Source organism: Acartia tonsa, chromosome 7 (genome assembly GCF_053477335.1).
Source record: "Acartia tonsa isolate MP-2025a chromosome 7, ASM5347733v1, whole genome shotgun sequence".
NCBI classification, from domain to species: Eukaryota; Metazoa; Arthropoda; class Copepoda; order Calanoida; family Acartiidae; genus Acartia; species Acartia tonsa.
In genome coordinates, this window is record NC_137266.1 from 7,291,890 (window position 1) to 7,537,888 (window position 245,999).

Below are 245,999 nucleotides of genomic sequence, written 5' to 3' on the forward strand. Positions count from 1 at the left end.
TTTCATGTTTAGTTAGGACATCAAACCAAAGGTTATACAATCACACGATTAATCTAATACAATAATACAGAATAATGACAATAAGTTGTAAAACACAAAATCCGTAATATATAAAGCATTCTGTCATATTATCTATCGTAAGTAAGGTCTTGAATGTTGTGATTATTCTATAATGTATTAGGTTTTATAATGGTCATAGAAACCAGTCTTAGACTAAGAATAAATGGAAGAATGTTATCAAATCAATTCACAACAGGGATCTAAAGGGATAAGACAATAACCGATTAATTGATGTACACCCCCAATGATAATTCATTCCCTAAATTATCCCTTCTGTGGATTACAATTAGTAGTTGAAACGTTCAAACACTTAACTTTATAAACCAACCAATTAAAATTGACTAAAAGTTTAAGTTTAAAAAGAACTGTAAAAAATTGGGGAGGGTTATTTTTTCTAGTTGCTCTTAAGAGGGTTAGCGTACCCTTTCCAAAAAACTATCTCTGGACCTATGAAACGACATAAAATGATTTGAGGTAAAGAAATATAAACTCACATTTTCTGCTAGAAATATGAAAATGTTAAAGGGATGTTTCCAAGGGGTTGATGATCTATGAAATTATGAAGATTAAATTCAATTTCTCTACTTTACATATTCTAAATTGGTGGGGAATTTGAATTGATTTAAGTGTTATAATCTTTCCTCTCTTTAGAAACCTTTTTCCAGTATGGCTTCAAAACCGATTTATATTCGCTTGATTACAATCAGTTCTAAGCCATAATTAAAGATCGTTTATAGCATCGTATTACAGACAATTTCCATGAATATTAAAATGAAAATTTTCAAATTGATGACCAGGTTTGTTGGCCCGAGCTTTCGGCCACTCGGGGCTAACAAAATTGGTTTTAATCTTTTAATTTTTCATTTTAATATCTCGGAAACCTGTCTAATATAATTTATTTTAAATAAATATTATCTGCTTAAAAATGTACTTTAAAAAACGTTTTCATTAGGCAAATAACATTTAATGATATGCTAAAAATGACAAAGAACGGTAATTTTCTTTTAGTTATTTTTTAGTTGAAATTGCCCTTTTGGCTATTTTTACCAATATATTGATAAATAAAATATTTGTCTAGTTATTCTGAACCCTAAAAGATCGGACTTAAAATCGGGTTTTGGGGGTGGGGTGATCTATTTAAAAAAAAATGTAATATATAAAAAACAATCTTTTATGATTAAAATAAAAGTATAGAAAAACGCCACTTAGGTAAACTGCATTACACTCAACCTCTACATTGTAAAATGGTATATAAACTGATTTCTATGAAAATGTATATTTTGTCAGATCATTATTTGACAAAGCGATTGTGGGGTTCATATCACAGATAAAGGGATGAGTAATCAATGAAAAAAATTTTAGGTATTACATTCCGGATCTACTGCAGTTCACGGTAAAATATTGCTGGTAACGAAAATTGCCAAAAATATATGAATTTCAAAGGCTGCTAGCTGCCAAACGGCTGAACGTACAGATCATGCCCGCACAATGTTTTAAGCAGCATAAGAAGGCCTACAAATAATCTGGAATAGCTATAAATCAATAATGCATAATTATCTTGCAGTGCAGAGAAATGCGCGAAAAAGGCCTATTTTACGCGTTTTTTCTTCAGTGAAGCTTTCCCTGTGCATCATTGGATCTTGGCTATTCTAGATTATTTGTAGCCCTTCTTATACCGCTTAAAATGGTGTGAGGGTATGATCAGTAAGTTCAGCCGTTTGGCAGCTAGAAGCCTTTAGAATTCATAGATAAACACAGTAATAGTGTCTGACTGATTATGACGTAACAAAAAAAATTAGTCAATGAGAGGCCACTATAAATTTTACCATTGGTCAATAACGGCCTCTCATTGGCTAATTTTTTTTTAAGGTCATAATTAGTCAGACACTATTACTGTGTTCTTCATAGATTTTTGGCAATATTCGTTACCAGCAATATTTTACCGTAAACTGCAGTAGATCCTACATTCCTTTGAAATATTAGGTAGAAAGTAAAATGGTATTTTCTGCAGATTGCTTACTTATTTTCAAACAATTTATGTTTATGAAATATTGAAATTTTAAACTTGGTTACTTAAAAAGAATTTTTAGTTTTATTTCCATAAGTTTATATTAATTAAAAAGATTAATATAAAAAGGATAATTAAATAATAATATGTTATCTAATTTATTATTTCCAAAAGAAAAAGTTATGGTTGTCAAAAACACAAGTAATTAAATAAAAATTATGTGTTAATCAACAAATTAATTAAATAATATTATGTGAATAAAATGGATAATCATTGATTTGCTCTTAATATTAAGAATTTTTATCTTTATGTTGTGTGAGACAATTTATGATAAACAAAATTACCTTTCACGTAGAAAAGATCTCTCGAAGAAAAATTATTAAAACTACATCAAAAGAAAAATTCCATCCATTAAAATACTTTAAAAACGAAATGATGACGTCATAAATATGTTATCTAGAATGTAATAACTATGATGTAAATAGGACATGTATGTATTTATCCCTAGTAAATTACAAATACATACCAGAGGATCCTTTGAATCAGGCCATGATCGAGTTCAGAAACCAACCCATAGAATAAGAGAAATAATAAAACTTTTTAGCACTAAAATTATATTACCAGCAGATATCTTTATACTGATGGTGTTGTTTTCCTTGTTATGAAATCTTTTACTTTTTTAAAGGTTGGTTTATCTACTCTAACCAGACCCAAATCATGGATCCTGTAGTAGTATATTATATTGTTTACAAAATTGTCAAGATGGTATTAGTATGGTAAACACTAATCATTTACTCACACATAATATATGTCTATTACCAATTTTCAAGTATGGCTTCGAAACCGATTAATATCCGCTGGTTTAGAACCAGTTCTCAGGTAAACTAACTGTTTCGGAACGCTATCCTAGCCGTTCTCGAAATCTTAATCTCAAGCCCTCCGAATGACAAACATGTGAAGTTTACAAATGTGTATTTATTACCATGAAAACAGTGAATCTAAAACAAAAATATAAAAATTAATTACATAATATTAATGGTTTATTATTTTTGTAGATCGAGGTTGCGTGATTTCAATTTAATTAAAAATATAAAATTTCTAGAAAACTTTAAATTGGCACGAAACATATTAAATAGCATCAGAAATTGATAATTTTGGATTCAAATGATCAATAAAATTAAGGAAAATATTCGTATGTCAAAAGTTAGCAGTTAAATGGTCTATTTGTTGAAAAATTAATGTTTTAAATTTCTTCGTAAAAATATACCATACTACACTTATTATTAAGAATTAAAGATAAATTCTTACCACATTATGATGTCAAGCTAAGCAGAAGGCTTATTTGAGATATTCCACACATCAGAGCGCATGTATATACAAGCAATACATTATTTTCAATCACGTAGCTCTTCACGTGGGACTAATCAAAGGATAAGTGCGCATTTTTTTTTGTCCGTTTACAAGCCACGCGCCGCGCGGAGATAGTTAGGAATGCCGCGTAACACACTCATTCTCTAGGAAATTTGGTGTAAGGAAACAGGGATTAATGGGTTCGAACTTGCCAGGGAATACAAGAAAAACATACCGAAACACACCCGTCTATTCACTGGGAATCGAACACAATACCTCATCTTTGCAATATGCGTGCAGACAGTGTCCACAAAATCACATTCTCACAACACATAAACCACAAGAGTTTAAAATGTCATGGCCATCAGGCCTGAAAATAATTATGGTAACTCGCGAATACCACAATAACTCAAACCGAGTCCACTACCACATAAGGATAGGAATAAGGAATGGGAAAAGCATTCAACATTCATGAAATGCACATTTACCACTCACACATCTCATTATATCATGGCCTCATAATCTCAATAAAATTAGAATTACAGACCATGTAATTGCGAATACATGAATTAATAATCAATAGTACCTAAACTTCAATTAGGCACCTACATAATAAAACAGGTAAATGATTTTTATACTAAAAATCGCATCAATAATTAAATAATCAACTCAAACTTTTAAATCAAAAGAAAGAAAGATTAAATAATGACATTTTTTCTACTAAATCTTTTTGCTAGAAAAGAAAAGTAAAATTTCATAAAAAACTTCTCAATAATTAGCATTTTCCAGCGGAAAAATACTCGGGCTTACATCTAAACATTTTTAAGATAAGATAGGTAAGATCCTTAAATCTAACATGTTTAATAAATAGATACTTAAATCTAAATAAAATATGACTGTAAAAATCATCAAACATCGGAAAATTAAAATTTCATGATTTTAAATCTTCGTGAATCAAAATTGCGTAAAATAAAATTGCAATTGAAATATGCAAATTAAATTACCAAAATAAAACAAAAGCTCAATATAAGAAAAGAACTTTAAAATGCTGAATCTGCAATTTCTCTTTAGGTACATCAGTTCAAAGGTAAATAGTAATAATTTTAATATGCATGTTATATTAAATTACTTATGTGATTATAATAAATCATAAAGAAATATTTAAATGATGTAAAACTCTCATTTTGTTAATTTCTTATCATATCAAATTTCAATCCAACAAGGATAAAAATGTTTATATCTGTGCAGGTACCTAGGAAATTTTCCGCGAAAAAAATCCCTGGTCCCGAAAAGACTTAAATCATTGAAAAAACTTGCGTAAACGTATAAAAAACTTAAGTTTGCATTTCAAATGAAAAAAAATCTTGCATCGATTTGAAAGTTTTAAACGAAATTGTATCAAAATTTGCGTTACTTATAAATCTTAAGAAATGGTTAATTTCTTTTTACAAAAAAAATACATTGCAGCAGTATTTTAATATATACGATAAAAATGAAGGTAGAGTTAATTTAAAATATGCATAGTTTATCTTAAATTAATTCTGTGGCATTCAGATAAAATAATAATCAATATTTTAATAATACCATACATCGCGTTCGTTATTATAAATGCTTAAACATGAACGAAAAATATATATACTTAGGAAAATAATTGCTAAAGTATTTTCTCAAGGTTTAAAATTGTCCGAAACCGCTAGGTACGTATATTACTACGAATCTCTGCTCTCGGAATGAAAAAAAATCTTTACGCGTGGATTAATAGGAATCCCAGCTCCCGGAGTGAACAAAAAAAAACTTTTGTACATGAATTGTTAAGAATCTCTGCCTCCGGAATGAAAGAAAATCTTTGATTCGCTTACAAATTTAAACAAATATCTTGATTTTTTGCGATAATCTTTTAAAATAATAATGGGGAATATTTTAAACATTATCATAATAATATTACATATTGTTCTTTACTTTAATGCATTATTTCATATGAGAATCTGAGAAATAACATTTTTTAAGTAAACGTGAATCATAAAAAAAACTAGAAAAATAATTTGTAAAAAAAATCTATTTTTCTCAATTTAAAATCTGCAAAATCATTTGGTATTTAATATACACGAACTTTTGCTTTTCAAAATCATACTTAAAGAAACAAAATCTTTTTAAAATCTGCTTTAAAAGTCTAAACAGTTTTGTAGAATTTTTGTGCTTAGGTATGAATAATAAAATTAGTTGAATAATGAATACTTATTCTTTACAGAACCCATTTGGTTCCCTTCACAAGCCTAATATATAACTTGTGATATATTTTTTTTTTTTTTTTTTTTAAAGATCATTTTCACATAATAGTTCATGTTGTAGATTAGATATGTGTGGTTTGAAAAATTTCAATGACTTTCTGGCGGCAACACCCGCCATATTTCCACCCGCCATTGGCAGGCCTCTTACCCTGCGTCGGGCGGCCAGCTTGGCAGCAACCAATTCGATTCTTGATTCATAACACCACCAGGGCACGTAATAAAAGTGTGGCTGTCATAAAACTTAGAATCATCTACTAGCTTTTGTCCGGCCGGAACCGAAACTCCCGTCGGCTCTTGTCCGGCCGAGACCGAATTTCTTATCGGCTCTTGCCCAGCTGGAACCGAAACTCCCGTCGGCTCTTGTCCAGCTGGAACCAAAACTCTGATCGGCTCTTGTCCAGCCGGAACCGAAACTCCCGTCGGCTCTTGTCCGGCTGGAACCGAATCATTCAGCGGCTCAACACCCGCCGTAACAAAGTTATCAACGACTACAGTATCGTTACCAATATCATCAGGAATAACTGCAGCACAACTAACATCATTATCAATATTAGCCACGGCAACACCCGCCGTAGCCATGTTGTCAACGGCTGCGGCACTAGCAGAACCAAAAGGTTCATCAGCCGCGTTAAAAGCAGAACCAACAGGTTCAATAATAGCATCACAAGCAGCACCAACAGTCGGCTGCGGCTGAACATCTGAGCAGACAACATACCTACTCTTTGCTAAACCATTAGCACTAACAGCAAAATATCCAGATCCAAACAGGCTGGAGTAAAGCATGGTTTCTCCTACTGAACGTTCAGAGTAGGGAAACATCGATGGGTGCAGGTGCCCTACGAGCAAATCAACCTGCCCATCAACCAAAGTAAAATCTTCAGGTTTCATATCAAACAAAACAGCTGCCTCCACAGGATTTATGGAGCAGATCGCCTCTTCACGACCAATGAGAGGCACTACCACAGGTTCTAACATGTGATAATTCTTGTGTCGATCAACTAAACATAGCTTGACCGTCGGGAAACATTTAACTTCACCATCAGCTAGAGAAATTCTTGCTGAACGTCCAGTAAAAGGTAACTGAAGTTTATTAACAAGTGACTGGGTTACCATTGAAGTAGTTAAACCTGTGTCCCACATGGCATTCACTGGGACCTTCTGGCGATTAATATCAACGACGTCAATTTGTTGTAACATTAACATTAGGTTCGCCTTAGGGGAAGTATGTACTTCATAGACGGCGGCAGCCATATCAACACTCTCATGCACAAGGTTGTTATGGGCCTGACCACAATTGTCCACTTTGCAGCCGCCTATTACATCTGCCTTCGGGCAATCCACAGATTTATGCCCTTTTTGCAAACAAATCCAACAGCATCCAGCACTCTCCACAATACTCTTCCTGTCTGGCACAGACAGGTCACGAAATTTTGGGCACTTGTAAAGTAAGTGCATCTCACTACAGCCATTAACAAAACATGACTGCTTCATCTTAGATTTACCAGGTTTACCTACGGCGGTAGCGGCTGTCGCAGGGTTACCTTTCTTCTTAGAGGGGGTGTCCATATCAGTCGAACACCTCATTAAAATGGCGCCACGCTGTTCTTCAATAATCTTTAACAGCTTTGGGACGTTTGGGACATCCATCGAGCCCAATGATAAATTGAGCTTATCTTGAAAATCACGTGGCAACTTCTTGGATAACATCTCAAGAAGTATCACAGTCAACCACTGGCTAGTGGTAACTTCATCATCTTCATCATCTTTAGTCAGCTGCTCCAGCTGGCTAACTGCTCCGCCAAACTCTGCTAACACAGTCACAATCTGGTTGGAGTCCGACGGTTTAGACTTCTTCTCCCATTGGTTGAAAAGGCAGAGCATCTGACGTGTTTTGGACTTAAAACGTGCGTCAAGGTAGGCCCACTGAGATTCATGCGATTGAATCTGAATTAACTGGAGTCTCAGCTCTTTATTTTTACAGACCTTTTCACTGCTTAACAATAACTGTAAATACGACGGGTCTTGTCCTACAGTAAGCTTTTTAAAAGTGTCTTTAAAACTTACATAGGAAGCTTCTAGGCCGTCGAAAGATGGAAGAAGACGTTCGTCGACACGATTCATATATCCTGGCGTGAACATAGAACCGGCGACGAACTGTGGTGTGCCAAACGGTGACACAAATGGCGATGCTGTCGAGGCACCCGCCGTCGTCGTGGGTGGCTTCACAGGTTCAAGCTTAACCTCAGCCAGACGTTTCATCAAAGCAGACAAAGTGTTTATAATTGCATCAGGCAAGGGAAAGTATGGCCCTTTAATAACTTTCACAATCTTCAAACATCGATCATAAAGTTCAGCCTGATGGTTAGGCAAATTATCACCAACAACATCAACAACACTTTGAATGTCACTAAGCTCTTCTATAGCATCAAGAGCATCTTTTAAAGAACTATAGTCTTTTTGTACAGTAACTATATCAGAATAAATGTCACTAAACTCATCAAGCTCTTGGATTCTCAAACCAAGCTTGCTAAAACCGACCATGATGCTGTCAAATGTCTCGAACTTGTCATGGACAAGGATTGATTCCTTAGTGAGATGTCTAACATTAAGTTCTGAAGTATCACTGACCAACTTCATCACTCTATTTAGCTCACTGGTTAGGGCATCAACGGCTGGACGCAGCCGCTTACTCAATTGTTCACCTTTATTCTTTTTAGGACCCATAATTGTCACTAAAGTTAACTGTACTGATTATGACTATAATAATAATGTGTGGTAAGGTATCACAACCAACACATTCACAAAACTTCACAGAATGTTCTTAGCTGCATCTGTTATGTCTTGTTTTCATTGTTTCGGAACGCTATCCTAGCCGTTCTCGAAATCTTAATCTCAAGCCCTCCGAATGACAAACATGTGAAGTTTACAAATGTGTATTTATTACCATGAAAACAGTGAATCTAAAACAAAAATATAAAAATTAATTACATAATATTAATGGTTTATTATTTTTGTAGATCGAGGTTGCGTGATTTCAATTTAATTAAAAATATAAAATTTCTAGAAAACTTTAAATTGGCACGAAACATATTAAATAGCATCAGAAATTGATAATTTTGGATTCAAATGATCAATAAAATTAAGGAAAATATTCGTATGTCAAAAGTTAGCAGTTAAATGGTCTATTTGTTGAAAAATTAATGTTTTAAATTTCTTCGTAAAAATATACCATACTACACTTATTATTAAGAATTAAAGATAAATTCTTACCACATTATGATGTCAAGCTAAGCAGAAGGCTTATTTGAGATATTCCACACATCAGAGCGCATGTATATACAAGCAATACATTATTTTCAATCACGTAGCTCTTCACGTGGGACTAATCAAAGGATAAGTGCGCATTTTTTTTTGTCCGTTTACAAGCCACGCGCCGCGCGGAGATAGTTAGGAATGCCGCGTAACACACTCATTCTCTAGGAAATTTGGTGTAAGGAAACAGGGATTAATGGGTTCGAACTTGCCAGGGAATACAAGAAAAACATACCGAAACACTAACAAATCATGAATATAATCATATTGCAGACAATTTTCCAAGAATATTAAAAAAAAACTAATATCAGTTTTGTTAGCCCGGAGCTTTGGCTCCTTGGGGCCAACAAAACTGTTTTTCATCTTATATTTTTTTATTTTAATATCCGCGAAAAGCTTTCCATGAGACGATGAAATAAATAACTATTCTTCATTTTCTAAATTCATCAGCTTTAGAAAGGTAAAGTTTTAAAATAATTAAATACATTTTTAAATTAACTCGTATATTAATAATGTCCAAATATATTCTGTAAAAACCTTAAATCTACAATGCAGAGCTAAAGATGCTAATGATCTATAATGCTGCTACTTAAATTTCTGGCATCCTTGTTTTTTAGAGGTTTTTAAGTACTAATGGTCAATAAATTAAGATGGTCAAAGGTTTTAAGTAAATTTATACAAATTAAATCAACTGAAACAAATCCTATTGTCTTAAATTTTTATTTGATTAAGGGAAATTCGAATTTATCTTTTATTTCATAAGATCTGAATAAAATACTTGAACACATATTTTTATTGATCTACAAAACTAAATTATTATCTAAAGTAAACTAAAGTATTATCTATGGATATATAAAACTAAGCAAAGCAATATTTGATGTTTATATATTATATTCAATTATGATAATGCATTCATATCATTTATCTATTTCTTTCTCCCCCCCCCCCATCTCTCTCTCTCTCTCTCTCTCTCTCTCTCTCATTCTCTCTCTCTCTCTCTTATTCTCTCAATCCCTTTACAATAAATAGTAAGTTTTTTTCTCTCTTATGATTATTATTAGTTGAGATATATTTGTATTATATTATTGACTCTTGGAGAGGGATAACTTACCATAAATCTTAGGGATATGTTCCAATAACATTATCTTATCAAAATAAGCAACCAAAGACTCAAAGGATGTATTGGGCGGGGCCTAATGCTTAAATGGATGGGGGATCGTTATATTAGCCAGCCAACACTTTATTTGAGTAGGCAAAAATCTGGTGCAATATCCAATTATATATCGATTGCTGTATGCCACATTTTATCTTTTTTTTTTATCTATTTATGATTTTTGTTTTGTTTTGCTACCTATTTATAAAGTCATACTTGTTTAAGAGTAATATCAATGGATGTAGAATATACACAGATATTATGACAGGGGAGAAATTGTCGTCAATTTAGGTTGCAAACATGGAACTAGTTTACTGGTCAGGTAGTTTATACAGTAGGATAGGAGGGGATTGGGTAAGGGGTGGAAGGGGGAAATGATTATTTTAGCCTGCTGCAAATTTTACCTCATTGGAGAACAAATAATAATATAAACATTACTAGCCACTTCGCCCCTAGCCTCTAGGGGCTTTGCTACAAGAGGTTTGATCAAACTAATTTTTCGTGTTTTAGATTTTAAAGAAAATAATAAAAAAAAATTTGAGGGGGGGGGGAGTCGACCCCACTATTGTATTTTAATTTTAGTTTTAAAAAGAAAAAAAAAATTCTTGGGGGGGTATATTTTTTTTTTTTTTTTGGGGGGGGGGGGTTAGGGGTGTCCCACCCACCAAGAAAAAAGTTATAAACCTTCCTGGGACCTAAGAGAGGCTACCCTGTGAAGGAGAACCCGATCGGTTCAGCGGTTAGCAAGATCCTTTGCTACAAACAAACAGACAGACAGACATCGTTCTACTTTGTATGATAATATCTTAATCTTTATCCCACTCCTTGTATGTGTTTATGTTAAGCACTGTTTAGAGGATTTGTGTTTACACATTAGGTTTTATATATTACATATTACTTAAAGTAAGGATGATAAAAATTAAGTGTACAACAAACTCACGCACTCAAATGCCGCACTATCGGAGGTAAATTTAAAGGAAATGTCGTCTTTTCTGATTCAATGGAGTAAGGTTTCAAAAACATAGGAGATTCTCAAAAGAGCACGACAAATAACCCAAGGAACGCTTCCTTTCCGTTTTTGACTCCGCCCCACAAATAAAATAAGTTAAATTGAGCCGATAAATTGATATTATAGTATGAAACAGGGAATTGAAGTGATCTCAGTGGTGTCAAAATTATGACTGAGGGAGGCGTGAATCGGAAAAAGTATTGTTGATGGTGTCCAGGAAAAAAAGTGTGCGCGGCATTTGTGCACAATTAATTGAATCGGGAGGCTGCTATGTCGGCGACGATGTGGCAGCCGTGACAGATACTCTGCCAGAAAGGTTAGATTCATTAAGCAAAGCATATATTTTTAAAATGAGTTTCTTACTGGCATTATCAAATTGTTATCCTCTATATAGATACTAGATTCTTCACCAATGGCCTTGAGGAAAGGGCAGGGAAGGTCAGAAAATTGCCAAAAAGCATACCAATACATTTATAAAGCTTCCTTAAAAATCACAATTAATTTGGACCAATAAAAAAACCTTACTACTTTACATAATGTATGTAGTAATCATTTTTTGTTTGAAGATTAAGCTTATTATATTATCTGAACTGATTAAGTTTAAGATCCCTGGGTGGTTTAGGCTAGATTTTTTTCTAGATTTTTAGCCTTAAAGGCTTGTTTTAGGCTTTTTTTCTGCCCCCATCTAGAAGTGATCAGATGTGGATTCTTAAAAAAACTTTTTGGCTCATTGCTTCACTAAAATCGCTAAAAAAATTTGTGAAAAATCCTGCAAAATTGCATAAAAATCTACAAAAAATCAATAAAATCATAAAAGGGTTATTAACATAAAATTTTGTATAATTTTTGTAGATTTTTAATGCGATTTTGGAGGATTTTTCGCAATTCTTTTTAGCGAGCCTCACTGATTTTAGTGAGACAGTGCAGTGTGGCAATTTTTTTTTTTAAGAATCCACCTCAGTTTGATATTTTAGCATCCTTAAAGACAGTAATGCATAGAAAATGAACTAAACATACTTATATAAAAAGCTGCATATCCAATTATGTAAGAAAAAAATCAAGTACTAAGAAAACATTTCAAGTACAATATCTTATTAAGCTCCATTAAATTCCAAATATTATTCTTTTATTGTGTAACTTTTAAAAGACTAATGTACCTTATAATTTTAATTTCTAACTATTTCTTTTTCATTAAATTAGCCTAAAGTTTAATTTTGGGCCCCGCAGCCGCAAATTTACATTTAGCTTGAGTTTCGTTAATAACAGAAAATAGAAAAAAAAAATTATAATGGTCACTGTTTACGAGATTACTGTATAAAAAGCAACGCACAATCGAAACTTGACAACTAGCTGCAATTTATATATTACTAGCTGCTTCGCCACTAGCCTCTAGGGGCTTTGTCCTATGAGGTTTGATCAACCTAATTTTTCGTATTTTAGATTTAAAGAAGAATTAAAAAAATTATTATTTTTTTTTTGGGGGTGGGGGGGGTTTAGTCGACCCCACTATTTTAATTTTAGTTTTTAAAAGATTTTTTTTTGAGGGGGGGTGTATTTTTCTTTTTTTTTGGGGGGGGGGGCTGGAGGTGTCCCACACACCAAAAAATTGTTATAAACCTTCCCGGGCCCTATGAGTAGCTACCCTGTAAAGGAGAACCCAATCGGTTCAGCGGTTAGTGAGATCCATCAGTACAAACAAACAAACAGACAGACAGACATCATTCTACTTTGTATTATAGATAGTAACTGATATGCATAAAGAAACAGTTTATAAACTACCCTAACCATTGCTAAAATAACAACCCCACATTCACTCCCTTTACCCCATTCCCTCCCATCCTTCTTGACGAACGACCTGACCAATAAATTGGCGAAAAATTTTCTTCTTTCATAATATCCACGTATAGTCTCTATCTATTGCTGCAGGCTGATAGCTGCGGCTGCCGAACCCTGGTTTGATCATCGAACTGTGTAATTGTAATTCCCTGAGTTTAATCAGCCTAACTAAATTTGTAAAGAAAACTATTTTAACAATTCAGGTAATTTAAAGTTTAACTGTCGTCACAACAACGAATGCTGGATAAAACTTCTCATAAATAATTTGTACATAAAGGAAAAGCATGGTAATTTGTTCTGGGAGGGAGGGGACATTGGGTTGTTTTAGTCCCCAAAGTTTTATAATAACGTTTTCTTAATCGTTGGCCCAACAACATTGTGGACTTTTATTGAATTTAATTGGTTTGTTCATTAAGTTGAGTGTCCAAACTTTTCAACCCCTTAATTGTAATCTATAGAAGGGTTAATTTTGTGTATCATCATTGAGAATTAATATAATTTTATTGGCCAATGCTTTATGCCTTTAGACCCCTGTAAGTTGTAAGTGTACGGTAATGAGTTGTGCCTGTAAATTGGCCATTACAGTCTGCAAATGTAGATTTTTTTTTCATAAAAATCCTAATCTTTATAATAAAGTAACAGGTTCTATGTGAGTCTTTGTGCACCAAGGGATCTCACTAACCACTGAAACGATATGGTTCTCCTTTACATGATAGCTTCTCATATGTCCTGGTAAGGTTTATAACTGTTTTGGGAAGGGTACCACCACTATCCCAAGAGAATTAACTCTCCAAAATAAATGTTTTTAACTTTTTCATTAAAAAAAAAACTAATTGTAAGGGGGGGTTCGACTTCCCCCCCAACCCAAGGGCCTCATATGCCTCTAGAGGTGTAGCCGTTGCTAGTATTATTAGAAGGTACTTTTTAATTATTGATTCTTTACTTTTTTAAATTGATTTTTTTCTTATGGAAGTTTATCCCTTAGATTTAAAAAAACACAGCACAATTTAAACCAATTATTTACTTTGAAAAAAAAAGATTCTTTTAAGTAAAGTATAATACAATTTTTAACAATAAGTGATTATATTCTTCGGTCGAATCTACTCTACAATCAAACAATAAATATAAATCCTTACCTAAAGATTCATGTAACAATTAGGTTTACTATTTGAATTATGTAATTTTTTATCAATAAAAGAAAGTTTATATTTCCTATTTTTATGAATAAGTTGAATTTTTTAGTTATTTTAGGATTATGACTGCAAAATGTATATACTCCATAGTTTTATTCGTAAAAATGTCTGATTTGTTAACTTTAATTTTATGGATATTTTCTTCCTTGTTCGATTACTAATAATGTAAGAAACGGTTATATAAAAATTCGCTAAAATTAATTAAAATAAAATAAAATAAATTCTCTTGATTGCGAATGCGGACTACTTGAACCTTTGGATAATTAGAATAATATTGTTTCAGACAGAAAAAAGTGTTGGTAGTTTCTCTCATAGTGCCTAGTTTAGCAAAGAACCCCCCCCCCCCTCCTCAACCCTTATAATGAAATAAATAGTAGATTTTCTCGTATTTGTTAGTTAATTTTAGTTGAAAAATTTAAAAAAAAATTTGTTTTTTTTGGGGGGGTATTTTTAATTTTTGGGGGGTTGGTTGGGGGTGTCCCACCCCCCAAGAAAATATTTATAAACCTTCCCGGGACCTATGAGAAGCTACCCTGTTAAGGAGAACCCGATATGTTCAGCGGTTAGCGAGATCCTTCGGTACAAACACACAGACAAACATCCTGTTACTTTAGTATAAGGATTATGTTCGGTTTTATTGGGTCAAGGGTAATCTTAAAGTTTAGGACCCTCACAGGGGTTAGACAGTAAAGTCCTTCTTTTTATATTAAATTAAAGGGAGGGAGTAGGTTCCTATGCTCGTTAGGCACTTAAAAGGAAAGCACTGTAGTGTTCAAGTTGAAATGATTTAATTTCCTTTAGTCTGTCATTTTGTTTGTCTTGTCGTGGTAAAGTTAATTCAAACTAATCAACAGAATATTCAAATAAAAAATAATTTCCTTGAATAAAGAAACTTTTCTAATTAAACGTACTTTTGGTAAAGTATAGAATGATGATAGCAAATTTATAATAGGAATTTCTAACTTCTTAAGGGGTTCGAAAAGTTGGGCGAAAACGCCCCCCGTCCGACCGATTAAAATCTTGTAAAGGGCCCAATTTTTCAGGGTTAAGAATTACTAACTTTTTAAATCTTTTATATCAAGAGTCATATAAAAATAAGTTATAATTACAGTACATATTCAGCCATTATCAGCTAGGTCATTGAATCCATTTAACACTAAAGGTGATTCAAATGGGGATTAAGAGACATGTTGAAAGCAACATCTACAAATTTAGATATAATATCAATATTATCTTGCAAATTAGTAAAATTTCTTATTCATCTTATTATACAATTTCTTAATACACAAAAATTATTTACTTAATTTATTGTCACAAATGGCAGCGAAGAATTTAATTATTTTTTTTGCAGACAATTACATAAAAAATAAAATTTTCAAAACATGTAGATTTCATGTAAAAATTCTGTTGCAGTTTCCAATAATGAAAGAAGTGTACTTGAATCAAAAAAGTTAGATACTTACTGTACTAAGATGAGGCATAATTTGGAATAAATCTCAAGTTTTCTATAGTTCTATAATAGACGCTAAGCCTCTGAAGGCCTCTAAAAAGGGGGTAAATTGACCCTTTGTTTATGTCTAAGATAAAAGATTCTCACTTGTAAAAATTGATGCTGTGAGTATTGGTGCAAAAATATGACGTAACAAAAAAAATTAGCCAATGAGAGGCCACTATAAATTTTACCATTTGTCAATAACGGCCTCTCATTGGCTAATTTTTTTTGTTACGTCATATTTTTTGCACCAATACTCACAGCATCGTAAAAATTTTCTACGATAATCGAACACTTTACTAAAGTCAAACAAACATTAATTATCTATCCAATTTTATATACAGGATTTTTGTCTGTTTCTTTAGAATTCGATTACTACTGAATCGATTAAGCTTTAGGCTATTTTCTTCTCTTCGAATTCAGCCACTATTGGTATTAGTAAAATAAAAAAAAACTGGTACATTTGTATTTGCGGTGTAGTGTTTTTTTTTTTAAATTCCTAAAATGATTTAAACACTGTTCAAATGTACTGGTTATGCTAATGTACATAATTTTCTTTGTTAATAAAAAACTGAAATAACAGACAGCTATCCCCTTTTATGTAGATGGACAAAAAATAGAAATGAGGAAATAGGGCAATAAAGGTCTGGCCTACACGGCCCTGGGGGGTAATTTATAATTGGGATTATCATATAAATGGTCATTTTTTTATATGTAGTATGCAAACTATACTTATTTATATATCTTTACATTAAAGTAACAGAATGTCTATCTGTCTGTAGTAATGGAACATGCTAACCCCAGAACCGATATGTTTCTTTAGTTTTTACTAGCGGCTACGCCCCTAGAGGCATCTAGGGGGTACTTAAGGTTCTGACCCCTCCTCCCTTTTTTTAGTTTTATGAAAAATAGAGGGGGGTTTAGGGTGGTGGTACCCTCCCTAAAAATAGCTCTAAACCTTCCCATGACCTATGAGATGCTACACTGTACATGGAAACCGTATAGGTTCAGTGGTTAGCGAGATCCTTCGCTACAGACAAAAACAACTTTATATTACTACTTTATATTATAGGATTAGTGTAGAGTTGGTTTAAAACCATTTTGTAGGAGGTTACGTAGGAGGGGTGTAAGGGTAACATGTCTTATAATACCAACAGACAGACAGAAGGACATACAGACACAAACACCTATATATCAGCTTCGCTACTAAATGCTGTTAAAAACGTATATAATGATAAAGGTTGCCGAAATTGTTATAGATAAATGTAATTTTCCAATACATTAACTACAATTGCAATGTAATTACAGTATTAATCTTTATGGGAAATATATAGGGCTTGGGATTAACTAACATATATGTTCTGCTTTTACCAATTTATAGTTATAGATAATTTACCTTTTAGCATTATGTTTTTATTTTGTATATAGGGGTATTTCATTAAAAAGAGACTATATTGCCGCGATATAATTTATTTTTGATAATAAAAAGGATTTTAAGTATGATTTTTAACGATCACCATTTTTTATAGTTTAAGAGCATAGTCGTTTATTTATTAATAAAAGTTTAACAGTATTTTCAGGCATGTTAGAATCGTGTAGTGGATTTGAAACTTGCAAAAGAATTACTGAAACAATTAGATATAATAAGAATAGTGTAGATGTTTTATTTTTTTTGTGAACTCTATTATCTAATTTAATGTTGTTTTATTTAGACCTTTAATATTTTTATAGCTATTACGATATCAAATGAAATATTTCTGAAATTTCTTGACAACTAGGCATTTGAAGTGAAGCATATGCATTTTAAGCAATATTACACCGATACTTAATTAACATCCTAAGAGTATTTTTTGCTCCATTATTTTTAATGTTTGTAAATTCCATTCTCAGTCTTGTTGAGCTTTGTTTTAATGGATGTTGTTATTCTTGTGTAAAATATTATACATATAGAATAGATCCCAGACAGGGATCTAAAGGGATAAGACAATGGCCGATAAATTGATGTACATCCACAATGATGATACACACAGTTAAACCTTTTTCAGGTTGCAATTAGTGGTTGAAACGTTTGGACACTCAACCTCATAAACAAACAATTTAAAATTCAATTTAAAAAATTTCAAAAATTGTACAGCCAACGATTAAAAAAAACTTTATTATGAAACTTTGTGGACTAGTGCAATAAACAGGCCAATGTCCCATCCCTCCCTGGTTTCCAGCTGTTTTTCTTTATAAATAAATATGTAAATAAATTGACAAGCAAGTAAAAACAGACCATGTATTCTATATTCTATCAGGGGGCAAGGGAACGTTGGCTGTTAATTATGCTAATCCCCAAAGTTTTATAATGAGTTCTTTATTCGTTTGCTGAACAACTTTGGGGACTTTTTATTGAATTTGTATTTGTCGGTTTGTTAAATTCAGTATCAAAACGTTTCAGTCACTAATTTTAATCTACCAAAGGGGTCATTTTGTGTATCATCATTGGGGATTATATCAATTTATCTGCTATTGTCTTTTCCCTTTAGATCACTGATATTCTATATACATATTCAATACATATCAATAGATATAGAAGAACATGAACAATTAGTCTCGACAACAGAGATGTTTTAAAACAAGGATGACAACTTCAATAAAAGCGAGGCTCTAATATCAGACGGTAGGTCAAACGAACATTAACACTTGTAAATAATTTAATAAAGCCGAAACAAAGTAGTGAATAAATTTGTAAATTGCTCAACTACAGGATAATGTTTAAGGAATACTTATATATTAATCGCAGGTTCTTTGTCTTGAACTTGCGCCTATTTTAAGCCAAGGTATGTATTCGTTTATTGGCGTGAGACCTGTTATTTCAATAGTTATAATTAGACTTCTTATTTATTGTTTGTATTTAAAGACTCGATATTTTTCTTGGATTCTTTATTACTTTCCCTTTTACATGTCAGATAAAAAGAAAAGCCTGCGTAATAAAATATTAATGATACATAAATTAGTATTTGGTTGCTTGTCCAAATTAATTCAGTTTTTACTTTTTCTCATTTAATCATATGGATATCAAAATATTCATTCGAATTCCCCACATATTAAGTTACCCCATGTACGCAGGAAGGGAGAGGAAATTGGACTGTAAATTATTTAAACTGGTACCCAAATATTTAAACATCGTTATCCTAATGACTGTCTAACAAACTTTGATTAAATTTTGATTGGTTTGTTCAAAAGTGGTAGTGTTAAAATTTACAAATGATCTATAAAAGGGGGAGAGTTTTGGTAATTATTGCAGGCGATGTAAGATGTAAGTAAAATTATTGTTCATTATCTTATTTCTTAAAATTCCTGCATACATAAGTTTTTTATTTAAACAAGGATGACAACATCCATAAAAGCGAAGAACTGAAACAGTAGGACAAACGGACATGAACACTTATATAGTGTCAGAACTGAATAATCAGAATATAAATGTATAAGAGTCGAAGCAAAATTGTAAGTAACTTTGTTGAAAAACTGCTTTATACAGGATAATGTTTATGGACATACTTACATATTTAGGACTTGATTATAGAGTTGCTTCGCTTATAACATTATACTTTGTTGTCCCAGGAATCAATATACCAAAAATCAGATCAATCGGATGATTAGATCACATAAAATTTGTTGTTAAAAAAGTAAAAAAATCAACATGTTTAAAATGAACGTACGGAAATTTTGGTAATGATTATAGAGTTGCTACGCTTTCTAAATCGTACCTAACTACTAAAGGAATCACCGTGCAAAATTTGAGATCGATAGGACAATTCTAACATGCCTAAATTAACGAAAAAAGCTATCTGTTACGGACGGACGGACCGACCCTAATTATAGAAAAGCTTCGCTTTTAAAAATTTATTTCTTAATGATTTCGAAATTTATCATCCAATTTAAAATATAATGTTATTTCAAAATGTTTGAATTTATTTAAATTTTCTAATGTGTTAATCTTGTTATATTTGCTTTGAGATGAATACCAATCTGTGGTGATCTATCACGTCCGCTGTCAACATTCAAGAGGGACAAACTTTTATTAACATTTATAGAGCAGCAGCACTTTTAATATGCGAGCAAAAACGTCTTAAAGGTAGGAAAAGGGAATAAAGGGATAAATCACCCTCAATTTTTAAAATTAATTCTCTAAACGCCCCCCCCCCCCCCTCCTACAAATTTACTCCCAAAAACCTATATAACCCCTCCCCCCCCCCAATAAAAAAAAATAACAGAGATTAAAGATTTTACCAATCAAGTAAAGTTTTGATATTTTATACAACAAACAAGGTTTTTCTATCGGTTGTGATATCACACTTCCAATCTTTACCAATGTTTACCTACTGTTACATTCAATAAACGGTGCGCCATCCTTTCTGCAAATCTTCCTCAAATATAGTTATAATTCCCAGAGGGGGGGGGGGGGACATTAGACTGCTAATACACTAGTCCCAATAATTTATAATAATGTTTTCTTATTCGTTGGCTTACCAACTTTTGGAGCTTTTATTGAATTTTTAATGGTTGGTTCAATAAGTTAAGTGTCTAAACTTTTCAACTAATGATTGTAATCTACGGAAGGGGTTATTTTGTGTATCATCTTTGGGATGTACATCAATTTAACGGCCATTGTCTTTTTCCTTTAGATCCATGAATAATTCCTCTGACGATAAACCATTAGGTTATAGTGTTTTTTTCTTCCATTCAAATAGCTTCTTTTAAAAGTATTAATTTCTTTATTGATAACAACTACAGTAGGTAACAAAAACAGTTTTCTATAATGTGGGTGTTTAATAGATGATAAAATGTTTTTTTTTTTTAGTAGGAAAGTTTAAACCCATCAATAAACTAAAATCTGATTTAAGAGAATTTTATTCCCACTTTACATTTATCGCTACACATTGTAAAGTTAAGTATATTAGGGGGAGTTATATTTTGTAGATTTTATTCTCACACAATTTCATCTTTACATACATTGTAAAGTTAGGTATATTAGGAGGAGTTATATTTTGTAGATTTTATTCTCACTCAATTTCATCTTTACATACATTGTAAAGTTAAGTATATTAGGAGGAGTTATATTTTGTAGATTTTATTCTCACTCAATTTCATTTTTACATACATTGTAAAGTTAAGTATATTAGGAGGAGTTATATTTTGTAGATTTTATTCTCACTCAATTTCATCTTTACATACATTGTAAAGTTAAGTATATCAGGGGAAGCATTATTTTGTAGATTAATTTCTTCTTATATTTATCCTTACACTTTAAAATTTAGTATATTAGGGGGTCATTATTTTGTAGATTGATTTCTTTTTATATTCATCCTTACAAATATATCAATGTATATCATTGGGTAACACAGTTTTGTAGATTTAATTTCTACTTTTTCAAATTCTTGCATATTGAAGGTATATCAGGGGTAGAAAGATTTATAGATTTCATTTACACTGTATGTTTATCCTAAATTATCAGTCTCCTCTGAAATTGTAACATTCTGAGGAAAATTTTTGGGAACAAAAGTTCAAAGAATTAATTCATATACTTGGGAAAACTTTTAAACACTTAAATAGAAAAGATTGCAAAATTCAAGCTTAAAACTCTAAATAAATGTACTTTAATCTTAAAACATCTCTTTTTTAGTGGTTTTCTTCCCACCTTTTTTCTCATTTCCCTCATTTTTATGACGTCGTGTGGCTGATTTTTGAGACACTTATTGTTAAACCTCATGATTTTTTGTAGTAGCAGAATTAAATAAAGTGAGTTTATTTATTTATTATTATTACATCAAATAGAGCAAAGCTCAACAAATCAAAAAACATATTAAAATTATAGAATTAAAAATATAGTATCACATGTATATGTTGAAAATTATTTTTAAAGATCTTAAAATTATTTGGTAATTTTAACACGCTGCAATTAAAAGTCATAGATTTCTCCGTAAATTTTTTGTTTCATTTTTCTTTTCAAAACTAAAACTGAATGTGGAGGGTTGACTCACCCCCTTTCCCTAATTCCTCAAGTTTCCTAGAGGCCTCTATGGGCGTTTCCGCTAGTTTAATTTAAGGTAGCAAAGCCACTAAGAAGATTCCATGAAAATTTAGTCGTGTTTATGTAGAGTTGCAATCATGTGGAAAAAATATGATGGGAGTGGGGGGGGGGGATTATAATAGGCATACAATGAAAATAATAACTGTATATCCCCACCCCGAAAAGCCTGTGCCGTCATTCAATTGGGTCCAAATGAGATATTTTTTTTGAATGGGTCTTTAAAGATCAACCAATAGTGTTAGGAATATTAACACAGCCAAGTCGCTTTAAAAGAGAAGAAAGCATGTAGCTATCAGACGAAAAAGGTCCCCAACAGGAGGATTTAGATAGTTGTCTGGTTATACATATTTATTTATAGATTTTTGTGTGTATGTTGTTAACAATTGTAAGCCTAGTTTATAAAGAATTATACACAGGGTGTGAATGTTGTTAACCATTGTAAGCCTAGTTTATAAAGAATTGTGTGTGTATGTTATTAACCATTGTAAGCCTAGTTTATAAAGAATTATACACAGTGTGTGTATGTTGTTAACCATTGTAAGCCTAGTTTATAAAGAATTGTGTATGTATTTTATTAACCATTGTAAGCCTAGTTTATAAAGAATTGTGTATGTATGTTATTAACCATTGTAAGCCTAGTTTATAAATCATTGTGGTTATGTTGTTAACCATTGTAAGCCTAGTTTATAAAGAATTGTGTGTGTAGTGTATGTTGTTAACCTTTGTAAGCCTAGTTTATAAAGAATTGTGTGTGTATGTTGTTAACCATTGTAAGCCTAGTTTATAAAGAATTGTGTGTGTGTGTTGTTAACCATTGTAAGCCTAGTTTATAAAGAATTGTGTATGTATGTTATTAACCATTGTAAGCCTAGTTTATAAAGAATTGTGTATGTATGTTATTAACCATTGTAAGCCTAGTTTATAAATCATTGTGTGTGTATGTTGTTCACCATTGTAAGCCTAGTTTATAAAGAATTGTGTGTGTGTGTTGTTAACCATTGTAAGCCTAGTTTATAAAGAATTGTGTGTGTATGTTGTTAACCATTGTAAGCCTAGTTTATAAATCATTGTGTGTGTATGTTGTTCACCATTGTAAGCCTAGTTTATAAAGAATTGTGTGTGTGGTGTATGTTGTTAATAGGTAAAAGTTGGCACTCATTTGTATATTGAAGATACGGACAGTTTGTTTACACTATTAATCAGGGGAATATGGATCATTAAACATTGTGTAAAAGTAACAGGATGTTTATTTCGCTCTGTGTTTGTTTCTTTAGCGAAGTATGTTGCTTAAATATTACCCGATATGGTTCTCCTTTACAGTGAAGCTTCTTACAGTTTAGGGAAAAATTCCTAACTATTTTGTTGGAGGTTACATTCACACTACCGTCAGTAATCTCCAGAAAAAAATCCACCCTAAAAGAATAAATAAGAAAATATAAGTAACGGGTGAACTCATTGCTTAACTTACGTCAGCGTACAGATCCACTTTATAGATCTAGTTTCCCTACAAAATTATAAAACAGATATTATCATGTTTCTTTTTAGCATTTAGGGAAAAATAGCTTAAAACCATACCAAGCCCATCTTAAAATGAAATAACACAAAGCCTCACATGACCTATCTGGAGATTACCAAAAATAAAAACTCATTCGGTTCAGTGGTTAATTAGACAAAAAACCTTACTACTTTATAAAATAGGATAAACTTTTCCTTGAAGCGCTGAGAATTTGTGTATGTTTAGCACATCTTAACCATGCATGCACATGTAAGATAAATTAACATGTGCGTTTATGACACATTATTTGTCATGCAGACTTTATCAAAGAGTATTCAATCGATAATATTTGGAAAAAGATTTTTGGGTGCTTTCCCAAATTTAGAAACCTTAAAAAGGAGAACTCAATCAAATCAATACCTATTGAAATCTTAAGCTACAGAGAAAAAAAACTTACTGCTTTATGTATTAAGATAAAAGCATAACAACTGTATTAAATGAGCATCACCAAGTACATTTGATGCAAAAAAAAAAACATTTAAAAGTATTCCAACATTATTGGACAAAATTTTCAAATAGTTAGAATTAATTCAGTTGATTAATAAAACGCCTAATCGAAAATTGAAAATTCGGAATAGTTGGGCAGGTGAGCTGAGATCATTAAATTCATCCAAAGCTGTTAAAAAATATGTAAAAAATAAGTGTATATCAAAGTACAAGACATTTCAATGCAGGGAGAGAAAGTGTTATCCCTGTGGAAAAACTTAAATATAATTTAAATATCGCAACCAGTTAGCACCTTTAATGCCATACCCTGTAAATAGCTAGTTTTATTTTATATTATTTGTGAAACATGTAAATATATAAAAAAAATTAAATGAAAATTGGGCCGAAGGACCGTCAAGATTGACTTTAAAGACCCTGTAGTACAGTTACCCTACTTATGTCAATTTAAATAAATATATCTATAAAAATTGATGTAATTTAAAATGTACAGGGTGCGCCACATATCTAGGGACTTTTTTAAAACGGCCATAGCGTCAAAACTACTTGACCAATCAGGACGTTTGACCCCACTATAAAAAGCTTAGGTAATGACCTTTTAGCACAAAAAAATCTTTGAGCGAAGATGGGCTCGTACTCCGAGCTGGCCGTGCTTATGTTCAACAAGGCAGATTCGAAGTGCGCCGGTGGTATAATCTGGATTCTCAACTAGGGCCCACTAAATCGGACATCAGCCCATCTGTAGATGAGCTAGAGTTATGCAACTTGCTGGGGATACTGTTAGATACATAAGTAAGACACTAGAAAAGACTACAGCTCTTTATCTAAAATGGCTTGGCTTTAGTACTCCGGCAAAGTGAAACGTGGCAGATTTAGAGATGTCAAAAACGTCAAAAATCGTGAAAATTTCTCGTTTCTCGACGTCAGAGACCCATATGGAACTTAAAACTCATTTTAGACTATAAATTGCGCTGACAACCCTAGATGAATCTTCCTGCCATTTCCAAAAAGGTATAGAACGTCGTTCTAGCTCAACTGTGGTCCAAATAAGAGCCTCCGTGTAGCTTGAAAGTTGGGTGAATTTGAATCCTGCGGTTACTCACATTCCTAAGGAAATGGGGCCTCCCAGCAGCCCGATCTTAATTCATTGGACTTTTGGACCTTGGGCTTCTTTGAAGCATGCACCAATAGACGTACCCATACCATAAAGACCTCCCTCATTGCCACTATCAAGGAGAACTTCGCCAGCTTGGACAGTTACATTCTGACCTTGGCCTGCTGGCGGTTGAGGAGGCGGGTAGAGGCGGTGATTGATGCTGGCGGCGATTTTATTCAATGATCTAATAGTCATATACCTAATTTGCTCCCCAGTTTTTAAAATTTAATAAAATCTTTAAAATTGACGATTTTATGTTCATTTGTTTACAATTTAGAAAAAGTCCCTAGATATGTGGCGCACCCTGTATTAAATTATTTGTAAAATTAATCTGTGATTTACTGCTAATAAATCATATCATATCATATCATCCTTATGGCTTGCACTGTTTTGCTTTAAGGTAATTATCTATATACATATATTTAGAAAAAAAGACAATTTATAAAATCAACAATTAGGAGATTTTATTTATAGATACAATAAATTTATCCACTAATTACAATCTATATAAGAAGTATTAACATTGGGGATGTACATCGATTTATCGGCAATTTTCTTACCCCTTCAGATCCCTAAAATTTAATGACTTATCTGACGACATAAAACTTGTTATTATGAAACTTTGGGGACCTCCCTTTGGTACTAGCCTAATCAAAAGGAAAACCTAAAGTAATTTTTGTTAAATCAAAAAGAAATTTTGGGGACCGGTATATTTTACAAAGGAAAGTCCCTTCCCTCCCTGCTTAGTACTCAAAGAACCCAATTATTTTGTAACAGATTTTAAAAGAAGTTACATAAGGATCAAATGCACAAGCAACCAATTTTGTTTAGAAAATTGTGAGCCAGCAAATCTTGGAAAAACTTGTTGAAAAAAATCAGGGAAAACTTTTAATAGGGAATTGTTGTTAACAGATCAGCAGTTTGAGTGTGTGTTTGTGTGTGTGTATGTGTTTGTGTGTGTGAGTGAGAGCGTGTGTTGGTTTGTAGTGTGCAGAATTGCAGTTTTCAGCGTCACATTTGCACATATATTTGTGTGTGTTGTACATGTGCAATGAACTGTAGATTTTTAAGTAATTGAATTAAAAATATTAACATATCTAAAAAATAAGTAACTAGAAAAATCTAATAAATAACTTGATTAGTTGCTTGTTGATTCAATAACAACTAAAATATTTAAAGGTAACTCATGAATCTTTATGATATTTAGTGTTCACCTTAATATTAAAGCTTACCACAAAAGAATTAGAGATTTCTATCTCATTTTCTTATAAGTATAAACGTTTAAATGCCATTATATGCAACTAGGAATCACAATCTTAAAAATCCCCCTTGTTGCCAGTTATAGACTGCAACTAAACATTGTTAATGTTAAATCATACAGGTAAAGAACAAAAAAATAAGTTGGAAAATTTGCATAAAAAAGTAAACCATAAAATATTTGTAAGTCCTCTAGTTCTTATTGGAGCCGAGATTTTCACCCCCTGCCCTTACCTGAAGTCTAGTATATGTTTATTGCTACTTTATGAAAAACTGAAACGTAGAGCCGTTATGTTTTTTTACTTTATTTTTTTTCCATTACTATTTACTTATATGCAATGATAATAATTATTATGTCATTTTCAGACTTTTGAAGGAAAACATAAAGTTTTATTGAATCCAGATAAGAAAAATAATTGTACTGTTTATTTTTGGATTTTTTTTCTAGGACGAAAACTAACAATTTTCAGGTATTTATAGAAATTCTGTTCTTGTCACGTCTTATTTTCTACAATTATTGTCAGTTATCGGCAGCCGCATATACAGACCTTTTCAGCAGATTTTTTGGCATTAAGCAATAAACGTCCTTTAAAATTAAACAAAATAAGCTAAAAATTCCAGAGAGAGGGAGAACTGTGGGCTGTTTATTACACTAGTCCCCAAAGTTTTATAATAATATTTTCTTATTTGTTGGCTTTAGTGACTTTAGTGAATTTAGATTGGTTGTTTCATTAAATTGAGTGTTCAAACGTTTCAATCACTAATTACAATCCATATAAACTGTATAAATTATGCTAAAATTGTTATAAATTATTTGATATAATTAAGCTAACTAAAAAATGTCACAATAAGTGATTTATTTACAATATACATATATTATTTAACGTTTACAGGTATAACAGTTAGGGAGTTGAATCCATTTTTATAGAAGCAGAAATATAATCTATGATTATGGTTTGGACCCTCTAAAACTGTAATCTACCCTTCCACTTTCCCCTCTCTTGGTGAAGATATCTTCAACGCCGATACGATTTTTGAAATATAAGATTCCACTTTTGTCTCTCTTGTTAAAGATATCTTCACCAAGAGAGGCAAAAGTGGAATCTTAAATTTCAAAAATCATATCGGCGTTGAAGATATCTTCACCAAGAGAGGGGAAAGTGGAATCTTACATTTCAAAAATCGTATCGGCGTTGAAGATATCTTCACCAAGAGAGGGGAAAGTAGAATCTTACATTTCAAAAATCGTATCGGCGTTGAAGATATCTTCACCAAGAGAGGGGAAAGTGGAAGGGTAGATTATAGTTTTAGAGGGTCCAAACCATAATCATAGATTATATTTCTGCTTCTATAAAAATGGATTCAACTCCCTAACTGTATAAAATGCTAAAATAAGCAAAACTGGAATGACAACATTTATAAAAGCCCATATATAAGATTAGGGTGCCAATCGTAAAATATCTTACATTTTAAGACTTAATTATGGAGAGGCTTTAGCTAAGACATTTTTGTTAAATTTTCTTAAAATAATTTAATTCAAAATATTAATGAAGCTACAATTTGAACATGTTTAAGACTGTAAAGTTGCTCTGCTTTATACATTAGTAGCTCAGAAACTATTATGAATTCTATTATAAAATGCCAAAATTAATGATCTCAGGGTTTGACATATGCCACAACATTAAATGTAGACAAGCTTTGGCTTTCAAAACCATGATTACAACAAAACTAAAGACGACCTCCATTTATTTAACTTCAATTCAATAAAAAATTACAAATTAATTTTGAAACAGCGTATAGACTCATAGAGTCCAATAAAAAATGACATTATACAATACAAATGACCAATGATAGGCCGGTATAGATTGTAATTGACCAATGGTAAATCATATACTGCTCAATATATTGAACAATAACTGTTGATGCACACATTAAGAACATCACTAAAATTGTCCAAGTCTTATTTTGATTTGGTTAAATCTGAGCTTGATAAAAGTTTTGATATCTTCACTGGACAGCACCCAATAGATAGGAAACTCCAATACCAGAAAATCAGTGAGGATGGAGAAGAAGTACACCAGCACAAGAGTTGAACCAAACAGAAGGTAAGAACTTTGAATGATGAGAGAGATAGCAGCTAGGACCTTTATGTCGTTGGATTTGATTATTTGAACTACCAGTGGTGGAGCTGCAGTATTTGCAGGGATCTAAAGGGATAAGACAATGGCCTATAAATTGTTGTACATCCCCAATGATAAAACTCAACTCAAAATCACCCCTTCTGTAGAGTACAATTGGTGGTTGAAACGTTTTGACTCTCAACTTTATGAACAAACCAATTAAAATTCGATAATAGTACCCAATAATGTTAAGCCAAGGAATAAGAAAACGTTGTTACAAAACTTTAGAGACTAGTGTAATAAACAGCCCAATGTCCTCTCCATTCCTGAGCATTTGGCGTGTTAAGTGGAGCAACTTGATTTCTAAAGATTATATTTATTTTGGCCTTTTTTATCCTCATAAAAACTTCTAAACCAAGAATAAATAATATTACAATTATTCTTAGCTGAACAGGTAGACTATCTACTCCAGAGGCTAATTCAACATCTAGATCTGCTTTGAAGAGATACAGCATGGCTGCCTGTTGTTCACAAAGAGTTCCAAAATAATTCCAGATTATTATTTGACCACCAGCTGCCAGGACAGGTATTGATACTACCAGAGGATATGTCAGATAGTCAAGGGCTAAGAACCTGTAAGTAGGGTTGGGCAGGATACATATTTGGCCAGATAACAGATATTGGATATCCGGATGATTTTGGATACCGGATATTCGGATGTCCAACTGTATGTCTGTGTGTCCATCTATATGTCCGTAAGTCCATCAATCTTTAATATTAATGCAAATACTTACTTATTGCTAAATAAAACCATGAATTTAATAAAAAAAATACTTGTGACTGTTTGTTAACAGGGATTAAATTGCCGGATATCCTGCCCAACCCTACCTGTAAGTATACATTTCAAACAGAGCTCTCATTACTTGGAATTCAAGTACAGCAGCCGAAAAATAAGGACCATTCAACCATGGAGTCAGGGTGCACATAAGCTGGCTATCCATCTCCCAGAAAGTCGTCATTTCATCGGCCATTACATGTGACACAGCCACATAGGCATATGTTGATGCTGTCTGTACCATATGCAAGGCTATTATTGACTTGGCAGCTGTAGTCATCAGTGATGTCTGAGTATCAGGAACACTGTTATAATAATGGAACACCATTCCAGAAGTGCTCAGGCTAGTCACTGATAACAGTGAGTAGCTGACTATACGTATTGTCCCAGGAATCATTGGAAGGTTGATAGCAGCTAGGATTATTACAAAGCTCAAAGCACAGATATACTTTTTATCCATGGTTCGTTACTGATTTAATAATTTAAAAAATATTGTAACTTCTTATCAAAATGATCTGAATTTATTTTCTAAATTAATGGTTCTCTGTTCTTAACTAACTAATTATATTTTGTGCATTAAAAAAACTGATTATTGATTAGAGTTAGGAAGAACTAAAATTAAGAGTGATTTAAAATTTTTTTTTTATTTAAAACATCCATGTCTAGGCTAAAAGATTATTGAAGATTTGAATAATCTTATTTTTGAGTATGTTATAATTGTTCTACTGATTCAAAACTTTGCATGATGATTCCTATAACAATTAGGTACTATTCAAGTATCTAAATAATAACCAGAAATTTCGCACATCCATTTAAAACATGATAGTTTTTAACTTTTTTGACAAAATTTTTTGTAATATACAATTATTCTATTTATACTATTTTTTTGGGATAATGATTCTTAGGGCAACCCGGTAAAATATTACAAAAAAGCATCTCTATGATCAAGTCCTAAAATTTTGAAACATATTTGAATATATTTTAGTTTATAAATTAATATTCTGCCTTTAAGTTCTGACACTGTACAAGTGTTAATGTTCGTTTGTCCTACTGTATCATATTAGAGCTTTGTAATGAATGTTTTATTTATTAAAAAACTTTGAGAAATATGTTAAAAGTTTTCTTAAACATGTATGTTATTTATATTAAGTATCTAAACAACAATTTTTCTTTGGAATGTAAATTAGAGGCTTTTAATTTGAAAATCAATATAATGAAAATTATTTCTCTAGCTCAATAGAATTTAGATTAAAGAAATTGCTCTTCTTTTTAGCTTTCTATTATAAGTAAATTAAAAATTATCAAATCAATTATTTTTTGTTGTTAGCATTAAAATAAAATGATTAAAGTGTCTTTCTGGTTGCTACGCCTCATAAATTGTGCCCAATTATTGTAGAAATCGTAGTTCAAGGTTTGAAATTGATGACTCGATTTTAACATACCTATCTAAACGTACGTACAAACATACGGATCTACCCTAAATGTAGAAAAGCCTCGCTTTAAGAAAGAGGAGGGATTAGGACAATTTATGAATCTCAATGTCAAAAATTCTCCAACCCCCATTGAAATTTACGATCCAAATTTGCTTAAAATTTAGGGAGGGAGGGGACATTGGAGTGCTTATTACTCCAATCCCCAAAGTCTTAAAATGGTATTTTCTTATTTATTGGCTTAACAACCTTTAGGGCTTTTACTGCATTTTGATTGTTTGGTTCATTTAGTTGAGTGCCAAAACATTTCAACCACTAATTGTAATCTACAGAAAGAATTATTGTGTGTATCATCACTGGGTATTTTCATCATTTTATCGGCCATTGTCTTATCCCTTTTGATTTGGCGGTTAGATACAGAAAAAACGTTTACCCAAAATATTTGGTTATCCGCAGCTATGGCCGTGATAATTTTTCAGCTGTCATTCAGTCGCTTAAAATTTAGCAGTTGCCATACCCTGACTATTATATCTTATTTTTCTGGTGATACAAAGAAAAAAGACAACAACACGTATTTAAACAAATAATGATATTATTAACATATATTTCTTTCTTTTCCTTTTTTTCAAAAATAGACATAAAAGTGCGTCTTTGAAAAATAAAGGCGTAGAAATAAGGAGTAACTAGGCATAAAATACCTAGGTATTTATCGCATCGTATTATAGACAGCTTTCCGCGGAAAATAAAATAAAAGATTAAGATTATTTTTGTTTGCCCCATTGCATTGTGCCGAGGGTATTAAATTTATGATTTTTATTTCAATATTCATGGAAAATTGTCTGTAATACGATGCTATAAATTACTTTTTAGCATGGCTTAGAACTGGTTCTAATCCAGCGGATATTAATCGGTTTCTAAGCCACTCTAGAAAAATAGATTATGATAAGATATGGTACTGTGTTTATATGCATGGTAGCTTGGCCAATTTTTGTTCGTAGTTGCGACAGGGATGCTGATTCTGAAAATAATTATGTTAAATCAAGGAGGGAGGGGACATTGGTATGATATTTACACTAGTCCCTAAAGTTTTATAATCACGTTTCTTATTCGTATGCTTAACAACTTTGGGAACTTTTATTGAATTTTGATTGAATGGTTCATTAAGTTGAGTGTCCTTTTGTTGAATTTTGATTGGTTGGTTTATTAAGTTGAGTGTCTTTTTGTTGAATTTTGATTTGTTGGTTCATTAAGTTGAGTGTCCTTTTGTTGAAATTTGATTGGTTGGTTCATTAAGTTGAGTATCTTTTTGTTGAAATTTGATTGGTTGGTTCATTGAGTTAAGTGTCTTTTTGTTTTATTTAGATTGGTTGGTTCATTAAGATGAGTGTCCTTTTGTTGAATTTTGATTACTTGGTTCATCAAGTTGAGTGTCCTTTTGTTGAAATTTTATTGGTTGGTTAATTGAGTTAAGTGTCTTTTTGTTATATTTAGATTGGTTGGTTTTTATGTTGAGTGTCCATTTAACAGCCATTGTCATATTCCTTTAGATCCCTAGTTAAATATAGAGATAGGAGGGTTAGACTTTTAGTTGCATTGTATTTTTATTTTTATACGAAGACAGCAACAGCAATAAGTATTTCCAAAGATAGTAACAGCAATAAGTATTTCCAAAGATAGCAACAGCAATAAGTATTTCCAAAGATAGCAACATATTAAAAGCAGGACATAAAATCGGTCAGGAAGCGGTTAAATGTCTCTAGAAAGTGATTTTTAAAATTTTATTTTATTTTCAAAAGACTTTGAAATATTATTTTATTTATTTGAATATTTATTCCCATGTGTGATTTTGGGGTCAAGTAATCTATTTTCCAGGCTTTTCTGGACATAAGTAGATAACAATAAGTTCTGTAACATATGACTTCACAACAATTTGTCATACTTTTTTTCATAAAAAAAAATAGCTTTTAAACTTTTTAAATTTAAAATAACTTTGTAAAATATGTACATATTAATATTCTATAAAGGTGTTCATAACTGAAATAAGCTAATAAATAAAAAATAAACTGAAACAACCTAATTACGTAATAAATTCAAATTCTAAGCTATTTTGGTCTATATTTGTTCAAACTAACACTTGTGTCCTCAGAGACCTCTATGGGAGTTTTAACTTGGGAGAGTAAGGTAAAGTTGGTAGATTTAACAAGGAAAAGGGCTTCACTGAAAAGGAGATCAAAATCGGTGCAGCGGTTAGCGAGATCTTTTGGTGAGACAGCCATACATCCTGTTACAGTTTTTCTAACCAATATACTTATTCCAATGTTAATGAGTTCTGTGGTCAATGGTTTGTTCCCCTAACCCCCTCCCCCTTCACAAGCTTGTGTCTCACAGAGAGATGTGTGGACGCCAATCTAATCCATCTTTTATTCTGAGCCCGACTGTCCCACCTTTTCACATTCAGGGTTGCCATCTTAATTAAGTAGGGAAATTAATTTTTTTAAAAGATTCCTTTTACCACATCTGGTTCGTCAGTCTTTCAGTCATAGTACAAAATAGATACCTAAAAAAAAAACACTTTTAAATCACCTTATTCTTATTCCCATTTATATACCTTGCTACTTATGGTTGTTCTCATCCTTGTTTGCCGATATATATATATGGTTTTGTCCTTCTCTGTTTATTTTACTACATCTTGTATCTTCTTCCTGATAAACTTTATTATCGTTCTTGTTAAATTTATTAAAGCAAAGCTTTTTACATTAGGGTTGGTCTGTCCGTCCGTACCGGATAGCTCTTACCGTTAATTTATGCATGTTAGAATTGCCTTGCCAATATCAAATAATTCCTGCAGCGATGAGGTTTACTTTAGAAATCGTAACAACTCTGATATCATTAACAGAAAGACCGGGAATAGTCCCTTTTGTGGCAAAACCTCTTAAGGGGCGATTCGTCGTACTTTTAAAATGGCTTTTTAGGTTAGGTTAGGTTATATTGGGTTAGGTGATTGTCCCACAGGATTAGGCAATTGGCCCCGCAGGGTTAGAGCCCCCCGCAGGGGCTAGAAATAAGACAAAAGCTACTGTGAAAAAAAAACGAAGAATCGCCCATTAAGGAGCGTTACCACAAAAGGGACTATACCCGAAAGACCTTATGTCCTTGTTTTTTTGCTTAAAAAAATAATTTTAAGAGTTTTATTTTTGGCAGCCGGTGAGCAAAGATAACAGTATTACACTTTCAGCGCAAGGTACTTAGTAATCAACCATGGAATAACCATTTCAGTGATAGGACAATTGACAATATAATCTTAATCTTCTCCTTAATTACTGATTTATATCTATATGAATAACTAGCTGCAGTGCCCCTAGCATCTAGAGCGCTATATTCGAAGTACAAAAAGATAACCTGAAACCATTCCAATCTAGAAGTATTATAGCTTAAAACCATCCCGGGACCTATTTAAAGCTTCCCTAAAATGGTTAACTCAATAGGATCAGTAGTTCTTAATCTACAGACAAAATTACCTTAATAACGTATGTAAAAGGATAAATTTGGGAAATAAAGAGATGTAGAATAGTTAAAGCGCAGTATACTCTAACTTCCTGGATAAGTAAACCGAATGATGGAATAACATATTACTTAACAAATGATTGATTTTATACATTAGCTATCACCTTTTCGTCTTTTTTTCTGTTATCAGAAGAGTACAAAAATAAAGGGTTACTGCCATAGGTTTTGTATACTCAAGGAACTTCAGCCACCCTACTTGATTATCATCTTTCGTCAGCCGCGCAAAGTATGAAGATCTCCTGACCTAAGATTAGTTTCACTGTAAAGAGAAACCATATCGGTTCAGCGGTTAGCGTGATCTTTTGCCAATCACAGAGACAGTTATTAAAGTATGATTTTTTATCATAGCGGCGAAATCATTGTATCATAGCGGTTTGTATAAAACAATTACAAATTAATTAAAAAAGAAAATTATTTGAGCTGACTAAAACCATTCTCTCATAATTAGTCCATGGATCTTAAGAGATAAGACAAAAGGCAATTAAATGATGTATGTCCCCAAAGGAGATAAACAAAATTACCCTTAATGTAGAAAACATTATTGGTTGAAAAGTTTTTAATAAATGTACCCAAAGTTTTCAGACTGCTAATGTGCATATTTATGTATTTTAGACTTAAGATTAGCATTTGATAAGTTATTGAAAAAATCAAAGACAAATATTTCGTAATTTTTTCCTAAATTTATAAGATTATATGATTTAAAATACCAAATATAATTATTCGAAATCTTTTTATATCAAGAATTAAGGGTTTTTGTATGTAGCTTAAGATTTCGATAACTTCTGAACAGATTGAGTTCTCCATTTAAGGGAAGCTTCACTTTTATCCAGCAGGGGTGATTTTAGGCTATTTTCTATAAATCATAATTCATTTTATGTACTACTATTAACCAAAAACTAAAAAGAAAATGTACTGGCAAATTTCTGTGGCCACAAAAAATCTGACTCATTTTCCAATGGGGGATTAAAGTTTGTACAATTTCTCATACATTTGAATTGGGACCCGTGGCGTGCGGTTGGGGGGTGTCAAAGAGTTGTACACACCCCTCTTAAAAATGAAATTGGAAAACCAACCTTCTGCTTTTTTACTCCTTAAAATTTTCACACGCTACTGCTGGTGTTTTTATTTGTTGAAGCTTAAGAACTCACGAATAGCTGGTACAATTTGGTTATGTTAATGTCTAGTGAACTTTTTATGGTGGTTTTAGGCATTTTTTTTGTGCAAAGTTTTGGAATATACAAAGTACCAACACCATTCTTTGACCAATACTGGAAAGAAATTAGGCTTATGGGATACTTTTCTAGAATAATACATATGATAACGGATTTATTATTAAATGGATGTTACATCATATTTTCATCTATTAAAGAGAAACTCGCAATCGGCCCCTTTACCCCATCCCCTCCCTTCCTACTGTATGAACTAAATGGCCAATATATAAGTTCTATCTTAGCAACCTAAACAAGTTTCCCCTGTAATAATATCCAACTATATTGTATATCCATTAATACAATATATACTTTATACACTAATACAATACAGGTTTGGATAATCCAAAGTTAATGTTTTTATTTAAAAGTAATTGCAGATATTTATCAGGAATTTTAATGGATAAGATAATGGCCGATAAATTGATTTTAATTTCCAATGATGATACACAAAATTACCACTTTTGTAGATTACAATTGGTAGTTAAAACGTTTGGACACTCAACTTAATGAACCAGCCAATCAAAAGTCAAGAAAAGTACCCAAAGTTGTTAAGCCAACGAATAAGAAAACGTTGTTATGAAACTTTGGGGACTAATGTAATAAAAAGTCTGTTGTCCTCACCATTCCTGGATATACAGTAAGAGATATAAGTTTTCCGGAATTGTAATGTAGGGAGTAGATTTGAAATCTGCATCAAATTTTAAGGATTTTTTATAAAATTCGTTTTTGTATAATTCTTTATCTAAAAGCGGAAATACAAATTAAGTTAATTAATTTTGGTATCTGTGATTGGTGGATTTAAAAAATCTGCGCTCTGATTGGATGTCGTACATCATTCAACCAATTAGAGCGCAGGTAGTTTAAAATCCATCTATCCTATTGGTCAAAATTAATTAACTTAAAATGTATTTTCGCTTTTAGATAAAGAATTTTACAAAAAACGAATTTTATAAAAAATCCTTAAAATTTGATGCAGATTTCAAATCTACTCCCTACATTAAAATTCCGGAAAACTTATATCTCTTAATATACAGTGTGTTTTCTTTATGAGAACTTTTTTGAAAGCAATTTTACCCCACTTATAGTTATCAGAATTTAATGATTAATGGCTTATTTTCTTCGTTTTTTAAGGGAAATTATGAAACAACCAAAAAAAATTACAGTTTTTGTTGAAAAAGTACAGTAAAGTTGAAAATTAGAAATTTTGGTGTCAACATCTAAAAATGGTTTTTCTTATGTTCAAATATTCTACCTTTTGCAAGAATGGCTGCAAAACGCTTCAAAGTTGAGATATAGAGCTATAAATTTATACAGATACTATTGGGGACATGTACTAGAATAGGTCAAAGTTTGAAGGCCATATCTCAATCAGGGAGAAAGTACTGGCCCCCCAAAGTCGACTACTGAAAATCCAAATAAGAAAAATGCGCTAAAACCATTTTTAGATGTTGTCACCTAAGTTTTTAATTTTCAACTTTACTGTACTTTTTCAACAAAAACTGTAATTTTTTTTGGTTGTTTCATAATTTCCCTTAAAAAACGAAGAAAATAAGCCATTAATCATTAAATTCTGATAACTATAAGTGGGGTAAAACTGCTTTCAAAAAAGTTCTCATAAAAAAAACACACTGTATATACTGATCTGAGAATGGTCCTTAAAAAGATTAGTGTACATATTGAATATAGGGTTGCCACACATTAAATATACAATTTTAAAAAATGAACTGTTTACAAGTGGTTTTGGTGGTCTATTTTTTAAAGATTCAATCTTTTTCTATTTATGTTTTGTAATTGATTTAGCAAACCTACTCAATATTTTACAAAAAAACTGTGTGTAAAGTTTAAAAAACTCTATTTTACTAGGTTACTTAAAAGAACTGTTGCTGGATTTCTTTTATAATGACAAATAAACTTCTATATACTCTATATTTGTCCTGCGCTCGAGTGAATCCGCCGATATCTGCCTTTGGTAGCTCTATAAACTGTTGAGAAATTAAAGGAAATTAAACAACAAATAATATTCGTCAACTTCGCCCTCATGATTATAATCTACTAAAGGAGGAATTTTGTATTCATATAATTCTTGATTAATCTCCATTGTCTTATCCTATTATATAAAGTAGTAAGGTTTTTTGTTGTCTGAAGCTTAAGATCTCAATAACTACAAAACCGATTGGGTTCTCTATTTTAGGAAATCTTCACATAGGTCCTGTGATGGTCTTAGAGCTTCTTTTTAAGACCCTAATACAGAGCTCCTACATTCTAGGGGCGTAGCTGCTAGTGTCTATATTTATCCTAAGTAAAGTACATGAGAAATATAAATAAAAACTAAATAAATATGTTTATCTGTGATAAACGATTAAGAGTAATCAAGATAATCTTTTCTGTCATAAAAAAAATAAACCAGATACAACCCCCATCTATATTTTCCTTCCCTTTTTCTGTCTATGCCTCTTTTAACCCCCCCCCCCCTCTCCACTGAATACTCTCTCTCTCTCTCTCTCTCTCTGTGCCCTAATAAAGAATAAATGAGTTTTGCTTGGCATGCTTATTCAGTATTATAATGTGTATTATGAGTAACAACATTGATAAATCGCTTTCCTAGCATTTCTATAAGTTTCCTCTTTCCTCACTGACTGACTGACTACGACCGTCTCTCTCTCTCTCTCTCTCTCTCTCTCTCTCTCTCTCTCTCTCTCTCTCTCTCTCTCTCTCTCTCTCTCTCTCTCTATCTATCTATCTATCTATCTATCTATCTATCTATCTATCTATCTATCTATCTATCTATCTATCTATCTATCTATCTATCTATCTATCTATCTATCTATCTATCTATCTATCTATATCTATCAATCTATGAACCTGTAGCATAGAAACATTATTCCATCCATCACCAATGGCTGCTGTATGATTGTCTTTGCTCGCATCTAAAATATTGATAAATCTATCTATCTATCTATCTATCTATATGTCTATCTCTCTCTCTCTCTCTCTCTCTATATATATATAAATGATTTTCATTTATATTAAATCATATGTACATCTACACATCTATGACCGTTTTCGATCTAAAGGAATTTGATCGGGATAAAGCTATGCAGATTATAAAGTACGCCCCACGAAGCTTAAGCCATGACTTAAACAAATATCTAGATATCTTTGTTGACGGATATATTAGTTCCATTTCCCTCTATAATAGATTCATCATGTATTATTTAGTTGTGGAGCTGAATATAAATTATTATAGTAAGGGTTAATATATATTAGTTCTATTTCCCTCTATAATAGATTCATCATGTATTATTTAGTTGTGGAGCTGAATATAAATTAATATAGTAAGGGTTACTATATATTAGTTCTATTTCTCTCTATAATAGATTCATCATGTATTATTTAGTTGTGGAGCTGAATATAAATTATTATAGTAAGGGTTAATATATATTAGTTCTATTTCCCTCTATAATAGATTCATCATGTATTATTTAGTTGTGGAGCTAAATATAAATTAATTTAGTATGGGTTACAACATATTAGTTCTATTTCCTTCTATAATAGATTCATCATGTATTATTTAGTTTGGTAGCTGAATATAAATTAATTTAGTATGGGTTACAACATATTAGTTCTATTTCCCTCTATAATAGATTCATCATGTATTATTTAGTTGTGTAGCTGAATATAAATTAATATAGTAAGGGTTACTATATATTAGTTCTATTTCTCTCTATAATAGATTCATCATGTATTATTTAGTTTGGGAGCTGAATATAAATTAATATAGTAAGGGTTACTATATATTAGTTCCATTTCCCTCTATAATAGAATCATCATGTATTATTTAGTTTGGGAGCTGAATATAAATTAATATAGTAAGGGTTACTATATATTAGTTCTATTTCCCTCTATAATAGATTCATCATGTATAATTTAGTTTTGGAGCTGAATATAAATTAATATAGTAAGGGTTACTATATAATAGTTTCATTTCCCTCTATAATAGAATCATCATGTATTGTTTAGTTGTGTAGCTGAATATAAACTAATATAGTATGGGTTACTATATATTAGTTCTATTTCCCTCTATAATAGAATCATCATGTATTATTTAGTTGTGTAGCTGAATATAAACTAATATAGTATGGGTTACTATATATTAGTTCTATTTCCCTCTATAATAGATTCATCATGTATTATTTAGTTGTGGAGCTGAATATAAACTAATATAGTATGGGTTACTATATATTAGTTCTATTTCCCTCTATAATAGAATCATCATGTATTATTTAGTTGTGGAGCTTAATATAAATTAATATAGTAAGGGTTACTACATATTAGTTCTATTTCCCTCTATAATAGATTCATCATGTATTATTTAGTTGGGTTGCTGAATATAAATTAAAATAGTAAGGGTTACTATATATTAGTTCTATTTCCCTCTATAATAGATTTATCATGTATTATTTAGTTGTGGAGCTGAATATAAATTAATATAGTAAGGGTAACTATATATTAGTTCCATTTCCCTCTATAATAGAATCATCATGTATTATTTAGTTGTGGAGCTGAATATAAATTAATATAGTAAGGGTAACTATATATTAGTTCCATTTCCCTCTATAATAGATTCATCATGTATTATTTAGTTGTGGAGCTGAATATAAATTAATATAGTAAGGGTTACTTTACATTAGTTCTACTTCCCTCTATAATAGATTCATCATGTATTATTTAGTTGGGTAGCTAAGTATAAATTACTATAGTAAGGGTTACTATATATTAGTTCTATTTCCCTCTATAATAGATTCATAATGTATTATTTAGTTGGGTAGCTCAATATAAATTAATATAGTAAGGGTTACTATATATTAGTTCTATTTTCCTGTATAATAGATTCATCATGTATTATTTAGTTGTGGAGCTGAATATAAATTAATATAGTAAGGGTTACTATATATCAGTTCTATTTCCCTCTATAATAGATTCATCATGTATAATTTAGTTGGGTAGCTCAACATAGATTAATATAGTAAGGGTAACTATATATTAGTTCTATTTCCCTCTATAATAGAATCATCATGTATTATTTAGTTGTGGAGCTGAATATGGCATGGGTTACTTACTACATCCTATAATATGAAGTATAGGTGTTTTATTTGTCTGAAGCTTAAGATTTCGGAAAATAAAAGTTCGAATACAGGAAAACTATATGTATCTTGGGATGGTTTTCTTCTATTTACCTTACCTGTTTAGTTCACCCCCCCCCCCCTTTAACATCTGTTATATAACTTACTTTGTCCATTTTTCTACTTTTTTTGTGCCTTGCAGCTTTTTGATGTTGTAATTCTTGTTTTAATTCATATACCCAACTGATATGACTTGTATGCTGTAGATATTCATATAAATATACATATATTTCTATCAGACCAAATTAAGTAGGACAATTGAGTCTTATGTAATATGTATGTGGTCAAATAGTTAATTTTCTCATCTAATATTTTGTTATTGTACTTGATAACCTTAACCATGACGAGGATATTTATATGCAAGTGTGTAGAAAGTATGAACTAATCAACCAAGAACATTCAAGCTTTTTTTGAGGGGGGGGGGGGCGGGGGTGAGTTTAATTTAAACCATGAATTTTTAAGTGTTTAGTAATTTTTTTAGGGATGATTTCTCTTGGGAGAGTGGTGGTACCCTCCCTAAAATAGTTATAAACCTTGCTGGGAGCTATGAGAAGCTACGTTGTAAAGAAGAAGCATATCGGTCCAGATCCTTTTGTACACACTCAAACACAGATATACAGACACGGACAGATCCGGTCATTTTATTATTAATATTCATATTTGATAGGCATATTTACTGTTTATTTACTCTATGATACACTTTGTCAGTCCGTCCTTAACTTTTTTTGGGGGAAATATGATTATCTCGGCTGATGTTTAGGAAAGACTGTTAATTTTTCTACAACACTTGGCAAAGAGTATCAAGTAAACAAGGATGACAACATCCATAAAAGCGAAGCACTGAAACGGTAGGACAAACGGACATTAACACTTGTATAGTGTCCATAGAATAAGGAGAAATAGAAGTGAAAACCCTAAACATTTCTGGGAAATTAGAAGAAATCTTTGACTTGCGCAGTAAAGACAATAATGCTAAAGTACAAATCACAATGACTAGTTGGACAAAATTAGAATAATTTAATTTGTATCAAAATATAATATATACTGATAAAAATTTTAATGATCTTCAAGACTTAAAATTATGAGTTGTGGTGTAACATGCTTGAATTTAGAATTATTTAGAAAATACTCTGAGATCAGAAGGTAATAATTTACCCATACACTTAAGTACCTCAATGAGAATAAATCCTCTGATGCACACCTCTTATTGAAGTGAAGACAGCAACAGCTGCTTGGTCATTTTAGACAAATATGAAAAAGTCACTTAACAATATATTGTTTTAATTTTGGTAAGTACAATTGACCACATTTGTAATTTTCATGGGTCAGTTAAGTGGGGACAGCCCCTTCCTCCCCCCTCCCCCCCTACCACAAGTTAATGTATGGATGTAGTAACTATCATGTATAAATCAGCTGTTTAAAAACATACATAAGAGCGCAACCTAGTTTTATAATATAATAAATACCGAGACCAATATTTTTTGTAAATTTTCTTACATAATTAAATTTTTAAGGCTTAAAATGCACATCAAATTCATTTTCAATCTATTGTGAATAGGGAAGAGAAAGCTGGAAGCTTGGCTACAAGGCTTTTAGTAAATTATTGCAAAAGGAATTTATTTTGAATATTTTTTCTGAATAATTACTGAAATCATGTTATTTACTAACAGCCTTATAGCCGTTTTGGTCTTTCAAATGTTCCAATTTTACTTCAGGCTAGCCAGGCAGAATCTTCTACCTGGATTCTATTCTATACTTTATCTTCTTTGATAGTGTCAGAACTGAATAATCATAATATAAATGTATAAGAGTCAAAGCAAAATTGTAAGTAAATTTGTTGAAAAACTGCTTGATTCAGGATAATGTTTATGGACATACTTACATTTTTAGGACTTGATTATAGAGTTGCTTCGCTTATTACATTATAATTTGTTGTCCCAGGAATCAATATACTAAAAATCAGATCAATCGGATGATTAGATCACATAAAAATTTGTTGTTAAAAAACTAAAAAATCAACATGTTTAAAATGGACGTACGGAAATTTTGGTAATGATTATAGAGTTGCTGCGCTTTCTAAATCGTACCTAACTACTAAAGGAATCACCATGCAAAATTTAAAATCGATAGGACAATTCTAACATGCCTAAATTAACGAAAAAAGCTATCCGTTATGGACGGACGGACCGACCCTAATTATAGAAAAGCTTCGCTTTTAAAAATCTGGCTGCCGCCCTATCGTTGTCAGTCATTCTATCAAAGACAAACATAATTAATTATTGGAAAGGTTTTGTGATTTCATAATCACATATTATCTCTATTTTCTTTACCATTGAAGAGCTTTCTAATTCACTTTAACCGTTTGTACAACCATGATTTTTTGTCTTTGGAAGACCAAAAACGTTAGAAGAACTAAATTTTAACATCATGACTTGTCTTGCAGACGGATGGTAAATAAAAACCTACATTTAAGGCATAAAACTTTTTAAAAAATTATCTGATTTGTAAAAAAACAAGGATGATAACATATTCTCTATACCTCTATTTCAGTTATGATATCCCAATATAAATTAGGAAAATTATCTGAGAAAAGGAAGAATTAGGGTAATTAAGGAAGAACTTCATAGAATAAGCTAGGTTATCTGAAAATAAGAGAGAATTAGTAAGGAAAAGGAAGAATCACTTAGAATAAGCTAGATTTTCTTAGAATAAGGAAGAATGTCTTAGAATAAGGTAGATTTTCTTAGAATAAGGAAGAATGTCTTAGAATAAGGTAGATTTTCATAGAATTAGGAAGTATTTCTTAGAATAAGGTAGATCTTATTAGAATAACTAAGATTTTCTTATAATAAGGAAGAATGTCTTAGAATAAGGTAGATTTTCTTGGAATAAGGAAGAATGTCTTATAATAAGGTAGATTTTCTTAGAATAAGGAAGAATGTCTTAGAATAAGGTAGATTTTCATAGAATTAGGAAGTATTTCTTAAAATAAGGTAGATCTTATTAGAAAAACTAAGAATTTCTTAGAATAAGGAAGAATGTCTTAGAATAAGGTAGATTTACTTAGAATAAGGAAGAATGGGTACACCGACAAACGTCCTACCGCGACAAACGTCCTACTACGACAAACGTCCTACGCGACAAACGTTCTAAGCGACAAACGTCCTACTGCGACATCTCTTAAGTAAAACGTCCTAAAAATTTAAAGGTCGAATTTTGTAATGCAAGGATGTATCGGGTTCGAAACCATACCATTTGATGGCCAACACAGACTTTGGGAAAACCGTCGGACAGATTTTTAAAATTTAGCCTATGGTTAAAGTTATTCAAAAAATAAATTTCAGTTAAAGATTATTTTCCTGTGTTAATTATCGCCATTTTGAATTTTATATTGATAAGTATTCTTACAATTAGAGGATTTTGTCCTTAAATTTGGAAGATTTTTTTTATTTCATAATTTTTGAAAATTTTTAGGACGTTTTACTAAAGAGATGTCGCAGTAGGACGTTTGTCGCGGTAGGACGTTTGTCGTTTAGGAGGTTTGTCGCGTAGGACGTTTGTCGTAGTAGGACGTTTGTCGCGGTAGGACGTTTGTCGGTGTACCGAAGAATGTCTTATAATAAGGTAGATTTTCTTAGAATAAGGAAGAATGTCTTATATTAAGGTAGATTTTCATAGAATTAGGAGGTATTTCTTAGAATAAGGTAGATCTTATTAGAATAACTAAGAATTTCTTAGAATAAGAAAGAATGTCTTAGAATAAGGTAGATTTTCTTAGAATAAGGAAGAATGTCTTATAATAAGGTAGATTTTCTTAGAATAAGGAAGAATGTCTTATAATAAGGTAGATTTTCATAGAATTAGGAAGTATTTCTTAGAATAAGGTAGATCTTATTAGAATAACTAAGAATTTCTTAGAATAAGGAAGAATGTCTTATAATAAGGTAAATTTTCATAGAATTAGGAAGAATTTCTTAGAACAAGGAAGAATGTCTTAGAATAAGGTAGATTTTCTTAGAATAAGGAAGAATGTCTTAAAATAAGGTAGATTTTCTTAGAATAAGGAAGAATGTCTTATAATAAGGTAGATTTTCATAGAATTAGGAAGTATTTCTTAGAATAAGGTAGATCTTATTAGAATGAGGAAGAATTTTTTAGAATAAGGTAGGTTATCTGAGAATAAGGGAGAACTTGGAGGTATTGGGTTAATTTTCTTAGAATTAGGAAGAATAAGTGAGATTTAGGAAGGTGATTTTTATCCTCTTTTTCAGATATGTGAGAAAAAGGAGAGTGATTTTTGTCCATATTTGAGATATCTGAGAAAAAGGAAGATGATTTCTGTCCTTTTTGGAAGGGAATTTCTGTCCTTTTTAGGAATGACTTCATTTCCTTCATATGATCCGACCTATTTTGTTGTTGTTGGGAATGGACTCAATTTACACACGCCCTTGTTAAAAATTTTTTAGAAATATAATTCTATAAAATGAAAATAGTTATTTCTCGCATCGTATTATAAACAGCTTTCCGCGGATATAGAATGTATAATTATAAGATGAAAACCAGTTTTTTAGCCCTGAGATGCTGAAGGCACGGGCTTAAAAAAACTGGTTTTCATCTTATAATTGTACATTTTTATATTCGTAGAAATCTGGTTATAATACAATGCTAGACATAGTTTTTTCGTATGGATGAGAACTGGTTCCTGTCCACCGGATTCGAATGAATACGAGAAAATAATATTATTGAATAGTTATATAGACTGTAAGCAACACACGATTTGGACTATGAAATATCAGTGTGGGAGGTTACATTAAGCTTTTTATTAGACTTTTCCCTAAAGTTTTATGATAAAGTTTTCTCGTATTCATTCGAATCCGGTGGATAGGAACCGGTTCTCATCTATACTAAAAACTATGTCTAGCATCGTATTATATCCAGCTTTCTACGAATATAAAAATGTACAATCATAAGATTAAAACCAGTTTTAATCTTATAATTGTACATTCTATATCTGTGGAAAGCCATTTATAATAAGAAGAAAGAAATAACTATTCTTTATCGTTAGCTTAAAAACATTGGGGACTTCTATTGACTTATGATTGAATGGTTCATTAAATTAAGTGTCAAAACATTTTAACCACTAATTGTAATCTAGAGAAGGGGTAATTTAGTTTATAATCATCGTTATCAATTTTTTGTTTATTGTCTTATCCCTTTAGATCCCTGCTAAGATATGATGTTTTATCGTTCAACTGTGTGTTTTAAGAAGCGTAGCATCCAAGTAAAAAAATTCGGGATCATGGAAAGAAAACGAAGTTGCCGGTTTTATCGTCTTTTCACAGTAGCTTTTGAAGGGTTATTTTAGGTTAGGTTAGGTTAAGTAAATGTTAATGATTGCCCCGTAGGTTTAGAAAATATGCCCCGCAGGGCTAGAGCTCCTCGCAGGGGCTAGAAATAGGAGAAAGGCTACTGTGAAAAAACGACGAAACCAGCAACTTCGTTTTCTTTCCATGATTCCCAGTAGTCCGAATTAACAAAATTTAGAATCTATTGCTTAATATGTACAAAGATTCCTGTACTGATGTGGTATGATAGTAATAACATAGCAACTCTATTATCATTGTTATAAAGTCAGTACGTCCAATGTAACATTTTTTTACATTAAAGATATTAGCTTTATTCTGAAATTGTTGATCTCTGGTGTGATATGACACACACTTTCAGCCTAGTATCTTTTAAGTATGTCATAAATAATCATCCTAAATTTTAGCAATTTTATGACAAATTAACACATAGAATAAGGAGGAATAGAAGTAAAAACCCTAAATATTTCTGGGAAATTTGAAGGAATCTTTGACTTGCGCAGTAAAGACAATAATGCTAAAGTACAAATCACATTGACTAGTTGGACAAAATTTAAAAAATTTAATTTGTATCAAAATCTAATAGATACTGTTAAACTTAAATATTTGTTTAAAGCCTTTAAATTGGGTTTTATATCATATTTTGTAAGATTAGTCCTTGAATAAATTGCTATCATTCACTGTGGATAGTAGGTACTCTTTAACCCTTTAAAATATTGGTGTTGTACTAAGAATACCACCACTATAAAACACCTCATGTGCAGGTGATTCCAGCATTAGATGCTTGGTCGTTTTAGACAAACATAAAAAGTTACTTGTTATTGTACACCTTGTTTTGATAAGTATGATTGACCACGTTTATAATCTTTAAGGGTCAGCTAAATGGGTACAACCCCTCCCCCCTCTCCCCTACCTCAAGTTCATGTATGGATGTAGTTGCTAGTATGTATAATCAAATCAGCTTTTTGCAAACATCATAGGAGCAAAACCTATCATATAAATGCTGAGACCAATAATTATGGTACATTTTTGAAAAGTAAGTTAATTAAAATTTTTAAGGCTTTGCACATAAAATTCGATTTTAATCCATTGTGAATAGGGTAAAGAAAGCTGGACACTCGGCTACAAGGCTTTTAGTAAATTATTGCAAAAGGAATTTATTTTGAATATTTTGTCAGAATAAGTACTTAAATCATCAAATCAAATCAAATCAAATCAAATCATTTATTAACCATAAGATCATACAACTTTATCCCCGATCTTTGGACACTCCGCCAATCGAGTTACTAAACATGTTATTTATTAATTCATATTTCACAATAATTTAAGTGATGTTTTACTTTATTTTCCATCTTAATTCATTGGACTAGTTCGAGAATAAAATAAAATAAGTCCTACTCGATTATGATTTCGAATAAAACAACATATAAACAACATATAATAATATAATAATTCTTAATATTGTGGCAGGCGTCCTTCGCGTATGGCCAGGTACAGTCGTAGCCCTTCAGGCTGGAGCGTGACCTCGGTGTTGGCGGACACTATTGCTGGCCAGCCATACGCCAATATGACTTGACTATCTCTGTTTTACTATAGTCAAAAGAACATGTTATTATCTTGCTTCCCCGTGCCAGGCTATACCCCTAGCTTTCTCCTCAGCCCCTCCCTTCTGGATTCCCGTACCACCTGCAAATGCTGTCGTGCGCAATCTAAATAATATAGTTAATACTCTTGTAAATCACGAATGATTTACATATACGTTATCAAGTAGAATTAACAAAGGATAGGTGAATAGCAACTTTAAATCCAACCCGTTCGAAAATTACATAAATACATACCTAAAAATGCCTAAGAAAAATACTTAAGAAAATACCTAAGAAAATACCTAAGAAAATACTTAAGAAAATACTTAAGAAAATACTTAAGAAAAACTTAAGAAAAACTACCTAAGAACAATTAATCCCTTCCGGATAGAGAAGAATTTTCTTTCCGAAGAACGGAAAAATAAATGTTTACTTCGAGAAAATACCTAAGAAAAATACCTAAGTAAAACTAATCTCTGCTCCCGGATAGAGAAGAATCTCTTTCCGAAGAAAGAAAAAATGCTTCCTTCGGGAAAATACCTAAGAAAAACCAATCTCTGCTTCCGGATAGAGAAGAATTTCTTCCGGAGAAGAAAAGAAATGTTTCCTTCGAGCGTTTTAATTAAATAATAATGGTTTATTGTGAAGAATATAAACTTGCTCGTAGCTACAATTACTTTGCAACCAACTATTATAAAAAAATCCTCAAGGAAAAAGGAAAAAGAAATCTTTCCAGAGAAAATCTTTCCGGAGAAAAATCCTTCCGGAGAAAATTGAAGAAAATCTATATGAAAAAAGGAAAACACTTAATAATTCATTTTACCGTACCTTCCTGATACTTTAAAATTTGCTATTTTCTTTAAACTAAGTTTTCTTAGCATTGAATTTTAGAATTAAAGTTGAGATATTACTTAACTTATTTTAAGTTAGGCAAAAAGGGGTTAAAATGATTAAAAAGATCGAATCCTTAAATATGGGATAAAATAATTCATGTTATTTTATTTAGTTGATAGGCAAATACTTTTTTCTTAAACTGTTTAAAATCGCGTATGTTTTTAATTTCATTAGGAAGTGAATTGTAAATTAAGGGAAATTGGATTAATGGGGATTTGAATAAAAATGCTTTTGTTGCAGTATCTACATTGAATTCGTCACGCCCCCTGGTATTGTAGTTGTGAATTTGGTGCCTAAAGGTCCATTGACCATCAAAGATTTCGGGCTGTGCTCCATGTTGGTACCTATGCATTAATAACATAATATTGTAATCTCTCAATTCTGCATATGGCAATATACCTAATTGTTTAAAAAGGACAGCGGAAGGTGCTGTAGCTGCGCTATTAGAAATAATTCTTACACATTTTTTTGCATTTTTTTGATCATGGTTGCCATGGATTCAGTAATCCCCGTAAATAAAATTATTGAGAAGTCCAATAGGGAATGACAGTAGGCGAAATATAACAGATTAAGATGTCTTTTATCCAATAGATGTCTCATAACTCTTAAGGAATAGATAGCTTTTTGCAGTTTTTTTTGTAGTTCTCCAAAATGGAATTTAAAAGAAACATTATCATCTAATAAAACTCCAAGTTGCTTTGCCCATCTCTCTCTACCGTTATCCCCGTTAAAATCAATTGGCTCTAATTTAGTTATTTTTTCTTGGTCATTTTCCCCATAGCTGTTTCCGTCAATAAAGACTGGAAACTGCTCTAAAAGCTCTAGGTCATTTTCATTAATATTTTGTCTAGGTGATTTAAATATAATTACTTTAGTTTTCAAGGAGTTTATGAGCAACTTATTACTATTATACCACGAGACCGCCATAGGTAAGACTTCATTCAACTTGTTAACTAATTCACGGAAAGTTTTACTAGCTAAAAAAAGTAAAGTATCATCACAAAACAAGTTGAACAAAGCCTCCCTACAGCTGGCCTCGAGGTCGTTGATGTATATGATGAAGAGGAGCACGCCAAGGCAACTGCCCTGGAGATCCCGATGTCCTCCAGGGTGGTGCTGTACTCCCCCCCAAAATATACACGTTGGGCCCTACCGTCAAAATAACTTCTAAACCAATTCAGCAAGGTTCCTCTTATGCCATAATGGGAAAGTTTACTCAGCAGTATTTCTCTATCCACAAGGTCAAATGCCTTGCGGATGTCGAGTAACACCACCGAGCAAACCTTCTTATCCATAAAGGCCTGGGAGACAAGGTTCAACATATTAAGAACATTGTGGCATGTGCTATAATTCTTTCAGAATCCATACTGTCTTGGTGAAAAAAAACTCTGCTCCTCTAAAAAGTCATAAATTTTGCTATATATATAGCGTTCTAATGGTTTAGAAAATAAACAAATCGTGGATACACCACGATATGATTCAAGCTCAGAAATTGGACCAGATTTATAAATAATAACGGATTTCGATATCTTCATGAGATCGGGGAAAGTTCCAGTGCTAATAGATGTATTATAAATGTGGCACAGCGGCACCGAAATCGGTGCCGCTGTTCTAATTAAAAGTTTCATACTAAATTCATCAATATCTTTGCTAGCTTTTGGCTTAATATTTGTGATTATTTCAAAGGTTTTTAATTGTGAAAGTGGCCCTATGAATAGGCTCTGTTCTATGCGGGGGGGTAAAAAGTCTGAGAAGTGTTTGTCTGTCGTTGGAATCTCTGGTGTCAATTTCCTACCTAATGAACTAAAGTGTTCATTAAATTTGTTAGCTATTTCTACTTTGTCTGTGATCCTACTGTCTCCTATTTCAAGATAGTCCATCTCTTTTGAGTGCTTGGATACACCCAAAACTTCTCTTAATACTCCCCAAAGCTTTCTCCCATCTTTCCCAACTTTCTTAATTTGTCCCTGATAATATATTTTTTTGGCTCTGCGTACGCTGCGGAAATACTCGTTCCTATACCTATTATATCTCTCTGTGTTAGCGATTGAAGGAAAGTTAGTTTTAGTTCTAAAAAGCATATCTTTAAATTCTTTACACTTTAATAAATGAGTATTCATATACTTTTGTTGTGGAATATATTTTTTTTTTATTTTGTCTTACTGTGACTAACGGACAATGTAAATTATAAAGATCTTTAAAAATTACTAAGAATCTCTCGTACGCTAAGTTTACATCTTGCGTTGAAGTCACTATGGTCCAGTCTACTGTATTCAGTGCATTATTTAAGGATTCAAGGTTTTCGTCATTTAATTTCCTTTTATTAAGATCATTTGATTTTTTATTGTTTTTAAATGAGTTTTCAAAAAAAGATAATACCGCTAAATAATGGTCTGAAAGATCAGTAGGCATGACTATAGAACTTGCTAAATTTTGTACAAAATCTTTACAAAGCATTAAGTCAATTAAAGAGTAGCTATGGTTCTGAATTCTAGTTGCTCTCAATATTAAGTTTAGATAGCCATAAGCTATAAAATTATCCATTAATTGTGATGATGTACTATTAGGTAATACTGAAAGAAACACATTAATATTTAGATCGCCAGCAATGAAAACTGGACAATTAAAATCATCTAATTTGTCAAGTAAATCTAATAATTTTTCAAGAAAGAGTGGAATTGTTTCTTCACTAGGCGTACGATAAATATTAACAGATATAAATTTGAAATTGTTATAATTTGCTTCAAGAATAAGAGATTCAAAAATATTTTGCTCATAAAATTCTGGAAATAGTTCAACTACTTTAAAATTAGACTTTATATATGTCCCCACTCCACCGCCACGCCCTTGCGGGCGTGGCTTGGAGTGGAAGTTATAGCCATCTATTTGGATAAAATTTAGATTATGATTGGGCCTAACCCAGGTTTCCTGCAGGGTGAAGTATATTGGCTCTACGTTATTAGCTTTAAAATTGTCTATAATTGTTAAGAGTTGAGAAAAACATGATGATAATGATCTACAATTTAAGTTAAACATTGAAAATATTGGTCTGTTAAATGATTTAAGTGTATCTATTGTTTGCTGTTCAGATTTATAGCTACAGTCAATATTTAATTCTTCACAAAACTCTGTGTAGACTTCACCAAATAAATGCGACGCTAGGTTGTAATTTACGTTACTATTCAATCTATCCAATGAATCATCCACCTGATATACCATACAAAATTAGATGTGCACGCCACCATTCCCAGACTGATACGTTCCTCCATCCGTTTGAGGCCTCGGAGCGTCCCATGTACCACCCAACACTGAAAAACAAGATAATAATAAAAATGGTAACTTATGTGTGTTAGTTACCCTACCAATCTTTGAGTATCATAGTTATTGAATAAAATTATAAGTAATACATTGATACCACAAAGGAAATGTTAACAACGAATAATTAATAATAATATTAATAAAATTACAGAAGGATTAATGTTTAAAACTTGAAGACTGAAAATTAAGTTATCAGAGATACATTTATATTTCTAAAATGGTAGTGTCATTGGAAACCACCATGGCAGCCACCGAACGTTAAGACTGCCTAGGACAAACAAAGTGTATTCATACCAAAAATATGCTTCTGCTAGGTAATCACATACTGGGTGCCAAAAACGTGTTGCGCTTAGGTAAAACCAAATAAGCCACAACCTAGTTACATTTAAAAGCTTCCAAGTGAATAGCAACATAATATTAATTTTGGCAAATATATAACGATTTTTCTTTGCATTTGTCACTCGTAATGTGTCCTTTCCAAATAATGGATTAGAAATATACTATCCTTCATTTTTGTTTTGCCACACTGGCAGTTGACTTCTTGGCTTCAGCGCGTGTTTGAGTCTGGCATTTCTTGGCGGCTGCTGCTGGTACCGGTATTGCGTAGACCCCGGTACTGGTCTCCTCACTGTTAAGCGGGTCAGCAGCCTCGTGGAAGCTTCCATCCTCATCCTCGGGATCCTCGTGGTTGTCCTCCCTCTGCCTAACCGACGCCCTGTAAATATCTGTGACATTAATATTAAGGCTCTTGATATAAGAATCGCGGTTGACGGCGTCTAAGGTCTCAAAAATAATCGCCTTAGCTGTTAGCAAGCTGCTAACTCTGGGGAGAGGCGTGACCAGCCCCTCTAAAGTTGATGAAAAGGGATTAGTCACCTTGACCCAGCCTGTTTTTAAACCCTTGGGTTTAAAACTTACGCCAACTGAAGTTGCTTTGCATTTCGCCGCTAACCCAGACAAATGCAAAAAGGACATGCATTGTCTATTTGTCTGTGCCAGGTCATGAGACACTCTCAGCCTTTTCTTTGGATCATACTTAACAGCGCTTGAAGTTTTCCAGAGGCTTTTGTTTGCTGCTTTCGCTATCAAGGATTCTACATGTGAACGTTTGTTCAACATAAAATCATACAAAATACGCCTCAAAAAAAAGCGAAAAATAAACGGCGTGATGCCCGTTTTTCTCGCCGCTTACGGGTGTCCGCGCTCAATTACACTGTGATAATCTGTAGGATACGACTTAGAATCACCTGTAGAGATAACCTTGTCGAGCACGGGCTGTATCAGCTGGGTGTAGACGCCTTCCGCATCCATCTGCTTGTCCATCCAGGGGGACTGCCACTCATAGACCCTGATGCTCCACTCCCGGGAACGCTGTTCCCGGGAGACTCCTGTAATTAGATGATGGTAAGTTAAAAATTCATCACAGCGGTTTTTTTTCGTCGTGAGATCCTTAAGCATTTTAATCTCTGTCTCTGCAGCTGTAAGTCTTAGATTTTGCGCTTTGTCCGTTTTTAATTCAGGGTTGGTTAATTTCTCTCTGATGTCCTGTATTTGAGACTCATATGTATCCCTTATCCCCTCAATGCATGAGCTTAGTGTGTCGATACGATCATTAATCTGTCTAGATTGTTTTTCAACAGTAATGCTAACCTGTTTGCTGAAAAGTTTCTCCATCTGCCTCCATGCGGCGGGATTTAGGTCGACTCCCTTGCTGTTACTATTCTCGATCTCCGTTTCGATTTCTATTTCACTATCAGTATAATTGTCGATAGAATTTGAAGCAACAGAATTAACAGATTTTGAAACGTTCGACTCGGTGGTTTGGCTAAGAATGGGCTTCGCGCCCTTTCCGCCTGTCATGGCTCAACACGCTTTAGAGAGGGGAGGTAGAAAAGGGATACCTGATACCAGTAAGAAAAGGGGTAGAAATGTTTCCAACCAATGAGGTGTTCTTATTGCCGGCTTCTTCTCCAGTCAGCCAATCACGTGTTACTACGCGATACTATCAGCCAATCACAGCCCGTTACGTCAATACTAGTTTATTATGTATGAGTGTCCGCGGGTGTGTGTGTGTATGAGCAATGTATACCCCCTCACTCACTAGTGGTAGTGGGGGAGAGGGGGGTAGTTAAAACTTGTACTCAAAGTGGAAGGGTACAATAGACTTCAACTCTCCATAGAGAGAGAGATGTGTATTGCTCGGCCGAAGGAAACTAACTAATTAATTAATTAACTAATTAATTAATTAACTAACAGCCTTATAGCCATTTTGGTCTTTCAAATGTTCCAATTTTAATTCAGGCTACCTGGATTCTATTCTATACTTTATCTTCTTTGAATTAACATCATCTTTTTGTTTAGACTTCTAGTAAATATTTAATCTCTTTGTTCAATATTGAAAGCTGTCACTATATAATTATACTAGGGGCTACGCCCCAGAGGCCTCTAGTGACATTTTAAATGCTTTTGTTTGTTAAAGTATCTACGATAATTCTTTATGTCTCTCAGATATTATGATGCTCTGGATTCTCTAGATTCTGAGTCCAATGTCCCCTCCCTCCCTGGCGTGTGAGGCTGTGTAAATTGTAACATAAATACTTTTGTTGATGACAGGAGTAATACAATAACTCTACAATTTATATTTACTCCTCATTTCAACAGAACAGAGACATGAATTATTAATATAATTTCCTCGTGTACAGCTGTTAATATCTTAACCCTTAACGGTTAGGGGGGGGGGGGGGGAAATGGGCCCTACAATTATTTTGTGTTGTGTAGAAGATAAAGGGATATAACTACGTAATTTTTTTTAGATGCAACACATAACTGAGACTTTTAATATCTCCACCCTGGCGGGCAGAAAATGCCAGCAAACCTGGCAGGGTCACCCAGGTAAAGAACAAAAATATATTTTACTTAACCCTGCGGGGCTATCCAGTATCCAAATAAACCAAGCTGACCTAAAATAACAAAGAAAGAAACGATAAAATATACTCCCCCCCCCCCTAATTTTCTTTTTATTTTAATATACGGGAAGGGAGGTTTCCGTGCTTGTTTATATACTGTCTTATAATTTACTAGCGAATACGCCCCTAGATGCTTCTAGGGGCTTTTTTTGTAGGGGGGGGGGGGGAGTAGAGGGTTGAATTCCATACCCCATTTTTTTTTATAGTTTTTGAAAGAAAAAGAAAAAAATGGTGATGGGGGTTTTCTAGGGGTAATTTATATTGGGAGGGTGTTGGTACCCACCCCCGTAATGGTTATAAACCTTCTCAGGACCCATGAGAAGCTACATAGTAAAGAAGAACCAAATCGGTTCAGCGGTTAGCAAGATTATTCGTTACAAATAGACAGACATCCACAGATCCTTTTACTTTATTATAAGGATTATAAGGATATCCCTTTCCTTGTTCATTTCATAACTGTAACGTTTAGATTTTATATTTCTCTATAACTCTTTTTTTACGATATGTACTTTTTTATATTTTCTAACATTTCTATTTATTTCTAAACATTTACGAATATGTGACCTTACCGAGAAAAAGGCCTTATTGTTAATTAATGTTGAGCTTACAAACATAACTATAGATAAGGAAAGTAATCCTATTATATAAAGAAGAATGTTTTTTTTTTGTCTGAAGCTTAAGATCTCAATAAGTACTGAACCGATTAGGATCTCTATTTTAGGTAAGTTTCCTGTACGTCGTGTAAAGGTTTGAGGTTATTTTATTTATGAATTTAAGCTATTTTTCTATACCCTCTATGTCCCTTCGAATACAGAGCCCCTAGATGCTAGGGGCGTAGCCGCTAGTAATAAAAAATTTAACATCATAGTTGTTTTGGGTTTTTCTCAGATTGATTTATGTTTTATTTCAGCTTTGTTTTTTGTTAACGTTATCATCCTAGTTTTTTTCTTTGAGAATAGTTATTTATAGCATCGTATTATAGACAGCTTTAATTCCGCGGATATTAAAATAAAAAATTATAAGATTACAAACAGTTTTGTTTGACCCGAGGGGCCAAAGGCTAGGGCTTACAAAACTGGTTCTATTTTTATTTTATTATTCGTGGAAAATTGTTTGTAAAAGGATACGAAACATGATTTTTCAGCATGGCCAGAAATGGTTCTAATGCAGCGGATATCAATCGGTTTCGAAGCCATACTACATGTAGAATACATTCGAGAATCCAGAATGCACTAAAAAAGTTGTATGTGTATATAAAGAGATGTAATATCGAGATATGATTTATCATTTTTTAATGGGAAAAGGCAATAGTAATATTTCCCCAAGTGCCCAGGGATATAGGGGTATGACAATGGATGTATTATAACTTGGATGTTGCACTAGATATTCCTGTACTCAGATAAAGTGTTGCTCGCAGCTGGCTAAAATAAAAATACACCCCTACTGGATGAACAAACTGATCAATAAATGAGTTCCATATTAGCTAGCTAAATTTACGTCAAATTTCCACTATCAATAAATCCATGCATTTGGGAATATGACATTAGAAATAGAGTTGAACTTTTGATAAACTCAGCTTCTTTAAGGAACTAAAATCTATTTTTAATTGTGTAAAAAACGAAGTGTTGCTCTAGACCTTTTCCCAAATTGACAAGAAAACTATCCCTAGCTCCCTGGCCTGTAATGCTAAACATGAATAATAAGTGCTGAATGATAGACTAGTTCATTAATCAATAATATAATATATATTTTTACACATATATTTTTTATGATAAAATTATTCATATAGGTTTCTTATTTATGACTTTTGTTTGTATATTAACAGGGCGAGGATAATAGACTATAGATATGCTGGTACCCAAAGCTTTATTAACACGTTCTAGCATTCGTTGGCTTAAAAACTTTGGGTACTTTTATATAAAAAATAGTAGTGTCTAAACGTCTCAACCAATAATTCCAACTTTCAGAAGGGATTATTTTTTACCGATTGTTTTATCCCTTATTCATGCATATTACATTTCATTATCATAATTTTCTTAATTGTTTAATAAATCTATTATCTTTTTCTAATGGGTTTTGTTACAAAAAATAAAATAGGTGAGAATTTTTAAGTTGTCAAAAGCAAAGATTTTTACTCAGTTAGGACGTGTCCTTAAGTCATACTATGATTGCCTCATTGAACTTCAACTTGAACTCAAATATAGCAAGAGGTTTCCTGTAAAAAAAAAAGAAACAATATTAAAATTACATTTTCAGCAGGCTATGTTTTGGAAAGAAGTAATTTTATGTATTAAATAAAAAGATAATCAATTGCATCGTATTATAGAAAGTTTTCCGCCGATATTAATATGAAATATTAAAAGATTGATTCCAGTTTAGTGGTCCTAAGAGGCCAGATGACTGGGCCAACAAACGAAAAATTAAATCTTTGATTTTTATATTTATTATTATTTGTGGATAATTCTCTATGATATCATACTATACATGATTTTTTATTATGGCTCAGAACAGTCTTATCCCTTAAGATCCCTGAATAATTATGCATAAATTTTTTTTATCATTAACTCATTAGCAATGGTAGATTTTATCTCTATCAGACTAATGACTCCATAGCCTCAGGGATTTAAAGGGATAAGACAATGGCCGATAAATTTATTTACATCTTTACTGATGATGCACAAAATTACCCCTTTAGTAGATAATTATCAGTAATTGAAACATTTGGACACTTTACTTAATGAACCAACCTATTAAAATTCAATAAAAGTCCCCAGAGTTGGACTTTGGGGACTAATGACTCTCTCCCCTCAGGGATATAAAGGGATAAGACGATGGTAGATAAATTGATGTACATCCCCAATGATGATGCACAAAATTACCCCTTTGGTAGATTGTTATCAGTGATTGTTAGCCAACGAATTATAAAACTTTGGGGACTAAAGACTCTCTATCCTCAGGGATCTAAAGTGATAAGACGATGGCCGATAAATTTATGTACATCCATACTGATGATACACAAAATTACCCCTTTTAAGGATGATTATTAGTGGTTGAAACGTGTGGACACTATAACCTAATGAACCAAAGAATTTAAATTAAATAATAGTACCCAATTCAACGAATAAGAAAACGTTATTCTAAATACTTTGGGAACTAGTGTAATACACAGCCCGATATCCCCTACTTCCCTGCTCTCTACCCTAATACATAATGTGATGTTAAAAAAGCATTTCTATTTCTGAATAAGAAGTAGGTTATCATAGCATGCTTTTTGTAAAAAATAAATGTATATTGTATACTACATATTACATAAAGTGCATATTTTTTTGTTGCACTGCAGACTTCGCCCCTATCAACGCCCACTACATTTACTTAGCCTTGAAAAAAGTATATTTTCTTGCAATCCCATTGCCCAATAGCCTTCCATGGACCATTGATAAAATATAGAGTTACATGATCTTTTGGTACAGACAGACACACAGACAGATATACTGTTAAAAAGTTGTGAGCTTAAAAATTACTGAGCAAATATGTATGGTAGGTAGATTTTTACTGAAATAACAGATTGATCCCGAAAGATCCCCTGTCATTTATTGATCAATTCGTTTATCCAGTAGGAGGAGAGGGAATGAAGTAAAGCGAGATAAATCGTTATTTCAGCCCGCTACAAGGTTTACTTTATAAGAGTACATGCTAATATAGTTTAAGTGTATAATGGAAAAGTTCAGATCTAGATTAAATAGCAGCGAAGTAAATCCTATTTCCATCATAGCGCTATGTACAGACTGACGGACAGACAAAGTTAACTATAGAGTAGCTTCGCTCCTAAAAACTAAAGCATATATTTTAAGCATTTATTTCATATCTAAACTAAAAATTTGTACACTGTCTAAGTTGAGCAATAAGAAAACAAACAAAAATTAACTAACAACAAAAATACTGAAATTACTATATTTAGTTAGATACACAAATAGATCACTGTGTAGTCCATTCCAGTATCTTACTAATATTGGTTACAAATGCAATGCTAAAAAGTTTTTTTTTAATATAGCACCTAAGTATAGGTTTCAAATGTCCATAAAATAAAACAAATTTTTACAACATGTAAATTTTACCTAGATTAGAAAATTTAAAAAAGCTAGCTAAAACCAACTTATTTTAATACCATAACCGAAATATTTTTATAAACAAAAAATTGTCTCTAAAATAAATCTAGGTTTAAACATAACAATATGGTCAAAATTAATACAAAAAATAAAAAAAAATTATGTACAAAAAAATGCTAAACTGGTTTTAAACATAATTAGACAAGGTACACCCTGGCGGCCACAGGTTGGAGCCCCCCTAGGGCTTTTCTGGAGATCTTGACATAGACCTGGAGACAGGTATGGAGCTGCTATCCAGGGTCATACCTCGGGTCTTTTGGTCTGAAATAAAATTATTTGAAAACAAGGTTAATTTAGAATAGCGTGTTTTTCTTAAAGTGTCTGTCGAGCACTAAGAAACCCCCCTTTCTTTTTCAATAGATTTAATTGATTAAATTATATTAGGGTTGGGGTAAGTTTTCCACTGGCTACAAAACTTTATATAGTCCTATAAAAAAATGACGTCATATAGTGCAAATGACCAATGATAGGCCGATACACAGACTAAATAACTAATGACAGGCCAGTATACAGTTTAATTGACCAAATGTAGACCAGTATGACGTCACTTATTATAGGCACTATAAAAAACTTCACAAAACTTACGATACTGGCGAAATTTGAAGTCAAATGTCCCCTCCCTCCCTAAATTCCACTGATACAATATATAACTGAAATAAATTACCTATTGTGATGTACTGTTTGATAAGCCTGGCGATCTCAACCGCCTGGTCTGTCTGTATCCTGGTGATACGCTGCTGCATCAAGTTACCACACTTCATGTCCAGGAACAGGGCCCCATCCTCAGTTTCCATCTTACGGGTAGAGATTACCTACACAAAAAAAAAAAAAAAATAATGTCTAATTTTAAAAACTTGGGAATATTAAAAGCATTAAATTTAGGGATCTAAAGGTAGAAGACAATGGCTGATATATTGATGTACATCCCCGATGATCATACACAAAATTACCCTTCTCTAGATTGCAATTAGTGGTTGAAACGTTTGGACACTCAGCTAAATGACCCAACCAATCAAAACTTTGGGAACTAGTATAATAAATAGCACAAAGTCCCCTCCCTTACAGCTCTAAATTATTCTCTTAATGATTTTTTCAGCACTTCAAATTAAGATAGATCTACAATTACTGCATAGAAGATTAGAAAATACAGACGTGGGGAAAATAGATTTTGAAGACCAATGTTTTGTAGGTCCTTTGGGCAATACATTAAAAAAAAATTATTGGTGGAAATCTAAATGATTTTATCCAAAAAGGTTAAAAAATATACACACCTCAGTAAACGGATAATGAATGATGGTCTCATGCGTGATAAGATCCAGGAAGTGGACGCCATGCTTGTTGAGGGCCAGGATGTGTTCACTCTCCTCCCCGGGGTCATTCTCCCGCCTCACTGAGAAGAAGCAGGAACCAAACAGCTGCCACTGGGACAGAATCTCCAGCACCTATAGTAAAGAATGGATGTAGGTAGAATATACGTGGTTATTATGACAAGGAAAAAATATTCGTCAATTTAAGTTGCTAACATGGACATCGCTTTTTGTTCGTTTATACGATAGATATGGAGGGATAATGTAGGGGTGAAAGATGGGAGTGATCGTTATTTTAGCCAGCTACAACTTTCACTTTATTAGAGTACACGCTTCAATTAATAATAAATCCATTTACAAAAGTAACCAGGTGTCTTTTTAGTGTGTGTTAAGCAAATGATATTGCAAACTGATGGACCATATTGTTCTCATTGTCAATGAAGCTTCCCATAGGTCTAGCGAAAGTTATTATATATTATTTTAAGTAACCTACTTAAATGAAGCGCTGCACTGCACTGTAAGACTGACGAACAGACAAACTATTATTTCTGGTATTTAAATATGGTTTAATATAAAGGCTTTTACATCAACTTTATTAGAATTCTTAAGACACGCAGTATTTTTTTTCAGTATGGCTAAGAACATGTTCTAATCCAGCGGATATTAATCGGTTTCAAAGCCATACTGAAAAATAATATGAAAAAAATTCTTTACCTTTGCTTTAGCTCCGCTGCTGCTTAACTCCTCGACCTCAGCCCAGCTGCTCTGGACCATGTTGACCCACTGCGGCGGCTTGATGTCGCGCGCCGACAGGGCAGGCTTGGGCAGCAGGTACTTGGTCTCTTTCAGGGTCGGCTTGTGGTCCATGTCAGCGGCTTTGTGCAACAGTGCTGCCACCTTCGCAACCTGAAATTAAATAAAAATATAGTAGTTTTGCAGTTAAAAAAACCTTCCCTGTTTTACACTACAGATATATGACCCACAATATTTGTAAAGCCTACTCATTTGTCGTCATAGATTGGTCAGTTTGTTCATCCAGTAGGAGGTTAGGGGATGGAGCAAGGGAGGAATCGTTATATTAGCACGCTATAAGTTTAACCTAGAGTTCATGATTATCTTGTAAAAGATCCAAAAAATGATAAATCCACTGGCAAATGTGCCATAATAAGTCACCCTAATTCATGACTATCTCACATGAATGAGGAGCATAGTCGAAGGAAATAATGATTAAAGTTGCCTTATAGGTAGAATCATAACTTCCCACAAATTACCCTTCTTACAACCTAAGGGTATTTCAGAGAAGGTTGCGTTCTTATAATCAGGAAAATTTTAACAAGATTTGTGAACCATATGCTTAGTAGTGAGGGGTTTTAGCTCGTTTTTTTTGCAATTAGATTGAAGTGCTCTAATCCAGGAAGGGAGGGGACATTCGGATGTTTATTACAATTATAATCTAATCGTCGGTTCATTAAATTAAATGTCCATAAGGTTCTACCACTAATATTTTACCTGGTAAACAGTATCCTGGTCAATCTGTTCTCCAGGCATGACCAGCAGTAATCCTTCCAGGTAGTCTGGAGCAATCTGGTTAAACACCACCTCTATGTACAGCTTATTGTCCAATCTAAAAATAGTCAAGTTAAAATCAAATTGAAATCAATTTCTACAATCATAAACACAATAAAACTGCGCTTAGATTATGTTATTGATATGTTTTATGGTATTAAGTGAAGATTTATTGTATAAGCCTTGCATTTACTGTACTATTCTTTTTATTCAATTTTGTGAGCTTGTAGTTTCTTAAAAAATAATTATCCATCTATTAAAACATAAAATTAGTTTTATTGAAAAAAGACGTGACATACATTTGAAAACAATTTGGCGTTTTCTCTTAAAGTGTCTTGCTAAGCATAGAACCTCCACCCCTCTTATATTTATTAATAAATTGAAATAAGGTGGGGAGGGGGTGGAGTTATTTTTTTTATATCAGAATAGGTTCTTTCAAATACTATACTGCCTCGCAGGTTTAAGGTAACCGAAGATATAGGCCCCACAGGGTTAGAGCCAACTAAAGGGCATAGGGGTTCAATGCTTCTAAACCACACTGAGAAAACACTAACAATTTTGATAGATTTTATTCTTTTTTTTGTCTGTTTGGAACTGTTATGTTTTGAGAGTGGTTTTAGAAAGGTGTGCCAGCCATGTCGCATAATTATTCATTCTGCTAATATTACAATAACAAAATCTTAAATTTTTGTGTGAACGGTATAGAAATTGAATAGTCAAGGATCTAAAGGGATCAGACAAAGGCCAATAAATTGATGTACTATATCCCCAATGATAATACATACAGTTATCCCTCTTGTATATAAATTACAATTAGTAGTTGAAATATTAGACACTAGATTTATAAGTCCCCAAAGAGTTAAGCCAATGCATAAGAAAACATTATTATAAACTTTGGGGACAAGTGTCCCCTCCCTCCTTGCAAAATATCTGCTACGCTTTTAAGACTTAATTTCATGTTAGATGAATCTATAACCATGGTTTAAGAACAATAGAACAAGTATTTCTGCGGACGGCATGGCACACCTTCTGAGAATCTGTAAATTGAAATTGTTTGTGACATAGAAAAATATGTAGTTCGTTCTTTTCTTATTTTTCTTAACATGATGGATGATAACAATATATTTGTTGCTAAAGTACATAAAATAAACTATTATAACCTTTTCGATATCCATAAACTATTTTTTTCCAACTTTCCTAAGAGATTTTTAATAAACCCTTTTCGTTATCTTAATTTTTTTTGGGTAGGGTATATTAAGTATCATCCATAATTTTTAATTATATTACAATTATAAGCTTGTTCTATTACTCTATAAATGTAATACAATTTTAGCTAAATTTTCAGTCTGATTGTTTTGCATCTTTGTATTATAATGAGTTATTTGAATGTTTTATTTTCGACAGAAAACATTCATGTCAACTACATAACTCCAGGTTCTGCAGGATTATAGACAGCTCTCCGCGGATGTAAAATAAAAAGTACAAGATAAAAACTGTTTTGTTAGCACCGAGGGGCCGAATGAACGGTCTAACAAAACTGGTATTAATCTTATGATTTTTATTTTAATATTGGTAGAAAATTTCTGCAATACATGATTTTTCAGTATGGCAGAGAACTGGTTCTTATCCAGCGGATATTAAGCCATACTGAAAATATTGATATAAATCTCACCTGAGCGGATAGTGCCATACAGATCTACAGAATATGAGATAGAAGACAGCGCCCTGCTTCACCAAGTCCGTGGTCACATCCAGGATATACTGATCCTGAAATTTTATTCATATGTCAGTGATTTATGTAAAAGAATCAGGAATCTAAATGGATAAGACAATGGCCGATAAATTGATGTACAGTACTTCCCCAATGATGATACAAAAAATACATCTTCTGTAGATTATAATTAGTAGTAGAACGTTTGATCACTCAACTTAATGAACCAACCAATCAAAATGTACTAAAGTCCAAAAAGTTGTTAATCCAGCGAGGAAACGTAGTTATAAGCTTTAGGGACAAGTGTAATAAAATGCAAATTGTCCCCTCTATCTATGAAAAGAATTGGGGGGGGGGGGAGGGGTTAACTATCATGGGATGGGGACTCTGTGTCGACTTTAAACACAGCCAAGTCACTACAAAAGAGCAGAAAACATTTTTCTAGCAGACAAAAAAGGTCCACACCACTGAAACCGGACAGTTGTCTGAGTCATATTTATTAAAAATTAATTGTAGAAAAGTTTAGACACTGCAATTTTTAAATCAGCAAAGGTGTTAAGTCAACGAATAAGAACATATAAATAAAAAAAAAATTAAGTACCAGTATAATTCAACATTCCAATATCTTCTCCCTCAATAATGTTTTGAGACTTTAGTTCAGGTTTTTGGTGTGTCAGTTATTATCTCACTGACTACTAATTAGTTTTATTTTAACATGCATTGCTACTTTTTTAATTGCTATAAAAAATCTAAAAATACGAATAACTAATTGAAAAAGTGTATGAGATAAAAATAACAATAAAAGATAATAAAAATATTTTTGTTATTATTATTTATTATTTTCTCTAGAGTGTTAGACTGCATCTAATATAATTTATCGCAGCTACTGTATACTATGGACGTACGTCTTATTCAATTAAATACATTATTTACTAAGTATATTTGTGATAACTTTTATTTAATAGATTCTTCCAATTTTTAACATTTACAAAACAGCCTGCTTTATTGCTTCAAGATTCATGTCAGATCTATATAGGAAAAGAATGTCTATAAATGAGCTCAAGTTTTCCAATGAATAAATGTTTAAAACTCATAGTGCTCCAATAACCCATAATAAACTCTCATTGGCCAGAACGATGAGACCCGATTATTTTACTAATATATATTAAATATTTACTTCTTTCTTTTAGATAGTAATGGCGGGAGAGGAAAATTGATTTATTGAGAAATAGATATGTACTCATAGAAAACTAGCCAATAGTGAAATAGCTATATCGAGCCAACTGTAGTATATATAATAGCAATGTTTTATTGACAATATGAGCAATTTTTAAAAAAATATTCCCTACACCAATAGGCATCCAGTACATAATTCAGTATAAAATTTGTTTTTAAACTCAGGGAGGGAGGGGACATTGTGCTTTTTATTACACTAGTTCCCAAAGTTTTATTATAACGTTATCTTATTCGTTGGCTTAACAAATTTGGCGACTTTTATGAAATTTTGATTTGTGTATTATTATTAGGGATATACAAATCTTTATCCCTTTAGATCCTCGCATAAAATAAATTTTGCTTAGTTACTCTTGTAAGTTGTCATCCTTGTTTTTTTATCTAATAATACTGCAACAAAAAGCAAATATGAAACAATAGAAAATCTTTCCGAGATTAGTATGTGCTATGTTTAATAAAAATAAGACAAGCTTGATTGTTGGGTTTAGCCTTCATGTTTTTTGTATTCTTTTATAGACTTTAGTCATGAAGGGAGGGGACATTGGGATGTTTATTATTACACTAGTCCCCAAAGTATTATTATAACGTTTTCTTGTTCATTGGAATAAAAAACTTAGGTTTCTTGAAAGCCATACTGGAATAATTACTAACAAAAACTAATGTGGGAGAGAGGTTACAATTAATCATCCATTGTCCTATGCATATAATCCTACTATATTCTAAATACAATTATCACTTTAAGGGTCATTACTTTGTGATTATTTATGAACCAAATAAACAAATTATTTCCTTTTTTCATAAGAAGATCATTAAGTTATGAGGATCATTGTTTTACTAGATAGTATTTTATATAGAGGCTATATATCTAGTAGATATTTTTTTTTAAATAGGTCACCGAGTACAATTTTATAGGCAAAAATCCTTAAAACCAGATCCTAAAAATGTAAGTATGTCCTTAAAGAATGTTCTAAAATTATGCAATTTAACATACATTTTTGTTCATACTTCATTTTGTCACAGTTTTCTTTTATCCTTCTGTCTTATTTTAGAGCTTTGCTTTTATGGATGTTATTATCTTGTTTATATATGTATAACTAGAGTCTCTGCTCCCAGAGTCCTCTAGAGGCACCTAAGGAAAGGGGTGGGTGTCAACACTTTAATTTACATTTTATTCTAAAAATAAAAAATAAAAAAAAAATCTTTAGGGGGTGTTATTCTCTAGGGACTATTTCTCTAGTAGGAGGTTCCCCTCCAAAATAATTTTCTGAGCCAATGAAAAGCTTCACAAAGACAAATAGACATCCTTTTACTTTTATGTAGGATTACCTACAAGGAAATAATGTAATAGACTTACTTTGTAAAAGTTTGTCCCTCAATGATACAATATAAACTAAATTCTTACCTTGTATAGAGGTCTAGTAAAGGTTTGTCCCTCAATGATACAATATAAACTAAATTCTTCGCGCTCTTTCATACTTGTTACACCTAGGTAAAAGAAGAGGTTACTAATTGGTTCAGTAAGCTAGAGAATACTTTTTAAGTATTCCAAATAAAATGGCATAATTTGAATTGTAAAGGTGGAATAAATTTATATGAAAACTTACCAATTACTTTACAAAGCTCTTCAACGATATCATCGACCACAGTCGTCGACTTGGTGTTGATAACCCGCTCTGTGCCGCCTGGAAGGCGGTAAATCTGCCGCTTGCTGTTGCGGCCCGCCGAAATGGCGGTGATCTCGTCAATGCTCGGCGCCATCTTTCTTCCGCCATATTTAAATGTTTTCCTAAAATATATAGAATCTTATTATTAAAAGTAGTAAGGTTTTTATTAAAAGCAGAAGGTTTCAATAAACACTGAGCCATATTCCCCTTTTTTTGCAGACTGATTTCAGATTTAAGCCATGGGATTGTTTTAGGCTATTTTTACCCCTTTGAATAAAAAGCACCTTGATGCTAGGGGCGTAGATGTCAGTATGCTAATAATACATAATAGCGTGGCATAAAAAGAAAATGTTAGATTTAATTTAAACATAATCCTATATTATAAAGGAGTAAATATTTTTAGTCTTAAGGTTAAATTTCAGTGACTACTGAACCGATTGAGTTCTCCAATTTAGGTAAGATTCACAGAGATCCCAGAGTGATTTTAGGCTATTTTATGTAAAGTCTAAGCTTTGGGATTGTTTTAGGCTATTTTTCAATCTTATTAACTCATAAAATAAAGTAGTAATGATTTTATCAAGAAATCGCTTACGACTGAACTGATTGAGTTCTGTATTCTAGGGAAGCTTTAATCGAGTTCTGGGGGGGGGGGGTCTTTCAGCTATTTCTCTAAAATGTCAGATATCCCTGTAGATGCTAGTAGGGGCGCAGCTACTTATAACCATTAAAGTACAGAGCTGGATCTTTAAATCATTTCAATGGTGCGCCAAATCGGGGTGAGCCAACTTTCCACCAATGAGAGCACAGCATTTTACGAAATGCCGCGCTGTGATTGGCTGAAATTCGGCGCACCCCGATTTGGCGCACCATTGAAATGATTTAAAGATCCAGCTTAGATAGTTAGAAAATACAGAATTGCTTCGCGTTTAGAATTTAAAATGTAAAATTAAAACGATTTTGAGTGTTAAAGATAATTACTATTGCAAAACTGCAGCAGAGAAACAGTGCAAAAATTCCTAAATGTTCTCACCTTTTACTTTAATTAAAACTGCAGATAGAACATTTTATTCTCGAGGTATTTGTATTGTTATTGGCAAAGAAGTGGATAAAAATTTGATAAAAAAAGACTGCTAAAATATCAAACATAAGAAAAGAAAAGATAGTTGCATGGAGTGCATTTCAGAAAAAATGTTCCACGAATACCGTATAACATATTTATTTTTGTATTACAATAAATATTAAACAATTAGGCACCACTAAAATAGCCAGCATGAGTTTTATTTCTCAAAAGATTATGATTTTTAAGCCTTGATATTTTTAAAACTACGTGGTGGTAGAAAATGGAAATTCTTTTAAATATATGCAATTATCCCTTTAATTAATATAAATTGATTGTATACTATTTCAATAATAATAAAATTACGAAAGAGGTATTAGTCTATTTAATTTGCTTTTATAATTCGCAAAATAGATATAATAAATTAATAAGCAAAATATTTCATTGTTATCTCTGCTAATTAAAATATTTAACAATGTATTATATTTTGTAAAAATTGTAATAATTAATCCTCCAATTAATCAAATTAATGAAAAAAACTATTATTTAATATTTTTTCACATTGATAATCTTTTATATAAACAAATTGGTTCTTCATTTCAAATAGGTTATGATGCAATATGTGCAGACTCTAGTATTCTATAATGCCATATATTATGGTTCCAATATCTCTTGAAAATCTTAATAATGAATAATTTGAATAGCATTACATCATTTAATAACTAACTTTTAAATTTAAGTTTAAAATTCTAATAATTGATGTGTTTTGTAGAGAATTGAAAGTGCATCTGGAGCACAAAACCCTACAACCCTTGTTTTTAGAATAAATTGAAAATTAGAAGAATATTTTTTCTCGTATTCATTCGAATCCGGTGGATAGGAACCGGTTCTCATCCATACGAAAAAACTATGTCTAGCATCGTATTATATCCAGCTTTCTACGAATATAAAAATGTACAATCATAAGATTAAAACCAGTTTTTTTAGCCCGTGCCTACGGCACCTAGGGGCTAAAAAACTGGTTTTAATCTTATAATTGTACATTCTATATCCGCGGAAAGCCGTTTATAATACGGTGCGAGAAATAACCCCTTCCATGAGGCGCCCTGAACCAATATATCTTAACTTATCCTAAACTAAAGTAATAAACAAACAAAGGAAAAACCGCCACTTCTAGTTTCTTTGGTCGACTAGGCACTTTGGAGGAAACCACCAATTATCCTACCTAAGATTATGAAGGCACACAAGGGCAGTGCCGTGGTATGCTCTACGCTTGTCATACGCCGTCGTCTCCAGATACTTGAAAAGGAACGGCTTCAGCAGGTCGGAACAGGTGAAGTAGGCAGCTATGATGGAGAACAGCCGCCAGCCCTTCTGGCAGCTGTCCAACTGGCGGCTCTTGTTGTTGGTTGTCTGCTTCATTATCTGGCAGTACACTTCGTCCTAAAAGAGTTTTTTGTAAAAAATTTGACGTTAAAATAGAATTGTGAAGAGTAATATTTGAACAAGATTAGTTGTCTTAAAAAATGATCCCTTTTGAAATAAAAAAAAAATCTGCTAAAAACATTGACACTCCGAAGAAAAAAGGGGTAAAGATGCAAAATATTTAAATATGGTAAAGGGGAAGGGCATAAAAAGATAAAAAAAATTGATAACATGTTATGGAAGTTTGGATTGCATTTTTTTTTGAATTTGTGGAATAAGTAAAAATTCTATGCCCTTTTTTTCAAAGATGCATTTATCAATTGCAGAGAAGCAGTTTTAGTATCCTAACAAGGAAGATTGATTATTTTATCAAATAAGTGGTAGAATCGAACCAATGAAAAGTTAATATTTCCCCAAAATTGTCCTATACCTCATTTATTTGAGTCTTTTTTTAAAACATTGAATTGGGTTCAAAATATAAATGGCTATTGTTAAAATAAATATAAAACATTCTTCTTACCCTTAATGCTTCAAACTTATAGCAGTATCCAAGGACTGTCAGAGCACAGTCCACTTCATGTTGATTCTTTAATAATTCTAGATCTCCCATATATCTAAATATTATTTTTTTTTTGAAAAAAAATTTATGTATAGGATTAAAACAAGGATAATCATTTGAATATAAAGAACATCGATTGTGATAAACTAGTTAATTTTAAATAAGAGTAAAAGCTGGTCAAATTCACGGTAAAATGTTCCTAAGATCTATTATTTCCAGAAAAATATAAACTTGAAAGGCTGCTGGATGTGAACGTACATGTTTTTTTTACCGTACATATTTATAAGCATAGAGAAAATAATTCTTATGTTTATAAGAGACATAAGAAGGCCTATAAATTATCCGAAATAAGATAATAAGTTGCCCCATATAGAACTATCCTTGTTTAGCAATAAAAATGAAAAATCATACCTCATAATACTTGCGAAGCACTCTACCGCAATCTTGTTGAGGTCATGGGGCTCTAGGATCAGCAGAGAATTCTCTATACACCTGTCTGTCCATTTTACCATCTCAACCTGATAATAATAATATTATATTATATAATATGCCTCTAGGGACACTCTGCTGAGGTTATGAGGCTCCAGGATCAGCAGAGAATTCTCTATACACCTGTCTGTCCATTTTACCATCTCAACCTGATAATAATAATAATATATATGCCTCTAGAAGCACTCTGCTAAGGTCATGGGGCTTTAGTATGAGCAGATAATTCTTTATACATCTGTCTGTCCATTTTACCATCTCAACCTGATAATAATAATATTATATTATATAATACGCCTCTAGGGGCACTCTGTTGAGGTCATGGGGCTTCAGGATCAGCAGAGAATTTTCTATACATCTGTCTGTCCATTTTACCATCTCAACCTGATAATAATCATATTATACTATATAATATGCCTCTAGGGGCACTCTGTTGAGGTCATGAGGCTCCAGGATCAGCAGAGAATTCTCTATACACCTGTCAGTCCATTTTACCATCTCAACCTGATAATAATAATACTATATTATATAATACGCCTCTAGGGGCACTCTGTTGAGGTCATGAGGCTCCAGGATCAGCAGATAATTCTCTATACATCTGTCTGTCCATTTTACCATCTCAACCTGATAATTATAATATTATATTATATAATACGCCTCTAGGGGCACTCTGTTGAGGTCATGGGGCTCTAGGATCAGCAGAGAATTCTCTATACACCTGTCTGTCCATTTTACCATCTCAACCTGATAATAATCATATTATACTATATAATACGCCTCTAGGGGCACTCTGTTGAGGTCATGAGGCTCCAGGATCAGCAGATAATTCTCTATACATCTGTCTGTCCATTTTACCATCTCAACCTGATAATTATAATATTATATTATATAATACGCCTCTAGGGGCACTCTGTTGAGGTCATGGGGCTCTAGGATCAGCAGAGAATTCTCTATACATCTGTCTGTCCATTTTACCATCTCAACCTGATAATAATAATACTATATTATATAATGCGCCTCTAGGGGCACTCTGCTGAGGTCATGAGGCTCCAGGACCAGCAGAGAATTCTCTATACACCTGTCTGTCCATTTTACCATCTCAACCTGATAATAATCATCATATTTTAATAACATAATAGCATAATAGCTAAGGGTTCCCCCCCCCTTGCCCCTTTCTTTTTAATCCAAATAAATTAATTAATACATTAATAAAGCCTAAAACTTGCATTGGACTAATGCTAAACTTCCCTGAAATTTGTATAGTTTCATTCGTTAAAAAGCTCTAAATGGTCAGACATTCAAACAGCTACACAGATTATGAGTAAAAATATATAAATTCAACTTCGTTCCAGAAACATAAAAAACTGTTCTTTTATTAATTGAATTATTACCCTCGCCAGAAATTAATCTTTAATGTCTTATTTTCCTGTAAGTTTAAATTAATAGAAATTCAAAAGAAAGTTTTTGAAATAGATTTATAAAAATACCAAAAACATTGAATATAATAAAATACAATTAATCAATTATAATGAAATTAGAAAAAAATCTTTAAAAAAGGAAAATTAAAAGAAAAAGTTTCTTAGCAATAAAAATTACTAATTTCATTTTTAAAAATTGACAATAAATCACCTTCTATGACTTCTGCATTAAATAATAGAAATTGTAAGTTTGAAATCATTTAGAAAAAAAGGAAGTAATTTTGACAGACTGGCAAACAGATAGACAGACAGGAGAAATAAACTTGCTAAGAGAAATTATGCTGCTAAAAAAAGCTTTCATTAATTTCTTGATTTATGACGCACAAAAAAATTGTAAGACTTTAATAAATTTCTTTCAATCAATTAATTTCTAAGTAAATGTTTTTGTTAGAAATTATTTTAGTTCATTATTTTATAGAGAAAATTATTGAATAGGATGAAAAAAAGGATGACATCTTGCAGTAGTAGCAAAGCTAGGCACATACGTTGATAGATAGATAGATATAGAGAGAGAGAGAGAGGAGTAAAATAACAAGATTGATAGCAAAATTGTAGCAAAATTTAAAGACGAATAGACATACAGACAGACTCGTCTTCCAATTGATTAGCTTCGCTACTAAAAATACTTTATTCTTTATTTTTTATTGTCTATTGACTGTGTAACGTCAGCTAAAAATATATCTCTTTTATTTTTGATAGAAAAAAGAAGAAAATTATTATTAATCATGTTAGAATAAAAAAATATAAACGATTAAATGTTTGTCTGTCTGTCCAAAGCAAAATACATCAGTAAAGGCAAAACATAAAAAGCTTCTGCTTTACAGAAAGATTTCTATAGGTTTTCAGTTAATTTAAAAACTTATTTAACAAATTATATATATATTTTTCTAACGTAATCAGAAAAATTTTCAGACAAGGTAGTAAAGAGCTTTGTCTGAAGCGTAAGATCTCAATAACAACTGAACTGATTAAATTATCCTTTTAAGGCAAGCTTCACTTAGGTAATGTGAAGATTTAAGGCAATTTCATTGTTAGATTAAAATCTTAGGATGGTTTTAAGCTATTATTTCAGCTTCTAAAATTATATAAATGCAAACCTGATCTTTCCAAGTCCAATCTTTGCTCTTGCCTCCTTTCTTCTTCTTTTTCTTCTTATCTCCCTTGCCTCCCTGCGGGTCAGGCAGCTCAAAGTTCGACTCCCGGAAGGAGCTAATGGCGAATTCTAGCAACGGATGCTTTCCATCGTTCCAGGCCTTAAATTATAAAATTTATTAACAATTTCACTTAATTAAGAAAATTTACCCCAAAATCTCAGAAATCTTGGAAAATAAATTTTGGCGCAATAGCTTTAAGACTTTTGTATATTTTAATCAGGTGAACATTTTTATAGAAAAATGAAAAATCTAATTAAAATTTTATAAAAACTAGGCTTATATTAAGCAAAGTAAATTCTGAATTCAAAGCACTTTGATTGAAACAAAGCATTTAACAAACATTTATGTGGACTATTCCATCGTTGGGGCTTGTTTTTTAAAACATCATCTAGAGAACCCAAGAGCATCATCCGATTGTAACAGGATGTGATACTAAAGGATATTAGGTTAAATAACATTCAACGGACAACCAACCCTTTTATTAAACGACCTTTGTCTAGAAGTCCTAATTGTTCATGTTTATGAGTTGCACCTGTTCAAGGAAGAAGCCATTCCCCTAATCTTAATACTAGTTTACCGCGCCTGACATATCAGCAGTGAATGTACAATTTTTAACGTCTCTAGTATGGTCAAAACTGTAACGCAACACTGCCCGAGATCAAACAAATATTGACATAGGTACTAACAACTATGTATATATGAAATCTAACCTGTTGTGAAGCATTGATTTCATTCAGACTAACATCACTAATATTTCCAGCCTCAAATGATTCTTGTTTCCTGAGAGAATAAAAAAATTGATTAGGGATCTAAAGAGATAAGGACACCCTTAATGATTTGAAACAGAGTTACCCTTTTAAATATATATTGAAATTATAGGTTGAAAAGATTAGACACGTCAAATTTGAAGCAACCAATCAAGAATTAGTACCAAAGTTTTTAAACCTACAAATGAAAGAAAGTGTTTATGAGTATTAGTATAATTTACAATCCATATGATGTACATCCCAGAAATCATTCTCAGAAAAATCCTACATCCCAGAAAGCTAAATCTATAAATTATTTACAGTAAACAGTTAAAAAAATAACGACCACAGTAAATAGTGATTTGCAAATATTTTTTTTAAAAAAAGTACAGAAAAAGTACATACCTAGATCCCCATGCTTCCTCTCCACTAGAGTCATGATCAGAATCAGAGTGAACTCTGGTAAGAATATTTGTATAAAAAAATTATCTATTTACTTTTACATTATAATATTGTTACAAAAAAAAACAATATATTTTGTCCAAGTAATGATTAAAAAACTGTAAAGATGCGGGGGTAAAATATTTTCTCCTTCCAAATGTCTTTTAACTATTCCATAAGTTGATTAAATTAGGACACCTGGGTAATTTTTCCATATGCATAACCCTTAATTGTGTTCCTAACCTTGCGGGGCCTTCACCAGTATTCCCTAACTCTGCAAGGCTACCCTGTACCCAAATATAACCTAACCGAACCTGACCTTTTAGTTACACCCAAAACAAGACCCCCCCCCCCCGTATTATTTTTGATTTATTGAATAAAAGGGGAGGGGGTTTGAGAGAAATTGCCATGATTTTATCACGTCCCTATGCAGGAGAACAATAAAGTAGGGATCTAAGGGGATAAGACTATAACCGATAAATTGATGTACATCTCCAATGATGAAACTAGAGTATCCCTTCTGTAGATTACAATTAGTGGTTTACACGTTTGGAAACTCAACTAAATGAACCAACAAATTGACCGTTAAGCTAACGAATAAGAAAACGTTATCATAAGACTTTGGGGACTAGGGTAATAAACAGTCCTATGTAACCCTTCTCTCCCTGAAACTAAATTCAACACAACAACAAAATCCAGAATACAAATATTTTCCTGATGTCTTCTTCATCCAAACTTTCCACGCCCCTGTCCACCCCTCCTCCGTGGCCGTTTCTCTGGCCAGAAACAATTTCTCTCTCCCTAGAATCCCTGAAAAAAATGGATATTGAATATACGTGGATATTATGACAGGAGAAAAATTTATCAGTTCGTCCATCCAGTAGAAGGGGAGGGGATTGGGTAGTTAATTATATCCAGCTACGAGATTCATTTCATTAAAGTTCGTCTTTTGTTATTTTTAGGTCTGTTTTTGTTTTTTCTTCGTGTGTAATTCAGAAAATTACTAAAGAATAATACATTATACATCCACACAAGCAATTTTGACCAAAAAAAAATGGTGCTTTCCCTCAAAATGTCTGTATAACACTGAACCCCTCCTCTTTACATTTAAAATAATTTAAAATAAAGTGTTTTAAGAGCAGGGGCTTAACCCTGTGGGGCTACCTTTTACCTAATATAACCCAAACATACAAAACTCCCCTGGAACCATCCCATATTTTAATTTATTTTAAAATTAGGGAATGGTAGAGCTGGGTTCGGCTATACTCTTTGAGGAAAAACACAAAAAAAAACAGATACATCCTACTGCTTTTGTCAGAAACCTTAAAACCTACCTCGAGTTATCCTTAGCCTCATTGAGTGTGGAAATGGTTTTAATCTCGCGACGAATTGAGTTGGGTGATAGTTTCTCAACATATTCGGCGGGGAATAGGCCGTAGCGTCCATGTCTAAAAAGAGTAATAAATCATTACACTTAATTTTACTTCATATTATACTAGTGACTATGTCCCTCTACTTTTCTAGACCTATAAGAAGCTTCAATATCAAGAAAAACTATGTTGGATCAGCGGTAAGCGAGATCTTGTGTACAGACACACATCCTTTTACTTTTATATATGAAATTAGATGAATATATGCTTATCACCATCTTTAAGCTAATTGACAAAAAATGGATTTTTTTGCATGAAATAAAAAGGCTTAAAATTGTGCCTGTCTCCCAAAAGTGTCACTAATAGGAAAAATTGTTTTTCTTTACAAAATTTTGCCAATGTATACTGTTATTGTTATCAATAAAGAATAATTATAAAATTTTATTTTGTAAGTCGCTATTCTGGACCTACCTGAAACCATAAAGCCAGCCCCGCTGTGTGTACCTATCATCCCTGAGGACAACTAGACCTACCTGAAACCATACAGCCAGCCCCGCTGTGTGTACCTATCATCCCTGAGGACAACTAGACCTACCTGAAACCATACAGCCAGCCCCGCTGTGTGTACCTATCATCCCTGAGGACAACTAGACCTACCTGAAACCATACAGCCAGCCCCGCTGTGTGTACCTATCATCCCTGAGGACAACTAGACCTACCTGAAACCATACAGCCAGCCCCGCTGTGTGTACCTATCATCCCTGAGGACAACTAGACCTACCTGAAACCATACAGCCAGCCCCGCTGTGTGTACCTATCATCCCTGAGGACAACTAGACCTACCTGAAACCATACAGCCAGCCACGCTGTGTGTACCTATCATCCCTGAGGACAACTAGACCTACCTGAAACCATACAGCCAGCCACGCTGTGTGTATCTATCATCCCAGCGGACAACTAGACCTACCTGAAACCATACAGCCAGCCCCGCTGTGTGTACCTATCATCCCAGCGGACAACTAGACCTACCTGAAACCATACAGCCAGCCACGCTGTGTGTACCTATCATCCCAGCGGACAACTAGACCTACCTGAAACCATACAGCCAGCCCCGCTGTGTGTACCTATCATCCCTGAGGACAACTAGACCTACCTGAAACCATACAGCCAGCCCCGCTGTGTGTACCTATCATCCCTGAGGACAACTAGACCTACCTGAAACCATACAGCCAGCCACGCTGTGTGTACCTATCATCCCTGAGGACAACTAGACCTACCTGAAACCATACAGCCAGCCACGCTGTGTGTATCTATCATCCCAGCGGACAACTAGACCTACCTGAAACCATAAAGCCAGCCTCGCTGTGTGTACCTATCATCCCTGAGGACAACTAGACCTACCTGAAACCATAAAGCCAGCCCCGCTGTGTGTATCTATCATCCCTGAGGACAACTAGTTTAGTTTAGTTTAGTTCAGAGAGTCGGGCTGAGCACACGCATTTAGCAAGCTCTCCCCCGCCCTACCCCATGTGTTAAGCTCAGTTCTACCTTCCCCCTCTCTCTCAACTAGTTCCCCTCTCCCCACTGCCCGTGGTCACTCCGCAGTTGGAGGAAAGGGAAGACACTGTAGCCAGAGGGCACCTCGTATTTAGGCCTGGCAATGTGTATGTGTTAACGTATCGGTCAATTGTTAACACAAAAAAAGTGAAAATAAAACATTAATGAATTAAAAAGTTTTTTTTTAACTTATGTGTAACCTAATCGCTTTAACTTAATGAACAATTTTTGGTGAAAACACTCTCAAATTTTTTTTTGATAATTTTATGATAATTTATCGGTCTGGCAACATTTTTACCGGCGCAAAGTACTCCCGACAAATAAGCTCTCCCATTGGCTAACATTTTTTCGCGTCCCACCATTGGTCAGCTGACCCACACTCACTCAGCACCCTCGGTTCCGCCATCTTCACTTCATCATGGCCTGTAGTACGTGTGACAACCCAGAATATTGGTCAAAGTTTAAAACAAATTTGGACGCTGCTTTGGATGTTAAGTTTAAAGAATACGATGCGAATATAGCTAAGGTAAGGGATGAGCTTATTCATAGTACTTTTGCCAGTCATAAAACCGAAATAAACGATATTAAATTGAGAGTCTCAGATTTAAATGTTAAAATTCAATCTATCGAAGGTATAGAAAATTTCGTAGATGCTAAATCTGTTGCAAGTGAACAAAAAGCGATTAGGACCACGATTACACAACAAAAAGACTATTTAAACTCTATTGAATCGTCGAGAGAAAATTTCGTCAAATTTCAACTTCTACAAAACTCGATAAGAGAGCAAAGGTGCCGCGATTGGAGTTGTAGAATAGTGAATTTTCAGCAGCCGTGGAGCCGTGAAAATATTACAGAGTTTATCATATTTAGAAACATTATAAGGCCCACCCTTGAAGCCGCTCTTAAACGTGGAGAATTAGAATATATTCCCTCACATTTTTGTGATATCGTCGAGCGTGCCCATATGCTCCCATATACAAAGGGCCAGATCCCCGTTTTTATTTTTCGTTTTATGTCTAGATCCTACCTCGACGCGTGGATGAACAATAAGAAGGCTGTGCTTGACCGTTACAACGCCGAGATCAAGAGGTTCAATCCCAGGAACAACGCGTCACCGGTCCCGTTCTTCCCCAATAGGTTAGTCCAGGCGAAGCAAGATATGTCCGACCTCAACAGGAAGACCATGACCTTTGTGTATGCCACAAACCAGATTTCGAGGGCCAAAGTCGCTGGCCAACATGTCCAATTTCAGCTCAAGAACGGCAGCCGCTGGATACGCTGCCTTAACCCGTTTGGCAAAGACCTGAAGGAAATGGCCCAACCCATACCTGGAAGCGAGGATTTTTTTCTGTCAGAGGCACCGCCTATCCTTTGTTTCAACAAGCTAGCGCCTGAGGAAAGGAAAACATTCTTCTCTAATCAGGCTGACTTAACAGAGGATGACTTCCCAAGACAGTTTAGTACGATCACAGCCCACCCTTCCAGCACGATTCAACATAATTTAACGTCTGCCCCTGCCCCAGCTCTTGGGGACCTAGCTGTGTTCCCTCCCATAGACTCTGCCGCAACCGTCGCAACCGCCGCACATACAGCCGTTGCACCAGCCGCACAGCCCACACAGTCAGTACCTGCCGCCGTCGCATCCGCAGCCGCCGCTACAGCTGATTTCACTGCCGCACCTGCCGCCGCGCTCACCGCCGCACCTGCCGCCGTGACCGCCGCCGCATCTGCCGCCACGTCTGCCGCACTTGCCGCCGTGTCTGTCGCCGTACCTGCGGCATCTATTGCCGTACCTACCGCCACACACACCGCCGCACTTGCCGCCACGTCTGCCGCATCTGCCGCATCTACACCTGTCGTTGACTCAGCACCTTCCGTACCTGTTGCCCCTGTCGTTGACTCAGCACCTTCTGTACCTGTTGCCCCTGTCGTTGACTCAGCACCTTCTGATCCTGTGGCCACGAGGGCCAAAGCTAGAGACACCGCCAACAAAGCTAAGCAAAGCAAAGCTACAAAGGCGGTAATCACATCATGAGGTTAAGTATCTTATACGTCGGAAAAAAAGGTACTTAACAAAATTATTATCATCATTTTTAAATTCATTTACAAAGTGATTTATTTCGAAAAACTTAATGTTTATATCCACGTAAACTCTATATTATTATAATATTAATATTAAATATTACCCAACTTGTTAGAACGCCAACATAGCATATTAATTTCAATCTATTTTTCTTATTTTTCTGCTGATTAGCATATAAAATACTTGGAACTTGTATGAAAATGAGTAGGGGGAACTAAACTAGCTTGAAATGTGTTGCCACCCCCAACACACACATAAACTAAACGCTATCGGAATAACCATAGTAAATATGGTAATTTTTTTCGCTTTAACGATAATATATTGTATATTACCTATTTTTATTTGTCCACTAATATCTACTGTGTTTCAGATGTCCATACTTGATGTTAAGACGATTCCTCCTGCGGTGCTCCTGGACCAGCTCTGCTATGACAAACCTCCCTAATGATCAGATTAACCAGGATTACGGTAACTTAAACGATAACATTGGTCTAAATCTTATGAATCCGATTTACGGCGACTACTTTAACGATTTTGAGAACGAATTCGGAATAAATTGCGTTTTTTCAAGTGAACAAGGTATCGTACAGAAACTGAAAACATTCAATGAAAACCTTCTCAATATTTTTAGTATTAATTGTCAGTCATTACATTCTAAATACAATGATATTGTCTCCACTGTAGACTTCTTTAGACAACATGATATCCACTTAAATGTTCTGTGTTTTCAAGAATTATGGCTGAATAAGGATGTAAATATGGATTGCTATGGAATTAATAATTACGATTGGCATGTTAAACTCCGCACAAAAAGTAGGGGGGGAGGGGTGGGTATTCTAGTAAGCAAATATTATAAAGTAGATAAACTATTTGATAAATTTTCATTTAAAGAAAATATTCTTGAATCTATTTGCTTAAAAATTTCCCACAATGGACTAAAGTTTTGCTTACTAAACTGTTATCGGCCACCCAATCAGAGTAGTGCTGAAATAGAAGAATTTTTTGAACTTTTTTTGGACCTGATTGATAGAATAGCAGCTTTAAGCATACCATACTTCATTGTAGGAGATTTCAATTTTGATCTTTTCAAAATAAATAATATAAATAGCAACTCCATGAGAATTATTGAGTCTTTTTCCTTTAACGGTATCATAAATACCGTTACCAGAGCTACTAGAGTAACTAGAACCACTGCAACCCTTCTTGATTTATTCGGGGTAGGTAACTTTATTCAAAACCTAATGTCTTCCTTTGTCTTAACTTCAAAAATCTCCGATCACTTGCCAATTATTAATTCATTCCGAATAGACAGAGTAAATAAACCCAAACCTCCAGATTTCTTTGAAAAAAGAGAATTGAATGATGAAAACTTTGATGCCTTAAACTATGCACTCTACCACACTAACTGGAATCACGTTTTAAACCAAGACAACACAAACATTGCTTATGATAACTTTATTTCAACCTTTTTGAGACTTTATAATGAAAAGTGTCCAGTTAGAAAAAAACGAAAAAACAAACGTACCCAGCCTCAGCAGCCTTTCATGTCAGACTTTTTATTGCGTTGTAGATTGCATAGAGATATTTTGTACAGCAACTTTTTAAAAGACAAAACAATTGAAAATGAAAGTATTTACAATGTCTATAGGAATAATTACAATAGGCAAGTGAGAAGAGCAAAGATTGAATATTACAGACAACAAATAAGAGATGCAAACGGGGATGGGAAAAAACTCTGGAAAACCCTAAAGGAAGTCATTGGGTTTAGTAAATCTTCCCCTGAGTGCACATACCTTCAAGTAGGCCCAAACAAAATTGAAAATGACCAAGAAATAGCTAATGAATTTAATCGTTATTTTAGTCAGATTGGGTCTTCCCTAAGGCCTGAAATTCCTTCCACCCCCAAAAATTTCTTTGAATATTTACCACCCCCATGTCAAGATTCCCTCTTCTTTGAGCCATTGTACCCCTTCAAGGTTATTAATATCATTCGTAGTATTAAACCTAAGCGTTCCACAGACATAAATGATGTCTCGATGTATGTTCTGTCTCGCTGTGCTGATACCATTGCCACTCCCTTAACACATGTTTATAATTTATCACTTCAAAATGGCACTTTTCCTGAAAAAATGAAAACTTCCAAAATAGTTGTCCTTCACAAATCAGGTTCACTCAGCGAGGCAGATAATCATCGAGGAATTTCACTCATTGACAACTTTTCCAAGCCCATTGAAAAATATGTCTGTGAAACGCTGGTTAAGTTCTTGGAAGATCGGTCTTTTTTTAGCAACCGCCAGTTTGGCTTCATGAAAGGAATCTCAACCTTTCACAATGTATTGAACTTAAGCACATTGATCACCCAAGCACTCAGTCGAGACACTTCCTGTATGGCCATATTTTTGGACATAAGGAAGTGTTTCGACATGATAAATAGGGACATCCTTTTTAGCAAACTGGAGAATTCAGGGATAAGGGGGGTTGCACTTGATTGGTTCCGTAGTTATTATGCAAATAGGAAACAGCGTGTATATTTTAAGGGCCTTTTCTCCTCCACAATTGAATTCATTATCATTGGCGTACTTCAGGGGTCAGTCCTGGGACCAATTCTTTTTTTGATTTTTATCAATGACCTTGTTTCATGCAGTGAAGAGATCCTAATCAATCTCTTTGCTGATGACGCAGTGGGCTTCATTGAAAAGCAGAATATTATACAATTGATCAACCTTGCAAAGGAGCTTGTCCCCAGACTGACCCAATGGTACAATGCCAATAAACTTCTTATTCACCCCCGCAAGACCAAATGTATGGTCTTTTCCTCCCCCCGTGAGATACTCACCCCCGCTGAGCTCGCCGCTAAGACCAACTTTGAAGTCTATGTAAACATGAATAATCATAACGAAAATGATGAGTCAAAAATCACTAAGTTGGATCTTGTGAGCGGTACCAATGAGGGTAGTATCAAACACTTGGGAATTCAATTGGACGAGAAAATGAAGTTTTCTTATCATCTTGAAAAAGTCTATAGCAAAGTCTCTAAAATAATTTATAGTATGAAAGTAATGCGTCATTTGTTGGACAAGAAACACTTAAAGCTACTCTATTCTTCTTATATTAAGTCGAATATCGAATATTGTTGTCTCCTGTTCACTGCCTGTCCTATGTATCTGTTAGCACCAATCATTAAGTTGCAGAAGCAAGCCATTAGAATAATCGAAAATTTACCTAGCAGAGCTCACACAGCTGAATTCTTTAAATCTAATGGCATACTTCCATTTAACCTGTTAATTGAATTCAATGTTTGTAAATTTATGCACGCCTATAAATTAGGCAATTTTCCCAAAATTTTCGAAAACACCTGGAATTTTGTTCAAGACAGACATACGTATGGCACTAGGAACAGGAACAACTTTGCTTACGAACCGGGCACCAATAGAAACTTTCTCCTGCACGCCCCTCTTAACTCTTTCCCAACTATATTCAACAACCTTCCACTTGAAATTAAACTAATTGATAATAAAAATATTTTTAAGAAAAAATGTTTTACTTATTACCTAAACAAGATTGAGTTTTAAAAAAGCAAATATTTTAAAAAAGCAAATATTTTATTTTTGAAATTAAACTGATTGATAATAAAATTATTCTCAAGAAAGATATTTTACTTACTTATTACTTACTTTCTTAAAAAAAAGCAAATACTTTATTTTTTCTCTTCCTCTATTTAACAATTTTTTGTTCTAACTAAGTTTCTATTCGTATCTTTAGCCCTCGACTTTTTGTAAGCACTTAATTTCTATACCAAAAAAATAATAAAACAGCATTTCTTTAACCTCAAATCTCAACGAGTAGGTTCCGTAGGAACCGACATACATACCTATGTATAGAGTAGCTTTAGCATAGTTTGTTTCTTATCCACTTTATTCATTTTACATTTTATATTTTGACTTTGACTTCTTCTATTATATTATATATTTTTTATCAAGCAACTAACGAATCGCGCAACCTCTACCTCTATTTTATCTAATAAAAAAATAACAAAGTTTTTTCATAATTTTGACCAAAAATATATTTATTTATTCAAATTTAGATATCGAAAATTTTGTTTAATATATGACTATCGCTGACTGGACTGGTTAAGCTCATGTAGTGGGCATAGCCATCTACTCGTCGTAGTCGCTGGAGTCATCGACGTCGTCGGGTTCCTGTTGGAGGAGCTCCTCCACAAGGTCCTGCTGGACGGTGACCAAGCGGTCCATGGTGGCGATGGAATCCATGTTGGCCTGGAAGGAGCGGGCGTACGTGGGCATTACTGAAATTAGCCTCACGACTAACCCATAGTTGGAGTACATCATGCGGAGGATCTCCTCATCGATGGCATCTTGGCGGAATCTCCTCCACATAAGTCTGTCGCCCTCGTACACGACGCCCATTAACCTCCTCTTGACCATAAACCAGAGGTCCAGACAGCGCCTGTCTACCCCCGGAAATGGGAGTAGATCAGGCACTGCCGCGAGGTTCAGCAGCTGCTGGACGCCGTGCACGGGTGCAGGATCATCGATTTCATCGCTTGAGTTCAACATGGCGATGAGCTCCTGCACCTGGTCTTGGAGGGGAACATCTTCTTCTCCTCCAGCCTCCTCCGGAACTTCCGGCGCCCCATCCGGTAAAGCACCTTGGCCTTGTCCAACTTCCTCTTCTTGATCTGACATTTCTGAGACAATTGAACTTTGACCCTACCCACCCCCATATTTATACCCCCCTTGTGTCTTAATACCATACATTATTCAATCTTAATTTAACTTATTAATTAATAAATAACTTTCCCTACTTCCGATTTCCCGCGTATTCCCCCTATGCTTTACAACCAATTGTCTCCCACTCTTCCCCCCTCCCCCTATTTTTCTCCCCCCCAGTATATACCAAACGATAGGCGCCGCTCCGTCTGTCTAGCTGGAAGTCACGGCCGCGCACAAACCACCCACCACTCCCCTTCTAGTTTTTTCCCCCCCTCCTCCCCCTAACCTGTTGAATTCCCTGACCCATCTCCCTTATTTTAACCAGTTTCTCACTTCACTTTTTTTTATGCTAATGAAAATTAATCCATAGCGAAATATTAACAGACATCCTATTACTCTATACATCCTTCATAAAAAATAAAAGTTCATAGCAAGATATCTAGGATTTATTAAACAAATCAATGAATTTATGATAATTTATGATATTTTAATACTTTTACTTTTTTGGATAAAACTAAACTGTATTATTCTTCAAAAACAATTTTATATTTCAATAGCCATATCAGTAACTTTTTGCAGTTTTTTTCTGTTGATTCATTGTTGATTTTTGTTGATTTTTGTGAACATCATGTGGACATTTCCGCGGGTGTTTTTGCGGATATTTTTGCGGATATCTTGTATATAAAGTCGTAGAGAACTTGACCGTAACTGGTTCAAACCGGAAATGGCCAACTTCTGGAACTATAGCTGGAGACAGGCCCCCTCTTGAGCAGTTATCCGCTCAGCAATTTCACCCAATTTAGCTTCATGAAACTCCATGTCCTTGTTTGGGTTGTATAGTGTGAGGGCCAACTCGGTTTCTAAATAACCCTGTTGGTATAGAAGACGGGCTACCTCACGACGTACTTCGTCACTGACATTGTCACCATTAACTATATTGAGAAGTCGTTCATATGTTATTGTCAATCTATTGCGTAGCGGCTGCCACATTTGTTGGTATTCTTCCTCTCCGAACATTTCGTGTCTAAACAATAGTAAGATTTAAACCTCACTAAAGCAAAGCTATAACCAAATTACGCGCGCAATAGCACGCCACAGTCTTTTTTAACATGACCCACTTTCACCCTTTTACCTTCAAAAAGGGGTGGAATCAATGGATTAATGATACGTTTTCGCCTTCCCTTAAAACCCCCTCCCCCCCCCCCTCTTCCTCTCCCATTTTGTTGCCCCATTCACAGCCATGCTGTGACCAGTTCTCAAAACACAAAAATCAGATTCCGGAGGAATCGAACCATACATATTTAGGGACACACTCCCATTATCAAAATACCAAAATCAGATTCCGTAGGAATCGCATATGACCTATTCTTAGGATTTTTTATATCCATTCTCAAAAATAAAAATCAGATTCCGTAGGAATCGAAACCAACCATTACACCTTGTTCACTTAAGTACACGATATGATTATTATTAGGGTATTCTTGTCCTTTTTTGGACTTTTCTTTGGTTTTTTTTTGGATTTTTTGGATTGGACCAAGTGTTATCGCGAAATTTGCCGTTATCCTGTAATTATTGGTGTGGAGATGTCCTTAAAACCCGGACAAAACTCCACTCTATAATGAAAATAATTTGATATAAAGGAAACTGTCTATTTGGAGCTGAAAAGGGATCTCAACGGGAATAGCGACTCCTTATGGAGGTTTTGGTTCCTTAATTGTTCCGAATTCACGCTTGGAGAAGTTGCAACTGATAGTAGGAGGATGTCTGAAATACACAGCAAGATATTGTTTCATTGTTAAGATTATTATTTATTTGCACATATAACATTGTATCGGCTTGGCAAGCGTCAAAGTACACCAGTGGCTCCACAACCCTTAAAGGGTTATGCCAACTATCTGGTACAATGTTGCATGGAATTTTTATTGTAAAATATTGTCTCCATTCAATTTAAACTGGCCTGGTAACTAGGTGGAGATGAAGTTCGGCCAATTCCATGCTAGGTACTTAATAATTGTTATTATGTATATTATTATCTAACCTGCACCAAACACAACAAACCAGATGAATCAAACAAATCAAGCATAGTAACATAATTTATAATATATATCTAATAAAATATGTTGTACCTTTGAGGAAAATAAATCTTATCTTATCTTATCTTACTTGAAACCATCCAGCCAGCCCCGCTGTGTGTACCTATCATCCCTGAGGACAACTAGACCTACCTGAAACCATAAAGCCAGCCCCGCTGTGTGTATCTATCATCCCTGAGGACAACTAGACCTACTTGAAACCATCCAGCCAGCCCCGCTGTGTGTACCTATCATCCCTGAGGACAACTAGACCTACCTGAAACCATAAAGCCAGCCCCGCTGTGTGTACCTATCATCCCTGCGGACAACTAGACCTACCTGAAACCATACAGCCAGCCCCGCTGTGTGTACCTATCATCCCTGCGGACAACTAGACCTACCTGAAACCATACAGCCAGCCCCGCTGTGTGTACCTATCATCCCTGAGGACAACTAGACCTACCTGAAACCATACAGCCAGCCCCGCTGTGTGTACCTACCATCCCTGCGGACAACTAGACCTACCTGAAACCATACAGCCAGCCCCGCTGTGTGTACCTATCATCCTTGCGGACCACTCCAACAAGGTCACCTTTGCGCAACGGCAAAGCATCATCATCCCTAGAAAATTATTCATAATTTCATTAATAATCTAAATGACTTCAAGACTTGATACCATAGACAGCTTTCTATAAGGTTAAAAACCAGATTTGTTAGCCAAGAGGGGATAAAGGCCTGGTTAGTGGTTACTGCAAAACAGGTATTATTTTTAAGATTTTTATTTTAATTACTATTTAAAAATGTTTCACCAAATAGAAAGCAAGTTTTGATTTTAAGCCAATGAGAGTGTCTGGTGTATGCCTTTAACCAATCAGAGAGCACGATTAGAGTCTAAGCCAATGAGAGAAGAGTGTTAAGAATTGAGAACGTGGACATTCAACTAATGAGAACAAGACTTATAATATTTCAACAAATAAGAAGACAAAGCTAGAGTTGTTGACAGAGAGACATAACGACAATGACTTTCAAAGCGTAGCATTGCTACAATCAAGTTTGTTTACCTTGAAGTGAAATCAGCGACGGCTCTTGAGTATTGGATATTTGAAGATTTGGCCTCCAGTGAAAACTGTTCTATCAAGTTTCTTATATTTCCTGAAAATAATACATTAATATCATTAAAATGCCTAAATTTGAACAACAATATAATAATTCATGACAAAAGTTTCGTTATTTTTAAGATATTTCATATATTTTAGGTACTGTAAAAGATATAGATTATACATAGATATTATGAAAATTGTCGTCAATTTAGGTTGCAAACATGGACATCACTTATTGGTCAGTTCGTTCATCAAGTACTTCATATAGAATTAACAATATATGGTTAAAAATCTGTCAAAATATAGTTTTATTGAAAGATTACCCATTTGAAAGGGGAAAATATTTTGTGCAATGTTGCCAAAGATTAGACAAATACATATATTTTTAAAACTTTTTTTTTAAAGGTAAGAACACTTTATTAGTACTTGTCTAAAATAAATGAAAAAATGCAAAAATAAAATAAAATCATAACAAATGAAAATAAAATGATAGTAATTGTATATTATTAAAACGTGTTTTGTATAAATATTCCATATTAAAAAACTGACAAAAACAACATAATTATAACAATTATGTAATGCTAAAAACATCAATGTTTGTTGCGAACATACTATTTAATTCGCTTAGTTTATCTGTCCGTCCGAGAATATCATATTCAATCTAAAGGGATCAGACAATCGCTGATAAACTGATGTACGTTCCCAATGTAATACATAAAAAAAAACCATTTTGTAGATTACAATTTTTGGTTGAAACGTTTAAAAAGTCTCCTGTACCTAATAAGTCCCTAAAAAACTAAAAAAAGGAAGAATAAAAAGTTTCTAAACTAAATTCAATTAAATTCTCCACCTGCATTAGCAGTTTGTATCTGAAGACTGCTGCCATTATTAAGAGATATTTGTAGTACAGACGCCTTCAGTCTGCTTGGAGAGGGAAAGATTAATAAAAGATATTATTATTTACCTGCATTAGCTGTTTGTATCTGAAGACTGCTGCCATTATTAAGAGATATTTGTAGTACAGACGCCTTCAGTCTGCTTGGAGAGGGAAAGATTAATAAAAGATATTATTATTTACCTGCATTAGCTGTTTGTATCTGAAGACTGCTGCCATTATTAAGAGATATTTGTAGTACAGACGCCTTCAGTCTGCTTGTCTCATCCATCTCTTCCCATTTGTAGAACTCCACCACCTAATTACAAAACAATGGAAATTTAAGAAAATAAATTCGGTAGCTGTTTATAGTGCCCTAGCAAAATGGGGATAGATGTCACCGCTTTTGACCTACCTATTTTATTGACGTCATAGTAGAGGGAAAGAGATAGATAAGGGGGAAAAACCCCATAGAATAGAGATAGGGTATAGGGTATTTCCTGACGTCTAGAGAATAGGTAGGCCAAAAGCTGTGACAGCTATCCCCATCTTACTAGGGCACTATAGTATAAACGGCTACTAAATTCGAAGATTTTTTTAGAAGATTTTACAAAAACATCAAAAATGAAAAAGTAGTGGAAACATGAACTTATCTATTCTTAGTGACTTTAATAGTTATTTCTCTCATCGTATTATAAACAGCTTTCCGCGGATAAAGAATGTACTATTATGAGATTAAAACCAGTTTTTTTAGCCCCGAGGTGCCAAAGGCACCGGCTAAAAAAACTGGTTTTAATTTTATGATTGTACATGTTTATATTCGTCGAAAGCTGGATATAATACGATGCTAGACATAGTTTTTTGTATGGATTAGAACCGGTTCCTATCCACCGGATTCGATTGAATACGAGAAAAGATATTATTTAACAATGATGACATCTTCTAGAAAAGTGAAGCTCTAAAAATCATAAGGAAGGACAATTGAACATTAACACTTGAAGTCAAAATAAAATAGTTTGTGAAATTGTTGCAAATTGATACCGTTTAAGGACATACTACCATCTTTAGGACTTGGTTTTAGAGATGCTTAAGAGATTTTTTACTAAAAACTTTTCATTATAAAGAAAACACAAAAGCAAATTATGAAAACTTCATTGATTTAAAAATACATACTGGTTAATTATTGTTTTTAATGTAAAAAAAATATTTTATCATATTGATTTGTTATTGATTTTTGAAAATAACTTGTCAAAAACAGTTTTGACATTTACGCAATTGAAAAATGTGAGGTTATTTGTTCTGTTTTAATTGGCGCCTTGCTAGAAAAAACAATTTACCTTAAGGTAGTCAGTAGGTAGACTCTTCTCTCTTCTAAGAAGGCTCACTCCATTATGAGATATTCCAATGTACTGATATTCTACATCCTATACAGAGGTTGTGTGATTATATTAATAATATATTTATTCTAAGAAGACTCACTACATTATGAGATATTCCAATATACTGATATTCTACATCCTATACAGAGGTTGTGTGATTATATTAATATTATATTTATTCTAAGAAGACTCACTCCATTATGAGATATTCCAATATACTGATATTCTACATCCTATACAGAGGTTGTGTGATTATAATAATATTATATTTATTGTAAGAAGACTCACTCCATTATGAGATATTCCAATATACTGATATTCTACATCCTATACGGAGGTTGTGTGATTATATTAATATTATATATATTCTAAGAAGACTCACTCCATTATGAGATATTCCAATATACTTATATTCTACATCCTATAATTTTGGAAAAATGTCATAAAAACCACTGTTTTGGAGATCCAAGGGCCATACAAATGACGAAAAAGCATTAAAAACAATTATTATTATTTAGTGGAAAAAGTAAAAACTACACATCTTTTTTTTTAAAAAAGGCATAGAAAACAAGAATATACATTTGATGACTTTGATGGCTTTGAGTGTCATGACTTGTCATTACTACATCCTACCTGGCTGCTATTGAGAAGTGGATAGATTCTGCAGAAATATGTAGAGAATTCTTTCACTTGTTGAATCAAAATTTTCTTGATGGAATTCTTATGTTGAGAACTGAAATAAAGAATAATAATTAATAGTCCAACTAAATTTATAAAATCTCTAATATGCGTAACTAGAACTAATAAGTCCAAAGGAAGTAAAGGGGTAATTACTACAAAAGCATTTTTGGGAATAGTCCCTTTCGTGGCAACACCCCTTAAGGGGAGATTCGTCGTATTTTTAAAATGGCCAAAGGAAGTAAAGGGGTAATTACTACAAAAGCATTTTTGGGAATAGTCCCTTTCGTGGCAACACCCCTTAAGGGGAGATTCGTCGTATTTTTAAAATGGCTTTTTAGAGGTTACTTTATATTAGGTTAGGTTATATTGGGTTAGGTGATTGCCCCCACAGGGATAGGCAATTGGCCCCGCAGGGTTAGAGCCTCCCGCAGGGGCTAGAAATAGGAGAAAAGCTACTGTGAAAAATACAAAGAATTGCCCTTTAAGTTGCGTTGCCACGAAAAGGACTATACCCGAATTTTTAATACGTTTTTAATTACGTACATATAGACAGAAGGACGGATAGTTAGACAATTGGAGTAGTTAGCTATAGATTAGCAACGCTACATTTTATTATACACTTGCGGCAACGGACCTAGACTCTAGGGACACTATTCGAAAGGGTACGGAAAGACCAGAAAATAGCCTAAAATCATCATGGGACCAAATTTAAGCTTCCCTTTAATGGAGAACTCTTTTGATTCAGTAGTTAACCTTAAGTGTCAGACAAAATCCTTACTATTTTATATATTATTAGCGGCTTCGCCCCTAGCCTCTAGAGGCTTTGCCAAAAGAGGTAATTAAAAAAATAAAAAAATAAAATTAAGTACTACTGGTGCTGCCCATAAACAAAAAAATGGGAGGGAATTTTTTGTTGTTTTTTTATGGGGGGGATTGGGGTGTCCCACCCCCAAGAAAATAGCTTAAAACCACCACAGGACCAATAGGTATATACCCTAAAGAGTAAAATCCGGTCGGTTCAGTGGTTACCAAGATCTTAAGAAAAGGACGGACAGACATCAAGCTACTTTGTATTATAGATAGTATATTACCTGTGCATATTTTCCATAGAAATCTTATTCTGTGCCAGGAAAGTGAGCAGGTTTCTTCTTTCTTGTTGATTCAGACGAATACACAGCGGGCTATAGGCGTCACTGATTATTTGACAGAATACCAGGTGGATAGCCTAGAACATAATACATCAGGTTAGGTTAGGTTTTTCTTCACATTTCTAAATATTGATTATGCAAATATGTTGATTTCCTTGTCACCCAAAAATTTACAAGCTATTATAATTTCTCGCTTTGAAAGTAAATTTCTATTTCATTCTCCTATTCTGAAAGTTAAATTTATAGACGTCCAAGCTATTTAAAAAAAAAAATTTGGCGTTTGACATCTAAATAGTGAGTGGTGCGGGTGGGAGTAATTCAGAAAAAAAAAATACTCAAAATAAATGTGTTAACTCTAATGTAAAATTTACATATTATGGGGGGTTGGTAATAAACCCACATTTTGGGTGCGAAATTTATTTGGTGGAAAGGGGGGGGGGATACCATTCCCATAAAAACTCTGAAACTCCTCAAATGCAAATAAACAATAAAAAAATTATCTGAATAACCTGTAGACTATTTAATTCTTCTCCAGGAGAGAAAACCTCTTTTCTAACCTTCAACTTCCATGGCACTCTAAATATAAAAACAGATTCATAGAAAATATTTGAATACAAAATCAAGCATGTATTAAAAAAAAAGAATAATTATGTACAATAGATAGTAAAAAAAGATATATGGTACAAAATACATTTAAAATTATTGACTTTTTTTATACTACTTAGGTTTCGAATATAACAGGGACGTCCAAGCTTTATTATTCTGAGGGGGTAAAATGAGGGGTTTCAAGATTTGAGGGAGGTAAAAACCATTTTTTCCCCACCTTTGGACGTCCATGAAATTTGGAAATTAATTAAAATATTGATATAATTGAATATTTGGTTTTTATTGTAATACCTGTTATAAGAGAAGAAAGTTTGGGAGGCAGGGGCGTGTAGCTTCGTTTTTGCAGCACCCTAAAATAGATTATATTATTAGTTACTAGTGGATGCGCCCATAGCATCTTGGGGTGTCTAACATCAAGAGGATCTTTACACACATACACACACACACACACAAACACTTGTACCTGGTAATCAACTTCATCCATGATCCTCTGATCTCTGTGTCTAACATCAATAGAATCTTTACACACACACACACACACACACACACACACTTGTACCTGGTAATCAACTTCATCCATGATCCTCTGATCTCTGTGTCTGACATCAATAGAATCATCACACACATACACACACACTCACACCCACACACACACTTGTACCTGGTAATCAACTTCATCCATAATCCTCTGACTTCTGTGGCTGACATCAATAGAACCTCACACACACACTCACACACACACACATAATGTAACTGGTAATCAACTTCATCCATGATCCTCTGATCTCTGTATCTAACATCAATAGAATCATCATCCACACACACACACACTCACACACACCCACACCCACATACTTATGCCTGGTAATCAACTTCATCCATGATCCTCTGATCTCTGTGTCTAACATCAATAGAATCCTCACACACACACTCACACCCACACACACACACACACACTTGTATCTGGTAATCAACTTCATCCATGATCCTCTAATCTCTGTGTCTGACATCAATAGAATCCTCACACACACATACACACACTCACACCACACACACACAAACACCCACACACACACACAAACACCCACACACATACACACTCCTGTACCTGGTAATCAGCTTCATCCATGATCCTCTGATCTCTGTGTCTAACATCAACAGAATCTTTACACACATACCTACACACTCACACAAACACACACACACACACACACACACATACTTGTACCTGGTAAACAACTTCATTCATGATCCTCTGATCTCTGTGTCTAACATCAATAGAATACTCACACCACACACACACACACACTTGTACCTGGTAATCAACTTCATCTATGATCCTCTGATCTCTGTGTCTGACATCTATAGAATCCTCACATACACACACACACACACACTCACTCACACACACACACTTGTACCTGGTAATCAACTTCATCCATGATCCTCTGATCTCTGTGTCTGATATCAATAGAATCCTCACCTACAAACACACACACACACACACACACACACACACACACACTTGTACCTGGTAATCAACTTCGTCCATAATCCTCTGATCTCTGTGTCTAACATAAATAGAATCCTTACACATACATACACACACAAACACACACACAAACACACACACCATTCACACACACACCCACACACAAACACCCACACACACACAAACACTTGTACCTGGTAATCCACTTCATCCATAATCCTCTGATCTCTGTGTCTGACATCAATAGAATCCTCAAACTCATATTTGCTCAGCTTGTCAGCCCTGAGAAAAAAAATAATTGATAATTTTTAAATTTTTAATTAGCAGCTACTGTTTTCAAAGAGATTGATAAAGGCAGAAAAAATAGCCTGAAACCATCCCGGGACCTATGTGAAGTTTCTCTTTAAAGGAAAACTCAATCACTTTAGTTGACATTAACCTTAGGCTTCAGACATCTCATAGATCCTCGGAAATTTTTTAACTATTCTTTTGGTGAGGAATCAAATAAAACGCTACTGTTCAAATAACAAATATTGATATAAATATCAGAATTTTTAAAAATGTATAAGATGTCAAAGAAAATGGGAAAACACATTTTAAATTAAATATATTAAATTTCAATCAAATAGTTTCTGATTATGAACAGGAAATTAAATTTTGTATTGTGTTGAATAAATTTAATTTTATGTAACCTTCAATAAAAGTTACAGAGATCTTTTATTGATAAGGAAACCAGGAAGGGAAGGGACAATGGGCTATTTATTGAACTATTCCCCAAAGTTCTATAATTATATTTTCTTATTCGTTGGCTTTACAATGTTGGGGATTTTTTATCGAATTTTGATTGGTTGGTTCATATGTTTCGACCACTAATAGTAAACTACAGAAGGGTTAATTTTGTGTATCGTCATTTGGGATGTACAACAATTTATCGGCAATTGCCTGATACTTTTAGATGCCTGTGAGTATGAGTAAATATTTTGTTATTTGACTAAAAATATTTCTTAGATATTGTAATCATTTCCTTTTTTGATAAAGGTTGATGCAAGCTATAATATAATACAGATAGAAAAAAAAACAATATGTTGTGTCTTAATAACGAGTGTATACCTGGAGGCTGTTACAGAACCAGTTCTGGAATATCTAAGGTGCAGTTCCTCTTCTGCCATACCTACAAACACAAATACAATTATATTTTGAAAAGTTACATACTATGTCATTTTCAGATGTAGCACTAAAAATTGGTGCCTACGGACATTATTGAATGTCTTCATTAGAGGACTTTTTTCAAAGTTAAAATTAAATATTTTTACTTTAAAAATCTCATACAATCTTTATGGAAATCGCTAAAAATTTCTAGTCTATGCAAAAATGTTAATGTTTCTTCTACTACAAAAATATTGATAATGTTAAACCCTAGAGTAAAAATCTTATTTAATAAACTATGAATTTTTTCATCCACAATTATAATAAAAAAAATTAACAATCACAAACATTGCCAACGAATTGTAATGAATTGTATAAACTGGGCAGTATAATTGTCATTCTAATAACTTGCTTAAAAATTATCAAGTTACCTCCAGAATAGAAGCTTGACAGAGTAGACTCTGATGGAGGTCCATTTTGATCATCATTTCCAGCTCCTTTAATCAAAAGCTTTATCAAGGCCAATCCTTAAAAAATACTAGCAGCTACGCCCCTAGAGGACTCTAGGAACACTTGAGACAGTGGCGGAAGTCGACCATCCACTGTAAATTTAGGAAAAGGAAGAAAGTCCCTCAATGACGTCATAAAAATGAGGAATGAGGAGAGGAGGAGTGGAAAAGAAAAGCCCTAAAAAAGAGATAGAAAATTCCCTTGTTTTTATGACGTAACATGTTGATTTTTTATGGACTTTCTTCGTCTTCTAAAGAAGGTGTATCAACTATTTTTTTTATAGCTAGCCGGTTCTTTTAGTAAGTAGTAGATGTAAAATTTTTCATAGAATTCAGATATGCAATCGGTTTTTTTGTAGACCTCTTATTTTTTAAGTAATTTAAGTTTAAAAAAAAAAAAATTAAGTCGATTTTAAGGTACTAAAATGCAACAAAAAAAAGAAAGAAAATGGTCATTATGAACAAAAATAGTAAGATCTTTAATTTGACACCTTACTTTTTCAATTCTGTCAGGTAATTATTGAAAAAATCGATTTTTTTAAACCCACGAGAATAAAAACTTTGAACTTAATTTTATTATTTCACAAATAAAAAATATGGGTTCATATATACCATTAGAATCAGAAAAATATTACGAATCCATTGTAAGCAAAATTGAAAAAAAAAGTTTACAATATAGTATATAAACTACAATAAAAGGAATTATATGAAAATATCATATTATGTTGTACAGGCAACGTCTTAATTCTTCAATTGAGTATAAAAACGGGAAGGGGGTAAAGAGGGGGTAAAGAGGGGGTAAAAAAGGTAAGACAATAGTGTTGTCTGAACAAAAAAACATAATTGGCCATTTCTGTAATTTTTTAATTTTTTAATTTTTTTCAATTTTGCTTACAATGGATTCGTAATATTTTTCTGATTCTAATGGTATATATGAACCCATGTTTTTTATGTCTGTTTGAGAAAATATTTAGGTCTAAAGTTTTTATTATACCGAGGTTAAAAAAATAGATTTTTTCAATAATTACTCAACAGAATTTTAAAAGTAAGGTGTCAAATTAAAGATCTTACTATTTTTGTTCTTACTGACCATTTTCTTCTTTTATTTTGTTGCGTTTTAGTACCTTAAAACCGACTTAATTATTTTTTTTAAAAACTTAAATTACTTAAAAAATAAGAGGTCTACAAAAAAACCGATTGCATATCTGAATTCTATGAAAAATTTTACATCTACTGCTTACTAAAAGAACCGGCTAGCTATAAAAAAAAAAGTTGATACAACTTCTTTAGTTTTAAAAAGAGAAAGTAAAAATATATATTTTATGAAGAGCGGGAAATTTTTTTCTTTACACAGGCGATTTTTCCTAGGAGGATGAAGACACCTTCCCTTAAAACAATTATAAACCTTTTAAGAAGGTCAATAAGAAGCTTTACTGTAATTGAGAAAACAACCCATCTTTTAAATAAGGAAAGGTTTGGTTATTTCCAATATGTTTGTGTGTTTTAGTAGGTAAAATTTAATAAAAGTTTGGGAAGTTTTGTTCAAATCTCGGTTCAAACCGCGTCATAACTAAAGATGTTAACAGTTTTCAAGTAAAAAACATATATATTACCTCCTGTCTCAATGTGCAGAGGTTTAGTGAGACCCGGAGCCACGGGGGGTGGTGGGGGGATGGGGATACCATCCTTGTCCACGCCTCCAGAGGTCTTACGGCTACCTGGCTCCACAGAGGCACGATTTAGCTCCTGAAAAAGTTTAATTTAAAATTATATTTTTCTACAGGCTCTGTATTCGAAGGGGTAGGTAAGGGCAGAAAAATAGCCAAAAACCATCATGGGACATATTTGAAGCTTCCCTAAATTGTCAAATAAAAACCTTTAGTTACAGATATACTCATTGGTTTTAAAAATCTTAAGAAATTCAGATACATATCTTGTACAGCAGCAAAGAAATGATATTTATTTAGGATCTTCATGTTCATTACAATCTAATTGACGGATCAAGTGAACATAGAAAACTTCATAAAAAAAGAAAAATGAAAGACATTAAGAGTTATTGAGAATCTCTGTTATTAACAATATCATACCTGATCAATATTCTCCCATTTCTTGAGTTTACCAGCGCCTAATTGTTGCTGTAGTAATAATTTTCTATTTTCATTTAATTTCTTTACGCCAGCCTAAAAAAATACTTTATAAAATTTAAGTTATTATAATCCTTTAGAAGCGCTTTATATTCAAATGTAATAATAATTAAAAATAATTTTAGGAAATGTTTCTAAATAATCAAAATCAATTATTAACCAAGGAAGATGCCCTTGATATAGAGTGGCTGCATTGATATACATACAAGGATGACAACATTCATATAATTGAAGATTTGAAACTAGCAAAAATTTCACGTATGTCAAAATTCATAAGCAAAACATAAATTTATATGTCTAAACAAAGTTGTATGAAAATTTGTTGCAAAATTAAATATCTACAGGATACTGTTTAAGGGCATATTAATAAAGATGCTTTGGTTAAACCAATGTACCATATTGTCCTCCAAAACCAATCATCATTCCAAAATTTAGATCAATAGGAAAATTATTATCATATTCGTGCTTATCTTTCACAGGATTCATCAATCATGTCAAGTTTAAAATCGATAGAAAAATTCTAACATGCCTTAATTAACGAAAAGAGCTATAAATTAATGAGGTACATTCAGACGGACCGACCATAAATATAGAAAAGCTTTGCTTTACAAATGTAAAAAAAACTTACATCCGTATCTCCCTTCTCCGACTCAATATCGCTCTTCGACCTGATGGAGCTCTTTCTGGAGCCGCCCATGGCCGCCTCCAGCTTTTCCTTCATGTCGCTGCTCAGCTTCAGCTTGCCCACTCCGCCTCCTCCGCCCTCCTTCTCCTTGCTGTTTGTGTCGTCCTTGTTGTTCGCGGATTTTCCAGCAGCGGGCTCCAGATCTCTCTCATCCCTGACATACCAACTAAATTTTATCCAAAATTTTCGGAGGACGATATTTTTAACGTCCGTATTATGCCTCCGTTCAATTGTGTAAAATCAAATTGATGAAAAAATAATTTGCTCCTTATTTTTTTGATAGTATAAATTATCTTATAGTTTTTATAATTCTTTGGGGGGTAATTTAGGGTAAATAATTTTCTCTTGGTTAAATATACCTTACAAAGAAAAAAGTATACAATATTTAGTAATATTTTTAAATTTTTAAACCCTTGAAATTTTAAGAAGAAAAAGTCTGTATATCTGTCTGTATGTCCGTCAGTATTGAATACTAACCTGTCCTCGTCCGGTCCTTCTCCCCATTCAAGGGTATCATCATCAAATCCGTCATTATCACCTCCTTGTTCCTTCCCCTCCTAAAGAACAGTAATAATAGTTTAGCTGCTTCATAGTTTAAAGTCTGTCAGTCTGTCGGTGTGGAGTCATAATAAGTCAATATTTAAGTCTACATGCCCGTCAATGTAGAATAAAATTTATAATTTTATATTTTAAAAGGAAAATTTATTCTACAGCATGACCCATAAAAAAGTATTTCGTAGGGTTTACAGCCATTATTTATTAATGTATCATCAAAATTAGCATATTTGTATGTATATACATTTCCACAAAAGATTATATACAAAATTTTAATTTTATCTACATAAACAATGGAGATTTTTAGAGCCAAAGTTTTGAAAAAGCGACTTAGCAAAAAGTAACTTGCATGAAACAACCCTTTTAGAAACTTTGGCCTTAAAAATCTCTGTTGATACATACTTAAAATTCATTTTTGTTCTTCGTAAATTTATATAGATAACAAGAACATATGCTACTTTTGATGATACATCAAAAAATAATGGCTGCAAACCCTAAAAAAAATACTTTTTATGGGTCATGCTGTATAATATTATGTATTTCAAAACCGTTTCGACGAAAATTAATCAGATTGGGAGCCGTTTTTAAAATTTATACCTTATTCTTCATCTTGCGCATTTTGAACTGGAAGAATCCCTCCTCCGCGGTCATACCATCCTCTCTTGGGGGTGGCCATCTCCACTTACCAATTCGCACAGTACGTGCCCTAAAAAAGTTTGTATTGATAAAATGTTTTATTATCTTCTGCCCATCTGTATGTCTGTACTTAAACAAAAAGATCTCAAAAGATCGACCCTTCAAGGGGGGGGGGGGGGGAGGTGTTTGTAACCAAAGTTTTATAACAACGATATCTTATTCGTTATATTAAAATACATTTGGGAATTTCGATAGGTTATTTTAAAAACTGTTGTCTAAACTTTTCAACCAATAATTTTAACCTACATTGGGAATGATAATCTCTTTATCATCCATTATCCTATCTCTTAAGATTCAGCCTTTTCTTGAAGAAATTCTACCTTGAGTAAGCATCCATGTATCCAGCTGGGATGACCGGAGCCTCCAGCTGCTTGGTTGAGGTTTTGGGAGTGTTAGGGGCTGTCTTGGATTTGGGGACCATGTTCACACTCCCGTCCTCCGTTTGTTTGGCTATATACTCAGATGCACGTCTGAAATAAATGACAGTCAGAGCATTACTGATAGACCGATGGATGAACAGATCATATAGTATAGATGTATATACAGACAACTATCTCCCTTAATTTTTCAAAGACCTCTTTCGTCTGCTTCTAAATTATTATCTGCTAGATTACCTCGTACGGGCGGTATTACAGTCCAGGACCTTTTCGACTTGGTGTACTGTCTAGGTCCTGGTCCAGCAATCCAGGAGAACTAAGGATGACTTGTGCACCCTTCTCTGTCCAAACACCCAAGGATATTAGGTTAAGTAACATCCAACAGACAACCAACTCTCTGTGATGCACGACCTTTGTCTGAGAAGTCCTAACTGTGCATGGTAACGAGTTGCGCCTGTTTTGGGCCGAGGCATTCCCCCTACTCTAACTATTTATGTCGCGCATCTGACATAGTAGCAGTAGGAACCATTTTTAACGTCTTTAGTTATGACGCGGTGTCGGCCCGAGATTCGAACCTATCACCTTCCCGACGACGAGCGGATGCGCTACGTGTTGAGCCATGGTCGCGGGTATAATTATTTTCTGCTACTTGGCTGTGTTAATATAAGCGACACCATTGGTTGATTTTCAATGACCCAGTAGGAAGGTTGCACAAGACGGTTGCAAAGGGTAAATACAGTTGTTAAACCCCTTCTCCCTCTAGCGTTTTACTCTAATGGTGGATGAAGTAAATTATATACTAGATTGAATAAAAATTATATAAGTTTTGAAAAGCAGCTGAGAAAATCACTTTTTTTTCTGCAGACAATGGGACATTTCGAACTATAAAGTAACTTTGCTACTTAAAGCTTACTTTATCTTTATAAAACTAGTAGATTTAATTCGTATTAGGCTTGCATACAGTAATAGTTATTTCTCGCATCGTATTATAAACAGCTTTCCGCGGATATAAAATAAGATTAAAACTGGTTTTAATCTTATGATTGTAGATTTTTATATTCGTAGAAAATTTGATATAATACGATGCTAGACATAGTTTTTCGTGTGGATGAGAACCGGTTCTAATCCACCGGATATTGAGCGGTTTCGAATGAATACAAGAAAAGTTAAACTTAATGAAAAAACAAGGTTGACAACAAAACCATAAGCAGCGAAGCTTGTAAATCTAAACAAGTTTCAAATGCAATTGACAAACAAACGGTGAGTTAATGATTAGATGTCAATTAGACAGTTGATTGATCTCATTGATCAACTAACTTTAATCAAAATATCAAATGTCTAACTTTACAAATCAAATCTCACTTTTAGATTTGAAGAGTTTGACTGACGGACCTAGTAAATTGGACAAAGGAGGGATTAAGATAAGTGGAATAAAAAACTGCTATCTATCTTCAATAAAAGCCAAGAAAACAAACAACTTTGTTTTAGCAGAAAAAAATGGGAGTTGTTAGAAAAAATATTTCCACATATGTTTTATTTATCAAATTTATATTTATTAAATTCGTATAAAGAACAATATCCTATAAATGTAATTTAAAATTGTTCCCTTTTCAACACTTTATGGATTTATTGGTTTTATTTACACATTTATCAGTTGCTAAAAATATAATTTTGTATAAAATATTTCCAATTCCAATATTCTAATTACGAATAATTTCCTTTTTGAATATTATAGATTTATTGGAAAAAATTCTAAGTTAACAATTTTAAGGACTAGTTGATTGGCAACTTTCTGGACCATTGTAAGCAAAAAAACTAATTTACCACAAATAAAAAAAATTCTGAAAGATCTTGTAATGGAGAAGCGTACCCTCATCCGATCACTTTTTCAAATTACTGCCTTTGGAATCTTTTTATATCAAATGCACGGTTCAGTGGATAAGTATCTTCAACGCCCAATTATCCAGGAGAGAAGCACAGTTTCCCTTGCAGATATTGACAAACCTGTCTTTTATGTCTGTAAGTCCAACAAATATGACTATGAGCTGTCAGAGAAGACCTACGGCTACAAGTATATTTACAAGATGCTGGCTGGTAAGTTGGAAAATGATGGTCAAATAACTTGGAAAGGTCAGGATAGAAATGTGTCTTATACAGCTTTGAAAAATCTTCTCTTTGACAATAATTTTAAAGGGTTTTCTTCAAGTCGTGGTCTGGCTAAAAGTGTGTTTTCACCAATGAGGGGCAACTGCAAAGAGTTATCCTGGCACGGGGAAGAAGGTGTAAGTGAAAAAGTATCTGCCACTGAAAAGTCTTATTTGTTAGTAGTTGACCCTATGAAAGTTGATGTTCTGTCCCTCATTGAGATGAAGAATGCTCAAGTTGAATTTGGTCCTGTGTCAGAAAGATTCTTTCTTTACGTTTCTTTTGAGTTGATATTCAGCTTACAGGACAGCAGAATTAAAAATGGTGTCACCTGCATGGATTATGGTAGAACAAATTCAAGTTATGGGAAATGTATCATTCAAGAAATGAGAAAAGAATTTCTTGAGAATCTTGACTGTTTGCCACCATGGATGCCTAACAACTCTGATCTTGTATGTGAACTGGATAAGGCAGTTAATGTACAAGACAAAGAGAGGTATGATAAGCTAACGGAGAACCTTCGGGAGTTTACTTCTGGAAGAAAAATGGATTCTTGGCAAACCTGCCTGCCACCTTGCCTATCAATGAGTGTTGTGTTTAAGAAAACAGACCATATTTCCAACTACATAGGAGGAAGCAAGCTCGACCTGAAGACAGACAATGAGGTGACTGTATACACTGAGATGTATTCTTATGATACACTGAGTTTGATAGTTGATCTGGGAAGTGCTATGGGGCTCTGGTTAGGTCTGAGTGCTCTTACTATTCTGGATTATGGACTTGTGTCCTGTCATTATATTTATGCTAAGTATATCAAGTAAAATAATTTAGACATAGAATAAAGGTGTTGTTTGTAAATAATGGCTATATTGGAAATTTTATTAGGCTATTGGCTTCAACTCCCCACAGTATGTATTCAACCTAAATTTTGTAAATAAATTTAAAATACTCTAGGCATTTCTTTATATCTTCCTAATATTTAGGTTTGCTGCGTCATGCATTACAAAGTGAGTGTCAGAAAGTAATAAGTAGAACATTAATTTCTAAGTCTAAACGAAATTGTACATAAAATTGTTTCAAAATTGCTTAAATATACGATTTAGTAAACGGGCATACTTTTATTTTTAAGGTTTTGATTATAGAGTTGCCTCGCTTATAAAACTTTACCTTGTTGTCGTACGAATCATTATTCCAAAAATCCGATAAATAGGATAATCATATCATACAAAAAATTTCTTAAAATGTTTAAAATCAGTATGTTTTAAATGATCATAAGGACTTTCTGGATTTTAGAGTTGCTGCACTTTCTAAATTTTATCTAACAGTCAAAGGAATCACCATGCAAAGTTTGAAATCGATAGGATAATTTTAATTTTATTTTGTTTGTTATATCATAAAAAATAGTGTTAAAAAGTTGCAAACCAGCAAGTTTTTAATGGACATGATTTTTCAGTGTGGCTTAGAACCGGTTTCAATCCAGAGGATATTAATCGGTTTCCAAGCCATACCGGAAAGAAGCATACCTGTATTGTTGCTGTTGTTGTTGGAAATCCTCCATTCCAAAATAGAATGGAGATTTCCCGGGCATCACTCCCTGCATTCCCTCGTTAGACGATTTTTCTCCTTCTTAACATTATTTTTATTAATAGATATGTAGCAAAAAAAGATATAAAAATATTAGTTTTAGAAAAACTAGCGGCTTCGCCTCTAGCCTATATAAGATGTTTGATTACATTAAAAAAAAATAATATATATTGTTAAATGATACCTGGAGTAAATGAAGCATTGCCAGACAGTGAAAGGCTGTTCGTTTGCTGCAGCAGGGCTGTTAGGGCCTGGTTCTGCATCAACAACTGCTGTTGGATTTGCATGTTTTGGGCAACAGCATTTTGCAGGAAGGTTGTCTGATAGGCCAGCTGCGAGTCAACACTAAAAATTTGAAACAGTTAGTAGCTAGACAACGTGCCTTTAAAAATCCGACATTCTTTAGGGGTTTTCTTTCCCACTTCTCCTCTCATTTGCCTCATTTTTATGACGTCACATGGCTGATTTTTGAAACACTTTATCCAGCTATTAAACAAGTATAAAAATCCACAAAATATAAAAACACAGCAATATTGATAAAGGAATAAGGAATTGAAAGATATTTCATCCTACGTGGCTACCCAGTACCCAATATAACGAAACCTAAAATGCCCTGAAATAGCAAACAATTGAAAAATCCCCCACCCCCCTCTAACTTTCAATTTATTTAAAAATAAGGGGGGGGGGGTATATGTGCTCAAGAGGGTAATTTTTATGATATCGCCTAAATATATATCTGATTACCTCAAACTAGAGATGGGTGGAGAAAGAGGAGTAGACGTAGCTGCAGGTTCTCTGCCCTGCTCATGACCACCTTGTCCTTGGTGCGGGGTCTGAGGACTCTGGCTAGACTCTCCCACATCAGGACTAGAGGCCTAAAATAAGAATAATTGTTGGAATAATAAAAACAAGGATGAAATATCCAGAAGTAAAAAAGCATAAAAAGTTGTGAAGGGACCAACTGACAGAATTATAGAGCATTGTCATGAAAATAATATACACATGTTGCTATTAGCTTGCCGAAAAACTTTAGGGATTTGGGTTCATGTAAATATGATTGGTCAGTAAAAGTATCCAAACTTGTTCACCCAAATTGTTACTCTAAACTTAAGATAATTTTGTAGATCATTATTTACTAATTTATATCCATTGCCTTAGCCTTTCAGATCATTGAATTAATTAATTGGATGCAAGTTGATCTACCAAGGCATTAAATGCCACCAATTTCAGCTATTTGGATACAGATGGACATGCAGACGGGCCTTAATGAAAGTAGCTTCGCTACTAAAATAACTATACCTGGATGTTGGAGAAGCTGGGGAACCCTGACATGCCAGGAATGCCGGACATACCAGGCATTCCGGTCATCTGCATACCTCCCAGGCTGTAGACAGGTACAGGAACGTAGGTGAATGCCATTGCTGGCTGTTGACTTTCTCCAGACTAAAAAACAATACAAGATAGATTGTCTACTTAATATTTAGGAGGAGACATATTTTAAAAGCGAAAAACTTACATAGCAGACAGACTAATAAAACGATAACAGAAGATATATAGACCAAGAGATAGACTTACATTTTTTGGGTTGGGGGGAAGGAGTGGGGAAATTTTTACAATGATGATATCTCTTGGGAGGGAAGAGGTACTCCTCCCAATACTTAAGAAACTTACAGGATAAGAATCTTTAATTTAAATGTGAACAACCACATAGGTCCCTTGGTAAGTAAGATCGTCAGCTATAGACAGTAGACACACAGACAGATATCCTGTTACTTTTATATAAGGATAATGAGTGTGGGAGAGGGCTTCGGTGGTCCAAAACTAAGTCTGAGTTAAATCACCAATATATGTTGAACAAGAGCTATTTACCTGCATTAACAGTGGTGACGTCATCCCATTAAGAGACGAGGGAAGTTGATTACCCATAGAAAAGAGCCCAGTAGAATTGACAGGGGTGGGTACAATCATAGGAGGCGGAGAAATCATGCCGGGTTGGGGAGAGATAACGCCCTGGATGGGGTGGAATCCCATGCCAGAGCTTACTCGTGGAGTGAAGTCACTTTGTTTCCTATAAAACATAACATTAAAAAAATTTGTAAAATAATACTTTTCTTTTTCTTTGCAAATCCTTAAAACGACCTTTTAATTGAAAGACTTTTGTTTTAAAGGCCTTTCTAAATGATGAATTAAACCGAGTTTTGTCTGCTTTTAAGTGTAAAAATTACTCTTAATTTGATTGTAAAAAGTAGCCATGTCTTAACTTTTCAACTAATTATTTTAACCTACATAAAGGTTAGATTTGTTTATCATAATTAATGTCCTATCTAGTAAGATCTTTGCAACTTTCAACTATGACCCTGCTTTGAAACCTTAGATTTATGACAAAAGCTTACCTTGGACTTTTAGGTTGGTTTGTGGGACTACCACCTCCCATAATTCTAGAGACAAGCTCCTCTGGAGTTTCTTCTTCCAGAGATGTGTCCATCTAAAATTAAAATGTTGATGAAAGCGTATAATCTAAATAATAGTTTTCCCATAAAATGACGCAGAACACCCCCTTTAATTTTTCCAAATAAATCGAAAATAAGGAGAAATTGTTTTTGTTTGTTTGTTTATTCCTTTAGGTAGGTTAGGTTAGGTTAAATCGGTTACTAAGTAGCTTGCAGGGTTAGGGCACCCCAGAAAAAGTCTCCATAAGGTTATGCCCCCCCCCGCAGGGATATTGTACAGAAGAAAAAATACAACCCATCCGTACCTATTTTACTTTATTAATTAACTGATTTTTTCCCTTTGAATATCATTTGCTTATCTTTTAACATAAATTACCTGTGGTAAAAGTGACTTTCTCTTAAATGATCCAATCCTCTGGAACTCAATCATATTCGATGCTTCCGTCATCTTGTTTTCTTTCGCGCCATTTTTTAGTTCCTCCACTTCGCCGCCACCACCACGCATAGATGCCGCTAGTGATCTTGCGTCAGAGAGGCCGTCGTCAATGTTTGTGTCCAGGACAGGCATAAACAGGTCGTCCAAAAATTGATCCACATCTAAAATTGCATTTTTTATGTAGATTTATACCAACCAATCAAGATTTCATAAAAGCTTCCAAAGTTTTTGAGCCAACGAATGAGAAAACGTGTCTATTTTCTTTGGCTTTCCCTGAGTCAGTTAATCCATAACACTATAGTTCAAGTGTAATTTTCTTGTCTGCTTTTCAAGATGCACATCTGAAATTTCTGGTGATGATTCCCTGACTGAGCATCGATTATATAATCAATTTGGTCTGTAGGTAGGTTATGCTTCAAAAGACAAAGATACTTTTTTGTTATGATTTATCAAATATTCTCTCTTTTTTATCTTTGCTAAAGATCTACTATATAACTCACTTTGTCCGTTAGTCATTCCATCATTGGTTGTGCTCCACTACTTATTGATGTTGTAATCCTTTTTCCACTGAGTACTACTTATAAAACATATCTAAAGAAACAAATTACCTGAAGCCTGGCTAGGGACTCGAACCCTACGCACATGCGAGGCCAACGAAGGAGCCTCCGAAGTATCTGACAGAGCCGAACTACGCAGTCCATCCCGGCGCTTGCCCTTGCCATACTTGCCCAGCCTCTTATTCCTGTTCTCCTTGATGTCCTGACCACGCGGATACTCAAACTGCGCCAGGTCAATATCCAGTTTGTCCTCTCTGTTGCTGTATGAGCGTGGCAGATTGGCGTCCTTGTCAAATTGGGCCCCTGCACCACCGAGGTCGGGCTGGCTCAAGAACCTAAAATTTCAATTTTCAAAATTTGTACATCCCTATCAATGAAATGTAAATTGATCTTCTTCCCAATTTACACAAAAATAAAATTTTGCGATGACAAACCCTTGGTAGATGCCTTTTTAGATATTAGTGGCTATGTAAATGTAAAAAAAATAAAAGGGGGCGTTTCTTTGGATAAGGAGAGTTGAACCCCCATTAAAATATTTTAAACAACCGCAGAACCACTATGTAAATACCCTGACAAGCAGTTACCGAGATATTAACAGACGACAGACAATGTACTACTTTGTATTCTAGATATTTTTATAATTGTCTGCAAATTAAAACTGCAATTAAGCTAAGTAGGCAAAACAAAGTATACCTATAATTTCTAGAGGATTTACTGTCCAATCCAATTTCATCCCAGTTGGTCTGTTTGCCTCCTCGCTGACTTACTGACTCCATGTGAATACTTTCCTCATCCTCAGCTCGTCCAAATAGCCCACCCTAAATTTATTAATTATTATAGCATTATAGACAGCTTTCCGCGGATATTAAAATAAAAATTATAAATTAAAACTAGTTTTGTTAGCCTCCAAGTTTTTAGAAGTTTTAAGTTATTTCTGTGGGGTATTTATTGATCTTTCAACAACATTAGCCGCCAGACCGCCCCTTAACTAATGTTTAGCCGTTTTTAAAATCCCCTAAATCAAGAGGTTGTTTGAAAATTTACTATTGTATTACCTTTGTATAAATAACGGTCAAACCAATATTTGAAATATTCAGAACTTGTGCTACTTGTGGACAAAAATTGTTCTTGGTTAAAATGTTACCTGGGACAAATATCTCTGATTCAGTTTGCTTTCACTAAGCCCGAAGAAATTCTCTTCTACAGCAGGCGTGGGTAGCAAATTATCCAGAGACTTGCTGCGCGTAGATTTTACATCACTGAAATATCTTTCATTCAGCGCTGATTTACTCAGACCAAAGTCTTTAGAATCAGCCGGTGGCATTGACAACAGCCGCTCCGTTGATCTTGATCTATTCTTGTAATCTGCAGGCTGCTTTTGCCCGCCGTTTCCGCGAGGGCTAGCCGAATGGCGGTATTGGCGGCCGTCCTTCTGTCCACCGCCGGATAGTGGTGGAATTTGGCCGCGACTGCGGTCGTGACACACAAGGAACGGGTTGACATTGGCAGGGAAGGTTGGTGGCAACTCTAGCTCGCCAATAGCGTCAAGAACAAAGTCATCACCGTTGAGTTGAATGTTTTCAAAGGCATCTTCAATGCTGACGGTCCAGCCATAGCATTCAGGCACACCACGTTCCTGCAAAATATGAAATTGATATTGACAATAATCTTTTTAAAAAAAACTACTCAGGTAGAATTTCACAATTATATGCATGGTGATGTAACGCCTAACATCATCAGACCACTAACATCATCAGACCAGTGTGCAATGTAAGAAATTCCCAACTATTAGTGGTAATGGATTGCTTATTTATAAGACAAAACAGTTTTCTCTACTCTTATAATTCTGACATAGCAGCAGTAAGAACAAAGCTAAATACCTATCAATCAGACTCGAACCTGATACCCATATGCAACAAATTATAATGTTGTTTTACCTGTAGGACATGCATAGCAAAGTCATGCGCAGTGGTAGAAGATTCCACAGGGATATGTTTGGATTCTCCATCATAACAAGATACTTCTAGTGCCATGTTAACCTAAATTATCAAAGATTTAAATCTTTTTGTATCATTGACTAGCGTGTATGCCCCTTGACGCCTCTAGGGGCACTTCAAATTTTAATTTTTTTTATTAAAAGTAATATTTGGCTATCAAATACTTTGCTTGGTTCTAAGTGTCTATAAATGCTTTTTCAAAGAATTTTGATTGGTTGATTCAAGACCATTTATAAGTAGGTGTAATCTTGTTTACCATAATTAGGGGTAAACATAATTTTATTGTCCATTGTCTTATCCCTTAATATCCCTAAAATTACCTTTTTCTTGTTGGCCCTCCATTCCAGGACAGTTGGGGGGAATACACGACAGGCTGCCTCCTCCTTCTTCATCATTTTCAATAGTTTATCCTTAAAAATAACACAATTTTTAAAAATATATTTTACAGGTTAAATGTTTTATTTAAAATGCTTATTACTCCTTTTATATTAGAGCTATTTTAGTAAAATAGAAAGAATTTGGCAGCCTACTACTGACCGTTTTAAAGAATAGTGATGAAAAATCCGCAGAGCTAAAAAAATATCGACCTTGTCATCAAAATCTAATACTTTTTAGCCTAGTTTTTTTTTAATATGTATAACAAAAAGTAGAATGATGTCTGTCGATACGTCGGTCCCATGGTTTTAGGCTAATGCCCAGGGGTGTGACACCACCTTCAAGACGAACTATACCCCTCCCAAATTTACTCAGTATTTGATAGAAAATTAATATATTAATTTACCTGGCAGACAAATTTATATCCATTATAAGCATGATCAGACACATACTTCAACAAGTATCTATACAACCCACTCGAGGGGGGGAAGGAGGACAGGCAACACGCCATCAGCAGCCAGCCACGCTCAGCATTCGACTCATCATCGTTCTTGTAGGTTTGATTAGCCAGCTGGCAGTAGATCTCGTCGCGAAGCTTCTCATTTCTGATTCCCTTGTTGATGATGTAGTCACCGAGTAGCTTCTCATTCTGGCCGGATAGGCTTGGGTCATTCATAAACCTAGAAATTTAAAATTAAATTAACTATTCTTGTATACAAGTGACAAGATGTCTTTCAGTTTGTCTGTGTGTCTGTCACTTAATACGTCGTGCAAACCACTAACAGTGTAGCTACTCATAGGACCACATAATGTTTTTAACTTTTAAGGGGGATAATACCTCCACTTTCCCAAGAACAAAACTTGTTTTTGTAACCTTAAATGTAAGTGGAGAGTCGAGTTGCTCTTGATGAAACTATCCTATTATATAAAGTAGTAAGGTTTTTTTTTGTCTGATGATAAAGATCTCGGAAATTGTTGGCCCGAAAGGTTGTGCTTTTATTTTTCAGGGAAGCTTTATAAATGTCTTTGGGGGTAGTTTTAGGCTATTTTCCTTACATCAACTATAGACTAGGGGCGAAGTCACGAGTAAATTTTACCTAAGAATAATCTTGAAGACAGCAATGGCCTCGTTGAAGTCTCTCTCCTTGGACTTGGTGAGGAAGGGAGTCTTGATGGGCTCCTTGCGCATTCCCCACAGATGGGTCTAAAATTTAAGTATCATTTAAGGTTTAATTATTTAGTGTTTAAGTTTTTTGATAAGATTTTATAAATACAACAGAAACAATTTAACAATAATATTTCACAAGAGAATAATTAATATTACCCTTTTATGAAAAAAGCTTTAATGCAATTTTAACTAGAAACAGAGGGAGAAGGGTGGAGTATATACACCCCCTGGGAAACTGGAGAATGTCCAGCTCAATTAACAAAGGTCAAGTTTAAAAAGTCAAATTTCCATGAATTGAAGGGGTGGGGGGCGGGGTAATTTTTAAGACATAATTATGTGTTTATTATGTAGTGGATTGGACAGGTATCCACCCTCCTGACAATAAAATAACACTCCTAAGGTTGTCAGTAGTACACTCTCCTAAAGATCACACTTTGCATCCCCCTGTCAAAACCCTGTGCACGCTCCTGGTTAAGATACACAACATAAGTTGTATAAATGTATAATCACCTTAAAATTGATGTTAGAGAACTTAGAGAAACTACTGTAATCGATATCACGTGGCAGACGTGTCTTTGTGCGAATCTAAAATTAGAAAATGTATTAAAGATAGGTAATTAATCGTAGCTTCGATTTTAATTTCATTCATGAAATAAAAAGATATGAACGGGCTATGTTTTCTTAGGCTAGCCTATCAGTTAAAGTTTCCTAAGTCTTACATATTGAATTTTATCTATGTAAGCAATATTTATTTCTTATTTTTAAAAGCGAAGCTTTTCTATAATTAGGGTCGGTCCGACCGTACGTCCGTCACAGAGAGTTAGCTCTTTTCGTTAATTTAAACAGGTTAGAATTGCCCTATCGATTCCAAACTTTGCATGATGATTCCTGTATTAGTTAGGTACAATTTAGAAAGGGTAGCAACTCTATAATCAATACCAGAATGCCCGTACGTCCATTTTAAACATGTCGATTTTTAACTTTTTTGACAACAAATTTTTGTATGTTAAAATTATCCGATTCTTCTGATTTTTTAAAAACTGATTCCTATTACAACAAGGTACACTGTTATAAGCAAAGCATCTCTATAAACAAGTCTCAAAAATGTAAGTATGTCCTTAAACAGTATCATCTATTTATAGTTTTGCAAAATGCATTAATATTCTGCTAATTCAGTTATGACAATCTACAAGTATTAATGTTCGTTTGTCCTTCCATTTCAGAGCTTCGCTTTTATGGATGTTGTCATCCTTGTTTTGGAAGGATATAGGACTATAAATATCATTAGTACCAACAATTTTATAAATACTTTATCTCATTCGTTGGCTAAAACACTTTTGGTACTTTTACTAAACTTTATTGGTTTGTTCTAAAACTAGTAGCGTCTAAACTTTTCAACCAATAATTAATTATCCAGAAGATATAATTTTATTTATTATCATTTGGGAGGTTTATGAATTTATCGTCCTTTGTCTTATTTCTTAAGATTCCTGGAATTAAAAATTTTGGGTATAGTCCCTTTCGTGACATCGCATTTTAAGGGGCGATTCTTCGTATTTTTCACAGTAGGTTTTTTCCTATTTCTTGCCCCTGCGGGGGCTCTAACCCTGCGGTGTCAATTACCTAACCCTGTGGGGCAATCACCTAACCCAATATAACCTAACCTAAAATAACCTATAAAAAGCCATTTTAAAAATACGACAAATCGCCTCTACAGGTGCGAAGTCACGAAAGGGACTATTCCCAAAATTTTAGCTGCGCTTCAAAAACACTAATAGAAATCATACCTGGTGAAGATTTCCAGAAACTTTAGCCAGATTCTTTTCAGTATTGATAGGAGTCCATTTCTCAAGCTCCCTAAAGATAAATATTTTTACATATTTGAATAAAATGAATGATTGTTTCCCCAAAAGTGTCTTGTTTGGCATTGAGCCCCTCCCTCTTCTTTTGAAATAAATTGACAATAAAGATAAAATTTCTCGTGTTTTTGTTTAACTTTTGGTCAGGTATATTCATTATAGATTAGAACCCCTCGTAGGAAAGAAAAACCCTCCCATCCATTTTAAAATACTGTATCATTTTGTTATAAGCGATTGAGTATAGGTCAGTTTGGGTACTTGAATAACGTTATATATACCTGAAAATGAATGCGAGGTCTGCAGGTATCTCCAGATGGTTGACACCATGCAGTCCAGACTCCATGGAGCCAGCCTTCTGGGCAGCTGGGATGGATGGAATGGAGGGTGACCGCTCGGCCTTTAGCTTGGCTCGTTCCATAGCCAATTCCTAAAAGAAATCATGTAAATTTTAGGAAAGCTTCACAAAGGTCAAGAAATGTTTTAAAACTAATTTATGTTTTGGCCCTAGGATGCTTTTAGACTAATTTTTTTTCTCCGTTTCCGCCCCTTAAAACAATAATCCTCTAGATACTTAGGGCGTAGCAATTGAATTTATAAAAGAAATTATAGCAAGAAAATTTAACATTAAGACCAAAATGCAGATAAATCAAATAAGCTAATTTATGGTGATTATTAATGATTAAATCTTGAAAGATAAATTGATGTTTAACAAAACTACTTCTTCTGTAGATTAAAGTACTTGAAAAAAAGTTTAGACATCGCTTGTTATGGAACCAACTAATAACAATACAATAAAAGTACCCAAAGTATTTGAGCCACTGAATGAGATAACTTGGTTGCAAAACTATATTAGTGTAATTTACATTCTCTTGTCCACTCCCTCCCTGTTTTTTTTTTATTGAATCAATTAAAGGAACTTACTCTAGCCTGTCTTTCCATTTCAGCCCTCTGTCTCATTTCTCCATACAGAGATTTCTGTTTCTTCATCTTGTAGATAGCCTGCAGCTTTACAATACCTTAATAATTTAATTCCAAGAAATCTTTTATAAAATTTCGCTGGACCCACATGGTTCTCCTTTACAATGAAGCTTCTCATAGATTAATGAAAGGTTTTTAACTATTTTGGGAAAGGTTACCTCCACCCTTTATAGAAAAATATCCTACCCTAAATTTTTATAAGTGGAGGGTTCACCCTCCCTCTCAATTTACCTTGAAAATTGGGTGATCAAACCCATTATTGGACCACCAAACAAGGACCAAAAAATTTACAAAAAATATATGCAATTTACATAAAATATTTCAGAAATGGTAATTAACCATCTACCCCCCTCAAATGCAAAATTTTGAGGTCTACTTTCGGTTCTTGTAAAACTTTGTATCTTAAAGGGACTTTACTTAGTAATCCTTACTGCGAAGCATTCTTATACTCTATACCTGTTCTAACGGTCTGGTACTCCTTCCTGACTTGGTAGCCTCTGAAGGTCTTCTGTATGGTGGTGGCCGACCTGCGCATGGCCATGTAGTTCCTACGTGCCAGGTAGCCACGAACGTGACGTTGCAGCTTCACTATCATCATCGAGTGCAGGTCAAGTCTAAAACAAACAAAATATGAAAAGGAACAGAATTAAAAAGAAATTCTGTAATAGAAAAAATATATATTTGCAAATCCTAATATAAAGTAACAGGATATCTGTATTACTAAACTATCAAAAGATATTGTTATCCGTTACAGTGAAGCTACAGTAAAAGGAAGGTTTAATTTTAGTAGAGGGTACTCTAGAATAGAAATGACACCTTCCTCCTCAATTTTTAACATCTAATAAAATAATTAAATAAATATAAAGAAGAAGAAAAGTAAGCAAGGGTTGAGTCTTGTATCATGGGTTTCTCTTTGACAGCGATAAGAAATTAAACCTATAATTTTCTACATTAGTATCCGCGGTCAACTGTCCAACAAAGCTAAAAAGTTATTACCTTCTCTTTTCAAGAATCTGTTCCAGATTTTCCCTCATGAAAATCTTAGTGCTGCCCAATTGGAAATCATCTCTCAAATGTGGATGTTCTCTAGTTACCAGCTGGTCAAGAATATATCTAAAACAAGATTAGTTTTTAGGAAAACTAAGGCCTTTTACGAGTAAGCAGTAAGTAAAGAAGCATTAAATATTTTACAATATCTAATATCCCCATTTTTGTAGCGAATCTACATCTACTCAATAATCAAAATTGGGACATCTCGGCCATTTAGTTAGGCAGACATCTGCTTTTTTTGTGAAGCTGCCCCTCTCAAAAGATCCTCCAGTATACAGCTTACGTGGTCCATCGATCAGTTATGCTACAAAATTCATAACTTTTTATAAAGATATCATAGCCTTCTATCATCTTTTCTCTGTTTTTTTTTCATTCTCTCAGTCATATAATTATTTTTATCCGTTCTTTTGCTTTGCTACTTATATACATATGTTATCCCTTCAATAAGCAAATTTTATAACAATTTTTCAAAAACTTCTAGTTTACCTTGAAATTTCTTTGCTAGGAGCCCTGCCTCTTGGCAACGAGTTGACCACAAGACAACGATATCTGGCAACAAATGATGAATATTTGACGCGGACAGCGTAGCCTAGCTTTCTTATGCGTACTGTTTCCAAGAGTCCCTGAAAATAAATATTGCTTGATTTTGTGGGCATAAAAAGTACATAAGCTGCTTGATCGATATTTCAATTAATATTTTACTAGCGGCTACGCCCCTAGAGGCCTCTAGGGGCACTTGAGGAGAGGAGAGTAGAATTTGATAGCCCAATTTCTTATTTTAGATTTTAAAAGAAAAAAGTTTAAAAAAATTTGGGGGGGGGGGGGTGAAAAATTTATTTTTTGTGTGGGGGAGGGTGCCCCCCCCTAATTTTTAATTTTAGTTAGAAAATTAAAAAAAAATATATATTTGGGAGGGGGGGGTTGATTTTTCATTTTTTGGGGGGTTGGGGGTGTCCCACCCCCCAAGAAAATAGTTATAAACCTTCCCGGGACCTATAAGAAGCTAGCCTGTTAAGGAGAACCCGATCGGTTTAGTGGTTAGCGAGATCCTTCGGTACAAACAAACACACAAACACACAGACACACAAACACACAAACATCCTATTACTTTAGTATAAGGATTATAGTAGATGTAGAAAATGCGTTGATATTTTTTACATGGAAAAAGTAAATTTAGTTTGCTAACTTATTGGACAAATCGTTCATACAGTAAAAGGAGATTTTATCATTTCATCTAATGCTTTCTATGTTCATTATTGTACTAATTAAGTTTAACAGCAATCTGTAACAGCAAAAATAAAATAATCGATATATAATTACATGGATGTTGCACCAGATTTTCATTTACTACTAAAAAGTAATGCTTTCAACTGCTAAAATAACGGTAACCTCAATCCAACCCCTTTACCCCTACTGGATGAAGGAACTGACCAATAAATAAGCCCCATATTAGCAAGCAAAATTGACGACAGTTGTTTTACTTTCAATATATCATAACATATCTTATATCCATTCATAAATATTAATCAAAACTTTGATGTGTGTAATAGTGCGATTAAGTTATAGTTGTAGAGTAGCTGCGCTACTTATAAAAAAAGCTTACCAAGTATCTAATCTGCTCGAGAACAACTGGCATATCAAACTTCATGGGACACTTGTCATTGTTGGGCTTCAGGCATCTCACAAACAGCGGGTTGGCCAGAGCCATTGTTCCTAAATTAGATAAGATTAAGTAACAGGATGTTTGTCTGAGGTCTGTCAGTCTCTAGCTTAAAATTAATTGGACCAGTACGGTTCTCATAGGCGTCCAAGGGGGGGGGTAATGGGCCATTTGGCACCCCCAAACGATTTTGGGGGTGCCGTAGGCACCCCCAAAATTTTTTGTACAATACCCCCCCCAAAAAAAAATTACCCCTACCTTGGGGGTGCCATAGGCACCCCCAACGATTTAGGGGGGGGTATTTACACCCCCCAAACCATTTTGGGGGGGGTAATTACCCCCCCCAAAATAAATGTTCTTTAAAAAAAATTTTTTGGGGGGGTATTTACCCCCCCCAAATTGAATGTTCTTAAAAAAAAAATTTTACTGAAAATTTTTTTTTGGGGGGGGGATCTATGATGTAATTGTAAAGCACTGAAGATTCCATAAAATAGATACCTAACTAAATAAAATATTTCATTAAATAATGAAAAAGAATTTCTATAGGCGATTTCTTTTGGGAGGATGTCAGGGTGTCTCAAAACTAGTTATAAAACTTACCAGGACCTATAAGACGCTTCACTTTAAAGTATAATCATATTGGTTCATTGGTTAGTGAGTTAATTATTGTATTTTTATGTTCTAAAGAATGAGATACTACTATATATTTGAATAGTAGTGGCGCCCTTAGCATCTAAGAACTCGTGTTTTCTAAAGGGTAAAAAGGGAGGAGAAAAATAGCCTAAAACCACTCAAAGGATTGACCTATAATAGTGTGGAACCATCATGGGATCTATGTGAAGCTTTCCTAAAAAGGAGAACTCAGTATTAAAAGTAATGAAATCTGAAGCTATAGTCAAATAAACCTTACTTACTACTTTATGTTATAGGATAGTACTTATTAACTTAATAGATTAGGTAGGTGCTTTTTTTACATAATTAAATTACCCCCCCCAAAAATTTTACCCCCGGGGTAAATTAGTTTGGGGGGGGTAATTACCCCCCCCAACAGATTTGGGGGGAGTATTTACCCCCCCCAACAGACTTTAGGGGGGGTAATTACCCCCCCCAATCAAATTTTACCCCCGGGGTAAAAATTTTGGGGGGGGTAAAAAAAATTTTTGCGCGCTTCGCGCGCCATTTTACCCCCCCCAAACACGAATTACCCCCCCCCCTAAAATTTTTTACCCCCCCCAAAAAAAAAAGCTTGGACGCCCCTGACGGTTCTCCTACACAGTAAAGATACATATAGGTCCAGGTAAGGTTTATAGCTCCAAAGAGTTAATAGATAATAATGGAAAGTTGAGTGTAGAACACACCCCTTTTCCCTCAAGTGCTCCTAAAGGCCTCTAGGGGCGTAGCCGCTAGTTTTGATAAATTTAAACAAAACAAGGACAATTATTTACAACAGTAGTTGAGAAGCTCTTTATAATGATAAACTAAATATGAGCGTAATGGCATACATTAAAAGGAAAGAGAAATAAAAGACAACGTCAAACAAACTGGCCGTCAATAAATATAGAGAAGCTTCGCTCTTTTGAATATTTTAATAGTTATTTCTTTCATCGTATTATAAACGGCTTTCCGCGGATATAGAATGTACAATTATAAGATTAAAACCAGTTTTTTTAAACCCCGAGGTGCCGAAGGCACGGGCTAAAAATGCTGGTTTTAATCTTATGATTGCACATTTTAATATTCGTAGAAAGCTGGATATAATACGATGCTAGACATAGTTTTTCGTATGGATGAGAACCGGTTCCTATCCACCGGATTCGAATGAATACGAGAAAAATCCTTACCAAGAAGGTTATGAAGAGCATCATTGAATCTGGCGGCTATGGTCGCAGCTCGCGGCTTCATTGTGATGAACTGACCGTTTGGCTTGTTCAGTGTGCGGCTGGACTCATCAAAATTCCTACACATTATAGAATAGGCTCGCTTAATTCATTTTTACTTTATTTTCATGTTATACTAAAGGTTAAATAAACTAACATGACCCAACCCCGTTTCCCTTCCATATTTAAAAATGGGGGTATAACCGCTGAGCACTTTTAACCGGCGAAATTTGATCTGATAAAAAACTATTTTTCATATAACTAATACTTTTTATTTAATGTTTGAGCTAACTCAATTTTTTTGCTGTGATTGTCAACAACAACAAAAAATAAAATCTCTAAAAACCTGACTTCTTTTAATTCTAAAATGGTTGTTATGTGTATGTTTGTCTGTCTGTCCTTGTATTAAAAAAGATAAAATTCCAAGAAGTTTAAATTAAATAGTTATTTATCGCATCGTATTATAATATCGCAGGATATTAAAATACGAAATTGTCTGTGATACGGTGCTATAAATATTTTTTTAGTATGGCAGAGACCCGATTCTAATCCAGCGGATATTAATCAGTTTTGAAGCCAGTCTGTAAAAGATATTACCTTAAATCTTGGAACATTTTGCTAATCATTTTCTCTTTTGAACTTATCAAGAGACCCATGACGTCATATCTAAACACAAGAATTATGCATTAAATTGTTTATAGCTTCGCTTATATTGTCTTATCCCTTAATTTAAAATCCCTGAAAGGGGTAGTTTCACGAAATGCATTTGAAGTTAATTTAGTGAACCGCATATTTTTTGCTAGTTAATGGGTTAAACTATATTTATATGGCATATATTTGAAAGAATTTAAATTTTCTACCACGTAGTTTTAAAATATCGCAAAAAGACGATTTTCAAGTCTTGATATTTTAAAAACTACGTGGTAGAAAATTGAAATTCTTTCAAATATATGCCATATAAATGTAGTTTAACCAATTAAACAGGAAAAAATATGCGGTTCACTAAATTAAGTTCAAATGCCTTTCGTGAAACTACTCCTTTAGTTTAAATTTGTGATAAGTTTCTTTGCATGATTTGTGATCTAAGCTACAGAGAAAACTTCATAATTAGGGTTCTAAATTAATAAGACAATGGCCGATAAATTGAAGTACATCCACATAGATTTACCCCTTCTGTAGATTACAATTGGTGGTTGTAACGTTTGGACTCTCAACTTAATGAACCAATCAATTAAAATTCAAAGGCCTCAATGTTGTTAAGACAACGAATAAGAAAACGTTGTTATAAAATTTTGGGGAAAAGCATAATAAACAGGCCAATATCCTCTTCTTCCTTAGGTTTAGATTGATGATATGTTTTTTTTTGCATGATTTGTGATCTAAGCTAAAGAGAATGATTAAAGCCCATAAAACCAGGAAAGAAGGGGAAAATTGGTTGTTTATTACACTAGTCCCCAAAGTTTTATGATAAGATTTGGCCTAACAACTTTGAAATTTTATTGGTTGGTACATTAAGTTAAGTATCCAAACGTTTTAACCACTAATTGCAGTAGTTTTGTGTATAATCATTTGAGATCCACAACAAATGAATTATAGAGTAGACACACAACTAAAGATGCATTGTAACTGTTTTAAACAACTACAAAACCCATAAAAAGGAACTATTACTAAGCATTAGTTGTAAGTTTTGCTATATGTCTTAGAAACATGAATTGTTAACCAAAAATAAAATGAATTAGTATGAAATTTAAGGACATTCATATTTTTTTGTTTGGTTGGCAAAGCTGCTCTATAACTAATTTTGTCCGTTTCCAAAAGGTTCAACTGTGTATTTATCTTATAGAAATGGATGTATTATTACTTAGATCTTAGATTATCATGTAATCTAATAAAGGAATAACTGTAGCTCCCCTCCTACTGGATGAACGAACTGACCAATAAATAAATTGTAAATCCACGTATATTCTACATCCATTCTTATAGACAGGGGTAGTCACTCTTTTTTTCCCCCTAGATGTCAAAACCGGTTTTTATTCAGAGAAAAAGAATTACCTTAGCGTGTCTCTGTTCTTCTCCAGGAACCCCTCGACATTGTACCAAACCTGTCCAGCATAATGTTGTATGCCAAACTCAAGTGAGTTCATACGCGGCCTAAAATAGATATTATTTACTAATGTTATGAAAGTTACAGGATGTCTGTCTGTGTGTTTATTTCTACTTTGGAAATATCCTTTTCTTTTCAAAAACTAAAATTAAGTGAAGGGTTGATTTAACACCCCCCCCCCCCCTCCTCTCCCTTAAGTATCTCCATAGAAGCCTCTAGGGGCGTATCCACTAGTAACAAAAAAAATACCTAGAATAAAGCTCATTAAGAGCATGATTGTAGTGGCACTTCTCCAAGAAGGAAAGATCAGAGGCCTTCGGGAAATTGGATTCATCATCCAAGAGGTGGAGAATACCGACAGGTTTCTTGCTAAGCATGTGCAGGATCCCGTGGTTGTCGGTGAAGGGGATGGGGTTCCACTCGATCTTCTCCTTGCTGTACTCAGCCTTAATACAAAGTAAGTGATACAATTGGTGTATTATTTGAAAACTTTGCATAAACATGTCAATAAATAAAAGTGTAATGACAATTTTAAGATTATTGTTACTGAAGCAAAAACTACCCAACCCCTTTCTTTGATTTATATTGATTAGCTATGATATTGATTTTTTAAGTAGGTTTTAGTAATTGGCTTTAAAAACATCCTTTAAAAAATGAATATATAATACATGGATATTTTAAGAGATTTTTGCATATCCTGGTAATATATTTCTTCCCCCCTCCCTACCCCATCTCCTGACCAGTAAGAAACATATTGAACAATATCAGAGAACTATATATGTATATTATCAACCTAAATTAGCAACAAAGAATACCCTGTCACAACATCCACGTATTCGATATCCATTGAAAACAGTGGCGTGCGAACCGAAGGGGGCATTTGGGGCAATCGCCCCCCCCTAGCGACCAAAACGCCCCCCCCTAGCGACCAAAACGCCCCCCCCTGCCCCCCCCTAGCCACCGCCCCCCCTGCCCCCCCCTAAATGTTGAAAAATGCCCCATTTTGCCCCCCCCTGGTCAATAAAAATGCCCCTTTTTGCCCCCTACCCTACAAAAAGCAAAACTATCCCAGTTTCAAAAAAAAAGATCAAGAAATACTCAAAAAAAAAATTTTTGGCACTTCGCGCCAAACAGACAGTTACTATTCATTTAACCTTACCAAATTTTTTAATTAGTGTAGAAATTAGGTTATAATCTTTTTTCACTGAACATAACAAACCAGGTAATAGGAAGTATTTTATTTGGTATAATATAAACTTTTTACCAAAGAAATTTTGTACATCCCCAATGATGATACACAAAATCACAAACCCTTATTTAGATTACAATTAGTGGATATGGAAACTCGACTTAATTAACCAACCAATCAAAATTCCATTAAAGTCCCCAAAGTTGTTGAGCCAACGAATAAGAAAATTTTATATGAAATATTGGGGACTAGTGTAATAAATAGCCCAAAAACCCCTCCCTCCCTGCATATTTGAAGAAAAAAATTTGCGCTTCGCGCCCTTCCAAGCGGTTTCTGTTTTTTATCACATTGCATTGTATATTGTGTTTTTATTTCTTTAAAAACATGTGTAAACAACAAATATTTAATCAAAAAGTTATTTTATATAAAAAATAAACAGCGTTGATATTTATCTAAGCCTTTTTCTCAACACTGTATGTCTGTCTAAATGAATAACTATATATGATGTCATTTTATTTTCAGGATAAGTTTATCCTTTTTTTTGTGTACATACCCTTACAAAAAGACATTTTTTTTATGGCAATTTTCATTAAAAACCATTAAAACTAACTACACTCTATATTCCTAACCTGATAAAATACGCCACTCTTGTTGTCTTTAATTGATTTTAGTTCAAAGGGGGAGTAAATATTTTAGGTGCGCTTAAAGTGCCATTTAAAGAGGGTAGGATATGTTGATATAACTTTTTAGCTTCTCTATAATTCACTATGGCTGTCAGTACGTAATGCTAAGGGGGAAATGTGATTTTTTCAACTGCAATTAAAGATAGAAGGCTAAAACTTAATGTTAACATTCCCATCATTATGGAGTATAATTAACTATTAAAAATTCATAGAGGTTTGACTGCTTTTCAGGACGTTTTTGGCTATTTTTGTATCTTTTAAATTTCAGGTATAGTCCCTTTTGTGACATTGCCTCTTAAGGTGCATTTCGTCGTATTTTCACAGTAGCTTTTCACCTATTTATAGCTCCTGCGGGGCCAATTGCCTAACCCTGCAGGGAAATCACCTGACCTAACTTAACCTAGAATAACCTTTTAAAAGCTACTATGAAAATACGACGAAATGCCCCTTAAGAGGCGTTGCCACAAAAGAGACTATACCCTATATTTCTAAGAGATTTTTATATCTGTAGATGAAAGGACAAGTAATTTTTTTGTGGATTATAATATTTAAAAAAATAAAATTTCTCGCTGATTCGAGCATCCAGTATGTAATTTACTTTGACTGTCATCACACAACATACAGGAAAAAGGATTTGTGACTTTTTCTACCTAAAATATATATTTATTTCAACAGATGCTCTTTAAATTTACTTGTCTGTATTCTTATTCATGATTTTTTGTGCTTTGCTACTTAAAGATGTTGTCATCCTTGTTGTCATACAATAAATAAATATTTAAAATCAGTTTTACATATTAGGTTAATTTTTGGTAAATTATTTCCAAAATGAGTGTTTTTATCTCCCCCCCCAAAATTTTTTTAATGAGGTTATTCATCCTTCCTGCTGAGATTTTATAACATCCCCTTCCACCCATAAAAAATGTTTTGTGGTGGGGGGGGGGGGGAGTTTAAATTATCTTCTGTACTTTTTTTTCAAAGATGCTTTCTAGCTCCCTTCCCTTCGGTCATTGCAGGGTGGGGAGAAGGGATGGGGGAGAAGAGATGGGGGGGGGGGGGGAAAGATGTGGGATATAAATGGGAAAAAGGGATGGGGAAGAAGGAATAAGAACTAGAAGGCCCATAATCAAATAATCCCACCCCTTAAAACGCCCTTATTTAAAATTAGTATATATAATCAAAATGCCCCCCCCCTAGACAAAGTGCTTCGCACGCCACTGATTGAAAAGCCTTTGAAACTTTAAAGATGAGCTTTAGAGGTATAATAATAGCATTAAAAGAAAATCAAATATGAATTGTTTGCAGTTTCTAAGAAATGCAATTTTGATCAACCAAAATTAAATTTACTTTCTTGTACAATTTCGATAGATTGTACAATGTTACCTTTTTTTTAACATTTGAATTGAATAACAAATTGAATTTAGACCAAAAATATCTATAATACAAAGTAGAACGATATCTGTCTGTTTGTTTGTCTGTAGCGAAGGATCTCGCTAACCGCTGAACCGATCGGGTTCTCCTTTACAGGGTAGCTTCTCATAGGTCCAGGGAAGGTTTATAACTATTTTCTTGGAGGGTGGGACACCCTTAACCCCCCCCCCCCATTTTTTTTATAAATTTTCTTTAAAATCTAAAATACGAAAAATTAGTTTGATCAAACCTCTTGGGGCAAAGCAAATAGAGGCTAGGGGCGAAGCCACTAGTTGATTAAAAAGAAGAAACATGTTTTATATAAATCTTTGGCAGTATAATGTACAGTTTAAATAATTTTGATTGATGTAGTAAAGTATAAATGTATCCATCAAATTTGCATAAAAAAGGGTTTCAATTACTGCATAGCAAATTCCATGAAAGTAATCACACTTTAACTTAGTTAGTGCCAGGGTTGGAAGATATGTATTTAGTAAATTAATAGGCAAATAAAATCACTAGTAAGCAAACTATAAATAGTCATTTATCGCTTCGTTTTTTAAAGACTTTTCCGTGTTCACTGTTCAGTAAAATCAAAAAGATATAAATTATTTGAATTTTGTTGGCTCAAAGTGGCCGAAGGCCCGAAGCCGTTCCCGCCAAGTTTCAGACTTTTGCAGCGGGTGACATTGTCTCCCCCTCATTCCTGCAATTTCATAGATGTTCTAAAAGTATTATAGTCATTGGAGTACACAGCGATTTACCATTGGGGTGTAAAACCATTACCCTCTACCCCCCTACCACACGCCACTGATTATACGTCTATTCAACTTAATTTATTAACTTACTGTTTCCCTGATATTATACAATTCCTATGCAGGTCTCAGTGCTTAATTTTATTTGAACTTTGTATGATGTTTATACAGTTACGTCAAAAATGTAACTATATTCAAAAATTGAAGCAATTTCAAAAAAAATCTGCGCATTAGAAAGAAAGATTAGAGATTATTAAAAGCAAAGCTTTTCTATAATTAGGGTTCATCCGTCAGTAAATAATAACATTTATGGTTGTTTTAGGTATGTTAGAGATGTCTTTTTGATTTTAAACTATGCAAGATGATTTACAGAGAGTAGCAACTTTATAATCATTACCGTCTGCAGGTCTATAAAGCTTTGTAACTGGTTAAATAATCTGTCGTTTGATTTTGTGGTTGTGATTAAATACTAAATATTTCTCCTCTGCAACAAAAGGATATTTTGGTAATATAAAAGAATTTCTGTTAAAGTTATATAATTAACATTGCGTTAATTTGAAGAATATAAACGTATTTGTCTTCTAATATTTATAAAGAATACTTATTTTATGAATTGTCAATCGACAGTAAATTTCTTTTGTAATAAAAACCATTACTTTAACATTAAGCAATCAAATCTTTCTGAATGTTTATTGTTTCCCTCAGATTGCCAGCAACCCCAGAACAAAAATTATAAGATTTAAACCAGTTTTGTCAGCCATGGGCTAACAAAGCTGAATTAATTTTATGATTTTTAATTTAATATTCGTAGAAAACTGTAAATCGATGCTATACGTGATTTTTTTTTATTATTACTGAGAACCCGTTCTAATCATGCAGATATAATAATCGGTTTCGATGCCATACTGTGCTGAATCTTTAAATGTGTAGCCGCTGCCAGAGGTACAGCCACTAACCTAATAGCGATCTTTAAATCAAACTGGCTACGCATTTATTTAGGCATAATAGTTTTATCTCTTTGATAAAAATAACTTATTTTTTGGGTGGGCCATAGAAGATTTTAGAGATCCATATTTCTAGGATAGCCGGCAGTGCACCATTTTTAAATCCATGTTTTATTGGCAGCACTGGATGTGGCGACGGATACGACTACGGCTAAGGTCATAGCTACGGCTACGGCAGCGGCAAAAGCAACGGCTACACATTTAAAGATCCAGCTCTGGAAAACCTTTATTTATTTACTTTGAATTTGCCTCACCCCTTTTTAATGCAATGACAACGGAACATAAAAACAAAACAACACTTTCATAATTCTTAAAATGCAATTTAAAGAATTACATAAGAAAAAGGACAGTTATGTCCATAAGAAGTGAAGTTACATTTAGTTACAAATAAATAAAATATTTTTGGATGTATAATAGGTTGTCTATTGCTTTTAGTATTCATTAAAACCATATTAAATATTTTTTTTCTAACTAATCAGCAAAAAATTATTCTTAAGTAGCATTCTTTTTTTCATTAAAATCTCGCTACCAGCTGAGTCGATTGAGGTTTAAGTTTTTAAAAAGTTTTAAATTGGTCGGAGAATGTTTGCGACTATTTAATTTAAATTTGTGAAGGTTTCTATTTTAACTATTAAAAATGATTCTATAAAATTCAAAATAAAATTGTAAAAAAGAAACAATGGAATGTAGATTTTTTTCTTTAAGTAATTAAGATGAAGAAAAAAGATGGCCTTGTTTAAGCATTCCCTTATTTAGAATTGAAGCAAATCTAAGTTAGAGTTTGTCAGTATGTCTTAGTCATATTTCCTGTAATAATTAGGTATACTCCTTTAGAAGCGTCCTTATCAGAAACTCAGTTTAAAACAAGTTTTGAAATATTTATTAGAATGATGGTTACTCTATATCTAACTAGCGGCTTCGCCACTAGCCTCTAGGGGCTTTGCCCTAAGAGGTATAATTACACCTTCTATTACCTACCCAGCCGAAAAAATGCGAATGGGTCGCAAATTTTCGCGAATACATGGCGAACATTCGTCTCTTTTACTTTTAGATTTGTCTCGCATTTTGGATGTTATCATCCTTGTTACAATGATATCTCATTTGATCTCAGCTTTAATTGGCGCTTTTTATATACAATAAAATTAAGTATCTCTTTCTCATGTTCTACGTCTAGCTATGTTAAAAGCAATGCTGAATTTTTATTTATTTTATTCATGTTTTTTAAAGTAGCGAAGCTACTACATATATAATTTAAAATGTCAATATGTCGCCTGTCCGTCCGTCCTATAGAAACGGTATAAGGTAAATGACTGTTATTCAAGATTTTCTATTTTTGTGTTTTGTGATTTGTCAGACAATGACATACATGCCCCTTGCTTTTATTTGCCCGTTTGAAAAATATGATTTTTGGGGGATTCGCTGCTTATGGATGTTGTCATACTTGTTTAGTTCTAGAAAATAAGTTTTTTTTGTACTACAGGAAAGCTATATTTTAAGTAACACATTGATTGGCGTATTCCATACACAAATGACATACATGATTCAAACATCTTAAGTTCCGTCCAAAGCCGAATAAAGCAACTTATGAAAGCAAGCTACAATCATGATTCATTTAAAAATTAACAAGGACAATAATGCCTTAAAGTAGCGAAGCAAGACAGCTTTTTCATGTTAAACGTAATTTTCAACTAATTAAGATTTTGAAATTCTTGCACCAACAAAAATTTTTAGTAATGTATATGCATAGATGTATAATCTAGACAACTCATTGGTCCTAATGGCGAAGATCCTTTTAGTCTGCTAGCAAATTGCACTCTGTTCTTTTGTAGGGACTAAGCTGTGTTTATATTTCTGACGCTATTACCTGAATTCAAAGACCCAATACAAAGTTACATATAGCTCATGCCCCCTCTATTCTTTACTTTAATGTTAAAGTCAATCTTTATAAGTTACTAAGCCTGACTGACTTTTATGGGATAAAATAAGAGTAGTTGCACTTCTAAAAATGACTTTAAAATATTGATATTTGCACGATTAGTAAATATTGACAAAGAAAATGTTTATCAAAATATTATTATTCATTACATAGGGGCTTGTCTTAAATAACGAGGGGGGATATGACAATGTACTTGGTTGACAAATGCTGTCGCAATTTGTCAGATTATGATTACGCAACCTTCCCTAAGATGCCCTAGGGTTGTAAGGGGGGAGATTTGTAGGAAGTTAGGAGTCTACAAATCATGCAGCTCTAAACATGCTTTCCCTCATCCATGCTCCTGGTATGAGAGTGCCATTAATTAGGGTGGCTTAATATGGAACACCTGCCAAAACTCTAGGCCAGGGTGATGTAATAATTGAGTAGCTTCCACGAGAATTGCAGGTCAGCTTGTAATGTAACATAGAATACAATCAGCTGTGCGCGAAGCTTACCAATCTAAGATTGGCCAAAGGATTCTCACTTCCAGTCTCCGTGTGCATCTGAGTCCTAACTTCAGAGAATCATGGCTACAACAACAACAACAATGGCATATTAAAGTAATCGACAAACATTATTCATTATATCTAATCATTATAATCTATCAAAAGAAGAATATCTTACATAAAAAATTGGAGAGATTATTATATTATCGTCCATTGTCCTATTCCAATATTATTTATCAGAGGGGCTTGTCTTAAATTCCTAATAATCATTGCTTAAATATAAATTCTATAACAAGCACAATTATGTTCATAAGAAGCGCAGCAATAACAAGCTAATAATAATATAAGAAATTAATAGAACTTCATTGCATTTGAATACTTTTGGTAATTTAGTCCTCTTCTATGTTTTAAATTCCGTCACCTAACAATGTAGGATTTGAAAACTTTTTTGTGACTGTTTTCGTATATATATCTGTCTGTATGTACAAAAGGATCTCACTGAACATTCTTCCTATATGGTTCTCCTTTACAATGTAGCTTCTCATAGGTTTATAACAATTTTTGATGAAGGGTATCCTCCCAAGAGAAATCTACCTCTGGAAAAAATAATCCCCACCCAAAAAAATCTAAAACTGTAAATGGAAAAGAATGGCCTCCCCCCCACCTTTCACATCAAATGCCTCCAGAGGCCTCTAGGGACGTATCCACCAGTATATCATCAATTATTTTTGAATAAATGTGTACCTGTTCAATCTTGAAGATATGCTTGTTGAAGAAATAGTGAAGATTTTCATTAGCATAGTTGATGCACAGCTGTTCAAAGCTGTTCTCACGAAAATCCTCGAATCCAAAAAAGTCCAGAATAGATACTATGCTCTTGGGAGACCTAAAAATATAACAAACAATATAAATGAAATATAATATGTAAAATTACGCCTTCTATAGATTAAAATTATTGGCTGTATAGTTTGGACCCTACTAGTCGATCAAAAAAAATACAAAGTACAAACCCAAAGCTATTGAGCCAACAACTAAGATAATGTGGTTATAAAACTATGAATACCAATGTAATTTACATTGCCCCTACCTCCCTGAATAAAATAGCCTCAAAGTAAGTCTAACCTACAGTTAGCTAATGTTAGTTTGTCTGTCTATCATTAATGCCTGGTAGTAATGCCTCGGAACACCCAAAAGTAAGAGAGTTTATGAGTATGACTTGCTAGAAATAATTGATCTTTTGAAAACTTTATGTATTATTGTATTTTTGGAAGAGGTTGGTACATTTTGACAATAAAACATCCAGCTCTATATTTGTAAGTTGTAAAATTAAAAAAACTAATCCTTTGATTGCACGACCTTTGAGCTAACTTTACATATTAATGCTGTTTGACTGACTTTACCAAATGCATCCCTATTACAGTACTAATATACCCATTTTAACATCTTTTGTTATGATGCAGTGCTAATCCAACTGACAGAAGATATAATTCATGGGTTTTAATTTACTTGAATGTTAATTAAGCATACAATTTAAATTAAATGAATAAAAACATTTGAATAGTAATTACATTGTTAAAACAAATACAAAAACAAGGATGAAACCATCCATAAGTTGCAAATCTAAAAAATCACGATTGAATGAATGAGCAAAGGGCAAATGTTCAGTATTTATAAATCAAAACTAAAATTTGGTAAAAATAATGAAACTTTTATATTCTATGTGTTTTATAGCATTACTGACAGACCGACGGACCAGGTATAAAAAATAGTAGATGCTTTCATTGAAATATGGAACAAAAAATTCAGCTATCTATCTTGAATAGCAACCGGGGAAATCATGGCCTAACCAACTAGCGGACGAACAGACAAATAAATTCAATTATAGAGTAGCTTTACTACTAAAAAAGGATGTAGCGCTTGATAAGCTGAAGGAATTAAAACTTGATAATATGTTTCGTGTCATGTGCAATCACGTCCGCTAAAATGAAATATTCTCAATTATATAATTTCGTAAACTGTTAAGAAGGTGTTAATTTTGTATTAAAATAATTAGTATGTTTATATCATACCAAATGGCTTAATAGCTTTTGACATTATGACATGATTTATATCTTACATTTTAAGATGTAATTATAGAGATTCTTCATTTACAAAATTATGCCAAATGGCTATAGGAATCAAGTGAATAGCACAATTATGTTCTATTAAAATGTAATTAAAACAGCTAAAATGGGCATTAGATTACACAGTTACAAAAGTTTATTAAGTGTGTCTAACTATTGCATGAATCATTATGGCAAGTTTAAAATTGATAGGTCAATTATTTTCTGAGATTTACTAGTTTAAAACAACATGGATTTATGCGGGAATGATTACTGACATATATCATGTGTATTTGCATAAATGTTTTGATAATGATATGTTTGCTTATGCAACTACCAGTTGCATTCAAAGTTAAGAAGCAAGACAAACAAGGATGACAACATTCATAAAAAGCAAAGCTGAATTACTAAATGAACACTAACAAGTGTAGAGTAGAAACGCAAATAATATTCAATATAATTTAGAAGAATTCTATATAAAATTATCCGATGCTTAATATGATACAGTGATATCCTAAAAATTAATTATAAAATACATCGCTCTTTACATTGTGCCTAATAGTCCTAGGAAACAATATTTCAAAAATCAAATAGTCCAAAAGTCATAAAATTCTTAATATGAAAAACCAAGAAAATTATTATGTGTAAGCTACTCTTACAAATTGTAACTAATTAATATAGGAATCATCATACAAAATCTGCAATAATTGGGGCGATTCTTGATTAAATTAATGATCATAGCTATCCGTAACTAAAGAAAGACTAAGACACTAAATGTAGAAAATCATTGCTCTTAAAATTTGCATTCAATGTGTAAAGTTTATGTGCGACATTGCAATTATGAATTATTAACATGCAAAGATTGTTCTAATAACCCTAACTTTCTTTACTATGCCTGTTTGTCCGTTCAGATCTCGTTAACGGCGAATCTTGTAAGTTTACAATTTTGTGTAATTTGAATTTAAAACTGTACGCATCTCTTTTTGCAAAATCTTTTCTCTAATTTTTAGTTATATACTCGCAAGTCAAGTTTTACGTCAGTTGGAACATTTTACCACGTAGCTCCCTAACTATACGTAGAACAGGAACCATTCTTAAATTTCCTAAAAGTAGACTTCATAGTGGTTCTAACGGTATGCATACCTTTTTCTACCATTAACACAAGCCGCGCAATTTTAATGTTAAAAATCAACGCGTTTTTTTTGCACACCCTTTAATTAGTAAAATATAGGATATCACGGGGATGGAGGGGGACATTGGACTGAAAATACATCAGTACCCAAAGTTTTAGAACACGATCTATTATTGGATGGCTTTGAAAACTTTGGGTACTTTTATTAGATCTTGATTGGTTGTTACAAAACTATCAGTGTCTAAACTTAGCAACTTATGATTATAATCTACAGAAGGGGATATTTTGTTTATCATCATTGCAGATACACGTCAATTCATCGTCCCTTAATATTCCTGGAGTTATTATCAAACAAGGATGACAACATCCATAAAAGCGAAGCACTGAAACGGTAGGACAAACGGACACTAACACTTGTATAGTGTCAGAACTGAATAATAAGAATATAAATGTATAAATGTCGAAGCAAAATTGTAAGTAAAATTGTTGAAAAACTGCATGATACAGGATAATGTTTATGTAACATTGTACATACTTACATTTTTAGGACTTAATCAACATGATTAAAATGAACGTACCGACATTCTGGTGATGATTATAGAGTTGCTACGCTTTCTACATCGTACCTAACTACTACAGGAAACACCATGCAAAGTTTGAAATAGATAGGACAATTCTAACATGCCTAAATTAACGGGAAAAAAGCTATCTATCTCGGGCGGACGTACGGACCGACCCTAATTATAGAAAAGCTTCGCTTTTAAAATGCTATATTTTGTATTATATCCTTATTTTTTCCATCTTGGCATTATATTTAATTTTACGGTTGTTTAGTTACGCTGTGCACAAATTGAATTAAAACCACCAATAAATACAGTATAATATTGTCATGAATACAGAGATAAGACAATGGTCGATAAATTTCTACAGTGATTGCCCCTTCTGTAGATTATATTAGTGGTTTAAACATTATGACACTAAACTTAATGAAACAGCAATCATTGAAATCATTGAAAGTCCCCAAAGCTGTTAATCCAACAATTATGAAAAATTATCAGAAAACATTGGGGACTAGTGTAATAAACAGTCCAATATCCCCTCCCTCCCCGATAATAAGGTCAAGAATACAGGGATAGGTCAATTGCATTGAAAAATGCTTACATAATCGCGAATTTTGTTAGTAGAAAAGAAATAATCACTAAAAAGTGATTCTGAGTATGATCAGACACATTGTTATAGGCTAATCATTTTAAAATCAAGTCTTAAAACGTTAATGTGTCCATATTTAGCATGTAGTAAATATTCAGTTGTATTTATTTGGAATTTTGTATTTAGACAAAGTATTTTATATTTAATACGTATTTATCTAACATTTATTGATGTTCGTTTGGAAGGATTAAACAAAAGATTTTACAAGATAAAAGGCTAAACAGTAAGTAACCTACAACATACTTTAATGTTGAAAAGGAAATGTATGTGGTTGACGTTTTATGGTTTACTTTTATGTACATGTAGCGAAAAGCAAACTATTCTATAAAAAAAAATTAGTTAAATTTTTTTAAGTAATGTCGTGCAACTAAAAAGATAAGACAATGGACGTCAAATTGATGTACATTTCAAATGAATTAACTCTTCTGTATATAAAAAAAATTAATGTTTTAAAAGTTTAAGACACTGATCGTTTTAATCAACTAATCAAGATTTAAATTAAATACACTCAAACTTTTTTTTATTAAAAAATGTGTTTTTTAAAACTTTGGTTACATGATAAATTTATCATCCACTTACTAAGTAATATGTATATATATTACTAGAAGAGTGCAAATGTGTCAATAATGAAAAAATGGTAACCTAAACTAAAAATAAACCAGTATCGTATTTTTGCACCATGGGAAATTTAATATATAAATTTAATCAAACAAATTGTTTAAAAATTACATTTTGCCGTCTAAATATAATTGGTCTTGCAATAGATTTTAGCCTAAGAATAATCTAAGAAGGATCGATATTCAAAATTACAGGGAAAATCTAAGCTTTATGTAACAATTAATACATAAATTTCCACTAAAAATCAGATAAAGAATATAAACAAAAAAAATTTCAAATAGTATATACTATATAAAGGAAATCTAAGCTATTTAGAACATAATTATATCTATATTTTACAAAGAAGGTGTATCAACTTTTTTTTTATAGCTAGCCGGTTCTTTTAGTAAGTAGTAGATGTAAAATTTTTCATAGAATTCAGATATGCAATCGGTTTTTTTTTAGACCTCTTATTTTTTAAGTAATTTAAGTTTTTTTAAAAAATAATTAAGTCGGTTTTAAGGTACTAAAACGCAACAAAATAAAAGAAGAAAATGGCCAGTAAGAACAAAAATAGTAAGATCTTTAATTTGACACCTTACTTTTAAAATTCTGTTGAGTAATTATTGAAAAAATCTATTTTTTTAACCTCGGTTTAATAAAAACTTTAGACCTAAATATTTTCTCAAACAGACATAAAAAACATGGGTTCATATATACCTTTAGAATCAGAAAAATATTACGAATCCATTGTAAGCAAAATTGAAAAAAAGTAAAAAAATTAAAAAATTAAAAAATGGCCAATTGTATTTTTTGTTCTGGCAACACTATCGTCTTCCCTTTTTTACCCCCTCTTTACCCCCTCTATACCCCCTTCCCATTTTTATACTCAATTCAAAAGTTAAGACGTTACCTGTACAATATAATATGATATTTTCATATAATTCCTTTTATTGTAGTTTATATACTATATTGTAAACTTTTTTTTCAATTTTGCTTACAATGGATTCGTAATATTTTTCTGATTCTAAAGGTATATATGAACCCATATTTCTTTACTTGTGAAATGATAAAATTGAGTTCAAAGTTTTTATTCTCGTGGGTTTAAAAAAATCGATTTTTTCAATAATTACCTGACAGAATTGAAAAAGTAAGGTGTCAAATTAAAGATCTTACTATTTTTGTTCATAATGGCCATTTTCTTTCTTTTTTTTGTTGCATTTTAGTACCTTAAAATCGACTTAATTTTTTTTTTAAAAACTTAAATTACTTAAAAAATAAGAGGTCTACAAAAAAACCGATTGCATATCTGAATTCTATGAAAAATTTTACATCTACTACTTACTAAAAGGACCGGCTAGCTATAAAAAAAAAAGTTGATACAACTTCTTTACCTTCTAGAGGATTTTTCGCTAATAATCTTATTAAGCCTGGAGACAATCCAACTGAATAAGGTGGAATACAGCGATTTAGCAAGGGCATCTCTGGCATCTAAAAATAAAATATATTAATCCGTACTGTAAAAAGGATATAATTTGGATATTGGCAAGTAAAAGCATTTGATTATGATTTTTCTATCCCCTACGGAGGAAATAAATCTTATGGAACCTTTGCGAAAAAGATGCTTGCAAAATTTTAAATGTACAAAAGAATTTTTAACTAAATGTAAAAGGGAGGGGTTGGGGTAGTTATTTATTTCAATGTCTAACCCCTGCAGGGCTACCCTGTTTCCAATATAACCTAAAGGAAAACTAATCCACCTCCTTTATTTTAACATTATTTTAAAATAAGAGGCAGGGGTGGGTAAAATTAACAAACTAATAATTACCTAAAGCCTGATCTATATTGAGGGGCACAGTGATGACCTCCCCCTTCTCCTCCCTCTGCTTGAGAACCATGGCCTTCACAATGCCAGCCACGTTGAGCTGCAGCAGATGCGCGGCCCACTTGATCTCCACGTCACTGCCAACCTCCACACCCTCGCCGTGCTTCAGTTGCTTTCTGTAACACAAGATGATGTTAGTGATATAATAAAGGGTTGGGCCGGATATCCGGCCATTTTCAATGTCCGGCCGGATACCAGATAATGAAACTATCCGGATAACGGATATCCGGCTGATTTTTAATGCCGGATATCCGGTTATCCGGCCGGATATGGAACGTTTGCCAGATATTCGGCCCAACCCTAATATAATAAACACATTTTAGTAGCAAAGCTACACTATAATTCACTTTGTCTGACAGTCCGTCCGTATTACTAATAGAGACATATGATTTTCTCGACTTCTATTTAAGATAGATGACTGAAATTTTGTGTAATGATTCTCTGTACTAATGGCAAAGAGCATCCAGTACATGATTTACTTTATGTAGCTCATGCTGCGTAAGACAAATTCACTTATATTTTTTAGATGTTCAATGATTTAATAATGACTAGCGGTTTCGCCCCTAACCTCTATTTTTTTTTTGGGGGGGGGGGGGGTTAGGGGTGTCCCAGCCCCCGAGAAAATAGTTATAAACCTTCCCGGGACCTATGAGAAGCTACCCTGTAAAGGAGAACCCGATCGGTTCAGCGGTTAGCGAGTTCCTTCGCTACAAACAAACAAGACAGACAAACAAACATCGTTCTACTTTGTATTATGATGATTGATCGCATAACCTTTCTCTTTCATAACATCTACTTTATAACTCACTTTGCTGATTCAAACATGCAATTTGCTATTTATGGATGTTGTTATCCTAGTTTTAATAGGAATTATAAATACCAAATTTGGAAACATTAAAGAATTGTGGCAAGCCAAAATAATAAAAAATCACACAAAAGATTTACCTATGGAAATAAACATTTCCCAAGTGTAGAATAGATGAAATAATCTTGAATATTACATCCTGTTCTTCTTGAGTAAATCCAAGAACCTAAAATTTAAAAAAAAATAAAAGCTGTACTGATTAATTTGAAAATACATTATCGCTTAATTAACTATTATGACAACAATTGCAGAGTGTTAAAATTTTGTAATCAGAAGATATATCTATAAGTTTAATAATAATTACATTGTTGTCCAAGAAATCAGTACTAAAAAAATCAGATAAATAGGAAAATAATACCACAATAAAAGAAATTTTCATAAAGTTTTAACTGGACTTTCTGGTAGTGACTATAGAGTTGCTTCTCTCTCTAAATCGTACCTAACTGTCACAGGAATCATCATGCAAACAGATCAGGAAACTAAATTTATACCTGCATAGCCGACACCAAATTCTGATAGTCCTCCCCATCCATCTTGCCATCGATAACACAGCTGCCGCCCTGGTTCAAGTAGAAATACTTCTCGGCCGTCATCAGGCCGTACTTGCCCTTCTGCTCGTCCGTGAGGCCGGACAACAGCTCGTAGAACACGTGGAAGTTACGCTCCTCGGGGGCGTGGGTTACTAGGCGAGATTTTTCTAGCAGGTAGTCGGTTATCTTGGAACCTAAAATTATCGAGATATTAAGATTATTTTAAGGGGAAAGAATAAGTGAAATAGTGAGAGTGAGAAAAAGAGAAAGAGAGAGAGAGAGAAAAAAAGAGAAAAAGAGAGTCACAGAGAAAAAAGACAAAATAGAGAGATAGAGAGAGAGAAAATATAGAGATAGAGAGAATAGAGAGAAAATATAGAGATAGAGAGAAGAAAGAGAGAGAAAAAAAAGAGAAAGAGTGGTTGAAAAATAAGAAAGAGAGAGAGAGAGAGAAAGAAAGAGAAAAAAGATAGAGAAAGAGAATAATAAGAGAAAAATATATTGAAAAAGAGAAAAAGATGAGAGATAGAGAGATAAATAGAAAAGAGAGAAAATAGATAGAAAGAAAGAGGGCAATGTAGAAAAAGAGATAAAAGAGTGAGATAAAGAGAAAAAATAGATAAAAAAGAGAGATTGAAGAAAACAGTCAATACTTTATTATTACTACTCAATGCAACAAAATACAGAAGTTTGTATTTTGGGAATCTAAGAAAGAATAATTTTATCCGTCTTATTTACCAACTTTGCATAAGTATATGAGAAAGAAGTATTAATTTGCATAATTATGTAGGGAAAGGAATATAAAATCTTGAAACTATTTCTGCCTAAAGGAAGAGTTTTTAATGACGAAGCCCAAAATACATAACTTTTGCACCACGTCGTCTTCCTTTGACGTCATATTCTCCATCTCTTTTTTAGGGATTATCTTTCCCACTTCTCCTCTCATCTCCCTCATTTTATGACGTCACAGGAAGACGACGTGGTGCAAAAGTTATGTATTTTGGGCTTCGTCGTTTTTAATTATTTAAATCTTTTATTTCCCTTTCCTGGGATCTTAAGGGATAATACAATGGACGGTATATTTTTTGCATACCCAATACTGATAAACAAAATACCCCTGATGTAGATTAAAATTATTAGAAAGTTTGGACACGCAATAAAAGTACCCAAAGTTGTTAGATAATACAGATTATAAAACTTTGGGTACCAGTATAATTAAAGAATGATATTATATCCCTATCCTTGATATAATACTTGTGTATGTATGTGTGTGTGTGTGTGTGTGTGTGTGTGTGTATGAATGTATGTATGTGTGTGTTGCATGTGTGTGTATGTATGTGTGTGTGTTTGTGTGTGTGTATGTGTGTGTGTGTGTATTTATGTGTGTGTATGTGTGTGTGTAAGTTTGTGTGTGTGTGTGTGTATAAATGTGTGTGTGTGTATGTATGTGTGTGTGTTTGTGTGTGTATGTATGTATGTATGTATGTATGTGTGTGTGGGTGTGTGTGTGTGTATGTAATTTGTACATAAATGCATCTTCTCAAATTATAATACGTCAGGAAGAGATCATTGAAAGATTATTTAGGCTTTTTACAATGTAGCAAAAATCTTCAAAACTTGATGAAATAAAAGTTTAAAATAAAATATGATATGTGTAATTTTGTATGTATATAGAAATTTTCATTTTGAAGTGGCATTTTTATTAAAACTTATATGTCATGAACATAACGTTATTCTAATGATGTTTAATAAGTCTATATAGAAAAGAAGGCGTATCAACTTTTTTGCTTTTTATTTAAGATAGCTAGCCGGTTCTTTCAGTAAGTAGTAGATGTAAAATTTTTCATAGAATTCAGATATGCAATTGGTTTTTTTGTAGACCTCTTATTTTTTAAGTAATTTAAGTTTAAAAAAAAATAATTAAGTCAGTTTTAAGGTACTAAAACGCAACAAAATAAAAGAAGAAAATGGCCAGTATGATTAAAAATAGTAAGATCTTTAATTTGACACCTTACTTTTAAAATTCTGTTAAATAATTATTGAAAAAATCTATTTTGTTAACTTTGGATTAATTAAAACTTTGAAATTAAAAATATCCTCTCACAGGCATAAAAAGTATGTGTTCATATATACTTTTAGAATGAGAAAACTAATACGAATTCATTTTAAGCAAAATTGAAAAACTTTTATAAAACTAAAATAAAAAATATAAGTTTATTTTAAGAATCATAATCTTCGGCTTTAAAGGGTTAGCTTGAATAAAACCTGAACAAAACCTAAACAAAAGACAATGCAATGTAGCAGATATTTTTTAAACACAAGAAACAATAATGTATTTTTAACTGCATTGTTTTGAAGTTTATAAACAGACTGTTGCATATTTGTTCATAATTTTTCATTCTTTACATGTTCTGTAATATCACTATATTTATTGTAGTATCTATTGTATATATTGTATGAACGTTCTCCTTTTTTTTGGCAATTCTATTGGTTAACTTTATAGGTTAAGCTTCGCGATTCGTCAATTTTCGCGATTTGTGATTGGCTAGTTTAGTAGTTACAATTCTTAAAATAAACTTTTTATTTTTTTTTATTTTTTATTACAATTTTTAAAACTTTTTCAATTTCGCTTAGAATGGATTCGTAATATTTTTCTGATTCTAAAGGTATATATGAACCCATGTTTTTTATGTCTGTTTGAGAAAATATTTAGGTCTAAAGTTTTTATTAAACCGAGGTTAAAAAAATAGATTTTTTCAATAATTACTCAACAGAATTTTAAAAGTAAGGTGTCAAATTAAAGATCTTACTATTTTTGTTCATACTGGCCATTTTCTTCTTTTATTTTGTTGCATTTTAGTACCTTAAAACCGACTTAATTATTTTTTTTTAAAACTTAAATTACTTAAAAAATAAGAGGTCTACAAAAAAAAACGATTGCATATCTGAATTCTATGAAAAATTTTACATCTACTACTTACTGAAAGAACTTGCTAGCTATCTTAAATAAAAAGCAAAAAAGTTGATACACCTTCTTTGGTAAAAATACTTAGCTTCCTCAGAATTTGGGAGGGGGGGGGGTGGTTATTTTTATCTGAGTGCAATTCATTTTGGGAGGTTTGTGGTACCCTCCAAAAAAATAGTTATAATCCTTCCTTAGACCTTGTAAAGGAGAACCATATCAGTTCAGCGGTTAGCGAGATTCTACAGGATAAACAGATATTCTGTTTAGGATTTGTTTTTAAAGCTCTACTATTTTTTCACATTGCAAAAACATAATTAATTCATCAAAAATTACATTCAAATTTATTGCATATGAAGAATCGCAATCGTGTGCTATTATGTCATTTTTACATGAGACGGTAGGCTACTCAAATGGACAATTTTATTTTGGAAAATCAAAGGTTTTAATTTGGATCTAATTAAAAATCCATTTGAAAACTGGACTACCTTTAGCTTTACTATAGACATGTTATCTCATTCGTTGACATAAAAAAGTTTGGGTACTTTTATATAACATAGAAGTGGACATTAAATTGATGTACATCATAATTAATATCAACAAAAATAACCCATATATACATATATTAATAGCAATGAAGCATAGGAAATATGAAGAGAAATAAAACAATCTATCGACAGAAAATAAAGCACTCTCCAAATACACAGTGGAAGTTTATGTACCTAACTATAGCAGGCTTAAAACATGGTATTTGCTTCATGCTCTTTTATCTAATTTGAAAAATTGAAAGAAATGAAGTTAAATAAATATTAAACAAAACTCCTTAAGTGGTATCTTAAAATTATTTGGGTGTGGGGGGAATAATGATTTATAACGACGTTTTTGAATCTACCCTAAAACTCATAACCTAAACGATTCAGCAGTCTTAGCAGAAATCTAAAGGGATAAGAAAATGACCAACCAATCAAAAGTCAATAAAAGTCCCAAAAATCAGCATATTCTTTTATATAAAGTAGTAAGGTTTTTTTTAGTCTGAAGCTTAAGTTCTCAATAACAACTGAACATATTTGGTTCTATATTTTAGGTACGCTTCACTTTTGTCCCATGATGGTTTTAGGCTTCATTTTGGTTTCATTTTTAGAATTATGTCTTGGTTTGGTTTAAAGCTATTTTTGCAGCCCCTTGCAACACCTAAATGCTAGGGCAGCAGCTGATAGCACAAGAAGAGGATATCATTAACAAAATAAATTATAAGACTAGTAAGACAAATTGTATTTGTTAAAATAAAAGAATGATTTGTAGTTTTTTTTTTTATAAAAATTTCTCATGCGTTTGTGGATTTTTAGACCATGTGCAAAACATTTCTCAAAATGTAATTATTAGAATGATTCTAACCCTTTTTAAATTCCACTGCCCTTTAAGAAAATAACAAGAGCCTCGTACTTAAACCCGCTTGTGTGCAAAACATTCCGAAAAGTTGGATTGCCTGTTTAGGAACTGGTTTTGTTATCCAGCTGAATCTTAAAGACATTAGGTCCTTGGAGCAAAAATTTTCTCACTTTATTTTTATTTTATTTTGTATTGTTGATTTGAGTTTTTACATAGATGAATATATGAAAATAAAAACTGTAAGATAGAAAAAAAACTTGAATGGTGGTTAAGAAACAATTTCAAAATCAAATAAGTTTACTAATCTAAATATGTTGGAAAAAGAATAAGCTTGTTGGGGGGTATTTGCACATGAGTATTTCAACCTTTTTCAAAATAATATAATCATTCTAAACAAATCTATTGTTAACACCTGCAAAAATTGTCATTAAACGTCGCAAAATTATCACAATATTTTGTTTAAAGATCTGCTTTGCGCTTTCACACAAATTACTCTTTTAATCATCGATAAACCTCCCTCTATTATAAAATTAATTGAAAATAAAGGGGTATAGTTTCATGTTTGTATGTTTATTGCTTTAGGTCAGGTGGTTCTGTTATATTGAGTTATTATAGTCACGCAAGGCCTCTACATAGGGAAAAATATATTATCCTCTAAGGATTTTTTTCAACTAGAACTATGAGACTCTGGCCGCAGTGCTCGGCCCCCTAGCCTGCCTAGCTGCAGTCGCTCGGCCCTCTAACCTATAACCTAACCTAATTTAAAAAATTGCGTTCTCTGCCAGAGTCATAGTTCTGTCGGGGGAGAATTTTTAAAAGAAATTTCTAAGAGGATATCGCCGAAACAAATTACCCCACTCCTCAATTTTCAATTAATTTCAGAAATAAGGGGTGGAGTGATTATCAGTTTTCAACTGCTTTCTTTTTTTTAGCAAAGCAACTCTACATTTACTAACAATAAGTTTATATGTCCATACCTGAAATAACTCCATTCTTGAAGAATATCTCTTGAAATTTGCCATATCTTGAACTGTTATCATTTCTGAAAGGAAATAAAATCTTTTAAAAATCTGTTATTATTCAATCGTCGGTTCTTCATGATTGAAAGTGAAAAATTCAACCCATGTCTAATATATTTTTGTTCATAATCCAAATTTGCAGCCTCCAAAATGCTATTTCTTCAGACAAGCTACATTTTTGCGACAATCCACAGCCGCATAAAATTAGCACATATGGATATTTAACCGCCAAATTGCATTATCCCTGTAATACCCCCCCCCCCCCTGCTACTATTTTGTGAAAAAGGGAAACAGGGGGGGGGGGTTGCAATTATCGACAGAAAATTTAAGAGTAAGCATCGCACCATTTAAAACAAATTAAACAGAAGCTTACCTCAATGTCTTGGCATTACCAAAGCTTTCCAGCAGCGGGTTGGCCTCCAATATCTGCTCAGTTACGAGGTTGGAGGACGATTTATTCACAGCTGCTAAATACTGAAAAATACAAATTCAAGTATATTTTGAAGCACACCTACTTTATAAATCTCTACTTTATGAATCTTACTGTTTATTTATGGAACTTAACTTTTTAATTGTTTAGAAATGATTCTTTTATGATATAATGATGATCTCAAAAAAGACTATTCGGGTTATATACTTCAAGAAAGATTTAAGATATATCTTCGGATGGGTTTATCCTATTTTTTAACCACCTTCACTATACAGAAAAGGCAAATGGCTTTTGTAAACATATTTCAATCATACATTTCTGGAAAAGATTTAATTTCTATCATAGACACATCCCTATTGTCCTGACCAGTTTGACAAATACTCTTGGTAAAGAGACAAAGATATTAAATTAAATTGTAATAATTAAGTTTGGCACTTGAAACCCCACGCCATCAGATAAATGTACTCACAGGTTAGAAAATTATGAATTATAATAAGTGGCTTCGTTAGCCTTTATGGTCTAATTCCCCGTGGAGTGGGGCGGAGATAACCAGCCCTATCCCCATAACGTTTGAAAAGATTTAGCATATATATTACTTGGCACCAAGATAGAAAAAAACCTATAACCATTGTTGACCAGTATGAATATTCTCTGAAAAGCAGATTCTTATTGGTCCTGTGATTAGAAGAACGGGTAGGCATCAATATCCTATCATATAAAGTAATGAAGTTTTTTTTGTCTGAAGCTTAAGATCTCAATAACTACTGAACCGGTTGGTTTCTCCATTTTAGGTAAGCTTTACATAGTTCCTGTTATGGTTTTAGGCTGTCGAATACAGAGTCAGTAGATCCTAGTATCTTATAATTTTCCAACCATTTAGTGAAACAATTTGTAAACTAATATCTTTATCATTTCTTTTTAAAGAGCTGTAGTTGACAATAAATATGTTTAATTCTTTGTGGGGTGAGTAATAATTAATTGCCGAGAAGCTGCTCTTTGATTATTTTGTAGGATAAAGCATTATATACTGTGAATTGGTGGAGGGTATTTTATTGGTGTTAGCTCCAAAACCTAATAGTAGCAAATCTAATCTTTTGTCGAAGACCAAAATACATAACTGTTGTGACACTTTTGATTCCTGTGACGTCAGAGAAGATGAGAGGAGAAGTGGGAAAGAAAAACCCTAAAAAAGAGAATATGACGTCAAAAGTGGTGCAAAAGTTATGTATTTTGGTCTCCGTCATTCCTTTTCCCATTTGCCTGTCCGTCCATCCGTCCAATTCCCCATGGGGAAAGTAGGATTCAAAACAACAGCTAAAATTTTTGGTTATTATTTCTTTTACCAGGGAACATAACCACTCCATTGATAAACTTATTTTTGTATCTAAAAATGTTCTAATGTTTATGTAGCTGCAGTTTTCAGAATAAGACAATCCTTGTTTTTTTGTCTTTTGTTTAGAAAAAATTCTTGTATTTCAAGCCATAAATCTAGTTAATTTTAATTTTGATATCTTAATGTTTAAAGAGATAAACAAAGCAATAGTTGCATAGAAAGAGCAACCCCCCCCCTTCCATTATACGAAATATCTGAAAAGATAATATTAGTTATTTCTCGCATCGTATTATAAACGGCTTTCCGCGGATATAGAAAGTACAATTATGAGATTAAAACTAGTTTTATAGCCCCGTGGTGCCGAAGACTGGTATAAGATGCATTTTGTTTTGATCATTTCTATGGATATAGATAGTTGAAGCATAGTAAAACAAATTTTGCTGTCTAATTATTGTAATTCTACTAACTAAACAGCTCTAATTAATCTATTCTTCTTCATTCTTAAATCGAAGCTCTTCTAAACAACTAGAGCATGTCTATCCGTTGCAATTTTGTTATCATTTCCAGAAACTCAAGGTTAAGCTTATTACTTAAACATAAAATATCTTTTTTATATAAGTAATGTTTGCATAAATTTAATTTTGAAAATTAGACTCTATGTTGTAAGCGAATCATCTGAATAGTTCCTCCTAAAATGAAAGTATTGCTTCATTAGAATCCTAGATTTGACTTTTTATATCCAAATTTTGTATATTTTGTTTTTCTTCAATTCCTAGCTTTTTACTCTATATTTGTAAATGTACAGTTATTTATTTCAAGTTCTGACGAGCTTCTATTTACATTGTCATCCTTTTTTATTGTTTCATTGTTTACTAGTTGTGCATGGATTTATATTTAATTTCTTAGTTTAGTTCCAAGTTTAAGCTTCAATATTTCAATTTATAGGAACACTGTAATAGTGTCTGACTGATTATGACGTAACAAAAAAAAATAGCCAATGAGAGGCCACTATAAATTTTACCATTGGTCAATAACGGCCTCTCATTGGCTAATTTTTTTTGTTACGTCATAATCAGTCAGACACTATTACTGTGTTCAATTTATAGACTTAGTAAAGCTAGAATTAAACAAGAATAGTTTTCATAAAAAATATACCCAATATTTTTTACCAGCGGCTACGCAGCCCTAAAGGCCTCAAGTCGGTTAGAAAGATCCTTCGGTACAAATGGACACACAAAGGCATCCTGTTACTTATATATAAGGATAGACAGACAAACATACCCTTTTTTCAGAAAGGCATAATAATACAAAAATATTTTGATTAGTAGTGTAGCTACTTTATACGTTCCCATGTTATTTTAAATAACAAATTATAAGATGTGTACAATACCTGTAAAATTAATTTAGCCGTCTCAGTTTTACCCGCGCCACTCTCTCCTGTAATGGCCAGTACTTGGTTTTCACCCTGGGACATCATTCGCGAGTAGGCAGTGGCACCTGTAAAAAAGTTAATTTTATATATTTATAATTGTTTATTTATATTTAACTAGCGGCTTCACCCTCTAGCTTCTAGGGGCTTTGGCCCATGAGATAATTTTTAAAAAAATTAATTAAGTACTACTGGGTGGGGGGGGAGTATTTTTTGTTTTTTGGGGGGTTGTGGGTGTCCCACCCCCATGAAAATAGTCTAAAACCACCACAGGACCAGTATAATCCCTGAAGAGTAGAATCCAATCGGTTCAGTGGTTACAGAGATCTTAAGGGACGGACAGACATTAAGCTACTTTGTATTATAGATTATGTATCTTGTACTCATCCAAATACCATGTCTTTTTATTTATAAACCGATTGTTAAAATTATATAATGAAACACTGTGTATTGGACTCAAATAAAAATAAAATGTGTTGATCACTCTATGTTATTTGTTCAAAGTAGTAAGGTTTATTTGTTTGTCCGTTAAGATCTTGCTAACCACTAAACCAATTGTGTTTTCCATTTCAGTGAAGCTTAACATAAAATCAGAAAGGGTTTTTAGGTTTTTTTGTTTCTTAAATAAAGTCTTGGGATGGTTTCAGGCAATTATCTCCAACCCTCTTAGAATACACAGCTACTAGAGCTAAAAGTTAAAACACTGATAATTTGAACCAACCGTCTGGATTTAATAAAAGTACCCAACGTTTCAAGCCCACGAATAAACATATTTAGACAAAATGATGTGTAATTTATATCTAATTGTTCCCTCCCTCCCAATATACAACCTAAAATTTATGACACACTAAAATCACGAAAATTGACAACAAACAACAAATAAAAAGTCAAACAACATAAAAACATTGATTTGCATGCTGTGTGTTAAATAAACAAGGATAACAACATCAATAAAAGCAAACCATGTAATAGAGAAAGAAAGAGTGTAAATGATAGTGAGAGAGAAAGAGAGAGAGAGGGGGGGGGGGTAAACGAGAAAGTAAGAGAGGAAATAGTGAGAGAAAGAGAGAAAAGAATGGCATTGACAGAATGACCAACAGACACGGGTTAATTGAAAACAAGCTTTGAATCAAAGCTTAAAGACAATAGGACAATATTCTCACAAGCAACAAGCACCACAATAGGAAGAATAAGGAAACAGTCTCATTATACCAACAAAATACAAGGGTGACAACATTAATGAGGGGAGGGGGTGGGATAAAAGGGGATGAATGATTATTTAAGCCCGCTGCATGTTTCAATTTATTAGAGAACATGAAAATCAGGTGTGATATCCAAGTAATTATATATCAATTGTCTCTGAAAATAGGAGAAAATATGAGAAGTTGTAAAAAGAAGTCAACAAATAAGGGTAAGGTTATAGAATGACTATATTTGGTCAAAATATATATTACTTACTCCACGATGTGACATCACAAACGCAAAATTGTCATACAGCCAACTAGTGCATATCGCAATAGTGAAAATATAAGAGAAGGTTTGACAATGCTATTGTAATAATTTACCGTACTTATGCAACTAACGGGATATGTCAATGGCCGATAAATTGATTTACCACCCCCATTGAAGTTACACAAAATTACTTCTTGTGTAGATTACAATTAGTGGTTAAAACGATTGGGACACTCAAATTACAGAATTTAATGAAAGTCCCCAATGTTGCTAAACCAACGAATAAGAAAACATTATTATAAAACTTTGGGGACTAGTGCAATAAACAGCGGTTATGATCGAACATCATTTCATTCATGACAACGACTATGGCACAATACCTTTATGGACGTTAGTGCGAAATATGTTTATACAAAATTGATATTTCAGGAAAATAGCCAATAAAACATTAGAATACTTAAAATTTGGTGTGGTTATTATACAGGAATTCTAAGAGATAGGAAAATGGGCAATGATGATAAACAAAAAATCCCCTTCTGTAGTTCAATACTATTGTTAAAAAAGAATTGACACTGCTAATTTGTACTGAGGTGGATTCTTAAAAAAAATTGTACAGTACAAATTAGCAGTGTCAATTCTTTTTGAACAATAGTTTTGAACTACAGATTTTTTAAGAATCCACCTCTGATTTCTTTAATTTACCAGGGAGGGAGCGTAAATTGTACTGTAAATGCAATGGTACCCAAAGTTTTAGAAACTAATTTTCCTATTGGTTTGCTTGATATAATGTTGATTGGTTGGTTCAAACTAGACGTGTCCAAACATTTTAACCAATAATTTTTTTCTACAAAAGTGGTATTTTGGTTTATCATTGGGGATGTATATAGATTTTTTGTCCATTAAGATGACACACAATTCAATTATTCCTAAAGGCATATTTAGTAAATGTGTGAAAACATTCACAATATGCACAATATTTTGCCAACGATTCTTTTTGTTTCTTCCGGAATATAGCTAAACACATCATATTATGAAGGGAGGTCTTCTATCACTACCACATAAACCTTTTTTTTAACAAAAATAGTAAAAAATATTAATCATTAAAATTCATGATGATTTTAATTACTCCTCTTGTAGATTAAAGTTATTGGATTTACAGTTTTGACCCAAAGTTTTAAAGCCAACGAATAAGAGCACTGAATTATAAAACTTTGGGTACCAGGGTAATTTATAATTCAATGTTTCCTTCCAGAATAACTTTATTTAAAACAAGGATGATTTTGTCATAAAGAGATAGATAGAAAGAGAGAGAGATAAAATAAAAGAGAGAAGGAGAGAGAGAATGAATAAAAGAGAGAAGGAGAGAGCAATGAAAGAGAGAGAGGAGATGGAAAGATAGATTGAGAAAAAATATGAAAGAGAGACTAATACAGAAAATTAGAACAATAAAGAAAAAATAATAGTTAAAACGAAATTTGAATGACAGATACACATACACATGAATAGATTCCCTACTAAAATAATAAACTTTATGCTGTGTATAACATTTTTGTTGATGAGATCGAACACCAAAATGATTATGCGTTAAAACAATCTTTTCTGTATTGACGAGGGTGTGATTTAGTGTTTATGTAGGTGTAAAAGTATGTATGCACAGATCTCAAGGGATAGGACAATGGACGACAACATTTTGTACCTCCCCAATGATACATTACAATTTATGGAACATTGTCTACTTCCTTCCTGGGTAATGTGCATAATTATTTTTCTCGTATTCATTCGAATCCGGTGGATAGGAACCGGTTTTCATCCATACGAAAAAAAACTATGTCTAGCATCGTATTATATCCAGCTTTCTACGAATATAGAAATGTACAATCATAAGATTAAAACCAGTTTTTTAGCCGTTGCCTTCGGCACCTCGGGGCTAAAAAAAAATAGTTTTAATCTCATAATTGTACTTTCTATATCCACGGAAAGCCGTTTATAATACGATGCAAGAAATAACTATTCCAGTAAGGATTCGAAACCGATTATTATCCGCTGTATTAGAATAGGTTCTTTGCCATTCTGAAAAATCATGTATATAATCGTATTACAGACAATTTTCTACTAATAGAAAATAAAAAAAATACAATATTAATACCAGTTTTATTAGCCCAGGCCTTCGGCCCCTAGGGGCTAGAAAAATTGAAATTATTTATGTAATTTATCGTTTTACTATCTAAGCTTTTGTAATACGATGCGATAAATTACAATTAATACTATTTTTAAATAGTATGAATTGCTATTTTTCTTAATGATAAAATGTACAGTAATTATTCATTATCATTATTAACAAAGAGATATCGAAGAAAAACATAGTTGCAGAATAGTTATCTATTGCATCGTATTATAGACAGCTTTCCGCAGGTATTCAAATAAAACATTATAAGATTAAAATCAGTTTTTTTAATCCCGAGGGGCTGGAGACCTGAACTTACAAAAAGTTTATTTCAATAATTGAGGAAAATTATTTGTAATACGATGCTTTACATGATTTTTCAGTATGGCTAAGAACCGGTTTTAATCCAGCCGATATTAATCGGAATCGAAGCCATACTTGAAAATCAATTCAAAGGCTTTGGTATACACTGACTTGCAGAGAGAAAGGGCTATTCAAGTGTTTTAAAAGTAACAGGATGTTTTTTATCATGTATGTGTGTGTTCATCTGTACCAAAAAATCTCGATAACCGCTCAACCTTTGATTCTTTCGCTTTTCTATCAAAAAAGTTATGGCTTTCTTATTAAGAGATAAGACAACTGAAGATACCTCCCCATTGATAATAAATAAAATCACCCCTTCTAAAAATTAAAATTATTAAATGGAAAGTTCGACACTAATAATTTGGAACCAACCATTCACAATTCAATAAAAACACCCATAATTTTTAGTAAACATTCTTATAAAACTTTTGGTACCAGTGTAATTTTCCCCTCCCACCTAAATATACATATATGTCAATTCATTTAAAAAACAAAAAAAAAGTTGCATAGCTTATTCAAACAAATGATGTTGCAAAAATGCCTCTAGCATTTTTAGCAATTTAGCACCTCGCTATTTTTAAACAATACAAGGACAATTATAATCATAAGGAGCGGAGCATTGATAAGTGGTAAGACATTTCTTGTCTCCAGCTTAACATTTAAATAATCACTGACCACTTTAGGGAAGCTTCTTTTAGGCCCACATATGGTTTTAGGCTATCTTATTTTCATAGTTAGGTCTTAGGGTGGTTTAAAACTATTTTTAGGCCACCTCCTGGTTACAAAATGCAAATGAAGAGCAATGTATTTTCTAACCCAGGAATATATATTCAATTTACTTACGTTCTCTGGCGGAGTAACGTAATAACGGACTTACTATATTTGTAAGGTAGCTGCTCTACGCACAATACATGCATTGGAAATATGAACCCCTTTTTAGCCCCGGAAATTTAGAAAGTAAGATATGTATTTATACAAACAAATTCTTTGGTAAGTTAAATACACGTATGTCTTAATCAATAGTAGTCAATAAATATAATGGAATGCGTCAGGTTGTTTCATAAAAAGGCTTAAAATCAAGTATACATTAATTATACTGATTAATTGGTAATGCCTGCTTCGAATTTAAATTCTGAATTTCATAACGATTACCTTGTCGCTAGCGGCTACGCCTCTAGAGAATATATTGTTTTATACTTGAGGGAAGAGGGTAGTTTAGTCAGCCCTCCACTTTTAATTAAAGATTTTACAAGAAAAAGTAAGAAAAATTTGGGGTGGGGGGTTTCAGAGACGATTCTCTTAAGAGTGTGACGGTACTCTCCCAAAAATAGTAATATAACTTACCTGGACCTATAAGAAGCTGTAAAGACAAAAATATTGTTACAGCGCGGCGGATAGCGAGATCCTTTGACAGACAAAGAAACAGGCATCCTGTTATTTTTCAATAAGGGGGGAGGCGGATGTGCCACTTTTTGAAACCAAAACTAAAAGTCAAAGGAACTCAACTAAAAAAAGAGTTACAGGTCTGAGATTTTGCATGGCAGTTGCTTTATAGGGTTACAATATGGAACAGTGAAGAAACGGCGGTGCAACCGCCGAAAACCGCCGAGAAATTGCAAAAAAAAAATTCGGCGGGAAACGGCGGTTTTCGGCAGTTGCGCCGCCGTTTCTTCACAGTTCCATATTGTACCCCTATAAAGCAACTGCCATGCAAAATCTCAGACCTGTAACTCTTTTTTAGTCGAGTTCCTTTGTTGTCTTTTAGTTTTGGTTTCAAAAAGTGGCACATCCGCCTCCCCCCTTTGTAAACACACTTACCAACAGCAAACAGATGTGGGGGCAGAGTTCCAATTATTTGATTCTCGTACATAGACACTTGATCCAGTCCATAGATGTCAAACATTCTAAATTATTTTAATCTGTTAGGTTAAAGAGAAAAAAGATAGACAGATAGGCAAAAACTATATTCATATTTTGTACATACACACTTGATCTAATTCATAGATTTCAAACATTCTAAATTATTTTAATCTGTTAGGTTAAAGAGAAAAATATAGATAGATAGGCAGATACTATATTTTGTTTTTGTACATAGACACTTGATCTAATTCATAGATTTCAAACATTCTTAGTTGTTATAATCTATTAGGTTAAAGTGAAAATAGATAGATAGGCAGATACTATATTCATATTTTGTACATAGACACTTGATCTAATCCATAGATGTTAAACATTCTAAATTATTATAATCTATTAGGTTAAAGAGAAAAAAAGATAGATAGATAGGCAAAAACTATATTCATATTTTGTACATACACACTTGATCTAATTCATAGATTTCAAACATTCTAAATTATTATAATCTATTAGATAATAGATAGGCAGAAACTATATTTTGTTTTTGTACATAGACACTTGATCAAGTCCAAAGATGTCAAACATTTTTAATTGTTTTAATCTAATAGGTTAAAGAGAAAAATATAGATAGATAGGCAGATACTATTATTATAACAGATCTATTGTATAAATGTATGTACAGCTAACTACCTCCTTTCCTTTTTAATGACCTTATTCGTCTGCTACCAAATAGTTTTCTGCTTCTTGGCTGTGTTAATACACACCACACCATTGGTTGAATTTCAATGATCCAATAACAAGTCGACACAAGGACAGTGCGATGGGGAGATACAGTTATTAAACCTCTAGGGTTTCATTCAAATATTTTTATGACAAATGTTACAAGGATGACAACATCCATATATCATGTCATACTTGCTTATTTGTTAGTTGACATTTAACTACAGTAATATGCAGGATTCTTGAGGGATAATACAATGGACGATAAATTGATGTCCCCAATGATGAAAGTAAACAAAATCACCCCTTCTATAGATTAAAATTATCAGTTATAGATTTTGGATTGTGCTAGTTTCAAGCTTTAATAAAAGTTACCAAAGTTTAAGCCTTAACGTAATTTCAATTATTTGGGTACCATGATTATTTACACTTCTAATGTCCTCTCCCTCCCTGATCAAATGCAAGGATTATAATTTATATGGAATGCAAGGAAGGAATTTTACAGGGCTCGGCAGCCGCGCCTCAGCCGCGAATAAGCCTCAAATTTAATCCCGCTTGTGTGAAAATAATAAAATTATGAAAAGATTTGCACATCTAGCTGAATTTTAAAGTTGTAATATGACTATTTCACTGAGGCTTACACGCGGCTGACACACGCGGTTGCCGAGCCCTGGAATTTTAAGATGGTGACATTCCTTTGAAAAGGGCAAATCCACAAAAAAAATTGGGGCATGAATAATATTGTGCATGTGGTTTCCTTTTAAGTTGACCCACACGGGATTCTAGACCGTTAGGTGAAACTTGAAAGTTTTATGTGTGACGTCATAAAAATAGGAGGGATGAGAGGAGTCGAGAAGTGAGAAAGGAAACCCATAAAAAAGTTATGTATAATGGACTATTTGTATGACGTCACACATGACACTTAGCCTTTAGGGACAATTAACAATGATAAGGCTTCTCTGAAAAGAAGATAAAGTCTCTCTAGAGTCAAATATTAACGGAAATATAGATATAAAACTCCCAACCTCTTAAAAGTTCAAATATAACTTAAATATTTAGTTTAAATATAATTTTAAATATAGAATTTTCGAACAAATGCAATAAAAAAAAGTACAAACTTACACATATAAACCACGATACCACACACTTAATTTTCACCAGAGAGGGAGGGGACATTGGACTGTAAATTACATTGGTAACCAAAATTTCATAACTCTGTTATTTTAGTCTAGATTGTAAGACTTTGGGTACTTTGAATTTTGATTGGTTGGTTCCAAATTAGCACTGTCAAAATTTTGCAATAAATAATTTTTTTCTACAGAAGGTTTGATTTTGTTTATCATCATTGGTAAGGTATAATATTCACCTATTGCTTTATCCCCTAAGATCCCTAATTTTCACTAAATTTAATACTTTTTCATGATCAATGATAGAAACTAACTTTTTGTACAGTTTGATTGGTTCTTTTAGGAAACTTATTTACCATAATATTGCTTTTATCAAGGAAGAAAGAAAACATTGGGATCTAAATAATACTGTCTCCAAAGTAAAAAAGATACTTTCTCTCATTTGTTGGTTTAAACTTTTGGGAATGGTCACTTAATCTCAATTGGCCAGTTCATAATAACAGTGTTTACAATTTACCACCAATAAGGTTGTACTACTGGAGGGTAGTATTGTTAAAAATATTATTAAGAATCTAAAATGAAAAAAGAAAGTTTTCACCTTTCACTGCCTTTACTGTAGAGCATATACAGCATTACTATTATAATTATTCTTTACTGACTAATGAGGCTATTTGAAGAATATCAAAATGTACAAAACCATTACAACCACCAATGAGCATTTACTTTTTTATTCAAGTTGGAAATCTGTAGACCATGCAACCCGGGTTAATCAACCCTGTGGGGTTAATGGTTAGGTATATGAGGTTAAATGAATATCTATATTAAAACCTTTTGAATTGTACTGTGATTTAAGCTGGTATCCAAAGTTTTAAAACCACTTAATCTTATATTTTGGTTAAAAAAACTGTTTTAATTGGTTGCTTCAATAATGTCCAAAATTTTCAACCCATAATTTATTATTTAGGGTAATTTTATTTTATATCATTGGGAATTTGCATACAGATTTTTCATCAATTGTCATATCCCTTAAGATCCCTGAAAATTACTTTTCAATTGAAAAATCATATGACTAAAAAAGTTATTACTTTACCCCTAAAATTAGCAAATAATCCATAATACATAAGTCACATTTAATAACAATAATAAAAATAAAATCTACCAAAACTGCATTTTAAATACCATTTATTATGATACAGTTGTAATGTAGTATTTATTAACCCTTTACAGTCGGGCCCCTTGCCGCACCTTAATCGGTCGGGGGGGGGGGGGGCGTTCAACGCCCCCCCTTATTATCTCAGTTCCTATTAGAGCTAGAGGGCTAAATTTTTTTGTGCAAGTCCTCTGTTTGATAATGAATTTCCGACCTTTTATAAGTCTAAGTCAATTTTCGCTTCCTTCACCCTTTTATTTAACAACCTTTGTGTTTAGGTCTTTTTTTACTTAAAAATTTCAAACGGCTGTAATTTTCTTATTTTTGAAGCTAGAAGAAAATTTTTTTTCCAGAAAATGTTTATCTTTATGTAAATTTTACATTAGAAATATCAAAATATAAATTTCAGCGGCCGCAGCTGTACTTGGCAGCTGCTAGCCGCCGCAGTCGTCGGTCGGCGGGAAAACGACGGCGGATCTTCATGAAATTGTAATACGTTATGTAGACATGTTAGAAAAGCTTAAGTTTAAAATTTGAAGTCTCTAAGTCAAAAATTGCGGCCACAGGAGCCTTTTAAAGATTTCTGGAGACCTGGAGGATCAGGACCTGCAGGATCATGCCTGGAACCTGAAAGTGACTTGAACACCTTTATTTTATATAAGGATGTACTACTAGAGGATTTTTTAATATTTTGGTATGATAAAATGCTTTGTTTTAGTCAAAAAAAAATATTTTTGCTCTTTACCTGGATGACCCTGCCAGGTTTGCTGGCATCCTGTGCCCGCCAGGATGGAGATATTCAAAAAATTTCAACTCTCAGTTATGTGTCATACCCATACTTAAAAAGTCAAGCAGTTTGGGCTCTTTATCTTTCACACACAGAAAATGAGATAGAAAAAACCGGATGGGGGGGCGTTCAACGCCCCCCCCCCCCCCGACCGTTAAGGGTTAACAATGCATTTGGTATGTTATATATAAAATTAATTATCTATGAAACCAAAAATTATACTAAAAATTTTTATTAATTTATTTGTTTTAAAATAAAAATCCAAAAATTATAATAAATGAATCAGATATTTAGGTACAAGTCTGAATTTTAAAACTCTTTATCGAGGCCTCTAGGAGCACTCTGATAGGGCGGTTACTTTTAATTTCAATTTAAAAAAAAAATATTTTATAAGGGTGGTAAAACCCTCCCTAAAAAAAGTTATAAACCATTATATGAAAAGCTTCTCTGTAATGTAGAACCATATCGGTTCAATGACACACATCCTGTTACTTTTATATAAGAATACAATTATGATTTAAGAACAATACCTGTATGGATTAACAGCGACCAGAATGCTGCCAGTATAGGTATAGATCAGGTTAGAATCATATCTGAGCCTCAGGTTCCAGAGGACACTGGCCTCGTTCAGGTCATTCAGGGTCACCATATCCTCCACCCCGGATTTACCCAGATCCTCGCGTTTCCGCACCTATAAATAAATATCCTATAAAATAAAGTAAATAGCGGCTGCGCACCTAGCATCTAGTGACTGTATATTCGAAAGGATATGGACGGGCTTAAAAATAGCCTAAAACCTTGTCAAGACTTATTTATAAAAATGAAATAGGTTTTTTTGTCTGTAACTTATGATCTCAGAAAACAACTGTCTAAATTGGTTATACTTTTTAGTGAAGAATATCTTTAAGAGGTTTTTGGCTATTTTCCTAACCTTCGCCACCCTCTCCTATGGGCAAATCAACTAGTACATAAAAAATATTATATAACAAGGATGACTGCATCATTAAATCGAAGCTATAAAATAAAATATTAGCAATACCAAGGGGACGAGGGTCTGTGGTAACAAAACTTGTATTTGTATTATGACTTTTTTAGTATTCGTAAAAATTGTAATATAATACAAGATTTTTCAGTTTGCATGAGAACTGGTTCAAATCCTTCAGTTTCGAAGTCATTATGAATTCAATCAAAAAATTCGATAGAACCTTTTATAAATTAATTTAAAAAGACCCTTACGTGAAAAGAAAAATACGTTTAAATTTCCCAACGCTTTTAAAATTAGTTCCCTGCAATTTAAACTCATGTTACATACAATATAATATAGAATTATATGAAACTTAGGAGATGGAGAAAAAATATAAGGATGGTAACATGCATCAAGGCAAAGCTTTTAAATAAGAAATAGATGTAAATACTTTTTAAAGCGAAGCTTTTCTATAATAAGGGTCGGTCCTTCCGTCCATACGTACGTCCGTCCGTCCGAGATAGATAGCTTTTTTCGTTAATTTAGGCATATTAGAATTGTCCTATCGATTTCAAATTTTGCATGGTGATTTCTTTAGTAGTTAGGTACGATTTAGAAAGCATAGCAACTCTATAATCATCACCAAAATGTCCGTACGTCCATTTTTCACATGTTGATTTTTTACTTTTAACAACAAATTTTTATGTGATCTAATCATCCAATTGATCTAATTTTTGGTATATTGATTCCTGGGACAACAAAGTATAATGTAAAAAGCGAAGTAACTCTATAATCAAGTCCTAAAAATGTAAGTATGTCCATAAACATTATCCTGAATCAAGCAGTTTTTCAACAATTTTTACTTACAAATTTGCTTTGACTCTTATACATTTATATTATGATTATTCAGTTCTGACACTATACAAGTGTCAATGTCCGTTTGTCCTACCGTTTCAGTGCTTCGCTTTTATGGATGTTGTCATCCTTGTTAATTTTATTATCAGTTGAAATTGAAAACAATCTCCAAACTCAAAATCTTTTAATTAATTTGTTAGGTTAATCAATGATGTAATAATTCAATTTTGATATTAGGCCAAAAAAAATATAATTACATGATCATCTTTTTCGTCTAAAATTACTTAAAATTTCTTACAGGCCCCATCTAAAGAAAAGCTTTACTTTAAAAAAGAAAAAAAAAGTTTTTGAAGATTCCGTGAGAAATATGACAGAAGTTGTAAAGAAAATGAAGGAAAAATGTTGATCATTTACACAGAAATGTTCAAGGACAATCAAGTAAAAAATTAACGAAGACCGACAATAAGAATTTGGGATTGTACATTTTATATTTTTTCAGTTTGGGCTAAAAATCAAAGTAAATTGAATGAATTAGGTATGCGAGGCTTGAAAAGCATAAAATATGTTTTTGTTATTCTTTCACCACCTATCTTTTTTTATAATTCACTGAAACCCTTTTTGGGTGTAGTTTTTCGTTTGTTTGTTTATTACTTTATTAGCAGCTGCGCTCCAAGCATCTAGGAGCTCTGTATTTAAAGGAGTAAGGAAATTAGTAAAATAGGGTACTGGTTAACCCTGCAGGGTCAAAGCATTGCAGGTTAGGGCCATGTAGGGTTAAGAACCACCGCCGCAGTGGTTAAGCATAGGAAGAAGAAAAACCTCTTTGTTTTCAATTTATTCAAAAACACGAGGGATTATCATTGCTCAACACGCACTCTGTGTAAAAGAACCCAAAAACTTCTTCAATGTTTTAGATATCCTTAAAGTTTTACTAAAGATTATATCAATGATCAAATAATTATTGCCATGTAATGTACATTATAAGAAAACAATACATTGTTAAACATTGATTAAATATAATACAGATAGCCATTCCTTACTTCCTAGTGTCTTTTCTTTTAGTTTTAGTAGTAAAGCTACTCTATAATAAGGGATTCCTTACATAGTCTGTCCGTCCATCCGCCAATCCGTCTGTAAGTCCGTCTACCTGTCAATAAGGAACAGTAATGAGAAAGCCCTTTATAGTGCCTATAAACAAATGACCAATGATAGGCCAAAACACAGACTAAATTACCAATAGCAGGCCAGTATATATTTTAATTGACCAATGGTAGGCTAGTATGACAACATTTCTAAATGCACTATAAAAAGCTTTGGTAATGAGGAAACGGGATTTGCTCGGCCGCTGTTCAAGATACACGGCTGAATTTTTATATAAAGATTATCTATACTGTCGAGTAAAATATTTTAAATCAAACAATAAATATATCTTATTAACTGTAAAATTAATAGGACAGGAAGAATAAGATTATACAAAACATAAGAAAAAGGGAAAATGAAGGGAGAGACAAACGGACAGAAAGATTATACAGTAGTTTTCAAGAGATATTTTAAAGCTTTTCATAATTTTTATTAATATTAGACATTTTAAGGCTAAATAAAAGAAATAAAAAAAAACAAAAAAATGTATGAAATAAGATAATAATCTATACAATGTTGCCTAACTAATGAATATTTTTGTTGAATCTATATTTTGATTCCGCCCTTTTTGGTTAACCTTTGCAACTTTAACAAGGACAATTGTACCAATAAGAGGTGCAGCTAGTAACAGTTAAAAAGAACCAATATGTAAAGAAGGCAAACTAATTTATAAAGTCATTTTCTTCATAGAATTTATTTAGAAATGTATTACTTAAAACATTGTACCCTCTTCAGTCTAAATGGCAAAATCAAATTAATTGGCCATTGCCTTGCATATTTAAAAGACTAGCACAAATAAAGCACTTTGTAAAAAAAAATAAAGGCAGAAAATGTCGCTTTAAAAGGGAACATGATATAATATGATCAACCTATTCAAAACACAAAATAGTAGAATCGCTATCTAAAGTACAGTAATAACATGTTTTGTAAATATTTTAAATTACTATATATAAACCTATGTTGACTCATTTAAACTGTTTTTAAACGTTACAATCTTAAATATTTTACTTTATATTTCATTTTTCTTCTAATAGATTTAAAATTACGTAATTAAACTTTATTTTTATTGTAGTTTAATAGTTAATTTAAATAACAAATATCTAACTAAATTAATAATGTATTTAGTTTCATATTCCATATTTAAGCTTTTTATTTTGAGGGGGTTGTTATTTATTGTTGTATACTTATCTCAATCTCGATAAAATTTTAGTATTTAAAAAAAATACTTATTAATTATCACAAAATCTAATATTTCCAAAATAATATGTTATGGAAAAACAGGTTTTTAAGGCATAATTTGTTGAATTTTTTTTATTTATAAAACTTCCTAAAAACAGTTAAGAAAAAAAGATATTGCTTATCAATTTCTGTAAATTGTAAGTGGGGTAAATTAAGCAATACTTATGTTTCATAGAAAACAAACACACTGTAGTTCAAAATATTTAAACAACAAGAACAATCGCTAATCAAAGGAGTGAAAACTCTACTTACCGAAGAGAGATTGTTGAGGGTGAATGTTTTAGGAACATTGTTGATCATGGCTTGAACTGTTATAACCTATAATAAAACAATATGATTAAAATGGATTTACAAATAAAAATAATAAAATAAGGTCTCTTTAAAGCAATAATTAAGACAAAAAAATAATTGGTTACACATTCTTTAATAAACAATAAGTTTTGTAAGATTATCACGAAGCTAAATTAATTTAATATTGATGGAAAGGCTTAAAAAGCAAAGTGCATTATTATTTTTATTTAATGAAAGTGGTGTTAAATCATTTCAGCAAAAGTTATAATATCCGCATATTAATTACTGCTACATATAACATCAAAACTTGCACTTATTCGCAATTGTGACTTTTACTTAAATGAAATATATTATGGTAAACAACATAAATTGAGGAGTCGGCTCCGAAAATTGAAATTCATAGTGTATTATAAGTAAACTTTACTTAATAAATTACATTATGTTTTTCAGTTTTTTCGGAGCCGGCGCCGGGGAAAAAATTAAATATTTGACAAAATCTCCACTATGATTTCAAGAAATAGATAATTATTCACTTTAAATTATTACTATCGGATTCGCCCCTAGCCTCCAGAGGCTTCGCTCTATGAGGTAAGGGGAAGTCAACCCTCCTATATAGAATTTGTTAAAAAATATTGGACTGCTACAGGCTACCTACTGCTACATATAAAATTTGTAAAAAGAAAAAGGGTGGTTTTTTTTTGGGGGGGGGGGTGCGGATTGGGGGTGTCCCACCCCCTAAGAAAATAGCCTAAAACCAGTAGGTATATTCCCTGAAGATAAGAATTTGATCGGTTCAGTGGTTACCGAGATCTTAGGGGACAGACGGACGGACAGACATCATTCTACTTTGTATTATAGATACTTATTGTGTATTTTGCGAAAATATGACACATTTTGCTGAATTGGTAGGACACCCGTGGAAATACGATAATTATACTCTGGAGTAAATAAAAAATGACATTAGCACGGCAGCAGAACGTTACCAGTGACATGGATAGATATTTTAGATAATAATCCTTTTATATAAGTAACAGGATGTTTGTCTTCTTTTTGTCTATCGGTCTGTCTATCTGTATGTTTGTACCCCCCTCCCCCCCCCCCCCCTCCCCCACCTTAAGAGGCCTCTAGAGGCGTAGTCGCTTGATTTAATAAAAGCTCTACTTTTAAATTCGAAATGAAACTTTTGATATCAGCACTTTTTTGCCTTTTCAAAGAACATGCTTTCCCTAATATAATTTAATCAGTGTTTGTCCAACTCCCATCGCATTAGCAGAAAATACTAATCTTAAACTTCTCATTACTATTTATTTTTATACAATCCAATCATAAATCCGTGACGAAAGCGTAAAGAAATTATCCATGGCAATTAAGTCTTGCAGTTTTTTTTTCTGCATACAAAATGACTTCGTGGAATCCATGCAAAATATACTTAACGGCTGGGCTCGGCAGCCGTCTGCGGTGCTCATCAGGGTGGGAGAGGACATTGGGCTGTTCATTACATTAGTTCCCAAAGTTTTGTGTTAATCTTTTCTTATTGGCTGGCTTAACAACATTGGGGACTTGAATTGAATTTCCAGTGTAAAAACGCTTGAACCATTAATTGTAATATACAGAAGGGGCAATTTTGTGTATCATCATTGGGGGATGTACATAAATCAAACGGCTATTGTCTTATACCAATATATCACTTAGTGTGCATTCACTTCCACACATTCTAAATTGTACAATTTGGTCAAGAATAGCAACTTCTGAGCTAGTTTCCAGAAATAAAACATTTTTAGTAAAGTTATTAAGGTTTTTGGGTTAGCTACATTAATAGATATAGAATACGTGGAATAGAATAGGGGAAACTTTATCTCAATTAATGTTGCTTTTATGGATCTCCTTTATTGGTCAGTTCTTTCATTCAGTGGGATGGGAGGGGTATCGTTATTACAGCCAGCTGTAAGTATCCATTATTTAGAGTACATGAAAACTTAGAGCAATATCCAAGTAATAATATATCGATTCATAACACAACCACCCGCCTTAGAATCAAAGCAATGTACCTATCAATTAGTATTAGTATTTTCTTAGCGCTAAAAATTATAGACGCCACTTTGCTTTTTTTCACAAGGACATGTTTGCTTTTTGTCAACATATTACTTTCAATGTCATCAAAGCAAATCATAAAATATACTTAGACAACAGACATTCTAAATATCATAGTTTTTATGAAAAAGAGCGCACATTATTTTTGGATTTGTCCATCGTTACGTCTTTCTGAGAATCGTAACGGATAGCTCTGCTAGTGTTCTATTCAAGAACTTTTAAATAAAACTTTGGTATACAAATAAAAAGATAATAAAAAATCTTTTCTGTTATGACTTTCCAGAATGACTTCGAAACCGATTAATATCTGCTGGATAAGAACTAGTTCTCAGCCATACTGAGAAATCATGCATAGCAAGTATTACAGAAAAATTTCCACGAATATTTAAATAAAAAATAAAAGATTTATACCAGTTTCGTAGCTCGGGCCTTCGGCCCCTCGGGTCTATACAAACTGGTCTTAATCTTATATTTTATCATTTTAATATCCAAGAAAAGATGTCTAGAATACCATGCGATAAATAGCTCTTATAAATGATTGACTTTGGCTAGAGATAATTACTTAGGCACACTTTTTGTCAGCTATGCCATTGGGATTCATTGAAAACCAACAATACAACGATTTTTTATTAGCAAAAATAACCAAATTATTTATTTATCCTTATACAAAAGTAACAGTATCTCTGTCTGTGTGTTTGTCTGTACCGAAGGATCTCGCTAACCGCTGAACCGATATGGTTTTCCTTCACTGGGTAGCTTTTCATAGGTTCTTGGAAGGTTTATAATTATTTATGGGGAGAAGGGACCACCCAAGTTTGTTGAAATCAATGAACACCTGCAATTAAACCTTGAGTCAAGTGATTTTGAAATAAGGATAATTGTTTGTTTAGGGTAGGGGGGGGGGATGTGGGGAAATTTTGAGACTTGTGTAACAGAGAATAAGTATTGTTAAATAAGCCTGATGAAAAAAATAAAGGAAGGGAGGGGTCATTAGACTGGCATTCATACTGGTAACCTTTCTGGTACCTGTGAGAAGCTACCCTATTAAGGAGAACTCGATCGGTTCAGCGGTTAGCGAGATCCTTCGGTACACACAGACACAGACAGACAGACACTAGACATCCTGTTACTTTATTATAAGGATTTATTCTTTTCTCCATGATAAAGTAAAGATGAGGTTGTGAAAATATTTGAGTGTGTGTAATCAATTCCGCTCATGTATTAGATTATCAAATAATTAAAACCAAATATTATTACTACAGCACAAATTGCCAGGGGTTTGTAGGGACATTCAGCTGTTTTACATCATTCCCCAAAGTCTTACAATAACGTTTTCTTAATCGTTGGCCTAACAACCTTTTAGACTTTTAGTAAATTTTGATTTGTTGGTTCATATAGTTAAGTGTTCAAATGTTAAAACCACAAATTGTAATTTTTAGAAGATTATTGTAATTTTGTGTATAATCATTGGAGATGTACATCAATTTATAAGCCATTATCCTATCCCTTTTGATCCCTGACAAATTGCCCTTTCATGCTGCTTTACTTTCACCATTTGACAATTCATTTTATTTTTTGCAGTTGTTTATTTTTAAGTTTCTATGAATATGAAACACCGTGGGGATTGGCATGTACACCAAAATTTAAAACTTTTCAATGAAATTTACAAAGAATTTTGCAAGTAACATACTTTAATACTTAAAAAGAAATTAAACATATATGTAGAAATAATATTCTTCATTTAAGAAGAAAAAAGATTTTAAAAAAAGGTATATACATATCTACAATGATTGAATTGAATAAAATTGAATCATTTACACTAAAATACATTTTTATAGATGTCTTCTTATTATGCTGCCTTTATTTATAATCATATTACTTTGTCTCTCTGTCTATCATACCCATTGAAAAAAATACAAAAGACGAAAAACTCCTTTAATAAAGAGATGGGAGGAAGGCAGAATTTTCTATGATCTACTGGGCACTTTATTAAAAAACACCTTATCATCTCTTCTTAAAACATTCTATTGCTAAACAAACTTGCGTTCCTTGTGAACTTTTTTTTTTGCTTTGGACAAAATTGTTCCTGTTAATTTTTGGTTTGATTAATAGTTTAGATATGTTATCTCATTAGGAACTACATAAGAAAAATACAAGGATATACATTTACATAAATCAATACAGGGATCTTAAGGGATAAGACAATAGTTGATATATTGGTGTAAGTACATCCACAATGATGAAGAACAATGTCCCTTCCCTTCCTAATTTTAAATAGATTTATGTCATGTAATGCTTTAATACAAAACACCCCTATTAGCCCCCCCCCCACAACACTTGCTATAATCGTCATCAACAAAGAAAATAATGCTATGTTCTTAGTCTGTAAGTTTATACTAGCAGCTTTGCCCATAAAGTCTAAGAACTTTGTATTCAAAGGTACAGCGAATGGCTAGAAAATTAGCCTAAAACCACCCCTTAAGTCTTAATCTGATGAAATAGCAGAAAACCAAAACAGAACTAATTTAGAGGACCCAATCGGTTTGGTATTCATTAAGATCTTAGCTTCGGACAAATAAACCCTTACTAATTTATATTATAGGATATATTTCTTTTTTTAACTGTCATGTCCATATGAAGGAAATACAAGATATATTTTAAAACAAATGACTATACTTAATTCCAAGGAGAGAAAGGACAGTGGCTTTAAATAAATATTCCAATTAATTTTCATCTTCCTTTTTCCTATTCTTTTCCTCCTGACTTAGTTCCAAGGAGGGAGGAGGGGGGCATTGGACTGTTAATTACACTGGTACTACGTTATCGTATTCGTTAGCTCAAAAACACTGAGAACTGCTATTGATTTTTGTGGGTTGATTCCAACATGATAATGTCCCAACCTTTCAACAACTAATTTCAATCTACACAAAGCGTAATTTTGTTTATCATTATTGGGAATTGACATAAATTCATCATACATTGTTTTATCCCTTAAAATCCTGCATGATTCCTACATAAAATTCAAATTAGTTGAACTGGCTAGACTGATCTACATATTGTAGTATAACAACAAGAATAATTTACTCCACATCAAGTTGAATGTAAGAAAATTGATATAGTTAACTATAGGTTTTAGGCCATTTTTGGAGGGATCTTAAGGGATAAGACATTTTATTTAAGACAATAAATTTATATTCCAGGTTAATTTTATCCATAGCAAGTTGTATGTAAGAAAAAAAAATACTTAGGCAAGTTTTAGGCCATGATTTGTAGGGATCTTAAAGAATAAGACACTATAAGACGATGAATTGATATTCACCCCAAATGTTGATAAACGAAATTTCCCTTTTTTCAATTATATAGAAGCTTGAAAAGTTAAAGATTAGCCTTACATTGCATTGTATAAGGAAATGATTGGACTGAAATCAATCAGAAAAATCAAATTTCAATGACAGCAGTAAAATAATTTCAACAAATCAATTAGTCTCAAGGCTTGAAGGGAATATCATCCATAAACTAAACTCCGTATTTCTTGTCTATTGAATATTCAAACCGTAAGATCTTATAAACTTCTGAACTGATTAAGAATTTTTCAATAAGGTTTTTTTAACCCCCCCCCCCCCGTCCTCAATTGGGAACATTGGCTTTTTTAGGAGGGGGGAAATCCCTTACTTAACCCCAACATAAAGAGGACATCTCTACTAAGACCAAATATTTAATTATTAAGATCTAAATCTATGCATACTATAACATTTAATGGTTAATTTAAAATAAATTTACCTCTTATATTCACAAATTCACTATTATATCATGTTCTTCAAAACGATGCTGTAATTGTTATCAACAAAGACAATAATATGATAAAGAAAGAAGTTATACAATTTGACCGACAGAAACTAGAAAATTTCCTTTAAGAATAATGTGAAATAATATTCCATTAATAAATCCTAGTCCCCTATTCCTGATTATTTTATGGAGGGTAATTTGATTTATTTTGTTTGATTCAAGGAGCTAGATCAAAGCAGTTGTTGGAATCATCTATGAATCTTAGGGGATAAGACAATGGACAATACATTGATATACATCTCCAATCATGATTACAAACTAATTACCCCTTTTTTAGATTAAAATTTATATATAAGTAAGATACCATTACCAACCAATTAAATTTGAATATAAGTACCCAAAGTTTTTAAGCTAATGAATAGGATACCGTGGGTATCAGTATAATTTACAGTTCAATGTTCCCTCCTCCCTACCCTGAATGATAGAAGTAGAACAAAAGGAGTTACTGCTTTGAAATCCAATATAAGGTTGATCTATATTAGCCCCTTTATTTAGCGACCTTCGTTTTAGGTCCTTTTTTAAAGGTTAATGGTGATATATTTTGCGGTAATAATAGCACAGCCTTGATTGAAGTAGAGCAAAACAATTGTTAAAACTCTCCAAGATGTCTTGCCAACTATTGTATCTTATTGATACAAACAACAAATTATTAATTTTGATATACAAGGACATACAAATTCTAATTCTAGGGAGGTTGGAGGGAGTTAGAATTATTAAAAACAATTTGCTTCGCCATTAGCCTCTAGGGGGGGGGGAGTGGGGGAGGGGAGGGAAAAATCTTAACCAACTATTAGATATTTTTAAAGATTCCTTGAAAAACGAAATTTTAGACCGCATTTTCCGAGAACTTTCGACATTTTAAAAAAAGATTTAAGAAAATTTTAAAGTTTAAGATTAAGGAAAGGTTAGGTTGCATTTGTGGTATTACAAACAGAGGTTAGAGCCCACCGCAAGGATTAGTCATTATCCTCCCCCCCCCCCATTATATTAATTTCTATTTAATAAAATAAAGGGAGGGTTTTTGTGCTCGTCCAGCATATTGAGGAAAAGCACCTATCTTACCTGAGCAGGTCTATGATACTCTAGAATCTCTCCAGGTAGAACATATCCTATGCCAGGGTCAAACCAGACCAGATCACCGCTTGTAAACTCCGCGATCATCTGAAAATATTGTTCTTGTTAAATTTTATATTTTATTAAACATATAGTATAGATGTATATACATACAACTACCTCCCTTTCTTTTTCAAAGACCTCTTTAGTCTGCTTCTAAATTATTTTCTGCTACTGTTAATATAAGCGACACCATTGGTTGATTTTCAATGACCCAATAGAAAGGTTGCACAAGACGGTTGCGATGGGGAGATAGAGTTATTTAACCCTTTTTTCCATCTAGTGTTTTACTCTAATTTTTATTAAACACCAGGGGCTTCGTCATCTAGCCTCAAAGGAATTCATCTCAAGAAGGAAAATCCCATATTTAAACACTAGAATAAATAACCAATTGGAAAAAGCAACTATAACATTATAACTAAATATTCCTATTTGGGGAGGGGGGAGGGTGTCCCAACTCCCCAAAAATCTTCGTTGAACAGTTGGTATATTCCTTGAAAAGCAGACCGCAATCTGTCTAGCAATTCAAGTGATCTTAAGCTTCATTTGGGCGGAAGGACGGTCAGACAGACAGGCATCGTTATACTTTATAATTTTTAAAAAATCGTAAATTTAAGAAATTGATTTATCTGTCAAGACATTAAACAATTTGATGTTAAATATTTTTCTGACGGTTAAATAAACTTTAGTTTGATAATTGTTGTTTTTGCCTTAAGTCATAAATTTAAAAATTTACTTTAATAACAATTTAACTTTTTATTACTTATATAAAAGTAAGTAATTGTAAAATTTAGAAAATTAATCTTTTCGATCATAGCTATATTAAGATGAATTGTGTAATTTTATAGCCTTTTTCTGTAGGATAACAAGAATGACAACTTCCACAAGCCAAACTTTCCTTTCACAAAAAAAATAATTGTTGAATTACGAAAGGGGGAGGGATTTCCCCACTCCGTGAACCTTGTGATGAAATTCTATTGGGTTTTTGAATATAAGCCATTAGTGTCGCAAATATTAACACAGCCAAATCACTAAAAAAAGTAGAAAGCAATTTGCTAGCATAAGGTAAAATGTAAAGGTCTTCAACACTGGATCCAGGTTGTTATCTGAATTATATATATATATATTCATCAAATTGAAATACTGACGTACTACATACCCGTATTACAGAAAAGCTTCTCTTTTAATCATGACAAATTATGATATAAATGACCCCAGGATAAGTTAGCAATTTTACAATTATATGAATCATATATTTTTCCTTAAAAAATAAATAGTTTTTAACCAGAGAGAGAGAGAAAAGGGTTTATTACACTAGTCCCCAAAGTTTTATGATAACGCTATTGGTTGGCTTAACAACTTTGGGGACTTTGTGAATTTTGATTGGTTGGTTTATTAAGTTTCGACTACCAATTTTAATCTACAGAAGGGGTAATTTTGAGTTTCATCATTGTTGGTGATGTACATCACAGTTTACCGGCCATTGTCGTATACCTTTAGATCCTTGGTTTCTAAAACAGTATTGTAAGAAACTTTGGCTAATCCTTATATATAAAAGCAACATGATGTCTATGTGTTTATCTGTGTGTGTAGCGAAGGATCTCGGTAACCGCTAAACCCATACAGTGAAGCTTCTTATGGGTCCAGGGAAGGTTTATAACAAATTTGTGGGAGAGTAACACCACCCTCCGAAGAAAAATAGTAAAGGGATATGAAAAATGTTATAATACTTTTCCAGTATGGCCTGAAACCTGATTAATATCCGCTGGAATAAAACCTGTTCTCAGCCATACTGAAAAATTATGTCTAGCTAGTACGTCATACAAAAAATTTTCCTAGAAAATAAAATAAAATAAATACCAGTTTTGTTAGATCTTAATAAAAAACTTGGTATTAATGCCATAACTTTTTAATAGAATTTCAACGGAAAGCAGTCTATAATACGATGCGATAAATAACTATTCCTACATCCTAGTTATTTAAATATGGCCTAAATTAAGAAAATGATGACAAAGGAAAGGAAATAAACTATTAAAAAACATCCAAGTTCAAGGGCTAAAATAGTCAAGTCAATGAACCTCGTATTTGATACAAAAGCTAGAATAATTTAGTATAAGGTCTTTCAAGAGAAATCGATTTAAAACAAGGATGAAAACATCCATAAAAGCGAAGCACTGAAACGGTAGGACAAACGGACATTAACACGTATAGTGTTAGAACTTAATCATCATAATATAAATTTATAAGAGTCAAAGCAAAATTGTAAGTAAATTTGTTGTAAAACTGCTTGATACAGGATAATTTTTATGGACATACTTACATTTTTAGGACTTGATTATAGAGTTGCTTCGCTTATTACATTATACTTTGTTGTCCCAGGAATCAATATACCAAAAATCAGATCAATCCGATGATTTGATCACATAGAAATTTGTTGTTAAAAAAGTAAAAAAATCAACATGTTTAAAATGGACGTACGGACATTTTGGTAATGATTATAGAGTTGCTTAGCTTTCTAAATCGTACCTAACTAATAAAGGAATCACCATGCAAAATTTGAAATCGATAGGACAATTCTAACATGCCTAAATTACCGGAAAAAGCTATCCGTTACGGACGTACGGACGGACGGACGGACGTACGGACGGACCGACCCTAATTATAGAAAAGCTTCGCTTTTATAAACATGTTTATGGATTCAAAAATTCACTAATACTAATAAAAAATTAGCAAAATGTCCACAACCACATAACTTTTTTATTCAACCATTTGAAATGTTGGAAGTTTGAAAAAAACGATCTAATGAACCTTTTACGGACGAGCAAGAAATCTGGATTATCCTAGAATATGAAGATGATTAAAGTCCCACAACAGATTATGACGTCATACGATAAAATAACTAACGAGAGATCAGCATAAATTTTACCATTGGTCAATTCCAGTGTATACTGGCCTCTCATTGGCTATTCTATCGTATGACGTCATAATCTGTTGAGGGACTTCAACCATCTTCTAGAATATGAATAAAAACTTTAAAAATTTAAAATGGCAATAATCTCCGAAATTTATTATAATTAATTTAAAGGGGGGGGGGATAGACAGCTTGATTTTATTTAAAAAAAAATTTTTTTTTTATAAAATAATATCTTGATAATATAAAATCTACTTTTATAGGCTTCACTATTGAATGAAGGCTAAATGTAGATATAGGTTATTATTATCCCAAATTATATCTTTAAAATTTTGTCTTTTAATGTAAGACAAGCATCATTAACTTATCCTTTCCTCTTCCCATTTATAAACTAGGACAATTATTTTCATAATTAGTGCAACAACAAATGAAAAATATTCTGAATAAATAAGAATACTTACGATAGTCATAATGCAATAAAAAATGTATGAAATATTGGGATATATTCAGTTTCCAGTTTTGATTCGAACCCAATTCATATCAACTGGATAAGAATCGGTTCTGAGCCTTACTGAAAAATCATTTATCCTATTGCATTGTAGTAAATAAGAAGACTGTTTAAACGTCAGACATACGGACATACACAAATAATAGAGTATCTTCGCCTTTCTAAAAATCATATTTTATGTTTTATTAGTAATTTTGGTTAATAAAATGTTACTAAATACTACCACAGAACGCATGCAATATTTGATTTTATATGTTTTTCTCTACAGATTTAATATCTATATCTAGATTTAAGGATGATAACATCCATTAGTAGCGAAGCACAAAGAAATTATAAATAGACAGACGAACGGGCAAAATGTATCATAAATTGGGCGGCCGGGGGGGGGGGGGGGGTTCCTTTGCTTAAGACCTATGGAGGGCTCTAACCCAATATAACCTACCATAACATAACCTGACCAAAGTTAAGAAAATATCACCATTTTTTTCAAAAAGGGGGATTGGGATTTAAACACCCTAAAATCAAAATTCTACAAAAAAAATATAAAGCTTGGTATAATTGGCAAATTTATTGGCAAATTGCCTAAAATAGCAACTTCACCAAAACATGAGAAACAATGCAATGCCAAAAAATTTCATGTCTGCCTTATTTTTCTTTCAAAGAAGCGTAGCTTCTCTATGATAAGGGTGTGTTCGTTCGCCACTCGTTTCTCTTGTCAGGGTGGAGGTACCATCCCCCAAAATAGTTGCAAATTGTCCATGACCTATGAAAATCTTCATTGTAAAGGAGAACCATGTCTATCTGTAGACGAGATCGTTTAGTACAAACAGACAGCCAGTTAGATATTCTGTTACTTTAATATTAGTATAACTGTATACCAATATACTATTATTAATTAAAACGAAGTTACAACAAAGTCATTGCTGTGCTACTTATGTGCATAATCATCCTTGCTTGGTTTTGCATAAAATTGCTTAGGGTAAACATATTTTTTTTGCAACAATTTGTGCCCAAAATTTTATCCAGGGATTTAGAAATCAATATAAAAACTAATTTAAAAAGAATTTAAAACGGAGAAATTAATTAGATTTCTAGAAGAGCATAAAAAGTTAAAGTGGAATATTATTTTTTTTAGTCAATTATTTTTTATTACAAATAATATGTTTTACATGACATTGAGAGATTTAATTTTTACTATCAAAGCTATTCCATAGTTAACTTTGTCTGTGTGTCCGTCCGTCAGTCCGTACCGCTGTGAAGAAAATGGGGCTTTATTTATTTTTTGTAAATATTCTCTTTACCAATGAGCCTTGTCTGCCTTAGTATATAATTTACTGGGTCCGTCGGTCTGTCAGTATAGAAACAAAATATAAATATAATATATATAAAAATATATATGCCCGCATTTCCATTAATGATTTTTATTTGACAAAATTAGCATTAATTTACCAATTTATTTTTCCCTGTGTTTATGTTAGCAATATTTCTAGGCGTGGCGAGATTAGCAAGAGTTGGAAGAAGGGTAGGGATGAAACAGAAAACAAGGATGACCACACACCCATAAGGAGCGAAGCAAACCTAAATTGTGGCTGATCAAACAGTAAAAGTAAAGTGTAGAGTACATATTTATTGTTATAAAAAATAAATAAATAATAAACGTAAATTTCACACAAAAATTAGAACCTACTATCATGAATAGAAGCGGGAAAATTCCCGTTTCCCCACATAGAAAGACGGCCGGACTTTTCTATTTATAGAGTAGCATTATTTGTAGAAAATATTGAATTCTGGAAGTTTGGTCCAACCAATAAAGATGAAATATAAGTCCCCAAAGTGTTGAAGCCAAACTTATGAAAGATTATTTTTAGGATCGTTGGTAACCAATATAACCTACAACCCTATTTCCCCTCCTTTCCTGCGAAAATAGACAACGGACGGTCAAAGAATCCTCCTAACTTATAGCAACAAAATCCGCCTTTAGTAGCTGATAACTTTGAGAGAGAAAAAAGGATTGGAAATTAATTAAACCAGGATTGTACCCGTAACTCCCTGGGAATAAAAACGATATTAATAAAATTTTAAGAGATTATGTTTTCTATTGTCAAAATAATAGCAATGTTATATTATCTTAAATCCCATTAACCACTCATGGACAAAGTTAATAATATCCTATATTAGCGCAGCATTAACAATCTAATATAACTTTGATGCATAAAAAGAACAGAAAAGCATTTCAAAGCAATTTTTAAAACATGTTGGTTTTCAACTTTTTTTCAGCAGTTTTTTAAATATAATTTTTAGAATAATTATGTTTAGACTTACAAGTTTGAATTCTGATTTTAAAGTTCTGACAGTATACAAATGTCAATGTTCGTTTGTCTTACCGTCTAACTTTAAGCTTTGCTTTTATAGATGTTGTCATTCATGTTTATAGTATTTTTAAGACGATTTGCTTGCCTCTTATCTAAATAGTAAGAGGATAGTTGAATTTTAAAGAGATGATTTTAATCTTTAGGTGGGCCAAATAGGATTATACTTGCATCATTTCTCTAAGTAAGGTTAGATACGTGAATGAAAGTAACATGATGTCAGTCTGTCTGTCTGTGTGTATATTGAAGGATCTCGCTATGATTATTTTTTTCAGGGAAGCTTCTCCTAGGTCCAGGGAAGATTTAAACTATTTTAAAGGAGGCAACCAACATCCTCTTAAGTGAAATCACTCCTAGAAAAAATTTCCCTAAAATATTTTTTTAACTTTTTATTCTTCACAAAATACTGTGCCCCTTGAGGCCTCTGGGAGGCATCCGCTAGTATATCTAAGAAAAGATTTTATACTTTTTAATTTGATTATTAGTTATGACTTGGGAGGGATATTGATGTGTACATTTCAACAACGTTATCTTATATGTACGTGTTGGTTTAAAAGCTTTAAGCACTTTTGATGAATTAAGAATTGTTGGTTTCAAACTAGTAATGAATAATTATTACCTACAATAGGGGTAATTTTGTTTATCATTATTAGTGATGTAAGTATATTAAAATCGTCCATTGTCTTATACTTTATATAAACTATAAACAATAATCTCGTTAAAATACCTTAAAGATTTTTTAAAGAAAAAGTACATTATCTCTCCTAATAAACAGTACTTCATTTATGTATCTAACTAAAGGAGGTTTTTATCTATATTTATTCACCAATAACAATTTAAATGAATGGACTTTTTCAAGAATTTTAATCTCTTGGAAAGTTTTTTTTTATTTTTGTATATAAATTCTTAAGCAGCCTTCAAAACTTTCTCCATGTTAAAAAGGCTTTTTCTTGAATCGCAGCTTCTCTATAACACTTTTAAGACGGTGACTTTGTTTACTAACTGATTTAAACAAGTATATTGTAAAGCATAAAAGGTTTCACATGTAAAGATTCATCCAACAAAAATGCCAATAATTTACTGACAGTACATGCATAAACTATACTTAAATTTTGCTTTAATATATATTCTACTTTTATTTTAAAATAAAAAAAATATAATTGATTATTATGAAAATCACAGAAAAATGTTCAAGACATTTGAATGAATGAAAAGATTTTTAAATTTTTCTATAATTGGACAGATCTAATTAACCCAATTAGTCGTTGCATGTTGCAGTAGATATTAAAAATTTTAATTGTAGCATTTTTGCGAGTTTTATTTAAAGGAAATGTTTTGTAAATTTTTGGACATTGCAATTGTAGATTAGATTTACAATTTTGCATTTATTGGAAAATTAATTTTAAAGAGGTAACATTTTATGTTATAAACCTACCTTGTACATAAAAAAGAACCGTTTCGGTTTAGCGGATAGCGAGATCTTAATCTACATACACACAGAGACTGACATAAACATAAGCAATATGTTACTTTTATAATATGATAGATAATCATTCTAGTCATATTTTGAATAATTATATCGGTCATTTAGTCATACAAAACCTCAGCTTCAGAAAACCTGCGCCATTAGGTAAGGATCTGCTGTGGCGTAAACAGGATTTTGTCAAGGTGGGTGAAAATGATGGGCCTTCTCAATTTTAATTTTAAGGGAGTGTTACACTTAATGTTAGGGTGTTTTTCCTTTTTACACAGGCAATTTTACGTGTTTTTTTTCAATTGAAACTCATAATTTGCTTCTTAACAAATATGTCACAAATAATATATATTTTATACTATATCAATAAAAAAAAATAATATTACCTTGATTATTTAATTTTAACTCTATATCACTAAAATCACATTCTTCAATATCACTGAAATAAAAAATTCGACGTTGTTATATTTTCGTTAAACTCACTTTTTAAGGCCAAAAAAATAATAAATATTTTACTTTCTACAAGTCACTTTAACCTTTTAAGGATATGTTGATAATTTTAAATCACTTTAATATAAAAAAAATACTTTTATTTTCACTGAAATATCATGCTTATGATATTTATTATAATAACAAATAGTATAGTAGTTAACTTCTTGACCACTAGAATTGATATGTGTATGTATGTGTGTGTGTGGGGGGAGGGGGGGGGGGGAAATATAAACACACACTGATCAGTCTCAGAATTGTAAAAAGTGGGGCGAGTTAAGGTGGTTACAGTCGCTCCAAGCTACAATAACCAACTTCATAAGGGTGGGGGAGTGTAGTTATGTGTGTGTGTGTGAGAGAGTGGTGTGTGTGTGTGTGCCTACAGGTGACTCCACCGTATTCTACTCTCTCTCTAAGCTAAGCGACAACCAATGGTATTATATACGAGCAAAAGCAACTATTCCTTCTTCTACCTGGTGGTACGTCAGTCAGTCAAGTGCCTGATCACCCCCTTTCCATTTCAACCCCCCTCACCCCCACCCCACACCCTCATTATAATGCAATTCTTATGTATTAACTTCCCTCTCCCTCCACCCCATCCCCTTGAAGAATGAAGAAAGCTGTTTCTACAAAAATAATTCAATTTAACTTTGATTTAAATTTCAAAAGTAAAAACCCTTATTAAAATTTAATAAAAAGCCTTCTAATTTTATATATATCCAATAAGGGTGCCACTGGGCTTTAAGAAAATCAAAACAAAAAGAATCTTAAATTAAGGGCTAATTTTCTTTTGAAGGAGTAACGTACATGTGAGTATGACATATTCTCCTGATGTAAAACCCAACTAAGACCAAAATAAATATTCCCTGGGCGCATATTTTACACATATCAGTTCTGCCGTTTACGCAATCTTGCTGAACACACACATATACAACTAGACTATCTACCTATTATTAACCTTTTCAGCACAAAAATTTAGCTAAAATGTATTCAATTCTGAAATAATGGTTTCATCCTTAAACTTTCCCTGTTGTTTGGAACCCCCCCACCTCAATTTTAAAACCCATGTCTTGTATTTGTACGTACGTATAAGGTTATAGTATCATTGTTAGAATGGGCAATTCTTATATTTACTTTTGATTACTATACAAATATTATATACTAGCGACGGCGCCCCTAGAGGCCTCTAGTGGCACTTAAAATGTTTTTTTTTACATTTAGAATATGTCTATGTTGCGTTTGACGTTTATGTTTGCGTTGAACTCTCCCTTTAAAATCAAGAAACGCAAAAAAATTTAGATTTTTGTGATTTCTCTTGGGAGGGTGGTGGTACCCTCCCCCAAAATAGTTAAAAACCTTCCGGGACCTATGAGAATATAGCCTGTTTACAAGAACCCGATCGGTTCAGCGGTTAGCGAGATCCTTCGGTACAGACACACAGACAAACTTCCTGTTACTTTAGTATAAGGATATATACAACATTATTTACTAAGTATATTTGCGATAACTTTTATTTAATGAAATCTTCCAATTTTTAACATGTACAAAACGGCCTGCTTAATTGCTTCAAGATCCATGTTAGATCTTTATAGGAAATAAATGTCTATAAACGAGCTCAAATTTTCCAAGGAATATTTGTTTAAAACTCATAGTGCTCCAATAATCAATAATAAACTCTCATTGCCCAGAACGATAAGACCCATTATTTTACTTTATTAAAAATAAATTCCTTTTTTTAATTTCATGTTGCTATTTACCTTCTATTGATGTATTTAATTTCTAATAATAAAAAAGAAAATTTTAACTTATAATATAATAAATTTAAGAAAACTCTGTTTTAAAAGAATTCGATTGTGGCGACATTTTGTGTGTTCAAATATTAAACTAAAATTGTAATCATCATTATTAACCCTTTGGTGATGGTAATGTAAAGAAAAAAATATAATTTAAAAAATCTTTTTAAAATCATTTAAATTATTAAATATTTACTTTCTTTTAGATAGTAATGCCGGGTGAGGAAAATAGATTTATTGAGAAATAGATATGCATATAGAAAACTAGCCAATAGGGAGATAATTATATCGAGCCAACTCTAGTAACCTTATAGAAGAATAACTACTCTATAAGTTTGCTTAACAAATCTCCACTCAATAAAAAAAGACCTCTATTTTCTGTTTAGATTCCCTTTTCTTTGGGGTACTATTAATACCTTACTAATTCATTTATAAATTCATAACTTACTTCATGTTTTAAGACTTATGATTAACTGCTTTAATTTTTGCATCTTTTTAAAAGTTTGCCCTTTTTATCAACCATGCTTCAATGCAGGGAACTAAAGGGATAAGACCTTTGCCGACAAATTTATGTACATCCCCAGTGACGATATACAAAATTACCTATTCTGTAGATTTAAATTAGCGGTGGAAACGTTTAAACACATAACTTGATGAACCGATCAATCAAAATTTAAAAAAGTCCCCAAAATTGTAAAGCCAACGAATAAGAAAATTATATCATAAAACTATGGGGACTAGTGTAATAAACAGCCCCATGTCCCCTTCCTTCCTGATTTAAATATACCAAAAGAATGTGCCTATTTTCTTCCAATGACAAACCCATTGCCTCCATCGCATTCCAAAGAACCTGTTACCTCCATCGTAACCTCCCGGCGTCTCTGCACACACACACACACACACACATACACACTCACACACATACAAACACAAACAACTTCAGATTTTCTGTGTTAAAATTAATCTATCTTTTTATAGAACTAAAGTCAAGAAGAAAATCACTGAAATATTAATTTTAAAAGATTTTTTTGCAGACAAATATAATTTAAGACATGAGCGCGTAATGATTTCACATTTTACATACACACGCACACATAAAACTACGCGCTCACACAATTACGTGCACGCACACAAACAAGACAGACAGGCCAAAACCAACCATACATTGAAGTTGTGCCTATAAAATAACCAATAAAACAATTTTAAAAATTTTACCCCGTATATTGTCATAAATAAGTTACTTTAATGATCAGTATTGATTCTAAAAACAAAAACAAAGTTGAAAAATTTGTATATTGAAAAAAAAGTTACTTTTTCTGTTTATTTATATTTTTTCTCTATATTGTAAAAACATCCATTATAACATAATACAGGAAGAGAGCTAAGGACAACAGGGTTGGGTGGTTGCCAGAGGGACAGGTCATTAGAAATAGTATGATCTTGCCACCAATATCTATGTGTAAAATTTGACAACGTAAGTATTATTAATGGAAGATGAATTTCTTAGCCATTGTTCTCTCCCCCTCCCTCCCTGGTGGTAAGTAAGGGTTACCCTTTACAGGGAATTAGTTAGGGGCACTCCTGCAGGGTTGGGTTATACCCCCCCCCCCCTCCCCTACTACAAAGGGGGAAGTGGTTAGGACACTCCTGCCCGAAGGATACTATAAAGACATGGATAGATTTTCTGAAGAAAATATAATTTCATTTAGTTATTAGTAAATTTTGCTGTAAAATAACTTACATTATGCTTATTCACCATTTGTCAACTATATTTTAATTGGATCTAAAGGGATAAGACAATGAACGATAAATATAGCATGTATATTATCCCAAAATTTGATAAACATAGCATGTATATTATCCCAATATTTGATAAACAAAATAACCCCTTTGTAGTTGATAAAGATTATTTGTGGAAAGATCCTAAAGAATTGACATGCTTATAAAACTTGGGAACCGTTTTGATTTATAGTCCCTCCCTTTAATTTAATGAAAAAAATGAATGGCATTTTATCAAATCTAGTTATAATAAGATTATATAAACAAGTTTTACAGATTACAAATTAGCATAAGATTAAGCACAATAATATCTCCTAACCATCTCTGTGTATTTAAATTTGACCAGGCTCAAAATTAATGAGAAATTTTCGATTGGAATGCGCACATATTGGCTGCCCACTTTCTTGGGAAATACTCCAGGTGGTTTTTTAAGTCCTTTAAAAATGTTGTATTACAGTAATTTTTGTTTATTATAAGCTTTGTATTTAGGTGTTAATATACATGATATCACAACCAAATAAACCACTTATGTAGGGTATTTGTGTTGAAACCCACTCATACTCACACACACCTAAACATACACACACACACACACACACACACACACAAACACACCCTACTAGCAAGTACCTACTATAGAACCGCAAGCAATATTTTAAGGACACATCAGACATAAACGAATAGGATGAAAACTAAACACTAAAGAGATAATGAAATACACAAAAATATTATTACATTGAAGTAATGATATGTATCCTGTAGTTGTCAGGGAATTGACTCTTTAAACTTGACTGGGATCTTAGAGATAAGACAATGGACAAGAACTTGATGTGCGCATCCAATCAAACTAAACAAAAAAATCTAATTTAAGTACATAAATTCAACCAATGAGAGAACTTGTATTTAGAGAGTAAGCAAGGAAAACTGCTAAAAGGATTCTTTTTTTTCTAGGACTTGATTATAGAGATGCTGAGCTGATAACATTGTACCTTGTTATAGGAATCAGTATTCCATTAATCAGATGAATAGACTAATTATATTACATAAAAAAATTTGTCAAAAGGGTTAAACATCAACATGTTTTACTACTATAGAGTTGCTACGTTTATTAATTCATATCTAACTACTACGGGAATCCCCCAAATAATATTTAACTCAACTTACTTAACCCAATACCCCATATACACATTGTAATCTCAATTTTATTATTACTTACCTGCTACTATATTAACTCTGGGCTTAATAGAAATTATAATATGCAGGGAGGGAGTAGATATTAGACAGTATATTACACTGGTACCCATAGTTTTAGAACCATGTTGACTTATTTGATAGCTATAAACATTTTGGCACTTACTCAAACGCCAGGTCTAACAACCAAGGATAACTGAGGGGAGCCAAATGTCTCCTTTTATGTCCAAACACCTGGGGTATTAGGTTAAGTAACACCCGCAAGACAACCAACTTTTAGTTTGAATAACTGTACATGTCAATGAGATGCGCCTGTATATAGCCTAAGCACTTCCCCATACTCTTACTATTAATGTCGCAGTAGGAACCATTTTTAACGTCTTTAGTTATGACGCAGTGTTATGCCAATATTTGAACCTATTACCTCCCTAACGTTGAGCGGATGAGGAACGTGTTTAGCCACGATCGCTGGTGAGACAATACTGATTTCTTTAGTGTTGCGAATAATTGACATCGCAACATATAAAAATTAAAAAATAACATTAATTTAAACTGTACTGTTAGGTTAACAATTTCAAATTATATTATAAATATTCAGTTAATTATTTTGTCTTTAAATTAAAAAAAATTGTAGCATTATCATGAAGTAAAGTAACAAATTGAATTAAAAATTTATTGGGAGAAATTTTAACAATTGTCTATTTGATTATGTTTTCTAGATCTAAAACAAATACAAAATAAAGTAAGAGAACATCTAGCGGCAAAATTCTAAACTATATATATTAGAAAAATTAGTTTTTTTTCTTTATTTTTGTAGGTTAAGATTCCTTTTCGCTTCCTTTTTTTTGTTTTACAGAAAATATTTGGAAATAGCATAAAACCTGCACAAATATGAAATAACTAGCAGTTGTGCCCCAAGCACCTATGGACTGGAGGACAGTAATAGCCAAAAACATTACCAAACTTTATATACAGATAGTTTTGAAAGAAATCCACCCCCCCCCCCCCGCCAAAAAAAAAATATATTTTAGCAAAAAATCTAGGGGTGGGGTCAAATTCAATTCACCACCACCCAAAGTGCCTCTAGAGGCATCTAGTGGCGTAGCCGCTAGTCATTTTAAAAGTCCTTTTGGATGCAGATTACGATTGCATTGATTTAATTTAGTTTAAGTTTTCAACCTGAAGGATTTTACACAAAATTAACCCTTCTGTAGATTAGATTTATTAGTTAAAAGTTTTGGACACTCAACTTAATGAACCAACCAATCAAAATTGAATAAAAAACAACAAATGAGAAGACGTTATAATAAAACTTTGGGGACAAGTGTAATAAACAACCCGATGTCCCCTCTTTCCCTGCTTACAGCCAGCTCGTAAATTCCCCTGCTATTTGTCAAACCTAAATATTTATTTACTTTAGTGCTTTTGTAGATTTCTGAAGATATTTAAATAATGCTCTAACACTAGCTAGAGAACTTTTACTGTTTGATTTTTTTGTGAAATTGTATTATCACTAATATTCTACTTCAGAAATAGAAATCAATTTAGAAATTTACAAGAATGATAAAATTCATAAGTTGAAAAAACAAAAAAAAATCATAGATTGGTAAAATCTAAGTAAATTTAAAATCAAAGGTTGGTTTAGGCATAACAAATGCCCCCCATCTAAATTTATTTGGTGGAGACGGGGGGTTTCTGTGCTTGGTGGGCATTTAGTGAAAAGCACCCTTTCTTTCCAAAGAAAGGGTCAGTTATATTTTTTTTTGTCATTTAATGTTGAATTCCAATACGAATTTGACTGACAAAAAAATATTGATAACCGTTTATTTTCTTCCATTAACATATCCCTGGCAATGAAAAATTCTTTCGTGGTAAAATTATTGACAATTCTGACCTTCGGTGAAGATGGGATAATTTACATAATTTTAAGGATACAGGGATAAGAACCTCGCAAGATATTTTCATATTGAATGTTATAGACAGGAGATTTAAGATGCTACACCATAAGTCTCTTGGGGCACTTTGAGTCAGGGGGGAGGGGATTTGAAATCGACCCCTAACTTAAAATGTTAATGTATAAGATGTTTATTGGAGAGGGCGGGCATTATTTAGTTGTGATTTCTCTAAGGAGCTATACAAATTTCCCTGGATTTATGAGAAGCTTCACTGAAAATGAATTGAAAATAAGCGACACCATTCACATCACAAAGACAGACATCTTGTTTCTTTAATAAAATGATACAAATTTCTGTGCCTAACTCTGAAAACAATGAGAAAGGTTTCGTGAATTTTATAATCAAATAGAAAAGACAATTATTTATAAAGATTTTATCCAAATTACAACGACATTCAAGAATACACTACCTATTAAGTAGAAAAACCTATATTTGTGTGTTTAAAATAAACAATAAATGTAAAAGGTAAAGATGTATAACCCAGACAACTACATGGCCCCTTTATTGAGGCCTTTTTCGTCTGCTAGGAAAGTGCTTTTGCTCCTTTATTCACCCCGTGGATAGGGTTGCAATAGCTAGTGCCCCCTCTCTTTTATTTTTCTTAAATGAACATATAACAACAAATTTATATTAATAATTTTATTATTTACTATATCAAATAAAATCACAGATAAATCATTTAAAATAATAATAATATGCACTTTTCAATAAATATATATTAACTACAATATAAAATCACTATTTTGGAAAAAAAACTTTACAATTTATAAAAAAAGGCACTTGAATGAAAGCCAAAAATGTATTTTGTCCTCTTTATTTTAAATGCTACTTACAATTAGTATACCTATTAGGGTTACTTATTATTGAAATTATACCTACCCTTTATTTCTTAGAAAAAATTAATTTAATTGATTTAATTAAAAATATGAATTTCTTGAATTTAGAATCAGATCGATGCTTTACATTTACTTATTTATCTTCTATTTATATTTCATTTATTTCCTGTTCAAAATTAGATTTCATTTTTTAAAAATAATTATATAAGGTAGGTACATTTTTTCTAAATTTCTGAATGTTTGTTGCTCCACGAATAATGTCTCTAAGTTTTTAACAATTGTATTATATTAATAAAATTAAAAAAAATATAAATTGTGTTTCTATCTATAGCATAATATAAAAATGGATATGATTTTGTTGTCCTCAGCAAGAAATTAAAGGGACAAGACAATGGTAGCTAACTCGATGTACATCCCCAATGATGATAAAACAAAATTACAATTTTTGTAGATTACAAATAAAGGTAGAAACGACACTCAACTTGATGAACCAATGAATCAAAATTCAATAAAAATCACCAAAATTGTTAAGCCAACGAATATAAAAAGGTTATTAAAAAACTTTAGGGACTAGTGTAATAAACAGCTTAATGTCCCCTCCCTTCCAGGGTCCCCCGGCTACCCATGAAATGATTTGATAAACAGTTTATATAAAAAAGTGAAATCCACTCCTGTGTGTGGCGGCAATCTAATCTGTCTGTGCAATCATGAGGGCTGGTCCCTTGGGATCATCAAACTTGGAGGGACCCAGAATTGCTCCAACCATGGACAGGGACCAGACAACTGCACATTAATTTACATAATTTGTCTTTTTTTGTTAATTATTTTAGTAACATTAACAACAAATTGAATGAAACAAAAATATTGTTCTAGCAAGTTACTTTTTTAGCATTAAATAATAATGAACTCGGCAGTAGCAAATGGCTTACCTATATACCTATTTTATTAATTTAAAATTTGTTCTAAATTTTTATGAAAATATTATGTTATTTTCAGGGAAGGTTCGTGTATGTTATGATGAGATTTTAGGCTAATTCTATACAAAACAAAACATAAAAATCAAAGCTTCTAAGAAACAGGCTTAAAATTTAAACACTGGGTACATATATTCTAATAAATTACAGTCTAATTTCGCTTTTATGGATGTTGTAATATTTTGTTTTTAACAAACAGTTTTCAAAAAGTATTTAGATAAAGATTAAGACAATTTATGTAATATTTTCCTATAGAAGCAAGACCAAGGGTGATCAGAACACTAGACCACAGAGAAATAGGAATAAGAGGATCACAATCCCAGTTAGCTCCATATCTAAATAAATATAGTATAGTATAAGATAAGAACACTAGACCATAGAGAAATAGAGATAAGAGGATCACAATCCCAGTTAGCTCCATATCTAAATAAATATAAGATAGGAACACTAGACCATAGAGAAATTAGAATAAGAGGATCACAATCCCAGTTAGCTCCATATCTAAATAAATATAGTATAAGATAAGAATACTGGACCATAGAGAAATAGGAATAAGAGGATCACAATCCCAGTTAGCTTCATATCTAAATAAATATAGTGTAAGATAAGAACACTAGCCATAGAGAAATAGTAATAAGAGGATCACAATCCCAGTTACCTCCATATCTAAATAAATATAATATAAGATAAGCATACTAGACCATAGAGAAATAGTAATAAGAGGATCACAATCCCAGTTAGCTCCATATCTAAATAAATATAATATAAGATAAGCATACTAGACCATAGAGAAATAGTAATAAGAGGATCACAATCCCAGTTAGCTCCATATCTAAATAAATATAGTATAAGATAAGAATACTAGACCATAGAGAAATAGGAATAAGAGGATCACAATCCCAGTTAGCTCCATATCTAAATAAATATAGTATAAGATAAGAATACTAGACCATGGAGAAATAGGAATAAGAGGATCATAATCCCAGTTAGCTCCATATCTAAATAAATATAGTATAAGATAAGAACACTAGAACATACAGAAATAGGAATAAGAGGATCACAATCCCAGTTAGCTCCATATCTAAAAAAAAATAGTATAAATAAAGTAGGTATAAACTCAGGGGCGTCCAAGCTTTTTTTTTTGGGGGGGGTAAAAAATTTTAGGGGGGGGGGGTAATTCGTGTTTGGGGGGGGTAAAATGGCGCGCGAAGCGCGCCGAAATTTTTTTTTACCCCCCCCAAAATTTTTACCCCGGGGGTAAAATTTGATTGGGGGGGGTAATTACCCCCCCTAAAGTCTGTTGGGGGGGGTAAATACTCCCCCCAAATCTGTTGGGGGGGGGGTAATTACCCCCCCCAAACTAATTTACCCCGGGGGTAAAATTTTTGGGGGGGGTAATTTAATTATGTAAAAAAAGCACCTACCTAATCTATTAAGGTAATAAGTACTATCTTATAACATAAAGTAGTAAGTAAGGTTTATTTGACTATAGCTTCAGATTTCATTACTTTTAATACTGAGTTCTCCTTTTTAGGAAAGCTTCACATAGATCCCATGATGGTTCCACACTATTATAGGTCAATCCTTTGAGTGGTTTTAGGCTATTTTTCTCCTCCCTTTTTACCCTTTAGAAAACACGAGTTCTTAGATGCTAAGGGCGCCACTACTATTCAAATATATAGTAGTATCTCATTCTTTAGAACATAAAAATACAATAATTAACTCACTAACCAATGAACCAATATGATTTTACTTTAAAGTGAAGCGTCTTATAGGTCCTGGTAAGTTTTATAACTAGTTTTGAGACACCCTGACATCCTCCCAAAAGAAATCGCCTATAGAAATTCTTTTTCATTATTTAATGAAATATTTAATTTAGTTAGGTATCTATTTTATGGAATCTTCAGTGCTTTACAATTACATCATAGATCCCCGGGATGGTTTTAGCCCTTATAAAGGCCCAAGCAAATAAAACATGATCAAACTATGAAATTTTTTGTTATCATGGTTAACAACTGTTTTAACTGGTTGGACAGTAAAATTTTCTTTTTAAGAACATTCAACTTGGGGGGGGGTAAATACCCCCCAAAAAAAATTTTTTTAAAGAACATTTATTTTGGGGGGGGTAATTACCCCCCCCAAAATGGTTTGGGGGGGGTAAATATCCCCCCCAAAATCGTTGGGGGTGCCTACGGCACCCCCAAGGAGGGGGTAATTTTTTTTTGGGGGGGGTATTGTTCACAAAATTTTGGGGGTGCCTACGGCACCCCCAAAATCGTTTGGGGGTGCCAAATGGCCCATTACCCCCCCCCTTGGACGCCTATGTATAAACTTTTTAAAACCAGAGTAATTTACTATTCAATATACCCCACCGCTGTTTTTTTTTTCATATTCGGGCACTAAATTACAACAAAATAATACCCAATGTAGGTAGTTAGAGGTAATTTACATCTAACAGACAACTGATATTTGCAAAACCCAGAGATCTAAAGGGATAAGACAATGGCCGAAAAATTAATGTACATCCCCAATGATGATATACAAAATTAATCCTTCAGTAGATTACTATTAGTTGTTGAAACGTTTGGGCACTCAACACAAGTAGGTAATCAACCATTCAACATTTTTTTAAAAATCCCAAAAGTTGTTAAGCCAACTAATAAGAAAACGTTGCTTGGAATAGTGTTATAAACAGCCCAATGTCCCCTCCCTCCTTGAGGTTTACCTGATTTTCTGTGCTCCCTTCTCAAAAGGTTGGAGAGCCATGTCCTGGAATGAGAGGATGGCAAGCTTGGTACCAGCAGTCACATCAGTCATATTCACTAAAATAGTAGAAAAAGCTATATTGCAAATAAGGATGACAACATCCATAAGTACCTACCTAGAGAAGCTAAAAACTATGGAATTTAATACTTGAATTGTCATTATAAAGAATAGAAAGATAGATAATATGCAACAATTGTAAGATATTACGAAGGTTTATTTCTTTTGAAACATTACCGACAGACAGACCTACCCTAATCAGGGTTTCGGATCCGGATCCGCAAAAAAATGCGGATCCGGATATTTAACTCAAAAAAATGCGGAAAAAATGGAAAAATCTACCTAAATTTATATAAAATCTCAGACATTCTCTTGATGAGAGCCAATCTTTAAGGTTTAGGTTCAGACTTGAAAATTAAAAGTATTTTTGACTTCGAATTAAAGAATAAAATTTTTTTGAAAAATTTGGTGATTTTATTTTTATTGTCAAGGATCCGGATCCGCACTGACCAAATTTTGAGGATCCGGATCCGCATACAATCAATGCAGATCCGAAACCCTGACCCTAATTATGAAAAAGCTTCACTTTTTAAAAATACAATGAAATGTGCAGTTTTACAAGGCAGCCAAGCGATAAAAATATGACTTAATGTTACCTTTCTGAAGAACATTGTTACCACAAGTCCAAGATAAGAGCCTAGGAGCACACATACTGAAACCAGTTCCACACTGCATATCAGCACTTAAAAAAATACAATTTAATATGTCTGTCAGTTAAGATGTTAAGTGTTTTACAGTATGTAGAAAGTTTTATAAAGCTATGTTGTGCTTGCATTTGGATAAACAAACGTTTAAAAATATTTTCCTGCTTATTGTGGATAAAATTAGGTTAAATAAAAATGTGGTAATATATATTTTTTAAAGATTAATAATCAGGGGAGGAGGGGGGGAGGGAAGGTAAACGGTCAAGAAATATGTTGCAATCCCACAATAATCACTGAAATCTTGATATAAAATAAAATAGAAATTTAGTGAGACATTAGCAGGGAGGGGACAATGGTCTGTTTATTACACCAGTCCCCAACTTTTTATTAACGTTTTGTTATTCGTTATATCAACAAGTTTACTTTGGGGACTTATATCAAATTTGGATTGGTTGGTTCATTAAATTGAGTGTCCAAACGTTTAAACCACCAATTGTAATATTATCTATAGATAGGGTAATTTTGTGTATCATCATTTGGCTTGTACATTAATTTATTGTCCATTGTCTTATCCCTTAAGATCCCTGAGTTTAGTGAGACATTAGTCAATGTGGATGGACAGTTTAATATAATTTTTATGTCTGGATTCTCTGATTCAAATTACAAACTAGAGACATTAAAATAGACATCAACACACATTTTTTTTATTTTTCACCAGAGACAAATATTAATGCAAAATTAGGTGAGATTATTATTTAAAACAGGATGGCAACATCCATAAAAAGAGAAGCTCTAAAAAGCAGACGTTAAGACAATCTAACACTAACACTTGTCGAGTGACAGAGCTAACCTAGTTGGCAAAATATCAATTTATAAGTCTAAACAAAATGTTATATAAAATTATTACAAAATTGGGTAAATACAGGATACTAATTAAGGATAATTTAAGGATTTCATTATAGAGATGCTTTGGTTACATTATTATATCTCTTGGTCCTATGAATCATTATTCCAAAAATTAGATAAAGAGGATAATTATATTGTAACCAAAGCATCTCTTTAATGAAACCCTAAAAATGTCCTTAAACAGTATTCTGTAGGCATTTTGTAACAACTTCATATTTTACAGGGCCTTTTGTTTCATTTAATTTTGTTTATAGTTCCAAATTTATTTTTATGGAATACAATGAAGTAAAAAGAACTTACGGTTGGCTGCTGTAACCAAATCTCGGGAGTATGTCCAGGGTAGGCAGAGTGGCTGCAGCTCCCTCCAGGCTGTAGTTCATAACCAGGTTGGCTTTGCTTAGCCTCCAGTAATCACTGAAAAATATGTAAGTATAGGTATTAAGTGTTAAGAGCCAATTTAGGGCGAACTTTAATACTATTATACAAAGTAATAAGGCTTTTATGTCTATAGCTTAAAATCTCGATAACTACTGAACCAATTGGGTTTACTATTTTAGGTAAGGTTCCCATAGGTCCCAGGATGGATAAAGGCTATTTTTCTGCCTTGTCTTAACCCTTTGTATACAGAGGACTTAGATGCTAGGGGCGTAGCCGCTAGTGTTAAAAAAAAAATGAGATTGTCTCAAACAATTGAAAATTGTAATTCAGCGAGAAAAGCGGAAGAAAGCGCTTTTCGACGGTTCTGTAATATTTTCTTCACATTTCCACATTGTGCCTCATGAAAGCAACTGAAATGCCTAATTCTATTTTAGAGTTCAAATCCTGTTTTAAAGTTTAAAAAAAAATAACTTTACAGATACTTTGCTTTTGCAACATACTGTACATTTTTTTAAGAATAGGTAGTGTTCTGCAAAATAAATAGAGATATTTGAAGAAAAGTGCAGTAACTTGTCAGGAATAAGGATCTATAATTACAATTTATTCCTAACTTATTTATCCCTTATCCCTGCTTACAACATACCTGAAGATTGGGACTGTAGTTGAAATTTCCAGGCTGATTTTGGCATCCTTCACTGAAAATGATCCTTTGCTGTTTCCACCTAAAAAAGTTGACATATCAAGTTTCATTTAGTACAACTTTATTGTGCCATTTATGAAATCACTTGTGATATTCCTATAAGTGCCTATCGAGCACTGAAACACCTCTCCCCTTACTTTCAAATAAATTGAAAAAAGGGAGGAGGGCTACACCTGCGGTACCCTAACCCCAATGATGAGAAACAAGATTTCTCCTTATATAGATTATAATTATTGGTTAAAATATTTGGACATTTCTGGTTCGAAACCAACTAATCAAAAGTCCAAAAAAGTACCTAAAGTTTTAAGTTTGGGTACCAATACAATATTCCCTCTCTTTTTTATTCTATAACTTATTATTTTTTCCGAATGAAAGTTGATTTTGATTATACTTTCGTGAATACTTAGATTGAATCCCATAACGGCATGTCATGTTCATAGAAAAGGTTTGCCTTTAAAATGTAATAAAAACCAAAACTGAAAAGACTTGATTTGTAATGTTAAGAGCAACTGCTTTAATGAAAATTAATCTAGTTTCTACTCATATATCAAGAAACGCAATTTGAAGGTTTCTTTAAAGGCTTCCTTGAAAATATATCTTATTAAAATAAATCTTTTCAAAGAGGTTAAAGAAATTATTTTAACATGAAATATATTTTGAACTATCTGTCAAACAAGATAGGTAGGTATCTATATTGATAGCATTATTGCAAACAGTGGTAACGCGTTTATTTACGGTGGTGAAAGTTCGATTTCAAGTCCCAATGTGGTAACTCGAATTTCTCGGTATATATTCACTAAACTTCCCTTTGGTTGTTTAATATGGGACATATTAGTTTGGATACATACTTAATCCTTATACTAAAGTAACAGGATGTCTGTGTGTTTGTGTGTCTGTACCGAAGGATCTCGCTAACTGCTGAACCGATCGGGTTCTCCTTAACAGGGTACCTTCTCATAGTTCCCGGTTTATAGGTTTATAACTATTTTAGGGGAGGGTACCGTACCACCACCCTCCCAAGAGAAAGCATAATAAATCAAAAAAAAATTCTCTCTAATATAGACTCCTACGTAACACTGCAAAGTATCGTAGAATATTGATAGACACTCCTTCGAAACATTGCAAAGTATCGTATAAATATTTTTAAAAACCAAACATTTAAAGTGCCACTAGAGGCCTCTAGGGGCGTAGCCGCTAGTTTATGATATAATATTGGGAAACCTGCCATAGTCGACGAAGGTGAGGTAATAAAGAGTCAAATGTGCTTTTACGTGGAGCTTGAACTGGCCTTAGTGGCTGTACACAAAGAGTCTCGTCCTACTTCATGACGACTTGGGTCCAAATCAGGGAGGAAGGGTACATTGGTCTGCTTATTACACTAGTCCCCAAAGTCTTAATAACGTTTCTTATTCGTTGGCTTAACAACTTTGGTGACCCCTATTGAAATTTGATTGGCTGGTTCAGTAAGTTGAGTGTCCAAACATTTCAACCACGCTAATTGTAATCTATAGAAGGGGTAATTATGGGTATCATCATCATTCGGGATGTACAACAATATATCGATCGTTGTCTTATCCCTTTAGATCCCTGAAAAATATGACTATGACTGTTATTGACCTGTATAATTCATAACAATGTTGATCTTATCTCCATTCCTGGTTCCCGAAACCTCCATTTTACCAGTCAGATTTTCAATCAGTTTCTAAACAAATAATTTATCTAATTTCAATGTTAGTTATTAGGTTTTGTTGATTTTTACAGGAAATAAATCTTGATGTATTGGTTTTAAAATGTATAATAAATTTTCTCGTATTCATTCGAATCCGGTGGATAGGAACCGGTTCTCATCCATACGAAAAAACTATGTCTAGCATCGTATTATATCCAGTTTTCTACGAATATAGAAATGTACAATCATAAGATTAAAACCAGTTTTTTTGGCCCGTGCCTTCGGCATCTCGGGGCTAAAAAAACTGTATAATTGTATATTCTATATCCGCGGAAATCCGTTTATAATACAATGAAAGAAATAACTATTATTTATTTAGGTATCTTTAAATAATCAAGTCCTATAAATAAATATCCTAGTATTATACTTCAAAAACTGGTTTTCCGAGCAGTAATTACTCTATAACAGTACAAATGAGTATGTAAGCTGATTATATTGTAAAAATAATCTTGTTAAATTAATGAATAAAAGAGCTAGGTATTCGGCAACAACAAGTCAGTAGGTAATTTATTAGCCATACCTACCTAACCAAGGTAATTATTTTTAGTAGCAAAGCTACTCTATTATTAATTTTAACTGTCCGTCAGTCTTTCCATAACGCTGTTGAGGAAATGTGATTATCTAGAATACATATTATATATTATACTGTAAGTAACTCTTTGGTAATGGATAATGATATATTACAAAAAAAACAAGGATTCAAAATGCAAGGACATATATTTTTAACTCTAATTTATACATTTTAATTGGAACTGATGATCTATTTAATAGTGAAACAAGGGTGGGGGGGAGTTTTGACACATTTGCGTAAACCTGGCACTTATGCTTTATATTTGGACTTAGAGGATAAGTTATTAATGATAAAATCATTCTTCATAATAAAATCTCAAAACTTCGTGAAATTCATCACATAAGAATGATTTTATCATTAATAACCTATCCTCTCAGTCCAAAGATAAAACCTACGTGCCAGGTTTACGCAAATGTGTCAAAACTTGCCCCCCCCCCTCTTGTCTTCCATCAATAAAAATTTAAAGAAATATCCTGTGTTTATATACTATACAATCTACTCATTCCGTCAGTCAAAAGACATATTATGTATATATTTTTTTAGTAGTATCGTGATTTTTTATGTAAGATAGGTAATCGCAAATTCTTTTTTTTATGAACACTAAAACTCTGCTATCTAAATTCAAATTTTCCGTTTGTCAATTCATGCCTTTTTTGTGTTTCGCTACCTATGGATGTCAATAAAAAAAGACAATTATACCTTGGAATGGTCAATTTTTCCATTCTTATCTACTTCAACCAACTCAATCGTGGCTCCTATAACAGAAATAGTTATTTATCGCATCGTATCATAGGCAGCATTCAAATGGAAAATCACAAGATTAAGCTTTGTTGGCTTAAAGGGGCTGGAGGCCTGAACTAACAAAATTGGTATTAATGTTTATGATGTTATTGTAATCAAATATTGGTGGAAAACTGTTTGTAATGCGATGCTGTACATGATTTTTAAGCATGAATGTTTAACAAATCTTATTTTCAAATTAAAATAAAGTTTTCATTTTAAAATATTGCAAATGTAAAACCTTACATAAACAACAATGCTGAAAGTTGGGCCCTTCAAAACAGAAAAAAAGGTAATTTCCGTAAAAGTGCCTTGTCGAACAATGAAACCTAAACTACGTATTTTGATATATTGAAAATAAAATTACAGGAAGGGGTAGGTGGTTTTTAGTTTGTTTGTTTATTACCTTATGTCTAGTTAGTAAGGTTAGGTTATATTTGGGTAAAGGACAAAGATAGCCCAGCTGGGTTAGAGCACCGCAGATAAAGTTTAGGCACCGCAGGGTTAGAGACGCCAAGCAGAAGTTAGGCTCAGGAAATCATCCGTGCCCAAGTCCCCCTATATTTTAATATTTTTAATCTTTTTAAAATCAGATGGAGGGGTGGGGGTTTCATCCAATGCTTGATAAGCGATTTGAGGGAAAGCACTCTTAAAGGTAATAAGAAAAGTGTTAAAAGAGCAAACTTTTTATGATATAACACACTACTAATAGCAAATTCTATAAAAAAGGAATAGGTATGTACCTACAATGGCATCCAGAGTTTTATACCTAACCAAATTATCTTATTCGTTAGCTCAAAAACTTTCAGCACTTAGATAAATTGCGATTGGATGGTTTTAAACTTCTCAACATGATGGGGTAATTTTGTTTATTATCGATAGCTTACTAATATTTTACAAGGTATTATTCAACTTTTCAATAAAATCTTAAAAATAACATTCAAAAGCAAGTTACATTTTCTTTTATTTATGATAAAAATAAAGTTGTAAGTTGAGAAAAGAGTTAACAACTTCACATCTTTTTTGAGGATTCTCAAGTTAACAAAAATGTTTCTTTGTCAAAAGTTATTTACAAGTTGTCTTGCACACTTATTAAATTTAACCAACCAAAGAATTTTTTAACCAATCTTAACCAGACAAATGCCATCTAGCTAAAAAAGATGCGTAGATTTTATTTCTGGCAACCAGAAAATCCGCAGAAATCGAATTAACGAGATCCAAAAAAGTTTCATTAAAAAAAACCTTACACCAAAAAGAACAAACAATAAATATAATGACGACTTAGTTTCTTTTTCCTGTTTAATACGAATTTTTTAAACTAATTTTCAGGCATGCATGTATTTTATAATATTCTTTTCTGAGATACATAAAAAGGATTTTTAACATGAACAAAAAGCTACTTTTAGTTCAAATGAAAGATACTCTTTTTTTCTTGTAATAAAATTACTTTTGTACATTAACAAGGATGACAACATCCATAAGTAGCGAAGCACAAAAAATAAAATCATTAATGGTAATATGTACGAGTAGATTTGAAGTGTATTTATTAATTGATTTATTGGAGAAAATAAACACGAAACTCTGTTTTATTTTGTAAATGATGACGGTCAAAGTAAATCACATAAAAGATGCTCATAACAATGGGAAAAAATATTTTGATACTGATATCCCAAAAAAGTTTTAAAATTGGACCAAAAACACCAAAGATATGGGGGAAAATGTATAAATATAAAAATAGCCAAAAACCTGCAAAAAGGAAGTCTGACAGTCATGGTTGTTTTCTTTAAACAACAGGAAATTTTATTTTGATATGTATAACTGAAAAAATTTTGGAAATCGTACCATAAACATCAAAGATATGGAGAAAAATGTGAAAAATACAAAAATAGCCTAAAACCTGCTGAAAGGCAGTCTGACGTTCATAGTTGTTTTGTTTAAAGGACAGGAAATTTAATTTTGATAACTACAACTAACAAATTTTTGAAAATTGGACCATAAACAGCAAAGATATGGAGAAAAATGTGAAAAATACAAAAATAGCCTAAAACCTGCTTAAAGGCAGTCTAACCGTCATAGATGTTTTCTTGAAACGTCTGGAAATTTAATTTATAAATCTATAACTGAAAAAATTTTGAAAATCGCACCATAAACACTGAAGATATGGAGAAAAATGTGAAAAATACAAAAATAGCCTAAAACCTGCAAAAAAGCGGTCCTACCGCCATTGATGTTTTATACTTAATTGTGCTCCTTAATGATGGGAATGTTGTCAAAAAAATTCAGCATTCTATCTTTTATAGGAGCTGAGTAAATCCAATTTCCCCCATAGCGTTACGGACTGACGGACGGACGGACTGACGGACGGACGGACTGACGGACGGACGGACAAAGTGAATTATAGAGTAGCTTCGCTACTAAAAAAACCTGCATTGTCTCTATTTTATATTTAAACATGCATGTCGTAATGATTAAAAAATCCAGCCATTTGATATACCTAGAAAGAATAAAAAGAATATTTTCTCCCAGTGGGCAAAAGAAATTTTTAATTATAAGGGTGAAAAAAAGGTTTTTGAAAAATATAGTGAATTATTAAAAAGTGAGGTGACATAGTAATATAAAAATAATCGGGTGTAGTCCTTTTCGTAACATCGCACCTTATAGGGCGATTCTTTGTATTTAAAACAGTAGCTTATCTCCTATTTCTAGTCCTTGCGGGGGGGCTCTAACCCTGCGGAGCCAATTACCTAACCCTGTGGGGAAATCACCTAACCAAATATAACCTAACCTAGCCTAAAATAACCTATAAAAAGCCATTTTAAAAATGCGACGAATCACCCCTTATGGGGCCATGTTACGAAAAGGACGATTCCCAAATAATTAAATATGTTTTTTTTGTGGGACAGTCATTCATTTAGTAGCGAAGCATTGTTATGAAAATTAAATGCCTTTAATTTTTTTCAGCAGCTTATTTGTAATGGCTCCAATACTGTATACTATGTCTGTATGCTCTCTCCAATTCTTCTTGGTATTAAATCTTGTTAGATAAACTTTTTTTCTGTACTGAGAATTTTTAATTTTTGATTACTTTGTTTCCAAGTGACATAAAACAGGCCTTTAATTACTGATTAAAACTGTGTCTTATTTATGCATAATTTTTTTTACTTTGGGACACCCTAAAAAGGTTAAAAATGAAAATACTTTGTTTTGTCAGGTATGTCCAAGGGTGTGTTTATTGTTTACCCCCCTCCCCACATACACACCCAAAACACATTTGGGGATGTCACAGGCACCATGTATATTTAAGAAGAAAAAAATGTTATTTTACTCATCCCCCCCCCCCCCAACCAAAAAATTTACCAACAACCATTTTGGTGGAAGTATTTACCCTCCCTTCCCCAAATAGAATAGGATTTTAAAGAATTTCGTCTTTTTATCTCCCCCACCCAAATAAAAAAGCTTTGATGTCCATGATCATGGCTCTGAATACAATATAGTTCCACCTGATAAAAACAAGATTTCTATTATAAAATTTACATAAAAATAAACATTGTATGAAAAAGATAAAATAAGAAAATGACAGCTGTTTTAAATTTTTTAGTAAAAAAGGACCTACAAACAAAGGTTATTAATTAAAAGGGCGAAGGAAGCAAAAATTGACTTTCACTCACTTATAGTCGGAAATTCATTATCAAACAGAGGGCATGGACAAAAATTTTAAGCCTTTTAGCTCTAATAGGAAGTGAGATAATAGGGGGGGGGGAGGCATTGAACGCCCCCCCCCCCTCCCCCTGGCCGATAAAGGTGCGGCAAGAGGCCCAACTGTTAAGGGTTAAGCTTTGGAAGGGGTCCGACTGTTTAGGTTAAAATAATTTCAATTTATTTATCTCTAGGGGCTCTGTTTTCTGAAGGGTTAAGAAGGGAACGTAAAATAGCTTAAACCCATACCGGGACCAATGTAAAGTTTCCCTAAAATGGAGAACTCAATCAGTTTAGCAGTATCAAACCTTAAGATACTGACAAAATATAATAGGATAGGCCCAACAAGTATTATTTATAATTTTAAATTCTATCAGTCTAATAATAAAAGCGGAAAGAGTTTATAAAGACGACACAAAAATATTTATAAAAATTTCTTATTTTTTTCTTTTTTAGATTCTTTAATGATTTTAACGTTTTTATTATGTAAATGAATAAAGTTTTATTCAAACTTAAAGGATTTAATCTTTTTCTTTGAAATTTATATGTCTAAACAGTAAAAATATGAAGTTCTTTATTACGAAATCTCAAATCATTAGATTTTAATTAAGTTTATTTATAAAAATAAAGAATAAATTTGGCAAAAAATATAGCTACAAAAAGGATTACTGCTTTATAAAACTACCTTGATTGTAGAATTGCATTGATTTTGTTTAATAACTGTAAAAAATGAGTTTTTATGTGATGCGTTGCTTATAATCAAACCTAAAAGTGCATTTTATTCAATGATAGAGTGAAAAAAACATATACCTTGTTTTATAGTTTTTTTTCTCTCTCTTTTTATTCATTTATATAATATGTATATTAAGAATAAAAAGTATTTATTTCTTTAAATATTCATACTTTGCTAAAATGCCCTGGTAACTTTTTGCAATATATTCGCTCTAAAAAGGATTCAGAATCTGACTTTTGCATTTGAAATGATAGATTTTATACCAATTAACATGTTTACTGCAGAAAAAAATTATTTTTGTGTTTATATGCAATTTTCTATAATAAAATGTGAGAAATGCCTTTTTTCACACGTAGGGCGAAAAAACTAACACTAAAAATAAAATGTATGTCTTGAACATGTCCTAAACTCATAGATAAAAACTTTCATAAGAACATTTATTTCAAAATATGTCATTTAAGGCATGAAATTAATTTTGCAAATTAACATTGCAAATGTTTGCAAATAACTTTTGAAAATGGTTTCTGCGGATTTTCTAATTTACATAGGTGTTTTCTGCACATTTTCCCCTTTCCAAAAATACCTTCCTCGTTAAGATTGGCTTCAAGAAAGTATTTACTTTCCAAAAATGATATGTGCTTGTTAGGTATTATAATATTTCATTATTTGTATAGTTGTATTTGTCTTTTATTATAACTAGCGGAGGGAGGGGACATTGGGCTGTTCATTACACACAAGTCCCCAAAGTTTTATAATAACGATTTCTTATTCGCTGGCTCCACAACTTTGGAGACTTTTATTTAATTTTGATTTAGTGGTTCATCAAGTTTAGTGTCCAAACGTTTCAACCACTTATTGTAATCTATAGGACCGAGGATGCAAGCTTTTCCGGAGTGGTCCTATCCGGGGAGATGGAGAAGAAGTCCCCGGGCAAACCTGCATCAAACACACCTGCTTGACCATTCACCCTGTCCGGGTTTCCACCAAGGGGCTGGCCTAATAGGCTTTTAAGTCAGCCCCTGTCAGCTCTGGAGGCCTTGGAGGCCTTTCAACTCCAACCCTCCATAACCACATCCAACATCCCTCCCCCTCCTCCCCTCATCCTCTCTGGCGACATCCACCCGAATCCTGGCCCCAAATACCCCTGTTCTACCTGCTCCCGCAATATTACCCGCTCCACTGGTGCCTTCCTCTGCAACTCCTGCCAACTTTGGGTTCATCCTAAATGTTCCCTCCTTCCATCCAAATCCGATTACAATTCCAACTGGTCCTGCCCACCCTGCATTTCTGCCTCAACAACTCCCTTTTCACCTATCTCCCCCCAACCACCAACACCCCCATCCAAACCCCGCGGTCCTAAATTCCCATGTACAGTCTGTTCCTTAGGTGTTACAAAATCCACTGGCTCCTTCCAATGTAACTCCTGCCTCCAATGGATCCACCCTAAATGCTCCCTCCTCCCATCTGCCACCCACTACTCCCCTTTCTGGCTTTGCCCTTCCTGCTCCCCCCCAACCTCACCCCCTCCCTCTCCTAACTTATCTCCCCCTACACCCCTCCCATCACCTAGCTCCCCGTCTACCCCTCCTTCCCCTGCAGCTCCTCCTTCACCCCCGCCCCCTCCTCCACCCACCCCTGCCCCCCGAAAACCTCCTGGTAAACCTTTTGTCCTTCAATTCAATTGTAATGGCCTCCTTACCACCCAAGATGAACTCCACAACCTTATTTCTACCCATAACATCCCCATCACCTGCCTCCAAGAAACCAAACTCTCCAGCAAATCCAATCCCAAACCCCTCCCTGGCTATAACTTTCTCAGGAAGGATCGTCAAGACCGACCTGGTGGAGGAATAGCCTTCCTTATTGCCGATGACATCCCCTTCACCCACCTTGACCTCAATCACCTTTCCAATGGCCCCCTTGAGATCGATGGTATCCAAATTTCCCGCAATGGCTCTCCTACACAAATCATCAACCTTTACCTTCCTCCACATTCTTCCTGTCCCCCCCAATACACCCCTGACTTTAACCTCCTCTTTGACAACCCAAATGACCTTATCCTAGTCGGTGATTTCAATGCCCACAACCCTGCCTGGAACTCCATCACCCTTGACCAATCTGCCATGAATCGTGGGGAGGCTCTGCTGGAAGCTCTCAATGAGAGCAGCCTCTGCCTCCTCAACGAGGACTCCCCCACCCGCCTCCCCCCCAACAGCCAACCCACCTCCCCCGACCTTTCCCTTTGCTCTGCCCACCTTGCCCTTGACTTTTCCTGGCACACCCTCACCACCCTCCGTTCTGATCATCTCCCCATCCTCCTCTCCCTTCCTGAAATCAACAGAAACCCCCGCCCTGTCAAAACTTTCCACAACTTCCGTAAAGCAGATTGGGACACCTTCACCCTTGAAACTGAAACCCTCTTTGAAGATCTTCCTGAACCCTCCTCCTGCTCCCAAGGTGAAGCCACCTTCTGCCAAATCCTCCAAACTGCCTCCAAACACACAGTCCCTGCTGGCTTCATCAAAAACTCCAATCCCTCCCTCCCCCAGTCTGCTAAGCCCCTTATCCAGCAAAGAGACTCCTTAAGAGAAATTAACCCCCATGATCCTCAAATCCAAATCCTCAATGAACAAATTTCCTCAATAGTAAACCAACACTCCAACAAAAAATGGCAAGAAACCCTTTCCAAATCCGACCATAGAACCAACCCTTCCAAATTCTGGTCCCTCCTCAAATCCCTTTCTGGCAAAAACAATTCCCCTCCTTCCAACCAACCCATTTCCTTCAACAACAAAGTTCACACCTCCCACGCCCACATTGCTGAATCCTTCACCAAACAATTCACCTCTGTCTCCCGCCACACCTCCAACCCTTTCTCCAGAAAAATTATCCGCAAAATTAGACACCGCCACCGCCTCAACAGAGATTTCCAACCTTTCACACCTGCCCTTGTCCTTGAAGCTATTAAAAATTCCTCAAATTCATCTGCACTTGGCCCTGATCACCTCAACATCCTCCACCTCAAACACCTTGGTCCAAATGGCATCTCCTACCTTACCAAACTCTTCAACCTCTCCATTTCCGCTGCTAATATCCCTGCCATTTGGAAGCTCTCCAAAATTATTGCCCTCCTCAAACCTGGTAAACCCCCTGACCTTTCCACCTCCTACCGCCCAATCTCCCTCCTCTGTCCTGCAGCTAAAGTCCTTGAACGCCTCCTTCTCCCATACCTTAAACAATCCCTCTCCACCCACCCCTCTCAACATGGCTTCAAACCCCTCCACTCCACCACATCCTCACTCCTTAATCTTTCCACCTCCATTGCTAACGGTTTCAACCAAAACCTCCCCCCCAGCCGCACAACCGTAGCCTCCATTGACCTTTCCAAAGCCTTCGACTGCATCCCAATCCATCTCCTTCTCCAAAAAATCTCCTCTTCAAACCTCCATCCAAACATCATCAGATGGCTGTCCTGCTACCTGCGTGGCAGAATGGCCTTCTGCTCCTACCAAAATACCAACTCCTCCCCCAGAATTGTCCACACTGGTGTCCCCCAAGGCTCTGTTATTTCCCCCGTCCTTTTCAACTTCTACATAGCAGATGCCCCCCACATCCCCCCTGCCACCACCTCCTCCTATGCCGACGACCTCAACTCCTTCCACTCCTCTCCTGACATCCCCCAGTCAGTTGAATCCATCAACTCCCACCTCTCCTCAATCGCTGACTGGGCCTCCACCAATGGCCTCTCCATCGCCCCCAACAAATCCACTGTCACCCTTTTCACTCCTGACCGTAAGCACCAATCCAACCTCCATCCTCAAGTCCAAATTAACGGCTCCATCCTCCCCCTTGAGAAAACCCCTAAGATCCTTGGAGTTACCTTTGACACCTTTTTCAATTTCAGTTCCCATGTCTCCACCATTTCCTCTAAAATTTCCTCCCGCCTCAGAATCCTTAAATGTCTGGCTGGCACCAAATGGGGCCACCAGAAGGAGACCCTCCTCACCACTTACAACACCCTCCTCCGCCCCATCACCACCTATGCCTGTCCTGTCTGGTTTCCTAACACCTCCAAAAACAACATTGACAAACTCCAAGTCCTCCAAAACCAAGCCCTCCGCATCTGTACTGGTTCCACCAAAAAATCCCCCATCAGCCACCTCCACCAAGAAACTAAAATCCTACCAGTACGGAACCACCTCTCCCTTTTATGCTCCCAGTACCTGGCCTCCTCCCTCCGTCCTTCCCACCCATCCTTCCCCAATGTCACAACCCCTCCTGGTCCTAGATCCAAGAAATCCACCCTCCAATCCATGTTCCTCCCGAATCTCCAACCTTTTCTCACCCCTGACAACACTCTCCTCCCTGCAAATTACAAATCCACCATCTCCCGACTCCACACCTCTGCAGTTACCCAAGCCATCAACTCCTACCCCCCTAATCCTGTCCTTAATCATGCCCCTCCCAACATCAACCCCTCTGAGATCCAACTTCCTAGGCACTACAGAACCATCCTCTCCCAATTAAGATCCAATTATTGTCCTAAGCTCCAAAGTTACCTGCATTCCATCAACGCTTCTCTTTCACCCAACTGCCCATCCTGCCCCAACAATCCTACCCCTGAAACAGTCCAACACCTCTTTTCCTGCCCTAATAACCCCACCAACCTAAATCCCATTGACCTCTGGCAAAATCCCACCCTCGTAGCTGCCTTCCTATCATCACACCCCAGTTTCACCAGCCTCCCTCCTCTTCAACGCCCCCCTCCAGAGCCCCCTCCATAAGCCTCCCCTCCCCCACCTACTGATGACAACCTGGACACGAATATGGACTATGAGCAGCCAATACAACAACATCTATAAGAGGTCTAATTTTTGCATCATCATCAATTTATTGGCCATTGTCTTATCCCTTTAGATTTCTGATTATATCTATTCATTTTAACAAGGATAAACATCATAAAAGAAGATTTGATTTCATTTTTAATTTTAAGATTTTATAAAATTACCTAGATTTAACAACAATTAAGAAAAAATATTTCTAAATGGTATATAGAGAAAACTGTTGAAAGAGGAACGACGTACAGATATATCCTATATATAGAATAGCTTTGCTACGCTTCTAACTAGAACAATACCTGAGTATTGAAGCAGAGCCAGAAAATCGCCACCATTTGTAATATTGAATGCTCCATTACTAAAAAAAATAATGCAAAATATAAAAAAGCAACAGGATGTCAGTAAGTACCGAAGGATCTTGGAACCGCTGAACCCATATGGTCCTTCTTTACAATGTAGCTTCTCAAAGGTCCGAGGAAGGTTAACTATTTTGAGGGAGGGTACCACCACTCTCCATAGAGAAATCGCCCTTAGGTAAAAATATCCCCCAATTTTTTTATCTTCTAAAAATCTAAAAAATAAAGGTATTTAAAGGGGGGGGGGGGTTTTAATGCAACCATCTCGTAATCAGTGAGCAAATGACACTTAGAATTCGAATTTCGATCTGAACTTTTGCATGAGTAATCCTTGGTAGGTCTATTTTCCCTAAATCGAACAAAAAGTTGGAAAAGTAACGGCTAGCGGCTCAGCCGTTCAGCCGTTTTTTGCCTATTTTCAGGGTAAATCCATCATCAATTACGTAGGAATCGACTATTTGAAACATATTTTTGGTTTAATTCATGTTAAATGATAGCAATAACCAATTTTAAAACTTCCATTACCAACAGCTACCGTCTAGAACCGTTTGATAGCGTTTTGGAGTAGAAAAGAAGTATGTTGAGAGAGGTTTCGTGACTAATTTGCAGTATAAATATAAAAAAATTGGCAAAATAGCTGAGCCGCCAGCCATTAGCCGTTACTTTTCCAACTTTTTGTTCGATTTAGGGAAAATAGACCTACCAAGGATTACTCATGCAAAATTATAGATGGAAATTCGAATTCTAAGTGCCATTTGCTCACTGATTACGAGATGGTTGCATTAAAACCCCCCCTTTAATAATACATCTACTAAATATGAACTAACCTCTTTTCAACACCAGTAGGTAAATATTGTTGTATATGTTGTTGTGCTACTGCGTAGCTTACAAATAAACTATTTATTAATATAAATACATTTACTAAACATATACTAACCTCTTTTCAACTCCAGTAGGTAAATATTGTTGAATATGTTGTTGTGCTACTGTGTTGCTTACAAATAAACTATATATTAATATAAATACATTTACTAAACATGTACTAACCTCTTTTCAACTCCAGTAGGTAAATATTGTTGTATATGTTGTTGTGCTACTGCGTAGCTTACAAATAAACTATTTATTAAAATAAATACATTTACTAAATATGAACTAACCTCTTTTCAACTCCAGTAGGTAAATATTGTTGTATATGTTGTTGTGCTACTGCGTAGCTTACAAATAAACTATATATTAATATAAATACATTTACTAAATATGTACTTACCTCTTTTCAACTCCAGTAGGTAAATATTGTTGTATATGTTGTTGAGCTACTGTGTAGCTTACAAATATGCTACAAATTAATAAAAGTTGCTTCATGTCTAATTTCTGAAAAAAATTATATAAGTAATTAGAAATCTTAAGGGTAACAAAGTTATACCTTTTGTTAGTAAAACAAGGATGACAACATCCATAAGTAGCGAAGCACAAAATTTTGTGGATGGGACTGACCGTCATGGTTGTTTTCTTCAAACAACGTGAAATTTAATTTTGATATCTTTAACTGAAAAAATTTTGAAAATCGGACTAAAAACACAAAAGATATGTGGGAAAATGTAAAAAATATAAAAATAGCCAGAAACCTGCAAAAAGGCAGTCTGACCGTCATTATTGTTTTCTCCAAACGACGGAAAATTTAATTTTGATATTTTTAACTGAAAAAATTTTGAAAATCGGACTAAAAACACCAAAGATATGGGAGAAAATGTAAAAAATATAAAATAGCCAAAAACCTGCAAAAAGGCAGTCTGACTGTCATAGTTGTTTTCTTCAAACGATGTGAAATTTGATTTTGATATGTAAACTAAAAAAATTTTGAAAATCAGATCATAAACGCCAAAGATATGGGAGAAAATGTAAAAAATATAAAAATAGCCAAAAACCTGCAAAAAGGCAGTCTGACCGTCATTATTGTTATCTCCAAACGACGGAAAATTTGATTTTGATATCTTTAACTGAAAAAATTTTGAAAATCGGACCATAAACACCAAAGATATGGAGGAAAATGTGCAAAATTAAAAAATAGCCTAAAACCTGCTAAAAAGCCGTCCGACCGCCATTGATGTTTTATAGTTAATTGTGCTCCTTAATGATGGGAATGTTGTCAAAAAATTTCAGAATCCTATCTTTTATAGGAGCTGAGTAAATCCCATTTCCCCCATAGCGTTACGGACTGACGGACTGACGGACTGACGGACGGACATAGTGAATTATAGAGTAGCTTCGCTACTAAAAATTTGGACACTCCTAGTTTGTAAATAACCAACAAAAATTTGATAAAATAACAAAGATTTTTTTGCTAACAAATAAGGTATTGAGGTTATAAAACGTTTGGTGCCACAATATAATCTCCCTCCCAAACAAACTTTTTAGCAGCGAAGCTACTCTATAATTCACTTTGTCCGTCCGTCAGTCAGTCAGTCAGTCCGTCAGTCCGTCAGTCCGTAACGCTATGGGGGAAATGGGATTTACTCAGCTCCTATAAAAGATAGAATGCTGAAATTTTTTGACAACATTCCCATTATTAAGGAGCACAATTGACTATAAAACATCATTTGCGGTCGGACCGATTTTTAGCAGGTTTTAGGCTATTTTTATATTTTTCACATTTTTCTCTATATCTTCAGTGTTTATGGTCCGATTTTCAAATTTTTTTCAGTTACAGATATCAAAATTAAATTTCCTGTCGTTTAAAGAAACAATCATGAAGGCCAGACTGCCTTTTTAGCAGGTTTTAGGCTATTTTTATATTTTTCACATTTTTTTTCCATATCTTCAGTGTATGGTCCGATTTTCAAAAATTTTTCAGTTATAGATATCAAAATTAAATTTCCCGTCTTTTAAAGAAGACAACCATGACGGCCAGACTGCCTTTTCAGCAGGTTTTAGGCTGTTTTTTTTTATATTTTTAACATTTTTCTCCATATCTTCAGTGTTTATAGTCCGATTTTCAAAATTTTTTCAGTTGTAGATATCAAAATTAAATTTCCCGTCTTTAAAGGAAATAACCACGACGGCCAGAAAACAAGGTTTCATATTTATCTTATCCAATAAATCTATTCTTGATTTTAGTAAAAACCTTATAAATCTACCTGTACGTATTCCCATCTACGATTTTTTGTGCTTCGCTACTTATGGATGTTGTCATCCTTGTTTGAAAGGTAACGCAGCTATAGAAGCAAACATCAATCGGATTGAAAATAGAACAGTATATATAGCAGTTAGTAATAAACAGAGAGTATTCTATATTTTAAAAGTAAACTTATAAAAAGTAAAGTATGGGGACAAATTCAATTTATGAAGTAGCTACGATACTAAATAAAACATATTTTATAAAATAACATAGAAAACTACAATTTCTTATCACTATTCCTACATATGAGAATCACATGATTAAATGATCAAATAAAATATTAAATTAACTAAAATTCTTCCTTAAAATGACTAAAACAGCAGACTAAAAACAATTACAAATCATCTGACATAGACAAATATATTTCCTTGAAAAAAATTAAAGTAGTTTTAATATACGGTTTTTTTGCTTTTTTTAAAACTAAAAAATGTATTTTAATTCATAGAGCAAATTATTTATATTTACCCCTGAAAATTTTACATGTAACAAATACGACATTTATTATAGGGAAAAGGTTTCGTGATTTTTTTACCTTATTTGAGTAAGGATTAATAAACAAAATCCTTTTTATAAAAGTAACAGGGTGTCTTTGTGCCTGTCTGCTGTATCAAAAGATCTCTCTTATCAGTGATGATTTAATTATACAAAGTACCTTCTTATTGGATCTGGGAAGTTTTTAAGTTATTTCATTTAAGTCTTGGGATGGTATTAGCTTTCTTTATAGCCCCCCTCTGACCCTTCTAAAACTAAAAGAACCCATAGATTCTAGAGGTGAAACCACACGTAATATATATAGAAATACGTTTCGAAATTACAGGTCCTAATTGGTTGTACTTTGCAGGAAAGCTTGATAAATATCAAGTTTTTTTCTGAATCTAGAATAAGATGTCTGTCCGTCCGTCCTTTCTCATGATGTATTGTATTTGTAAAGTTTTACTCTTTGGGAAAATAATAGCAGCTGCGCCCCCAGCATTAAGGCACTTTGTTATTTTGGGGAGTTTGGGGGCCCTAATAAATCATCAAATAAAATTTGAAATAAAATAGCCTATAATAGTGAAGATTCACAAAAATACCTCTATTTGTTCAGTGGATTAAAAAGGTTACATACCTTATTCCAAAACTCTAACATTTGCTTTTTAGAAACAATTCAAAGCCAATTTTTTAAGTAAAACATTAAAAGAAGTAAAACTTTTCTTTATGAGCAAAATTTACATGTTATTAAAAATCTGTTTGTAAAAACAATCTTTTACTAAAATTTCTCTTTCATCTTAAATGTTTGAAACATAAAATATGTCTAGTTTGCTTTTTATGAATTAAAAGGAATAGCAAAGTTTATGAGTATGATCCCATAAAACTCCAGTGGACCATTAGCTCCCCCTCCCCCCCAACCACTTGGTTTATTTTTGAAAAAAAAATAATAAGTAGGAGTTATCCAAAATCAAAAGTAAGAGGATGTCTATATGTACCGAAGGATCTCGCTGAACCAATATGGTTTTCAGTATAGCTTCTCATAGGTCCGTAAAGGGTTTACAACTATTTTTTGGGAGGGTAGATTTTTTTCTTTTCAAAACTTAAATTAAAAAAAACGGGGGGGGGGAGATCAAACACCCCAAGTGCCTCTATATTATTGGCCGAAAAGTTTTGGCACAAACAGTGTTGAAACAACAAATCACTATTTAATAAAAGTACCCACTTTTAAAAGCAAAGCTTTTCTATAATTAGAGTTAGTCCGTACGTCCGTCCGTCTGCGACGACTAGCTTTTTTCGTTGATTTAGGCATGTAAGAATTGTCCTTTTGTTAAAAACTTTGCATGGTGATTCCTTTAGTAGTTAGGTACGATTTAGAAAGCTTGGCAACTCTATAATCATTACCAGAATGTCCGTACGTACATTTTAAACATGTAGATCTTTTTACTTTTTTGTCAACAAATTTTAATTTGATGTAATCATTCGATTGATCTGATTTTTGGTATATTGATTCCTGGGACAACAAAGTATAATGTTATAAGCGAAGCAATTATATAATCAAGTCCTAAAAATGTAAGTATGTCCATAAACATTATCCTGTATCAAGCAGTTTTTCAACAAATTTCGTTTCAATTTTGCTTCGACTCTTATACATTTATTCTGATTATTCAGTTCTGGCACTATAAAAGTGTTAATATCCGTTTGTCCTTCCTTTTTAGTGCTCGCTTTTATGGATATTGTCATTCTTGTTTTTATAACCATTAAAAATAATTAACTAACCAACTTATACTCTTTAACGTCATCGGATATGGAGGGAGTGTTGGTGTGTTCCACAAGAAGCTTGTAGGGAAAATTCACCAGTTTATGAAAATAAATATTTAATGTTTTTCTTAAACAAATTCATATTCTCATGAAAGAAGAAAAATATGTTTTAAACAGAAATTTAAAGAGATTCAATCTTAAATGTTAAAATATTAATGAAAGTTTATCAAACAACTTAAAAGCATAGTGTAGTGATAGCAAAATATAATTTCTAAGTAATTTAATAAGAAGCCAAGAAAATAAAAGGTTTCTCAAATCTTTAATTGTATAAATTAAAAAAAATAAGTCGTTTTATATTAATCTAATAGAGGCCGTTTGGGAGATATATAAGGGTATATGAAGCGGAGGTGGTGTTACACCCTCCAATCAAATAATTATGAACTTTACCAGGACCTATGCTACATTTGTTTAATATATTTTGGGCAAAGTAGACAGATCCTTAGTGGTCTATTCATGGCTACCCGGGCAGAACTGATTAGGATTTAGGTTGTTTATTGTTATAGTAATTTAATTGTGTTTTTTATGTTTTTTTTTTAATTTTATGACTATGTTTAATTTTTATGCCCAAATAAATATGTTTATGTTTATGTTTATGTTTTTTTGTAAAGGAGAACTGAATATCGGTCCAGCGGTTAGCAAGACCCTTCGGTATAATACACAGCCAAAAAGACAGACATACACACACATCCTGTTACTTTTATATAAAGATATAAGGAAATAATGTTAATGAACGTACGGACATATAGACAAAATAAGGTATAGAGTAGCATCGTTACCATTTTACTACCTATTTCCCAATTTTTAAAAGGTGAAACAAATGATAATAAATTTGGCAGGATATATTATTTGTAAGAGAGATAGAGAACCTTTTATATGGAAAAGATTGCAATATAAAAGTTTAAATGAAATTTAAATCAAATGTCCAAAGTTTTTGGTCATCATTCTTTTCTTGGCTTAAACTAAAGAAGAGCGTGATAACCGCAGCTAAAAAAAAACATTTTTATCATAATCTTAGTCAGAGCTGGCCAATTTAGGCATGACAGCTGAATAAAGTTTATCAGCCACCAAAATATAAAACAGCCAGCCGCCTAATACTAATTCAACAGCCAAATATCAGCCCAATAAAGTCAGAGAGCTAGGAGAGGGAACAATGGACTGCTTATTACACTAGTCCCAAAAGTTTTATTATGATATTTTCTTATTCGTTGGCTTAAGAACTTTGGAGAATCTTGAATTTTGATTGGTTGGTTTAGTAAGTTGAGTGTTCAAACGTTTCAACTACTAATTTTAATCTACAGAGGAGGTAATTTTGTATTTGATCATTGGAGATGTACATTGTACATCAATTAATCGGACATTGTCTTATCTCTTTAGATCCCTGCTGTAATGCCTTATACTTTTCTGCACATATTTCAGTTACAAGTTGCTTTTTTCCTAACACGTTGCAGTCCCAATCATTAGATTTGCATTGCGGTTGCCGAACCCTTACCTAGAGGATTCACATTTTTAGATTTATTCTTTTAAACAATGAAGAATAGTCTATAAGATTTATAATTCCAAATATATCATAGTATGTAAGTAAGTAAAGTATAATATGAATTTTATGTAGAGAGACAAATTGACTCAAAAATCAGCCATGTGACGTCATAAAAATGAGTTATATCAATCTCTTTTTTAGGAGTTCTCTTTTCCACTACTCCTCTCATCTAGTTCATTTTTTATGACGTCACATAGGTGATTTTTGAGTCACTTTGTCCCTCTACAATTTTACTATTATTAAAATAATATTGTGTATTTTTCAAGTTTGCTAGCAAGCTATGTATTTTAATAGTTCCAACGAATAAGAAATCGTGACTATAAAACTTTGGGTACTAGTGTTATAAACAGTCCAATGTCCCCTCCCTCCCTCCCTGTCAGTAATTACATCCATAAAACTTTGTTGGTGATGAAGGGCAAATTAGAAAAATGCATGGATCGAGTCGCATATGATATGAAAGGCTTTTTTTGATGCAGCAATTTGTTAGACTGTCTTAAACATTATCAGCATAACACGTAAAGCATAGATTGTTATTTGGAAGTTATCTCAGCACTAAATTGTATCAACATTGTCCAACCCCCCAGAAAATAGATTAAAACCATCACAGGACCAGTAGGTATATTCCCTGAAGAGTAGAGCCCAATCGGTTCAGCGGTTACTGAGATCTTAAGCTTTAGACAGACAGACGGAAAGATTCTTAGCTTTAGATTCTTAGCTTTTCTATGCCATGAATGTTGGGTTCGAGCCCTAAAACCCAGAGGGACAATTGGCTGTTTATTACACTAGTCCTCAAAGTTTTATAATTACCTCCTTTTTGGAACTTTAATCGAAATTTTATTGGTTGTTTCATTAAGTTGAGTGTCCAAACGTTACAACCAATAATTTAATCTACTGAAGGGGTATTTGTATGCATCATCGATTGGGATTTTTTCGACTTGATCTAAATGCATTAAACCTTAATCTCAGGAATGTTAAAATGATAAAATGGGTCCAATATCTTTCTTTATGGGGATAATATGCTTTCTTTAATGTGTAGGAGCGGCATGAGCATCATTTTAGCTTACCTGTTAACTAGGGTTGGGCCGGATATCCGGTGAGGCCGGATATCCGGCAATATAATCCTATTATATAAAGCAGTAAGCGTTTTTTGTCTATCCCAAAGTATCTCGCTAACCGCTAAACCGATATTGTTCTCCTTTACAGTGTACCTTCTTATAGGTCCTAGGAAGGTTTTAAACTATTTTTGGGTAGGGTGTCTTTACCCTCCCTTCCCCCCCCAAAATATTTTTTTTTTATTCTTTTGAAACTCAAATTTAATATGGAATGAGGTCGACTTTTCCCCCTCCTAACTTAAGTGACCCTAGAGGCCTATAGGGGCGTAGCCGCTAGTATTTTATATTTTACAACAAAAATTTCTGCTTTTTTAATTATAAATGGCTGTAATTTTCTTATTATTGAAGCTAGAAGAACAATTTTTTTTGAATATGTTTATCTTTATGATGTAAATTTTATATTAGAAATCTCAAAACATAAATTTTGGCAGGGGCAGCAGTTCTTGGCAGCTGCCAGCCGCAAACTGGCGGTCGGCAGGTAAACAGCAACAGATTTTATGGAATTGTAATATGTCATGAAGACATATACAAAGCCTAGGTTTAAAATTTGAAGTAAAAAATTGCTGTCACAGGAACCGTTTAAAGATTTTTGAAGACCTGGAGGTTCAGGACTTGCAGGACTATACCTGGAACCTTAAATTGACTTGAACACCTATATTTCATATAAGGATGTACGACTAAATATTTAAGTATTTGATAACATGAAATGCTTTGTTAAAGTAAAAAAAAAATGTTTTTACTTACTTTTATCTGAATGACCTTACCAGGTTTGCTGGCATCCTGTGCCCGCCAGGAAGGAGGTATTAAAAAAATTCCAACTCTCAGTTATGTGTCATACCCATATTTCAAAGGTCACTTAGTTATAGCCCTCTACCTCTTATACATAGAAAATGCACGGGAGGGGGGGGGGGTCATGCGTTCAATGCCACCTCCCCGCCCATCCTCCAACAGGGGTTAATATTACAGATTGTGGGTAGTATTAGTTTATTAGATTAACCCATTAGTGCCGTACCGGGCATTAAAACCCGGTTCCGAAAAATGGTTTCCGGCTTCATAATTGCATTATTCTCAGTAGGAATCCCCCCTCTACTACCCTGGCTTTCATTTCCCCCTGGAGCAGGCAGTTTAGCTTACTTCCGTTTTCCGGTATAGCTCAACAAAATTTGAAAATCATGAAAATTCAAAATACCCCTTCTAACTTTTTTGTTTTTATAGTAAAGTCGCTGATTTTTTTCGTGAAATCTAATGTTTATTGACAAGTACATCTATTTGTGAATTCGATTTATTCAAATTATTATTTTTTATATGATTTTTTTATCGTTATTTTACGCCCTATTATGACCCGGTTCGGCTTGGCCATAAATACCCGACAGTTTTAAAACCCGGCTCGGTTTCGGTTTTTATTACCCGGTTTTAACTTTTCAACCAATAAAAATAACAGTTTACGTCATTAGTAAGGGTTTGAGCCACCCTAATAACCCTAGTAATCTCTATAGGTGTCACCCAATAGTTTTATTCTCGTTTTCTGATATGTAACACCCAAATTTTATATGTTCTTTTTTTGTAGTGTGTGTCTTTTAAAACTTCGAGCAACGGGTTTTTTTACCCGAAAACGGCGGCACCTATAGCCGAAACACTAAATTTGAAATAAATCGCTTCGTATTATACTTGTAGCTCTATAGATTACATGAGGTTGTGTAGTTTTCAATTTCGGATCGTATCAAAGTTCTAAAAAGGGTTCATCTCACTTTTGACGATCAAAAATTACATTTTTTCGATTTTTGGTCGAAATAACCGGTTTTTTACAGCAAAACCGGGTTTTAACGCTGGCGGAAACCGCCCAAAACTGGTAATAATGCCTGGTTGGTATTTATGGCCGAGCCGAACCGGTTTTTTTTGCAACTTTCCTCTGCACGCCACTAGAGCAAAACAAAAAAATACGAATTCCGTTTTGACCATTATAAAGCTTCCCTGAATTTTTCAGCTCGATCGGCCCATAAAAGTGGCGCTCGGCACTAATGGGTTAATTGCTTAGAAGAAAGATCATTTAATAGTTACATAATTTTTAAGTTTTAACCCGAATCTTTATAATAGTAACAGGATGTCTATCTGTTTGTCTGTACTGAAGGATCTTGCTAACCGCCAAACCGATTGGGTTCTCCTTTACAGGGTAGCTTCTCATAGGTTTATGACTTTTTTGGGGGAGGGTACCACCACTCCCTCAAGAGAAATCACCACTAGAAAACCCCCCCCCCCCCTAAAAAAAAATATTTTTATTTAATTTTTCAACTAGATATAAAAATAAGCGGGCATCAGCCCCCCCTAAAAAAAATTCCACCCCCCAATTTTTTTTCTTTTCATAAATCTGAAATAAAAATGGTTATCAAATTCAAATACCCCCCCCCCCCCAAGTGCCCCTAGAGGCCTCTAAGGGCGTAGCCGCATGTTTTTATAATAATACGCAATTAATTTGGCCGGATATCCGGCAATTTGGCCGGATATCCGGTAGTTTGCCGGATATCCGGCAGGATACCGGAGATCCGGCATTTGAAATAAGCCGGATATCCGGTATCTGGCCAAAAAACTATCCGGCCCAACCCTACTGTTAACTTATGTTGCATTCGTCGTGTGTAACATAAATTAAGTGACAAAATGCCTCATTTCATACATATTTTTAAACAAATTAGTATTTAAATGCACATAATTTTTCAGAAAGTACTTAAGGACGTCCAAGGAGGGTTTGATAATAGTTTTATTAACCACCCCCCCCCCCCCCAACCCCCTATCCCCAATTCACCTCAAAAATTCAGGATCACCATCAACATTTTTTGGCACTTACAACCATGGTTCAAAGCCCTTGGTTAATACAATTCAGTTAAATTTGAGATATTTCATGCACCTGACATGAATCTTTAAAAATATCAGAGATTAATTGCCCTAACCTCTACCCCCCCCCCCCATCCCTCTCTTCTAAGTAAAAAGATAGTTAGATAGCTAATCAATTTTACCAAATAAACCCTAATTATACTCAAAGGAATACAATTATATTGAGTCTCTTGTATTTGATGAACTGTATTATATCTATCTTGCTATTATTAGCTTGTACAAATATATTTACTTTCCTTGAGATTTAGAGATAATACCTACCCTCCCATCCCACTTTATTAAAGTCAGCATTCTACTTCTATGAGGTTTGTCTGTTTGTTGTCAGCTATAATAGTAATGTCAGAGTTAGGTTTAGGATATTCCTATTGCATTGATGGATTTTCAGGGAGGGAGTGGCGTTGGTCTGTAATTATTCTTGTACCAAAAGTTAAGTATAAACAAGTTTTCTCATTCGTTGACTTTTGGGACGTTTCTTAAACAAACTATCAATGTCCAAGCAAAATCTGAAGGTTTTTCAAAATTAAGAAAGATGGATTGCTTAAAATTTAATGATATGTAATATTTAACAACTTTAAAACATCTCTTGCCTAAAACATTTGATTTTTGTGTTTGTATATAATACAATTTTCATGTATAATGCAGGTTAGCTTGTTATTGCTGCGCTTCTTATGGATATAATTGACCTTGTCTAAATAATGTTGAGTAGTCTCTAGAGAGATGCACAATTCAGGAGTGTACAATTACATCCACAGTTCAGGGGTGTACAATCACATTCACAATTCAGGGATGTACAATCACATGCACAATTCAGGGATGTACAATTACATCCACAATTAAGGGGTGTGCAATCACATCCACAATTCAGGGGTGTACAATCACATCCACAATTCAGGGATGTACAATTACATCCACAATTCAGGGATGTAAAATCACATTCACAATTCAAGGGTGTACAATCACATAAGCAAAAATTTTATTCAATAATCACTAACTTAGCATTTTTAAAAAAAACATACCATCTACTCCCCACCCCAGCTAACTTAGGTTATTTTATGTACATGTTATTTTTACACCGAAAATTTTGAACAGAAAAATAAAGAGAGGGAGGGAATATTGGGCTGTTAATTACACAAGTCCCAAAAGTTTTTAACAACTTTGGGTACTTTTAATGAATTTTGAATGGTTGGTTCATCAAGTTGAGTGTCCAAACGTTACACTAAATGTATTCTACAGAAGGGGCAATTTTGTGTATCATCTTTGGGAATGAACATCAATTTATCGGCCATTGTCTTATCCCTTTAGATCCCTGGAAGAACATAATGTAAAATAAGATAAAGTTAGGTCAGGATTTGCATATAAAGTGGATAATACTTTCATAAAAGAACAGATATTGGAAAATTTTACCAGGCATAAAAAGAAAGTGGGTAGAAAATTGAAAACTCGACACTTTGCAGTGTGGCATATGAAACTATTATCTTTTGAGCATAAAGTTTTATATGAATTTTATTCCCTTTTATTTGTCTGTTTGTATGGCTTTATGTAATGGACAATTTGTTTATGTTAAACTAGCGGCTTCGCCCCTAGCCTCTAGGGGCTTTGCCCAAGAGGTGATAAAAAAAAATTATTGCGAGAGACCATACAGGACCATGGAAACTCCTTCAAAAAAAAAAAAAAAAAAAAAAAAAAAAAAATGGGGGGGGATTTTTTGGTTTTTGGGGGGGTTGGGGGTGTCCCACCCCCCGAGAAAATAGCTTAAAACCACCACAGGACCAATAGGTAGATACCCTGAAGAGTAGAATCCGATCGGTTCAGTGGTTACCGAGATCTTAAGGGACAGACAGACAGACGGACGGACAGACGGTCAGACGGACAGACAGACATCGTTCTACTTTGTATTATAGATATACACAGTGTTTCAGAAAAACAGCGTTTTCCGTTTTTCTGACACAACCAGAAGGAATACAGAAAAAACGATTATATTTGTCTTTATTCTCTGTAAAAAAGTACATCAAATTTATAACAGGTGTTTTTCATTATCTCTAAAAATACGTCCTCTATGATAGGTACATAGTTTCCAAAAATGCTTTATGTGAAAAATGTTGTGCAAGAAAAATTAAAATAACTCTTTTATTATGTATATAAAAATCGTAGAATTTCAATATTAATTTAGAAAAAGGTATAAGAAAAGTACCTCAATGAGTTTTAAAGGTGAAATGCTTTTTAGCTCCTCACAAAAGCATTTTTAAGAAACTGCAATTTGTCATTTTTTCACATTTCTTGATTGTGATGCATTTGCAGTAAAAGAATCTTCTTTAATAACGTAGGTTGTAGTAAAAAGAAAAAAACTCCTTTTTATTTGAAAAAAAATCTCTAAAGACAAAAAAGTTATTGAAGTTTGAATTTTTTTTATTAAAGCATTTAATTACAAATTATGAATAAATTATGAGTTTATATCTTAACCTGTCAATCAAATTAAAGGATTATAGGAATAAATGAGGGGTGGGGATTTACAAACATGAGCAATTTTTAAGGTCATGTTTCTTAAGTATACAAAAATAAAAACTGAATATTTGTTTTCAGTGAGGGAATTTTATATGAAATTTTTAGTGTAATTGGTAGAAAATTGTATTGGCCTTATTAAGATGTTGTTTTTAAGTGAATAAATTTTTGAAAACCAACCTTAAGGCACAAAATTCTACCAGAAAAAAAGCATCATACGCATCTTTTGAAATATTTATGCTTTAAAATGCAACGTTATTTTCAGAGATACTAAAAAACACCTGTAACAATTTTGATGCATATTTTTAAAGAGAATATTGACATATAATTATTTTTTTTGTACTCCTAACGGTTGTTTCCCAAATTTGGAAAACGCAGTTTTTTTAAACGCCCTGTGTCTTATAATAATGTTGATGATTTAAAACTTTTTTTTAGCTTTGAATTATTGTTGTCTTACCTAATCTTTATATGCTTTGTTAAAGTCAGAAATCTACTTTACTTTGTACTTAAATATACCTGTGTGATAACTGTATGATTGTCTGTGTGCGTCCGAAAAGATATGGTGCATCTTTAAAAGTGATGCCTCTCAAGTTTCAAGGATGGTTTATGACTTAATATGTTGGGGGCTTTTAGCCTCAGAAAAAATTAACCGTTCAAAAAAATAGTTTTTACCTTTTCTTTTTAAAACTGAAGTGGCAAACGAAGGGTCTACTTCCTCCCCCCCCCCCTTCTCCACTTTCCTCAAGTGCCCCTAGAGGCATGGCTGTAGACCGTAGCCACAAGTAAAAAGAATATTTAGTAGATTAATGCACCTTTTTATATTAGTTGAGTTTCATAGGTTACACCTCTATTTGTGTAAGTGTCTGTTAGTTTCAAAATTAGAGTTGCAAAGTTCCCAAACATTTGGTATTGTCACAGCATAATAAAGACCAAACTGAGACTCAAACTCTGCTGTAATATTATAATAAAAAGCAACCAGGGAAACCAGTTAAATTGTGAGTGAATTTCAAAATTGATATCGCTTCATATCGTGAAGGAAATTTATTTTGGTAGTTACATTTTTATGGCAACATTACAATTTTTCCTTTATTTGTTGACAGCAAAACCACTATTAAATTGAAATCTAAAAGTAACATGATGTCTCACTGTCTGTCTGTTTGTACCGAAGGACCGTTGTAACCACTGAACCGATATTATTATCCTGTACAGTGTAGCTTCTCATATTAATTTTGGGGAGGGTGCCATCACCCTCTAAAGAGAAATAGCCCTTAGAAAAATAATATTCCTCCGATTTTTCCCCTTTTCTTTTTAAAATTAAAATTTAAATTGGGGTGTTAGGGGGTTGATCGACCTTCGACCTAAAGTGCCTCTAGAGGCCTCCTGGGGAGTGACCGCTAGTTGTTACACGCCTCTCTGGTTGAAAATATATTAATCTGATTAAACTTGAAATTGAAAGAAATGAGTAAAATAATATGCAATATATTCATATTTACATGAAAATGTGTGCATACATATGGACAATATCAAATAAGAATAAGGATGATAACATTCATCTAAGGCGAAGCCTAACAAATCAAACAATTGCAGAAAAATCTAATGACTTTAATATTAAGAAGATGCATAATATCATATATACTCTATGACAAGTCTTACAGATGGTATATGTACATATTTGTAATAGTGTTTCTTATCGTTGTAGAAATCATCATTTCTTAAATCATATTAATAGTTTCATGTTTCAAAATTCAAATATCCTGTCATGATTATTGAGTTGCTCCAATTTCAAAATTATACCCTAAATGTTACATGAATCATCAAAAGAAATTTAAGCGGACGGACGTTCGTACATAAACAAATTTATAAAGAAGCTTCGCTTCTAAAAACGGCCATTTTCATTCAGTTGACGTAGTCTTCATACAGCTTTTACAAAATTGAATTGTTTCTCTGACTTTAATCAAGTTAAAGCTATATAACATACACAGGTGTCCACTCACTTCTGCATATTCTCACATACGCTTAATTATTCATATTTGCAACAAGGATGACAACACAGGGAGGAAGGATACATTGAGCTGTTTATTGCACAAGTTCCAAGTTTTATAATGACTGTTCTTATTTGATGACTCAACAAATCTGACGACTTTTATTGAATTTTGATTGTTTCATTTAGTTGAATGCCCAACCGTTTTAACATCTAATTGTGATCTACAGAAGGGGTAATTTTGTGTATTATCATGGAGGATGTATATTAATTTATCCACAATAATCTTATCCCGTAAGATCCCATATGAGAACATCTATGAGTAGCAAAGCTCAACAAAATCATTGACGAGCAAACGGATAAAGTGTTTCATAGAGTAGATGTTCAGTTGTCATAAAAAGAAAGAGAAATATTTGCGATAAATCACTAAACCATAAAAAAAGTACTTATACTTCTTGAAGCAAGATCGACAGCCTGACGGACCAAGTCAATAATATATAATTGATACTCATTGATGAAGAAAACTTCACTAAAAGTTTCATCTGTTTATCTTAAATATCAGCTAAGAAAATCAAATTCCTCCGAAAGCCTAACAGACTAATTGCAGAACGGCCATAAATGAAAAGTGAATAATAAAACATCTTAATTAGAACAATTAAATAGATATGGGATAGAGAGTGATTAGTGATGAGAGTAAAGCAATGAGAATTATGTGTGTGGAAGTGAAAATACACCCATATGAGGCATAGAAAGGCAGATTAGGAATGTTTAAATTCATAACCGCCTTTTTTTGTTGGGAAAATTTAACTATATAATGAACTGTCGTTTTTCCTTATATTGCACTAGTATCTGTGCCCCTAGCACCTACTAAATATCCATTCAATGATTGAATATCCAAAAACCATCCTAAGTCTTAAATCTAAAAATAAAAATATAAAACCAACCTGGGACCAATTTAAGCTTCCGTATATTAGAGAAATAAATCAGTTCTTTAGTTATCGAAATCTTAAACTTTCGATGCTTATTTTTGGTGAGGTTATGTTTAATTAAGATAGTATCCAGAAGGGATTGTATCCCAAGTTGCCAAATTAATAGAATGTTTATAGATTATCAGAAACTAGCGGGTTAGGGGTGTCCCACCCTCCAAGAAAATAGCTTAAAACCACCATAGGACCAATAGGTATATACCCTGAAGAGTAGAATCCGATCGGTTCAGCGGTTACCAAGATCTTAAGGGACAGACGGACGGACGGACGGATGGACAGACAGACAGCTACTTTGTATTATAGATAATTATCCCACTAAGAATAGCATGACAAAATTTTATGATTTCTTTGCAGTATGTACTAGAATTTAAGTCTACAAACGCAGTAACAAGACTTACAATAAACAAAATGTTGAACAGAAAGAAAAAAATCAAAACTTTTTGAAACGTGTGAGTTATTAAACGAAGTTACCTAACAAGTATAGTAACTAGATTATAACTTATTTTGTAATTATTGGTTTAAAAGTTTGAACACTGCTGTTTTTACCAAACATTAACAATACATGATCTAAATCTAACGTTTTTAACTCAACGAACGAGTTCCTACTATCAAAGCAATTTCGTGAATTTTTTTTGTCTGCTACACCAGGGGCCATTGCGAAATGGGGCAGATAATGCATTCGTCCTAAAATAGGTGCAACTGCGCTTTAACACAGATTAATTAATCTTATATTATTTATTTTTTTTGCTTTTTTGCAATTTAATTCTAGAAATCCATTTCCTCTCCGTGAAATCTGCAGACATAATGTAATAATGGAAAATATTCTAAACTGTGAACATTTCGCATGGATTATACAACTAGTAGCAGCGCAGCTCCACTATACATTGATATCAGTATTGTCATTTTCCTTAAATTTGCTCTCCATTTGAACTTTTAAAAATTCCTGAGACAACAAGACTGTAAATTTTAATGGTACCTAACATTTTATAAACATGTTATCTTATTCGTTGTCTCAAAAACTTTGGGAACTTTTATTGAACTTTCATAGGTTGGTTACAAAGCATTAAAACCAATGCTTTTTAGCTAAAGAAGGGGTAATACTATTTATCATAATTAATCAATTTATCGTCCTACAATCCTTAAGAAAGCATTTTTAAAACTATTTTTTAAACACTATAGTTTGAAGTTTCTGTATCATCATGTGAATATATAACTTATTCTTATTCTTATGACGACTAGGCAAAATAACAATAATTTTAAAGATCACATGCACGGATTTTATCATCCTTGATTTTCATTCACAAAAAATTGGCTTAAATATTCCTTACAGCTTTTGACGGCATTATGTATCTTTACAACAAATTTTAAACTTTTCGATCCAAATGGAAATTTTACTTTATAAAAATTTGATATGATTACCTATTAAAAAATTAGATATATAGAGAGATAGATAGACATATAGATATAGATTCTTTTTTCAGTTTTTTTTTATAAATTTATTAATTTACCTGTAACCAACACCAAATAATAGTTATATATAAAGACAGGAAGGAGGGGGAACATTGGACTGTTTATTACTTTAGTTTTATAATAACATTTTCTTATTCGTTGGCTTAAAAACTTCTGGAACTTTGATTTGCTGATTCAATAAGTTAAGTGTCCAAACGTATAAACAACTAATTGTAATCTACAGAAAGGGTAACTTTGTGTATCATAATTGAGGATGTATATCAATTTATCAGCCATTGTCTTATCCCTTTAGATCCCTGTATATAGAGAATATAATGAAATTAATATTCTGTTGAGCAATATGAAACTTTTGTGCAACTGAGATAACTTCATACACAATCAACATCAAAATTAAAAATCATCCATAGTAATTTATAAAAGTTCGACAAAAGAAACCAAATTATTTATAATGGTACCTTAACTCTAACAAAAATGCTTATACTAAAAAGATTTACATAATATATATAAGAAAAAATATTTAAATTTCTTAGTTTTAGTAATTTTTCTCACTTTTGAATTAATCCTCTAAAAGTCATGACCCTTACATGAAGGTCCTATCTTTGCATAATAAAAAGTTGCGCCTGTTTAAGGTCAAGGTATTCACCCGTTTTAATAAATGGAATAACTAATTTGAAATTTTGTCCATTCTACTAACACTACTAATATATTTTATAATCATTAATTAAAGGATATAGTCCTTTTTCTAGTTTTTTAAAAGAATATTTTTAAATGTAAAATCTATTTAAAATAATAAATTGTAAAGAGTTGAACATAAAATTCTAAAGAAAACATATTTTTTCTTCTGCGTATTTGAGAATAAAATGGTGGTAAATATTATTCTGTAAAGCTTTTAAGACTAGAATCTAAAATTGCAGGGATCTTGAGAATATTACCTAAAAAAAACTGACTCTAGTACAGTATGCGCCAATATAATTTTGGAAATTCAAACTTTATAATTAAAAGCATGTCTGTATGTATGTCTGTGTGTTCCTACGGAAATATATCGCTGTCCGATCGACCGTTATGGTTCTCCTTTCATTGTTCAAGGCACTTCTAACCCTCCTAGAAAATTCACCCCTGAAAAAATGACTAACCCTCAAATATTTGGGGATGGTTTTATTCTTCTTTCTTCACCTCTCCCTCTCTCTTTGTTTTAAAACACAGTTTCCTTAGATGCTAAGGGTTACAGTCACTAGTATATTACAAAGTGAAACCTTTTCTTTCTGTTAGTCTATTCTTTTGTCCTATACAAAAAACTTTTCAGGGAAAATTTAAGGATGCTTTACATATTTCCTTTCTTTGATAGTTTAATCAGTACCCAAAGTTTTAAAAAAAATTCTATCCCTTGTATCTATGACAGAATCCAAGTTCCACAAATTGAATAAAACACTTAACCCCCGTGTTTGCTTTTATCTCTTAGCTAGAGAGAGAGTAAGAGAGAGCTTCTTGAAATCTGAGATCATCACAGTTTTTGTTTTTAACATGCAGTTTGTGTTCTTCAAGACTAAGATTCTCAAAACTAAATTAAATTCCATTGGTCATTTGAAATGCTTACAGTCAATCAGTCCAAGAACTAAAAAGGGACCTAAAACCAAAGGTTGCTAAATTAAGGGGCTAATAAAAGAAAAACATAATTTGACTGCTGTATGGTCTTGTCAAAAAATCCGCAAAACAAAGCAGCATTTTTTTCCCTGATCTATTGAAGACCGGCTGAAGGTCTGATATTTGTGTTTAAGATCATTTAGATTTTGGTATTCTTGTTAGATAAAAAGTATATTCCTATAAACAAGTAGTGTTTGGTTACACGTTCAAGAAGTAAATAACATCTCCATCATGAATAATTTTAGGTTTTTTTAGTTCATAATATTCATATGGAAAAATAAAAAATGAAAAGTATAAAACCACTATATATCTTATATGAAATCTCTATTTTTCCACAAAAATGAAAGTTTTTAAAGAAATAATTTATGAACTTCTATGTAGTTTGATTTAGGAAAGGCATTTGACAATGTTTATTCAGATTTTATCGAACAAAAACAAGGAATCTCAAGACAAAATGGTGATTAATAAAAATCTATGGAATCAAGAAGGTTAAAAAACCAAAGCAGCTGAGTTTAGATTTTTAGCTGCAACATTTACAGCTGCAGCTTTAAATTAACAAAAAATGTTTGTTTTTGATACTTAATGATTAATCTAAAGGTATGATAGAAAATATAAATAATACATCTTAAATTGTAAAAAATATTAATCAATTTTGACAACCATGAGCCAAAAAAGTTGAGAAAAAATTCTGCACCCCTGTTGTTGACAGAAGAAATTTATGTTGCAGAAAATTGATTGGGCTAATTCTGTTTGTTCAAACAATCAAATCAGAAAAATTCCATTCTTGAAAATTAAAGAGATGCCTTAATCTTTCGAATCTTTTTTTTCAACGTTGCACATCTTTTCTATAATCAAAACCATAGGTCGAATCAACAACATTTCAACCTTATAAAAAACTAATGAAAACAATCTGAAGCTTTTTAATTTGGTGATATTATCTTATGGCTATTTCTGTAGTAAACAAGGAAAAACATCCACAAAAGCGAAATCTAAACAAAATTGTAATTAAATTTGCTGCAAAACTACTGTTAAATACAGGTTACTGTTTGAGAACATTCTTACATTTTTATGACTTGATTATGAGATGCTTCTCTTATAACATTGAGCTTGTTTTTTTTTTTATAGAAATCGGATATTCCAAATATCAGATGAATAGGATAATTAAATCACTAAAAGCAAGATCAAATAACATTTAATTTTTGAGCTAGTTGTATAGATAACCTAAAACTTTACAAGCTCGAATAGCTAAGAGTCCTTGCATTTGTTATGTTCATCCTTGTTATTCTAATACTCGTTCAATTTAGTAATCTCATGAGATTAAAATTATATAGTAGTTTTTATTTTTTAAAGCTAAGCTTTTCAATAATTAGGGTCATTCTGAACATCCAATCGTTCGTATATCCGTAATGAATAGATATGATCATTGATCATAGATTTAGGCACGTTAGAATTGTTAATATTCCAGTAAATGATCCAGTAACGGTTAGGTACAATCCTGATAATAAAGTAACAGGTAGTCTTTGGATATATATAGCAGCAAAGCTGTTCTCAATAGTTGTAGCTCTCTTATTTGCTTAAATGCAAAATAGTTATTCAGATTTATATATTCAAGTAAATATATATAGAAGACCCTTTGTCAATAAGAACACAGTATAGTAAAAATCCGGCTATATTATTGGTTAGAACATTTACACATTTGTAACTAAAAAACAGACAATTTTTCATTTTATCCATATGGTGCATTATTTGCCAAGTGAATCACTTTTCTGCACTACCTCTCCGATTTCAGTAATACTCTACATTTCTATTTGGCCGTTAGCAGCCTTCGTAGGTATTTGATTTTTAGAGATAATCGTTACCAGAAACATTTTACCGTGAACTGCATTAGATCCAATTTCTCTATAACCAACCTTAAAGTAGATGTGCTGAATTTTAATTTCCAAATGTGTACTCAGTTTCCGCGGTGTTTCCTCATCCTATCTCAATATTTACTACTAGCAAAAAAGCTTCAACTTCCAAACTTTCAAAATTTTGAACGTATAAACAATTTTTACATTCAAAACTTTAATTTTGAAATTTTTTTTTGTAAGTTTGAAGCATTTTTAGGTATTAGTAAACATTGAGATAAGATGAGGAAACACCGCGGAAACTGCGTACACAATTGGAAATTAAAATTCAGCACATTTCAAAGTAAGAGTACACCAAAGATAAGTGTAGAAAGTGCCATGACAGAATATTGAGTGATTCATGAATAAATATTGCATTTCTATTTCCTATGCTATACATAACAAGCTCAATATAGTTACATACATAAATAGATTACTGTAGATTGGGACTGATACTCAATTTACAATATTTATTATGCTCAATATAGTTAGATACACTAATATTAATGTGTATTGAAATGTTTTTTCTCTTTTAATATCACCTATGATCTATTACAATGTCAAAGTTCAGTAAATCACGAATAACAAAACACTGATATCTATACATGTATCTAACTGTCATATTTTATTTTCTATTTTCCTCTAGTTGTATTCACTCTATATCTTACCCCTTTCAGTTATATAGATTCAATAACCATAGAGTAAAAATGGAAAAAAATGGGTTTCCTTATTTTTTTTTACATTTTGTCCTGTTGTAAAGGAAAATGGCTGTGAAAATTTGCTGCTAAACTCCTTTCCAGTATGAAACCCTATTAATATCTGATGGATTGAAACCAGTTCTGAGCCATGCTAAAAAATCATGTATCCTATCGTGTTATAAACAATTTTCCACGAATAATAAAATACAAATCATGAAATTTCTACCAGTTTTGTTGGACAAGGGGTAATCATTTTAAAAATCTTTAATTTTCTTTAATACAATGCGATAAAAAATAATTACAAAGTAAAATTAGGGGAAGATAAATTTATCATCTATTGGTGCATTCCTGTACCCCTGATAGCTACCTAAAAGCCTATCCATTCATATTCAATCATGATTATTCATCCTTCTAATAACTGCACACAATGGATATACAATACGTGGATATTGTAAAAGATTCTCGAATAAACTGTTAAAATGTTTCTCCCAGCAGGCTAATATATATCGATATCCCTCCCTTTTTTGACTTTATCCCATCCACTCCCATGACCATGGAGGAAAGTATTGACCAATATCTTTGGACTATATTAGTAACCTAAATTGACGACACAAATTCTAGTGTCGCAATACCCACATATAGTAAATCCATTTTGCTTACAAATTAACATCTGTTCTTTTACATTTGTATCAAACAGGGAGAGAAAGATCAATGCGAGATAAATTAATCTAAACCTCAGTCAAGGAGGAGGTAAGTGAATCTTTCATTTTGAGTACTTTATTGGTGAATGAGCTAGGATTAATATAGTTATATAAATAAAAAAAATTACCATGTTTTTGTATGAAAAAGACATTGAAATTTTAAGCATTTCGTGACGAAATTCATCAAATGTTTTGTTGAGTTCAAAGTGCAAAATAAGATAACACTACGAAACATCATCAATTGCTGTATATTAAAAATGTACATGAATATGAACCTTTTTACATTATTACAATTGTAAAATTTATATACCAAGGCCATTTGGACCTGAAACTTCATTTAGCCCTTTATAAGAAGCTGGATCTTTAAATCATTTTAGTGGTGAGCCAGATCGGGGTGCGCCGAATTTCAGCCAATCACAGCGCGGCATTTCATAAAATGCTGTGCTCTCATTGGTGGAAAGTTGGCTCACCCCGATCTGGCTCACCACTAAAATGATTTAAAGATCCAGCTCAGGTAAATCAGCCAAAAAAATACTTTAAATCACTGCTAGAAGGTGCTTAGCATTACTTGCTCTCGTTCTTATATAGCTCTAGTTTTGGAAATACATAAGATTAACCCAATACCCCCCCAAAAAAAACCTTAGAAAACCCACATTCAACCATACCCTTAATTTCCTACCCAAAACACCCAATAATCTTGAGCTCACTTTGACCCTCCCATTATTGAAATAATTTTCCTTGATTCTTAATTTCATTTACTAACTAAATTTACTCGATAATAGAGGTTATGTAAAAAAAGGATGGCAATATCCATAAGTAGCGAAACACAAAAATCATGGATGGACAAACGAACAAATGGAAATAAGTTAGAGATAGAAAGTTAAAAATCACAAAACCTTTTAAATAACATATTTACAAGTCTTTTTTAGCATGACCAACAAACTGACGAACTAAATAAATCATATACTGTATGCTTTTTGGTACTGGGTAAAATTTCAGCCGCCTATAAAAACAGCCAAGCAAATTACATCTCATCCATGCCGTTACAAACTTACGAAAAAAAACTGATACATCAGCTTCGCTACTAAATAAAGCTTCATTACCAGAGAAAAATATTTAATTTAATTTCTCGATAATTTGGGCAGGGAAATGGGAGTAACTAAAATACTTTTTTATGGTTTTTAGTGTTTTGTTTAAAAATATCCTGAAATTTAAAATGACTATTTGCATTGTTATATACATCAATTATTTTTTTAAAAAAGTTTTATAAAAATTAAGGATCATATGTAAAAGCATCAAAATTTTGCTGGGACATATGTTATTATCTTTATACCTGAATGACCCATGTGGGAAGATGTTTTAAGTCCCTCAACAGATTATAGAATACCCAATTAAAGTCCAGTATACACTGTAATTGACGAAATGGTCGAATTTATGCTGGCCTCACATTGGCTATTTTATCGTATGACGTCATGATCTGTTGTGGGACTTTAATCATCTTCACCAGGAAGCCCAAATGGTAAAAATAACTTTTAATATTTTTTATATGATATCATAAATTTAAAAAAATCAAAGAAATAAGGAGGCGAGGGGGGCAACTTGAGTATAAATATTTTCTTTTTACCCATAACCTCATCCCTGTAGAAACCTAATGCAGAGAGTGGAGAGCAACTTTAGATGCATCAACATTGGACTTCAATTACCATGCAATAACACACCTAGCCTTAAAGGATTATAAAATTGTGAAGTACCATTTCAAGGACGATTAGGCACTACGTTACTAGCAAAGTATCTCTAAAATAAAGTGTTAAAATGTCTGTATCAAGCACTTAGTATTCAAGTCATTTTGGTCACAGATTTACAAGAATTATTTCCATTTAAGTTTCTAAATATTGTTAAATATTAAATGAGTTATTTATTAATATCCTTTTTCGTATTCATTCGAATCCGGTGGATAGGAACCGGTTCTCATCCATACGAAAAAACTATGTCTACCATCGTATTATATCCAGCTTTCTACGAATATAAAAATGTACAATCATAAGATTAAAACCAGTTTTTTTAGCCCGTGCCTAGGGCACCTAGGGGCTAAAAAAACTGGTTTTAATCTTATAATTGTACATTCTATATCCGCGGAAAGCCGTTTATAATACGATGCGAGAAATAACTATTATATGTTTGATTTTTTAAGCTTTGTAATTATGAATGTTCTCATTCTTGTTTTCTAAATATTATAAGGTCAAGAAAGATAATTTATAAAAATGTTATATGCAGAAAACTGCACCTGTCTTTTATGACAGAATTATACTTTACATAATGATTATTTCTATCTTTACTCTTCTGGAAATATAATAAACTCTCTTAACAAGAATTACCAAGTCTATTACAGTATGGCTTATAATTAAATCAATTATGAGAGGCATAAAGGACACAAATTTTATATGCAAAGCTGCTCTATACTTATTGTCATTGAAAGTAAATTTCAGCATTATTATCATTGCATTTTTATGTGCCAACCTTATTTTTGCTACACTTACTTTAGACATATCTAACCTAGTTTTGATCATTTGAACAAGAAAAATTTATAAACATTTGGGGAGTATTGTGATTAATGTGTGCCTTTGCTTACTTTGTAATTAATGCTCCTCCCAGATTTCTGTTTGAGTTTACAAAATCTAAGAATTCTGATTAATTTTGATGCAGGCTATTGTTCAGATACAGGGTACCATAGACAAAGGCATTAAAGAAAACTACGGAAAATAATAGGGTGTCAAAGTAAAGGTTCCAGTTTCCTATTTAAGTTTACAAAATCTGAGAATCCTGATTAATTTTGATGCAGGCTATTGTTCAGATACAGGGTGCCATAGACAAAGGCATTATAGAAAACTACGGAAAATTACAGGGTGTCAAAGTAAAGGTTCCAGTTTCCTATTTAAGTTTACAAAATCTAAGAATTCTGATCAATTTTGATGCAGGCTATTGTTTAGTATGCCAAAGGTAAGGTCCGAAAGAAAGCAACATTTTTTAAAGAGTTCTTTTATAGGTTCTTACAAAAACAAGGATGACAACATCCATAAAAGCGAAGCACTTAAACGGTAGGACAAACAGACATTAACACTTGTATAGTGTCTGAACTGAATAATCAGAATATAAAAGTATCGAAAGAGTCGAAGCAAAATTTAAGTAAATTTGTTGGAAAACTGCTTGATACAGGATAATGTTTATGGACATACTTACATTTTTAGGACTTGATTATAGAGTTGCTTCGCTTAAATATTGTTCTTTGTTGTCCCAGGAATCAATATACCAGATCAAACGGATAATAAGATCACATAAAAATTTGTTGTTAAAAAAGTAAAAAAAATCAACATGTTTAAAATGGACGTACGGACATTCTGGTAATGATTATAGAGTTGCTACGCTTTCTAAATCGTACCTTTCTACTACAGGAATCATCATGCAAAGTTTGAAATCGATAGGACAATTCTAACATGCCTAAATTAACGAATAAAAGCTATCTATCTCGGACGGACGGACGGACGTACGGACCGACCCTAATTATAGAAAAGCTTCGCTTTTAAAAATTAGACAAGTGGAAAGTTCATATACAGGGTGTTGTACAAAGATATCTACAGATAATTAGTTAATTCAGATACAGGGTGACACATGAAATTTCCCCATAGAAAATTAGAAAGTTCTATTACAACATGAATTTACAATGAATAAAATATATATTATAATGAAAAAAAAGAATAAGCAATGAATAATAATGAACAATAAAAGTAAAATTGAGATAGGGGATACGACAAATCATAAATGTAGTAAAATATATACACAAAATAGATCTGTGTTGATTTTAAGTTGCCCCCTGTATAGATGTAAACAAATGTATGTATTTATGTGAATCTGAAAATGCACTTTGTTTTACCTAAAATTAAGATGGTTCACAATTAATCACAAGGCATTTTAAAAGGAAAAAGGCAATATATGAAGATTTGCTTTAAAATATCTACTACATTTGATATAGGAATTTGCTCAAGTTTTTAGGACAAGTTTATTAGAATTAGGATTAGAAGCTTCCTCTCCCTTTAAATACAGAGCCCCTATATGCTAGGGAACAGTCAATAAATGTGTGAAAAATGGCACAGAACCATTCCATATCTAATAGTTTGACTGATTATTTAGTATTGTAATAGTTATTTCTCGTATCGTATTATAAACGGCTTTCCGCGGATATAGAATGTACAATTATAAGATTAAAACTAGTTTTTTTAGCCCCGAGGTGCCGGAGGCACCGGCTAAAAAAACTGGTTTTAATCTTATGATTGTACATTTCTATATTCGTAGAAAACTGGATATAATACGATGCTAGACATAGTTTTTTCGTATGGATGAGAACCGGTTCCTATCCACCGGATTCGAATGAATACGAGAAAAATAATTATTATTAAATAAATAATCACTAAACCTTTATCGATTACATTTATCTCATTGGAGAAATACTTTTTAGAATGTTTCATTTTTATCCCTACTATTGTGGTAAGCCGAACGTTTCAGCTCACAGGGTTGCGAGTTCGAGTCCAACGAGCCTTAGCCTTGAATTATTCTACCAAAACAAACTAGCAGGATTTAGTCATACAGAAATTATATATTTAACTGAATAATATTTACAATGAATGTTTACTATATATATACAACAGATTATAACAATGGTTAGGTTTGAAGGGGGTGTGGGACACAAGGGCTTAGCCCCCGGCGGTAGACAGGCTGCGGGGGCAGCTGTGGTAAAAGGGGAGGCAGCGCCTCCCGGTTGTATAATTGCGTGAGGGGCGCGTGATAGCTGCGTGTTTGTGCCCCTCCCCACATTTAGGCAGGCCAGTTTGACCGCTGGATAGCGGGGTCACCGTCGGTCATGAGATAAATGGTGATATAATGGGATTAGTGCAGAGGGCTTGTTATGATAAGTCACAGCGTAGCAATTCTGTAAACTGCCCGTCCGTCTGGTTGTCGTATTACCACAACCTCCCCTTCAAGGGTTGCGGGGCTCTTGAGCCACCAGGCCTTGAACCTGGGGATACGACAACCTATGTCTGCGCAGGACAGGCTCTTCCTGGGGCACAGCTCGGTGGAGGACAGCTCTGGCTATACAGGCTCCGCGGGACACTCGCTGCTCTGTCTGGCTGTGGTTGGATATCAGCATTGTCAACTCCCGGTTGGCTTCCAGCCGTGGGTTAGCGACGGCCAAGCCCCGTCGTTGGAAATTTTGCCTCGTCTGCAGAACTAACTCTGTCTCGGCGGGTAACTGGACACGGAAGCCTAGGCTAACTCTGGAGGCTTCCAAGGGGGGAATAACGATGGAGGAAGGCGCATAGAATTCCATGGGGGCGCCTGCTTGGTCCAGGTTACTGGGCCTCCTAGCTCCTACTCGGATGGGAATGGCTGTCATCAACAGGGGGCACATTGCTTCAGCTTCGTCCTCTGGGGCCGCCTCTTCCATCGCAGTGGCCGCCTCTCCTCCTACAGGCTCGCTGCTGGCCGGCAGGTTCTCCATGTCAGTATCAGGGTTCCAGATGGCATCTCTGGGTGGCTCTGGAGCTGGCGGCGGCGGCGGTGGTTCGTTGGGTTGATGCTGCAGGTTCTCTTCTACCGAGTCACGATCCTGGCCGCTAGGCTGTGGGGCGGCTGCGGCTGGCTGGTACACTGGGAACTGTCCTGGGTCACTAGCTGGCGGCGCCGCAGCTCCGGCAGGCAGCTCGGTGGCATCCTCGTCGCCGTCCAGGTCGCCTTGAATGTCTGTTGGAATCTGATGGGCAGTTACATCTCCAGTGTATTTGCGCAGTCGGCCTACATGCGCGGTGACTTCCGAGATCCTGGCTGTTGGAGAGGCAGGTTTGATGACATAATGGACGTCTGTAGCTTGCCGCACTATCTTCCAGGGGCCAGTCCATCTCTTGGTAATCTTGGCTGCCTTCCCTGGCACCAGGCGGGGGGCCAGGTACCAGACCAAGTCTCCAACCTCGTACTTGGCCGTGCCTTCGTAGGCGGCTGCGCTCCTCCGGATGGTTCCCTCCTCTCGCTGCTGGATGGCGTCATACACGGCATGGTAGCGTTGCAGGAGAGCTTGGACGTTGGCTGGAACCGAGGCATACTCTGTGTCTGGCAGCCGGAGCACCATGTCCACTGGAAGTTTGGCCTCTCTCCCAAAGTAGGCCAGGAACGGGGTCACGCCCGTGGATCTGCAGGCCTTGGTGTTGTAGGCGAAGGCAATGGCAGGCAAGTGTGGCTCCCAGTTGTTGTCGTCTCTGTCTAGGAACAGACGCATGCCTGTGTTGAGCGTCTGATGGAACCTCTCCACTTGGTTGGACTGCGGGTTGTAGGGCGGTGGATGTGTCAGGCCAATCTCAAGCTTGGAGGCCAGCTCCTTGAATACCTGGCCGGTAAACTCCATCCCGTTGTCGGAGTGGATCTTCAGGGGGCATCCGAACGTGGCCAGGTGGCGGTGCAGCAGGGCTTCAGCCACCGTGAGGGTGCGCTTGTTGGGGATGGCGTAGAGGCTGACAAACCGGCTGAACCCATCCTGACAGGTGAGGATATAGCGGTTTCCAGCTGGGGTCTCTGGCAGCGGCCCCACCAGGTCAATAAACAGGACTTGCTGTGGATACCCCTGGCGGGAGGGCACATGTATTCCTAACTTCAACCTTTCCTTGGTAACCTTCTGGACACACTCAGGGCAAGTCTGAACCATCAGGCGGACGTCACGGGACAGGTTGGGCCACCAGAAATGCATGGCGACGCGGGCAATAGTAGCGTCCATTCCAAAGTGCCCGGCCATGGGGGTCCCATGGGCTAAAAAGAACGCGTCCTGCTGGAGGGCCGAAGGCAGCAGGTATCTTGTTCTTTCTCCTGTCAGGGTCTGGTCAGTGGTGGTGAGGCAGCCATGCTCGTCAAGTCCCAGGGCTGCGAAGCGGCTGGCGTACTGCTGCTCGTCTCGTTTCTTGCCGCGCAGCTCAGCCTTAGTTGGGGCTTTGCCATCGGCCACCCACTGGCGGACACGGAGCAGGAGAGGGTCCTGTGTCTGTGCTTCTAACACTCTAGCCGGGTCCAGTCGTGCGGCAGGGAGCCGGCCAGCTGCGGACTCCCCTAGCTGGCAGAGGGTGTGGATGTACTCAGCTTGCTCTGCTAATTCTTCAGCGGTAGCTGTCGGCATGTTGTCGTCCTCCCGGCGGCTGAGGGCGTCGGCGTTGGTGTTCTGGGTGCCAGGACGGTGGCAGACAGTGAAATCTAGGGCCGCTAGCTCCTCCTGCCAGCGGGCCACCATCCCTGTGGATGTGTTCAGCGACTTCATCTGTAGCAAGGCTGAGGAGTCAGTGTTGATCTGGAAGCTGCGGTAGGACAAGATGCCGTGAAATTTCCGAATTCCATACATAATGGCGGCCATCTCTCCCTTCCAGGACGGGTAGCGAGTCTCGGGGTCGGTTGTCTTGCGCCCCACGGCGGCAATCAGCCTCTCCTTGCCGTCCTGGCATTGACTCAGGATGGCAGAGATGGCGCGGCTGCTGAAGTCTGTGGTGAGCTGGAACACCGCCGGCAAGTCAAACCTAGGCGGCGCTCGGATGGGGGCTTGGCGGAACTTGTCCTTGAGCTGTAGCAGCTGGGCTTCCATCTCAGGCGTCCAGGCCAGGGTCTTGGCCGTTTTCTGCCGATTCATCTCGTAGGTGAGGTCGGCATACTCTGGGATGAACAGGCGGTAGTATCCAAAGAACCCCAGGAGCGCCAGCAAATCCTTGGGGGTGCTGGGGGCCGGCCAGTCCAGGATACGGTCAATATAATCCTCTTGCATGGCTATCCCCTCACGGCTGAGGGTGTGGCCCAGATAATCCACCTTGGCTCGAAACAGCTTGGTCTTGGCTGGCTTGAGGCGGATTCCTCCCCTGCGGAGCCTAGCCAGGTGGGCCCAGGTATCCTGGTGAAAGGTCAGGACGTCGTCAAGATATGACTGGAGGTTGGCCGTACCTAATGGGTTTAGGACCCCTGCAATAAATCTGGAGTAGACAGATGGTGCCGTAGCAAGGCCAAAGGGCATCCTTTTCCATTGGTACAAGCCCCTGGGGGTGGTGAAGGCGGTGCAGGGCCGGCTGTCCTCGGACACACGGATGGTGTAGTATGTGGCCACCGCGTCTAAGGCACTATAGACGCGGTGTCCTCCCGCTCGTTCTACCAACTGCTGGATCCTGGGCAAAGGGTAGCTATCCAGTTCCAGGCACTTGTTGAGGGCTCTGTAGTCGACGGCCCAGCGGGTGCTCCCGTCCTTCTTCTTGATGGGCACCAGGGGGCTACTCCAGGCGGAGTCTGAAGGCTCTATGACTCCTTCTTGTAGCCAGGTGTCCAGTTGCTTCTACAGCTCAGCCTCCTGCCGCGGGTTCAGATCCCTAAATCTCTGGCGGATCGGCTGGGTCCCTGGTTTGAGGCGCAGCTGCAGCTCTACTACGTCAGTGCAGCCGGGGGTAGAGTTGGAGAAGACGTCCCTGTACTCTGATAACATGGTCCAGACCTCCTTCTTGAGCAGGGGGTCCTTGCGCAGGAACTCGTTCTCCTCCATCTCAAGGGCCTCCCACAGCTCCTGCATATCTGGGGGCTCAACAGGCTCTTGGAACGAGTGGATACGAGGGGGAGGCTTATCAGAAACCTCTAAAATGTCAGGCTTGACCAGCTCCCCAGCCACGGGGAGGCCAGCGTCCAGCAGGAGGGGCGTCTCCCCTTCATTTACCACCAGCACTCGGAACACGCTGGTGGAGCCAGGCCTGTGGGCATACAGGCCTTCTGGGATGACAAGATCCTCCCCAAACCTCTGTTCTGGGGCAGCTAGTTGGATGGCATCCTTAGTACGGTGCCCCACTAATTCAACAGGGACAGCCATGACGCCGCGGCCAGGCAAGACCACCCGCTTGGCCATGCGGAGTTGGGGTGGTTGGCCATCAGTTGGAGTGACAGCGCTTAGCCTATACGTGGCTGGCGCGGGGTCAGCTTCGGCTCCGGGACCCACCGGCCGCGACTTGACGGGCTCGGCCTCGGGAGGGGCTAGTGTGTCGGAGCCAGGTGTGGCTCCGAGGGCGTCCGGCCACGATTTGACGGGCTCGGCGCTGGGAGAGGCCGGGGCGCTGGGACCAGCCTGGGCTCCGTGGGCGTCCGGCCGCGACTTGACGGGCTCGGCGCTAGGAGAGGCTGAGGCAGCGGAGCCATGCATGGCTCCGGAGGCGGCCTGCCACGACTTGACGGGCACGGCGCCGGGAGAGGCTGATTCCTGGGAGTTGAGGGTGGCTCCGGGTGCATCAGACCGCGACTTGACGGGTCTGGACTCGGACTCGGCTGGCTGAATGGCTGGGGGTCCCAGGTAGAGGGGGCCAGGTGGACACGGCTGGCCGTTGATGAAGGTGTCGGCGGAGAAGATCGGTTCTGGAGGGCTGGCAATCTCAGGAAACGTCGTTGGCAGGTTCTCCAGCGGCACCTTGGGCACTGGGGGCAACCCCATGGCTAGCAGGTTGGTCCCCCTATGGGCGTTTAGTGCAGTATCCACCCAGTGCGTGCCTTTCTCGACCACACGCGGCTGCTCTGGCAGTGGGCCTGGCAGAGGCCCCTCGTAACTCAACTCTCTCTCGGCTGTCTCCCGGTCGATGGGGACGCCACGGAGTGGGATGAACTCCCCACGCACCCACAAGCAGGGGGGTTGCATGTCGAAACAGAGCCTAGTTCCGAACTCCTTGAGAAAATACCCTCCTAGGTTCAGAGGGTGTGAGAGATTCCGTACCACAGTCACGTGGTACAGATGGAGTATAAGGGTGTGTGAAACTGCCATATATAATTCTTTCAATTTTCCTATTACCTGGAGGGGCTGGCCTTCCTCGTTAGCAGTCAGGATTTGGGTGTTGTCTGGAATCAACATGTGTTGCACGCCCATTGCGTGCATGAGGTGTTCAGAAATTACAGCAGACCCTGGTACACGGTTGCCAGAATCGACCATGGCATCAACCTGTACGTGCTGGGCAGGGTCAGGAGTGGGAAACCTCACCCTGATATGGCAGGGGAAGTGGAGGTCCTGCCCTTGAGACAAGGGGGCCTCCCGTTCGGCTGGGGTTGGCAGAAACTTCGGTGGTGGCCGAACCGCAGCTATGGTAGTATCGCTTACCATGGTGGCTTAGACTGTAGCTTCGAATCACTAGAGCTTATCAATTATCACTGGGTCAACAATTTTATATTTCTTTTTATCACTTGGTTGACATTTATACACACTTGTGTGTTGTTATCACTAGGAGCTCTAGGTGTGATTCTGGAAGCACTGGCAGCAGGGAATGTCCGTCCTGCAAGGTTCAGAGGGGTGACGGCGGCAGGGAATGTCCCGTCCTGCAGCGCCGCTGGTTCGAATCCCGAAAGATGGCGGCAGGGAATGGCCCGTCCTACAGCGCCTCGGGTTCGAATCCTGGAAGGCAGCGGCAGGGAATGTCCCGTCCTGCCGTGCCTGTGGCTCAAATTCTGCTATCCGTCGCAGTGGTAGGCCTTACTTGTGTGCTGAAGCTTCGCAGCCCCACATTGCCTTCTCAGGGAGACCAGCACCTAGCTGTCCGTCTCGTAGGTTTGGCCTGGGTGTCCTGGGGCTTGTCCCAGCTACACTTGCCAATTTAGACTCAGTTCTGTAGCCGTTTGAGCTAAATTATCCGATTATCGTGGCTGCGCACCTAGCGCTACTCCTACACGGTACGGAAAAGCGTCTTAACTGGCGCTTTTAGCAGGCTAAATCTGCTTGCCGTAGGCCAAAGGCCCACACATTGCGTTCAAAATGATGGAAATTCGACCTAAAAAGGCCGTCTCACGGGTCAGTTGGCTTCTCAGTTGGCGGCTGATTGTCCCCTTACTTGCCAAAGGGTCCAATCAGAGGTAGAATAGGCTAATTTCTGTAAGGCTCGATTGAAACACGCTGACACCAAGATGTGGTAAGCCGAACGTTTCAGCTCACAGGGTTGCGAGTTCGAGTCCAACGAGCCTTAGCCTTGAATTATTCTACCAAAACAAACTAGCAGGATTTAGTCATACAGAAATTATATATTTAACTGAATAATATTTACAATGAATGTTTACTATATATATACAACAGATTATAACAATGGTTAGGTTTGAAGGGGGTGTGGGACACAAGGGCTTAGCCCCCGGCGGTAGACAGGCTGCGGGGGCAGCTGTGGTAAAAGGGGAGGCAGCGCCTCCCGGTTGTATAATTGCGTGAGGGGCGCGTGATAGCTGCGTGTTTGTGCCCCTCCCCACATTTAGGCAGGCCAGTTTGACCGCTGGATAGCGGGGTCACCGTCGGTCATGAGATAAATGGTGATATAATGGGATTAGTGCAGAGGGCTTGTTATGATAAGTCACAGCGTAGCAATTCTGTAAACTGCCCGTCCGTCTGGTTGTCGTATTACCACACTATTATCTATTCATTTATTTTATCTATCTATTCATCTTGCAGCATCCTTCTATCAACCTATCAATTATCAATCTTTTTAAAGTTCAATCTATCTATCTAAATATCCAGCCATCTAACTGCTTAAATTCATATGTATATGTACAAAGATCAATCAATCTAAATATCTATCCATTTATCTATCCATCTCTCTATTTTCTTCTATTTTCCCATCTATTCAATCATCTATATATCCCAATATATAAAGTAGTAAGCTTGTCTGCAGCAAAGGATCTCGCTAACCGCATAACCGATATGGTTCTCCTTTACAATGAAGCTACTTACAGGTCTCGGGTTATTTTAGGCATTTTTTTAATAAAAAGTCCGGGTAGGTATGGTTTTAGACTATTTTTCCGCCCTTCCATAATCCTTCGATATAGAGACCCTAGATGCAAGTGATGCAGCCGCTAGTCAATCATATATAATAATATTCTCATAAAAAATATTAATTCTAAATCTTCGAATATTCTACTTAACCAAATAGCTCGTACCAACCTTCCTATCTTTATGTTACCAATATAAGTGAAGGTTTATAGTTTATATCTTTCATAAATATATTGTTACTAGTTTTACTGCCGTATGTTCAGCCCTTTACCTTTAGGAGCGAAGCTGCTCTATAAATATGTAGGTACAATCCAACCACCTAATTGGTACAAAATATCAGCTTCTTTCATTGAATCCATTTCATTGGTAGTTATATGTATATGTGATTAAATTTAAACAAACATCTTGGTATGCTAGAAATTCCTTTTCAAGTTGGACATATTTTTGTTTCTGATTGACCATCTTAGGCAATAAATCCATTTAAGTTATCTGATTATCTTAGTTTTAGCTTCATTTTTTTTCTCTTTGGTAGCAAAGCACAAAAAAAATTAATTGATAAATGAATACAGTGAAATATCTAGATCGTAAAATCACAAAAAATAAATCATAACAATACCATTAGAGTATAACACTAGAGGGAGAAAGGGTTAAATAACTGTATCTCCCCATCGCAACCGTCTTGTGCAATCTTTCTATTGGGTCATTGAAAATCAACCAATGCTATCGCTTATATTAACACAGCCAAGTAGCAGAAAATATTTTAGAAGCAGAAAAAAAAGAGGTCTTTGAAAAATTAAGGGAGGTAAATGTCTGTATATACATCTATACTATAGATCTGTTACAATATCGACAGACCAACGGGCTAAGTAAATTACATAGTGTTTTTTTTTATGAGAACTTTTTGAAAGCAATTTTACCCCACTTATAGTTATCAGAATTTAATGATTAACGGCTTATTTTCTTCTTTTTTTATAACCATTTATAGAACATCAAAAAAATATTTCAGTTTTTATTAAAAAAGTACAGTAAAATCAAAAATTCAAAACTTAGGTGTCAACATCTAAAAAAGGTTTTAGCGCATTTTTCTTAAGCCCAAATCTTCTACCCTTTGCAAGAAAAAAATTGGATTTTCAGTAGTCCACTTTGGGGGGCCAGTACTCCCTCCCTGGTTAAGATATGGCCTTCAAACTTTGATATATTCTAGTACATGTCCCTAAAAGTATCTGTATCAATTTTTAACTCTGTATCTCAACTTTGAAGCGTTTTGCAGCCATTCTTGCAAAGGGTAGAAGATTTGAGCATGAGAAAAATGCGCTAAAATCATTTTTAGATGTTAACACCCAGGTTTTGAATTTTTTATTTTACTGTACTGTATTTTTTTTTTACTTTTTACTTTTAGATATTGTCGTTTTAATGTTTTAATTAAAAATTACAAAGAATTTATTTTTATTTAAAAAAAATTGTGCATGAAAGATGAATCCTTTCATTTCTAAAAGGGGTAATTTTTTTTCATAATAAACATTCAGCTGATTCTGACCGCCCACGGCTGTTTGCTAAATATCGCTTTTCTTTTTATTCACATTATTATTTATGATTGACTTACAAAAAGCCCTGGGCGGCTTTTGATTTTCTTCTGCTAAATTTTCTTTAAAAATTTAGGGATGGGGAATTAGTATTTTACCATGAAAAGGGGGTGAGTATTCATCCTCTTATTCTTTTTCCTTATGCTTAAAGTAGAGAATACAATTGGTTTTGTAGCGATATTTAAATGTACAAGAAAATCATAGGATATGATTCATGACATGATTCTCTCAAAAGTGCCCAACGGAGTGATAAAATGAACAAGGATGACAACACCCATGAAACAAAGCTCTAAAATCTGACGGTAGAAAAATAGACATTAACACCTGTAGAATTGCCTGTTACTGTTTTTAAACATAATTACATTTGTAGGAATGCTTCGCTTATAACATTGTACCTTGTTGTCCTTGGAATGAATCAGTATTCCAAGTAGATGAATAGATATTGTACATAAAAAGATATTGTTGTCAAAAAATTTAAATAACCAACAGTTTAAATTAAATGGACCTACGGACTTTCAGGTGTTGAATATATAGTTGCTATGCTTTCTAGTACCTAACATTTACAGAAATCATCTTGTTAAGTTTGCAATCGATAAGACAATTCTAACATAAAAAAAAATCAAACAATCAAAAGAGCTACCAGTTGCGTTCGGACCCTAATTACAAAAAAGCTTTGCTCTTAAAAATCTTTTAATTTTACAAGAATTGTAAATCTATAAAATAGGGAAGAAAGATGTGCAAATAAGATGAAAAAGAAGTGAAAGAAGGGGCCTATAAACTTAATTTCACAATCCATAGAATTAATCCTTAACCGCTAATAAAACGTTGTGGCATTTGAATTAACTTATGTCTACTTTAGCGGCTAAACTATGATTATTAGATCTTTTCATGAAAATACCCTTTCTCGAATTTCATTCTTCTGCTAACCTAAAAAGTTACTTTAGGGGCCTAGAAATACATGTACAAAATTTAAGCTCTCTATCTCTACTGGCGATCTAGCGCCAGGCATGTAAAATATCAACAGATAACGGCAGCACGGCGGTTTTAATAATATCTCAGTAATGTGCAGGTTTTAAGCTCTTCTGCATATTTCAATTTAAACACATAAGGCCAAAGATATTATATCCAAAAAATCTTTTGTCAAAGTCTACTCTACACCTAGCGCCAGTCAGTTTTCTAAAATCATGCATTTTATACCTGTGAAAAATGAAATCGCCAGCGCTAGGTGTAGAGTAGACTTTGACAAAAGATTTTTGGGATATCATATCTTAGGCCTTATGTGTTTAAGTTGAAATATGCAGAACACCTAAATTCACCTTCCAAGCCATTCTCTAAGCATTTAAAAATTTTTTATGAAATAACGGGATTTCAAAACTGCCTTTAGAAAAGGCCTAAAAAATATCTTTTTTTGTTCCTTTTTTCACTTTTTATAGTTACAACTTATTAAGATATTATTCTCAGTTAAAAAAAAATTGGCGCTTCAAGCACCAAAACCGGCACAGACGCCCCCTCTATCTCGGCTCCTGTTACAGATAGAGACGTAAAACTTATTTCTAGTGGTTCATGTGTATTTTTAGAGAAAAATTACTTTTTCTAGTCATAGAAGTCAGACCCCTCCTTATCCGCTTTTTAGCGGCCAGTTGATAAATATTTAAACAGCTGTAGAGCGGCCAATTTTAAAGCTAAGAAAATCAAATTTTAGGACAAACTATTATTTTTTATAACAAAAAAATACCTTTTCTGACCATCGCCAAAAAACGACAAATAACGGAAACCGCCAAAATTGGCGGTAAAACGGCGGTTTGCGGCGCTAAATAATATTTTTATCTGTTTATAGTTACAACTTTTTAACATATTATTCTCAGTTAAAAAAAAATTGGCGCCTCCAGCACCGAAACCGGCAAAAACAGGCAGTTAAACTTCTGTACCCCTACTTAACCCCCTAACAGACCTCCCTCTATCTCGGCTCCTGTTACAGATAGAGACGTAAAACTTTTTTCTGTTGGTTTATGTGTATTTTTAGAGAAATTTACTTTTTCTAGTCATAGCTGGTCAGACTGCTCCTTATCTGCTTTTTAGCAGCCAGCCGCTAAATATTAAAAAAACTGTAGAGTGGCCAATTTTAAAGCTAGGAAAACCAAATTTTATGACGAGCTATTATTTTTCATAACAAAAAAAATACTTTTTCTGACCATCGCCAAAAAACGACAAATAACAAAAAACGCCAATTTAGGTGGTAAAATGGTTGGCGGCGCTAAGAGAAGCTACCCTGTTATGGGGAACCATATCAGTTCAGCAGTTAGTGAGATCCTTCAGTACAAACAGAGAGACATAAAAACAGACATCCTGTTATCCCCCCTAAATGAAAATATCCTCCCCCCCCCCCCGCCTTATAAACACATTGGACGCCCTTGAAGGGGAGAATGGTAATATTACTACAATTATTTTTTACACTATATCAATATTAAATATTTTACAAAAGTTTTTATAAAGACAACCATAGACACAATTTTTCTCACTATCACTGATCAGGGGCGTCCAAGCTTTTTTTTTTGGGGGGGGTAAAAAATTTTAGGGGGGGGGTAATTCATGTTTGGGGGGGGTAAAATGGCGCGCGAAGCGCGCCGAAATTTTTTTTACCCCCCCCAAAATTTTCACCCCGGGGGTAAAATTTGATTGGGGGGGGTAATTACCCCCCCTAAAGTCTGTTGGGGGGGGTAAATACTCCCCCCAAATCTGTTGGGGGGGGTAATTACCCCCCCCAAACTAATTTACCCCGGGGGTAAAATTTTTGGGGGGGGTAATTTAATTATGTAAAAAAAGCACCTACCTAATCTATTAAGTTAATAAGTACTATCCTATAACATAAAGTAGTAAGTAAGGTTTATTTGACTATAGCTTCAGATTTCATTACTTTTAATACTGAGTTCTCCTTTTTAGGAAAGCTTCACATAGATCCCATGATGGTTCCACACTATTATAGGTCAATCCTTTGAGTGGTTTTAGGCTATTTTTCTCCTCCCTTTTTACCCTTTAGAAAACACGAGTTCTTAGATGCTAAGGGCGCCACTACTATTCAAATATATAGTAGTATCTCATTCTTTAGAACATAAAAATACAATAATTAACTCACTAACCAATGAACTAATATGATTATACTTTAAAGTGAAGCGTCTTATAGGTCCTGGTAAGTTTTATAACTAGTTTTGAGACACCCTGACATCCTCCCAAAAGAAATCGCCTATAGAAATTCTTTTTCATTATTTAATGAAATATTTAATTTAGTTAGGTATCTATTTTATGGAATCTTCAGTGCTTTACAATTACATCATAGATCCCCGGGATGGTTTTAGCCCTTATAAAGGCCCAAGCAAATAAAACATGATCAAACTATTAAATTTTTTGTTATCATGGTTAAGAACTGTTTTAACTGGTTGGACTATATTGGGGTATAGTCCCTTTTGTGGCAACGCTCTTTAAGGGGCGTTTCTTTGTTTTTTTCACACAAGCTTCTCTCCTATTTCTAGCCCCTGCGGGGGGCCAATTGCTTAACCATGTGGGGCAATCACCTAAACCAATATAACCTATCCTAAAATAAACTATCAAAAGCCATTTAGGATATACTTTTCATTAACTATTAGGAGACCAAACGAGGAACATAAAATATATTACACCTCAAGGCTCGAGTCACACTATGACTTTTTTTAGGGGGGGGGGGGCGGGGATTACTCCCTCCCCCCCAAAAAAAAATTTTCAGTAAAATTTTTTTTTAAGAACATTCAATTTGGGGGGGGTAAATACCCCCCCCAAAAATTTTTTTTTAAAGAACATTTATTTTGGGGGGGGTAATTACCCCCCCAAAATGGTTTGGGGGGGGTAAATACCCCCCCCCAAAATCGTTGGGGGTGCCTACGGCACCCCCAAGGTAGGGGTAATTTTTTTTTGGGGGGGGTATTGTTCACAAAATTTTGGGGGTGCCTACGGCACCCCCAAAATCGTTTGGGGGTGCCAAATGGCCCATTACCCCCCCCCTTGGACGCCTATGTCACTGATTATAATTTTTTTTTGTTAGATACTATAAAAATAGGTCCTTCACTTATTGTATCCACCTTTCAACAAAAATCAGAAGTCATTTTTTGCATACTTCATTTTCTTTCCATGATCCAGAATCTTTCTATCAACAGCTAAATTTTTAAAATACATCTTGCATTTGAAAAGGAAAATAAGAAAGATAATATGTAATAGGATGGAAAAGATCATCTTAATGTTTTTAATAATTAGATTTGTATATTTTGATTTTGTTTTTAACCCTTTGTAGACAAATTGATAATATTTCTAAATGTTAATTTTTTTAATTGTCTGCGTCTGGCATCTGACTAAAATAAAAATCTCTTACATTAGTTTCAACAATTAATTGTGTTGCCCCTTTCCATACCTTAATCAGCCAATTTTTGTATGAAGTCTTTTATTGTGATCATAAACAGATAAAAATATTAATTAGCGCCGCCAACCGCAGTTTTACCGCCAAAATTGGCGGATTCCATTATTTGTCATTTTTTCAGCGATGGTCAGAAAAGGTATTTTTTTTGTTATAAAATTTGGTTTTCTTAGCTTTAAAATTGGCTGCTCTACAGCAGTTTTAATATTTAGCGGCTGGCGGCTAAAAAGCGGATAAGGAGCGGTCTGACCGCTATGACTAGAAAAAGTAATTTTCTCTAAAAATACTCATGAACAAGTTTTACGTCTATATCTATAACAGGAGACAAGATAGAGGGGGGGGGGGTCTGTTAGGGGGTTAAGTAGGGGTACAGAAGTTTAACTGCCTTTTTTTGCTGGGTTTGGTGCTGGAAGGGCCAATTTTTTTTTAACTGAGAATAAAAATATCTTAATAAGATGTAATTATAAACAGATAAAAATATTATTTAGCGCCGCCAACCGCCGTTTTACCGCCAAAATTGGCGGTTTCTGTTATTTTTTGTTTTTTTGGCGATGGTCAGAGAAGGTATTTTTTTGTTATAAAAAATAATAGTTCGTCATAAAATTTGGTTTTCTTAGCTTTAAAATTGGCCGCTCTACAGCAGTTTAAATATTTAGCGGCTGGCCGCTAAAAAGCAGATAAGGAGCGGTCTGACTTCTATGACTAGAAAAAGTAATTTTCTCTAAAAATACACATGAACCACCAGAAATAAGTTTTACGTCTCTATCTGTAACAGGAGCCGAGATAGAGGGGGGGTTAAGTAGGGGTACAGAAGTTTAACTGTAACAGGAGCCGAGATAGAGGGAGGTCTGTTAGGGGGTTAAGTAGGGGTACAGAAGTTTAACTGCCTGTTTTTGCCGGTTTTGGTGCTGGAGGCGCCAATTTTTTTAAAACTGAGAATAATATCTTAAAAAGTTGTAACTATAAACAGATAAAAATATTATTTAGCGCCGCAAACCGCCGTTTTACCGCCAATTTTGGCGGTTTCTGTTATTTGTCGTTTTTTGGCGATGGTCAGAAAAGGTATTTTTTTGTTATAAAAAATAATAGTTTGTCCTAAAATTTGGTTTTCTTAGCTTTAAAATTGGCCACTCTACAGCTGTTTAAATATTTATCGGCTGGCCGCTAAAAAGCGGATAAGGAGCAGTCTGACTTCTATGACTAGAAAAAGTAATTTTATCTAAAATTACACATGAACCACCAGAAAAAAGTTTTACGTCTCTATCTGTAACAGGAGCCGAGATAGAGGGGGCGTCTGTTAGGGGGTTAAGTAGGGGTACAGAACTGCCTGTTTTTGCCGGTTGTGGTGCTTGAAGCGCCAATTTTTTTTTAACTGAGAATAATATCTTAATAAGTTGTAACTATAAACAGATAAAATATTATTTAGCGCCGCCAACTGCCGTTTTACCACCAAAATTGGTGGTTTCTGTTATTTTTCGTTTTTCAGCGATGGTCAGAAAAGGTATTTTTTTGTTATAAAAAATAATAGTTCGTCATAAAATTGGGTTTTCTTATCTTTAAAATTGGCTGCTCTACAGCAGTTTTAATATTTAGCGGCTGGCCCAAAAAAAGCGGATAAGGAGCGGTCTGACTGCTATGACTAGAAAAAGTAATTTTCTCTAATTATATGAACCACCAAAAAAAAGTTTTACGTCTCTATCTGTAACAGGAGCCGAGATAGAGGGGGGGTCTGTTAGGGGGTTAAGTAGGGGTACAGAAGTTTAACTGCCTGTTTTTGCCGGTTTTGGTGCTTGAAGCGCCAATTTTTTTTTAACTGAGAATAATATCTTAATAAGTTGTAACTATAAAAAGTGAAAAAAGGAACAAAAAAAGATATTTTTTAGGCCTTTTCAAAAGGCAGTTTTGAAATCCCGTTATTTCATAAAATTTTTTAAAATGCTTAGAGAATGGCTTGGAAGGTGAATTTAGGTGTTCTGCATATTTCAACTTAAACACATAAGGCCTAAGATATGATATCCCAAAAATCTTTTGTCAAAGTCTACTCTACACCTAGCGCTGGCGATTTCATTTTTCACAGGTATAAAATGCATGATTTTAGAAAACTGACTGGCGCTAGGTGTAGAGTAGACTTTGACAAAAGATTTTTTGGATATAATATCTTTGGCCTTATGTGTTTAAATTGAAATATGCATAAGAGCTTAAAACCTGCACATTACTGAGATATTATTAAAACCACCGTGCTACCGTTATCTGTTGATATTTTACATGCCTGGCGCTAGGTCACCAGTAGAGATAGAGAGCTGAAATTTTGTACATGTATTTCTAGGCCCCTAAAGTATCTTTTTAGGTTAGCAGAAGAATGAAATTCGAAAAAGGGTATTTTCATGAAAAGATCTAATGATTATGTTAAAATTAATTTTAGTATCAAAAGAAATCTAAAGGTGACAGTGTAAGTTTGTATGTAAAGTAAAACTTTTTTCTCAAAATGATTGTTGAGCAATAGAACACCTCCCTTATTTTTAAAATAGATTGAAAATAAAGAGGGGGTTTTTACCTATGCGGTGGGCCATAACGTTGCAGGGCTGATACCTAACCATGCAAAGGATGAGAATGAGTTTAGTGTTCAATGCTACCTTTCTTTATCTCTCTCTCTCTCTCTCTCTCTCTCTCTCTCTCTCTCTCTCTCTCTCTCTCTCTCTCTCTCTCTCTCTCTCTCACTCTCTCCCCTATCTCTCGATCTTTCTTTGCATTCACTAATTCAATTAACTAGTTGAACTATTCAAATGCCCGACTGTAAAAGGATCATTAAAGAGGTTTAACTATTATTTTTAGCCACTCTGGGGGAATATTATAATGAAACAGTACTTAAATCAAGGAGCGCCGTACACAATGGGTTGTTTATTACACTAGTCCCCAAAGTTTTATAATAACATATTCTTATTCGTTGGATTAACAACTTTAAGGTCTCCTTACATTTTTATTGATTAACGTTCATTAAGATTAGCGCCAAAACGTTTCAACTACAAATTGTAATCTACAGAATCTGTTTTGGGGGATATATATCAATTTATCAGCCATTGTCCTATCCCTTTAGATCCCTAACTTAAATCAGAAAAAAAAAATATTTTCTAGATAGTTTTAAATGATTTAAATTTAAGATTTCAATGAATTTTCTAGTAAAATGCTTTGAAAATACCACATTGAAATATAAAACTTTATAATCTAGCCGTTATATTGATCTTCCTGAACAGACTCTTACCTCTGTGGACAAACAATAACGCAAAGCAAGTCCCAAGGTATTTACATCTAAACCAATGACCTTTGTTTAGAAGTCCTATCTATGAGAGAAAATGAGTCTTTCCCTACTTTTACTATTAGTGTCGCTTATCTTACATAACAGAAGTAGGTAACACTTTCAACGTCTTTAGTTATGAGGCGATTTAAACATTTAATTCTATTATAGATGAAAAACGTAAATCTTCCCTAATTTTGTTTTTGTTAGATGAAAAACTTATTTTCCCCTTTTTACTATTAATTTAGATTTACAATTGTTAATCTCCATAAAACTAGTAAATATGTTACTACTATCTTATATAGAATTTTGGACCATAAATGGATCTTAGTGATTTTGTGCTTGAAAATTGAGGATACTTTTTTTAATACTATTTTTAATACTATTATAAAAACTAGTGGCTTCGCCCCAAGAGGTTTGATCAAACCAATTTTTCGTATTTTAGATTCAAAGGAAAATTAAAAAAAAAAATTTTTTTTGGGGGGGGAGACGATGCTGTGAGTATTGGTGCAAAAAATGGGGACATGATTCCAGTGACGTCATATTTTTCTTTCCCGAAAAAAGGAAGGGGGGAAGAAAATCTCTTCAAAAGAGATGGGGAAAACCCCCTTTTCTCCCATCTCTTTTTTTCTTTCCCCCTTCCCTTTTTCGGGAAAGAAAAATATGACGTCACTGGAATCATGTCCCCATTTTTTGCACCAATACTAACAGCATCGGGGGAGACATTTTTTTTTTGGGGGGGGGGGTTAGTCGACCCCACTATTTAAATTTTATTTTAAAAAAGATAATTTTTTTGGGGGGTGGGTGTATTTTTATTTTTTTGAGGGGGTTGGGGGTGTCCCACCCCCCAAGAAAATAGTTATAAACCTTCCCGGGACCTATGAGAAGCTACTCTGTAAAGGAGAACCCGATCGGTTAAGCGGTTAGCGAGATCCTTCGCTACAAACAAGCAGACAGCCATCGTTCTACTCTGTATTATAGACTAGCGGCTTCGCCCCTAGCCTCTAGGGGCTTTGCCCCAAGAGATGATAAAAAAAAAAGTTAAGGTGAAATTCGTAAAAAAAATAAGAAGGACCAAGAAAATCTCCTGCAAAGAAAAGGACCAAGGATATCTCCTAAAAAAAAATATTGGGGGGTGTTTTTTTTAGTTTTTTTGGGGGGTTGGGGGTGTCCCACCCATCAAGAAAATAGCTTAAAACCATCACAGGACCAGTAGGTATAATCCCTGAAAAGTATAGCCCAATCGGTTCAGCGGTTACTGAGATCTTAAGCTTCAGACGGACAGACAGACATCGTTCTACTTTGTATTATAGATAAGCTAGTTTAAGATCTCATATACCACTGAACCTATTGAGTCGTCTATTTAGGGGAGTTCCTAATAGGTCCGTGAAGCCTTTCTTACCCTTTAAAAGGTTCGGAATGGTTCCAGGCTATTTTTATGCTTTTCTTTTTTTCTTCAAATACATGGCTGGGAGATGCTTGAAAAAAATCCATTACCTAAATTAAAGAGTACATTCACATATATACAATAGGTTGTAACTAATTTAGGAAGGGAATAATAGAGAATGCTATTATATGAAAGAATGGAGGGAGGGGACATCGGGTTGTGAATTCCAATAGTACCCAATGTTTTACAAAATTAAAGTAGGCTGACGCTGAGCACTTTTACAGAAGTTTGGTTCGAAACTAGTAGAGTCAAACTTTCAACCTTATCTACAAAAGGGTAATTTTAGTTATAAACAATGGGTATGCATATCAATTTAAAGTCGAGTGTCTTATCCCTTTAGATTCCTGTACTGTAAGGGAAACACAACTGTTTAGTTTACACTCAAATTATCCATTCTCTTTATTTATTCTTATAGTTCAAGTGGGTCAAATGATTATTTTAACAGGGATCTAAAGGGATAAGACAATGGCCGATAAATTGATGTACATCCCTAAGGATGACCAACAAAATTAGATTAAAATTAGTAGTTGAAACGTTTGAACACTCTATTTAATAAACCAGCCAATCCAAATTCAGTAAAAGTACCCAAAGTTGTTAAGCCATCGAATAAGAAAATGCTATTAAAAAACTTTGGGGACTTGTGTAATAAACAGCCCTTTGTCCCCTTTCTCTTTCTCTCTGATATCTTACACTATTTTTAATATATTTCTGTTCAAATGTAGTTGATTTTCATCCATAATTCACATAAGTGTAGTTGAAAATCCAAAATATTGTCAACTACATCGCAAAATGAGCATTAATTCACTTGGTTATTCGTTCCAACAACCAAGGATAACTAAAGGGAACAATGTCTACTTTAATTTCTAGGAATTAGGTAAAGTAACATACTACAGACAACAAACCCGTTGATTGCACGATTTTCGTATTGGAATCCTAAACATAATTATCCCACGCCTGACATTTCACCAGTTTGTACCAATCACGCATTATAAGAATGCAGGGCTATACTCCAAAAACGCCTATCTCAGAAAACGCCTATCTCAAAAAACGCCTATCTCAAAAAACGCCCATCTCAGAATTCGCCTATCTCAAAAAACGCCTTTTTCATAAAATGCCTACTACATTTTTAAAAATTATCTTGTAGTGAAACATGTAAGTCTAAGAAGGTATTGTGAATATTATACAATATGTACATTATAAATCTTCTTATTGAAATATCTATCCCTGAAGTATAATGTCACTCCTGTACATTCCTTAGGCACTTTTTATTTTTGTAAGCCTTTTGAGTAACAACATACTAAAGGGTTGCTTTTTGAAAATTGATCACAATTGAATATCAAAAACTTTTACCTAGTTAATTCATCTTTTATTTTTATTTTTTTCATATATCTACTGCAAACAACCCAGTTTACTTTTCAGTTATTACAATAAGATGAACAACTATGAGCTGTATTAAAACATACTTTTTATTTATTTTCTCTATTGTTTGACCTAATATCTTGAATTAACAGAATATCAGGTT

General features: G+C 33.8%; 4 protein-coding genes across 14 annotated transcripts; 1 reads left to right on the plus strand and 3 right to left on the minus strand.

The window, feature by feature from the left end:
• Positions 1-51,925: 51,925 nt before the first annotated feature.
• LOC145324088 (uncharacterized) lies at positions 51,926-53,912 on the minus strand. Its single transcript, XM_080166713.1, has 2 exons — positions 52,938-53,912; positions 51,926-52,405 (listed from the first exon to the last, which is right to left on the minus strand). Exons 1-2 carry the CDS (start codon positions 53,548-53,550, stop codon positions 52,191-52,193), a joined length of 828 nt encoding a protein of 275 aa, XP_080022839.1. The 5' UTR covers positions 53,551-53,912; the 3' UTR covers positions 51,926-52,190.
• A 4,584-nt stretch (positions 53,913-58,496) lies between these two features.
• Positions 58,497-172,299, minus strand: Myo10A (unconventional myosin 10A). Of its 9 annotated transcripts, none has more exons than XM_080167374.1 (73): positions 172,245-172,299; positions 164,546-164,644; positions 157,508-157,573; positions 153,588-153,748; positions 149,235-149,320; positions 143,399-143,505; positions 140,619-140,719; positions 140,204-140,268; positions 134,837-135,069; positions 134,426-134,511; positions 133,424-133,596; positions 132,990-133,086; positions 127,300-127,441; positions 119,346-119,542; positions 119,045-119,143; positions 117,590-117,658; positions 116,957-117,072; positions 115,059-115,168; positions 113,942-114,078; positions 113,402-113,518; positions 112,862-113,019; positions 112,349-112,443; positions 111,706-111,854; positions 111,356-111,425; positions 110,079-110,153; positions 109,498-109,604; positions 108,807-109,080; positions 108,346-108,435; positions 107,966-108,067; positions 107,173-107,664; positions 106,722-106,846; positions 106,080-106,363; positions 105,412-105,632; positions 104,979-105,070; positions 104,455-104,653; positions 103,885-104,028; positions 103,330-103,460; positions 102,770-102,930; positions 102,525-102,627; positions 98,800-98,949; positions 98,381-98,489; positions 97,706-97,785; positions 97,172-97,394; positions 96,487-96,579; positions 96,013-96,145; positions 94,322-94,387; positions 93,855-93,915; positions 92,939-93,026; positions 91,544-91,602; positions 91,156-91,222; positions 90,590-90,723; positions 89,451-89,550; positions 88,776-88,862; positions 87,643-87,757; positions 86,526-86,616; positions 86,023-86,085; positions 76,049-76,081; positions 74,984-75,097; positions 74,364-74,459; positions 73,614-73,667; positions 73,173-73,242; positions 72,406-72,561; positions 69,756-69,862; positions 69,306-69,399; positions 68,586-68,803; positions 66,244-66,425; positions 66,042-66,124; positions 63,368-63,462; positions 61,639-61,753; positions 60,844-61,035; positions 60,094-60,264; positions 59,487-59,634; positions 58,497-59,083 (listed from the first exon to the last, which is right to left on the minus strand). In XM_080167374.1, exons 2-73 carry the CDS (start codon positions 164,642-164,644, stop codon positions 59,001-59,003), a joined length of 9,063 nt encoding a protein of 3,020 aa, XP_080023500.1. In that variant the 5' UTR covers positions 172,245-172,299; the 3' UTR covers positions 58,497-59,000. The 9 variants fall into 9 exon arrangements, with proteins under 9 accessions (XP_080023500.1, XP_080023502.1, XP_080023499.1 ...); XM_080167376.1 differs by lacking the exon at positions 76,049-76,081 and adding an exon at positions 76,235-76,267; XM_080167373.1 differs by lacking the exon at positions 76,049-76,081 and adding an exon at positions 85,618-85,650.
• On the plus strand, positions 76,952-79,153 carry LOC145324762 (uncharacterized). 2 transcript variants are annotated; one of them, XM_080167383.1, is made up of 3 exons: positions 76,952-77,102; positions 77,597-78,641; positions 79,030-79,153. In XM_080167383.1, exon 2 carries the CDS (start codon positions 77,616-77,618, stop codon positions 78,609-78,611), a length of 996 nt encoding a protein of 331 aa, XP_080023509.1. In that variant the 5' UTR covers positions 76,952-77,102; positions 77,597-77,615; the 3' UTR covers positions 78,612-78,641; positions 79,030-79,153. The 2 variants fall into 2 exon arrangements, with proteins under 2 accessions (XP_080023509.1, XP_080023508.1); XM_080167382.1 differs by having other exon boundaries at positions 77,597-79,153.
• A 7,390-nt stretch (positions 172,300-179,689) lies between the features above and the next one.
• Positions 179,690-200,404, minus strand: LOC145324760 (uncharacterized). 2 transcript variants are annotated; one of them, XM_080167370.1, is made up of 11 exons: positions 200,297-200,404; positions 198,973-199,031; positions 189,326-189,381; positions 187,944-188,028; positions 186,270-186,348; positions 185,549-185,662; positions 184,295-184,380; positions 183,601-183,697; positions 181,125-181,210; positions 180,571-180,684; positions 179,690-180,065 (listed from the first exon to the last, which is right to left on the minus strand). In XM_080167370.1, exons 1-10 carry the CDS (start codon positions 200,389-200,391, stop codon positions 180,590-180,592), a joined length of 852 nt encoding a protein of 283 aa, XP_080023496.1. In that variant the 5' UTR covers positions 200,392-200,404; the 3' UTR covers positions 179,690-180,065; positions 180,571-180,589. The 2 variants fall into 2 exon arrangements, with proteins under 2 accessions (XP_080023496.1, XP_080023497.1); XM_080167371.1 differs by lacking the exons at positions 179,690-180,065; positions 180,571-180,684; positions 181,125-181,210 and adding an exon at positions 181,610-181,790.
• Between the last annotated feature and the right edge of the window lie 45,595 nt (positions 200,405-245,999).

What these genes read in the sequence shown, in the direction of transcription:
- LOC145324088 (XM_080166713.1), bottom strand. Translation starts at nt 53,550, where the DNA reads ATGACAGGCGGAAAGGGCGCGAAGCCCATTCTTAGCCAAACCACCGAG. An exon ending in CGACAAGGTTATCTCTACAG is followed by an intron (nt 52,406 to 52,937) that starts GTGATTCTAAGT and finishes AGATATTTACAG; the next exon opens with GGCGTCGGTTAGGCAGAGGG.
- LOC145324762 (XM_080167382.1), top strand. Translation starts at nt 77,616, where the DNA reads ATGAACAATAAGAAGGCTGTGCTTGACCGTTACAACGCCGAGATCAAG.
- Myo10A (XM_080167374.1), bottom strand. Translation starts at nt 164,644, where the DNA reads ATGATCGCGGAGTTTACAAGCGGTGATCTGGTCTGGTTTGACCCTGGC. An exon ending in AGCGAAAAATCCTCTAGAAG is followed by an intron (nt 127,442 to 132,989) that starts GTAAAGAAGTTG and finishes TTATATTTTTAG; the next exon opens with GTCTCCCAAGAGCATAGTAT. An exon ending in GTCGCTGATTTCACTTCAAG is followed by an intron (nt 86,086 to 86,525) that starts GTAAACAAACTT and finishes ATAATTTTCTAG; the next exon opens with GGATGATGATGCTTTGCCGT.
- LOC145324760 (XM_080167370.1), bottom strand. Translation starts at nt 200,391, where the DNA reads ATGAAGCAACTTTTATTAATTTGTAGCATATTTGTAAGCTACACAGTA. An exon ending in TAACAATGTTCTTCAGAAAG is followed by an intron (nt 183,698 to 184,294) that starts GTAACATTAAGT and finishes CTACTATTTTAG; the next exon opens with TGAATATGACTGATGTGACT. An exon ending in AAGGGAGCACAGAAAATCAG is followed by an intron (nt 181,211 to 183,600) that starts GTAAACCTCAAG and finishes ATATTTATTTAG; the next exon opens with ATATGGAGCTAACTGGGATT.